This window comes from Durotheca rogersii, assembly GCF_024521655.1.
Source record: "Durotheca rogersii strain YMJ 92031201 chromosome Unknown GGS23scaffold_8, whole genome shotgun sequence".
Taxonomy (NCBI): domain Eukaryota; kingdom Fungi; phylum Ascomycota; class Sordariomycetes; order Xylariales; family Xylariaceae; genus Durotheca; species Durotheca rogersii.
Window position 1 is genome coordinate 669876 of NW_026251239.1, and position 264698 is coordinate 934573.

The 264698-nt window shown below is 54.8% G+C and overlaps 61 protein-coding genes and 1 non-coding gene across 62 annotated transcripts; 27 read left to right on the forward strand and 35 right to left on the reverse strand.

Moving 5' to 3' along the window:
* Positions 1-2790: 2790 nt before the first annotated feature.
* GGS23DRAFT_596250 (potassium/sodium eff) lies at positions 2791-6131 on the reverse strand (the record flags this gene model as incomplete). Its single annotated transcript, XM_051518454.1, has 3 exons — positions 2791-5289; positions 5352-5544; positions 5638-6131. 3 exons carry the CDS (start codon positions 6129-6131, stop codon positions 2791-2793), a joined length of 3186 nt encoding a protein of 1061 aa, XP_051372455.1.
* A 1732-nt stretch (positions 6132-7863) lies between these two features.
* On the forward strand, positions 7864-9721 carry GGS23DRAFT_604757 (uncharacterized protein; the record flags this gene model as incomplete). The annotated part of the gene is made up of 5 exons (XM_051519648.1): positions 7864-8225; positions 8256-8496; positions 8527-8885; positions 8939-9320; positions 9374-9721. The coding sequence occupies 5 exons, from the start codon at positions 7864-7866 to the stop codon at positions 9719-9721; spliced, it is 1692 nt and encodes a 563-aa protein (XP_051372456.1).
* A 926-nt stretch (positions 9722-10647) lies between these two features.
* On the reverse strand, positions 10648-11944 carry GGS23DRAFT_512322 (uncharacterized protein). The gene is made up of 2 exons (XM_051514568.1): positions 11810-11944; positions 10648-11696 (listed from the first exon to the last, which is right to left on the reverse strand). Exon 2 carries the CDS (start codon positions 11617-11619, stop codon positions 10759-10761), a length of 861 nt encoding a protein of 286 aa, XP_051372457.1. The 5' UTR covers positions 11620-11696; positions 11810-11944; the 3' UTR covers positions 10648-10758.
* Positions 11945-12995: 1051 nt separating this feature from the next.
* GGS23DRAFT_604758 (fungal-specific transcription factor domain-containing protein) lies at positions 12996-15150 on the reverse strand (the record flags this gene model as incomplete). The annotated part of the gene is made up of 3 exons (XM_051519649.1): positions 12996-14509; positions 14563-14649; positions 14697-15150. 3 exons carry the CDS (start codon positions 15148-15150, stop codon positions 12996-12998), a joined length of 2055 nt encoding a protein of 684 aa, XP_051372458.1.
* An 8448-nt stretch (positions 15151-23598) lies between these two features.
* On the reverse strand, positions 23599-24918 carry GGS23DRAFT_512546 (uncharacterized protein). Its single transcript, XM_051514569.1, has 3 exons — positions 24332-24918; positions 23910-24215; positions 23599-23806 (listed from the first exon to the last, which is right to left on the reverse strand). Exons 1-2 carry the CDS (start codon positions 24672-24674, stop codon positions 23926-23928), a joined length of 633 nt encoding a protein of 210 aa, XP_051372459.1. The 5' UTR covers positions 24675-24918; the 3' UTR covers positions 23599-23806; positions 23910-23925.
* A 1859-nt stretch (positions 24919-26777) lies between these two features.
* Positions 26778-30175, reverse strand: GGS23DRAFT_512699 (glycoside hydrolase family 92 protein). The gene is made up of 4 exons (XM_051514570.1): positions 28697-30175; positions 28491-28641; positions 28367-28432; positions 26778-28309 (listed from the first exon to the last, which is right to left on the reverse strand). Exons 1-4 carry the CDS (start codon positions 29800-29802, stop codon positions 27149-27151), a joined length of 2484 nt encoding a protein of 827 aa, XP_051372460.1. The 5' UTR covers positions 29803-30175; the 3' UTR covers positions 26778-27148.
* Positions 30176-31872: 1697 nt separating this feature from the next.
* GGS23DRAFT_512849 (uncharacterized protein) lies at positions 31873-33306 on the forward strand. Its single transcript, XM_051514571.1, has one exon. It carries the CDS (start codon positions 32035-32037, stop codon positions 32896-32898), a length of 864 nt encoding a protein of 287 aa, XP_051372461.1. The 5' UTR covers positions 31873-32034; the 3' UTR covers positions 32899-33306.
* On the reverse strand, positions 33060-35377 carry GGS23DRAFT_604761 (uncharacterized protein; the record flags this gene model as incomplete). Its single annotated transcript, XM_051519650.1, has 5 exons — positions 33060-33422; positions 33483-33774; positions 33844-34261; positions 34347-35259; positions 35315-35377. The coding sequence occupies 5 exons, from the start codon at positions 35375-35377 to the stop codon at positions 33060-33062; spliced, it is 2049 nt and encodes a 682-aa protein (XP_051372462.1).
* Positions 35378-36672: 1295 nt separating this feature from the next.
* GGS23DRAFT_596258 (uncharacterized protein) lies at positions 36673-37130 on the forward strand (the record flags this gene model as incomplete). Its single annotated transcript, XM_051518455.1, has 3 exons — positions 36673-36793; positions 36862-37059; positions 37117-37130. The coding sequence occupies 3 exons, from the start codon at positions 36673-36675 to the stop codon at positions 37128-37130; spliced, it is 333 nt and encodes a 110-aa protein (XP_051372463.1).
* A 599-nt stretch (positions 37131-37729) lies between these two features.
* On the reverse strand, positions 37730-39900 carry GGS23DRAFT_604762 (glycosyl hydrolase family 61-domain-containing protein; the record flags this gene model as incomplete). Its single annotated transcript, XM_051519651.1, has 5 exons — positions 37730-37999; positions 38069-38261; positions 38345-38591; positions 38744-38936; positions 39880-39900. 5 exons carry the CDS (start codon positions 39898-39900, stop codon positions 37730-37732), a joined length of 924 nt encoding a protein of 307 aa, XP_051372464.1.
* A 6941-nt stretch (positions 39901-46841) lies between these two features.
* On the reverse strand, positions 46842-49421 carry GGS23DRAFT_565220 (uncharacterized protein). Its single transcript, XM_051516196.1, has one exon. It carries the CDS (start codon positions 48873-48875, stop codon positions 47526-47528), a length of 1350 nt encoding a protein of 449 aa, XP_051372465.1. The 5' UTR covers positions 48876-49421; the 3' UTR covers positions 46842-47525.
* Positions 49422-49587: 166 nt separating this feature from the next.
* Positions 49588-51471, reverse strand: GGS23DRAFT_565222 (uncharacterized protein). The gene is made up of 2 exons (XM_051516197.1): positions 50180-51471; positions 49588-50105 (listed from the first exon to the last, which is right to left on the reverse strand). Exons 1-2 carry the CDS (start codon positions 51222-51224, stop codon positions 50089-50091), a joined length of 1062 nt encoding a protein of 353 aa, XP_051372466.1. The 5' UTR covers positions 51225-51471; the 3' UTR covers positions 49588-50088.
* Positions 51472-52443: 972 nt separating this feature from the next.
* Positions 52444-56056, reverse strand: GGS23DRAFT_565223 (amidohydrolase). The gene has a single exon (XM_051516198.1). It carries the CDS (start codon positions 55543-55545, stop codon positions 52633-52635), a length of 2913 nt encoding a protein of 970 aa, XP_051372467.1. The 5' UTR covers positions 55546-56056; the 3' UTR covers positions 52444-52632.
* Positions 56057-58569: 2513 nt separating this feature from the next.
* Positions 58570-60418, forward strand: GGS23DRAFT_604764 (major facilitator superfamily domain-containing protein; the record flags this gene model as incomplete). The annotated part of the gene is made up of 5 exons (XM_051519652.1): positions 58570-58588; positions 58776-58961; positions 59109-59200; positions 59267-59849; positions 59913-60418. The coding sequence occupies 5 exons, from the start codon at positions 58570-58572 to the stop codon at positions 60416-60418; spliced, it is 1386 nt and encodes a 461-aa protein (XP_051372468.1).
* Positions 60419-60898: 480 nt separating this feature from the next.
* On the reverse strand, positions 60899-62830 carry GGS23DRAFT_513009 (uncharacterized protein). The gene has a single exon (XM_051514572.1). The coding sequence runs from the start codon at positions 62216-62218 to the stop codon at positions 61052-61054; it is 1167 nt and encodes a 388-aa protein (XP_051372469.1). The 5' UTR covers positions 62219-62830; the 3' UTR covers positions 60899-61051.
* A 3887-nt stretch (positions 62831-66717) lies between these two features.
* On the forward strand, positions 66718-68234 carry GGS23DRAFT_604765 (uncharacterized protein; the record flags this gene model as incomplete). The annotated part of the gene is made up of 2 exons (XM_051519653.1): positions 66718-67725; positions 67818-68234. The coding sequence occupies 2 exons, from the start codon at positions 66718-66720 to the stop codon at positions 68232-68234; spliced, it is 1425 nt and encodes a 474-aa protein (XP_051372470.1).
* Positions 68235-69478: 1244 nt separating this feature from the next.
* Positions 69479-70602, reverse strand: GGS23DRAFT_513080 (uncharacterized protein). Its single transcript, XM_051514574.1, has 5 exons — positions 70137-70602; positions 69955-70086; positions 69867-69906; positions 69608-69677; positions 69479-69543 (listed from the first exon to the last, which is right to left on the reverse strand). The coding sequence occupies exons 1-4, from the start codon at positions 70415-70417 to the stop codon at positions 69642-69644; spliced, it is 489 nt and encodes a 162-aa protein (XP_051372471.1). The 5' UTR covers positions 70418-70602; the 3' UTR covers positions 69479-69543; positions 69608-69641.
* Positions 70603-71076: 474 nt separating this feature from the next.
* Positions 71077-73260, forward strand: GGS23DRAFT_604766 (uncharacterized protein; the record flags this gene model as incomplete). The annotated part of the gene is made up of 3 exons (XM_051519654.1): positions 71077-72105; positions 72203-72706; positions 73180-73260. The coding sequence occupies 3 exons, from the start codon at positions 71077-71079 to the stop codon at positions 73258-73260; spliced, it is 1614 nt and encodes a 537-aa protein (XP_051372472.1).
* Positions 73261-74307: 1047 nt separating this feature from the next.
* GGS23DRAFT_565253 (VID27-domain-containing protein) lies at positions 74308-77911 on the forward strand. Its single transcript, XM_051516199.1, has 2 exons — positions 74308-74705; positions 74924-77911. Exons 1-2 carry the CDS (start codon positions 74687-74689, stop codon positions 77392-77394), a joined length of 2490 nt encoding a protein of 829 aa, XP_051372473.1. The 5' UTR covers positions 74308-74686; the 3' UTR covers positions 77395-77911.
* An 817-nt stretch (positions 77912-78728) lies between these two features.
* Positions 78729-80392, reverse strand: GGS23DRAFT_596267 (glycosyltransferase family 20 protein; the record flags this gene model as incomplete). Its single annotated transcript, XM_051518456.1, has 2 exons — positions 78729-80014; positions 80080-80392. The coding sequence occupies 2 exons, from the start codon at positions 80390-80392 to the stop codon at positions 78729-78731; spliced, it is 1599 nt and encodes a 532-aa protein (XP_051372474.1).
* A 2286-nt stretch (positions 80393-82678) lies between these two features.
* Positions 82679-83306, reverse strand: GGS23DRAFT_513288 (uncharacterized protein). The gene has a single exon (XM_051514575.1). The coding sequence runs from the start codon at positions 83180-83182 to the stop codon at positions 82769-82771; it is 414 nt and encodes a 137-aa protein (XP_051372475.1). The 5' UTR covers positions 83183-83306; the 3' UTR covers positions 82679-82768.
* Positions 83307-84205: 899 nt separating this feature from the next.
* On the forward strand, positions 84206-86102 carry GGS23DRAFT_565259 (uncharacterized protein). Its single transcript, XM_051516200.1, has one exon. It carries the CDS (start codon positions 84426-84428, stop codon positions 85674-85676), a length of 1251 nt encoding a protein of 416 aa, XP_051372476.1. The 5' UTR covers positions 84206-84425; the 3' UTR covers positions 85677-86102.
* Positions 86103-86424: 322 nt separating this feature from the next.
* On the reverse strand, positions 86425-89203 carry GGS23DRAFT_565261 (uncharacterized protein). Its single transcript, XM_051516201.1, has 4 exons — positions 88522-89203; positions 88258-88456; positions 87719-88198; positions 86425-87657 (listed from the first exon to the last, which is right to left on the reverse strand). Exons 1-4 carry the CDS (start codon positions 88954-88956, stop codon positions 86675-86677), a joined length of 2097 nt encoding a protein of 698 aa, XP_051372477.1. The 5' UTR covers positions 88957-89203; the 3' UTR covers positions 86425-86674.
* A 333-nt stretch (positions 89204-89536) lies between these two features.
* Positions 89537-93749, forward strand: GGS23DRAFT_565263 (putative AAA family ATPase). Its single transcript, XM_051516202.1, has 3 exons — positions 89537-89752; positions 89818-90991; positions 91058-93749. The coding sequence occupies exons 1-3, from the start codon at positions 89735-89737 to the stop codon at positions 93367-93369; spliced, it is 3504 nt and encodes a 1167-aa protein (XP_051372478.1). The 5' UTR covers positions 89537-89734; the 3' UTR covers positions 93370-93749.
* An 839-nt stretch (positions 93750-94588) lies between these two features.
* Positions 94589-96294, reverse strand: GGS23DRAFT_565265 (uncharacterized protein). The gene is made up of 2 exons (XM_051516203.1): positions 95791-96294; positions 94589-95746 (listed from the first exon to the last, which is right to left on the reverse strand). Exons 1-2 carry the CDS (start codon positions 96104-96106, stop codon positions 94929-94931), a joined length of 1134 nt encoding a protein of 377 aa, XP_051372479.1. The 5' UTR covers positions 96107-96294; the 3' UTR covers positions 94589-94928.
* A 1014-nt stretch (positions 96295-97308) lies between these two features.
* GGS23DRAFT_604773 (uncharacterized protein) lies at positions 97309-99187 on the reverse strand (the record flags this gene model as incomplete). The annotated part of the gene is made up of 4 exons (XM_051519655.1): positions 97309-97375; positions 97433-98889; position 99011; positions 99048-99187. The coding sequence occupies 4 exons, from the start codon at positions 99185-99187 to the stop codon at positions 97309-97311; spliced, it is 1665 nt and encodes a 554-aa protein (XP_051372480.1).
* A 1477-nt stretch (positions 99188-100664) lies between these two features.
* GGS23DRAFT_513425 (uncharacterized protein) lies at positions 100665-101782 on the forward strand. Its single transcript, XM_051514576.1, has 3 exons — positions 100665-101016; positions 101071-101350; positions 101438-101782. Exons 1-3 carry the CDS (start codon positions 100796-100798, stop codon positions 101585-101587), a joined length of 651 nt encoding a protein of 216 aa, XP_051372481.1. The 5' UTR covers positions 100665-100795; the 3' UTR covers positions 101588-101782.
* GGS23DRAFT_513445 (uncharacterized protein) lies at positions 101783-103306 on the forward strand. The gene is made up of 2 exons (XM_051514577.1): positions 101783-102485; positions 102607-103306. Exons 1-2 carry the CDS (start codon positions 101978-101980, stop codon positions 103068-103070), a joined length of 972 nt encoding a protein of 323 aa, XP_051372482.1. The 5' UTR covers positions 101783-101977; the 3' UTR covers positions 103071-103306.
* A 1006-nt stretch (positions 103307-104312) lies between these two features.
* Positions 104313-105581, reverse strand: GGS23DRAFT_596274 (Di-copper centre-containing protein; the record flags this gene model as incomplete). The annotated part of the gene is made up of 3 exons (XM_051518457.1): positions 104313-104607; positions 104669-104835; positions 104898-105581. The coding sequence occupies 3 exons, from the start codon at positions 105579-105581 to the stop codon at positions 104313-104315; spliced, it is 1146 nt and encodes a 381-aa protein (XP_051372483.1).
* A 3535-nt stretch (positions 105582-109116) lies between these two features.
* On the forward strand, positions 109117-109773 carry GGS23DRAFT_620611 (uncharacterized protein; the record flags this gene model as incomplete). The annotated part of the gene is made up of 1 exon (XM_051521114.1): positions 109117-109773. One exon carries the CDS (start codon positions 109117-109119, stop codon positions 109771-109773), a length of 657 nt encoding a protein of 218 aa, XP_051372484.1.
* Positions 109774-110891: 1118 nt separating this feature from the next.
* GGS23DRAFT_565281 (glycoside hydrolase) lies at positions 110892-113482 on the reverse strand. Its single transcript, XM_051516204.1, has 4 exons — positions 112603-113482; positions 112364-112537; positions 111729-112303; positions 110892-111610 (listed from the first exon to the last, which is right to left on the reverse strand). Exons 1-4 carry the CDS (start codon positions 113041-113043, stop codon positions 111370-111372), a joined length of 1431 nt encoding a protein of 476 aa, XP_051372485.1. The 5' UTR covers positions 113044-113482; the 3' UTR covers positions 110892-111369.
* Positions 113483-113838: 356 nt separating this feature from the next.
* Positions 113839-115491, reverse strand: GGS23DRAFT_513496 (uncharacterized protein). Its single transcript, XM_051514578.1, has one exon. The coding sequence runs from the start codon at positions 115313-115315 to the stop codon at positions 113951-113953; it is 1365 nt and encodes a 454-aa protein (XP_051372486.1). The 5' UTR covers positions 115316-115491; the 3' UTR covers positions 113839-113950.
* Positions 115492-119991: 4500 nt separating this feature from the next.
* Positions 119992-120560, forward strand: GGS23DRAFT_565291 (uncharacterized protein). Its single transcript, XM_051516205.1, has 2 exons — positions 119992-120302; positions 120494-120560. The coding sequence occupies exon 1, from the start codon at positions 120069-120071 to the stop codon at positions 120285-120287; it is 219 nt and encodes a 72-aa protein (XP_051372487.1). The 5' UTR covers positions 119992-120068; the 3' UTR covers positions 120288-120302; positions 120494-120560.
* GGS23DRAFT_565292 (uncharacterized protein) lies at positions 120331-123033 on the forward strand. The gene is made up of 3 exons (XM_051516206.1): positions 120331-120735; positions 120950-121874; positions 121934-123033. The coding sequence occupies exons 1-3, from the start codon at positions 120653-120655 to the stop codon at positions 122288-122290; spliced, it is 1365 nt and encodes a 454-aa protein (XP_051372488.1). The 5' UTR covers positions 120331-120652; the 3' UTR covers positions 122291-123033.
* A 551-nt stretch (positions 123034-123584) lies between these two features.
* On the reverse strand, positions 123585-126080 carry GGS23DRAFT_513639 (carbohydrate-binding module family 35 protein). The gene is made up of 8 exons (XM_051514579.1): positions 125509-126080; positions 125363-125451; positions 124948-125302; positions 124621-124885; positions 124439-124526; positions 124264-124378; positions 124158-124187; positions 123585-124096 (listed from the first exon to the last, which is right to left on the reverse strand). Exons 1-8 carry the CDS (start codon positions 125771-125773, stop codon positions 123840-123842), a joined length of 1464 nt encoding a protein of 487 aa, XP_051372489.1. The 5' UTR covers positions 125774-126080; the 3' UTR covers positions 123585-123839.
* A 232-nt stretch (positions 126081-126312) lies between these two features.
* GGS23DRAFT_604780 (putative hexose carrier protein) lies at positions 126313-128546 on the reverse strand (the record flags this gene model as incomplete). Its single annotated transcript, XM_051519656.1, has 11 exons — positions 126313-126486; positions 126571-126670; positions 126727-126769; positions 126979-127255; positions 127312-127315; positions 127420-127638; positions 127705-127775; positions 127878-127935; positions 128010-128011; positions 128047-128318; positions 128381-128546. The coding sequence occupies 11 exons, from the start codon at positions 128544-128546 to the stop codon at positions 126313-126315; spliced, it is 1386 nt and encodes a 461-aa protein (XP_051372490.1).
* Positions 128547-138051: 9505 nt separating this feature from the next.
* GGS23DRAFT_565308 (uncharacterized protein) lies at positions 138052-139097 on the forward strand. The gene is made up of 2 exons (XM_051516207.1): positions 138052-138328; positions 138398-139097. Exons 1-2 carry the CDS (start codon positions 138322-138324, stop codon positions 138658-138660), a joined length of 270 nt encoding a protein of 89 aa, XP_051372491.1. The 5' UTR covers positions 138052-138321; the 3' UTR covers positions 138661-139097.
* Positions 139098-139474: 377 nt separating this feature from the next.
* On the reverse strand, positions 139475-142478 carry GGS23DRAFT_565310 (polyamine transporter 3). The gene is made up of 3 exons (XM_051516208.1): positions 141525-142478; positions 141049-141462; positions 139475-140993 (listed from the first exon to the last, which is right to left on the reverse strand). The coding sequence occupies exons 1-3, from the start codon at positions 142166-142168 to the stop codon at positions 140204-140206; spliced, it is 1848 nt and encodes a 615-aa protein (XP_051372492.1). The 5' UTR covers positions 142169-142478; the 3' UTR covers positions 139475-140203.
* A 3508-nt stretch (positions 142479-145986) lies between these two features.
* Positions 145987-149322, forward strand: GGS23DRAFT_620622 (uncharacterized protein). Its single transcript, XM_051521115.1, has one exon. The coding sequence runs from the start codon at positions 146463-146465 to the stop codon at positions 149004-149006; it is 2544 nt and encodes an 847-aa protein (XP_051372493.1). The 5' UTR covers positions 145987-146462; the 3' UTR covers positions 149007-149322.
* On the forward strand, positions 149323-150410 carry GGS23DRAFT_513834 (uncharacterized protein). The gene has a single exon (XM_051514580.1). It carries the CDS (start codon positions 149639-149641, stop codon positions 150269-150271), a length of 633 nt encoding a protein of 210 aa, XP_051372494.1. The 5' UTR covers positions 149323-149638; the 3' UTR covers positions 150272-150410.
* Positions 150411-163632: 13222 nt separating this feature from the next.
* On the forward strand, positions 163633-167081 carry GGS23DRAFT_513916 (CP2 transcription factor-domain-containing protein). The gene is made up of 3 exons (XM_051514581.1): positions 163633-164035; positions 164245-164397; positions 164677-167081. Exons 1-3 carry the CDS (start codon positions 164022-164024, stop codon positions 166919-166921), a joined length of 2412 nt encoding a protein of 803 aa, XP_051372495.1. The 5' UTR covers positions 163633-164021; the 3' UTR covers positions 166922-167081.
* Positions 167082-176222: 9141 nt separating this feature from the next.
* On the forward strand, positions 176223-177302 carry GGS23DRAFT_514004 (uncharacterized protein). Its single transcript, XM_051514582.1, has one exon. The coding sequence runs from the start codon at positions 176540-176542 to the stop codon at positions 177158-177160; it is 621 nt and encodes a 206-aa protein (XP_051372496.1). The 5' UTR covers positions 176223-176539; the 3' UTR covers positions 177161-177302.
* On the reverse strand, positions 177303-180129 carry GGS23DRAFT_620630 (LrgB-like family-domain-containing protein). The gene is made up of 5 exons (XM_051521116.1): positions 179834-180129; positions 179531-179761; positions 179297-179408; positions 178172-179221; positions 177303-178005 (listed from the first exon to the last, which is right to left on the reverse strand). Exons 1-5 carry the CDS (start codon positions 179888-179890, stop codon positions 177815-177817), a joined length of 1641 nt encoding a protein of 546 aa, XP_051372497.1. The 5' UTR covers positions 179891-180129; the 3' UTR covers positions 177303-177814.
* Positions 180130-180189: 60 nt separating this feature from the next.
* On the reverse strand, positions 180190-181983 carry GGS23DRAFT_565357 (uncharacterized protein). The gene is made up of 2 exons (XM_051516209.1): positions 181073-181983; positions 180190-180914 (listed from the first exon to the last, which is right to left on the reverse strand). The coding sequence occupies exons 1-2, from the start codon at positions 181809-181811 to the stop codon at positions 180637-180639; spliced, it is 1017 nt and encodes a 338-aa protein (XP_051372498.1). The 5' UTR covers positions 181812-181983; the 3' UTR covers positions 180190-180636.
* Positions 181984-183239: 1256 nt separating this feature from the next.
* On the reverse strand, positions 183240-186889 carry GGS23DRAFT_565359 (beta-lactamase-like protein). Its single transcript, XM_051516210.1, has 2 exons — positions 186557-186889; positions 183240-186499 (listed from the first exon to the last, which is right to left on the reverse strand). The coding sequence occupies exons 1-2, from the start codon at positions 186700-186702 to the stop codon at positions 183793-183795; spliced, it is 2853 nt and encodes a 950-aa protein (XP_051372499.1). The 5' UTR covers positions 186703-186889; the 3' UTR covers positions 183240-183792.
* Positions 186890-187544: 655 nt separating this feature from the next.
* On the forward strand, positions 187545-190781 carry GGS23DRAFT_514105 (beta-sandwich domain of Sec23/24). The gene is made up of 3 exons (XM_051514584.1): positions 187545-188978; positions 189029-189467; positions 189529-190781. Exons 1-3 carry the CDS (start codon positions 187635-187637, stop codon positions 190725-190727), a joined length of 2982 nt encoding a protein of 993 aa, XP_051372500.1. The 5' UTR covers positions 187545-187634; the 3' UTR covers positions 190728-190781.
* Positions 190782-194986: 4205 nt separating this feature from the next.
* GGS23DRAFT_514137 (uncharacterized protein) lies at positions 194987-196722 on the reverse strand. Its single transcript, XM_051514585.1, has 3 exons — positions 196170-196722; positions 195992-196113; positions 194987-195916 (listed from the first exon to the last, which is right to left on the reverse strand). Exons 1-3 carry the CDS (start codon positions 196351-196353, stop codon positions 195197-195199), a joined length of 1026 nt encoding a protein of 341 aa, XP_051372501.1. The 5' UTR covers positions 196354-196722; the 3' UTR covers positions 194987-195196.
* A 1514-nt stretch (positions 196723-198236) lies between these two features.
* Positions 198237-200518, forward strand: GGS23DRAFT_514234 (asparaginyl-tRNA synthetase). The gene is made up of 4 exons (XM_051514588.1): positions 198237-198252; positions 198303-198677; positions 198740-198857; positions 198927-200518. The coding sequence occupies exons 2-4, from the start codon at positions 198409-198411 to the stop codon at positions 200097-200099; spliced, it is 1560 nt and encodes a 519-aa protein (XP_051372502.1). The 5' UTR covers positions 198237-198252; positions 198303-198408; the 3' UTR covers positions 200100-200518.
* A 5609-nt stretch (positions 200519-206127) lies between these two features.
* On the forward strand, positions 206128-206829 carry GGS23DRAFT_514204 (uncharacterized protein). Its single transcript, XM_051514586.1, has 2 exons — positions 206128-206707; positions 206780-206829. The coding sequence occupies exon 1, from the start codon at positions 206264-206266 to the stop codon at positions 206615-206617; it is 354 nt and encodes a 117-aa protein (XP_051372503.1). The 5' UTR covers positions 206128-206263; the 3' UTR covers positions 206618-206707; positions 206780-206829.
* Positions 206830-208533: 1704 nt separating this feature from the next.
* GGS23DRAFT_514207 (uncharacterized protein) lies at positions 208534-209490 on the reverse strand. Its single transcript, XM_051514587.1, has one exon. It carries the CDS (start codon positions 209389-209391, stop codon positions 208831-208833), a length of 561 nt encoding a protein of 186 aa, XP_051372504.1. The 5' UTR covers positions 209392-209490; the 3' UTR covers positions 208534-208830.
* Positions 209491-212128: 2638 nt separating this feature from the next.
* On the reverse strand, positions 212129-213467 carry GGS23DRAFT_565408 (uncharacterized protein). The gene is made up of 2 exons (XM_051516211.1): positions 212603-213467; positions 212129-212547 (listed from the first exon to the last, which is right to left on the reverse strand). The coding sequence occupies exon 1, from the start codon at positions 213132-213134 to the stop codon at positions 212871-212873; it is 264 nt and encodes an 87-aa protein (XP_051372505.1). The 5' UTR covers positions 213135-213467; the 3' UTR covers positions 212129-212547; positions 212603-212870.
* A 538-nt stretch (positions 213468-214005) lies between these two features.
* Positions 214006-215360, reverse strand: GGS23DRAFT_565410 (uncharacterized protein). Its single transcript, XM_051516212.1, has one exon. It carries the CDS (start codon positions 215180-215182, stop codon positions 214517-214519), a length of 666 nt encoding a protein of 221 aa, XP_051372506.1. The 5' UTR covers positions 215183-215360; the 3' UTR covers positions 214006-214516.
* Positions 215361-221037: 5677 nt separating this feature from the next.
* On the forward strand, positions 221038-222411 carry GGS23DRAFT_604787 (Gti1/Pac2 family-domain-containing protein; the record flags this gene model as incomplete). The annotated part of the gene is made up of 1 exon (XM_051519657.1): positions 221038-222411. One exon carries the CDS (start codon positions 221038-221040, stop codon positions 222409-222411), a length of 1374 nt encoding a protein of 457 aa, XP_051372507.1.
* Positions 222412-235105: 12694 nt separating this feature from the next.
* Positions 235106-236951, reverse strand: GGS23DRAFT_514703 (mPR-like GPCR protein). The gene is made up of 3 exons (XM_051514589.1): positions 235915-236951; positions 235496-235726; positions 235106-235338 (listed from the first exon to the last, which is right to left on the reverse strand). Exons 1-3 carry the CDS (start codon positions 236551-236553, stop codon positions 235180-235182), a joined length of 1029 nt encoding a protein of 342 aa, XP_051372508.1. The 5' UTR covers positions 236554-236951; the 3' UTR covers positions 235106-235179.
* Positions 236952-240479: 3528 nt separating this feature from the next.
* GGS23DRAFT_565453 (uncharacterized protein) lies at positions 240480-242273 on the forward strand. The gene is made up of 6 exons (XM_051516213.1): positions 240480-240790; positions 240855-240881; positions 241067-241089; positions 241185-241312; positions 241388-241656; positions 241713-242273. The coding sequence occupies exons 1-6, from the start codon at positions 240719-240721 to the stop codon at positions 241881-241883; spliced, it is 690 nt and encodes a 229-aa protein (XP_051372509.1). The 5' UTR covers positions 240480-240718; the 3' UTR covers positions 241884-242273.
* A 1748-nt stretch (positions 242274-244021) lies between these two features.
* On the forward strand, positions 244022-246835 carry GGS23DRAFT_565462 (uncharacterized protein; the record flags this gene model as incomplete). The annotated part of the gene is made up of 1 exon (XM_051516214.1): positions 244022-246835. A coding segment is annotated over exon 1 (1897 nt), but the record flags the coding sequence as incomplete, so codon positions are not given.
* Positions 246836-247046: 211 nt separating this feature from the next.
* Positions 247047-248021, reverse strand: GGS23DRAFT_514913 (uncharacterized protein). Its single transcript, XM_051514590.1, has one exon. The coding sequence runs from the start codon at positions 247889-247891 to the stop codon at positions 247256-247258; it is 636 nt and encodes a 211-aa protein (XP_051372511.1). The 5' UTR covers positions 247892-248021; the 3' UTR covers positions 247047-247255.
* GGS23DRAFT_565466 (uncharacterized protein) lies at positions 247802-249851 on the reverse strand. Its single transcript, XM_051516215.1, has one exon. The coding sequence runs from the start codon at positions 249704-249706 to the stop codon at positions 248537-248539; it is 1170 nt and encodes a 389-aa protein (XP_051372512.1). The 5' UTR covers positions 249707-249851; the 3' UTR covers positions 247802-248536.
* Positions 249803-252260, forward strand: GGS23DRAFT_565469 (Deuterolysin metalloprotease family-domain-containing protein). The gene is made up of 3 exons (XM_051516216.1): positions 249803-250657; positions 250840-250922; positions 251068-252260. The coding sequence occupies exons 1-3, from the start codon at positions 250518-250520 to the stop codon at positions 251895-251897; spliced, it is 1053 nt and encodes a 350-aa protein (XP_051372513.1). The 5' UTR covers positions 249803-250517; the 3' UTR covers positions 251898-252260.
* On the forward strand, positions 252261-254318 carry GGS23DRAFT_565471 (uncharacterized protein). Its single transcript, XM_051516217.1, has one exon. It carries the CDS (start codon positions 252763-252765, stop codon positions 253594-253596), a length of 834 nt encoding a protein of 277 aa, XP_051372514.1. The 5' UTR covers positions 252261-252762; the 3' UTR covers positions 253597-254318.
* Positions 254319-256021: 1703 nt separating this feature from the next.
* GGS23DRAFT_604793 (glycoside hydrolase family 31 protein) lies at positions 256022-262793 on the reverse strand (the record flags this gene model as incomplete). The annotated part of the gene is made up of 6 exons (XM_051519658.1): positions 256022-256609; positions 257231-257234; positions 257424-257809; positions 257997-259088; positions 260109-261122; positions 261186-262793. 6 exons carry the CDS (start codon positions 262791-262793, stop codon positions 256022-256024), a joined length of 4692 nt encoding a protein of 1563 aa, XP_051372515.1.
* GGS23DRAFT_t47 lies at positions 259621-259691 on the reverse strand. The gene has a single exon. It is a non-coding gene; the product is annotated as a tRNA-Gly (tRNA).
* Positions 262794-264698: the final 1905 nt, after the last annotated feature.

Here is a 264698-nt window from a genome sequence, read left to right on the forward strand (position 1 = left end):
CTGATTCAGAAGTCCGCGGCCGGCGGAGGTGCGAGGGCAATGCAGACTTTTTTTTTCTTTAGTTTTTCTTTGTCATCTATCACCGCCGCCATAGCGAAGTTACCCGATGGCTTTCTCGGGTTCCGAAAGCTCAGACAGGAGTGTATGGTATTAAAGCGTGTGCGTGGGCACCCGATAAGACTAAAAAAGACGTGAAAAACGCCGGGAGCGACGGGATACAATATGATGGTTGTAGATTTCCCCTGAGTCGGGATGATAGCTATCGCCAACTCCTGATTCGCCGGCACTCCCAATTCTTGGGTGGGAGAGAGAAAGCTCGCATATAAAGATTACGGGCATTTACGTATCCCCATCGCGTAGGTAACGCGGACAGCCGTGATTATAACGAGGGGATGCTACACCGAAGCAACCTAAGCAAACCCCCCACCTCTCCTTTAGCGGGGTTATGTGTGTAGGCAGCCATCCGCCGCGGGTCTAAAAAGGACCTGCGTTAGCCTAGCCCGCGGGATCTGGTACCTCTCGCGATAGCACACACTGTACCTCCGTGTACCCACCACGTACTACGCACCACCTTTCTGGAGGCTTTTCTACACGTGAGTACGTATCGACTAGGTTACGTTAGGTAACCTTCGGCTCTCAGGTCGGATCTGCTAAGTACGTAATGGGTCAGCGACCAGTGTCGGACCTCGCCGCCTATCTACCCGCAGAGGCAGAAGCAGAACTCCGTTTATCGACGGAGGGTCGCGCAATCGCAAACACTTCCAAACCTCGGCCTCTTCCACGCGTCTCTCAACGTAGGCACGCATACCTACCACCAAGCACCAAGCACCAAAACACCAAAGCACCACGCATCAGCAAGCACCAGGCACGTACCCGAGAGCATTCCTCCGGGTGTTACCCCTCTCCGGGCTTATCTTACGTGCATCTTGTGCCTCGAAGTCGGCGAGTCGATGGCGCGGCCCGACTAGACGGTGGAAGCACGCACGCTCTATCAGTTTCCGTCGCCCAATCGTCTCTCGATCGATCCGAGTAAAGCTGGAGCCGGACCCAGCACAGCATCATCGCCCGGATCCCGGGCATGATGACCGCAGGCCATCTTACCGCCTCCCCGGGGGAGGGTCCTAGCCCCTGCCGCCGATCTTTTCTCTCCACGATTCGTCGCGCGAGACACCGCGATGCTGTGTCGGCTTATCTCGTCTGCGGCAGCGTCCCGACCTCCCTCCTCCCGCTACGTACCTAGTCGTCCAGCCTGCCGCCGCCACAGCGCTAACCACGTATCCGGCCGGGCGACGCGGGGGACCAGCGAGAGAGGACCCAAGTAGCACACGTGCGTACGCCTGGAAATCGTAGCCGGCCCTGCGCGGCTTATGTTCATAGTGCGGCAGTTGTATGCGGGGCACGTAAGCCCTCGGCTGATACCGTATGAAACGCAGACGCGTGCTACTACGGACAAGTTTCCGTAGAACAACAAGCCGTGCTATACTCAACTCATGTTCGTTGTGTTACGGGAGAGATCGCTATCAACTCTCTCCGATCAGCCGCAACTTTCGATAACGTCGGACTCTTCGAGGGTGCGAGCGCCGGCAAGGGCACAGGCACGACTTGACCGACTTTTCCTCGCGGTCGAATTCTCGCCTTATATCTCCGTGTCTCATACCTTGTGCGGAGCGAAAACCAGCCAGGTTACACAAATCCATGCAGCCTGGAGACTTCATATCCCGATGAAAAGACGATCCACCAAGCTCGAGCGCGCCCCGGCCAGTGGCCAGCGTTAACCGGAGACAGCATTACTGACTGCAGACACGACTGGTAATCGCCGATGCAAAGCGGCCCGGCGGCGGGTCGGGAGTCTCGACTAACCCTGCCCCTTGTGGAACCAGCAGAGAGGGCCTCTCGTAAACGGCGGCCCTCCTTCGCAGCCCCAACTCGCAGCAGTACGTGTGCGGGGACCCCCAGTCTCGCGGCCCGGGCCCCGGCGAGCTCGCGTCGCGAAGCTGGAGTCTGGCTGCGCACACGAGATCTCGGCGCGGCGCGGCGTGGCATAGGTCGTCTCACCGTGCGGCCGGGCGGACGGACGATCTCGACACACTCCGCAGACCTCGATAGCACACGCCGGCAGGACTGGACGCCGCGAGCATAATTGCACACGGCTAGCGCCCCGACGACTCCGACAGAAAGCGTGCGCGGCGCATCCAGGTCGCCCGGCTCCGATGAAGTGTCGGTTTCTCGCGAACGCGGCAGGATACCGTAGCACGTAGGCGCGCCGAGGTATAGCTCTGGCAGGTAACGGGACGTATTAGTAGCTAGACAGGTGCTAGCTAGCTGTGTCGAGACGGAGCCAAGAATCGGGGCACGAAAAGGCGGGATTTTACTTTATATGTCATGCTCCGAATTCTGGTAATTATCACCAAAGTTCTACTCTCGACTGCCACTTAAGTATCCGGTGTATATCTCGTCATACATTACCAACTACGGAGAAGACCCTAGAAACATTCATAATACTTATCGGTTGTACCACTACCTAGCTCTCCCACTTGCTATATTTTGCTATGCTTTAACTATATCAATGCAATGAACGCTCTGAATATCGTCACCACTTTGTGATGCCCGGGGAAAGGGGGGCACGGCAGTTGTGTTGAATAGACCGTCTAGGGAAAGAAGTGTGAAGAATATACCTAGTTGTTTGCATGCATTTCTGTTTTCTCTCTGCGCACTCATTTTGTTCCGATCGCTAATAACAAGTAGCCCCCAATTACACCCCACGACTTCGTACGGTTTTTATTCGTGTATTCATTGGCTTCCCTTCCGGAACTCGTCCTGACCCGTGCGCTCCATCGTCGTGAATTGGGAAAATGCGAGTTTTTCCATGTCCTCGGGGGTGTAGCCCATCTTCTTTGCTCGGCGGCGGAAGAAGATCCGTTTGCCCCACTTCCACAGCTCACAGCCCATGAAGAAGACGATACCCTCCACGAATACCACTCCCCACTCCCAAGAAATCGGGGCTTGCTTGAAGACTTGGTGATTCAGCACCGGAATGTAGATCGTGGGGAAGATGGTAATGAAGCCTGCTATCACTGCCCAGAAGAGGAACGGGTTTCGCCAGACATCGTACGCCCACTGCGTAAAGTATCGCTTGCTCTTAGGCTGCATGCGGAAAAAGCTACGGCGCATATTGACCATTTCCCACGCCAGGAAGAGCGCGAACCAGGTTAGGCTGACGAATGTGGTCGTACGGGCCCGGAATACGGTGTCACAGGCCTCCGAATAGGCCTCGTTGCAGCCTTCGCCTAGGTTCCCGTCGCCAAACCCGTATACGACTAAGAGGAACGAGGAAAGGCACAACGCGGACATCCAGAGACCGTACACGAGCATATCGAAACAGACCTCCCATGTAAAAACCCCGGCCTTGAGAGAGATCGGAGGCCTGTCCAGGATATCGGGAGCAGCGATCTCTAGGCCGAGACCCATATCGGGCATGCCGGACGTTACCATGATGATCCACATGATCTGGACGGGTGCCAACGGAAAGACGGAGAGCCCGGAGCGGTCCTTAAAAGCGAGTCCGACGAGGAGCGTGCAGGCCTGCGCGATGTTCTCGGCTAAGAGGTGCAGGATGAACTTCTGAATATTATCGAACATGCGGCGGCCCTCCTCGATAGCACTGAGTATCGACGCGAAGTTATCGTCGGTCAGCACGATATCGGAGGCGTCCTTGGCGACGTCGGAGCCGCTCTGGCCCATGGCGATGCCGACGTCGGAAATCTTGAGCGAGGGGGAGTCGTTGACACCGTCACCAGTCATAGCCATGAAGGCGTCGCGGCGGCGCAGCGCCTCGATCATGCGGACCTTGGTGGCCGGGGTGCAGCGGGCGATGACGAGGGGTAACGCCGGCAACCGGTCGAGCTCGTCGTCCGTCAGCTTATCAAACTCACGCGCCGTCATTACCATGCATTTCGCCGCGCGCTCTGAGAGGTCGCCCGTGACCCGCGGCAGAATGCCAACCTGTGCCGCTATCGCGCGCGCGGTCCCCGGGTGATCACCCGTTAGCATGTGTACCTTGATACCCGCCCGGTGGCAGCTGCGCACGGCGTCGGCTGACTCCGGCCGCGGCGGGTCGTACAGCCCGACGAGCCCGCGGAAAATGAGGTCGCGTTCGACCTGGTCCCGCGGGGGGGGTCCCTCGCGGGATGCGCGACGCCCGCTCCGGGGGTCGTATGGCCGGCTAGCCAGGGCGAGCACACGGAGCCCGTGCGTGGCTAGAGCTTCGGTGTTGGCCAAGATCTCGCCCTTAATCGCGTCGGTGATCTCGACCTCCTCGGGGCCGTCCCACCTGATCCGGGTGCAGCACTCGAGGATCCGCTCTACTGCCCCTTTGCTATAGACCGTCTGCTCATTCGTTGCAAGATCCTCTATGATGACCGACATCTTCTTCACGTCCGAGTCGAAACCATATTCGCTCATCTGCCTAAGCCGAGGGCTCCGAGGATCGAAGAATTGCTGTCTGTTACAATCGAAGCGGGAGGCGAAGACTTGCATGGCGATCTCGGTCGGATCTCCTATGGCGGTCCATTCACCCTCTTGGTTCTTGTGGACACGCGCGATGTTGGCGAGAGAAGCGATCTTGATGAGATCCGACAACTCAACGTTGTCTTTGAGGGAATCCGAATAAGAAATTCTATCGTCTTCAACCCCCTTCTCCGATCCGTGGGCGATAGGCGGTGACCGGGAGAGCCTTAGAACACCAAGCGTCGGGTTGAAGGGCTCCTTGGAATTCTCAATAGAGTAGGTTCCACGCGTAGGGACCCAGCACTCTTTCACCACCATTCTCCCCTGCGTCAGGGTTCCCGTTTTATCAGAGCAGATGTCAGTAACGGCGCCGAGGGCCTCGAGCGATTTGAGATTCCGAACAATGACGTGTCGTTGGACCATCCTCTTCGTCCCGACCGCCATAGTAATCGTCAAGACGACTATCAGCGAGGCAGGAATCATAGAAAGGCCGGTGGCAACAGCGTAGATAATGACCTGGGGGTTACTGGAAAACCGGTTCGCACCTAGTACTATGACGGCGCAGACGATAGCGATGCCGAACAGGAGAATGGCTAGCCGAGAGAGCTTGCGCTGAAGCGGTGTGCCGACGTTTATCCCTAGGAAGCGGGCTACCGCATCGCTAAAGGTCAGGGTCCACGACTCGACGTGTCGCAGAGGGTGTGCTGTTCCATCATCCCTTCTCTTGATAGGCCGTCTCTTAGAATCTGTCTGTCGGAGAGCCGCAGCAATGGATCCAATTTCCTACCAGGTGCGGCGTCGTTAGCAAGCTACCCAGTAGGTTTGCATACGAGCCGGGAACCAACCGTGTGCATCCCAGTCGCGTAGACAACGCCCATGGCGCGACCCTTGGTGACATTGGAGGAGGCAAAGGCAACATTCAATCGATCTCCAGGACCTGTGTCTTCGTCAAAGATCGTCTCCTCGTTCTTTGCAACCGGCAAGGATTCTCCGGTAAGAAGCGCCTCGTCCGTCTCGAAGTTGATACTCTCGATGATTCTGGAAGTACACTAGTGATTAGCCGGTGGCAACAGCATAGTTGGGGGAGGGGGGGGGGTTGAGATAGGGGCGTTGAGGGAGGGAGGGGACTACCTGAGATCTGCCGGGACAGTGTCGCCAACTTTAAGTTCGACGAGATCCCCCGGGACGAGTTCAGCGGTGGGGACGTTTACAGTCACTCCATCCCTAACGACGTTGGCAGTAGGCGAAGACAACGAGCGCAGCGAGTCCATCGTCTTCTCGGCCTGATATTCCTGAAAGAAGCCGACGACGATGTTCAAGATAATAATGGCACATACGACACCCCCCTCGATCCAAGATCTGATGCCGAAAGACACGGCCATGGCCAGGATCAGGACCAGCATCATGGCGTTGGCGACTTGTCTGATGAGGATCTTGACAGGCTGGACGCCCGGACCGTCGTCGAGCTCATTACGACCGTAGTCCTGCAGGCGTTGCTGGGCGGCGGGGGTGGCGAGGCCATTCTCAACATCGGCCTCGAGCTGTTGCACTACGTCGCCCCTCTCCAGCGAGTGGGCAGGCTTGGTGAGGGGCCTGTTGCTCTGGCCAGACAGTTGTTGGTCCATCGACGCTCGCTGCTCTGGTTCTCCTGGCTGCCGTCGGAAGAGAAAGGGGAACGAGGGTGCGGGCTGGGTGAGAAGCAGACAGAAGAAGGGAGGGAGGGGGGGGGGGCCATCGGTATCGGCCTTTATACCGGCCGACGGCTTTGCACGGCTGCACCCAGCAAATTTTCCGTCGTAGGCCCAATGCTACGACGGATCGTCATCAGAAGAGGAGGTGCCGGAAGCGGTGGCGACAGTTGCAGGGCGTACGGCCTGGCCAGCCATAGGCAACCGAGCGTGCTATGTTGGTACGGGTCGACGTCGGGATGGCCCGCCATCGTCGATAGTGTACCGTGCCCAGGGCGGGCGGGGGATGCAGACGTCGACTATAGATGCCCACGTCGGCGGGGAGGGGACATGACGACTCGATGCTTCGGCTGTCCTTGTCGCGCGGGTTGCACTTGCTCGGGCCTGCTTGCTATCTTCGCACCACAGAGGAGGCCGGCATGTAAGTGGAAGTGACACAAAGAGCGAGCGCGCCTGCCGCCCCACCCCCTTTCGTCGCCCCTGGCTCCCCCTTGCCTGTCTCCGTCTTGCCGGGCGCCGCTGATTGGCTGGCCGCTTCAGCAGCCAACCGATCTCGTCTCTTTTCAGCCTTACTAAACACCCCACAGGTCTTCGTCGCACGCCCTCTCCGTTGTTGTATAACGTTCCTCCTGCTGGCGCCGTGATTGGCCGCACCGTCTTGTTCTCCCCTTCTCCCATCATCCTGCATAGAGGATCCCTAGGTATGTTTTCAGCCGTCCGGACAGCTTTTCACCACACGTAACGGCAGCCAGCCCAGCGGTACATTCGACCGACCCAGCTTCTATACAAGGTGGTTTCCCGCCGCGTTACCTCCTCTCCCTACGGATCCGTCCTAGCCAGCCGAGAGCCGGACCGTTAGCCCTTGATTAATCGCTGTTGGTCAATTCCGCTGGGTCCCCCGATATTCCAACCCTGTAGTCCCTCGTTGTTCTAGTGTCCCATCTACTCCTCGCATTCCATGTCGTCCTCCAATTTAGTCGCTATTCCCTTTCGCCCTTCTGGCTGTGACACCCTCTCCCATCACAACCCCAGCGCCACACCCGGATATCCCTAGACACCCCCCCCCCGTCCCCTCCGGTCTCTTCGCTAGTCTCCCTGTATAACCCGACGCATTCGCCCCAGCCCCCCCTGCCCGCCGCCGCGTTCCGACGTGCTGCGTGGTAGCAATGCTCGAGGGAGCAGCGTCACAACCACCAGGTCGTCGTTCCGGGCCTCCCGAGAGCCGCCCGTTATTGAAAAAGAAACCACACCGCCGCTCGCCGCAGGCCTGTGACGAGTGTCGTCTGCGCAAACGGGGCTGCGACGCCGCCGAGCCCTGTACCCCTTGCCAGAATTCCAGTCTCAGTAAGTACCAGTTGCGATACGCGCGATGGCGTAAACCATACCAAACCCGCATCTGATGACGAATTCGCGCTTTGGAAAAGGCTGCACCTACCAGTTCCGAAGACCTGTGGCCGCGCCAACGTCGAGGATCCGCAATCTGCAGCACCACCTCCGGTTGGCCCGGTCCTGGCTACAGGAAGTGCGGGAGAAGGTCGCTGAAGTGCCCGGCTTGGATGTGGACAATTGCCTACGCATTCTCGACTTCACTGTGCCTGAGGAGCAGTCACCACCGCCATCGTCGTCCCCGTCCCGTGACCATGGCTCGACGAGGTCCACGCTTACGAATATGCTGGCCGGCCGCGATCGGCTTGTGAGGGTGGAGTCGGGAGAAACGTGCTTCTACGGCGCCTATTCCGAGCTCTCTTTCATCTTGCGAACACTCGAGCTCTTCGAGGAGAAGCCGGACGCCCGAACGAACCAGACGTTTCTGGTTGTTAATGATATGTTCAACCTCCCCCTCGCGTCGCCAGCCCATCTCGGCTTAGGCTCCGCGACGCGTATCCCATCATGTGAAATTTGCACGGCGTTGGTAGAAGCTGTATTCGCGAGAAATCACCCTATGCTCTCCTTCCTGCCGAAACATCGCATAAGGCGCATGTCCACTTTGGCCACCGAACTTGCACCCGTACCCCTTTCAGATCAATCCTTGTCGCTCTTGCACTTAACCCTAGCCTTGAGCTATTTATTCGACTCTCGACGTCATCGGGCAGAAGGCTGTCGCGTCGTTTTACAGAGGGCCACGGGCCACTTCCACGCTGGTATGGCCTTGCTAAGACCGATGGAGAGAAATGACCTTGTTTCCCTTCAGGCAGTCCTTTGCGCCATCGTTTTCCTCATATCAACCTCTAGGATCGTCGTGGCGCACTCTCTTATCGCAGCAGCCTGCTCGTCAGTTGTACGGCTCGGTCTTCACGCTACGGTAAGGAACCCTGACGTTTCCGAAGAGGAGGGCAGAGAAAAGATACGAGCCTACGCGACGGTGTTGAGGCTCGATTTTTTCGCTAGTATAATTCTCAACCTCCCGCCATTCTTTCAAAAAGACGCCGTTCCCCTATCCCGTATTGCGCGCTTAGCCTCCAGAGCTGAAGCCGAAAAGGACTTGCCAACCGCGGCGGCCTTGAGGCAGGTTTGCCTCTTGGCCATACCTCTACACAAGACGATCGGTACCTCCGCGGACGGCCCCGACGGCGAAGATTCCCAGTCTGTTGATATTAGGGATTTAGAAGAATCGCAGACCGAGTTCCACGGCTGGAAAACGGACGCCTCGTCTCTGTTAGCATGCTTAGGACGTGATAAAGAACATTGGATGTGAGTGTGGATCTGGCACAAAATGCAGGGCTCGGATACTCACTGGTATCCAGCATAAAACATGACCTCGAGATGACGTACAACTTTGGGCAGATCATCCTATGCAGGCCTTTCCTACACTACCTACGAGTCATGGCCGATGGGGGCTCCATATCGATCACACAGTCCTATCATGCTCTCGCTTGTATCAAACTCGCATCTTCTACCATTGTTCGTGCTCAGGAGATGATGGATGAAGGCCCCGTATTGGCGGGATTCTGGCCTTCGATATACACCGTCTTCCTATCTGTGATGTGTCTAGTGTTCCTCATCGCTGCACACCGCGGTACCTCGACACCTAGCAGAGCGTGGCAAAGGGCTGCGGCAGGAATTCGAGTGATCGCCGCACTCAAGTGCGTGGATGACTGTTCGAAGCAGTGTTTAGAGGTCCTAAAGGTCTGCGAGAAGTCTTGAACCCTCCCCGGAAGTGGAAGGACTGACAGCTGCAGGTGGTTACGGATGAACTCTCGCATACCGTCTATTTCGATTTCGACGAGTTAGAGGCATCTGTTATTCGAAACTGCGGCAAGAGAACGTCTAGGGAGGCTTCCTACGCCCTCTCCCCCCTCGCGACAGAACCGATGGGGGACCCCTCGAGTCCTCTTAGTAAGTATGGAAATCGTCCCCCGGATGCGTCGAGCTTGGCCGTAGAAGACTTCGTAAACATTTACACGGTGGTGGAGAGCAACGAGGCCGACCGCATGCTAGACCAAGCAGAAGAATTGTCGACCGAGTTTGATTTTGGCGGTATGTCGTTGGAGCTGAGCGGCGAGCGACATGATAGCGTCGAGAGTTGAAAACCCCCAAGAATCGACCTCGGATATTACGAGTCTTCCAGTTCTTTCACACTGTCTCATCTCCCACCTTAAGAGTCTCTGGTCACTGAGCCGGCTTGCAATCCACACACATTAGCCCTCTTACCTCCCGGTTGTTGCTCGATGAGACCAAAGTATGTATGTGGCAAACGCTGTCGTGCGGTACGATCATTTCGTAACGCTCAGCTGTGTACCTGACCAACCCCTGAAGAAAAAGAGGATATAATAAGGTCCTTCGGGTTTACTCATGTAGTCTACTCATGTAGTCTGTCGGGTATAAAGTCTGCACATAGCGCAGATTTCAATACGGCCGTTGCATCTGAAAAGGATACAGGCTTAGACACAATTAATCTCTTCGGCTTTCTGCCCGTGATAAGCGCAGGGACTGGGTTTATCGTCAGTAACTTAAGCTATCGTGTTGAAACATTAGACAATCGCCTAGTGGGTTCTCATGAACGCCCATGCAGGGGGAAATGATAAAAAGGCCTAACGCGGTTCCTTCAATACTACCTAGCCGCTCGTTTCGGTCATGCTCGGGGCTAGTCGAACATGTTGTTGTGTTTACTGGGTATATCTCTTATTCGTGTAGGAGCATTGGCTGCGGTGTCGGTGACTATCCCTTATAGCTAGTAGTGGATGGCGGGTGGGCGAAGTGAGGGAAGAACCACGTACTGGTAACATGTGGTTCGGAACACGATCCGGCCTCGGGATCATAAAGCATGTCTACCTAGGTTGAAGGAAACCTATGTTTGTGGCCTAAGGTTTGAGAGATAGGGATCAACCCAACTTTACGTGGTGAGAGAGTCCAGCTATATGCAATACTACGATACCTTTACTCGCATAGGAGGCTTATTACTGATGCACTTCTCCCATCCAAGTCGGTTTCCATAGTGAATCATCAACGAAATCACGTTTCAGACGGTAGTATCAGCCGGCATTTAGCTAGAAAGCGCTGGACATTTCGGCTAAGATACACTTAATTAAGTACCTAGGCATCTAGTTCTGTCCGTATCGTATCCTTATATGAATATGAGACGGCGCCACGAGTGCCACCTCAGCCAAGCTTGACCACACGTCGCTCCCATGCACAGTCCCTTCGGGTCTAGACAAGTTCTGAACTCAGGGTAGATGCCGAGAGACTCGAATTCACTCTGCAAGGACGGTATGCTGGCGTATTGGCTGACAAACGTGTCGAGCGTCTGAGCTGTGAAAACACTGGTCCCGACTACGTACGCGTGCAAACGGGCCTGGGGGCAGACGGAGAGGTGCACGGTCCGGAGGCGTCGCATGCGCGACAGCACGTGGCGGTCCCAGTCCGACAGGGTGAGGGTCCCGGTGCGGGGGTGCGTGAGGGTGAGGTTGCGGACCTGGGAGATCCAGTGGTCGCGGGGCAGCTCGGGCGGCGGGTGGCGGCGGATCGGGTTGCGGAGGAAGCAGAACCACTCGTCCAGCCCATGCACGGGGCGGCCCCGGTAGTTGAAGTGGAACACGTCCCGCTCTAGGTCGGCGCAGATGAACACCTGCCTCAGGCTGACGCTGGCATCATCAGACGGAAACCCGGCCCCGTAGCTTCTGGGCGCCAGGATGTGGCCGGTGAACCGGATCTTGGTCATGTAAGGCAGGTAGGACGAGCTGTCGTCCTTTTGACTCACGTGCCTATCGACGATCAACAAAGAGCCCTCGTCGTAGGTCGCATAGATGCGACGTCCCTCGCTGCTTATCGAGAAGCAGTGGCGAATTACCGGTAGGCTGTCTCGGTAGTAGTCCCAGACCAAGAATTGCAGCTCGAGGGGTAGCTTCGTAAAAGGAAAGGATGCCTCAGAACCCGTTGGCTCCGTGTCCGGGTCGTTGTCCGGGTCGTTGTCGGGGGGTGAATTCATGTCGTAGGATGGTGTATTTGAGGAAGTGGTTGTTGGTGGAAGACGATGGCAAAGAGTCAGGGCGAACGAAAGAGGAGCTGAGGGGTGGAAGAGTAAAGGATAGGAGGTAGGTTAGAGGTAGGTACTTGGTGAGTAGATAGGTATTTATACCCATTGCACCTAGGAGGTACCTCCTAAGGTGTGAACGTACCTAAGGTTCGAGAATGAGGATGCGGATGACGCCGATTCGACACTTGGCGACAAGAACGTGCCTTAGGTAAATTGATGGGTGCCTGAGGAAGAAATCGTGCGAGACAGCCAGTTAGTACTTAGGGGTGAGATTACGGTTTTACCCACGGTCTATCTCCGGGCCGGGCGCCTTGCGTAGGTAGATCATCAACCATCCCGGAACCTCCTCATTGTTGGTCAATCTTCTCCTCGACCGCGTCCACTACCCAAAAAGAAGCCGCACGGAGCAAAGTACACGGGACCTCATTGGCGGAGGCGCAGGGCGAGCCGGAATGATTATCAAGAGCGATCAAGCACAAAACAAGCCTGCTAAGTCCGACCTCCAGGCAGAGGCGTGGTTGGTCTAAATTCATGCCGGAGCAGCTGGCCCAGGAGGTGGCTCGTTGGCCTCGTCCGTCGGCCGGTCCGCGCCCCGGAGAGGATAGCTAGCCGAAACAGAACCCCGACCGCAAAGAAACGGAAAAGAAAATGCAAGTCGAAGCAACGCCGCCCAGAAAAGCCCATTCAGATTGTCAAACGGTCACACCCGCCGCTGAAAACCAAGTAACCCGAGAAATAAGCCCCAGCCCGACCGAAACCCCCCTCCCCCTTGTCCCCCTCCCCCGCCGCTCGAAAGAAACGCCGTATCATATAACCAAATGACAAAGAAAACGATCGCCGAGCCGTCGCCCCATCGCTCGGCGAGCCCTTACTGGGTCTGTCTCGAGGCTTCGGGGGCGTAGGTTAGCCTAGAAGCTACCGTGTCATGGCTCCCCCTCGCCTATTCTACGCGTGGTCTGTATTACCAAGTTGACGTCTGTTATTTGCCGCGCTGACCGCCATCGCGCCAGCGCCGGTTAAGATCCGGAACCCCCAAAGCGCCGTCGCCCACCTTCTCTCCCCCTTTCCTGCCGCGGACGAATGACCATGATATATAATCTCGTTGTTTTCTCCACTGCCAAATCAGTAAGAGCAGTGCGTGATCCCGGGGTATAGTGTGTGCGTGTGCGTGTGCGTGTTCTTGTGCGCGTGTTCTTGTGCGCGTGCTTTTTTTTCCCTTCTTTTTTTTTCTTGCGTGTGTGGGAGCGATGATAGTTAGAAGAGGACGGGCAGGGAGGCGTAGAGCCAGCGAGAGAGCAGGGGAAGCCGCTCAGCGGGGCGCGGGGAGCTCAGGCGCACGAGAAGTCGAGGCCCATGCCACGCGCGACCCCCTGCCAGTCCCAGACGCGGGACCAGTCGCCGCGCTCCATGAGGCGCCAGACCTCCTCGAGCACGTCGGCGACTCGGTCGCAGTTGCGCAGGCCCGTGTAGCCGCGGACCGTGCGCACCGCCGCGCGCACGCGCTCGCGCTGCGGCGGCGCGAAGCACGCGCACCCGATCACCAGGCACGGCACCAGCAGCAGCGTCTGCACCGGGTCGCTCGGCTTGAACGAGTCCAGGATCGCCAGCGACTCGTCCACCGCGAGCGTGATCCGGTGGTCGTGGTGCGGCGGGTACCGGATCGGCGGCGGCGACTCCGTCCGTGGCCCACGCGCCGCCGGCAGCGGCTGTCGGGCCAGCGGTAGAGGTCGTGGTGGCGGCGACGGTGGCGAGCTCGCCGTGCTGCTGCTGCTGCCGCCGCCCGTGTGGCTGCTCGAGGGACGCGAGGCAGACGACGGCGGCGTGCGCGCCGAGTGCGGTTGCGACGTCGGCGACAGGGGCACGACGATGGCTGTCGCCGTCGCTGCCGCCGTCACCGCGGGCGGGTGGAAGGATTGGCCCGATGGCGAGGTCGTCGACGAGGGCGGGTAGATGGTCCGGAATAGGTACACCCACATCATCTGCTTGTACAGGAGGCCGACTCGGTCGCGGCTGTCGCCCGGGGGCCAATGCGGCGTCCACTCGCGGATGGCCGAGTCGATCTCGGCGGCGCGGTACAGCGAGGTGTAGTCGACGACGGGGTCGGCCTCGGCGGCCATGTTGGCGCGGATGGTATTGCGGATGGTGGTGATCTGCACGAGGTAGTGGAAGAGGCCGTCGGCGATGCCGATGAGGCGCGCCGGCCGGATCTCGAGCCAGGGCTCCCAGTCCTCGGTCGCTAGCCGGGGGATGCGGCCGTCGGGGTACCGGATGAGCTCGTCGGCAAAGACGCGGTACTGGAAGAACTCGGTGATGAAGACGAGGAACGCGTTGTCCGGCGGCGGGGACTGGTGGATGAGGTTCTTGTAGGCCTGCAGGTGTACCCGGTGGTTGCCGTTGGGGTTGCCCTCGACCAGCGTCTGGAGCAGGAGGCAGAGCATCTGCCCGTACCGCGGGGACAGGTTAGCCTTGTCCTTCGGGTCGTTGCCGTCGCCGGCCGGCTCGCAGAGCTTCTTCATGGCCGCCTGGTGGTGGAAGTGGGACCTGGCCAGCAGCGAGTTCAAGGTGATCTTCGGGTTGGTGCTGAGTATCTTGGCGCCGTAGGGGGTGTCGTAGTCGATGTGTCTACTGGACACGGAGAGGATGGAGTGCATGAGGCCGCGATGCTCTACCGCCATCTGGAGCAGCATGTCCTTGAACGCATTCTTGTGCTGTCCCTCTACGGTGAGCACGCCGCTCAGGTGGCTGATGTAGTGATTCAGAAAGACCATATCCTCGGGCGTCTCGACTCCCTGGAATATGGGTTGAAGCGTAATGTGTGGCAGGCTATGCCGCCTCTGGCGCTCTACACCGACCGTTAGAGGATGAGCGTACACCCGAATACTAGTTCATCAATACCTTCTTCGGCCCTCTCCTTTCCACTCTTCCAAATCGTCTTCTCGTGGTAACCCTCGCAGACGACGGCGTTCTTCTCACAATTCAGGCCTGCGTTGGTTAGACGCGAGCAGGCCGTACGTGACACTCCTACTTACAGCGGGGCTTGGCCTCGTCGCACTTCTTTTTTCGTTTCCGGCACGTAATACACCCCGTCTTGGACCGTCCCTTGGCCACCTTATTTGTCGCCACCTGCGGGGGGAGTGGGTGTTTCCGGGGGCGTCCTCTCGGCCTCTTCATCTTCGCCGGTGGCATCGGCGCAGCCTTGGGCTCCGGCGCCGCCGTCCGGGGGGCTTCCTTGACCTCGTCCATGTGGAAGCCATCGTCGAGGGGTTCGATCTTGGGAACCGCCAGGACGTCATCCGAGTCTTTCTCCCACGGCATGTCCTGGTCGGGGTCCTCGCTCCCTTCGGCGCCGTCGCTATAGCCGGTGCTCCACGATTCGACACTGGACGAGGCGGCGGAATGAATCATGGTCGGTACCGAAGAGGCGTCGACCCCGACGGGGATGTCGAGTTCGGTGCTGATAGGCGATAGCTGGCCAGTGTCCATTCGATTGGCCTGCGCGGGGTTTGGCCATAACGGAGAGGCGGGCATGACGAGGGAGGAAGTTCCTTCGGAGGCGACGCTGTTGCTATCCGACCAGGAAAGATCTCCATCGTCCGCTCCGAGGGCCAGCCGGCAGTCCATAGCTCGTGAGAGGCTATATCATTCCCACGGGGAATTTAACCAGAAGACGGCAGCCTCTGTCTCGCAGGAGAGCAACGCGGGTTCGCAATTCATATGAAGGAGTATCGAAAAATAAAGACAAACCCGAATCGAAAAAACGGCAGGAGTGGCAATTCCCACCGAAGATCAAGGCCTGTTGTATACGGTCATAGGCCCATCTCTCAGTACCATTCCTGCACGAGTATGGAGATGGTGTCGAGGTGGTCCCGACGAGACGGCTGCCGGTGATTGGCCTCCTCAGTCAAAGCCTTGCTGCAGTCGTCGGCAAAAGGCAAATGGGGGGGGACAATCGAGCACGACCCGGCGTCTGACTGAGCTGCAGCATCAGGATGTCACGTCTTGTAGGAGAGAAGCGAGGAGACAGACAGATGGAGGGGTCGGGCTTGGGCAGCGGAGGTGGAGTGTAGGGTCTTATTTGGACCGTGGATGTAATACCGTGGGGCGGCTAGCAGAAAACGAAGATACGTGGGCGGGATGCACATCAGCGTACCGTAGTATGTGCGAGTAGGGGTACGACCAATGAGGCAGGGTTGGATGGGCAGACGGCGAAGGCCCGAAGCCCGTCGCGAGCTATTCTCCACCCCCATTTCCGTGCCCTCGTGCACCTTGAGGGGAAAATCGAGACCAGCCAGCGGGCCATACAGCGAGAGGGGGGAAGCGAGAGGAGAGAGAGAGAGAGAGAGAGAGAGAGGAGGACGGAGAAGGCGGGAAGCAAGCAAGTCTGAGAACGGCCGTCGAGGATGATGGGTCCGGGTGAAGCAGACCGGGGCGGGCTACTTGCTTCCCTTCACATGCGTGGGCGTGTGGAAGGAGGTGTCTCGCGCATCACGGCGACACAACATTCCCAGATACCTCCTATACTGTGGTGAAGGAGATACACGAAAAGGAGGGGGAGGGGGAGGGGAAGGGGGGAGGGGGGGGAAGGAGAGCAGTAGGCAGACAGGCTTAGGTGTGCGAGGGGATGGGGGAGTGTGAGTTGAGGTGTGTAAGTGTGTGTGTGTGAACGAGACGACCCGCGATGGATAGGGAGATGTGGATGCAAGGAGGACGGGGGTTGCTCGTTGCTTGGCGCCTCTTGACCCCTGGCTGCCCATCGCCGGGGGGGGGGGAGGAAGCGCCCCCCTCTCCTCTCTCCCTCCAGCGCTCCCACCACTCTGCGACCTCAGTATGCACATGCAGTATTGGCGGGACCCTGTATACGTGCGAGACGAGGAGGTACTTTGGTGATACTTGGAGCGATGTGTTTGGCAGCTCTCCAGAACATCTTTCCCGCTGGCGTCTCGATGAGGAAAAGAGCTACCCTGCAGCGCGGTTTGTTCGAATTCGTCGATACCAAGGGACCGCCCAGGCACTCGAGACGCCCGAGACCGCTGGTTGCTTTCGTTTGTCTTCAGATGTTCCCGCAGCGGAATCAAGGCCAGGGATCTCTGGGTGAACTGTGCACAAGCAGGACGTCGTGGACAGGAAATACTTAAAGACGGGCATTAGACCAGATTTGGCTCCTCGCAACTCGAGTTGCTCTGCTGATCACTCGACGGACCGGGTCCGAGGCAAGCCTCTATCTCTCACCACCAAACCCACTTGGAGACAATTAGATGACGGAATGCGAGCCAAGAAGAGTACAACGGCCCCCATTTATGAACCCCTCCTCGGTGCAATACCCTACCGTACACAACTTGTGCAGCGAGCCTCTAGGATCGGTCCTCTTTTCTCTTCCTTTTATTTGCTTTTCTTCTCCTTGCTTTTATTTTCTCTTCTGCTTTCCTCTCTCGCTTTCCCGCAAATTCACATGCGCAATTGTATAGTCGCCCGTGACCAGGACGCGAGCCAAGGGAAGAGGGGGGAGGGGGGGCAGGAAACGGGAGCGTATCTCGAAGGTCGCGTCGGGCCTTTTTCCGTCGGCGGATGCAATTCGGCGCTGAGCAGTTAGCCGATGAATCGTTTAGCCTCTGATCCACAACCCAGACCGCCGAGAAAGTGCGACTACTTGGGTCCTACAGCCTCGACACCTACCGTGATGCCTAAATCTCACGATATCTGATGTTTACCGAGGGGCGACCGGCCACGCCAGATGCACGCGGAAGTAGAGGCGGCTGCGTGGAGGATCAACCCCCCTGCGGTGGCTGGACGAGGGAAATCGTACTCCGGGACGGGTCGATTTCATGTTTGGATAGCAAGTGTCGCGTCCTGCAAAATTGTGAGGAATCCGAGAGGATGTCAGGAAAAGGGGACAGCAGGCTGGGAAGACGAAGAAGTTCTGATTTGCCCGGAGTCGACGGATGGGGCACCCGACCCCGGGCGTGGCGCTCTCGTCTCCCTCTCGTTGCTGTCCATGTTTCTTTTCTATCTTGCATTCGTGAAGTCTGCCGAGTTGATTAAGCGACATGCATCTCGCATTCGGCGCTCGCTGCACTCCTTATTCGGTCTAGGGGACAGAGGACACCGGGGGGGACAAGCATAGTTACACCTGCCTACAGCCTGTCCACGCCGTCCCAGGTGAGGACTCGGCCGGGTCGGCCGTCAATCTCACCTGCTCGGCCTCTGGTCGAGTCTGGGGGTCGCTGTTGTGTCACGACATGCGGCTGGTGGCTGATCTCAGCACCTGTGTGATTCCCAAACGGTGTCTATCTATACATATGCACATATACTACAATGTCCGGCTAGATCGCAAGAGGAATCGGCTCGGCGTGCCACACGCGCAACAAGACCCAAGGGAACGGGGTGAGTTGCAATACCAAGACCGAGGGAGAGGCTGGTCTCACGCCTCTTCGGGCCGCTGCTCGCAAGAGACCGATACAGCAGTGGCCGACGATGGCTTTAATATTGAAGCCGCGACAGATCGTGAAGGAATAGCTGTCCCGATTTCCTCCCCAACCGTTGACAAATTATGGGACTCGCCAAACGCCGTCAATACCGAATGGGAAATGCAGGATCCTGAACTTTCGGTTACTGTGATCTGTTATTTGCACACCTTCCTTCTTCTCCCCGCATATGAGAGCAAGAAGGCTACCCGACGCGGTAACGTAACTAGATCCCCAGCTCCCAGGACCTATCCCTGCGATGTATTATATGTGTGTGCGATAGTGACCTAAGGGGGAGCAGGGTGCCGAACCCAAAACGGGAAGAAGCAGGATCCGAATCGCAGATCTAGGAATCTTATCTCTATTCACCATTCGTTGTGGGATCATAGCCAAAGCCTCGCGAACCGTCGGAGAGTGACATGCAGCGGTTGTCTGCATTGTCTGGTGAAATACTAGTGTTTCTAGGCCCCTCCTTGTTGCAAGTGCCCGTCGCGGTCTGGCTGTTCTTTCGAGGCAACGCACGGCGCTTTTAACCCATCGCCTAATAGCCCAAGAGCCATCACTAAGCGGCCCCCCTCAAGCCCCCGGTGGCCAGAAGCGGTATCCATTGCTTACCTTCTGCACAGTGTGTCTGAGTGTAGATCCTATACCTAACAACCACCCCTGATTCGCCGCCGCACGTATAGCTGATGCTGGGCGGCGGTGGAAGCCAATCACACACTCGAGGTATTCAAGGAAGAGCTAATAGAGGCAGCGTAGAATCGGAAGGTCATCCCATAACGTCGTCATAGGGGAATCGAGGCTGACCCAGCCTCCGGTATACTTCGGCAGCTAGAGTCTGGTGGTGAGACGGGCCTACGTAGTCGTATTATTTCCCGGGATGGGTCCCCCCTTGACAGGGTCTTGTTGTTGTGTATGCACAAAGTCCAGTCGGTCCACATCGCGAGCCGGACTTCATGTAGGGAATACGTCACTGGAGCGAAAAGAGAGCACGGTAGAGTCTCTCCACAGTCACATCGAAGCATGACCCCCCACGACTTCATTTCCAGGTACGTTCGGGCTCAGATTTTTGTTTGGGGGATCGGATCCCCTCCATCCATCCCCTCTACTGCTGCCCTCTCTCTTCCCTCCTCCCTCCCTCTCCCCGCCCAAGATCAACGATCGAGATACAGCAGTCGGTCACTTTTAGGCGTTACCGTCGCGAATCCCGAGAACCCTCGGGTTGCCTCGAGCCGTCCGTCAGTAGCAAATCACCAATGAGATGAGAGCAGTTAATTGACTCGTACCCGAGTCCATTCCCGCTGTCCCATTCCACGGGATGCGATCGACTATGGAGCCAAAGGAGAAAGGGCGGGCATTTCAGACACACCGTAGGCACGACAACGTTATGCGTATACCTTAGAGGCTAGGCGGATGGGCCACGCGCCTTCGTGGGATGCAAAGGATTTGCAATGAGGCAATCGACCATCGTCGCTAATCTCCCCAGCTGCACTGTAGTGCCATTCACGATAGTGCTACTCATGATCTCCCATAAGCTACGACGCCATTATTATCCAATACGATGGCTAGGAGCCCATGCGCACGGCAAATAGAAACCTCTAGGAGGGGAGCGAGCGGGCGGGGGGGACACACCATCGTCACGAACACGGGAGCATAGGCCTTTCCGGCTAGATCAGTGAACACACACCTTGGACGGACGTTGCATCCAGTTGCTAGAAAGCGTGTCTCCGGCCTGCCCCGAAGAGGGATGTCTCGATTCTGGGGTTGGGATCTAGTCATAATTTGATATCCTCTTGGCGATCGTTACACCTGATAGCCGAGCCCTGGTTGAATGTCTTCGGAAAAGGGGGGGGGGGGGGGTGCCTACGAAGCTCACCGGGAAGCGAAGACGAGGATCACGAAGAGAGCGCAAACAGAAACGTTAGTGATTACTCTCCTTCGAAGCAAACCTGGTCCTCACACCCTCTCCCCACTCGCAAGCCCTCGACCTACGGGTAATCCTAGCCATATCCGTCCAAGTGCAGAGGTCTTAGCAAGCAGGGTACAGCTGGAGCCAAGGTAACGTTGGCTGCTAAGTCGGTACAGGATGTGCAGATCGCTACACCTTGTCTGTTGGGTCCAAGGCCTACGCACCGAACGAGGAAGAGACGGTTGCGCGGTACGGCAACGCAGAGATAGGGGTTCGTCGCGGTCGGGGATAGATGGGCCATCGTGGCAGATACGCTTGCTTAGGTGTGTATGTACGCCGCGGTTCCGTCTGTATGGCCCCCTGGCGGTCTTTCGAGGGTCCATGAAGCCGCATTCGCACCTCTTGCTCCAGTCTTCGGCCACAATCAATCATTCGAAATGGATCTTCGTAGGTGTTACCCTGCCAGGGTCAGTCCCGAATCCCTGCCCAAGTGCTCCTTCGAGTCTAACAACACCATGCATCGGCCGTCATCTCTCATCGCTTGCTCCACGAGCTATGAGGCTAACATGCAAAGTGGCTGGGTATGTATGTATCTTAGGTGTATCTTAGAAGCTGCAGCACAGCACTTCCGGAACCATTGGTACTGATCAAGGGCGTGTCGCGAAAAGTCCCACGGCAGTCGCTTATTTTGGAGTGTAGGCATTACCAACATCGTATGTTGCCTACATGTAACAGACCCCGAATTTGCTCTGCGTTGTAGCATCGTGGGCGCCAAGTTCAACCTCGTCACTCGACCAGCTTGGGTTTCTGCTACGGGAATAGCTGACGAGGTGTCCTCTCTGCCGTGAATATACCTACCTACTTACAGGGTCCTCACCACCTGCCGTAGATGAGCGTAGTGAGCTTGGTAAGGACCGAGGAGGACCTCGTGACAGCCTAGTCCGTTGGTTACTATCGAGATCCACAGCACAGTGGGCATTCTGGCGAGAGAGGGTGGGCGACAGCACCGGCTAGACCTCTTGGCATCAAATTTTGTTCTTCCTTGCCCGTAAGTCGCAAGCGCAAACGCCAATATGGAGCCCGAAATCCATGCCATGACCGTTGATCACTTCGCTAGCACGGATCGCCGCCAGCACGTCGCTTGTTAGATCTCCATCTGACACGACGGCTCCTCGACATTGACGTCTTTCCCTGACTGCGGGCCGATCCTCGTTCATCGTCATCGTCATCGCCATCATCGTTTACCATAACCACTACCACGACGTTAATACCGCCCAGCTGCCGGACGTCGTGCTGAACCAACCGAACGAGCCTGCGAAGCGAAGCACGCCTCCCAATCGTCTAGCATAAACCGCCTATTCTACTCGGCAAAAATCTATCTTTAACGGCTTCGGACGAAGTTGAAGCTAGGCTGCCAGCACCAACCAGCCGCAACGGCGGTCAATTCGGCCTCCTACGAGAAACAGCGCGACGCAACCAACAAGCTCTCGTCGTGTCTAGCCCGAGAAGCTTTATTTGGCCGTGGTCATCCCCTACTTCGAGCACCAATGAGCGCTGCTCCAAGCTGTATTCCGGTAAGGGGTCATCCATGCGAGACGGCGAGGAAGTGGTTAGAGGGGCGAAAATCCCTATGTGGAACGACGTCGTCGTTCGGCCCAATTGGTCGGGTGACCGCCATTGTAATAGGACCAGAGACTGGAGACTTCCAAGCCACATCTTCAGCGCTGGCTTCCCGTACGCCCAGATGACCTATCACAAGCACGCCGTCGGCTCGGCCATGGGGGACGACGTCGTCGCGGTCTGGCTGCCTCCATCGCACGGCAGACAAGGAGCGTAAGCTTGCCATTTCCCAGGATCATCCGTGGCTGGAGAGGGCCTCTCCAACGCTATCAACCCGCAGCTAAATCCTCGGGAGGGTCTAACGGAGCTGCATGAGAAAAAAAAAACCAAAGCTCATAAGACAGACATCTACGAGGATATACCCTCGAAGAATCCTTGGCCGGACCCAGTCGCTACACAACGCTACGTGACGCTGCTCCTGCTACTGCTGGCTCCCCTCTGGCATATTCTCCGCCGTGGCCACCCCAGAACTCTCTAGCCCTACAACACGAGACCCCATCCCCCAACGTGAGTATGGCATATGTAGGTAGTCGTAGCTAAGTGCTTGCCGAAAATCAGAGGCTAGCCTGCACCGGCGCGGTGGCTCCCTTGGCAGATATCTCGTGCAGGCCTCTCGATGGCGGACTTGCCTTGACGCTATCATCACGGGACTTGTCGCATTTTGACTCGAACGACTGGAGAGATACTCCCCGATGCTTTACGGCTCCGGATGCCAAGCTGAGTAATGGATAGCCCAAGCCCTCCCCCTTTAGCTTTTTAGAGAGTTAGGCGTTGTTCGGATTCTGCAAGTCCCTTAGGATTCGTACGACTATGACGGCATCCCGCCCCCTCCCTCCCCTCTACTCCCTCTTCCCTGGTGATAGAGGCACAGCGTCTGAGGGGAGGGAGAGGCGGGGGAAAGTGAGTGCCGGTTCGTTTAGTCTCCCATGGTGGGTTAGGTGACGACGAGCACAAGTTACTCCTCGACTACACTACCTACACCGCCTCCTGGCCTTGCAGGCCGATTCTCAACTACTCATGTCGGAACACATCAGGAGCGCCCGAAGCCTGCCCGTCCGATTCTCATCGCTGTTCGATTGATTAACTGAGGCTCATCGGTCCTATCGCCGCCCCGGGGGCTAGAACAGAGGAGACGGCAAGAAGATTTTTTTTTTCAGCCAGACGGAATCGCGGATCTGCAACGTGGTCGAATAGGACTGGGCTTGATCGGATAGGAGTAATATGATTTGGGCATTCCCACTAGCCCCGTGAGATTAAGATCGGGGGCGAATGAAACCGTTTGGCACAGGATAGGTGACCCTGTCCTGTGCTGCGGCCTTCCCGTCGAACCCCCGCCCAGCCGCTCTGAGTATGCCCTGGTTTCCGTCCCTTGACGGGTTTCAGTGTTCGAGCAGTGGCATTTCCTCGATCAGTTGTCATGTTTCCCTGAGGATACGGGGAGAGGTATGTGGCGTCTCATCCGACCCACTCGTTGGGCTACGACGATATGATATATAGCCTTGCTTGCTCGGCCCAGGCCACCCCGGGGCGTGATATCATTTCGGGAACCGTCAAATGAGACTTGCTGGTTGGGAGACATCGCGATTGGGCTCTTATTCGTAGAGATCATGTGAAATGGCGACTCGGGTTGCCATTGCTCCCTGGCGAGGCTGGATCGGTCTGTCCCGGGAGTAACGTTGGGAGGGGGGAAGACACCTGGAAAGGGTCGTAAGCACATCACTCAGACCAATTAGTGCCCCGGGACCGGTATCTATTGTCTCGATGACATCGATCATCGACAGGAGCTGGGCACGACCAGTGGGTGTCAAGATGTAGCTCTCCCCATATGCGGCACTTAAATAGGCCTCGAGGGACATCATATCTACCTCAAATACGATTCCTAAGTTTTTCACAAAAACGAAGCAATATTATTCTCGGCTAATGCCAAAAGCCTTCAATAATTGTCCTCGTCTCCTTCTTTCCTCGTTTCCTTTCCTGGATGATAAGAGGTTTCTGTTCGCAGTTGGCCGTCAGTATTAGTAACTAGACACAGCCAAGGCGCATTAAACGTTATTGCGGCATTATATACATCACGCATCGATTGAGGACAAAAGGGAGGAGAGTAATCACAGGGGAGGAAGACACCGCTTTAACAGAAGTATGCAAAAAGCTGTTGCCGTAACCTGGCGTCAGAAGTATTTGCCAATACGATCGATGTGAGGATCCCCGCGTACGCCCGCGTCTCCGCAGAGCCGTATCCATGGAGCACGCACCTCCCTAGACGGCGATCTACATGCAGCGCGCCAGCAACTCGTCGCCGCACCGAGACGATAGCTGGGGAGGGAGGGAGAAGACGATCGTTTCCGGTTTGCCGCCCCGGATGGCACCCAACGGAAATAGGAGAGGTCTCGCGGCATGCAGCGTCGCATCCCCATCCCGTTCATGCATGTGTCGAGGTCGCACTTGATCGCATCGAAATACGCCAGGCGGGCAGGTCATCGAGGGCCGAAGGGGGGGGGCAACTGTCGCTGTGTAGGACGGCACGCTCGATGTGTCCCCACCGCCGGCGGAATCGCGATCTAGCGAGGCGATCAGGACGGGGACGCGCAGGTGTGCGGACGATGACGCCCGCCACCGGCGGACTGGGTTGCGAAGACTCCCCCTGCCGGTGAGCAACACATCGCGTCCCACTCACGTAAGCTCTTGTATATCCGAGGCTCGTTAGCGAGATTATCTACAAACGGCGCATTCACGTCATATGGCTGGGCGAGCAGAGCTGAACGAGTTCTGCGACGTGCATTTTGTTGTACTCTGTCCAGTTTGATTTCATCCCCCTCTCCTTTCATTTCCTTATCGGCCCCCCTCGACCGATCTGGCGACCGCTTGTCGTGCCGTCGCGGGTCTAGGCCCGGGGACTCTCGAGGGGCCAATGGAGGATATTCTCCCGGCACCGAGTGGGCATCGAGCTTGACGGCCGAAGCCCGTTGGGGCCGGTAGTAGAGGAGGCGAATAGCACCAAGTCCGCTTACGTTAAGCATAAACAAACCTCACGATCTAGATGATGCGGGGAGCCTTCGGGATTCCTCGGCATCTGGCCCATTTACACCGACTCGGGCTCTCTCTCCTCATGCCTGACATGCTTGGGCGCTCTATCACGAGTTGTTCCTCGACTTCTGGAGCGGTGAAGAGCTAACCCTCTTATCACAGATCCAATACGTCGTGTGGTGTCACAGGAGGCACGCTGCAGAGCATCCTTCCATCGGATTCATCTCGAGGGCAGGGATTTCATTGGGAGGTCTGATTCTTGCCCGACTCCTCAGAGAGCCCGAAAGCGCTCTCCTGGCTCAGTCGGGGCAAAAGCCCGCAAGTCTATTCGCTACGTTCCCCTCTGCCTCCTCATTTCTCATTTATCTCACTTAGGAATACTCTGTAGCCGAGCCAATTGGTAAATTCTAGTATTAAATCCCCGTTGAGCTTACCAGTTTTGGCCATAACTACATAGGAGGCTTGCCTTGCTTGCATATTGTCACGTCTTGCCCGAGCCTGTCAGGTTTCCAACTGCAGATAATAAACAATCATTCCACTTTCTGGCGTCCACGAATGGCAATACCGTGACGTAATTAGGCTTTGCAAGTACGTTATCGTGAATCGGATGCGTGTCGAAGGGATTGAGACAATTATTGGCGCAGCTGTTGTTGGCCTTTTGTTGTCTCGGTTCTGGGCGATTCTCAACTTCCCAACCGCTCAACACTCGCGAGATATGATCAAACGTAGTTATGGATTTGGTTCTCGTAAGACATAACTTACGCACTCGTGTTTACGTGGGTAGGTATTAGGTAGTTAGTACGGCAGCGGGACGGCACTGTTTGTATCTTGGCTGTTAATCTTCTGCTTGCTGAGCGTGAGGATTCCTAGTGGCGGCCATGCTATGCCTACGTTTGCAAGTTAGAGACGACGAGATTGCACAGTTATGCACGTACCACTCTAACGTAGTAATAGTGTAGGGGTATTAAGACGAATACTTCATCGAGTGCATCAATATCAGACAACCCTTGCTTCATCCCCCCACCAACTAAATCCGGGGAACAGCAATATCTGCAGCCGCATTGAGATCCGCATTTCCGACCAGAGTCAGCGAATGTATGGTAAGCCGGATTATCCACCAACAGAGGTTTTCAGAATGATTGGCAGCGGCCAAGGGGCTACCGGACCAGACCGGGCTTGACAGGTTGGGATTTGGACGGGAGCAGAACGGCATTGTCGGAAGGCCATCCTCACCATCCCCAACCCACTGAGCCATGGGATCTAACGCTATCATAACGGCGTTTGAATATGAACCCATATATGTTAAGCAAGGAGCGGTTTGAGGATTCATGAATGGAGTAGTTACGAGTGGACGTTAGTGACATCGTAAAGGGGCTTAGGGAGTCTACCACATTTGGCAACGTGACACCAAGGCCTCCTCTCTTCCACCACACGTCGCCTTTCCCGCCTCGAGTGGAGATAGACAAGTGCGCGGCATCAACTCGCCCTCGCCCTAGCCTGGGAGGCTTTGTGAACTGCTCGACGCCCCCTCTCACGGCCTCTCTCCATCAACGCCGCTCTCATCGTCCAGAGGGCCCTTCTCTTCGACCTCAGCCCCCCGCCGCCGTGGCTCACAGCTTGTGTCGGCGAGACCGGGGCGGGCACAACGTGCTCCGGCTATCCGTCTGGGCCTCCCCGCCGCCACGGCTCCGAGCACGGACACCGCAAGCGCGGACACACACACCCCTCCCCCATGCAGGCCGTCCTGGTACACCCCCCCTCCTCCTCCCCAACCCGTCCCTCACTTAAACAACCTGCCCACCCCCGAACAGCACCCCCCTTTCTCCCCATCCACCGCGCCAACGACAACCGGTGAACAACGTCCACGCCACCGAATGCCGGCCCGTCTGTGCGGGGGGCTTGGATGGCACGGAGACTACGCACGCCGGACGTGGCTTCTCGCACCTGTGTCGCACCGAAAAAGGGGAGGGTGCCCATCCCCATGCTCCCGGGACCACTACCACCCCGGGTTAAGGCCCCAGCATCAGCAGTTAGTCGCCTTGAGAGCTCCTTGACACCTTATACCTCAATTTCTCTCGTAGCAGTCTCGAAAAGTAGGGGTCACAGTGCGAGAGCTCACGGGAAGGTTGCGAAGTGCGGCGCAGTTCTCCCCCGCCTCTCGGGCTAGCAGGGCACCTGGTGTGGCGTACTGGTCAATAGCAAATAAGTATACCGACCGTCTCGTTCGACGCCGAGGGGGGCGGACCAGGGTAGATACCCACGTCGTCGGGAAGCAGAGTTGTCGCTAGCTGAGGGAAATTTTCACCCAGAAGAACCACGACTACTGTGTAGGTCACGTATCGATACTCTTGATTACAACACCTGCTGCTGCTGCTGCTGCTACCGCTACCGCTAAGACTAAGACCAATACCGTGATAAAGGTAGGCGGCCCTAGGTGAGGATGATTCACAAGCTATCGTACGGAATATTAATTGAGTCCGAAGCTAGCTCTTCCGAAACTCGGCGCGTACCTCGGCGCGACGTTCGGCGGCGACGGCGCCCTCCTAGCCCTCGCGGCGAGTGTCCCGTTGAAGCCGACATATTCGCCGAGGCTCGGCGGCAGGTCGGCCACGGCTGTGCCCCAGGCGCTCTCGTTACGGCCGAGCGTGAGGACGAGCTCCTGGCCGTCGGTAAAAAAGCTGTGGTCGATCCAGCTACGCGTATAGGGCTCGCCGTCGAGCGTAGCGCTCTGGATGTAGATGGCTTCGTACGCCGGGTCGAAGTTGACGTTGCGGATCGTCGCCGTCTTGCCCGTCAGCGGACTGGTGATGTTCACACTCTCGAAGAACGGCGGCGTGATCAGGTAAACATCTTGTCCCGGGTTCGGGAACAGCCCCATCATCGAGAACGCCACGAAGGAACCCATCGCACCGCTGTCGTCGTTGCCAGGCAAGCCCTCGGGCGTCGTGTCAAAGTACCGAGGGATGTAGAAATGTGCGCGGCGAGCGGACAAGGCAGGCCGGCCGGCATAGTGGTACTGAAAGACGGTAAGGAAAGCAGGCTCATTGCCAATATATGTGATGTTGCTATCATGTAGGAAATCTAGACGGCGAACGAATTCCGCCGGACCACCGTACAAGGTGACCAGGTCCCCTTGATTGTGTGGCACGAAGAAGCCGTACTCCCAGATGCTACTCTCAAAGGTTTCGGAAGCGGTGTTCTGAAGTGAACAAATTGAACCGGCATTGTCGATATTGCTGCAGGCCAGGGGATCTTGAAAGTGCCAAGTGCTATTCAAGTGCTTCGGCTGGAAGAACCCAACAAAACCGGTATCGACGCCTGTAGCGAACTTCGAAGTCTGGTCTGCCTTGAATATATTTTTCCAGTTCTCGCTGGAACGGAGGTATTTCTCTTCGTCGCCGGCGTTTGCCCTCTTCCGGGCCATCTGAGCGATGGTGAAATCGTTGTAGCTGTACTCCAGTGTACGAGAAATACTTCTTGTCATGGTGCCAAACCCTTTATAATCGAAGTCTTGGACAGGGATGTATCCGAGAGCCTTCCAGCTGTCGAGACCACCGCGCCCATTGCTTGACCAGTCAAACGGCTCTACTTCGGCGTCTTTCACAACTGCTTGATAGCCGACATCCCACTATGTACAAGTCAGCCGGGAGGTTGCCAGAATGTGTTCACATTGGGGTTTTCTCACATCAATGCCATCAGTGATGCCTTTCAAAAACGCGTCGGCAAGCACCACATCGGCGTTTGAACCGCCCTGAGAGTTATGCGTCAGTCTAGGACACCCTTACGGACGCCGTTCGGAGACTTCTCACCTGCGTGTAGCCTTTGGAAAACGTCATGCGACAGTCTGGAAGCCAGCCCTCATAATTATATGTGTCGATCAAGGAACGAATCATCTCCGCCACCGGGCCTGGGTCCGTGATTGTCAGGAACGGGATTTGGGACCTGAAACTGTCCCATAGACTGTAGGCTTGTCAGCAAGGGGGCGAATTTCTTCTTGGAGTGACACGTTTCGTACCAATAAAAGGAGTCAAAGTATGGCTCGCCATTATCCCAGAGAGGGTTCTCTCCGGTGTAGTTTTGAGGGTTGACCATCGTCCTATATATACCACTGTAGAAGTTCGTGAGGTACTTCTCGTCTACTCCGACCGTAGAAACCGTAATGGGACTGAGCTTCTGCCTCCAGGCATCTGTGGCGGCCTTCTCAACGCCGTCAAAGTTGAAATCAGGGATTTCAGATTCGGCGTTGGAACAGGCTTGTTCGGAGCTCAGGAAGCTCAGGCCGACTCGCGCCAGCACCGGCGTATCCTCAGACTCAAACCGGACGAAGGCGCCGCCAGGGAGAGGGTACCCGTTGATTGATCGAGAGATGGTAAGATCCTTGACGTCCGCACTGGCTCTACTATTCGCGAAGATACCGTTATCAAGTATTTTACGACCAGAAAAGTCTGTGCAAAAATAGGCGACATATCTTCCCTGGCTGAAACTGGATTGGAAGCGAGCGTTCCCCGTGATCCGCCCGGTTTCCGAATCAACGGAAACGGTGCCGTTGTCTTGGCGCGAGTCAGACAAATCTGTCAAGTCCTGAAGAATGAGCGGATGTGAAGCATTTCCACCAGGGGCTGACGCTGGGAACGTAAACCGAAAGAGGGCGGTGTGTTGAGCCGTTGTCATCTCGGCGCGGACTCCAGTATCGAGCGTGATCGAAAAGTATCCGGGGCGCGCCGCAACATTACTCTCATCAAAACGCCCTTGTCGGGAACGGGTCCGTTTAGGGAAATCGCATCGATTGATATCATCATCGGGGCAGCTCGCGTAAGGGAATAGCGGAAAGTTCCCCAGAGACGGGGAGCCCCCGGTGCCCGAGTCGTGCAGTGCCGAGAACCCGGAGACAGGAGCGCCGTCGAGCGTGAAACCGCCCTGGTTACTCCCGCTCGTCGTATCGGCAACAGCTTTCGCCATTCCATAGGGAAGCGTGGCGCCTGGGAAAATATTCCCTCCATTCCGGCTCCCAATCAGTTGGTCGATATAAGGGAGGGGGTCGAAGTCGGCAGCGTTGCTCCCCAGGACGACCGACGCGACAACCAGGGCAATGGAACCGAAGCGGATGCCGTACCGATGCATTGTAGCGAATGTAAAACGCCCTACAACAATGAGGCAGAGAGTCGCAGGGCAAGGGAGGGTAATATATATATCATGTGCCTTGTTATCACCGAGTCCCTGGTTAAGCGATAGCACCTAATTAATCAAGACATTCCTGAGCGAGATAATAACGGGGAGAAACATGTCTTGGGATTTGCCGGGCCGCCAACGAGCTCGCACGGTCGTCGCCATGGGATAGCGATCAGTTAACCTTCCCTTCCTGGCAGCCGGGTGCATCCAATTCCTATCCCACCGCATCATGCAAGCTGCAGCCAGGCCGCAAGCAGGGCTTCACCTCGCGCCCAGTGACCTTCCCCGCCGTTACATCTGGTAATCTTTCCCCGAATCGAGGGAGCGTCCTGGTTCCACCTCGTCACCGGGGGGCGCGAGGTAAGGAAATACGGTAGCCCGGAGACGGCGGGTCGCGAAAGAAGATAAATATATGCCTATAGCTATACGCTAGGCAGGCAACTTTCCTCGGAATGTGTCCGTCTGTGCTACCTCTGCGCCATGGTAGACATCGGCGCAGATACGAGCCGGTGGAGTGACACGAAGTAGGGGGGATGTGGGATCAGCAGGTCGGAGAAAAAGGCCGGGGCCAGGATCCGATACGACGAGCAGGAAGACAGAACAGAGGCGATAAGCACGAGGTGATTCTGGACCGATCTCAAGCATGGAAGATACATATCTCAGGGGCCATCAGGGGTGCTTTCAGGATAGTTTGCGGTCTACCCACCGGCTGGCTCCTGCGGACCGGCCGGCAGAGTCAGGCAGGATGAGGAAGGTTGCCAGCGGCGCTGGGGGCAGACGACGGTGTGAAATCGAAACGGAATCGGTTCCCATCTGGGATGGTTACGCATGCGGCTCCCCCTTGCTGTGCTTCGTTGCGTACAGGTGCGCGCGCGTGTGTGCCCGGCCCCCGATTCTATAGAACGAGAAAGGATGGATGGTGAACGGACGATGGAGAGAGAGAAATCAGGTAGGTGTCTAAAATCCCACCCACGGAAAATTCCACAACAGTCCATGCTTGCCAGCTGAAATCGGTTTCCGCAGCACCCGTCCAACAGGTGTCCGGCTTCCCATGTGTAGGACTCACGCAGAACCTACAGGTAGGTACCTCCGTAGGTGGGAGTTTTATGCCATTTCTATTCATCTCGGAATGATCGTAGAAATGGGGGAAACATGCACATAGTAAAAGAGGAACGCTAGTTCTCACCGCCAGCGGATGCCCAAGAACCGCTTCAGCGTTACGAAGGTACCTCTTATATGCCGTCTTGGCCCCTATCCTAGCGCCCGTGAAGTCGGCACTTGTGATGTAGCCAAGAAGTCCTCCCACCCTGGCTCATCGTCGACCCCGCCAAAGCGAGATTATCGTCAACAGAAACGAGGATTAGCGATACGAGCGCTTCTCTATGTTCACTCTAGATTTCTAAAATTCCGGGCAGAGATCGCATGCCTGAGGGAGGTCTTGCCGGCTGCCCTGGAAGATTGCGATACGATGCATTTCATCAAGGGATCGCCACGTGTGTGGGACCAGCACAACCACTGACGGCTTCTTCCACGAAGGAAATGTCCTCGACGTTAGTAGCCGTGTCGTGGTGTCTAGCCGGTATCACCGCGCAGAATACGCCGGCGTACTGACAGTCATTGGTGATAGGAGAAGACAGTCCACCCGAAAAATACCCGAGTAGAGTATACCTAGGCATGTTGAAGACGTTAATAGAAATCCACAAGGTGGAATTCCTTGCCTGCAACAGAACACTATGTTCTCCCCCGGGTTCACTGAGTCGAAGAGTGGAAAGATTGAATAGCATGGAGAGTTGCCGTAAGCGCAGATAAGGGAATGAGTGCCCTGCATGTAGCCATAGGCAGAGATGGGTGAGGTAGGCATCGTGTGGAGGACTCGGGCAGAGATAACAATCTCCTTGTTTCGAGTAGTGTCAGTGCCTGGTCCTTTGTGGCCTCTGGAGCGAGAGTGGTTAAATGGTTTCAGATATATATTGTCTGCGAGTAACCGACCTCAACATGCCTCAATACACTGCCTATGTCCTCACCGGCACACTCAGCAGCGTATAGGCCGTCCGACATAAAGGAGTATTTATCCTGTCACCCCGTACGGTAAAGCCCCCTTCCTTGGGGGCCTTGCGATACCACGTTGTCTCGGAATCGGTGACCGACGAGTGTCAGCCGTCTCGAGCTTCGTCGCTGGCCAAAATGCCAACTTTGCGTCAGTGCTTACGCATACCGTCATTTTCCTTGCGGCAGTATTTCAGAGATGCCCCCGACAGGAAGGCGAGAAGGTGCTTCTTCGCAGACCTAGCCGACTCAATAGAGTCGATCAGGGCGAGGCACCGTTCGCCGACTCTGCCAGCCGAATCCCTGCCGGATCTGAGGCAGATGGGAGAAGAAGACCTCATCGTCGGCGGCTTCTGCATCCTCGTCACGGTCCTTGACCCGCCGTCTAGTCCCCCGCTCACTCCTGAGCAATGCGCTGCGGTTCTACGATCGAAAGCGACCATAGAGCATGAGCCGCAATCGGGCTGGGACCTGTACCTCCACCTGGGAAGCGAGTACGGCGTTCGATATCGGATGCGCGCCGATGGCCAAGGCGCTTACGTCACGTCCCAGCACAAGGTCTTCCGGATACGTGGTGACCCGTCTGTCATCTGCATAGTGCAGATCCGCCAGTTTCCATGGCAGTATGTGAAAAGGCTAGAAGATGCTCGGGAACTCATCTCTATCGTCATGGGCTTGTGTCACAAGTCCACCATCATACTCGCAGAGGAACGCCGCCTCAATTCTCGCACTTGGTGTTTTCTAGTGCTGATGAAGCTTTGGGAATGCGACCAACCCGCCGATAAGCATATACCACCCGACGAGGTAGCGCGTGTTCAAGCCTTGCTTCAACGCATCCTGCAGGATGTCGTTAGTAGCTGGGTAAGGCGAGTTGCCGGTAGGATGGGGCCCGGGCCCGCCATGTGTCCCGTCGCTTTCTGGAGGCTGGACAGCTGGCCGTGGACTGCGTATTACGGCGTACCCAGTGGGTGGACGGATCTGCACCAACGCTCTCACCATTAAGTGGACGTCGCGACCATCTGCCGATGCCAGGGGACTCCTTGGTTATTGTCCAGGGCTGCATCGTCGCGTAATAGAAAACGTTGCAACAACTCAAGCAGATTTGCTAAAGAAAGACTTCGCGTATGCCATCGTTAGCGTGAACACCATGATTTGTGTGTCCCTTAATTCGATTGCTGACTTGACAGGACGTCTGGCCTGTTCCAGTCAAAAGTATCGAGAAGGTCAAAATTGAAATCAAGCTGTGTCGAGGAGTCCCACTCGAACGCTGCTGACGTGTCGTAGATACTCGACGTTGCATTTAACGTGTGGTTAAGAACACGTTCAATGACCGACTTCGCATCGCTGCAGGGATTCCCGTTCGGACCTGACGGGCCAAGCCAGTCGAGGTACCCGATCAGGAGGCTGAGCTTCTGGATGATGGCCGATCGAGTGATTATAGGGTCAATGTGGGTTCTGACGTGAAGAGTGGGCTTCAGCAACTCCAGACACAGAATCCCGCCAGCGGGAACAGCGTAGGCCATGACCTTACGGGATTTATCGTTAGAAAATGGATATCAAGATGCGAATGGCGCTTGGGAACGTACGAGCCACTCGCAATCGATGCGGTATGGGGCAAGCCGGTCTAAGTGAGTCCAGTAACTCAATGCCAGGGAAACCATATCGAAGCTGACTGAGAGCAAATCCCCGTTGTCTTCGTGACCGTACCGAAGCAGAAGTCTCTCGATAAAGAATAAGTTTTGTAGATGTTCAAGCTGAATGAAAATTCTCGGCCCGAGCGTCTCGACAGGGACTTTGGGGTTCTCGAGGTCCTTGGGGTTATAGTGTAAACAGTGAGGAAACTCGGATTTCATTCGCAATTGCCGGGCTCTCAAGTCCCTACACCACCATGTTAGATATATAGCCACGCTACCGAAACGAAAGGCTTGTAACGGCAGATTTTCCTACAAGAGCGTTTGGATCGATGCGGTCGATTTGTGGCTCAGAGCGATCTCCAACACCTCCTCAGAAATCGCCGCAATTAACCCACGAGCGCGAATTTGCGTAGCTTTGTGCATCCTCCCATCGGTATTCCAACCCCGATCATCGAGCTGTTTGACAGCTTTGGCGAAGTTGTCTTTGGAGAATAAATCGTCATCGCTTATGTCGAGGGGGAGCGGCGTGGAAGTAAAGCGGCCGCTGAGGAGTGGCGGCCGACCAGTAAACGCTACGACGACCATGGCTACGGCATATATACTATAAAACAGCCGTTTTTTGATCTCGGACGACATACACGCCTGGTTTCGGTCCGTTTCGGCGACGGCGTGGAATCCGAGGAAAGTCAAGAGAGAAATTCTCTCTGCGCTCCCCCTCCATACGGATATATCTACCAAGGTTGCGTTCTTAGTTATGACGCGCCGAGCCGCGCCGCGAGGGGGGTGGGCGTGAGGCTTTGACCGGAATGAACGTACCAGCATCGCCAAAAATCCTCGAATCCACGACAGTACATCTTAGGCTCAAACAGAGCACGAGAGAATTAGCAGCAGAGAATTCCTTGCATAACTCATGGCATAGATGCAAGCTCCCACTCGTCGTACGAGAGGCCCGATCGAATCCGGCAGAACCACTGCCCTTCCACACGCTCCCGGGGTCTGGCGTGGGAGCGAAATCCATAAATATCGACAGGATTCCCAAGGCCTCCCACCGCATATTTCTTCCCGAGAACTGGGAAACCCATCGCTCAGGGTCGGACTCGTCGTCGGAGAAGGGACGAGTAGTATTAACGCACAGCAGCCGGGCCAGTTCTTCCAATTTCGACACCGAGCGGTCCGGGACGAAATAGTGCCCAAAGGTGTCGTAAAGAGAATGATAGAGCCGTTGGGCAACTGGAAGAAACCAGGAGTCGGAACCATTGTAAAGTGATAAGGTGCACTCCCTGCCTGCGTCGGGCACGTTGTGCAGTACGATGAGACACATATCGCGTATCCTAGGCGACATGATCTCCACCGGCTCATCAGGCGGTGATTGAGCAGCGCTCCCGCAATGCAGGGTGACGCTTCCCGGCCCTTGGACGCGCGAGAGACTGTTCTCGGTCTCTTCGATAACAGTGCAGTAGCTAGTGAAGCCCAGATAACCAGGGCGGCCGGTCGGAACCTGCACCTCGGGTCCTATCGTGGGGCCGACCTGAAGTGGCCGTATCGTTCCATTCCGAGGAGGCGAATGCTGGCCAGGGGACGCTGGGGACGGCAGTGAACGTCTAGGTCCTGACGGCTTGGAACTACTCGGAAGGACGACGTACACGCATGATTCGCCTTGCTTCCTCTTCCGACACCGGCTGCAAACGGGACGCGTATGATCGCAGGCTAGTTTGCGTTTGCGACAAGGCTTACAGAGGCTTGTTAGTAGGCGGTCGTTGAGTGAAGCTGCCAAGAGCGCTCACCTCACAGGCTTGAAGCCGGCCGTTAGGTCGGCGGAGAATGAGGGCGTTGCTAGCATTCTCCATCGGAGTCCATAGGAGTCCTACGACAAAGCGACACGGCTTCCGCTGTCTTGCCCGACAGAGACACCAAACCGGGACTCCTGATCCCGTCTTCAAGAGGATCCGAGGCCACTATCGGGAGTCAAACAATCTTATCCCTCGGCGAATGAGCTTTGTAGATATGTCGAGCCGGTAACGAGCTGTGAGCAACGGACTATTTCCACAATTGTGACCGCCGCCAACAAGCCGACCGAAACAAGGCGTCTGTGCTAGCGCAATTTCGAGCCGAAGCCGAGGGGCCTTGTGGGGTAACCCCGATATGGCCATAATATCCTCCCTTTTATGCCATACTACCATTTTGTACATAACAAAGAAATATTTACTTATGGGGAGTATTATCCTGGATAGCAGAGACGAGACTCTCGACACCAAACGTTGAGTAACCAACATTCTTACTCGGTAAGTCTACAGGTAAGAGCCATATGGCCAAATCTAGATATTAGCGCTAGCAGCCAGTTGACGAAGAGCTATCGCGTCAAAAGAAAACTCGTAAGATAATCTCACGACAGCCTAAGTCAGCTTAGGTGTCTCCGAGCTTCCTCCCGTCCTAGGATTACCCGCCGCGCCTGGTTCTTAGGACCCGAGCTGGCGTGGATAGGACATTCAATGCGTAATAGGTGCGGGGGATTATCTCATCAACTAATCACACGGACCTGTTGCCCGCGTCGAGATCCATTATGCCACAACGTGTCGTCACGAAGACTAGGTGTCGAGCAAGGCGGGCAGTTTACGGTTAGTGAGAACTCGGCTAGGTGAGTCACCGCCGACCCAACTTGGATTAGGTTAATCTCGGCTCAGATTGATGTCGGCTTCAGATTCGAATTAGTAATCGGGCAGGGGTCACCGATTCCTACCGTTTAATCACCTTAATATTCCTATTGGCTCTTTGTACAATGTGCACATCGTCCAAGTCCCCCTTCGGCTTGCCGTTAGCTATCTAAGCCGAAGCCGAATTGCGGCCGCCATCAGCGACGACAGACTCAACAAGGCCGACATAGGTTGAGAACTATTAAATCCCAATATTGTAATGAGTGGGCTATATTATGGCCACCTACAAAAACCAAGCCGTCTCTCCTCCCCAAAGAATGTGTATAGCTCAACTGCGACCAAATTGCCGAACTGACGACCTCGAACCTGCCCATACGGTGCTTTTGCCTAAAATTTACCATCCTCAGCTCCATATAAGTCCTCTGGGTGACTTTACCACTGGGCCATTTTCTGATACCTTCTCATAACTCTGTTACTCCGATCACGGCATCATGGAAGTTTCTTCGGCGTCGAATCCTACTGAACGACCAGGCCGGTCTTCCACTACTTCCGACAAGACACTGGTTGGCGCCGCAAACCCAAATACAGATAGTTTGGCCAAAGACTATACTTGTTAGTAGTCCCAAATTAATTTCTAAGCGCCCCCAATACTTAGCCAATACTTACTCGCCCTCTCGCAGTCCGCAAACCACCTTCCGATGCCAGTTCTTCAAGTCAAAATCGAGGTAGCTCACTTCCCGGTCTGGTGGACAAGGTGAAGAGCAAGATCAAGGCAAAGCTCAAGGACAAAGAAACAGACTCGAAACCGAGCTCAAAACCGAGCCCACTGGCAAACGATTTCTATCCTGATTCAAGGTTTATGTGGCAGGCATTGGCGGGTAGGTGTCTCAAGACTTTATCTCCCACCAACAGCCGTATCACTAACATAATACCAGAGACAAGAATGTGAACTATGAAGAGACGAGGCTGGTTTGTGGATAGTTGTTTGGGTATACAAAAGTCTGAAGCAGCTCGCTAAGCCGCGGGCCGTGATGTCGGGGACAAGGTAGTCTATTCCCGCGTTGTCGTGGAACACTCTAATACCCGCTCTGTGCAACTCAGTTACGCGTGCACGGGCTATTCGAAGAGAGAGAATGCAAATCAAAGATTGATAAATGAGCTGGACATCTGTCTTTAGCTATCCTTACATTTTCAAGCCTACATTTCGACGTAAAGATAATTGACGAAATTAATGCATTGAAATTCTCAATTGGTCATGTCACCTGGGGATCTAGACGTTTCACCGTCTAAGAGACCCCTGTCCATGCATAAGATAAGATCCTCCAGCCGTACGCACCATCATCCCAACAACTTAATGTCAGCTACAAACCTGAATATAGAATTTAACACTTTACCTACTATATCTGCCATCTTCCGTTGGTCTAAAGCGCATAGAGGCTATATTGAATCAATTACTGTCAGCTCGGAATCTCCGATTTCGCATCTCTATTTCACGCGAAGGCCGTCCCGGCGGGCGAGCAATTTCCCAGCTTACGGCGCGTGGCCGTCTCAACCCTGCACGGTAGGGCTGGGTGTCTGGTATGTGGTCGACCAATGAGCCTGGTAGGTTGACGTGGCCAGGACGCCCGCCGAGTTCGACGACGTCACCACCGACTTCACGATCCACGTGTTCCAGCTCGTGGCCTTTGTGACCCCCGTCATCGCGCCGAGCTCAACAGACGGCGTCTCCGGCCAGGCCCCCGACCACACCGTCGGGCCCGGGATCTGGTAAGTAGTCGTGCACGGCGCTGTCGTGGTGGCTTTTGTGGAGCAGTATAGCTAGGACATATACGATTAGCTGGTGACCTACATAGAGGGAAAAGGGGGGTGGGGGTGGTGAATACATACATCGTACAGAATACCTGGGTCGTCCCATTTGTAGGCCCCTGGGAAGCTAACACCCGCGGGCAGCTCGATGTCGCCATCACCCTTGACCTCGATCTGGACGCAGTTGGGGTAGAACTGGGCCCCGCGGATGGGATTCTTCTGGTAGCTAACTTCCGCCTCGTGAAGGCCGATCATCTCGGCCCGGATAAGATAGCTGCGGCGCGTTAGAATGACGAGACTACGAGGCTGGGAGTGAAAAGGGAGTCAGGCAGAATACAAGAAAGAAGAAGAGCTCACAAGCCGGCCTTAAGCCCTTTCGGGATCCTCACGTTCATCCTGCCTCCGTTGGCGGCAATATCGGCCGTCGTGGCCCACTTGCCGGGCGCGCGGGGGCCCTCACCTTGCGCGAATTTGCCCTCTTCCCAGATCTTGACGAAGGTATTCTCGCCCGGCGGGTCCGGGCTCAGGTACACGATCGCGGGGCCGTGGTGGCTCGACGCGATAATATCGTCCTTAGCCGTACGCTCGTCGTGGTGCCATTCCACTACACCGATGTGTCCAAGTTTAGCCTCCATACGAGCTGTGAAGTGGACGAGGCGACAGGAAAGGGGAAACGGAGGACTGTAATGTGTGGCGAGGGTGAAAAGGGGGTTGCCACGTGGGGGAGACAGGTTCAATTCAGGGATTCGGACTCACTCGTTACATTATCGCCGGGTCTCACCTGGATCGTGTGTGGCACTTGGTGGTCCCCTAGGACATTGCATCGCATATCGATGCTCTCGAGATCCTTGACGGGACTATTGGCGTAACCGCGTGGGGGCGGCCCGTTATACGCGGGCGTGCGAATCCCGGAAAACGTGCCCGAGTCAACGCCATTAACGTAAACAGACTGTGTTGCGACACGGTTAGAATGTTACTGTCTACCCCTTTCTCGCTTTTGCCTACAGAGAGGAGGGGTGGCGTGAGTCTACGACTATCACACGGGGATGGAACCCTACGCTAATAAATCAGGCCATAAAGGTTAGGAGGATAATATCGGGCATTAAGGCCGTTACCTCGGCGACCTATTAAGGTAAGTCCTAGATAAGCTTCGGATAGCTACGGTATTTAGGTATAAAGGTATATAAGTATAAAGGTACTTCCGGGTTATATTAGAACGAAAAAGAAACGTAAAACTTAAAAGAAGATAAGAACCTAAAAGACCCCCTATAGAATTATTAATTAAATTAAACCTATTCTAAGTATATCTCCTTATTATAAATAATTTTATATTACTCTTACCTTTATAACTTTATTATAAGTTAATAATAAGAAAAGCTTACGCTTAAGCCGGCGTTATACGCTAAAGCCGCTACCCCGGTATTATTACTACCGGATTAACCTCGATCCTTTACTAAAGAATTAAAACCGTAAGCTTTCCTATTCCCGCGATTAGTTACTTCGGGAGCGGCGCCGATCTTTATAGCGGAGGTAACTTAGATAGTAGCTACGATTAATAAATTAAAGGCCGCTATAGCGGAATTAAAAGTAAAGGACGCCGAACGAATTACTTTAACGCCTTAGCCGGAGTTAACCCCCGAACTAATTAATAAATCCCTCGTCGTATATTAACCCTAAGAATATAAGGTAATTATAACGAATACTCCGGAAATCGTAAACTTAGGAGTAGTTATACGTAATCCTTCGTAATAAATCGTAAATTTATATAAGTAAATAAGGTAGGTATATTAAAGCCTAGTAATATTAACTAACTAAGTCGACGTAAAATACCGATAAAATACGATCCTAAAGAAATAATACGAATAATTACGATAGTTTTATTAAACCGCTACGGTAATATAAGCTATAGGCATCCGAATTACGAAGATATAGATCTACGAATTCTAGAAATAAGTCGTAAAGTAAAGTACTTACTTCGCTTAGAACGTATAGGAAACCGTAACTAAGTTTACCCGGTAGGATAAGATACGAACGGCCGTAATAAATTAACTTCGAAACGCCGCGCTATAAAACTAACGAGCCTTAACCTAGCTACGCGAGGAATATAATAAGTTAGTAACGGACGTTAGCTTTTAAGCTACGTAAAAGGATAAATAAATTAATAAAATCCTTAGTAAAGAATACCTTATTCCCGGGGCTATAAAAGAAAAAACCTAGCTAATTAAAAACGACCTTAAGGCTTACGCGGTTAATTTAATTAAGGAATATTAATAACGACGATTAAGTAATAAGCTAACGAATATTAAGTCTATTATCGTAAGAGTTAGTTAGAGAATAAGAATACCTATTCCCGCGCCGGGCGTCCGTATTACGATAGCGTTTACCGGAAGATATATTAATAGCGAGGTTAAAATAAGGGAGATTATTTCCGACGGCGTATTTTAAGACGCCGCGGTTAAACGTATCGCCGCGCGCGTAAGAATCCGTTTTTAAAACGCCGCGGTAGGCGCCTTTATATTAAGGAGAGCCGGGTAAGAATTACCGTAACCGCTACGGACCCCGCGGAATACCTTAGGAGACCCCGGGAATTCCGACGGCTCGGATAACTTAAAATCCGGGGACCCGTAGAAACCGCGGCGCCCGTCCGGCGCCCCTAAAGAACCGTAAAAGCCTTTCGATCCGGCCGAGGAACGTATAATTAAGGCTTAAATTAAAGCTATGAATAATCGACGAAGTATTACGATAACGATTAATTTAATATACCTTATTAAGCCTACGGTTTATAACGGTAAGGACTTAGTTAAATTCCGACTATAATAAATTAAGGTTAAATCCTACCTCGAAACTTATAAAAAAAGCTTTACCCGGAACGTTTAAAGAATTAACTAAGTAGGATCGATACTTACCGAAAAGGCTTAGCTCTAATATTAATAACGGCTAACTTAAGTAAAAAGGTTAATAATCGTCGATACTTAGGCGGGATATTCCTAAGTATTTTAAGAACGGTTTAAAAACCCCGCCGAACGATATCGTAACTTTAAAAAGATATAAGAATTAAAGTATTAAGGAGATATCTCTTAATACCTTACCGAGCTTATAAACCTTAACGATATCGTCTAATAATCCGGAACTACCTTTTAGAATTATATCGTCCGTATCTTATCCGATAAAATAATTAAGCTAGTTTATTTACGATTAGGTAGTATCCCCGAAAGCGATAAAGCCTTCTTTAGAGTAATTAAAAAAGCCGGTTAAATTTACGAAAACATAATAACTAACCTAAGGATTTCGGGAAAAGGAGGGTCCGCTTCGTAAAAAAAGCATACGAAAGCGGATTAATAATAGCGGTAACCCGTAAAAGAAACTCGCTTCCGCTTAAGCTAACCGGTAAACGAACGTAAAGGAAAGGATAATAAGAAACCCGTACCGATTAAGAACTTACGATAAGTAGGTAATAAGGAAGCTTTAATTAGGATTAACTAAGCCGCTATCGACTAGCGAAAAAAGGATAAAAAGGCTTATTAAAGATACGGAAGAAATAATTATTAAACTCTAGCTTACTTTATAAAAAAGGATTTAAAAGGACGGGATTTACCGGCGCTACCTAAGAAAGTCTTATCGGAAAAAAGAGGAAAGGAAGAACCCGAGCTATTACCTAATAAAAGGACTAGGATCGATATTATTATACGTTAAGAGGAAATTCTTCCCCGTATTATAAAGCTATCCGATTCCGATAAAGAACGGGATTTTTAAATGCCCCCCCGTAAACGTTAACGGGAGAAAGAGGCGATAAAAATAACGTAAAGATTACGGCTATTAAACGGCCCGGAACGCTAGAAGTAACGGAAGCGGTACTAATAGCGAAGAAATTACGAGTCCTTTAGCGTAACCTAAACGAATTAAGGTTAAGTAAACGGCTTATTTATACGATATAAATAAAATATTAGGAAAAAGAATACCTCTTACGAGTCTTCTTAAATACTAGTAATAAGGTACCCTTAATTAACGCCGTTAAAGTCGAATAATTACGCCTTTTTATTAACTAACGCTTTAAAGCTAAAACCTTAATAAGATTCGACGGCTCGGAAATCTCGTTAGGAGGACTCTAATATATAAATAAAATAAAGCTCCGTAATTACGAATATATCTACCGTATCGCTTAAGAAGTTAGTAAATTAAATAAAGAGGTCGATATTATCTTACCTTAGTAATAAATAAAGGAATACCTCCCTTAAGGATTATTTATAAACGAACGGCTATACTTTAACTCGCTACGGTACTAGAGTTATCGCTTACGGCTAGCTCGCGTAGGAACGGTACGAGAAGTAAAGGCTCTAGCTTAAGTACCGGAATAATTTCGCGACTTCGTTCCTATTATAACCAAAGAAGCCGGATAACGGTTCCCTAATTAGTAATTATAGGACCACGCTATTAAACTCCGACTAGGAATTACTCCCCCGTAAGAACCCTTATATATTATAAGCGAACGATAATTAAACGCCTTAAAACCCTAACTCGACGAAATAATAACTATAGGAAGAATCCGAAAATCTAAGGCCCCTTACGGCGTATCCATAATATTTATAGAAAAAAAGGACCCGGGCGCCTTAAGACCGGTAGCGGACTACCGGGGGCTAAATAAAATTATAATACCCGTCCGATATCCGATTCCGTTAATTAACGAATTATAAAACCTATTTTAAACGGCGCGGTAGTTTATTAAGATTAATTTAAAATCGGGGTTCTATATAGTACGGATTAAGGAAGGCGATAAATAAAAAACCGCCTTTAAAACGCGCTACGGGCTATACGAATATATAATTATACCTATGGAATTAATTAACGCCCCCGCTACTTTCTAAGCCATAATAAACTATATCTTCCGCGACCTCCTAGACGCCGGGGTTATCGCCTACTTAGATAATATCTTAATTTATATTAATACGTTATAGGAATATAATGAATTAATTAAAGAAGTCTTAAAACGGCTTATAAAAAACCATTTAACGATAGCCCTAAAGAAATATACCTAGCGAATATAAGAAGTTAAATTCTTAGGATATAATATAAGCCCTAGGGGTATTACTATATCTAAAGATAAAGTAAAAGCCATCCTTAACTAACGTATCCTAGCTATACTTAAAGACTTATAAAGCTTTATTAGGTTCGCTAACTTTTACCGTAAATTTATACGTAATTTCTCGGGTATAGCTAGACTAATTACTAGCGCTAATAAGGGAAACCGTAAGCTATAGAAATAGGAAATCGAAATAAAGAAGGCCTTTTAGGAATTAAAAGAAACCTTTATAAAGGCCTCGGTATTTATATATTTCGATCCTAACTAAGTTTTAATTATCGAAGCCGACGCCTTAGATTTCGTTATTTCCGCGGTCTTCTTATAAAAGGATAATAAAAGGAGACTAAAACTAATAGCCTTTTTCTTACGACGACTTATCCTAGCGGAAATAAATTATAAGATATATAATAAGGAACTATTAATAATCGTCGACGCATTCGAGAAATAGCGATATTATTTCGAAGGTACTTAGTATTAAATAGAAGTATATTCCGATTATTAGAACCTAACGTACTTTATTACGGCAAAAGTACTAAATCGACGCTAAACCCGCTAGGCCTAATAATTCTCCTCGTATTACTTTATAATATATTATCGCTTAAGGAAGTAAAATAAAAAGGCCGATATTTTATTTAAACTACTATAATATCGCCTTAAAAAAGGAAGAGCTAAGGACTAGCCGATAGCGACGGTTCTATAGGAAAAGCATTTTTTAAAAAATTTAGGCTTACCTACGGTAATACTTTCTAACGTACGACTAAATAGTATCCTAATACCCGCTTAAACCCTAAAGTTCGTTAAATAAGTTAAAACGGTAGCTATATAAGACCCGGAATACTAAGCCTAGCTAGTTAAATTACTCGGTAAGGAAATAAAGCTCTAAGAAGGCCTTCTTTATCGGCGAAACCGTTTCTAGATACCTAAGGACTTATAATAGGAAGTAGTTAAATCGGAATACGATATTAAAGTAGCGGAATATATAGGCATAAATAAAACCATAGAACTTATCGCTCGTAACTTTTAATAACCTAACCTAGAAGTAATAGTTAGGGAATTCGTTAAAAGGTATTACGAGTACTAATAAAATAAGGTATCCCGATATATCCCGTTCGGATTATTATAGCTTATAGAATTATATTATCGATTATAATAAACGATCGCGATAGATTTCATTACGGACTTATTAATATTTAACGGTTACGATTCTATCTAGGTTATTATAAATCCCTTTACTAAGATAGCGTACTTTATCCCGCTAAAAAAAGACGGTAAAAAAGCCGAAGACTTAATACCTATCTTTATACGTAATTATTAGCGGCTATATAAGATCCCCTTAAATATTATTTCCGACCGAGACTCGCGATTTACCTCCTATATATAAAAGGGCGTCTTAAAGCTCCTCGGCGTTAAGCCTAGAATAAGTACCGCCTTTTACCTTTAAACGGATAAATAAACGAAAAAACTTAACCAAATCTTAAAAGTATACTTACGCGCTTTCGTAAATTACGAAATAAGCGACTAGGAAAGCTTATTACTTATTACTAAATTTACTTATAATAATACCGCTTTAATAGCTACGGATATATTACTTTTTTACGCTAACTATAAGTAATACTTAATAATATATAATCCTCCTTTAGGTACCCCTAAGAATCTAAGAAGTAACCTCTATACTTATTAAATAATTCGGATATATAACGAAGCTAAGTAGTATTTAGAAAAAGTACGGTAGCGGATAAAAAAATAAGTAAATAAATACCGAAAAAAAGAATTCCCTCTAAAAATCGGATAGCTTATTATATTAAATACCCGTAACATTAAAACCAAACGCCTTATAAAAAAAATAAATAAGAAAATGCTCGGTTTCTTTAAGATTTAAAAGGTCGTTTCCCCTACCGCCGTAACTCTAATACTTCCGAAAGGCTAGCGTATTTATAATACCTTCTACGTATTCCTTATTAAACCTTACCGCGCTAGTAATTAGGAATTACTTAACCTTAACTAGGTCCTACGGAAAGTAATTCCGATCGAGGCAGAAGACTACGAGGTAAATAAGGTATTAGATTCCGTAAGAACCGGAGAAGTTATTAGGTACCTAATAAAGTAATAAAACTAACTAACTAAGCGCTATTAAACGTAAGAACCGTAGAAGTACTTTACTACCGAAGGAACGAAAGAAGCCGTTAAGTTATTCTATCTATAAAACCCTAATAAACCTATTAACTATCGGGCCTAGGTACTACGCTTAGGAACGAACTCCTCCGAAAAAAGGAAATAATATTATACGGGAATGGAACCCTACGTTAATAAATCAGGCTATAAAGGTTAGGAAAATAATATTAGGTATTAAGGCCGTTACTTCGGCGACCTACTAAGGTAAGTCCTAAATAAGCTTCGGATAGCTACGGTATTTAGGTATAAAGGTATATAAGTATAAAGGTACTTCCGGGTTATATTAGGACGAAAAGGGAACGTAGAACTTAGAAGAAGATAAGGACCTAAAAGACCCCCTATAGAATTATTAGTTAAATTAAACCCATTCTAAGCATATCCCCTTGTTATAACGACGGATACGGGCATGCCGGGAGGACTATGAAAACGTAACTTATGCTGACGTACGTAAATATAGCTGTGTGCATTGGTGATACCCCAGAATGCGGTAGATAAAACTGCCAGTGCAGATAGCGAGTTTTGGAACCTCATGGTCACGATAGTCGCGATGGCAAGGCTGGGTTGAAGCACCACCGGTAATAATACTGAAGGCGCACCTACACTCGAGAGGGATGCTGTGAGAGAAATTTGATCGTAGGGATAAACGGCGGCCTGACACATCTTATTTGATATAAATAATAGATGGATATAATGCTTCTGGTATTATTCCACGTAGGGGCGTCACAGCTTATTTAATCTATTATTTATCTGGAAGACCCGTGACTGGCGGAGACTCATCTATTACTCGGGAGATATCTACGCCGCGACTCAAGATCCGTACATAAAGCTGTCGGCAGATCTCCATGACCGGAATAAGTAATCGGGCTGGCTATGAAGAGTACAAGCGGTATCTACGAAATTAGCCGGAACTCGACTTGTGCGTATGCCCTTTTAGTGATATTATAACTTGCTGCCACGCGGAGCGAGATGCAGTTGTGACTTGAGTTTAGATAACTGATCTTTCTCCTGTAATATATTTTACTTGAAGTAATAGCTAACTAAGGTAGCCACCTAATGTACCTTACTGTGTTGAATCGGTAGGTATCCGCTTGGGAAACGAGCCTCAGTCTCGGCACAATAGGACAATCAACTAAGGCTTTATCAATAAAGTTTTTCACAAATTTTTCGTAGGCGGGAACCGAATAGGTGGGGATTGAGTTGTTGATAACTGCGCAAGATGAGTTAGAGGGACAGAGCATCGCAAGCCTGCATTGGTCTTGGTACCAACCCGACAACATCCTCGATGTGGCCGTCAATGCTAAACCTATCTCCACGGCCGCTGTCGTCGCATTCCTCCATCCTCCGTCTCTCTCGGGAGATCCATCGGTGTCCCTTCGTTGTATAGATCCTCTACTCCACTGAGAAAGCACAGTCTCGTGCTGCTTAATACCGTTCCCGGACCCTGACGCGAAACTCGCGTGCTGCGGATACGGCGTTGTTTATTTCGCCCAAGAAACGTGCTTGTGCGATGTCTGTAAGCAACCAATTTGCTCGGTATGACTACTTATTCACGCCCGTCTCGGCTTGGTTGATTTCACTACGTTATGGCGGGGATAGGCATCAATTCAAGATCTCAACGTGTTTGCCACGAGAGTAAAGATATCCAACATGAGAGTTACCTTAATCGACGGTATAGCTGCCCACAACAATAAGAATCCGAACAAGGGCGCACATTAGGCCACCAGATCTTGCTTTGGTTCATGGGCATTTATGGGGATTCAACTAGCAATCCCGGTTATTTCAGAGGATATTCCTTCTATGGTAGCATTGCCTATGAGCCCGCCTCCGGGCCTTGAGAACTGCAGTTTCTAGAGTCCTTTCGTGCGTGAATCGCCCTTCTGCTATGAATGGACAGGCTGGTTTCATCGTTAATCCGGGGAGTAAGCATCAAGTAATTAAGTAATGACGCAAATAGGATCTGTTATATATTGATACCAATGCCGTGTCCTATCTTCAATTTCTCGGGTTCGAGGAGAGCAGGTCTAGTCGGCACGACGCCGATAACTAGAACATGTTGTAAAACGAACAGATGAACACGGCATTAGTGGGCATTGTAGTGCAAATTACCTGCTTCCGCGTCCCCCTTTTCCACTTCTTCGTGTTCGGATATCGTAGCCCCTTCATCAAGGATGCTGCAGTTGCCTAAAGCTAAGCCTGTCCTTTTGTAAACGCAAGCAGTGCCACGAGGCTAAGCAGCTGGGCGCTTATCGTGGTAGTACCGAGCTTGGTGCGAACCGAGGACTGGTGCCATCAGTGAGCGGGGATGCTCTCAACTCTGCTTGCATTGGTATCGCTGCTCAATGAGCCATCGTCGTCTCTGTTTTCGTCTCGGTCGGATTCCTGATCGGATTCCTTCACAATGTCCGTGTTCGCCGCCGCGTCGGCGGCCGCGCCCTCTGAAATACCACCTATTGGGGATCGGGGACTCGGATTCCGGCTTTGTGCATCAAAGCCTAGGTCAACACTACTGGCAGCGTCGCGATCTACCGTAAATCCCATCACTGGGCTATCGATGTTGCCGTTATCATCGTCATCCCCGCCGACTTCGGAGTCGACTACGCTTTCGATATCATCTTTGTCAGACGCGCTATCATCGTCTTCATTGGCTTTGGAAATACGGCGTTGGGTCTTCGTTACGAGATTGGGCTCGGAATTTTGCTTTATATTGGGCCCTATTTCGAGGATTTCTGCGTCAAGATCCAAGTCCTCTTCGTCCGGGAAGTCCAGCTCGCCATTTTCGCCATATGCGGCCGTCAATTTGTCGATGATCTCGGGAACCGGCATCGTATCAGAGTCAGGGACAGACAATTTGAGGCGGTACCAAACAAGCATAAGAGTAAGTCTCGACCATCGGTTGGCCAACATCTTTGTCTCGATCTTCGGCCACGGGATCCGGTCGTTGGATTTGGTCTCACAGGCTCGAATAGCCTCGATGATGCGGTGCCGATCTTGATGTGACGTTGCGGTCGCCTCGATGCGAGCTTTACGGATGAGTTGCCTGGTGGTCAATGTGATTCCTTTGTTGGGACCGTTCAGAACGGCGTCTCGGCGTTTCGCTATGGCCTTCCATTTCTGTATGCACTGAAGACGGCTACGAGTCCGACCCATCTGTTCACTGACCAATTGCCAGTCAATGTAATCGTCATCTGGGCCCTCAAGTTCGATGGCTTCCCGGGCGCGTCGTCTTCGAATCTCGCGTAGGGCATCACTAGTAATCGAGTCAAACTCTGCCTCCTCTGCTTCGCTCCACGGGTTCGAGCGACGGTTATCGCCGCAAACGACATAATTTCGGACCCGATCCCGTACATCATGAGGATCGCGATTAATAAGCTTGCCAATCCGGGAAAATTTGTTGCCATGGAGTTCCCACATGCGTCTGAGCTCGTCATGTTGTTCCGGTGTCCAGGCGCCTCTGCCAACAAAATTATGGAATTCTCGTCGGCAAACGTCGATTACCTTCTGCCGCCGACGGTTGGGACAAGTCTCTACGATGTGGTCCCAAAACTCCACAAGAGTCTTTGGGGAGCCGTGGATCATCGCATTCATGTTATATTGTGTCAGGCCATGATCTTTTCGCCATTTCTCGACCGCCTCGCTCATCCGATTCAGTTCCGCCTGGCTGAACTGACCCTTCACCACTTTTCGCGACTTCTCGTGGGTTGCCTTTCGCTCCGATGACGAGGCAGCAGTCCTAGAGATTCCACGCCGTCTTTCTGTTCCAGCCGGCTTTGGCGGCCTGCCGGCGGTAACATCACCAACAGCGTCGGTGAGGGTTGGAGTGAGCTCATATGTGATGTCGTTTTCTTCTTGGCGACTGTAGAAATCTCGTTTCGCTACGCGCTTTTTCGTTGAGCGGCGTCTGGGCCGGATGGTGCTGTCTTTGTTCTGATCGTCCTCCGGACTGCTTAGTGACTCTGTGCCATCCGCGGGAGCTTGGTCATCTGTGGGGTCGGCACTAAGGGATGCGGGCTCGAATACGGAACCACTTGGCTGACTGCTAGAAGTACCCTCGACGTCTTCTTCGTTTTCGTGGGCACTCTCAATAGCATCGTACCCTCCACCGCCGACCTCGGCGTCTTCGGCATCTTCGTCATCTTCGTCCCTCTCTTCATCCCTCTCTTCATCCCTCTCTTCATCCCTCTCTTCGTCCCTCTCCCTCCCCCCCTCTTCGTCATCTTGATCCCCCTCTTCGTCCCTCTCTTCGTCCCTCTCTTCTCCCCTCTCTTCTCCCCTCTCTTCTCCCCTCTCTTCATCCCTCTCTTCATCCCTCTCTTCTCCCCTCTCTTCTCCCCTCTCTCCCCCCCCCTCTTCTCCCCCCTCTTCCTCCACCACTTTGCCCCCCTCTTCGTCTAGCTCTTCGTCCAGCTCTTCACTCCTCTGGGCATCGTTCTCTTCTTCACTTGCTTCCCCTACGCTGGCCCCTTCGTTTCTCCCTTCGTCTTCTTCACCTACCTCTTCTTCACCTACCTCTTCTTCCCTCCCTTCTTCCATCACTTCTCCCATCGGTTCCTCATTCTCTCTCTCCCCCGCCTCGCCTCCTCGTGCACCACTCTCTTCTTCACTCACTTCGCCACTCCCTTCTTCCCTCGAATTGCCCTCTTCTTCATCCCTTTCTTCACCCCTCTCTTCGTTCTTCTCCTCGTCCCTAACTTCGTCCCCCTCTTCGCCTGCGTCTTCGTCCCCGTCTTCGTCCCCGTCTACAACCGGTTGATTCTGGGTGTCGACCTGCCCAACTTCAAGCAGTGAGTCGCTTCTCATGGAAGAAGTGTCGAGATCGGCACGATTTTGCTTCACAGGTGGCCTGTCATCGTCTTCAGAAAAATGCCCTACCTGTGGGGGCAGGTCAATATCCATCTCATCGCCGGAAACAACGTTGGGGTAGGTGGCTTGGACCCAGTCTATACCGTCGTCACCCTCATTTAAGCTGGGTGCGGAAGCATGTAGCGGGGCCGGTTCTTGGTGGGTCGAGCTCGGAGAGTGCCCTCGAATCTGAGTGGTGCCATCACCGATAGAATCAGCCGTGCGAGCGGCGGAAAGCCTCTTCTTTTTACGACTAGCATATAGACTCTCGGCAAGGCCGCTGAAGGAAGTTATACTATCGGCAGCACTGTCTTCCCCATGGACGTGTTTGCGTTTCTTGCTGTGCTTGCTAGAGCCAGACGCCTTCCGGTTCTTCCCTAGAGCTGTGCTGGGTTCATCATCGACACCTTGTGAATCCAAGACGATGGCGGATGTTTCGAGATTGTCATCTGACCCAAGCCTATTACGCCGTTCTGAAATGCTAGTCCTTCTTCTCTTGCGCGAGGACTCTCCGGAAGGCGGGTCTCCATCCACAGGCGAGATGACGAGGTCGGTAGGAGGGGTAGAGTGGGATTCGTTGAGGGGCGGAGTAGGAGGGTCTTCAGATTTAATCGCTGCCTCGTGTCTAGCCTTCTTCCGGGACCTTCGGGCCGTCTTCTTTCCCTTCTTCTTCTTCCCCTTTCCCCCCGGTTGTTCCTCATGGGCCGAGCGAGCATCGTCAATTGCCAAGGGTTCGTTCGTGCCTAGCGGCGTGCCTTGGGTCGCATGGGGATCAACTGCAGAAGCCGGAATGTCGAGCTCGGCATGCTCGGGGGATTGCGGTATTAACACTGGCCGATTCCCAGATCTTCGCTTCTTGGATCTGGGTAAATTACTGACCGCTCCCACATGGTCCGGGGACGCGGGGATCTCGACATCGTTTTGGGCGTGCGATCTCGCTGCGGGGGACGACAAGGGGGAGACACCGCGATTGCCAGACTTTAGGGAGTGTTCTTGGTTAGCGGAGACAGGAGTTTTAAGACGATCGGCCGACGGGGATTGCGGCGGCGAGGACTGGTTATTTTTGATGTCTGGCAACGGATCGCGCGCCGGACTGCCATCGGCGGCATCCTTCTCCTCGTCGGTCTGAATACTCTGCTGGTTCCCCATCCGGTAGGCTATTTTCCGCGACTCCACGAGACGAGGGTGAGAAGACGGGGATGAAGGTCAATATGGTCGGCCAGTTTGCCGCGGGCTTCAACCCGAATAGCGAGATGGAAGCTAATACAGAGACACAAAAGACAGGACGTAGGGCAGAGATTTTCAATACCAGGACGTCGAATAGCCAATTCAGAGTGCTACCCGTTTCGATTGCTGCTGCTTCCAGTGTGGTGAGATGAAATTAGCGAGAATCAAGGACGCGAGGAGAAGGACGCGACGGCACGCGAGATTGTCTCAAGAAGAAAGCTCTGATGCTCCCGCTCTTGATTGGATAGTTTATGGAATCAGTGGATCGGGGTACTTTACGTTGATCTGGTGCAGGTACCTGTACCGGCGGTAGTGGGTGGGAAATGGGGCGTGGCTGGTAGCGAGTACTTGGAATGCCGAGAGACTTCATGTACTCAGCCGGATCCCGGGCGGATATTTGTGGGACGCTACCCGAAACCGCGGGGGTTCAAAGGAGGTGGGTCTGCTACAGTGTACTTGAGCTATAGCGCGTCGAGTTGAGGTAAGTACCCTGTGCTTAGCGGTAAGTGCCTCGAGGGTACCAAGCCAGCCTAGAATCCTACAAAAATACCTGACAACCACTAAGGTACCTCTAGGGTTAGAATCTAGGTACCTACCTAGTTCATTCGGGTACCTCCTCGGTTCCTTGGGTGAGTAAGTGGGCAGCTTGGGATGGAAGTTCAGGAGATACCTTAGGTACCTAAGGTACTTACCTCCTACTGATGCAGACCCTGAGTGTGCCGAGTAAAGCACATATTACTAGTAGACGTAGGCGCCTAGGTACCTTTGGCACCTGATTTCCGGAGTTGAGGGAATCAGGTAGGTACCTAGGTACCTAGCGTGATGCTCTCCATGCCGGTAGATCAGTAGGTTACTTAACGAAGGATAGGTTCGATTCCTAACAGCGCTACTTGGTAGTCTTCGCTATTTAGCCCATCTCGGGTAGGTATCTTACCTTAGGTACCTAGGCACCTCTTAGCCTACCTATCTACAGTACCGAGTTAGTGCAATGGATCTACCATACCATAGTTCTGCAGTGCTACCGTTGGTTAAGAGGTACCTAACCTACGCATGAGCTTCGCCCAAAGAAAAGAGCTACGATCCATGAAGGATGAGTTGTCGCTTACCGAGCGAGAGACACACCGTCGCGACGGGTGGGTTGGCTGAACCTGTTGGATAACTTCGTCCTCAGACCGTACATAGAGATATATCCCTATAAAGAGGGCTAATTATTATACCAAACCTCAAGAGGGGCAAGTTGATACCGGACATAGAGGTAGGTACCTAGTGCCATGGAATTACACAAATTACCCGCAAATGCTAGTATACATACGCGCCTACCCTCGACCCATCACACAAACAGCGTAGCCTCCTCGCCCACGCCCGAGCCCACAGCCCGGACCCGAGCCCCGACCTCGAGCGGGCTGCCCTCGAAGACGACGAACTCACGCGGCGCGAGGGATCCTTCGCCTGATCCCGCCGCGTCCGGCTCCTTGAGCCCCAGGATCGCGTACACGTTGGCAGAGACGAGGTCGAGTGCGTCCGCCTCGCTGATGGCCCCGCCGCTGTTCCGGTGCGCGATGCCCGCGAGCAGCCCGATGTCGCGCACCACCCAGTCCTCCTCGGCGCCGATCGCCACCCCCACCCCGGCCGCCACCAGCCGGTCCACCGCCGTGCCGTTCGTCAGCGGCGCCCCTGTCAGCGCCCGCTGCTGGTCCCACGACGTCCCGTACGACAGCAGCGGGCTCAGCACCACGCCCACCCCCGCCGCCGCCAGCTCCGCCGCCAGCAGCGGCGACTCCGCGCCGCCGATGATGACTAGCGAGATGCCGCGGGCGCTGGCGCTGGCGTTGTCGCCGAAAGCGGGCGACGCGGCGATGGCCGCGTCCACGACTTTCTTCACCTGCAGCAGCGCCGCGATCGTGTCCGCGCTGTGCACCGTCACCGCCAGCGCCAGCTCGCCCGCGACGACCCGGCGCAGGAACGCGGCCTCGGTGAACGGGTCGGCCGCGGCGCTCTCCGCGGCGCCGACCACCTCGAGGAGTTTGCGCCGCAGCGAGCCGACGGCGTTCGAGATGGAGGTGCTGCCGCTCTTGGCTTTCAGGTTGAGGGTGTAGTGCACGGCGACGTCGTCGGCGAACACGCCGCCCGCCTCGAGGGCGTGGCGCGCCCCCGTGCGGAACCCGACGCTCGTGCCTTGGTGGGTCCCCGCTTCGCTGTACTTAGGCGCCGAGATGGCCCGCGTCACCCCGTACTGCAGCGCGTAGTGCAGCTTCTTAGTATCGAGGGCCAGCCCGTCGATGCCCCGGCTGAATATCTCGGGGCCGCCGCCGTTGTCGGTGTCCGACTCCGCGTCGATCGCGTTGAGGCCTAGCAGCGAGCCGAATACGGTGAATGGCCTCGTCAGGTAACCGTTGCGCAGCTCAACAACCCTGGTGCCAGACTTGGATGCGCTCTCGAGTTCGGTCGCGCAGGTTCCGACACAAGTAATCTTGCCGCCAGAGATAACGACGGTCAGGCCTTGGCTGTCGTCACTCTGCCGGACTTCGGAGGACAAGAAGGACTTCGAGACTCCCGTAAATATCACTTCACTTACGGTAATGGCTTCTGCGGCAGCCTCGGGGGCCTCCGGGATAGGGCTGGGAGCAGGGGTGATGGGTTTATCCAGCTCGATCGGGTTGTCAAACTGCGCGGTCCCATCGATCCAGACTTGGGCCGGCGTAGCACCGACACTCAAGGGGTCACTATCCCAGACGACGATGTCGGCGTCGAACCCGGGTTTGACCTTGCCGAGACGCTCCCCGAAACCTAGGCGCTCAGCCGGCGCGGTGGTAACCGAGGCGAGAGCTGCATGGTACGGGAGGCCATACCCGAATGCCTTTCCGGCCTCGAAGACGACGTGCTGGGCGTTCAGTACCGGGTTATCGCTGACGTAGATAGGGGTCAAGCCGTTCTCGTAAAGGATCTTCCCGGCGTACTCGGACCCTATATAGGCCTCGGCCTTGAACCACATGTTGTCCGCGAATAAGGCCGAAGCGGGCGGGGAGTCGCCCCAGGCGCGCTTGAGGACCTCGGGCACGAGGTACGTCTGGTGCGCGTGATGAAAGGCCCGAACTGCGAACTTGAACTCGTTGGTGTGATCCACAAATGCCTCCAGATCGGTCGCGGTGTAGCAGTGAGTGTTCACATGAACCTGTCCGCGAAGAACGGCACCCAGCGTCTCCCACTCCAGGTCCAGCGGTAGATAGCTATCTAACGCCTCGACGCCGGCTGACTCGGCCACGCTGCACCAGTCGTCCTGGGCGCGCACCAGCTTAGCGGCCTGCTCAAAGGCGCGCCTGAATTCCCAAGACTCGCCGAGCCGACTGAAGGGGCTTTGCTCGCCCGCCCTGCCGTAGACGCGCTTCGGGTTCTCGCCGCAGGCCATCTTGATGTATCGCCAGGTGCGATCGGGATCCGCCAGGAGATCAGCAATCGAGGTTTCGTTGCGGCCGTCGGCCTTCCCGACGGCATGCTTGATGACAAAGGCCTCGCCCCCGATGTTATTGCCGGAGCCGGGAAGCACCAAGCTTGTTGTCACGCCTCCAGATTTGATGACTTGAATCTGATGATCGAAGATGTTTATGCCATCAATTGATCGCACAAATGGGGTGATGTTCGACCCTAGTTCATTCGTGTCGTCATTCCCATTGAGTTCCGGCAAGCTGTCGACGCCGGCATGAGTGTGCATGTCGATGATACCAGTGGTAAGCTGCCGGCCCTTGGCGTCCCATACGATAGTATCGGAAGGAAGCGAGGCAGCATCTATGCCCTTTCGGACTTCTTTGATCAGGCCGTATTCTAGAAAAACGTCGGCATGAATCCACGAGTAGCCTTTGCCAGCACGTGCATCCTCGGCGCTGGTCCCTTCGGCGGGCTCGCCCACCCAGACAGCAGCGTTCTTGATGAGAGTAGGCTTGTGGCCATCGACGTAGCGGGCATTCCGCTCGCGACCCCAGCCGATAGGGTCTTGTGGCTTAGACCGCAGTTGGTAGCACGTCCGCAGGCCTTCGGTCAATCTTTCGATAGATAGCTTGGGTATTATTGGGCTCCGTTTCGGATGCGATTCAATCTGTCTCCACTGCGCGTAAACAATGAAGAGGAGGCAGGCCAGGACAAAGAACTTGGCGCCGCGAGAACGCCGTACAGACCAGCGCCTGCGCCAGTCCGGACCGGCCGTAGCCACGGCGCTGTAAGGAGGAAGCTCGCCTTTCTCATACTCCATCTCTCCTAGGGTGATTAGGACGTTGATGGACGACAAGAGGAAGGGAAAGAAGAGAAGGAGTTGAAGCTCGTCCAAACCCCCTGGATTCCTACGGCAAAGTACTTAAACCCCGGAGAACTGGTCGGCTGGACCAATCAAGGGAGGTCTGGGCACGAATACCAGGGTCTCGCGATCTTGCGCCAACCCCCGCAAAGATAACGCCAACACAGATGGGGTGAAGGGAGTTGGTAGACCTAGACCACGATGTTTCACGCTTCTTTCTCCTCCCGCGCCCTCCCTGCATATGCGGTGTCAACCTGCACCACTTAGGGCCGTCCCCCCTGGAGATGAGCTCAAAGTAAACGATGCAGAACTGTTGAGTAATACCCACAGGGCGACGGGCAGATCTGCTGATCAAGACTACCTAGGTAGTATGAACCCACCACCGAGTAAATCCCCGCTCGTATGCAGTGCCTGACAGCAGTCTTTTGACCCTCCCCCCCCCCCATAGCCACGCCAAGTCTAATATCCTACCACTTCCCTCAACAACAACATTTTCGTGTGCGTTCGTTGTGTAGGCAGCCATAGAATAAGCATCACCAAATAAGGAGGCGTAAGCGCCTATCTTCTCCCGTGACAGCTTCCCTAGCAACCCCTAGCGAGTGAAACGGAAGAGTTTCAGTGGTACCAGAGACCGGACCATTCTGTTATTCCACCGCAGGGTGGTACGGCACTGTTCCATTTCCTGCTTTATAGTTGCAGTCCGCGGCCCATGTACGTGTACATCTGTTGCGATGCATGACACATTGTTTGACTGCTCACGTAGGTGAAAAGGTGGTTGTATTTTAAGATTGGAGAATCAACTAGCCGAGTACGAGGTAGGCCAGCTACCTACCTATATCGAACATTATTAGCTCTTACAGGTGAATATGTTAGGCGTGCGACGGTGTTCCTTGCCGCTAATACGCGACATTCCCAGGTACGCTCTCGGTAAAAATAAGGTATTGCCCTGGAAGGCCGTTTTTCATTTGACCTCGAAATCGGAACAAGCTTTCTTGAGTAGATCTACCATTTGCAAGGCCTTCATTTCGTCCGTCGCCCCGCGCCCCGCGCCGAGATCCTCGCGCTTAGCCCGGGAGGGCAGCTCAGTCGCATCGCATATCGATGTGCTTCGTTAGCAGCGAATCGACTGGGCTCAATGCCGTTGGTTTCGCTTTTTTTGAGCAGGTTAAGATAGCAGTTATCGGTCGATAGCCTCGGTCAGGCACAGGCTTTGTGGTCTCTCGGGGAGTAGTCTCGATTGGAAGGGGGGATGGATCCCACGACGGATGGTACAGGTCTCTGAGCTCGAAATTTGGCAAATGGCTATTTGTGCTTCTCAGGTACTCCGCGTCCTGTGATCCCACGATACCAGTCAGTAAACAACCAGTATGCGAGTCTTAGGATGCCGAACCTGATAAACCGTTGATCAATGAGGAGAAATAACTAGGTCCTAGAACTGCCAATTGACGAGCTTAAATACAGCTCCTTTTGCAGTAAATACTGGTTCAGCTCCCAAGGTGCCGCATACCTTGTTTTCGTTCAAGAGCCGAGCCAAATTCGGGGTATTAAGCGTTGTTTGTGCTGCTTGATCATTGGGGTATATCAATTCCTTGCATAGAAGAGTCCTAAGGTGGCACATTATATTGGAGTATTCCCGTTAATTGAGGTGATGGAAGAATATTTTCGGGGATAAGAGCTCGCGGTGAGTTGAATGGATTGATGTTCATTAGGAGAAGATGTGGGTTCGGACAGACATAAAGCTAAGAACATAGAAAGCCCTAGAACCGGAGATACCTAGGCGGGTTGTTGTGGTGATTTCTGTTTGCATGCCTAAAAATATTTACAATTCACGCATTCATACTGTGCTCTTGGATAATAAGGGGTGCGACTATCTCCATGGTGGTGTCTGTATGTATTAACGTACGCCAACACCTTCCCATCTAGTTATGTGGACTTGAGTTGCTTTCTACGAGATACGTTCCTCTAGAGACCTGTGTTTCGCTTTCCTGGGGTACAACTGTAACTTCGCCCCCAGCATGCTCTTTTCGTTGATAATAGCAAAGACAGACAGTAACGCGAGCTTGAGAAGAAACAGAGCCGGCTTCGGCAACAGCTCCACGTCGAGAGCCGGTGGTGCCGGCTCTACACTAGGGATATTAACTACTATTACCGGCGTAGCCTGCCCCTTGCAATTCTACCCGGGACATGCTACTTAATCGCTGGCTGAATGTGAATTTGCCGTGTCAATATGTACCGGTATGGGAGCTATACCACCATTTAGATAGAACCAATAATATTAGTTGGTTATGCCTACAGTGTTAGATGTGCTAGAGTTGTCTACGGTGGGACATTGTTGGCTCCAGATAGGGGTGTGTCATATCTGTTCGCTCACATCGAAACCGGTCAGCCCAGATTCGATAATATACGAGGGAAGTATTCGCATGCAACATACATCTACTCGCTGTTGCGGTATCGTCAATGTGCCAAGATATCTCGATTCCTTACTCTAATGGGTCGACGGTTCTGCTCGGCCGGCTTCCCCTAAGGACCACCAGGTCAAATATCTAAGTCGCATTTACACAGCTTCCATCCACGGCTTTCTAGGGTAAGATAGAGAGAAGATCGCCCGTCGCGGCCACCTAGCCATGAGCTGGGCCTTGGTTCCACCAATGTAGGGGCAGATATCTTAGACTATCTGGTATTGCTCCTAAAAACCCCTCTCCGGGGTCTAAGTCCCAAGAAATCACGTCGAGATATGCAATTATATATTTTACCATCGTAATAAGGAGAGCACTTAAGAGGGGTATATGGCCTCGAGTCACCCATGATCATGGCCGTGCATTCCGCGATGCAGCAGTCTTGAATCTTAGGCCCCGAAGTCTTGCCTATGATGCCGTACCTTCTTGCTATGATATCTAACATTCTTTACCGTTCACCTACTCACACTACCCTAAGCACCGTGATTATTATAGTTGATACAGCGTCTCAGAAATAAATGTCACGATGAGACCAGGGGAGTCTCGTCAACCGTTGCATACAGGCGCGCATGAAAGCAGGATCTTTCCCCGTCTTGTGATTGAAATGACTCTAGGGGCATGAGAAAGCGAGATTAATCACTCTCTAGGCACATCCTCAAGCCGTCCAAGGTGAGCAGACAAACGGAGTAGTCGGCCATTCACAGAATTACCAAAAGCCCACGGCTTCCCTAGCTTCGGAGGAGGCCAGTCGGTTACTTGCTGACTCGGAAGAGGGGCGGTGTGAGATATCCAAGGCGTGTTCGTACAAAATTATTGACTTCGACGCCAACGGCGACTGGGGGAACTCGCCTGAGTGGCCAACGCCGTCCCACAAAGGGTATTGTTGCCTTGCCGGTATCTACCGGGTTCATGGAATATGTGTACATGATAATTATCCACCTAGTTACCCCAGAGCGAGGGAGGTCTCGTCGAAGCTGGGGTTCACGTTGCTATATCTGGTGTGTTCAATTGCATGTTGGTCGTCTTGGTAGCCAATAGCGTTGTTGACAACATCCTATGGATCAGGCGGGGCTACTTCCGCTGCCGTGTTATCCGTGACGATGTGGGAGCTGGGCGAAGCGGCGGTCCCCTACTTATCGTGTGGCTATCCAAGATGCGTAGGCACGTTATCCCTTAGCTAGCGCTTCCAACGTGTTTTCCTCGTGTTCGCCACATTACTCGAGGCTCTCTCGCAGACGATGCCACGGTTCGTCGCCGCCCGCGCGCTGATGAGCATGATGGTAACCTCCAACGTTCCAAGTCCGGCCGTTATTGGCAATATGATCTCGCCCGAGGAGCAAGGCAAGGCTGCAGGCCTAATCTTGTTCGCACCTATGCTAGGTGGCACCGTGGGGCCTGTTGTTGGCGGCTTGACCACGCAGGTTCTGGGCTGGCGCTTTGTGTTTTGGATATGCTTTGCCATAGCAGGTGTCTGCGAGCTCGTCTTCTTCGCCTACTTCCAGGAAACATACAAAGTCGCTATCCTGTGTCGGAGATCAGCCAGGCTACGCGAAGAGACCGGGAATACCTTCACGTATGGCACATCCGGGGAGGGCTTGGGCCTCGGGCAGTGCCCCGCCGACCTGTCAGCTTCCATTGTGCGGTCAACGGTGGTGCTCTTTAGCTCTGGCGTCTTGGTAGTCCTGTCATTGATGGGCTCGGTTACATTCGCTCACTTCTATGTTTTACCGATATCCCTTCCGATCATCCTGGAGGACCGGTATGGGTTATCGCCCTCGGCGGCAGGTTCGGCCTTTTTAGCCAGCGGTGAGCATCGTCCCTCGGCTACAGTCGTGAGCGTGCGCGTACTGACCCACGCAATTCTTCAAGGCCTTGGCAGTTTCGTCACCGTTGTGATCTGCAACTTGTACCTAGACAAGATCTATCTCAGGCTCCGCGTTGCCAACAACGGAGTAGGCCTTCCCGAATACCGGCTTCCAATGACTATCGCCGCCGCCTTCATGCTGCCGCTGGCTTTGGTACTGTACGGCTGGTGCGCTGAGTGTAAGCTGCCTCTGGCACTCTTCCTCGTGTCCGTCGTCTGGATCCGCATGTCCATCGTTATGGCGATTCTGCCACTGATGGCGTATGTGGTGGAAGCAAGTAGCCTCTACTCGACGTCGGCCCTAGCAGGTATTGTCGTAACCCGATGCTTGGCCGGCGCGTTTATGCCACTCTCTACAGCGCGTACGGTGGAACGTCTCAGCTACGGCTGGGGGTTCACCGTGTATGGTGTTGCCAGTCTTGTTCTCGCTCTGATTCCTGCACTGGTTCTGCGTTATGGGCCTCTATGCAAGCAGCGCGCCGTGTATGAAATAGCTACGTCAGGATCATAAAGATCTGCTTGCCGACTAGGTATGTGTAGGAAGGCGAAGGGTTTCGACAAGACATCGTCAATCAAAGTCGAGGACAGGACTAGGTGTTGATCCGCTTAACTAAATGGAGCGTTGAAGATGATAGATTACGCAATTCAGGTTACCCCGGTAGGCGCATTCAGTAATGAATGGAAATACACATTTGATAAATGCACACTGCCAGAACGGTATTCCATTACGCGAAAACCTGTTTGAAAATTCAACTACAGAAACTCAGGAATCTGGTAACCTCCGCATTACACCATCAGACTCCTTTAACCAGATAGGCTACACTTGTGGCTGCTACTAGGGCCTCATCTTCCGATCAAGAGGGCAACCGTCCACAACCTGACTCCCGAGCTCAGGGGTTTACGTATGTGGGGGCCCTACTCTCGATATACCTATCAACACGCGAAGGAAGAGCATGTCAAGCCCTGGGGGGCCAAAAGACGACGTTTGGACTGCCTCACAAGCCACAACACTCTCGTTCGACGCCCAGGGGCAGGAGGTCCGAGTTTCGGTGTAGCCACGTCCATCTCCTCTTCCTATCTCTCTTTTGCTTCCGACATTCTCGCCCTCCAACCCTACCGGAGAGTTCCCCTCGCCCGCCGGACCTTAAAAGAAGTTTCCTCGAGGTCCCTTCTGGGCATCCTGCTCCTGGTCATTTTTCTCGCGCGGCTCGTCTCGCTGGCTGGTCTGGCTTGACGGCGTCGCGGCGCGGGGGGGTCGGCGCAGGGCCTGGAAGGCGCGGCGGAGCGAGCCGGTGAAGCTCGTGACGGTGTTCAGGGCGCGGAGGGAGCTAGCGCGGCGCAAGGAGGAAGAGGCCGAGGCCGAGGCCGCGTCGTGGGCCTGCTGCTGCTGCTGCTGCTGCTTCGCCAGCGCCTCGGCCTTATCCTTCTTCTTTTGTTCCTTTTGTTTCGCGTACTCCCGCTGCCGCTGCTCCCGCTGCTGCCGCCGCTCCCGCGACTTGCGCTCCAGCTCCACCGGGTCCGACGCCTCGTACAGGAATGGCCACGGGGCCGCGTGCACGAGGTCGCGGCCGAGCTCCTGCCGTCCGGCTGGCGTGGGTCCGGCCTGCGGCTGGTGCGAAGGGCCCTCAGCAGCCGGGGCGAGCGACTGCGGTTCTCGGCGCTGCAGTTCTTGATGTTGGACGCCTTCATGTTGTTGACTCTGGAGAGGGTGGTTCGACCGGCTTTCGGTGCTGCGGCCAGTACGGTGTACTGTGGGGTCCAGATGTCGTCGATGCTGGCTACTCGAGATGGTGTTGTGCATCTCTGGGGCACGCAGGTGAGGCGACTGAGAATATCCAGCCTGGTATCCCTGGGATAGTTGTGTTGCGCCGTATGACAGTCTGGGAACAGCTGGACGCTCAAATGGTAGAGCCGAATCATCCGCCAAAGACATAGGCAGAGCGTAATCGTTCGTCAGTCCCTCTCTGGTCTGGCGGCTGGGCCCCTCGTTAAACATAGGCGGGTGAGGCGGCGCGGGCAAATTGATCCCTTGAGCCCTATTGTTGGTGCTAGGACGGGAACCGTAGTACATCCACGACCCATCACTACGTCTCTGGTAATTCTGCGTGGCAATATTCGAGTACCGCTGAGCCGCTGGAGCGGCAGACGATGGGCGGTTCACTCGGCTCGCCGGCTCGTAGAATGGATCATCCTCGAAACTTCTTTCTTGTAGGGTCACCGGGCCTTCATAATTTCCACCTTCTTGCTCGGCCAGGGCCTGGTTAACAACCGATAGAATTCTCTCCGCGGCGGTAGCGTTCCGGGCTCGCATCTCATCCGCTCCCTAGGCAGCTGAGAGTACGGGCACGTGGGACGGAGCATGTCGTCGTATGAATTCGCGCAGTTCAGCTTCGGTGCGAAGCGATGATTTCGCAGGCATCCCCTGTATCGAGGTAGATCCCGGGCCATAGCTTCTACGGATGGGGTTATCCTGCTGTAATTTTGTCATCTCGTCGTCGATCAGATTTCGGATAAGCTCCTGCGTAAAAGCCCGGCTCGATGTACTAGACGCTACGACAGATACAGGTCGGAAGGGAGCGGTATCAGGACTGCCAACCGAGAATGCGCGTGTGCGTCGGACGACCAGGTCGGGAGTAATCTCAAAGTCGGAGGTCTCGTCGTCATCTTCGTCTATTTGATCCATAGAGGCGCCACCCACTGGAACGTTGGACAGTCGCTGGCTCAGTCGTCGTAGGTCGTAGGTAGCGTCAATTACGCGTCGCGGCACGCCTACTTAGGAGTTAGCGATGTCCCGTAGGATGCTTAATGGCAACAGAGGACCCCAAGGACCCCGAGGATCCGAGGCTTCCGGGTCGCGCTCAGCCCTCGCGAAACAAGCACAGAGTTGAATATCACGGCCCAGTGGCTCGAGATGGAACAAAATCCACGCAAAATGGGGCGAAAAGCTGCTTACCGGATGCTACTCCATCGTCAAGGCTAGTATTGGCCTTGTTCTCCATATTCGACTGCTTTACCCAGGGCTCTCGAGGTAGGAGATCAGGAACTTCAATCTGGTTAGCTTTTCGCTATCGGCAGAGATTTAAATGGCCTAAGATACCTGAGAAGCTAAGAGGGAAGGTTGGCGGGTCAGATATTGGTTGGCCAAAAACAGGATCTTCCTGTGAGAACAATCCAGATGTGGGGTTTGAAATGGCGACTGGTTTAGGACCTTCATCTAAGTGTTTGGCAAATCCCCTGGGCGAAGAAGAGTTGAGATAATTTCTCCGCTTCGAAAGTGGTGTTTCATCGAGGGAGCTGTTGCCTTGGAGAGGAAACTGGATCTCCAAGCTTTCAGCTTGGTGTGGTTTGGAGGTGTTGGGTGTTGTTGGATCTTCCTGGATGTTTGACAGCGGCCGAGTATGGCCTGCTTGGCTTGACTTTGGCGGATACGACCTTCCTAACGTTGCTCCAGCTGCTCTGCCAGCACGCTGAGCTGGAGTTGGGGGTGGCGTACTGCATGGCTGGCCCTGCAAGGGTTTCATATGTGTCCCCGGACTGTGTTGCCGTGCGAGACGTATTCGTGGCCCAACTCTCTCCCTGTAGTCCAGGGTAATCATTGGTATTATGGGTTTCAATATTGAAGCTGCTAGCACTGTGTCTGACTTTGACAGCCTGTCGTCTTCAGCAGGTGAATTGTCAACAGATCCATCATTACTATCTTCACAGGCTGCTGTCTCTATTGCTGTGATCTCTGAGGTCCCTGTAGCGCTCCCCAGATCGCTCTCGGTATCCAGCCATTGCTGAACACAAAGCTGTGTTTCTTCACGGTTATCTGTGCTTAGAATAGTTTTGCCGGCCTTGGTATTTATATTATGTAACGTTGGAGCAGATGTTTTGTCCTTTGTTGTACCCCCACACCACCATCTTGTGTTGAATTGGCTTTCTTGCTGTTGTGGGTTCTGGGGAATGAGACCAGTGTCGAGCAGCAAGGAGGATCCAGTGGAACTTTCTCTCGGCGTTGACGGATTAGAAGCTTCTGTGCCTCCTAGCATGCTAGTTGTCCGAACGCCTATAGTTGTCAGTCCAAGGTTGCGAATCCTGTTCGCTCTTGAGGGAGAAGCATGATCGGATGGCGAATAGTTATTGTTGCTAGTGCTTTCCCATATGTATCTTTGTCTTAAGATGCTGTGGGGCTTTTCCAAGGACTCGCCTTTTGAACCAGTATCATGGAGTGCTTGATCGTATGACTCAGTGCTCTGAGGAGTAGGAAGGTCGTTAATGAAGTCGTCCAGAGCGTCTGCAGAGGTTCTTGCTAGGCCGGTACTTGAACCCCCACTAACGTAACTGTGACCAGGGCTGTGTTGATAGTTTGATGAGGATGATTCCGGAGTAGTTCCTAAAGGCAGAACCAGATTACGGCGTAGTACTTGGTCTAAAGGCATATCCCTGAACCTGCGATTCAAATGGGGACTAGGCTGATCTTTAACCCTAGTCATGGTCGGAATAGATGAAGCGTCCGACAGGCGGTTCAGGGCTAATACCAAAAGCCAGTGTGGCTAACGACTATGTGTACCAAGGAGAGGTGCTATCCATAAACCTTAGCATGCTAGTGTGACGCAGATATCATAATAGGGAAGGTTGCAGCATTGGAGTCAAGAACTTACTCGATTACAGTGAATGGTACCATTTGGGACACATCCTCTAGCTATCCGAGGTTAAGGTTGATGAATGTGTTAATATGGGTAGTAAAGTGTAGGTGAACGGACAGCCCAGAAATGATCTGACAACTGGAGTCCAAGGCCGTATGCTGAGAGTACAGTTCACACTGAAATTCGAAGAAAGGAGGCCGAATAATAACTTCAAGAAGAGAAAAGGGAGAAAGCTGAACGCCGAGGACTGAAGGGGCAGGAGTAGAAACGGCGGGAGATGGAGGTAATTTTAACAGGAGAGGCTTAATCGTTACAGGAAAAAGATTTCGACGTCACGTTGATATTGCTGTGGTTGCTGATAAGAAGCAGCAAAGTACCGCTGGGCTGATTACGAAGATATTCACTGCACCTCTAAATATCACGCCGTAGTAGGAAAACATCAACCTCTATCTACACCATTCTGATTTTAGGCTAACATAGCTTCCTAGGTAACGTACACACCGTATACAGAGCTTTCCTTCGGGAAAAAAAAAAAAAAAAGAAAAATCCCATTCCAATTACATAGGTCAGCTTTACTCATAAGTAACCCTCCCCATCACCTCCCCCCCCACGTACAATGTTTAGTTTATAGGGGATGGATTTTAAAGGTAGGGTGGGAACCCATTTACCCTAGTCATCGTGGTGTATCGGGATTAGGGCAGATATGCTATTCCTTAGTCTGCCAGGACTGGGGTTAGCCTCTGTGATCATGGTAGTATGCTATTTTGCTGTAGTATCCCCGCTCGCGACCTATATCGGTTCTGATCTACCATACTCTGCGTCTCCGTGCACCTCATCCCGTATACGGTATACTATAGGATGTGCTTGTATCTCCCCTTACCCATCCAGCCAGGATCGGCGGTACAGCACATGGGGTCTAGGGTTAATGAATCCACCCAGGTACGCAGTAAGTTTCCTGCGTCCATACATGAGCGCGTACCTACACGAAAAATACATCCATCACTCATTGATTATAATGATGGCGATATTTCCCTCTGATTGACCTGTGTGCATCGACCTCAAGTAGGAGGTACCTACTAGCGCGTGAATATATGGATCTGCACGGTACGATAGGTACCTTAAGTACTCCTATATACCTATTCAGGGTTTCGGAGAGCTACATAGGTATCTTCCATGTACCTCCAATCATGATATCCACGTACCTATACAGACTAGGTACATGATACGTACGCATTCGGCGCCTTAGGTACATTCAATAGGCACCCTCCTAGATGAGCTAAACAACGAAGACTACCAAGTGGCGCTGTTAAGAATCGAACCTATCCTCCGTTATATAACCTACCTAGGTACCTACTGATCTCTCCTAACCTAACATCGGCCTGATCTTCTCCGCGGTGCCGTAGGTACGTACCTCACATCCCACCTCGCCCGTATCAGGATGTATCAGACAAGGCAATATCCATCGCCAACGCCGGGAAAGATACCTAGGTAGCCAGCTAAGCCGCTAATTGTACGTCAAATCCCAGGTGCCAAGGCAGAGGCCCAACAGTACCGGTCTCCGTACCTAGGGCATATACCGAAAACGCCCGTCAGATGCGGCAAGTAGGTATATGATGATGGCCGTGCTGGAATGGTTCCGCATTGACACGCGGGAGATCGCCCCAGGGGCTTCGTCGACCTCTGCTGATTTGCACTCTGTCGCATGCGGAAAGGCGCCAACCCAGCTGGACGGTTCAGGGAAAGTCACGAGACACCTTCGTCGGCTCCTTCACACGCGGGCCCCCGCTCGGTGTGGCTTGACTCGAAGACCTGGAACTAAAACAGGTCTAATTTCCGTGGCGCTTGGCGGCCTCTCCCCATCTCCTTATCACCAAGTCCCCTTTTGCGTATGTCACGTCATCTTCCCCCCGGCATATACGTAGCCGGTAAAAGGGCTTGTGGTCGGCGAGAAGCTCTTTCGCGATCAACAGCTGGACCGATCATGTTGCCGCGATCGGGTCGTCGAATTGCTTCTTCGAGGCCGTCGGCGCTTCACCGTAGGTGTCCCAATGCTACCTCACCACGCGTGGTGCCGTTCTGGCCCCCACGGTCGCGCCCGTTCTCCACATCCACCATCGCGAGGTGCCCCTTTGGTCGCCCACCGCACCCGGGAGAAGAAGCGCAGCCGTCGCTATGGTCGAAGATGGGCGAGTCCGCCGCCACTACTTTCGCCTCCGTCTTCGTGCTCGGCATCGGCTTCATGGCTGCGGGCTATGCCTATCACAAATCTTACAAATATCTGCAGCTAAAGAAGATAGAGAGGGCATTCGAGCCAGGCGATCCCGTGCTGGTTCTTGCAGCCATGGGTAAAGAGGTTCCGGTGCCCCCGAACGCGGAGCACTGGATCATGCGACGGGAGCAAGCCAAGATCGACCGAATCATCGACGGCACTAACAAGGGCCACTACTACCTCATCATGGGCGAGAAGGGCTGCGGCAAGAGCAGCATGCTCTTGGAGGCCATGCGGAAGGTGGACGGCGAGGGTTGCGCTATGTTCGAAGCGCACGCAGACCTGGAGATCTTCCGAATTCGGCTGGGCAAAGCGCTCGATTACGAGTTTCACGAGGATTATATCGGCGGATACTTCAGCGAGCGCGGTCCGAGAGAGTCCACCGCGCTGCTAGACATCGAGAGGGCGATGAACAAGCTAGAGAAGGTAGCGCTGGCGCATAGGGCCAAGAAGAACAAGCCCTTGATTCTCATCATCAACCAGACCCACCTGATTCGGGACGACGAGGACGGAAAGGACTTGCTGGAGCTGCTCCAACAAAGAGCCGAGCAGTGGGCGGCTTCTAACCTCGTGACCATGATTTTCAACAGCGACGACTACTGGGTGTACGAGAGGCTGAAGCAGCTGGCCACCCGGATGGAAGTCTTGCCAGTCATGGACCTACCAAAGTCGCAGGCGATTAGAGCGTTGCGCAAATACCGCCATCGATACTTCGCCGAAGACGTAGATAGCGCCATCCTCGAAGAAGTGTACGACCGGGTTGGCGGCCGGCTCTCGTTCTTGAATCGGGTAGCCAGGTCGCGGAACATGCTCGCAACGTGTGATCGAATCAAGGAGATCGAAAAGACCTGGTTCCTAAATCAGTGCTGGATTCTCGGATCGGAAATGGATGACGACGTCATGGACAGCCAGAAGAGAAGTGTCCGTACTCCTGTCCTCCACCTCCGCGGTCCTCCTCGCTCCCGTCTCTTTCGCTGGGTAGAGGGTGACGATAGATCGCTAACATAGCGCAGGCAGCTGCGATGGTCCTCGCCTTGGCTCTCGTCGATAAGGAAGAAGAGATGGAGCAGACCTACGACCCCCTGCAGGGACACATACTCCCGTCGTTTCCCATGCACATAGCGCAAGAAATCATGACCCGGGCCGACTTCATCCGCGAATTCGATCGGCTCAACCTGTTCACGATTACGAGCACGGCTGAGGTCCGCGCGAGCTCGGTGCCGATGCACCGCGCATTCCAGGAGATCTGCGCCGAGCCCAGATTCCGGCAGTTCCTCCAGGATACGCTGGAACGCATTGCCGCCATCGAGAGTCTCGGCCGCACGAGAGAGTTAGTGGCCAAGGACCTCGTGCTCGGCGGCAAATACAAGATCGTCCAGCGCAGCGGCTGGTCGGATAAGGTCGAAGTATCGCTTGAACAACCAAAATAGCCTAGAACGACGGGGGGCTCCCGAAAGGAAGGAAAAGGAAAAATCGGCGAGCTCGCGTGTAAAATGCAAATTTTATGAGGACCAGATACGGAGAACCACGGAGACCGGCTGCAGGGCCAGCCTTTTCCCTTTGTAGACACGACAACCAGGGCATTCTCTTCCTGCGGCAATAGGTACTGTATTATATCGAACTGTATGCTTACGTTAGTAGATAATAGGATTTTTTATGTTCCCCGAGCCTGTCCACCGCCGGCTTCTCGTCAACTGGAGAGAACGGACGAGGCGATCTCACGCTACATAGCCTCGACACGGTAGCCATGTTTAAAGGGAACGGGAGATAGCGAGACTGGGACATGATGAAATTGACAAGGAGTTGGAGTTGAAGGATTTCCTTGGGATGTAGGTTAGAAGGACGCTCGCTTGGGTTCCTCTTCTACGAGCAGGGAAAAATGTGAAGGCAGGTTTGAGAAGCACCACCAGGCAGAGGCAAAGACGAAATACCAAATTTTGGCGCTTGAGAGTTCTACTTCTCGGCAATCCGGCACTTGGTCTTGGCGCCCGACTTGGAGGATATTACATAAGGCAACTAGTCATGGTAGAGGAATAGGTATTCTTATGTTTTATGTTGCATTTTGTGACGGGCATTATGTTGCATAGTGTCAGATGAGAAGACATAGGCAGCATTGGTTTTCCTCCGGTGCCCTTTAATGCAGTGGTGGGCGCGCATAACACCACTAAGAACATCTGCTTAGGTGCATAGGCAACCTACCTATGCTTTTAGAGCGGATTGAACCCGGGAGCTGTCAGGTCCAATAACTGCCCCCTGAGCACTTACTCAGACCTCGTCCGGCCATGGACTAGAGTCAACTAAACACCCCTCTAGATCCGACTTGTCGTCGTCCGAATCCCAATTCCCAATCGGCTCGTGCTCGCCAATCCCTCCCTCCGCTATGTCGCCCCGGAGCCAAGTGAAAACGTTCCTAGCCGGCCCACCACTACCGAGACTTGGTCCCCGAAATCCAGGCCCTCATTATCGGCGGCAATCCTATCGTCCCCACCCACCGGGAGGTCACGCAGCTCCGGCGCGGAAAGCAATTGCGGGGAGGTACACCAGCCGACACTCGTTAGGTCGCGAGATCCTGTAGGCGCTAGAACGAGCCTTCGGGACGCACTCTTGAACGAAAGACGTGCGCGTTCCGGTCTGAGAGGCGGTGCTGAGATCGACTTTCCACCATTTTAATGGCGACGTGCCTCGGCGCTTGTAACGAAGGCGTCAAAAGCTAGAGAGATTCGAGGTTCGGATTCCGTTCTATTGGCGTGTTATTGAGAGGACGCGCCGGCCGGTGGCCTTTGAGGAGTCGGGGGACACGAACCGGCCATTCAGCCAAGCTCCGCAGACGTCGCAGGCTACCTCGAGCTAGAGGAAGATGCTATTCGACACGACTTTTACTCCCCCCGCATTAGGCCCGTCCATCGTGCCAAGGGTAGGTATATATGCTCAACTCGATTAAGCACCAGGACAGGATTATGGTGACTTTTCTCTGCGTAGGAAGCTAGGCAAATTTACGTGTCGTTGATAAGGTCGGTAAACGAGCATTGGTGGCCGCTGAGACAGGTTGAACGGAGTCCTACCTTGTAGATACCCCCATCTCGTGTGGCATATGCCACTGCGCTATCAGGTATGGGTTAGGTGCCAGAACAAGGTGGCACTCGCACTCACTACGTTAGGTGCTGACATCGTGCGCGGGCGTCGCGGTATATCACCACATGGGGCGCCTTGCCGCGAACAGGCGTCTCACCGCGCAGCCACGCCGCACGGCCACATTTGCAGCCGGAGACCTTCGTAGATGTGCTATCGTCGCCAGGATTAGTGAGACGAATTGCCTGGCGCAGGATGCTGACCGCGAGTACCGATCGCAGTGGCTCGGAGGAAAATCGGGTGATGCCGCTCTCGTGCCAACTCCGAGGGAAGATTCCAGAGTGTGTCTCGGGGTAGCAGAATTGTCGAGCAAGCTGCCTTGCATAGTCCATACGTAGGTACACCGTGGCATCCTACACGGCGTGGCGGGTGCATATTGGGTCTCGTAACTCGGGTCGGGAGTAGGCGCATAGATGCCAAACTGGCCGAAGAGAGATTGGGGTAAGGGGATAGCGACGCCGCAAGCGATAGCTATTGATAGCATGGATATTGCGGTCGGCGGTTTGGATGGACGGTGTCGATATAACAGCGCCTGCGTGAAGGGCGATATCGATTTTAATTGTACAGTACGCCGCAGGGGTTTTGCAGGCTGGATTAATTCCACGGTCTGCGCCCTTAACTCCACGCCTGTACGAAGCCTGTACGAAGTAGAAGCAGACTTAGGCTTTGCTTCCCCCGCCAACATGAAGCCTCCAGAAGCGACACGCGGAAAAAAAAAAAGGAAAAAAAAAAGAGAAACCCCCCCCCCCCCGGACGTGTCTAAAATTGAAGAGAGCTAAGCCGGAACAGGCATGATGTGGAGAAATGATCGTGGAATTGATCGTCCATACCGTAGAATTAACCGATCTAGTTTTACAGGCTCGCCCCCGAAAAAAAGGCTTTTTTTTTTCCCCCTACACAACCAATCGCCAATATCCATCCACCAAACCGGCCGGTCCTCTCCTGCGCCTGAGACACGTACGCAGACCCATCCCCCCTCGTCAGAAATTCTGATAAATAGGTCCGCGAGCCGATGCTCTCTTCATTCTTTTTAGAATTGCTTACCCCTTTCCATATCGATCCATGGGGGTCCTTCGGCGGAGCGGGCGCTACTTCTTTACTGTATACAACAGTATTATTCAGCCTCGAAAAGCCTTGCTCCCCATGTCCATGTCCAAATTCACCGATCTTCTAGCATGGGTCGACGAGGAAAAGAGGGCAGAGGAGGTCCCCATGCATGAGCGGCACGCGGATATCTTCGTCAACACGCCGCTCTTCTCGGCCGCTGTCGACAAGTTCGTCCACTCGCAGCTCCCGAAGACGGAGACGGCATCAGGTCTTATCCCGCACTATGGACTCCTAGGCATCCGGGAGGAGCCGACAACAGGCAGCGCCTCGGCAGAGGACCGGCTGGTTCTATCCAATATGAATATGCCGTGGTCGGCATTCATATGCGGTTCTCAAGGTGCGGGCAAGAGCCATACGTTGTCTTGTCTGCTGGAAAACGCGCTCCTGGTGAACCACGCCAGTACCGAGAAACCCAATCTTCTGACCGCCATGGTGATGCATTACGACCGTTATGCTAGCCACAATTCGTCTCAGGTCTGCGAGGCGGCATATCTCTGCTCGTCCGGCATCCCCGTGACCGTCCTTGTATCTCCGTCCAACATATGGGCGATGCACCGTTTGTACAGCAATCTGCCAGGCTTACCTCCCGCGTCGCCTCCTCCTAAAGTGTTCCCTTTATACCTCGACGAGGACCAGCTAGATATCTCCAGGATCCTGAGGTTGATGGCCGTGAACCCCGACTCAAAAAACCCTCCCCTCTATATGGAGGTGATAATGAATCTTGTTCGTGGGATGGCGATGACGGGGAGGCGGTTTACGTACTCGAAATTCAGAGCAGAACTGGATAAAATAAAGTGGCTTCAAGGGCAAAAAGGGCCGCTAGCGCTCCGCCTGCAACTTCTGGATACCATGATTAAGCCCTCGTCGAAGACCGCGACGCCTAGGCCCGCGCCAGCCCCGGAGGATATATGGGCGTTCAAACCAGGGACTCTGACTATCATCGACTTGAGCGATCCGTTTTTGGGGTCGGACGATGCCTGCACACTATTCTCGATCTGCCTGTCCATCTTTCTCGAGAACAGGAGCAAATGCGGGCGCGTCGTGGTTCTCGATGAAGCGCACAAGGTACTACCTACCATAGAAAGTTACCGCATAACGTCGGAGACGATGGACGGAAGAGAGGAAAAAGGGGAAAAGAGGAGCTAACTGAATTTGATAATAGTTTTTGACCCAGACGGGTGAAGCCCAAATACTCACGGACGACTTGCTGTCAATCATCCGGCAGCAAAGGCATACTGGCACCCGCGTGATCATCGCAACTCAGGAACCCACGCTCTCCCCAAGCCTTCTAGATCTGTCAAATGCAACCTTTGTGCATCGGTTCGTGTCGCCCAGCTGGTACGAGATGCTGAAACGCCATCTCGCTGGCGCCGACAAACTAGATCGCGGTGGGACGAACGTCCTATTTGAGACTATCGTCGGTCTTCAGACAGGAGAAGCTTTACTGTTTTGTCCCACAGCACAAATAGACACGCGACAGGCGGAAGATAACAGCGAACAGACGATGAAACCCCTTGGAGACAGCTACGTCAGGCTGAAGATCCGAAAGCGTATCACGTCAGATGGCGGAAAGAGTATCATGGCTTCGGATGTGTCTGCCGACGTCCCAGTACATAAACCCGTCGGGGGGGTGCCGATGTTTGGCGGACCGGGAGAACCAAAAAAGGTGCGGAAGCGGAGTGGTTCTAGAGAGGATATCGATGACGAGGACACCGATGACGAGGACAGCGATGACGGCGATGCTGATCCGACATCGATTAAGTTCTGGGATACGGAAGGTGACGACTCAGATGGCCAGGGTGAAGAATCCTCCGGTGACGGCGAAGTCACATCGGAAGACGGCCAAAAGATGCCAAGTTTTTCCAAAATCAGGGAAATAATTTTTCGCCAGGGAGAAGCTCTGGTCCTTAGAGATCCTACATTGAACTTAAAACTCCCGGATGACGTGAAGGTAGAGATTATCGCAGAGGCTGAAGAAATACTTGGGCTGAAGGAAGAGACGCTTACGAACGGGGAGAATCTACCGGAGAAGCTAAGGGGCCCGATGACATCGCTTTACGACACCGATCTTCGCAAACACCTCGTAAGCACGATCGGTCCCAACGTACATTATTTCGTATGCTAACGACCACCCGATAGCGTCTATTTCGTTACCAAATCCGGATGAAACAGGAGAACAAGGGGAAGAAGAAGAAGAAGAAGGGGAAGAAAAAGGCCTAGTTGGAAGGACAAGGAGGTGATGTACGTTACTGGATGGATGCTGTACCAAAAGGACCCGGAAGAGGGAGGAAGGAGAAGCAGCAGATATATCCTCGGACAAGATACCACTACACTCAATTTCCCCTCCCATCGCACGCCTAGGATAAACACGGAACCAGGCTCGAGGGGCAGTCGTGAAGGAGAAGTCGATGGTGATGACACCGCTAAGAACTGCCACCGAATCGCACTTCTACTCGTATAGGCACGAAACGGCCGGCATCGCTACGAGGGGGGGATGGACGGCTACGAGTCAGTCGCCAAGACTGAAGAGGAGAGAGGGCACTACGCGTTTGATCGCGCATATGTAGATGCGGACCGCGACCAAGAATGTGTTCATACACAGAGAGTCCGGCCATGGCAGGGCATATCATCTCTGCCCTCTGTTCCTTGAGATTCTCAGCTTGGTGCCTGCTGTTACGTCAACCGGCTGCATCCCCGCATCAGTGCGCTAGATGGGGGGGGAAGGGGGGGTGGCACTGCATCGCCACACAATGAACCCCTCTATCGACGTACCTGCGAATCAGTAGGTACCTAAGGAGGCACCTAATCTAAGGTTCTTTGCGGCTAGGTACCTAAGGTACCTAGGTACATGTACATTACTGCCATGACAAGCCACATTATGGAATACTTCCATGAGATCCTCTGAGTCCCCATGTACCTACACATATAAAAAGCAGAGCAAGCTACATACCTGTCATATACCCCAGGGACCTAGGTAGGTACCTAGGTACCTTTAGGCATGTAGGGATCTGGTATTTGCATATATCAAGTTGATGCATGGATGCATCCATCAACAATTGTGCGTTTTGGCGGTTCCTTTCGTGGCCTCGCTGCCTTAATTGTAAGGCATGCAAGACGTGTTGAAAGCTGAACCTAGTTGTTGTTGAATTGAAGGTGTAAAAACTAAACTGCTAAAAGGGCTTAAATACAGCGTTTTACGAACAGTTAGCTGTTGCGTGTTTTTCCTCAATTCCACCAATCACAGGCCTCCATTCTGGATGCCTGAGGATCCACACAATGCGCAAAGACAGATTGGTTGCCTTGCTGCTCTTATGACGCATTTTCCTCATTTCTCTTCCTTCATCGCCAAATCATACCAAACCCACCCATTACGCCCGCACGGAATATAAGACCCGCGTGTCGACGACGCTGAGAGCGACAGCATCCCCCCCTCCCATGTCCTCCTCAATCTAACCGCCCCCTCCTCCTCCTCCCTGAACATCCGAATATTTTAGCCTCTTCCCTTCTCTACGCAGCCTTGGTACTGGCTACACCATCGCCATCCTTGCCAACATCATCACCATCATTCGCCCCTCACCTCTCTCTCATCGACGTTGTGTCGCTATCGCGATATCGGTCATCGCAAGCTCTACTACCTCTGGACAACATGTTTGTCCTCAAAAATGGTGAGTGTTACCGCCCCAATGCTGTTGCCCAGCGACCGGCCCGTTTTACTGTCGAGACGGGGGAGGCAGTGGGCGACCCCCCGCTCCAGTTGTTGTAACCTTTTTCTTCATCTTGCTGTTCACCCCCTCTCTCCTTCGCCTCATTTACTTCGACTGAATTCCCCTCCGTTGACCCGGATATGGGTGCGTAGCTGACGTAGATAACCTCCCCTGTCAAGTTGGCAAGCTCATCTTTGGCAGCAGCAGCCAAGAGTCCATGATCGAGTTGCCCCAAGGTCAACTCTACCTAGTCCGACCCCTCTCACCGAAAGGCTACTCCGAGCTCATCTTCAAGGACGCCACCGCCCGCATCCGCCGTACTGGTCAAGAGTTCCAGTACCAGCTTGTCGTGCAGCGAGTTTACGAAGAAGGCGAGGCTGAGCTGCTTGACGACGAGGAAGGCGAAGACGAAGAGCTCAACTCTCTCGCTGCCGAGAAGGACGAGAAGACTTTCCTGCTTGACGAGGCCCTCCACTTCCGTGTAGAAAACCGAGAAGATTCGCAGAAGGTGCTTGCCTGGAAGGACTTGAGTGGAGACGCCGGCGACGTCTACGAGTTTGTCTGCGACCCTTCTACCAAATCCGCCCAGGTGGAGACCTTCGAGCACATCGCCAGACAGTGCCAGTACGAGCGCAAGTACCGAAAGCCCCACAGCACCGCGTCCGAAGCCGATCTACAGCAGTTTGACTTTGAGGCACAGCCCATCCCCCAAGCCAGTCCCATCCACAGCCCGACCCTCGCCCGGTCTATCGACTCCTCTGACGCCATGTTCCAACTGAAGAACGAGACCAACACTAGCGCCAAACGAGACCGTGCGCCGCCGGCCGCCGCCTCGCGACTCGCAGAATCAGAATCGGAGTCTGAACCATACCCCAAGCAAGCGGTCGAAGAACCCAAGCCCCCTAAAGCGATGGGGCCTCCGAAGCCTCCGGCCCAACCCGAGCCGCTGGAGATCTTTTCCATGGAAATCGCCGAACTTCATTTCTTCGACTTTCCTTCGGGTGCCTTCGTCCTCCAGGACGCCTCAGTTACGGCCCAGGTCTCAGACGTCGGGAAGTGGAATTATTGGATGCACATTGCTAGTAAAGATCGTGAATGGCTTGGCGTCCCCGTCACTGCCGATATCAACCCCGTATTCAACTTTGAGTTCCTCTCGTTTATTTTCAACCAGTTTACCGAGGATGGCTCTGCCTACTCTTGGCTACTGAGGTTCAAGGACGGCAAGACGCTGGAGGCATTCCAGGACGGCTTGATGAGGGCTCTCTGGGAGCAGCTGAACGAAGTCAAATGGGCCAAGGTCAAAGAACAGGATCGCCAGTACGTCCTGGATGCTTTCGAGGATCTGAAGATGGACGACGCCCCTATCGAGGAAGAAGAGGAGTTGGAAGCTGGAGAACCCGAGGAGCCGGAGGATGATGCGCCCCGAAGTGAGCACTACGACAGCGAAGAGGAGCAGGACGACGTCGAGACCCAACCTAAAGATAACTACACAAACTCCGCGCTCGCCGTCGGGTACAGGCAGGATCGGTCGTACGTGGTGCGCGGTCCCAAGATCGGCGTGTTCAAGAGCAATCGCGACAACCATCTGGAGTTCACCACCAACATATCCAAGGTCGACACTCCGGCAGGCAAATCTTTCGTCCCCAAGAAAATCATGCTGCACAACGAAGATCGGAACCTGATCCTACAGAACGAGACGGATCCCAACAAACTGTATCGCATGGACCTCGAATACGGGAAGGTTGTCGACGAATGGAACGTCCACGACGACATTCCTGTCGTCACCTTCGCCCCCGAGAACAAATTTGCCCAGATGACGCACGAGCCGACCTTCCTAGGTATCTCCCGCAACGCGCTATTCCGCGTCGACCCCCGCCTGGCCGGCAACAAGCTGGTCGAATCTCAGCTCAAGCAGTATGTCTCCAAGAACGACTTCTCGGCGGTCTCTACCACGGAAAAGGGGTACGTGGCTGTTGCTTCGAACAAGGGCGATATTCGGCTATTCGACCGTTTGGGTATCAATGCGAAGACTGTGATTCCCGCCCTCGGCGAGCCCATAATCGGTCTAGACGTGTCAGCGGACGGTCGCTGGGTCCTCGCCACTTGCCGCACATACCTGCTCCTAGTCGACGCGTTGCAAAAGTCGGGCAAGAACGAGGGAAAGCTGGGCTTCGAGAAGCCTTTCGCTGCGGATTCGAAACCCCAACCCCATCGTCTCGCGCTGACTCCCGAACACGTGGCCCAATTCCACCACGAGACAGGGAAAGGCGTCTCGTTCACGCCCGCGCGATTCAACGCGAGCAAGGAGAACGGGGAGACGTCCATCATCACGGCGACCGGGCCGTACATCGTGAATTGGAACCTGGAGAAGGTGATCCGCGGCCTCAAGGCGCCGTACATCATCAAGCGCTACGAGGACGTGGTCAGGGCCGACGACTTCAAGTTCGGCACCGACCAGAACGTCATCGTCACGCTGCCCAACTGGGTCAACATGGTGCCGAAGCGGCAGCTCAAGCGGCCCACGCGGGAGAGCATCGCCGGCGACTTCCAGCGCGCGGGCGCCGCCCGACGAAGCTCCGGGCGGGTCGGCACGCGAGAGAGCGGCCGGTACAAGCTCGGCAAGGACGAGGTGGTCAACTCGCCATACTAGGAAGGCGATAGTAATTCTTGGAGCGCGCGTCTCTAACCCGGTATCGGCCGAGGCGCGAGAACCGGGATGGGTCCGAGGGAGAGGAGTCTATTCGTGTGTGTGTGACTTTGCGGATGAGTAATGGATGGTATGTTACGAAAAGAGAGAGAGAGACAGAGGATGCGTGTATGTATGACAGAAGACCAATAATAGCGCGCGCGCGCTAGTTTCTACGATAGGTACCGCCCGGTCCGGCCCCCCTTGCCGTACGGAGTTTCGGACGGAGAAGGGCAGGCCTGGTCTGGCCGGGTGTTTGATGCGCAGGAAAGGCGGGGGGGGGTTAGGCTGTGTTTTTTTTTTTTCCCTTCTTGCGATGCTTCACCAACTAATCCATGTTTGGCTCTGGGTGAGATACCCGCCGTGTACGCCAGCACGGAATCGACGAAGCCCACGACGACGAGTCGGCGTAGGTAGTTTCGGTAGTTAGCTAGCTGCCTAGGTAGTAATAAAGACAACCTCCCTGTGTTGTGTATCGGGGGGGGGCGGGGGGGGGGGGGGGAGATCGGGGAAGCCAAGTCGGCCTGTTGTCGGATTCCGGGGCGGCGCGTCCTGGTGGCGTTGGGCGGTCGAGTGCGCGGGACCCGTAGTAGGCGCGCACTTGTGCAGCTAAGTGTGTACAACCGCTGGAGCTTACGCCGGCGCCGTGTCCTGGGAAACAGACAGAGAGGAAAGACGGAGACTAGAAGCTCTCGGGCTCAGACGGTAATTGTATATATAGATAATACTTACTGTCCTGGGTAAGACGGAAGAAATCCGCAATCGGGCTCCACGCGAGCATTCCCAACTTGCGCGAGAAGAAATCGGTTTTTATATTTTGTTTCGTTTCCCTCCTCCAGCTACCTAACCTATGTACATGTCTGTCCACACAGAATCCAGGAACTGCTCCCGTGCCCGCATGTATATCTAGCACTACCTATAATATCCCGCGAAACTCCAGTCCGGTCCGTCACCCGTCCCTCGTCTCTCTCGTGCGCAGTCTTTTTTTTCTCCTTTTTTTTTTTTTTGCTCTTGCTTTTTAATCTTTTCGTTTAGGCTTTTGTTTGGGGCGGGGCAGAGGGAGTTTTTTTTTCTTCTTCTTTTACTCGTACGCTTTGTCTATTCGATCCCCCCCCTGGCTCCCGTATCGCTGTCCATAGGTATGTCCCCATTGTCCGCCCGAGATGCATCATCTAAAACCACCACCCCCACTCCTAACTACCCGAGAAGGGCGAGGAGAGAGTGCGAGGGCGCGAGAGCTATCGCGACGCGGCAGCATCCGCGCCCGCGCGCGCGTAGGTAGGTGTAGGTAGGTACTTTTACTTGAGCGAGCCGAGCGCGCCGCCCGAAGGCGCGGCGGAACTCGTGGCGACCTTGACGCTCTCGAAGACGCCCGAGAGGGCGCGGCTGCCGTCGTCGCCGAGGACGGGGCGGGCGTTGGGCGGGGACTTGCTGTCGACGCCGTGGCTGTCGGCGCTGCTGACCTTGGTGAGCTCGTTGACGAAGCTCTGCCCCCACCAGGCGGACGTGTACTTGAAGATGTAGCGCTCGAGCTTGCGGTAGTTGGCCTCGCGCATCTCGGCCGACATGGTGACGGCGTCGTGGATCGCGTTCGCGAGCTCCTCCGTGTTCCACGGGTTGACTATGAGGCTGCCGTTGAGCGACTGCGCCGCCCCCGTGAACTCCGACAGGATCATGACGCCGTGCCGGCTCTGCTGCGTCGCGATGTACTCGTACGACACCAGGTTCATGCCGTCGCGCGTCGAGCTCACTAGACACACGTCCGAGACGGCGTACAGCGCGCACAGCTCGTCAAACTGCACGCTCTGGTGCAGGAAGTGGATCGGCATGAACTCGACCGTGCCGAAGCGGCCGTTGATCCGCCCGACGAGCTCGTTGACGACCGCCCGCAGGTTCTGGTACTCCTCGACGTCCTGCCGCGACGGCACCGCTACCTGCACGAGTACGATCTTGCCAATCCACTCTGGGTGCTCTGTCAGAAAGACCTCGAGCGCGTGCAGCTTCTGCGGGACGCCCTTGATGTAGTCGAGGCGGTCGACGCCGACGATCAGCTTCACGCCCTCGAACTTGCGCGACAGCGACGCGATGCGCTCCTGGACTTTGGGCCTCTTGAGTCCCTCGACGAACTTCTCCGGGTCGATTCCGATCGGGAACGCGCCCACGGTCACGAACCTCTCGCGGTACTCGACGCCGTTGGGCGTCGTCGCCGCCTCGAGGATGCGCGAGCACGAGCTCAAGAAGTGGCGGGCGTAGTCGTAGGTGTGGAAGCCGATCAGGTCACATTGCAGGAGACCCTCCAGCAGGGCTTCGCGGACGGGCAGGATGCGGTAGATCTCGCTGCTCGGGAAGGGCGTGTGCAGGAAGAAGCCGATCTTGATATCCTTCTTGTCGCCGAGCTCGTTGCGCAGCATCTCGGGGAGCAGCATCAGGTGGTAATCGTGGACCCAGATCAGATCGCCATCCTGGACATCCTTGACGACAGTCTTGGCGAATAACATGTTGACCTCCTTGTAGGCCGCCCATGCGTTCTCGTCGAAGGTGATCTCTCCGGGATGGTAGTGAAATAGCGGCCAAAGGATCGAGTCTGCAAACGACAGCGTCCGTTAGCAAAGGCGAGGGTAAGGGGGGATGATAGTGGGACAGACGCACTAGAAAATCCGTTGTAATGTCTATCGGCGAGTTCGTCATCGACGAAGATGGGATGCGCGTTGTATTGTTCCTTGAGCTGCTGCTTGACGACGGGGATCTCGGCTTCGGGGACCTCGAGGCCGGGCCAGCCATACCACTGGAAGCTGGTGGTCTTGCTCAAGCCGCTTAGGCCGGTGACCAAGCCTCCGGAAGACATGGAGAAGCTATAACTGCCTTCATCCTTCCGTTTTATGGTGATGGGGAGCCGATTCGAGATCAGGAGCAGTCGGCGGTCGCCAGTAGAGGGGGTCTCGCCCTCGTCAGCCGACGGCATGGTCACTGGGCGGTAGGGAGGGCCGTCGCACGATTGCGTTACCCGAATCTCGCCAGCTACGGCAGCGCCAGGTCCTCGGTGGTGGCAATCGGTGGCGATCCGCACGGCACGGTGACTTGGGCGATCGGGTCCCGAGATGGAGGACAGATGTCTGAGCGGGAAGGACGGAGAGCTGTAGTTGGATGCGGGTAGGGAGGTGTAGCTAGGACAGGGCAGGTAAGCAGGCGAGCGAGCGGGACAGGCAAAGCGGATGGCCAAGAGAGCGAGTGGTTAGCAGACTGCCAGGCGTGCCGGGTATCGATTAGCCGCGGTAGCGTTGGCCGATTCGACCTATAGAGGAGGCTAGCGGCCAGAAGCGGAGAATGTGCAGCATAAGAGGAGGCAGCACGGGTAAGAAGCGGGAGCTGTGATTCGTTCCAGGCGGCCGGTCGCGTTTCTTCGGTGGGTGGACGGGCAGACAGGTTGGTTTGCTCGAGCGAGGCAGGCTGATGGATGACGAGGGATAGGGAATCTGACGGTGGTGAGGAAGGGAAAAGGGGGGGGAGGGGCGGCGGCGGCGATCCGGAGAAGAAATAGGGAGACACAGGGAGGGGGGTCTGCACGTTAGCTGTGCGCACCCGCGTGGGTGTGAAGGGTGAATCAGCGTGCTGGGTAGGAGACAGAGAGAGCGTGTGGTGATGATGACGGTGACGATGCTTTCCCATAGGCGGGGCAGCCTTGGAGGGGTGGAGACGATGGAGTGAGCGTCTGATGAGGGGCCAGCAGATTCCATCGCAGACGCACACATGTAGAGGTATACACACCTACACACGTCTACTTGTCATGTACATACCTCACGTCGCGCCTCTCCGACTCAGAACAGGTACCTACAGTAACAGGTACCGATATCGAGAGGCCAGGTACCCGTCCTCCTCTGAGCGCCATCTAGGAAACCTAGGTACCTTGGGCCCGTCGTAGTCTCTCGGAGGTACGTAATTCGGTACCTCGGCCACCTCCCTGGGGACCGATGGATGGAAGGGAACTCTGTCCCGGCCCAGTACTGAATTGGGCCGTCCCTCGACGCGTGCATGTGTGGGTACATGAAGAGGTGTAGATACAGGTACCTACGCACGTAGGTACCTATATAATTACATACAGGGATAGGTACGTCATGCCGAAATGGCCTTCGTGCGCCATCGAGATGACGGTTACGAGCGAGGGCAGCGTGGGAAATGCCTCACAGCAATCGATCCGGTAAGGCTCGTCCGTGAGTCAAGAGGACCGGCCAGGCTCGACTAGCGGTAGTGCGCCGGCCTACATCCGTATACACCAACCTGCCACGCAGTAGGTACCACTTACCTAGTACTCTCAATTCGCACGCCTTCTTTGGCGGGGCATGGCGGGGCATGGCGGGGTTACGGTGGGGCGCTGCCGGGGGCGCTGTCAGCTGTCAGGCTGCTGTTGTGCCAGCAGTCACCAGTTCTTCATGCGACCTCACTCAGGTATCTGGGCATCATAGGTATCTACTCCGCTCTAAGCTTGGATTTGTATTAAAACATTCTCCGATACATTTACAACAGTATTGCGGTTCAACATGACCATGGCTCCTCTTACTGTAGCAGCATATGTCCCAACCGTGGATGGGCTGGCTGCCTAACGAGACCAAGCACCTAGGTAGCATTGCAGAGATTGGGATCCTTGATAGCGATCGTGGAAGAGGAAGAAATATTAATAGAGTCTAGGTTGCGCTCGGCGCTTACGGGCCCATGCAGTCTTGGTTGGGATAGCAATGACAAGAACTCCAAGAACTCTCGTGGGAGAGGCCTGCTGCTTCTAGAAGCTACCTCGAGAAAAAAAAAAGAAAGGACTGGTGATACCTCCCTCGACTCTTCACAAAGGAGACTGTTCCACCCTCGCCATCTAGCTCATCCGGAGATCTGTGGCATAGATAGGAGCTACAGACCGGCGCGCCATCCGCACAGTGTTTCCAAACGTCGCCAGAGGAATATTCCCATGGAAACAAAAAGAAGAAAAAATATATAACGAAACGGGGACGTGATCATCTCCTTTCCCGGCATATTTCGAGTCGCTTCGCCCAGACCTGGCCTTGTACGTATAGAACTCCCCCTGCACACCTTCGGCCCGACACCTTTCCTCCCGCCGGCCCCTTTTCGTCTAAGCCGCAGGTGTATCGCCAATCACACAGCATGCAGCCGCCTGGTCGGGTGAACAACTCGGCCCTTCCCGCGGGAGGCGGCCTACCATCCGGGCCAGAACGCCCGTCTCTTACCGTTGCTGCTAAAAGTGGGTTAGAATAAAATATATTTCCGCGCGTCTTATCGATCTGGGGCCGAGGGAATCTACTTTCGTTACCAGGGCCCGTATATGTCGGCTGATTCAGCCACATGTATGGCAACGCTTCTGAGATAAGGTGTCCCTCTCAGGCTCGAAGTATCGGCTGAGGACTGTCAGTCCTGTCGGCCTTGTCAAGACGATGGCTCGAAGGATCTCGACGCCATCTTCTCTCAAAGATCTCGAAGGCGACGGCTTGGGGCATCTCGGGGGCATCTCGGGAGCGTGTCGAGGGTGGTGGCTCGAATTCATTTTCAAGGCGCCTCGGCGAATTTGCCCTCCGGCTACATTGCGTAAGTTTGGGCAGACAAATCGCGGTTTACCCTCACCCTTGAATACCAAGCCCCCAAACCGAGGCGAAACTGGCCGCCCCGGGCCAAAAATCCCGGCTCTGCCAGAAAGCGCAAGAGTAACCGATCCCGGAAAAAGCCCAAGAGAGAGGACGGTGATAATAAGCATATCTTAGGGGCGATTGGCTCAGTTGGTAGACTGACATGTGGAAGGGTGACTTTTGATGGTGATGTAAAGTGGGTTGTGCGTGCACGCAGGGGGGGACTGTAAGGAGTAGGGTCCGCTCGTTGACGATGGGAAAAGCTGGCGTTTTATCAGGGAACGCGCAAAGGTAGTTTCGGAGATGGTGGGTGCTGTAACAACGCCCCGCATCTCCTCACGGCGCTCTCCCCGGAGTCAGTTCTGGCGTGCTTGTTGATGCGGCCGACCTGGCCGCCTCTGGTACCTATCTGCGTAAGGTGTGTAATGTCGGCTTCAGATCCTATATCCTATGCCAAGAATCCCGAACGAACGGCTTACAAATCTGTTTCTTTTCTAGCAATGTATCCCATCATTCCTAGGTGCCTCCCTAATATATTACTGCCGTTGGTACCAGCCTGGCCGCTCTCCCGCAGTGGTTATCTTCGTACCAGTGGCAGGTCGCCGGAGGATCGCTTTTTTACTCCACCTCTGTCCGATATCTCACGGCCTCGGTGCCTCCCCCACCCGGCCTCCTTGATTTGCCAGCCGTAGCCGGTGCTTCCACGGTAATTTGGCAGATTGGCGAATGCCTCTCTGCCTACCAAAACCTTCTTGAATTTTACTCTATCCGTTGACCCACCTGTGCGTTTGGCAAGGTTTGCTTCCGTTGCTTCGTAATCACTTAGCCATCTAAGGGCATAGGAAACGTTGAAAGCTGAACCTAGCTGCTGATCTATCAGGAGGAGATCCAGGTCCTAGAATTGCGAAATAACGAGCTTTTTCAGTTGAATAGGCAAGCGTTGCAAGAGCTCAGTCAACAGTATGCTGACCAATTGGATGCCTCAGGATCCACACACCCACAGTTGACTCATTTTGCTTATGACAAACATTTCTACTAAGCTCTGCTGCACACACAACCCGAGACCTTCCACTCCTAACTAATATAAATATGTTGCGTAAAACGTAGACGCCTACATTATACTCTGTGCGGTATGTAGGCATATCGCGTAAAACGTAGACGCCTACATTTACGCTCTGCGGTATGTAGGCATATAAGGGCTGGTTCAATTGCTACGTGGCAAAATATTATATAGCCTCCCTTCCTACTATTCCTACGCTTTATTCTCCTTCAACCACCCTATCCTTTCCCATTTACACTTGCCGTGCTCCGCACAATCGTCCTCGCCTTTCAAAACTCCATTCCAAGCCACCGATACAACGCGAGTCCGTCATGACCAGACGCATCCTCTGCCCGGCGTCAGAAGCGAGCGCGACTGCCCGACAGGTACCTCGCAAGCCGGGTTTTACGTCCATTTCTCGCGCATCCTACTCTTCCTCCTCGTCTTCCTCCTCCTCGATCTCTGACGAAGAGGTGGTCGATATCCCGGAAGTCTTCAATTCCCGGGAGACTTTGGAGTTCTGTGGGCTCAATTCCGAGGTTTCAGCCCTCATCTTCGACTCTTGGGAGAGGCTACAACAAACCCCAGGTGAGCTGGGGTATGGAAACGACATAATCACGGAGGCAAAGCATTTCGTTAGAGCAATGGGCGAGCGGGAGGATGCTTGGCTTCCGGAACATGATTGGCGACGTGCTCTGGTCGGGATGGGTGCAACTCAGCGGCTTTGCGATGCTATCCTGGATAGTGCTTTCGCTCATCTCAGAAAGACACAATCCGCTTCCTACTGGGTTCTGGACACTATTGACATCTCTTGGGAGTTTCTCGAGGGACTCGATAAGAGAATCCGCAAGAAGCGGGATGAGACGAGGGATCTTGTCACCCCCTCACCGAGCATCCAGCCGGGACTCTTAGGTACCTACCGCGGACCTTCTGTCCTCAGGACAGCTACCATCGATGCTGTCCCGTCGAGCGTGGAGGGAAGGACTATGCTTTTTAAGGGGGGCGCCATGGCCGGGTTGGTGTCGGTTTTCAACGATGACGGGTCTCTTAACCTGGCCCGACTTTGGTCACGTAACCCGACGGATTTCCATCGTTGCAAAGATGTTTTGCTGTACTTCACTAAGCACGTCGACGTTGCCGAGATTTACGCCGACTACACCATGCGTCGTGTCTCTCCTGAGGAGGGGGTGGTCCTTCATTTTGCCGTCCCGTCGGAGCTCCTCGAGGACCACCGAGAGATTTTTGACCCCGAATGGCAGCAGCTAGTATTCTGGTCTCGAGGCCCGGCTAGTTTCGACAGATTATCCGTCCCTCCTCACCTCACTCAGTTCACGGATGCCCCGCTTCTCATTGGCTGTATTTACGGGATGCCCAATAAGGCGGTCGCTAGACTTGACAGGTCCTCCGATCTTACTGGTCAGTACATGAAGACGAGAAATGGAGGAAATGCAACTCAGTATGTCTTCCAGACTGAGGCTATTCAGATACAGCTCCAGAACCAGTGTCGTGGCTGGGTCTGGTACCAGTCTATGCGGTACGCGAGGGACTTCGCTATGCGGTTCTTGCCGCCTGATGAGGCTTGAGGAAATGGCTGGGCGGTGGACATATATGGATGAGAGCTGAGGGGAATAAAAGGTTCTATGAGGAAGTGGTGTCGTGTGAAACGTAGACGCCTACATTTACGATGGCGCGCATACAGACTTGTATGACATTAATAGTGGACGTTCACGGACGAGGGCTGACTTGGAGGGGGATGGGATGAGGTGTTTTCATGCATCTCAGTGGGGATTAAGGAGGTTGCGGCGCTGGTTTTATGCACATTAGAGATACCCTCGTCGAAACGGCATTGAGTATCAATACCAGCACATTTCGTTAGGATCCAAAATTAGGCACCCTGCCCAATTCTAGGCCACCTGTCTATGTGTAAGTAAAATGGCAAGCAGGCCTAGTCAAGGTGGTCACAATGATGTTAAGCAAGAACTGGGGAGAGCGTAAGACTTCAACCTGACCTTCGCAAAGAAAGGCCGAAGGCCTGATACTTACCTAAGTACAAACGAGAGCCGTAGCAAGCAGGTAGAAAGCCACTGCGGCTAAATTCAAACCAGCTTGAAAACCGGGCAAGCTATTATCGGAACATTACGCCGGGCCAATGTTTCACGTCGAACTTATACCTCTACTCTTCAGTCACCGAGATCACCAGGTCTCAAACTTCTGGACTATATAGTCGGAGGAAATATCCTAGAGTAGCTGTGGGGGGAACAGCGTCCCACGCTACGTTAAATTAGTGAGATATATCACGAAGTACGGAGGGTAATAACGATCATAAGCATCGCATAGGTAACCATGTCGATAGGAAGCAGGAATACAGAAGGGAGGGCATATCGCGGTCGACGGAATCTCTCGCACGTATTTAATGCGGACGACTCTCTATCGCCTCACCACTAAAAGCTAACTACATTGTAGGGATAAGCAATCTAGTATATAACAAGGTAGGTAATATCTACTGACAAGCGTCATTATAATTGTCAGTATATTAACTACTTCGCTGCTACCTTTCCTTCGTCAGTCAAGCCGTCGCGCATCACTCGTAGTCGTCTTCCGCCATCTCCATATCGTCAAAGTACAAACTGCGGCCGCGTCTATCAGCGAGGTTCTGGAGTCTTCTCGCCTGCAGTGCTTGTTCTACCCCTGAATACAGTCCAAACGGGGTAGCTAGGTTTTCCCCGGCAATAACCGCATTTGTCGATAGTCGCTTACTAGGCAGAAGACCGAGCCACTCGTAGACATAACGGACACGGTGAGGGCCGGTCAGCAAGAGTTTAAAGGCGGGCTTCAGTTTGGTGTCGTTGACAATCACCCGGAACATATTGGTAACAACTTCCAGATCACGGTACCACCGCTGCTGCTCGTACAGGGCGATACCATCAACCACGCAATATACGGAAAGGTCGACGGCGTCCCGCATTTGTAGGCGCTGCAGGATCCGGTAAAAGGCATCGCACAGGTAGTGGATGTTTTGGCTCTGGATGCCATCGCGATATGTCTTATCGTCAATAAAATCGAGATATAGCCAACCTCGACGGTGTGCCTCCTTTACTAACTCGCAAAGGAGACTCCGGATCATGCCGCGAGGGCCATCGCTTGAAGGGTCCTTCTCGGAAGAATGCAATCCAGCGAAGAAGAAAAGCTGGAAAGTTTCTTGTTGGGAGCGGCCAAGAGTGGCCAAAAGCGACGCACAGAGCACCGACTTGGCCGAGACACGCTCTGCGTGGTCGAAAAATTCGACGGCAGCGCCGGCACCATCGATTAGGATAGCATCGGAGCGAGCGGGCTGCAGCCAGGCACGGAATTCATCGGTTCGAAGTAGCGAGACGGCCTCGGCCTCGGCGACAGGATGGATAGAGCCCTGGAGACGGAGAACCTTGTCGATATCCTCGGTTGACTGGTGAATGAGCGTGGATGCGCCGATGGCGGCCAGGAACTGTTCCGCTGTCATGAGACTTGAGACTGGAGTGCGAGCACGCATATACTCGAGCTCAGCGCGAAGTCTTTCGTTTTCATGAGCTGGGGGCAATGTCAACAAATGTCGTCATGATGTATCAGGGATTTTTAGATCTTTACTTGCCCTTCCTTTGGCTCTCAGCAACAACTTCCTCGAGTGTCTGCGCCATCAGATTTCTCGACTTCTCTGCTTCCTCCTTCTTCTTCTCGGATATCTCTCTCTCTCTCTCGTAAATTTGCAATCTTTTTTGATAATCGCTGGCGAGCTTGTCTCCCAAATCTGTTAACTCCACTCTGATGCCCGATGTCTCTGAGATGAGGGTGGACGTATCTCTCTGGATCCCAGAAGTCGTCGTCTTGAGTTCAAACGCATAATTCTTGAGATCGGCCGTGTTTCTATGGATATTTGACGCCGTCTCCTTCAGGTCGGATGTGTCCTTCTTGATATCTCTCGTCGCCCTTTGAATTTCCCCGATAGCCTCATCCACAAAGTCTTGCACCAACCTCTTAAGAGCATCAGCCTGATATCGGAGTGATTTTAGCACATCATCAATAGTAGATTTTCCGAGCTTGCTCCTAAACCAGAAGTATGGGACCTTCTTGGCTGCCTATCAGTTAGTCCCCGACTGTTTGAATACGATTTCACACTTCATGTTGCCGTACCGTGCTTCTCTGGTAGTAAGGCACCCACTAGCTTCGATACAGACACGACAATCTCCAGACTGAGCTTTTTGTTACACGATTTCAGTTCTTGGTTATCTGGGAAGGCTCTCAGCTTCGCCTTAGCCGACGCCACGATAATCGGGATCTCTTCGAAGGCGTTAAGAATCTTTTCGCGGTTTTCGCTGGCGTTACGAGCAAGCTACCAGTGTGAACTTCTTTGCTGCATGCTTGGGTGGCCGGTTATGTAACTGAATATGAGCTCACCATGAACATGATGGAGATACCGGCACCTATAATTCCCATGCCGTACTCTGGTGGGATGAGCTCTAGCCAAGGATTAACATCCTCTGCACGATCTCCAGCCTTTCTGAGCAATCGACGACCGACGCCTCGCCAACTCTTCGCTTTCTGCTCATAGTCTTCTTCTGCTCCGGTCATGCATTCGAAGACATTCTCCCAGGTGCACGTGTCCACGTCTAGCTCAAGGCGTGGATCGATCGCGAGATTTTGATACTCAATTAGCGCTGCCCGCAGGCCTTCAGATTCGTCGAGGACTTCGCTTTCGTCTCCTTCGGCGCCAGGCTGTGGATTCCCCGGGAGGGAACCGGACCCCGCGTTAGGGGGAGGCCCTGGTTGCTTTCCGAAGGCCTTGTCGATACTCTTCCCCTCGGTATCAAGCCATCGATGAACGATAGACATGGGATCAGCGTTATCCGTCCGAAACGGTATTTCGATGAAATAGAAGGAGCCGTTATGTCTCGTTGGGCGTCACAAGCAAAGGTATTGTGATTTCTGGGTTTACTCAAGTATCTGTAAGCACCCAACATAAGGATCCATGCAGTTACAAAAGCCCAGTGCGGATCTACAGCCTGATATTGAAATGGGTGCTTCTCGGCTATTCAAGTCAGGCGGCGTGCATCAGTGCCCTACGTGTACAGTAAAGCAATCAGGCTCGGCAACGCCGGAACCCGGACAAGGCTTGGACTGGGCCGCGGAGGTTGAGGCCCGGTATACTCCTGCAGAGCCATGACGAGCTGAACCTCGCCTGAGCACCCAGATGGTGTCATTGGTCGGCTCTCTTCTATCTCCGATGCGGGAAACCATTTTATTGAAGGGATTGCGCGGTTGAGGCAATTTTATATCAGTTGTCAATCCTATCAAACAACGCCGCAACCGAGAGGATCGGCCCAAGCCAATTGTAAGACTGCCAGGGGGTTGGGGGCCAATACATATTGACATATCACGTTGTATCGGGCAAAGCCTTGTTTAAAAAGCTTCCTTATTATCCCGAACGAACTCCAGAGCCTTTCTCTACGTGCTTTTCCGTGTCCCTTCCCCGGCCAGCAGAAATTTACTTCGAGCCAGTTCCCTTCTGCATTCCTCGTTTGTATAAACCGTCCCCTGAAGCTCCACCCAGCCAAGCTATCCAGTTGGGATAGACGTTATCACAATCAGGTGTAACTATATTGAAGCAAATATGGCCCAGAATTTGTTGGTGAGTTGAACTCTCTACTGACTTCATCTGACAGGCGGAACACCCAGCTAACTACTCCATGCCAGGTCGTCTCGACCTCGGGATTGGGCCAAGAATCGGCCTTGAACCCAGAGAGCGACCTCAAAGCCCCCGGCATCGTGACGGAAACGGCGGTCACGCCAACGCCACAGGTCGAAGCTGAAGCTGTTAAGGAGCTTACACACCAAACTGAACAGCTCGAGGCGAACTTGGCGACCGACGGCAGCTCCACAGCGGCACCGGTTATCTCATCAGACGAGGTTGCACCCAAAGAGGGTGCGAGCGAGAATGAGACCAAACTCGACGCCAGCTCTACTAAGAAAGATGGTGATGGAAAGGCTGAGTTGTCATCGAATGAAGACGAAAAGTTGGGGGCACATTCGAACGGAGATGCAGAGGTTGAGTCATTGAAAGACGAGGAGCAAGAGGCCAACAAGGACAAAACGCCAAAAAGAAAACCAAAAATCCCTCAAGTAAGGAAAGTCAACTTTGAGGGGTTTAAGAACCGCTTCTCGGAAGATGAGGATGAATACGCCCTTGACGTACTCGTCGCCGGCAACGACCTGATGGATGAGATCCGTCGAGAGCAGCAAACACGACGGAACTACCAAAACCGACTAGACAGACGTCTGGAGCAAAAGAAAAACAAGTCACGTAACGTGTCAAGCAAGACAAGTCAGAGCCCCATCCCAAAGGCCGCGACGCAGCCAAGAGAAGGCGGTTGGATCCAGCGAGTGCGGATTCAGTCACAGGCGATTCTCCATCACCTCTCTAAGGTGACTGGTGAGTCGTGGGATACCGAAAATCCTCGCACCTTTAATCGGCCATTTAGCGTCTTCATCTACTTTCAAGACAAGATGAAGGAGGCCTTGGCCGATCTAGAATCACGGTGGGCGGAAGAGGAGCAGCGCCGCCAGGCCGTGGGTGCTGAGAAAAAGCCGGATGCCAAAGCCGACGACAGTAACGACAAGGCCAACCATGACAAAGAAGCTAATGATCTCGATGACGAAGAGTCTACAGACGCGGTGGGGGAAAGTGTCGAGGCCTTGAGGGACATTCGATGCTACGTCAGGTTCGTGGAGGAGGAGATTATGCCCTTCGCCAAGCAGTTTGAGGGCACGGGACGGAGCAAGGTCCGTTTTGACGATCTTTGGTTCCTGTTCAAGGTCGGAGATCTGGTTTGCGCCCCAGGCGCAATGGTTTCAGCCGTACCTGGCTCAAGTAAGTCACTTCCCACGGCTGATACTTCTTTCATCACAGCCTTGCGATGCTAACCGGTCTCCACAGAGAGCTCCGCCATGTACCAACCTCTCTGGAGGGTCTATACTCTCAACCGTCCCACGGACCCCTTTCAGTACCCCGCCCGGGAACCCGATTCGAAGCCGCGGCCGCCGGAGCCGGACGACGCAGATGATGAAGACAAGGATGGGGGTGTCAAAGGCCAGTTTAAAGTTTGGGCGTACTACATCGACCACGACGGCACTTCTTACGGCGCCGTGAAGCACAGCTTCGTGATCCCTCGGTATCCAGGTGAACGCGAGATAGCCGAACTCCCTTGCTATCCGCTCCGATACCTTGATGATTGGGAAACTCACTTCGAAGAGCTCAAGGCACTGGGTAAGAAATTCGAGTCTTATATGACAAACACTCACCTATCCTACAATGGCTGGACTCTCATTTCTACTCCGGATGGCGAACCTATGACAGTTAATTCCGGCAGTTTTCAGCGAAAGCTACACTCAGAGTACATCGACAGTCACGTAGTGGTTGATTTTGCTGAGGCATTCCACCAAGTTGGCGACTGGAAACCCACGTTTCATCGGCCGACGGTCTACGTGGACGGATGGATATGCCAAGACGACAATTTCCCTGTCGTAACATGGTTCGACGAACAGAGATCGGACCAGGTCGACCAAAGGATTGTGGATACGGTCCAGGTCGTAGATGGAGTCACCATGTGGCAGCGCAAGGACGGCCTCGAGAAGGACGGTTTTCTTAAAGCGAGCAGCAAGCTGTCCCTGAAGAGCAGAGAACATAGCCGCATACCACTGGGAGAGGAAGACTACGCGCTCCTCTCACGACGCATGTTTGCATACGTGCTCAAGGACCGCAAGTTTGTCTGCGTCGACGTCCAATATTTGAATGAGATTCCACGCCAGGACAACGTTTTCAAAAATCTCAAGATCAATAACGAGTATAAGCAAATGGTCAAGGGCCTGGTGAGATCACATCTCGTCAAGAAGGAGCTCGAAAAGAAGCACCCTGGCGCTTCCAAAGTCAACCAGAGCCAGGACATTATCTACGGCAAGGGACGTGGCCTCGTGATCCTGCTCCATGGTGTGCCCGGCGTCGGCAAGACTGCAACAGCCGAGGCTGTCGCTCTCGAGTATCGGAATCCACTTTTCGTCATCACTTGCGGCGACCTGGGATTGACTCCCAAGGACGTGGAGGAGTCCTTGACTGAGATTTTCAGGTTGGCGCACCTGTGGCACTGCGTCCTTTTATTTGATGAAGCCGACGTTTTCTTGGCCCAGCGATCGAGGTTTGACCTCACAAGAAACGCGTTGGTATCAGTATTCCTCCGCATCCTGGAGTACTACAACGGCATCCTCTTCCTTACGACCAACCGTGTAGGGACGCTTGACGAGGCCTTCAAGTCTCGCATCCACATGAGCCTCTACTACCCGCCCTTGAACAAGACTCAAGTCGAACTGATCTTCAAGATGAACCTGGAAAAGCTGATTGATATCGAAAAGGAGCGCCAGGAGCTTACGGGCGAGCCGGAGCTCGACATCCGCGTGTCATCCATCACCGACTTCGCGACGAATCACGGCACCAAGACCGAGGGCCGCTGGAACGGTCGCCAGATCCGCAACGCTTTCCAGATCGCATCTTCATTGGCTCGATATCATGCGCTAGAGGAGTACGAGAGCGAGCTGGCCAAGGGCAAAGATCCTGGGCCGAGACGGCCGGTGCTGGATGATACTCAGTTCAAGAAAGTCGAGCGTGCGACTGAGGCATTCAAGGACTACCTCGAGAAGACAAAGGGATACAATGATGCTGACCTTGCACACATCCTCGGCGAACGGGACGATTTCTACCGTCAAGGCAAGCTCTTTGGCGGCATGGCCGGAGCGGGTGGTGCAGCTGGAGCTGCCGCAGTGGGATATCCCGGCCCTGGCGGTCAAGGTCCCGGGAATCCTTATCCAGGCGGTCAGTACGGCCAAGGTATGCCTCCGGAGCACGCCGGCGGCGGGGGCGCCCCGAATGTGGAGTTTCCCGCTATGAAACCGGGTCCGGTGACATACGGCTACAATGAAAACTCTCATCCGCTAGCAGCCTCGCACGGCGGCGGGCCGAGCATCTACCAGCCACCACCTGCCGGGCTCAACCCCCAATATTTCCACACACCGCCGACTGGTGGGAGTCAGGGTCGCTCAGGCTTGGATCCATTCATAGGTGATGGACGTCGGGAGGATTACGGGCACAATGTGAACTACAGCAGCGGTGGCCATCCGTCTGCGTATAACTATAGGGCCCATCAGGCGCCTTCACAGTCACAGCCACATGTGGCTCCGGATGAAAGCGGCTATGACTAAATTCCTTATAGAAGGACTTCGGAACCACATCATACTGCGGTGCGTCTCGGGTCATGGTTGAAATTGCCTCGTTCCCAGGCTGTGAACCATGGCAAGTTAGCAACTAGATACGGGGTTGCCGAAGTGCAAAACACGTGGGATTGGCTAATTGGTTATATGTTTCCATTTATGCTTGAGTAGGTCAGCCTGTGTATAACTGGCCTTGACAAGAAATATGTTGCGGAGGATTTAAGAGAAATGCCGTTCTCTTATAGGAACTCTCTGGTGTGAGAAATATTCAGCGAGTCCACATTGCAACGAGGTTAAGATATCCACATAATTGAAGTTATCTCCTGAGGTACAAGGCCTATTAAGGGCTCGTTAGACATTGCAATAACTAGATGTTTGTTTAAGGACACTATAAGCCCTACCTAGAAATATGAAAAACTGACGGTGACAAGGGTATAACCTTTACTATAACCATTATATTTAGGCCAGCATACTTAGTAGCCTAGGAGTCTATTAAAGGTAACATCAGCAAGGCAACCAGACTCCTTCCTCTTTGCCCTCATCTCTTTCAAGCAATAGTAACATTTTGACCCAGGCCAGACCCTTCGAAGATAGAATAAAATGCCTAAACTTCCTTCTTTGGTTAGCGATAGTGCTGAGCAGTAGAGTATATGTTAAAGGCCAACAAGTGAAATCATGGATAGGGTAGCCAGTAGGGTCACACAGCCGGCTCACTTAATGAGAACCATCAACTTCCTCTTTACATTTAACCTCTCTAGCACCTTGTACCCTCAGATGCGATAACACGCATAAAAGGCAACGCATCCGTAAAGGCTGCGGAATGAAGAGTTTAAACCTAAATTTGTAAGCTTAGCCCAACGAAACCCTGTATAATAAGGGTTGAAAGCCATTGATTAGACCCTGGTTTCTCATTTTCCTCACTCTGGATTAGACTCTCCTTCCTATGGAACCCTTATGTCAAGATGTGAAGTCTAGGTAAGTTAGGTTACCCCTCTACGAACCACCTAAAAACCCTTACAGTTACTATTACTACGTAGGTAATGTAGTGGTGCAGTGGAGCTAGGCCACGTAGCCTTTCCGATGAGTATTCATGTAAGTCTCGTACCTAGATGTTCATCCTATAGATATTATGACCTATAGTAATTCACAAGTTTCTTAACATGCCTTTAATTACCATTTCTATTTATTTATTTTCCTTTCCTAGCTGCCGTTTCAGTTGGCCGATCAGCTAATTACAGCTATTTATAGCTGTAATCTAGCTTGATCGGTACTGGGCCAGTTATTAGTAGTTAGGTGGCCATTGCTATACGAGCCTCCTATAGCGTGCCTACGCTGTTCCTCTTCAGTACAGGGGACTAGTTGGGCTGGCCTGCGACCCCCTGCTAGAACAGGTCCGCAATTATCCCCCACAACCGAAGTTTCCCGATGCCCTTGATCGAACGACGAGCCTTGCTCAGCTTCTCGCGGATGACCAGCCGTGCCGAACGACTGACCAAGCTCCCGACGGAACTGGCTTCTGTCTGAGCCTCTCTCGCGGTCCGCACTATGCCCTACATGGCGCCGTCATTGGGCCTGTCAACTGCTTTTCCCTTGTACCCATCGTCTTCGTCATTTGGACCTGCGGGGGCAGTGGAATCCGATGGCCATGGCTTTTGCCCATGATCATGATTCCAAGAGTAGACAGCGTTGATATCGTCTTCAGCGAAGCTGCAGTCGGAAGTACCATCGCCCTCCAGGCCGTCTTGTGTTTTCTGCCGCTTCGAAGCAGGTCCCGCCTCTTGGGTGCTGCCGCCGCTGTACTTTGCAACGAGGTCGGCCGCCTTGACCCATGTGGCTTCCGATACGGTGCCCCGGCCTGTCTTGGAGTCGCTGACTTGAATAACGTAGCGGTCGACACCCGTGCATACAAAGGACTTCATGCTAAACAGAACCGTCCATGCGAAGCGTGCAAAGAGGTATGCGCGCGCGTGTCTATGAAGACCCTGAACGGCGACGTTGTGGTGTTCGGGCCAATAGTTTTCTGCCCTCGTCGACATAATGTGAGAAACGTACGTCGAATTCTTCGGAACGATGGCCAAAGCACGGTCGTCAAAGAGATATTGGATATCTCTACGTAGTGGTGTTCTGTTCGCGAGGTTGTCGATATTGGCGAACGGTAGATCGGTGTACTCTGACATACCATTGCCTGCATACCAACGTCCTTGCTTTTGCGGAACAAGATGCGCGCTCTCGACAGGGAATGTGTATGCGCTGATACCGCAAGACGTCATAGGGGGGCCAGAAGCAGGAGGCCATGAAGCGGGGAGACGGTTGTGAGGGAACGTCCAATCCTGAAATGTTGGGACTACCGGGTACGGATTTTCCAGATCTAACAGGGTTAGTGCCGAAGAAATAGTAGAAGCTGAGGCTTACTATAAGGGCCGTCGACGATGAAATAATAAGCGCTCCCCAATAAAACATCATCATGGGGGAGCGTGACGAGCTGTTCGCCGTTCGCGTCCAATGCCAGCTGACCAGTCTCAAAGGCATTGTTGCCGATAATTTGGCAGGCAACAAGAGCAGTCCCATGATGGACACCAAATCCTTGTTCGGTAGGGTCAGTACGGGGTACAACAAGCAAAACGTTGTATGGAACCTCGTAATGTGGGTGACGGAACGTAATGAAGTCGGTTGATATATACCCGGGGGGCGGCTGGGGCAGCTTAGAAGCTTGCAGCAGCGGTGCCATCTTGCCTGATTGCGATGGCTGGCAGACAGAACTCTGTAGGTGTCGCGTAAATCGTAGACGCCTACATTTTCGCTGTTGCGTATGTAGGCTTTAAAGGGCTGGTTCGGTTGCTACGTGACAGAAGGAGGAAATGCTTGGAGAGAAATTTCGGGGGAACGACTTTTACACTTGGAGCTTGGTGGGTCCCGAACCCCCGGATATCCCTGGGAGAGAAAGTGTACTAATCATTTTACCTACCCTAATTATTCAAAAAGATATACGCCCACTTTCTGCCATATGACCTATAGCAGTCTCGCCGCCATCACGGTCGCGTTTTTGCTCTCAATTCCTTCCACATCGCGACCCGATTTGCGATACTACCTATCTCGCCCACCCCCAAGCGATTGATCGCTTCGGTACGCTCAATTGAACCGACTTGTTTTCGATCGCTAACTGTTTCTATAGGAAGAATGCCGCTACGAGAGACTCAAAGCGACGATAGCGCTTGCAGTAAGGTGTGGTCGATTCGTCCGGGTTTTACGGTATAAGTAAGTCTTAACATTCTCTTAGGATTTCTATCGGTTGGCTTCGGGCCCAAAGAATGGATATATTCGAATGACGAACTGCTTGAATTTTGTATATAGACGTATCTGATAACCCGGATAAAGCAATAGGTTAAAAATATATAAGGGTGGCCTGATTACGTCGAGATTACCCGTGCCGTCGAGAGCCTCACATTGTTGGGTCGCATGACCCTTACCTTACTTCTACTACGCTTCCCCATACAACATCACCTTAAGTGGATAATACTCAAACACAATCACTACCAGATTTGCTTCAAGACCATCTTTTCTAGAGATACAGGCCGATTAAACCTATTTGCCTAAGGTATTTGAGGTTTTCTGTGTGATCCTTATTCGTTCGTTCCTATAACGCTATATATATATTACTAGGTTAACGTCCTGCCTTTACTGACCACTGTGCGCGATTTGAAGTCTCAACTAGCAGAATCGTATGAAAGGAGGCAGAGCTAATAGATTCCAGAATCGGTAATCTTCCGACGTACCTAGGTAGAAGAGTATATATCAACAAACGAGAAAAGAAGAAAATCTACAAAAGAGAGAGGAGCAAACTATGGAATATATACAGTGGAGAGCAACCGGCTTAAGCAAGCTAGGTTGCTCTCTACTGACCCAAACTGACTACTGCGTGGGCCCTTATATTCAGTCGGTAGCTGGGTGTTTGAAGACGTGCCTACCAGCATCACTGTACCCCGGCCACGCATCAATACTGTCTCTCTTCTCCACCCTGGGATTCTTGAAATCACGCTTGCCCTCATTGCCATACCGGGGCTGGTCCTCAATATTATCGATCGGCCGCCGCCGAGTGACGCTCATCCGCTTTCCAGCTCCGTGGCAGTTGCCCTCTCCGGAGCCACCGGCGGTGACCAAGGCGTTGCCGACGCAGTTTTTGGTGCCGATGGGCAGCCGGCCGGACGCATACCACTGGAACTTGGCGTCGTCGGGCGTTCTCTCGAAATTCCACTTGGTGATGGCCCCGCAGCCGGACAGTTCCGCCTTGAGTCCCTCGCCGTTGGCACCGAACTTGGCGTCGGGCAGGTTCTTGCCGCGGATCTCGAACACGTCGAAGAAGAACTTGTACGAGACGTCGCAGCTTACTTCGTTGACCTGCTTGCTCAGCGGCGTCATCGTGTACTCCCAACCGTCGGCGGAAGTGAAGGTCGCCCCAAACTTGTAATTGTGCGGGTTGTTGATGTAGTCGTCTCCATCGCAGCCATCGATGACGACGCGCTGGAAGCGGCCGAGGCAGTCCGGGGCGTCAGCCGGGCCTTTGCTGTCATCGTCGAGTTTCCTGACCGACAGCTCGAGCTCATTGACTGAGCCCGAGTTGTACGTTACCTTCTTTTCCGCCTGTTGGCAGAATGCCTCGGCGTTGTCGACGGCGATGTCGCGCGACATGACCCAGTAGTCGCCGCTCACGCCGTGGCATGCGTTCTTGTCCTCGGCGGGTGCGGGCGTTGGATCCGCTACGTTGTTGCCTCCCAAGTCGCTGATGTATCTTTCCAGGACCAGGTCTCGGATCTTCTCGTGGAGGGGAATCTGCGGATGAAAGACTTTAACCCTGTTACCGACCCCGCGCCACAAGGGGTCTTGAATGCCGGAAGTGTCAACCTCGACGGCGTCAAAAAGCGCGTTCTCGAAATCGTTGTACGTCTTGAACTCTGTCTTGATGTCGACGTCGGCGTTGACCTTGTCAAAGGCCTTTTGGAGGGGTCCGTCAACTGCGTCATCCTTAGGTTCGTTGTAGGGGTAGTGGTAGAGCCAGAGTCTGTCGTTGTTCTGGTCTGGCTCCTTGACTCCGGGCTCGCAGTACCTGTGGCCCTCCATCACGTCGTCGATAGGGATCCATGTGACGCTTTGGTCCTTGTTCCTCGACACCGCGTCCTCGATGGCCTTGTTCAGCTGGACGCTCATGTCGTTAAACTCCTTCCGAAGCGCTTGCGTCATTCTCGTGTGCTCTTTACCGTCGTCATTGGGGTTGGCGGACCGGGCGAAGGTGACTTCGTCGCATTCGTCCGTCTTGTCGCTGAAGAACTGCGGGAAGCCTGTGACGTAGAGCTTGAACTTGTCACCGGCTGCGCCCTTGCGACCCTTTTCGACTGCCTTCTTAATGGTCTTGTCGATATTGTCTGCCAAGTTCGGGCTGATCAGCAGGTCCCAAGTGACCTGTCTTTGCTCATCGCAAGTTCTCTGTGGCGGGCCGGCGCCAAGTGGGAGGTGCGTCTCCAAGATGCAGTTGAATATGATGCCGGGGAAGTCAATATCGTTGCCTCCAACACTAAGAGAAGCCATGCTCGGGCTTCCGAACTTGGGCCGGTCCCCTTGAATCTAGTTAGCAAACGACCCTACAACGCGGGTAATGTAGAAAGCTTGGGTATTACTTACCAAACTGTATATTGGGCTCTCCGGAGGTATCCTCATCCAAGAATTGGTAAGCCTGAACATCCTCTGTGCTGGATCCGGAACACACAACATTGTTGAACTGGTGGTCTCCCTCGGGAAGCCTGGCGTCCCCGTTCATAAGGATGGGATAGGCGTGATCATAGCGAAGGCAGCGGTAGGAGTTGGAGCCATACTCCCCGGCTCCGACACCCGAGGAGTATGAGTCTCCGAGCGCGGTCCATTCGAACTTGTCTCGACCAAGGAGATGTTTTATTGTTTCGATCTTGCTTGCAAGTGGTGAGGCAAACACGCCCGCGAGAGCTGTCAAGACCGTGAACGTCTTGGCCTGTGGCCTGGAGAGGACAGTCATGCCGTCGTAGGTTTCTGAAGGAGACGCGGTTTGTTATTACAGTATAGTAGTTAGGGAAAGTAGATCAAGAGGGGAATAGCCGTCAATTATACGATGACAAAGTCTTTCTCTACGATATCTTTCGTGGTCTTTATAGGCTTCGTCGCTCTCCTGTGCTGCCATTACTACAACATGCGAATCCAACATAACTCGGCGATTCGAAGTCCAGCTGAGGCGTAAAGCCCCTTAGGGGCCTTTATTTTATCATTATAACTACTCATCCATCACATTCCGCGATATCAACACCGCTAACAGGGTTAATAAGCTAGAGGGGAAGGGGGGGGGCGCGGAATAGGGGCTACGGAGGCCGTTTCGATGAAATAGTTAGTTCTCTAACATTCAGCCTAGAACTCAAGACTGCCTTGTCAGTTTTCTAAATATATAAGTATATATACAATTATACATGATCAGTAGTAATACTCAAAAATTGGCGGCCAGTTGGCCCGGCCGTTGTCACTCGAGACTGAAGCCTCGGAGCTAGCTGGAGGAAAACGCATTCGTGGCCAGTATGACCGGCGACATTCAACTTTTCAACATCAGTCTTTCAAAAAATTCGACCAACTGTTCGCCGAGAAGTATAGGCATATTCTTGCAAGAATTAGTATGCCGGGTCTTTAGAGTAGTATGTCTAGGTGAGTACCCAGTTAGGACGCATAGGTACGGTACGTAGATACGGCGCGCGTAGGTCTCGTGAGTATTAGGTGTGGGTGCGGCGTATGGCTATTATGGCGTGTGGCGTACCTACCTAGGTAGGTAATACGCAGGCGTATGGCGGCTTACGTCAGAATGGCTGTTTCGGAAAGTGGCGCGTAATGGATCTGAGTATATTAGGTAGAATGATCTTGGTATGTTAGATGATCTCAGTATATTAGACTACCCACGTGTAAGCGTAGAGACGGCGTTTCAAGGCCGGCTGTTGGTTGCAGTGCTACCGAAGCTCCAAACAAGAAGGTGGCGTGCGTTTCATGTGTTAGGTATTCATAGAATGGACGCTGAGAGCCACAGCCTCGATAAGTCGGTCGAACGAAGGCCGGCTCTAACGTACTCATACCTGGGACAACAACAAGTGGTATGACTGCGCCTACTGAACCGCCACCAATTTGTCGAAATTATGAGGTTCATGGGGCACAGCTAGTCACGTGTTCAAAAGCCTCTCTATCTACCCAAACCTTGCGACCAACACCAACACCAGACACATCTCGTCCGTCACGATACTGCGCGCAGTTCTACCACGTATTCCTGTTCAACTTCGATGGCAGTCTAGAATCTACAGTTCAATCGGCTAAGCTTACTTTCTTGTTGATATTTTGAAAACATCCATTGGGAACCGTTTTGAAGATGCGGATCCCAATGTTAAAGGACGCTGCGAAAGCCCTATCATTGTCCCCCGGGCTCCAAAAGACTCTGAGCGGTGGACTTTCAAGCGGACTCTCAGACGCTCTGCTTTCATTAAAGGCTGATATACCCGGTGGTTCTCCTTTCAGTTTCTGCGAGGTGTCGCGCTCGACGGACCTCTTCGATATCACATCTGTCGAACTAACCAAGCAGCCAGTTTACATGTACGTGATCCGAGATTCAAAGCACCGAGCCATATTCCTACTGACGATCAACAGCGATGATGAATTTTCTGTCCACATCTATGGTACTTTTCAACATTCCTTCACGCCAAATGCGACCCTCGACCTCACCGTAGATTGCGGCTCCCACTGCGAAGAATACGGGGCCCCACCCGGTGATTCGCCGGGCGAGACCGTGACGGCAGATTTCTGCGAGATGAGCGGGATTGAGCAGCCTTTAGGCGGCAAGAAGAAGAATGTGACTTGTCCACCCGAAGAGGGTTATGCCTTGATCAGCTCTCGGGGATATGTTGTCCCCATGTTCTTCGGCACTCCCGTAAGATTCTCTTTTGCTTTCCCTCATCTTTTTATTGACACTTTGCTCACCCTTAGCACTCGGATCTATGGTGGCTGACAAAACCAGGGATGGTACAACTTCACCTTTGACGCCAAGACTGCTCAGGGCGAGAGAATTTACTGTCTGACGACCGAGGTGTGCTTGAGGTGGGAAGATGAGGAGAAGAATAAGCATTATCCTCCAGGTCCTTGGAATGATTGCAAGTGGCCGCGATGAAGAAAGATGCAAAACAGGGCAAATTGAGCGGAAAAGAAGGCACCCATCAGAATGGAGTCGGGAGCATGACGCATCAACTTTGCAACCCCTATCGACCGTCAGCGAGGTGAGGCTGCCTCTCATGGAATCGCGGGCAACAATGATGTGGAGCTGCGGCCTTCGAACGAGAGGTAGAGCATTCACCATGGCGTAAAATTCATAGCTATAAATAGCAGGGATGTACAGGTAATATTCGATCTTTTTCCATTAGCAGTACCGAATTTCAAGTCAACTATCATCAGAATCAAGATCCTCCTTTCCAGCGTTGTATCTCCTATTGACGTCTCGCAGCTCTAGCAGCCAGAACCAGCTGAAGCGGCCCATAGCCCCCAAGAGCCGAAGGCAGTAACAATGTTCACGCTGACTGCTCACTGGAGGCAGAGGCTTGACGAACGGAAGTACCAAGCCTTACGAGCGCTCGAGACAGGTGATTTCACCTATCTACACACTGACTGGGCGCTCCAGTCCAGCCGCGATGTCAACACGGCGGAGATTGCGAGGCGGACCCGTGCCTTTGGGCATTTTGTTGAGCAGGTAGAAAACAACTACGTCCACGCATGCAAAGCAGGCCCGGAGACCATAACCAGGATAGTGGAACAAATCGGACAGCTCAGTAGCCGCCACAGCGCCCAGACCTGGCACAACACGATAGAAAACGACAGAGAATGGGCCAAGAATAACATGGTGGGGGTACTGGACTACTCTTACGGGGTCCTGGGGGGCTTGATACACAACCTCGACGCGCCCCTGCAAGACACTGCGGTCGACGTGGTCTTGATGATGGCGCACTGGGTCGAGAAGGTGTTTGACATGCTACTGCAGTCCCTGAGCAGAATGGTGGATAATATTCCCAAGATGAGTGCGTCCGCACCCGAATCTCTCCCCCCCCTACCCCTCCCCTCCCCCTTTTCGCCGCCGTGCCACTCCCACCACCACTCCGGACGAGAGACAAGCAAGCTAACCGAGAACCGGCACCGCAGTGCAAGGCAACCGGGACGCCCTTACTGGCGCGCGGGAATCGGTCTCCCGGGCAGCGCAGATCTCCACCACGTGGATCCAGTGGTTCTGCCGGGGCGGGGCCGCCACCGCCGCCGCCGCGCCGACGAGGGCGGAGGCGACGTTCCACCTGCGGTGGCGCGAGGGGAGGGGGCTGGGAGCGGCGGCGGCCGCTGCCGCGCTGGAGTACCAGGCGGCGCGGCACCGGCTGCTCGGCAGCCAGGTAGAGACGTACGGGCCGACGCGCGGCCACCGCGGCGGGTGGACGGCGCGCCTCGCCGTGCGCTCCCCCGCGCTCGACTACCCCGAGCTCGTCGACGCCGGCCGCGCCTTCGTCGACGTCGAGGCGGCGCGGTCCGCCCCGCGCCCCGGCTGGCCCAGTCTCCCCAACCCCGACGCCGTATACATCACCGACGTGAGCCCCGCGGGGTCGGCGGCGTGGGCCTAGCGCCGAGGAGTGCTGGCGATGGCGCGTGTGGCAGGGGAAGCGGAGGAGGCGGAGGAAGGAGGGGCAACGCCGGCGGTGCGAAAACCGGCCTGGGCGGGTCGCCTTTCTTCTTTCCTCTATCGGGAGCTGTGGCCGGGGTCGGATTATTTAGGTACTGGGCGAGGGTCTTTTGTCCTCGTGGCTCCCTTCTGTAGTCCTTCATCCGACGTATCTGGTCGATCGCATCGGATGATAACGCCTTTTCGAGGAGAGACGTGTTCTCAGTGAATATGATTCATTATCGACGCCCATGCGTGAATGTGCTGAGTTGCTCGACTGCGCACTTCTGTCCCCGTATTCTCAGGCTGCCATCGCTCCCGAAAGAGCGGTTGGTGGCGCGTTTTTAAGACATCGGAAGCGCCTGTTCCGCATGTACATAAGTTGGCGTGTGCATTAATATGTGCAACGAGGGCGCGTCTCCAGGATGTCAGGTCTATTGACGGCTAACCAGACCTCGCCCTCTCCTCGCGATTCTCAGTAAAAACCCACAAGCATAACGCAAGGCGCCTGCAGCATGCGCTGGTACGTCAGAAGAACATATGGGAACGTACCGTGTTGGACCGGCCGTGTGGCCACTGTCCTAGAATGCTTCGTTGTAGCCTGTTGTTAAACGCTATGGTGTCGTATTGGAAATAGAAACCGCATGGTTTCTTTTTCGGTTGCCATATAAGATCTGCATGTCTCGGGTCGATCGATCATGGCACACCTTGAGTGGGATGTGTCTACCGTGACAGTGACGGCGGTGGCATTGGCAACTGTGTGGTTGCAACGAGATGGTCAGACACAACAGGTCACTCCAGGTACCCGGAATACCCCGTACTGTACCTGAGTTAGGCGGACGATCGTCATATTAACGTGATATCGCTGAGTGCTACGGTGGTCATCGCCCCCAATAAGGGAGTGTCAATTGTCTATTTATTACAGCTGAGTGATAGCCAGTGTGTTTTGTATGTACAGGTTTAGCTATGGGTATAGTGATATATAACGAATGGTACCGTGACTACCCGCCTGTAACCTCCTTTCTAGTATAAATGCATAAAAAGGAACGCGTATGTCCGGGTGCGCCATAAATACATATATATGGCCTTTCATTACCCCCACACCCATATGTCATGGGATGATACAGGACGGGATCGTAACAAGAATCAAGTGCAGGTTCGTCATCAGGCATGAAGTGGATAAGTTGACGGCCAGCGCGGTTCGTTAGTAATCGTATCGATAGCATAAGTAGTCGCCCAAGGTGTCCATAACGGCGCCTACGGTGGTGTCAGGTCGTAGTCCATTCGAGCTGAGAACCGTGTCCATGGAAACTGGGGTGCACGGGCTGCTGCTACCGGCACAGCCGTCGATGGTGCTGCTGCGCGAAGGGTCACCGTTCTGCCAAACGCGGAACCCATGGTCGACGAATAGGTGGTGCAAGAAGAACACGGGGTCGCCGGGGGAGGCTTGGACCTCAGACATGACGGCGCCGATGCCGTTGTGGCCATATGCATGGGGACTGCAACTATATGTCAGTGACTGTACATCCCAAAACAGGAGGGAGGAATGATAGAGCGTACCCAAGCTCCTGACAGCTTCGCATGGCATCGTATGTGCTGCGCGAATTGCAGTCCTGGACGAACTGGGAGGTGACCACTCCCGTCAGACCCTCGTCGGCAGCGCGCGCCAAACAATGGTCAGTGAATCGGCTGCCGGGGCCGACGTGGAGTGTCAGCCCACCAAATGTCTACAGATGTCATTAGTCTGAAATCGACCGGAGAGACGATATAGAGGTAGGGTGGTACGTACGCCCGACTCGATACAAGTGCCCTGGCCGTCGGACGTCTTCGCTGGAAGAGGGCCGAAGTATTCGTCGGTGAATATCGACGACTGGGCGAAATTGCCCGCGTCCAGTGTCTCATCCCACCACGGGAGAGCCCTGTCGAAGCCGCACTCCTCACGCAACAGTGATTCGAAGATCGACACGTAGTACCTGTGCCACGGGAGAAATACGGCGCTCTGGTGAATGCTAGGAGTGAGTTGTTGGTGCACCGACACGATGTCCTCGTATCTGTTTTGCGAGCCCTGGAACCCGCCGGAAGAGGGCTTGTCGATTAGGCACTTGATGGCGTCGACAAAAGCCTTCCGGTCGTCCGGCGAGTAGTTCCGCCACTCGAGACGGACGGCCGGGTTATTGGGGTCACAGGTGCCGGCATCGGCAGCGGCGATGTTGCCGACGGCGGAGGCACTGCTAGGCTTGGTGCTCGACCCGACCCCTCCCTGACCATGCTTGAACTGGGGACCATCGCCTAAGATGATGTCCTTGAGAATATTCTCGGCCTCGCGGTGGGCTTCCTCGGGCGTGATAGTCGGGAAGCTGCCGAATTGTCCCAGACCGATGAGTTTTAACCTCTTCTCGATGGATCGGGGAATCGACAGGGCGGATACGGCCACGGCGCCGCAGAGGACTTGTGAAGCGACGGAAAAGCGCATGATGCTAAGCGACCCGGTGCCTTTCGTATGGTGCGATGATTACTACTAAGACTATACTAATGGAAAGGATGAAATATGGCGTGACGACGGCCTATGATAGGAGATCGTACTGAATATGAATTACCCCTGACAAGAGAGTGGGAACGAGATGAATGTACAATCCCCATCGGGAATGAATGCCAGAGGCAACAGCCGGGCGATTCATGTATATATTTCCCTACTTCTCCGGCGGTCCCAGAAAAAGAGGGACGATCATCATTTCACTACATGGCGCCGATCTCTTTGATGGCGCCCTTTCGTAGCTATTCACAAAGGCAGTAGGCGGGCCGAAACAGACGTAGGGGGCAGAACGTCATGACTACTAGGCGTTGATTCGTAGAAACAGTGGGAATTCGTCGCAACAGTGCTAGGATTCTTGGGGTCAGAATCTGCCCAGAGCGGTTACGACAGGTTGGCTGGCTGGATGAGGCTGTGAGCTGGTAAGCTGAGCCCCGGGCCCGGAAAAGGGGGCGGCATGTAAGATGTGTCATGGAGCGTCTAGCAAGCGCGTACACACATACAATGTATCATTCACAGCGTGTACATTATTCCACAGCCATCATGTAGGGAGCAACCAAATACGAGATTGTGGCGCCACGTAGGTACCACCGAGAACCTGGCGCTGCTGTTTTGTTGGCAATAATACAAAGAATCGTGTGCTTTGTTTGGTCTCGCATTCAATGATCCGATCCGTCTTTTACCTACCATGTCCATACGAAGACCATTAGTAGTAATGTCAGTGAGGTCTCTTTATTGTGGTTCTTTTGAGTCAGACAATCCCCTTCACTCCCGGTCCACCCGTTGATCCGTTGATGATAATAACAAGCCGCGATGGCTAGCTTCTGAATTCGACTCCTCCAATCACTTCATGATACCTACGGTGTCGTTGGGGGGTGGGGGGTAACCTGCTTATGATGGGCTTGCTACTCGTGGCTGATATGTTATTGTTGGAACTACATCGGTATGAGAGAGCTACACCCAATTAACTACGGTACGTTAAGGTGAGCAATGCTCGGGTCGGTTTATCTGCTTTTTATCGCCGGATAGGAGGACAGGAGACCAGCATGCGCGGCCGAGCCGACCGAGTTGTGTTGATTTGTCGCAGCCAACAGACCCTGGATGCCAAAGAATTGCCATATGTCTTATTAACGAGAAACCCGGTTTCAACCCCGACGCCCATACATATTTTTAAATCGGCTGTTGACAAGGACACACAGAGGCCTACATGTTGCTGTAGAGACGATTACCAGGCATTCCCATACGTTCCCATGCATCCACTACTGGTCGAGATGCGGCATCGTCTTCCATTCTTCTCAAGCTCTCGGAAGTATGTACCCAGGGATACACCCACATACAGCATCCAACGTCGTGCACCCCCGTATACACTGCACACCTATGCATTCGGCCCTAGTTGGTCACCGATCTGATCTCGACTACGCAGTGTGTCGTTGCTGACAATTGCATGACGCCTTGCGGCCCACTGGCGATCTAGACCACCAGAGGAGAGTGCATGCGGCGTACGGCTTGGCACGTAATAATATATGGAAGAACGGATGCAAGCATGATAGGTAACTACTTCGCGTCGTCCAGAAGCCAATAATAACTGCGAATCGCTGTCTGCAAGCTAACCCCCTGAATCAACCACCGCTGCACCACAGCTAGTCTTTACACCCTGTGTTCGAGACCACACGCCTAATACTTACCTACTGCTTGGGTAGTATTAACCCCTTCTCCTCGGTCTCCTCCACATGGTAGAATACCGATCGTGCCGAGTCTATCGTACTGCGGCCCGAGAAGCACCTAAGGCATGCGAGATCAGCCAGGCATGCGAGATCAGCCAGGCATGCGAGATCAGCCAGGCATGCGAAGCACATCTAAAAACGCGCAGGAGGCTTTCTTGGGCTCGGATAGACTCGGTTATTAGGAAAACGGTGAGCAGTAAAGGGGTAATAAACGCAATGCGTACAAGGGTTGGCTCTATGCGCTGGCTTGCTGCGATCTGGCGTTAGTTTGGTGCAGTGGTTCTACACCATTGCGGCAAGATTGTAGTACCGCACGTGTATCTCATAATACACGACTTTACGGCTAGAGATCAGATAGTTTCCAGGCACTCGGAACCAGGTTCTCTCTTTGGCCATTCCCCCATATCACGAGCACACGAGAACATCGGTAACCGGTGTCACCGCCTAGGTTCGTTTGGAGTATGGCAAGCTCGACAAAGGGTAACCTCTACGGTGTATCCAGAGGGAATGCCACCGATGTACCTTTCGGCACCGGGAGAAGCAACACTCGCACCTAGGTAGGTAGTAGAAGCAGAGAGTCGTAATAACCGATACTAACTACGACTTGGCCTAGAGCCCCCTTCTTTTCTTTTTGCACACACACGCTGGCACGGGTGGGACTGGAGATAGTCGGAAACGTTGCTAGTGACGACAACATCATCGTAAGCTATTATGACTACGGGCCTCTCTACACTCCGAAGGTAGTGTCTAGATATACATCAGGCCAAAATTATCACATCTTAGCTTTCGGCAAACTACAGATAACAGACGCAGGATCATGCAGAATTGGAGACAAAGAATTCCGACAAATCCAGTGGACAAGTTATTGACGCAGCGCAATCTCCGAAATTTCGAATGTCTCAGGCCGTCAACTAGTCGCGAACAATAGCATAGGACTGTTTAGGTGCTTATCCGTACGTTGAATCCGACCATTATACAACTCAACCGAACGAACCGAGCGAAGCCTTGTCGAGATACATCCATGCACCTCTTAACTTTCCAAACAGCACTTGATAGGAATGAGTTCCGCCAGATCATTAGAAAGCATTCTAGCCTCGAGCCGTCCACGGGTTGCGGGGGTGCATCCGTCGGCTATCCGTCGAGTTAGGCAAGGAATGGTCACTGATGACCTTCACGGGCCTTTAACACTTTGCTTACCGTATTATTAGCATTTACCTTACGTGCAGGAAGGCAAGCGGGTATCTGCGCCGTAAAGGTTATCCCGTCTTCTTCAACAAAATCCGTTCGGTGATATTATCACGAACCCCCGAGATCTTGATGTGATAGATCGCGGCTGTCTCACAGGACAGTACGGTCCAGTAATCGTGACAGCAGGAGCCGGAGTCAGCTGCATGAGCAACAACCAGCTACACGAGTAACAATGTCAACTCAACAATTGTACTAGAGTAAAAGGGAGATGTGATTATCTCGTGACTTTCAAGATAGCCTCGACGGGTACAAAGCAGTTGCCCATAAAAAATTCCACCACTCTCGTTCACAGCTTTCACGATTGTTTCCCTTTACCCTTTTATTCTCACTAGTGCGAGACAATGCGTTGTCATTAAAGGATCTATTCTATAATTAACCAAACACTTGCGTCGATCCTCTGCAGAGGCCGCTTCACTTCAATCACCCACGTTTTCTGGGAATTTACTAGGTACTAATAAGAAAAGTTAACTATTTGGAGAGTGTGTCGCAAAACGCTACCGCCCACCATGGACAGGCCATCTGCGAGCGGAGACGTACCCATGGAGCATATCTTGGACCTCCTTACGAAGTGCGAGACCTTCGAGGACCTTCCCGACGACTTCGATCTCCAACTAGACCCTCCGGGGGAACGCAAGGTCTTCCTGAATCAGCATGCGCCCCGCGGCCCTTTGTCGAAGATAGATGCACCAGTAAGGGAGTATGAAGAATACCTACGGTCGAAGTGGTCATGCTCGGAGGCTATGCCTACCGGCTTCGACCCGGACAGATTAGAAGCCGCGAGGCAAGCTCAGCTCCACCCTCGCCGCGCCAACGAGCACGACCTAGAGAGAAGGAGTGTTGTGGCCGATCCAGATGTCAGCGGCGAGGCCATGTATGATCCCGATTCGATAGATGCCGGGCAACCGTCCTGGGACTACGAAAACGAGGCTGCCGATCTCGATGTCGACGGAGCGACGGCAGCAGCGCCCGAGACCATCGAACGCGCGTCCACGCCGCGCATTAAGCGAGGCTCCAAGCCGCCGCTGTGCCGGAGCGCGTTCGCCGCCGCCGGCCGGCCTTCGACGAAGAACAGGGGCGACGACCAGACACCCAGCACGCGCCTGAAGAGCTACCCGCGGGCCCCGCAGTACTTCCCCTTCCGGAGCAAGGCGCGGAAGAGTTAGATGTCCAGCAAGGTAAGCAAGCCGCCGTCCGCCGTATGCGCGGGAAATAGCTGTGGTCTCTCACTTGACATGGTTCGTAGCGTAGTTCCGCCTTCTTTGAGCGAAGCCTGTGGACGAACCCGTCCATTCTCACACGATTTGGTAGACTAGAATTGAAAGTAGTTCGTCTATTTTCTCCCTACGATATTAGAGGCACATTGCAGGAGTTGGAGCTCTGTAGGGTTGTCCTTGACGTCTTGGTCATACCGCGTGCTAGAGTCTGACAGCGATTAATATCACAACATAGTCATAGTTCTTTGCATTTCCTTACTCCAATTCATTTTACAGTTCTACGGGCACATATTTACTATAAGATTCCCCACGACGGTCTCCCTCTATTTCCATACCCCGTTGCTTAGGTCTCGAGCTGCCAGTAGCCCGTAAGAGAGATATCACAGTTATAAAGTGAGTCAGTCAGCTTTCTAGTTAAATAATTCCTCGCTTGTGATATCTCGGACCTCTGACAACTCCATATTCTGCCGGTATTCAGGACATGAGACTTAATCCGCCGTTCAGTCTCTAACCTAAGAGGCAACGGCCCCTACGGTATATTCCCGACATAAGGAGGGATGGTGGTCGCACTTCTTTATCAGTGGAGATAGAGTATCGGAAGCCATTGAGTTGCTTGGTTTGTGGACATGCTGAACATCCTTGCTATCCAGGTGACAGGAATAAATCGTGAGTAAACCGATGCCGAATAGGTGGCGGAACACTGTTGGGATACTCTGTTTATTGCTCAGACTACTGATGTTCTCGGCTTTACACCCTCAAGTCTCATCCCGTGGTCCCAATTATAATACCCTCCCAAAACCCGAATGGCTAGTTATCACCTCAGGAGAACATTCTTATTAGAACAGCCTGACATGGCTCGAAGAGAGAACATGTGTCTAGAGAGAGGCCAGGAATCATTGAGACACTTTCACCCAAGGCACTAGGGGTTTCCATATTGCTATTCGACTAGCAAGGCAAACCTATCATTGTGTGAGAGGATACAGTCGCAAAGACGGAGGACGCGAAATAGGTAGATATAGCGCAAATTGGTCACAACAAGACTGGGTATGCGTCTACCACTAGGAAGGATGAGAAATTGTTGTAATACATAGTTATTAGATCTCTAGTAATATTAAACTGTTTCTATCTCATTATTTATTTGATGTTCAAGGGCGAGTAGTCTAGACCTAGGCTTGCGTATCCTAGAGACTATGGACCAGAATCTATGCAAGAGGATACGACGCCGAATGAGCCCATTGCGTTGCGACGTCCAAAATGGTGCTAGAGCCTGACAACCACCAGCCGTTGACGAGGAGTATAAGACCGTGGGTCATCCCGGGAATGGCTTCATGGGTTTCCTCGGTGCTTGGGAGGTGTGAGAGGGCTCAATTGAATACCTGGTTAACCTCGATGTGCTGGTAAGGAGGCACGCCGGTAGAAGGGCAAAAGCCGAGCACCTGCTTCGTTAATAACAGTTACCTAGGTAGTGAGGTAACACCATCTGGTATTTTTACTCAGACTCAGAAAAGAGTAAACAGGTAGTAATACTCCCGGCTTGACACCGTTCTAACCGAATATGGTGACCAGACCGACGGTGAGTATTGCCACGTAGAGTAGGGGTGGTAAGCCGTATAGACCTGAAGCTAGTGCGGGCCTTGTAGTTGCGCCTTCGGACTGATCGTCAGACAAGTCGCGGTTCTCGTCGGGGTTGTCGCTGGGCGTGAGTGTGCTTTTCACAGCAGGAGTCAGGGAGCTGTTGACAAACTCGGGAGATCTCCAATCGGACCAGTCGTGAGTCAGTAGACCCCTGCAGGTGTTGGAAATGGTCATTAGTATCTGAATCCCAAAAATGGCTCGAGCCTATACTAGGAATGACAGCAATGAACGTATCGGGAAAACAAGAAAGATATGAACGGAAAACGAACCAGGTTTCGTCACGATCAGGTGTGCCTTCGCGGATGTAATAGCTTCCGCCCAGCTGCCAGATCATCCAGCCAGCATTACGGGTGGACACATACTCCAGCAAACACGAGATATAAGGGTCTTGTGTCGCCGCCCCGTCCTGCACCAGACCAAATTCAGTCAGAACGACGGGATACTGGTTCGCGGCGCTACTGGTCAGGGCCTTAAACCCAGCGTCGAATAGCTTGTCCCCCACAGCGGCACAGTCGCTAGGGCCGGGGCCGGCAATGTTGTCGTAAGCGTGGAGCTCGAGGACTAATTTGTTCGCGTAGCCTACAAAGTCATCCCTGTTGAATGTGGCAGACCCGGGCGTGAGCGCTGTGCCGTTGACAACGGGACTCAGATCCTGGTCCGAGTTCAGGCCGGATAGAAACACCAAGACATCCGGGTTCGCCGCGTGAACGGCGTCTGCACCGCGCCTGATATAGGTGTACCAGTGTTCCCAGTTGTAGGAGGCCCTGGCGAGTGTAGCGTTATTGAACGGGGTACGCAGTTCGTTTCGCAGCGACATAGACATAAGATTCGGCCATGCCCTCCCCTGTTAACCATTAGTGACCGAGCTCGTCGGGTCTTGTGATGGGAATGGCGCTGTGCGAACATGTGTTGCCATAAAGGACAAGCCCCGTAGCCAATTGTCGACATTAAAGTACGTGTCTCCCCACCAGGAATTCCCATCGAGAGGGCTGCAGCACCAGCCCGCTCTGGAGATATGATTATCCAAGTGAACGTAGATCTCCTGCCTCGCGCATTCGGCTGCGATAGCATCGTAAACCTTTCGCCCGATTAGAACGGAAGTCCGGTATCAGACGCTGGGACGGGAGCCGAGCATCGCCTCACCTGCAACCTTGTTGTGTCGGCGTTGAAGGACGGGTTATTCGCCGTGATCCTATCATGCACTGCCCTTCCGGCTTCCTGGCCTAAGGCGTCGGTCAAGGCCCTCTGAATCGGAATGTCGGCCTCTCCATTGTCGTAGTACTGATCTATCATCTCGGTCGCATACGTCAACCGGATGGCGTTCATACCTACACTCTTGACCCGAGAAACGATAGATGCTATCGACTGGTACTGTAGGCCCTCGGGTATCATGGTCTCGAGGGATCCCGGCCAGTTCACGCCGACATAGGCGACGTTGGACCCGGTCGCATCCTGAATCCACCGATCCGAGGTGACGAACGGACCATTTGGCCAGGCCGCCCGCGGCGTATTCGACAGGGCGGATGCGCCGGCAATCGAGAGAAGAGCTGTCAACCAGCGACAGCATCGAGATAGCGGAGCCATTCCAAGGCGATCTAAGCAAGCGAATGTGCAAAGAGAAAGAGAGGGCAAAATCGAAACGGGAACTTGGAAACCACGTTCCGAACTGGACTCGTCATCGACGAGCTGGAGATTCCGACTTGCACACACAGGCGCATAAAAAGCCTAGTAGTAAGTAGATAATCCAGGCGCCTTGTTTCGTATTCTGGGCCAGGGTGGGTAGCATATCGGTCGATCATCGAGAGGCGTCTTTGTCTTGATTGGGCCGGGTTGGCATGTCGCCGCGCAGGAGATCGTATTTGTAGCATCCATGTCGCCGTTAGGCAATATGGCCAGAATCTTGACGCGAAATCGAAGGCTAAGCGGTAATAGCCCCGGTAGTAGTATATTTCCCAATATGCGCTTCCTACGAAGCCCCGTTTATGCGCAATTCGTCTTATGGAATGGTATATCTACGTAGATGAGACCAATTTACTCCCGTCTTGTTCCCTCTTTCTTCCTCCGTATTCCTCAATTCCCCCGAAGGTAGACGGCAGTGCTACCATTCCAATATTTCGGTTCAGCCATCGCAACTGGAAGAGCGACGATTATTTAGGCATTACCGAGCGCTTCGGAAACGTGCTACACGTCCGCCATCCCTCCTCGCTTCGCCACTGTAGTGTCCGTACCGCCGAGACCAGACGCCAAGGATCCCGACGAACTGGTTGACAAAACCATCTCATCGCGATTCCACCAGCTTCGGCGGTTCGCACGTTAGATAGAGTGTGCACCATAGAAGAGAGGACCCCACACTCGCGTGCAGGGTCGCTTCGCCATAGAGGGGCGAGCGATACCCTTCGATGACAAGAGAGGGATCAATATTCTGATGGAGCCGTCGCAGCTGCCCGGGTCTAACTGCCCGTCTTAGCCAGATACGAGGGATAGGTCAAAGTCAAGTCGGCCACTCGATGTCGAAATCGAGCATGTCCGGAAATTCGTTGGCTGGAGAGACCATGCTGGGCCCTATATTATCCGAAAATGTTTCGAAGCGAGGCATACTCTGGAAGCTTGGGAACTCTCGCTGGGACCGGTCGGGATTGATAGAAGCCTTCTCCGACAATGCCGGCGTGCCCTCCCCCGTGGCGAGTCGCGGGAAGCATTCTGTTTGAAACTGACGCGTGGATTCTCCTGGCACCTGACTCGCGAAATTATAAGGAAGAGATCGATTCCTGTCTTCATCGGGCCTCTCATGCACCCTACTGGGGTCGAGAAAGTCTCTCCCGGACCCCTCGCCCAGCTGCCCGCTTTCGTCCAATGTAATCTGCGGATCGGTCCGTATCGAGATCCCGGAGTCGATAGTATATGATGCCTGAGGGCTATGGGGTATGCTATCTTGGCCTTCGGCCCTAGCATTGTCGCTCGCCCATTCGTCTAAGATGTGGTGGAGCCCTTCCCTAAGGATATCTTCCATAAAGACACGCAGGTCCCGCTCCTCGTGAGGGAGATTCGAAGTAGTCATCCCCTTACCTTCTAGAAACCCAGCTAACACGACCGGTCCCCGGGCAGTGATGAAGTCTTGGAAAACACACAGGTCTTCGGACAATTCTCTGTCGCGATACGGCGTCTTTGGGCGTGGACGCGGGAAGAAGAGAATGTCGAAGACGGTAAACCATTGCTGTTCTTCCGGCATTTTCGAGGAAACTCTCTGACTCAGCTCCCTCCTTTGCTTGTCCGATATGCCCTGGATTACGAAAGGTTGGCGGGCGCAACTCATGGCCGCGGTGTGGGAGTCCCTGGCATCCTCGTCCTCGAATGTCTGCCCACAAATAGCACAGTATATGGGCTTGCGATGGCAACGCGATAGATGCTGCTTCACGTCACGGATCCTAGACAGGCAGTATCCGTAGCAATGGCGATATTTGACCGGGTCCATTTTCGCATAGGGACAGGCGAACCAGAGCCGACGATCCTGTGCCCGACGTTTGGTGAGAGACGCCCGGATTTGTCGCCCCTTGGGCATCTCCAGAGTGTCATCCGAGAACCGACGTTTCCGCTCCGGGATGTTTGCGGCGTGCTCGTGATCAGCCGAGTCGACCGACGTTCTTACCTGGCCGATCCCTTGGGGGCCTTTTTTTTCCGTCTTACGTGCCTTAGCTTGCATGTACGCCGCCATGACTACTTCTAAGAACGATTCCTTCAACGAAAATAATGGGTGCTCTTTCTCGATTCCCGGCGTTTCTGCAGAACAGGTCGAATATGGTGTTTCGGTTTCGTTGTCTTCCCACGTGCCCGTAGTCTCATATCCAGATCTGCCCATCGTTTGCGAGCTAGCGAGCCTGGCCGGAACTCCAGTCGTGAGGACGAGCCATCTTTCAGAAGATATTAAACTAAATCGTTCCCTGCGGCGGGTCGGGCTGGCGTGGGCTTATTTTCGCGGGAACGGTAGGCGGCGAGAGGAGAGAACTTCCCAAATGAACATCGTCAAGGAGGGTAGGGTGCGACTGCCAGCCCTTCGCTAAACGCCAATCCATACCCAGGTGAGATGCATCTCTCATTGATGCGGCTCATTTTCTCGCCGTGCAGAGCACTCTAGTGCTCTGCTGCGAGCAGAAGCACGCTTCTACCCTGGACCCGGATTGTTGGCCCGCGATCATTGGGCTATGCTCCCATTACGCCGCATTAGCACGGCTGCCTTCCGCCAGAACAGCAGCATCTGATATGGTCGGAACTCGGCCGCGGCCCATTCTGTCCGTTCGGATCACGACTGCAGCCTTGTGTCGGGGTATGTAATGATGCACACAGTTGCTACCTGTTGCACATATATGCCCTCCAGAAGTGGTTCGCACCCAGTCAAGCCGTCTCTCATCTGCGGAGATCATTCCCTTTTCGCGATGAACAGTCGTATCTACGAGCCAACGGTACCTGTCGCGTGAGTCCTCAAGGCAGGAGATATCGCATCCAGCTCCGCCCCTCTCACTCCCCGTCCCCAGTGACGAACGGATGCGGGCTACAAGATCAAGGCTGTATACACGTCGGTGGCGTCGTTGCTGGCAAAAATCCTTACTCCAGGTAACATTTTATTCCTTCATCTGTTACTCTGATCATAATTCTGCATTGTATCGCATTCACGTCCTCTACAAATGTCTCGCGCTCTGATCTTACATAGGTATCCCTAGTACAGAATCTGGAGACATGAGCTCGATCATCCCGTCGAAAGCGCGGTCGAGTCTAGCATTCCCCAAACGACGGCAACTGCTATTTCTTCCCTTCCCGCCCTTCTCAGTAAAAATGTTTCCCCTTACGATACGTTTGTCTAGAGCCGCCAACGATCCCCAAATTCCCAGCATCCCTCAATTCGTATACGTACATCTAGATAATTCACCACGGCCTCAATGGCCAGTGGCTAGTCCGAGGTGGCGTGCCCGCCGATCGGTCAGACAGGGCTCTGCGATCTGTCGATCGATTGCACAGCCGAAACAGGGCGTGTCTGGCTCGCCACGAGAATACGCCGTGGCATACGGCACCTTGGATTATCAGCAGTTTTAGCCAATTTGATGCTCGAATAAGGGGGAGTTCGGTGTTCAGGTATTGCGCAATCTACCCTGCGAGCATATGAGGCGTGTACCTGACACGCGCCAACGACTTGGTTCGCTTTAGCAGTCTGTCACAATGCTTTCACGTCAAGCAGTGGCCTTTGGCTATGATCCTGAACTCACCACGCCAACCTATGAGTACTGCTTAGGTACGTATCAAGCGTGGCTTAGCCATCTTCCCAAAGAGACAATGATGTGTAATCTGTCAACTTCATTGGCTGCCGACTTTTCAGTATCCCCTCATAGCTTGGGCTAGCGTCTGCTCATAGGTTGGGGCATTGAAACCCAGGATCGGATACGCAAGCTCATTCCGGTTTTCCGGTTGTCCGCTTCTCTCTTGGACCGGACGCGCAACCGATTGCTGGGCTGGGAGTGAGCACCCCGGTGAAGAATTGCGAGTTACGACACAGGGTGGTGTTGCTATTCTACCTACCTGGTACAACGTCTCTCGCCCAGCCGTTACCCTGACCCTATTTCCCATCAGAACATATCCAGATATCCAGGCTTGGGACTCCTACCACCCCCGCAGAAAAAAAGGAAGAAAAAAGAGGCAAACACTATAGCAGCTCAGACAGTAGCTTAGAGACATCATATTAGCGACCTAGCGATACCTATTACAATATTCCATCTACGAATATAGTCCAAGGGGGCGATTTTCTTCACAGTTCTGGGTATGGTTAATGGATCATAGCTTGAGTTTTTTCATGCATATTCCGTTAGTATAATATGCTTTAACTATAGAATATTTTGAACCAGAATGGTATACGAAGTCAAGAGAATTAGTGAATCTACTATGTACCTGTAATTAGGTTATCACGTACCTACGCAGAAGTCCTATGAGATGAGCTAAGTAGCGAAGACTACCAAGTAGCGCTGTTAGAAATCGAACCTATCCTTCGTTAAGTAGCCTACTGATCTCTGTGAGTACAGGTGGATAAGACATCTCAGGTAGGAGGTAGATACCTAGGCTAATAAGTACCGATCTTCACTTAGCTGGCGGGGCTGCCTATAAATAGGTGTATATACCTTCTCATGCGTGCCCATAACAAATAATGAATATCTCGAGTGCCCTCTCCACTTGAAAATAATTAAAATAACGATAAACATTACGTGCGGATGATTAAGTGTGTAGGTGTGCGTTTTGGCAGGTTCACTTTCGTGGCCTCGCTGCCTTAATTGTAAGGCATACGAGACGTATTGAAAGCTGAACCTGACCTATTGATTGAAAAGGAGTAAATCTAGGTGCCAAAACGGCGATTGAACAGCTTTAAATACAGTTGCGAATCAACCAATCACAGGGCTCCTGAAAGGAGCCCTAGGGATCCACCTAGGTAGCCTGAACGAAAGTATTAGGGAGAACGGGAGCGGGGGCATGTAGTAGAGTAAGAAAACGGGTCCGAAGAGGAGGAGAAAGAGGAGCGAAAATAAGAACCAAAGCCCTATGATAGGCCTGAGCGAGATATTGGTCGGATTCGGCAGTAAATTACATTGTAAGGTATTGATTCAGTAGGCTAAGTTCGTGAGCAAGTCGCCTGCCATCTCCCCGACGAAATCAACGCCATGTGCTCCATTAGGTATCTGCTCTCACGGTGAGGACACTGGAGGGAAGATGTGAGGCGCCTAAATATAGCAACGCTCACTATGTACCTATCGCAACCCACCCCCCACAATGCCCATTCTATCATCTACATATACGTGTACCTCTTCATACCGGGCTTACTCTTGTTCTTTGCAAAAGGTAGAGAAATTTTCTCCCAAATGCATTTTTGACTACCGTACGAAAGTACATTTAATTGACCCTATTTTGCGATTAAATATTGCTCTACAAGCTATTTTAAAGCAATATAATGGGCGGTGATGGTGCAGCCAACTTAGCAGTGGCACAGCTAACTCGGTAGTATGCGCTGATGGTAGGTAGTAGCCGTAGTAGCAGCGGCAGCGGGTCCATTTTAAGGTAAGTTACAGGAGACCTAGACTGGTTTACAGGGGATAGAGCTTGGTATACTGAGTAAAGCATTACAGTATAGGAATCTTAGATAGGAGTCTTAGAAGGTCGAGGATACAGGTACGCAACCCCCTGTTTCTTAGCATCCCACATACACAACTTTTGCCTCTTGCTAGTACTTACAAGTGTACACATTTCGATGAGCCACCACAATTAACAGGTCTCGAATGTACCCAGATCGGGATCTCGAGGCATACCAGATGGCGTGCCCGGCGAAGCATCGGGGATGAGATGATGGGGAAGGATGCTGACTACCTATTTAGACAGGTTCCGTATTCCACGTCAGGTGCCCGCCGAGTCTCGCATTGCGCTGAGTTGGTAGACGTAGTCGGATAGCATCACAAGCCGTACCTGGACCCGACCGCGCAATGGAATTGCGGGATGGGCAACGCGTGGCCAAACGATTGGCCCATGCGAGGCGATGTCTCACGCGGCAGAGAGTGCACATGTGCGCCAAAGGCAGGCGATAGTAGGCTGGGCTGCCGGACCCCTACGGCGGGATTCTTAGCGCATTGCCTCGACGGTGTCCCGCCTACATGCTACGTAACGAGCTGGGCACATGGCTACCTACCTTCGAGACAGCTACTCCGTGCCGGTCGGACATGGTTGCATCGCTGTCCCTCCGAGGAGGTCGGAATTCCTCGGACGACGCTCGAACACCGCCAACGACAGCGGGTGGGGGGGGAGTAGAGACGGATGAGAAGAGGGCGAGAAGCGCGGAGGACCTCGCTGCACAGGGAATGCGATCATGGATATTCGTATTTATAGATATCGTTCCAAGGACACATACCGTGTTAATTATGACCTTTACAGCGTGATATTCTCCAATATTCAAACCTTGGGAGGCTGCATGTACGGTGCCGAACCTACTTCGGATGGTACGTAACCAGACCCCTGACACCCGCCGATGACATCAACCGCAGTAGGCTTTGACGGCGGCAGTTCCGCGCCAGCCCGCCTTGTACTGGCCTGTCGGTACCTAGCCTCAGATGCTACCTCTCCTCTGTAGACGTGCTCCCTGCTATAGGCACTACTTGCGACGGGATGCCTTCGGTAGTGTAATGGTTTGAACTGTCGCGGTGGGCGTCATTCATCAGGTAGACACACGCCGCACCCCCCTTCCCGTGGGCCGGTGCGCCCTCTGAAGTTTGCCGACGGCCCAGGTCGCAATATGTCTGATGTAGACGTGAGCGAGATCCCAGACGGCGCCCCGGACGGATGACGGCACGTAGGGTGTGTGCTCTCCCCTGGCAATCTGCCTGCATGAGCTAACGAGGTGGTACCTCGCCGATACCTGCCGACGACACGACACCACTCTCGTCTGGCGGCGTCGCATGTACTCATACACAGCCAGGCCATGTGCCTAACCTAACCCTAGGTTCCTCGTGTAGGTGCCCAGAAGGGGATGGGGACCGAGCCGTAGAAGCTCGAAGGGGCTCTGCGTCTCGGTAGGGGACGTTCACCTGGATACTATGCGCACCTTAGGTGTCTCCCATGTTGTCGCCCGCGCCATTCCAGCGCTTCTGCCCTTCTCCAGCGCCGGCCGGCTCTGCTCCGGCTTTGTTCCGTATCGAAGAACCCCCAATTGTGAAGGTTGTAAAGGGGGCATGCGCCGTCGGGGGGGGGGAACTTGGTCGGTGCTGTGTGTGGTCAGGTACTGCCTCGTGTACCCCATAAGTGCCTCTGCGTAGTACCCCTAACTATAGGTAGGTACCCCTTATCACCCTCCCATCCGCTGATGCAACTTAACCCGCCGAAACCAACCCACCTCCACCTCCCTCTGCTCTGTTCTTCTACCACCTCCATACCATTCCATGCCCCGTCGGCAAAGCCCACGACATAACACCAACATCACCGCTGCTCCTCTCTGTCCCTCGCTCATTCTGTCCGTCACTAGACGCAGCTACGAAGCCGGCCATCCCCGCCGGGCGACAAATCAACCGCAACCGCATCGGGTGTACCGTCTTTCCCCTTCTCGGCCTCCCCTATCCTAAGCTCCCGTACCGGCGACACGTCCCGGGGCCCCGCGACCGTCGCCACCGAGAGCATCACCACCATGGCGCCTCATGCTTCTGCCGACGAGGACGTTCCTCAGAATGAGGGAGGGAAGCTCAAGATGTTTATTTCCATCCTGCGGAGGTAACCCCCACCCCCATCATTATGGCCCCTGTCGTGCTTTTCTTCGTGGTCGTGATGGAAAGGGTTTGCGGCTCACCGCTATCCCCGACCTGTCCGCGATCGGAGTTTCTGCGAGATAAATCACCCCCCGCAGCGCTGTTTACTCTCGGACAGCTGCTAGCTTCCCTCTCTTTGCCTGAAGCTTTGCTGATATCCCTATCTTCCCTCATCTCAGATTCGTCGGCGTCGCAGATCTCGCAGCTGTTCGCTTCTCCTTACCATCTCAACTCCTCGAACCGACCCCCAACCTCGAATACTGGAACTACCTCGACAATCCCAGCGCGTTTGCTTCGATAGGTACGTCGGATGAGCCTTTGGATCGTATGCTCGAAGTCCTACGTTTTTGGTTTACCAAAGACCTTAAATATGTCAAGGGTCGGCCGTGTAAGCCGTACAATTCGTGCCTGGGAGAATTCTTTCGTTGCAACTGGGAAGCCGAGGACAATGCACCGCGGATCAACACGAGATCCCTGATAGCGGCTGGCAGCGGGAATGCCAGTAGTTCATCCTCGATCAAATCAGCCCAGAACGGTGTAGATCCGCGGACGGCCTCGACCGTGTCCGTCGTTCAAACGGCAGCAAATCCGGCCGGGCCGACTGTCCGGATATCTTACTTGACGGAGCAGACATCCCATCATCCGCCTGTGAGCGCCTTCTACATCAGCTGTCCCGAGAAAGGTTTGCACGCGAGGGGTTTCGATCAGATCAGCGCCAAATTTACCGGCACCACGATCAAGGTGTCACCGGGAGAGCACAACTTAGGCATCTTCATCACCCTCGAGCGAAGAAACCACGAAACTTATCAGCTTAAGCACCCGGCCGCTCACCTCGGCGGGATTCTCCGTGGTGCTCTGAGTGTCAGTGTGGGCGACATGGCCTACATCACCTGCCCCGAGACAAAATTGAAGGCTATCCTGCACTACATCGAGGATGGCTGGCTCGGTCGCGCGCAGAATAAGATGGAAGGCGTCATTTTCAAATATGACCCGGAAAACGACGACAAGCAGCGCATCAAAGACGTACCCGACGCGGACGTCGTGGTGAGACTCGGCGGTGCATGGAAAGATAGGATCGTCTTCACCTTAGGCTCCAAACCAGTGGTAAGCTTTCGCCGCTTCAGCGTGCTTCCCCTACGAGACTCTAATCATTCCTATCACAGGAGTCGCATCCCCCAGAGCAGCAAACCACCATCATAGATCTTGCCCCGCTCACCGTGGCCCCGAAGACATTGCCTCCCAGAGAGGCGCAGGCCGAGAACGAATCTCTGGTGCTGTGGGACGGTGTGACTCAGGCCATAATGTCCAAACAATTCTCGAAAGCGACCAGTGTCAAGGTGGAACTCGAAGAAAGACAGCGAGAAAAGGCTCGAGAGCGGGAGCGCAAAAACGAAGTCTTCCAGCCCATGTTCTTCAACCAGGCTACCGATAAGGGGGGCAAGCCAGACCTCACAGAGAAAGGCCGCCAAGTGCTAGAAAGGGCGCAAAAGGGAGACTGGAGCCTGGAAGGCATCCTTTAGAACGTGAACACGAATGTGATTGACACCACGGGCTCGGACTAGAGCTGGCGCATCAGGGGCACTCGGCGCCCCGTTTACATATATAATCGTTGGCTGCGGCGCTGCATGGTTGGTTTTAAATGGCTCGCTCGCTCGCATAAACACGCACACGACACACATACCGCAACGCCACATGGACGAGGCACAGCAACATGGTTCGAAACCATATGCAGGGTTGTGTACATCGTCGGCATGTTATCTACACAAGCGTAGGTAGAACAGATTTGAGTCCAGGGGCGTTTGGGGGAGGGGAAGCAAGGCATGTAGAGGAAGATAGAAGACTAGATGGCCTTCTCTATCCAATTGCGGACGTATTTAGCAACACCACTATACTACTAATCTGTTAGATTTCTTCTCGCTACTATACGAATCCGTCTCTCTGGAGGATCGTCCGGTTCTCTGCCTAAATATGTCGCTAACCAGTCATCCCAAGTCTTCGCGTCAAGGCGACGTACGCGTTTCAATTAATGTGATGGGCAGGATTGATACGTAGGGATGTGGACGTTGGCTCACGAGCTCACGCATCGCCTTGTCCTCGGAAAGCTTTGCTTCAAGCACCAACCCGATTCCCGCCCTCCGATAGCAAGAAAAAAAGGATGGTAGCGACTCACTCGAAAGCGCAATTGTACGTCCCAAATAAGACTTCGGACCTCCTACCCTTCGCGTCGTCGAGGGAAAGCGAAAGGTGGTAACTAGAGCGGGATCGAGCTCAAGACGACAACGGTGCATCTATATTAACTCGACTAATACGTATTGAAGCCGAAGTGTTCAGGGGACCCTTTACCACCACTCTCGGCCCTGATCTGTCACACAGAATGCTAGGACCTACGTTAAGACTCGCCCGGAACACCAACTCGGCAACGCCCTGTCGTGTCTCAGTATGCTGTTCTCTCGGGGATATGAATGAGAAGCATGTCTTACGTGGCGAGTGAAACTTTAGGTCCAAGTTCGATCCGAGCGCGGGTGCTGAGCAGGCAGTGTGCGCCGGCGCGATGGACATCACTCGACAACTGCCCAACACCCAGCTGCCCAAGAACTAATCGGCCGAACCCTGTTTACCGGGCTATCTACTAAGTAGCCATTTAGTTGCTTCTGGGGACGCAAGATAACCATGACCGGAGACTCCCTTGACGTTCCCGATCCACTTGTTTCAAGGGACCTCGCAGGTGATTGATGGATGACATCTGTAGATTGACGAAACGGCAACATGTCATGGTGCGCAACCGAGCCCCTTCGTCATATACGTCCGATACTCGACAAGTCAATACGAGCAAGGTTCACTCTGATTGCTTCCTGGTCCCGACGGATATAGCCGGCGTCTTCGGGCAAGAGTTGGAGCACCACCGTTTGAGCGGCGGAGTTCCGTCAGGACCTTCGATCTCAGGGCTCCCTCAAACTCGTAGCTAGAACGACACCAAGGTCCTCGTCACAGGCACAGGGTGCTTGCCGGCGGCTTCTAAATACGTCTATCCTGCCATTGGGGTTCTGTAGCTGCTACCTACGTAGAGGCCTAGTTCTCCGGGGGGTACACGACGATCCTGTCGATGTCCGCGCCCTTGTAGTGGAATCCGTTGAACAGGCCGCCCACCGTGATGGTGTTGCGCGACCCCTTTTCCAGCGTCAGCTGCAGCGGCGTCGACAGGATGATGCCCTTGTGCGTGTCCCTCTGGTACAGCGTCTCGACATTCTCAGCGTTCCCGTTCACGACCACGCTGGCTATGCGGCGGAGCTGCCACGATCCTCCGATCCTGTCCGGCGAACCGCCCGCTGTTTCGGCTCCGTTAGCACGCGCACGACAACGTCATTTTTTTTCGGGCGTAGAACTCACGTTGATCTCCGAAACCCATGTCGTCGGTATCTGCGAGGCGGTTAGAAGATGCTAGGTAGGTAGGGACAGAGGGAGGTACGCTGTTCGCGCCACCGAGGAAACTCACTCTGGTAGTAGAACGACACCCACTGCGGCTTTCCTGTGCCTTGGATGCCGCTGAAGGTGACGGTGCTGTCGTTGCCTTCTATCCCGGTCACGATCGTGCCCCTGCTGGCGAAATTCTACAATGTGGCTCCTGTTAGCGAGAGTGCACCGCACGGCTCGGGAGGGGGGGAACATGCCGCCTCTTGCTTGAACGCGTTCCCGCTCGTCTTGGCGTCTATAGCCAGGTATTCTCTGCCTTGAATGGGCTGCCATTTTCCAGATTTCCTGGCCGGTCGCCTATGTCAGCGTTTCAATTTACGAGGGATCGAAAACGGGGGACAGGCAGTAGGTGGGATGACGGGACCAGATAATAACATACACATCCAGGTCGTAGACATCATGCCACTCCACTTCGAGGGTCTTCTTGGCATCGTCGATCGTGATGGGGAGCCAGATGTATCGGCTCTCCCAAAGCGAATTGGAATCCCACTGGTCGCCCAAGTAGAGGTAAGTTGTCTTCCTATTACCCTTAATTCTCAATGTGAAGCCAGACTGAGAGTTAAAAGTGCGCGTGTTGAGCGGTGCAACTATCCAAGGCTGGGACCATGGGCCACTCAAGCGGTCCGCCCGGAAGGCGACGACATCTGAAGACACGTGGTAAGCAGGGCTCTCGCTCACAAACTTCAGGATGAGGTTGGATTCTTACTGTTTGGCCTGTACCCCGTCTTGTGGCTCATCAAAGCATAATAACTTTTATCCGTCTGAAGGATTGTTGGCGCTTCAAGATCGAACTTGTCGAAACGATAGACCACCTCGTCGAGGCCCGTAACCTCCTTATTGTAGGAGGTCAAGTACACGTCGCGGCCTTCCCGTCGGTCGCCGTTTGAGTACAAGGCGTAGGTTCGGCCGTCTTTATAGTCAGTGAACATGCCGAAATCCTGGGACCAGTTGCCCAGAGGGGCCGTCGCGTCGACGAAGCTGTACGGCCCTTCAATCGTGTCGGCGGTCGCGAATCCCTGAAGTAAAAGTCCGTAGGAAGAATTATCGGCGTGCCACCACATCTGAATATGACGAGTTAGTATCCGCGGACGGGCAGCCGAAAAAGTAGACGTTGCTCTCACGTGGTACTGTCCTGTCGACTCGCTGTACACGACCTTGGGCCGCTGGATGATCATCTCAGGGGCGATGTAGGGGTGTCCGTTCACGGGCTCTATTCCCCGTCAGCCTGCCAGTTCCAACGTCCTCTCTTTCCCGTCGACGCGCTCACCTAGAGCAAGGCCGTGGTACGTCCACGTAGCAAGGTCGGGTGAGCTGTAGACCGACACGCCGCCACCCTCCTCTTGACCCTGGACCTTGTACTCGCCGAACCACCAGAACTTCCCATTATCCAGCACCACGCTGCCCGCGTGGGCGTTGACGAGATTGCCGTCCGTGTCCCGCCATCTGGCCCCCGGGACGATGTACTTCGCCTCCGTCACAGCGGCGCCCAGCAGCAGCAGACCACCAGAGAGGCACGCCTTTAGACCGAACATTTTGATCACGATGCACCTTTACAGACGCGCGCAGACCGCCTCGGTACGCATCTCTCTACCCGGGTAGTCCGTGAGCTTATAGGTCGCTTGCCAAGAAGGAACCTCGCGGGTATTTACCCCGCCAATTCGCATCGAATTCGTCCGCATCGCGAGATTAGCACCCGTTCCCTTCGTCTCCAGGAACCGGGGTGGTGGAAGAGCAGAGCTTATTAGTGCCCGGAAGGAAGGGGTAAAGGGAAGATACCCGCGTCCCGTTACAACGCCTGTGGATAACCGCTGCCCATGTAGTGCATGGTGGGAGAGCCAAGTGTCTCCTCTTCCCCAAGTTCCAGACTTGGCGGCTGGTTTGTACCGAAATGAGGCCCGTATAAGTGCCACGCCATCACGAATGGCATCACGAGAATACCCGGATGGAGAGGAGGTCGGTGAGATCCCCCGATGAACTCGGGATGCCAATGGGATGCCAATGGGATTCAATTCATGCTATCGCTGTTCTAGTCTAGGCGAACGACCGCTTCGATTTAAAGGTTAGTCGCTCCCTACTTAGCTCTACTAGTATCCGATTGTGTGTCGATGGCGCCAACGTCAAGCGCTTCCTTCCGCGGCCCAGCCGAGGCCCGCTGGGCTTCAGGATCGGGGGAGTGTCTCTCGCCTTCGAAGGTGGCATCTATTTCCTCCAGTGTTCTGCCCTCGGTCTCGACCCAGAAGGTAGCCTGAGGAAAAGACAAAGAAGAGGAAGAATCAGAAACACCTATGTTTGCCGCGATGGTGCACTGTGCAATCGGGGAGCTTGTCACAATAATTATAGCGATGACGATATCCCAGGATCCGCTGATCATGTACCTTTTCCATCTGACGTCGTGGAGGCCAATGGGCATGATGAACACGAACACATACCTAGAAGCCCGGTTAGCAATGCCGAGAGCTTCTCGGCGGCGGAATCGAGGGCACACGCGAGAGTTTTAAGACCCAGCGTCGTGCGAGCAAGGCCGTTCGCTCGAATCGAGTACTGCCGTCTGTTAGCAGCCCTCGCTCATATCCACTGATTCTCTTCGCCTGTCTTCTCTAGTCTCGCCGACGAAGAGGACGGAGGCTAGGAAAACGGATGAGGGGGCAAAGTTGCTAACTAGAGAGAGATGTTAGCGCGCATGTCAATAAATGCACGAATAACCCTGCGTGGCGACTCGGAGGCTGCTTCGACATACCCGAGAACATCCCCGGCGGATAGAAATGAAGGAGTGGAGTCCAGGCTACAGAGTAGAATTCTTGAAATAAAAACATGACCGCCACATTCCTGTATACGAGGCTGTTGAAAGCGTTGATGGGATCGCCAGCATACATCTTGGAAAGGCCTCCGATTAAAAAGAGACAGACGACGAACAGGATCTCCGAAACGAGGGTGGTCGGCTTGCGGCCCCAGTTCGCCGCGAGATGAGTCCCGACGAGAGCGCACACGAGATACCAGACGTTCAAGACGAGGTTCTATCCTAGTCAGTGCGCTTCGGACCGTCGGCGGAAAGGCGGGGGGGATAACTCACGGCCCTCAACCGATCCGTCGAGTTCGTGATGCCGGCGGTGGCAAGCTCGTCGCCGAAGTAGTACGAAGCGATGATGTCGCCGGCGATGCAGGAGAAGGGCCCGTCGACATGCCGATGAGGAAGCGTCTCCTCATACTTGGCGTCTTGATGATCTCCTCGGGACTCATCGTCCGGCCCTCCTTCTCCCACGCAAGGGAGTCAAGGATCTCCTTATTGATGGCGACCGCGACAGGGTCATCTGCGTTCCCGTTCGAGTTTGTCTGAGCCACCAAATTCCGCGCAGCATCGGAATGTCCCTCGTGCCCTAGCCATCGCGGCGATTCTGGTCTGGAACGGAAGAATATGGATTCAGTCTACGCCCCCGGTCGGGATAATAGGACGCATAGAACTCACACGAAAGGCATCATGCAGATGCATAGAACTGAGAAGACCCCGTGAATAAGCGATGGCAATCGCCACACCCACTATAGCAAGAGAAACGAGATGAGCTCACGGAGCGACACCTTCGCTCAGGTCGTAGACCTTGACACTTGCAAATCTTCGCATTCGTAGGTGGAAACCCCTACCATGGATTGCCAATGTCCAGTCCTCAAGGTCACCCCGGCCGCAATCAGGGCGCCGACGCTGTAGCAGACCAAGTCAGTTCCCCAAAATGGCCTCAATTCGTTTCTATCCTCTATCTGTAGAAGATCTCGGACCTCTTACTAGGTAGTAGAAATCGCTCAGCAGTCCAACTCCCCAGGCCCTCCACCGGTTGGGAAACGTCTCCGACAAATATACACCTGAAGAGACGCCCGAAATGGCACTTCCGAAGCCTAGAATTCTACGACCCACGGCGAACATAGCGATGTTCTGCGCCGCGGTCTGGATGATGACGCCGACGAGGATCGCGACGGAGCCCCAGAAGATGGCCGGTCGCCGCCCCAGCCGGTCGGTTATCACGCCGGAGCTCAGCATCCCGACCGTGTAGTCGATAAAGACTGATGTGGTGTTGAGACTGGTCGTGGCTGAGGTAAGACGGAAATAATCCGTGTATGATGGTAGAATGTTCAGCCCATCAGCATCGAACCATCATATCCTCCCATCTTTCCGTAGGTGGGTGTCAGCGGCCAGAGCAGAGACTGACGATCCATACGGGAGTAGGACATTGTCATACTGAGGACTGGACCATCGAGCACAGCACCAGCAGATAGGTGAGAGTCAGAGTCGACTCTGGCACATACGCCGGCAGCCATGTTCCGGTGTGTGTTCGTGTGACAAGGGGATATGCTTGGAGGGTTTTTCGATTCAACTAATAATTCTGTAGGGAGTCTCTTTTAGCCTTGGTCCCATTCCCCTTCGGAGGGTCGTCCGGTGGAGACTATATCTATCCTTAATATACTTATATATCTATATACCCACATATCCATATACCGATGTATCTTCTGCGAATATCCGCGCTTATTTAGAACTTCATTTAATAAATCGCCGTACCGGCGACCTAACTACTTATATCGTATAATACCTACCTAATATCGTCCTCCTGACCTATGTATTGGCACTAGGGTCCGTCCCTGTGTGACAGTTCGCCTAAGCATGTTGCCGATCTCGTTCCGTTTCTCTACAACAAACCCCGGTGGTCCGAATGATGAGACTTGTCAAATATATAGGTGCCTACAGAGTCTTTCTCTGTTACCTAATAATAAGGTGGTGTAAGCTTACTACCTTTCTTCTTCTACTTTGAGGAGTATTAGTTCCTAATAATAGGACCGTAGAGGGGTGGCTCGTGGAGGGGTATCTAGGCTTACAGGTCATTTACTGGCAGAGATATAAGATGCTCTGTATGTGCGCAGGAGAGTGTCCATTTCTTACTTTAACCATTCTCATTTCCTCTACCAAACCCCGAAGCAACCTGCAAACATGGCATCTGCGGCTTTAAGCGCCTCGAATATCCGGCTCCTTGCTCAGCACGCCACGACATACTGGACAGATGAAGCATCTGTTAACGGTGTCTGGGTCGGCCTACTCGCCAAAGCTTTCCCCGGCTCCGATGGCTTCGTTCTCCAACCAGAGGGACAGGGTGATGGGAGCAAAAAGCGCAACGACATCCTAGTTCGCAAGATCACAAACTTCCAAACCGGGGCACAGGACGCCTACCTTGTTTTTGAGGGCAAGAGCAGCAGAGGGGACAGCTTGGACCAAGCGGGAAAACAGCTCTTGGAGTTTGTGAAGGCCTCGCCCAAGCTCAGCGGGGTCAAAAGGCTCTGGGGCATTGTGGCCAGGGGCACCGAGTTCCGGCTCTTATTCTATCTTAACGGGGTGGAACACAAACTGAAGCTACCCAAACCAGATCCCGCCAACCCAGACAGCGGCAAGCCTTCATCGGGCAGCCCCAATCCCGACTACACTCTAGGGAAGGCGTTTAACGAACCTGGCTCCGTTGAGAGTGTCCAGCTTTTCTTGGCCTACGCGAAGACACACGTCGGGTCTTGGGTCCCTTGAGCCTCCCTGCTTGGTTTCGTGCCGGTATTGCGGCGCAATACCGGGCTGCTTTCGAAATCCCTTGAGTTTCAGCACCTACTCGTGAGATAGATAGCGGAATAATGTTGGTTTCAGGGATTTGTCGGATGGGAACTTTGGACATGATAACGAGCATCGAATTCACCATAGAGTTCTCGGCACCTAAGAGTCGAGAGCTACCCTCGGTGGCCTTGCGCTCACCAGGGCTATTATGGGTAGAATTATAAACGGCACGTGAGAAGGCGGAGCATAAGGGATGTACATTTCTCTATCGCCACGTAGAGGTTACGCCTCTTCGTTGCTTACCTCAGCAACAGGAGCTCCTATATATACGCGCTCCTATTGCTTCCATTCCTTTAGCTAGTTCTAAGATAGAACAAGACCTTTTTCTTCCTTTGCTCCTCCTCCCGTTACTCGTGAGATAGCTCCTCGCGGGCGCTCTCGCACACGTAGCTCCTTAGATCTACGTAACATCTAATTATTTCTCTTTCTAGGAGTATGCCGTGGCTTCGAACCGCTTTGATAGGAGTAGAGAAATGACGACAGGATGGAAGGGTTAGACACTCGACGCGCGAGCTGTGCGCGTATATCAGATTTTGTTGCCTCCCTGACGCAGCAACTCGTCTGCCAGCATGTTGATGAAGACCTTGTGGCAACTCGTCGGCTTTCTTAGCCCATGTTTAACCCGGCGGGGCTTCACCTGCGCCGCCGGAGCGGGACTCTGATAATTACGGGTACTTCTTCCATAGTGTGGAATAGGTGTGAAAAGAAGTAACCGGAAAATGCGAAATTTTAGGCCTATTAGGGGTGACGAGCCCTGCACCACCTATTTTTGAATTGGCGGGCTTCGTCACGTTTAGTAGATGCTCGGCCTCGCCCTTAGCTGGAGTGGGTTTCTTCGCTCCGTGTCCAACAAGCAACAAAGCAGCATGTCGATACGGCGGGCATGGTCGCTGGCTCGGAGATAGTCTCAACATATACCCGTTTCTTTTTTTCCTTTTTGGGGCATACTGATACTAACCAGGTTCTAGTCATGTTGCAGCCATGACCGAGTCCCAATGGCATATCGTCATGGTAACCAACTCGCTGCTGAATGGCTTTTACTAGGTATGACGGATCCACGGGCTTGCTGATGGCAGCACGAGGGCCTGGTGAGTAATGCCACCAGCCATTAATATTCCGCTCTCCACAAACCCTCTCAAAGCATATTAGCGAAAACACCCCTCTGCTCGCAGCCTTCAAACTGAAGCGGTCTTACCCTGATCCATACGGGAACCTCGTTGGCCACAAGAACGATGGCGATACCGGCATTGATGCAGGCGACAGCACATCTCAGGCTACGACTACGACCCCTCTGTACGCTATCCCGTGGTTCCAGGCGACGGATGACTCGTCCGTCACCGTCAGCGAGATCAAGCCGGAGTTACAGATGTCCATGGCCATGAATGCGTTTTCGTCTTGGAGCGTAGAGGCGGCCGCGTGAGTACTGTATCTTGCCTTACATCTTGCACCACTGAAGTCCTCCCAAGCACAACGTCCATAGAGACTTGGCTGGATACTGATCATGGACACAGCTCAGGCGGCATCGGCGGCATCACAGGCGGCCTCTCGGTGTCGGGCTCGTCGTCGTCCGGGAGCTCGTCGGGCTGGAACCAGGGGAAGGCCATGGATGCGCTGCACGCGTCGTATAATGTGAGCGCTGCCCTGACTCTACATGAACTACGCTTGCTTCACTTTACTTTGCCCTCCAGGCTATAGCATGACTTAACTAACATGTTGGATACTCACTACCACATTGTTACACGGGGATGGAACCCTACGCCAATAATTAGGTCATAAGGGTTAGGAGGATAATATCGGGCATTAAGGCTGTTACCTCGGGAACCTGCTAAGGAAAAGTCCTAGATAAGCTTCGGATAGCTTCGGTAGTAAGGTATAAAGATACTAAGGTATAAGGGTACCTTTAAGATATATTAAGATAAGAAGGGGACGACGGACTTAGAAAAGAATAAGGACCTAAAAGACCCCCTATAGAATTATTAATTAAATTAAACCTATTTTAAGTATATCCCTTTATTATAGATAATTCTATATTACTCTTACCCTTATAACTTTATTATAAGTTAATAATAAGAAAAGCCTACGCCTAAGTCGGTATTATTATCATTAGACTAACCTCGACCCTTTACTAAAGGACTAGAGCCGCGGGCGTTCCTACTCCTAAGACCGGCTATTTCGGGGCCCGCGTCGATCTCTATAGCGGAGGTAGCCTAAATAATGACTACGATTAATAAACTAAAGGCTATAATAACGGAATTAAAGGTAAAGGACGCCGAACGAATTACTTTAACGCCTTAGCTAAAACCGATCCCCGAACCGACCGATAAATTCCTCGTAGTATACTAACCTTAGGAATACGAGGTAGTTATAGCTAATACTCCGGAAATCGCGAACTTAGGAGTAGTTATACGAAACCCTCCGTAATAAATCGTAGATTTATATAAGTAAATAAAATAAGCTTACTAAAGCCTAGTAATACTAGCTAACTAAATCGACGTAGGATATCGGTAGAATACGATTCTAAAGAAATAATACGAATAATTACGATAATTTTATTAAACCGTTACGGTTATATAAATTACCGGTATCCGAATTATGAAGATATAAATCTATAAGTTCTAGAAGTAAGTCGTAGAGTAAAGTACTTACTTCGCTTAAAACGTATAGGAAACCGTAGCTAAGTTTACCCGATAAAATAAAGTACGAACGGCCGTTATAAATTAATTACGAAACGCCGTACTTTAAAACTAACGAGCCTTAACCTAGCTCTATAAAGAATACGATAAGTTAGTAACGGACGTTAGCTCCTAGGCTACGTAGAAGGATAAATAAATTAACGAGATCCTTAGTAAGGAATACCTTACTTCCGGGGCTATGGAGGAAAAAACCTAGCTAATTAAAAACGACCTTAAGGCTTACGCGGCTAATTTAATTAAGGAATATTAATAATAACGACTAAGTAATAAGCTAACGGATATTAAATTTATTATTATCGGAGCTAGTTAAAGGATAAGGATACCTACTCCCGCGTTAGCCGCCCGTATTACGATAATATTTACCGGGAGATATATTAATAACGAAGTTAAAATAAAGGAGATTATTTCCGACGGCGTATTATAAAATACCGCGGTTAAACGCATTACTATACGCGCGCGGGCCCGCTTTTAGGATATTACCGTAAGCGCCTTTATATCGGGAGGAGCCGGGTAAGGACTACCGTAATTACTAAGGACCCCGCGGAATACCTTAAGGGACCTAAGGAATTCCGACGACTCGGAGGGCTTAAAATTTAGGGACCCGTAAAGGCCGCGACGTTTATCCGGAGCCCCTAAAGAATTATAAGAGCCTCTCGACCCGGCCGAAGAACGTATAATTCGGGCCTAAACTAAAGTTATAAATAATCGACGAAGTATTACGGTAATAATTAATCCGGTATACCTTATTAAACCTACGGCTTATAACGGTAAAGACTTAGCTAAGTTCCGATCGTAATAAATTAAGATTAAATCCTACCTCGAAACTTACGAGGAAAGTTTTATCCGGGACGTTTAGAAAATTAACTAAGTAGGATCGATACTTATTAAAAAGGCCTAGCTTTAGTATTAATAACGATTAGCCTAGGTAAAGAGGTTAATAATCGTCGATACTTAGGTAGGATATTCCTAAGCCCTCTAGGAGCGATTTAAGGATCCCGCCGAACGATATCGTAACTTTAAGAAGATATAAGAACTTAAATATTAAGGAAATATCTCTTAATATCTTATTAAGCTTATAAACCTTAACGACGTCGTTTAATAATCCGGAACTACCTTCTAGAATTATATCGCCCGTACCTTACCCGACGAAATAACTAAGTTAGTTTATTTACGATTAAGTAATATCCCCGAAAGTAATAAAGCCTTCCTTAAGGTAATTAAAGAAGCCGGTTAAATTTATAAAAACATAATAATTAACCTAAGGATTTCGGGAAAAGGAAGGTCCGCTTCGTAAAAGGAATATATAAAAGCGAACTAATAATAAAAGTAACCCGTAAAAGAAATTCGTTCCCGCTTAGGTTAACCGGTAAACGAACGTAAAGGTAAGGATAATAAGAAACCCGTACCGGCTAAGGACTTACGATAGGTAGGTAATAAAAAGGCTTTAGTTAGGATTAATTAAACCGTTATCGACTAGCGAAAAAAGGATAAGAAGGCCTACTAAAGGTATAGAAAGGATAATTACTAAACCTTAGCTTATTTCGTAAAAAAGGACTTAAAAGGACGGGACTTACCTACGCTATTTAAAAAGGTTTTATCGGGAAAAAGAGAAAGGAAAGAGCCCGAATTACTACCTAATAAAAGGGCTAGAATCGATACTATTATACGATAGGAGGGAATTCTTTTCCGTATTATGGAGCTATTCGATTCCGATAAAGAACGGGATTTTTAAACGCCTTCCCGTAAACGTTAACGGGAAAAAGGGGCGATAAAGATAACGTAAAGATTACTACTATTAAACGACCCGGAACGCCAGAAGTAACGGAAGTAATACTAATAACGAAGAAATTACGAGTCCCTTAATACGACTTAAACGAACTAAGGTTAGGTAAACGGCTTATTTATACGATATAAATAAAATACTAGGGAAAGGAATACCTCCTACGAGTCCTATTAAATACCGGTAGCGAGGTACCTTTAATTAATACGGCTAAGGTTAAGTAGTTACGCCTTCCTATTAACTAACGCTCGAAATTAAGAACCCTAATAAGATTTAACGGCTCCGAGATCTCGTTAAGAAGGCTTCGGTATACGAATAAAATGAAGTTCCGTAGCTATAAATATATTTACCTTATCGCTTAAGAAGTTAGTAATTTAAACGAAGAAGTCGACGCTATCCTATCCTAATAATAAATAAAGGAATACCCTTCCTAAGGCTTATTTATAGAGGAACGATTATATTTTAACTTACTTAATTACCGGAATTACCGCCCTCGGCCGATCCGTATAGGAACTACGCGAGAAAAGGACGCTTTATCGTAAGTACCCGAGTAATTCCGCGACTTCGTTCCTATTATAACTAAGGAGGCGGGATAACGGTTCCTTAATCGGTAATTATAAGACTACGCTATCGAACTTCGTCTAGGGATTACCCTCCCGTAGAAACCCTTATACGTTATAAACGAACGATAATTAAATGCCTTAAAACCATAGCTCGACGAAATAATAGCTATAGGAAGAATCCGGAAATCTAAGGCTCCCTATAGCGCATTTATAATATTTATAAATAAAAAGGACCTAGGCGCCCTAAGACCGGTAGCTAACTACCGGAAGTTAAATAAAATTATAATACCCGTTCGATACCCGATTCCGTTAATTAACGAACTATAGAACTTATTTTAAACGGCGCGATAATTTATTAAGATTAATTTAAAGTTTGGTTTTTATATAATACGAATTAAGGAAAGCGACGAATAAAAGACCGCCTTTAGAACGCGATATAAGCTATACGAGTATACGGTTATACCTATAGGATTAATTAACGCCTTAGCTACCTTTTAAGCCATAATAAACCATATCTTCCGCGACTTCTTAGACGTAGAAGTTATCGCTTATTTCGATAACGTCTTAATCTACGCCGATACGTTAGAAGAATATAATAAACTAATTAAAGAAGTTTTAAAACGGCTTATAAAAAACCATTTAGCGGTAGCCCTAAAGAAATATACCTAGCGAACGTAAGAAGTTAAATTCTTAGGATATAATATAAGCCTTAAGGGTATTATTATATCTAAGGATAAAGTAGAAGCTATCCTTAACTAGCGTATCCTAGCTACGCTTAAGGACTTTTAAAGCTTTATCGGATTCGTTAACTTCTACCGTAAATTTATACGTAATTTCTCGGGTATAGCTAGGCTAATTATTAGCGCTAATAAAAGGAACCGTAAGCTATAGAAATAGGAAATCGAAATAGAAAAGGCCTTCTAAGAATTAAAGGAAACCTTTATAAAAGCCCCGGTACTTATATACTTCGATCTTAATCGAATTCCGATCGTTAAAGCCGACGCCTCGGACTTCGTTATTTCGGCCGTCTTCTCGTAAAAAAACGATAAAGAAAGACTAAAACTAATAGCCTTTTTCTTAAAACGACTTACCCTAGCGGAAATAAATTACGAAATATATAATAAGGAATTATTAGTAATCGTCGACGCATTCGAGAAGTAGCGATATTACTTCGAAGATACTTAGCATTAAATAAAAGTATACTTAAACCATTAAAACCTAACGTACTTTACTACGGTAAAAGTACTAAATCGACGATAGATCCGCTAGGCTTAGTAGTTCTTTTCGTATTACTTTATAATATACTACCGCCTAGGGAAATAAAATAAGAAGGCCGATATTTTATTTAAACTACTATAATATCGCCTTAAAAAAGAAGGAGCTAAGGATTAGCCGATAGCGACGGTCCTATAAGAAAAGCATTTTTTAAAAAATTCGAGCTTACCTACGGTAATACTCTTTAGCGTACGATTAAGTAATATCTTAATATCCGTTTAGACCCTAGAGTTTATTAAATAGGTTAAAACGGCGGCGGTATAAGACCCGGAGTACTAAGTTTAACTAGTTAAACCGCTCGGTAAGGAGGTAGAGCTCTAAGAGGGCCTTCTTTACCGACGAAACCGTCTTTAGATACCTAGGGACCTATAATAAGAAATAATTAAATCGGAATACGATATTAAAGTAACGGGATATATAGGTATAGATAAAACTATGGAACTTATTACTCGGAACTTTTAATAACTTAACCTAGAAGTAATAATTAGGGAATTCGTTAGGGAATATCGTAAGTATTAATAAAATAAGGTACCCCGATATATCCCGTTCGGATTACTATAGCTTATGGAATTATATTATCGACCATAGTAAATAATCGCGATAGACTTTATTACGGACTTATTAATATCTAACGGTTACGATTCTATATGGATTATCGTAAACCCCTTTACCAAGATAGCGTACTTTATTCCGTTAAAAAAGGACGGTAAAAAAGCCGAGGACTTAATACCTATCTTTATCCGTAACTACTAGCGGCTATATAAGATCTCTTTAGATATTATCTTAGACCGAGACTTACGGTTTATTTCCTATATATAAAAGGATATTCTAAAGCTCCTAGGAGTTAAGCCTAGAATAAGTACCGCCTTTTATCCTTAAACCGATAGATAGACGGAAAGACTTAACTAAATCCTAGAAGCATACCTACGCGCCTTCGTAAATTACGAAATAAGCGACTAGGAAAGCTTACTTCCTACTACCGAATTTACTTATAATAATACCGCTTTAATAGCTATTAATATATTACCTTTTTATATTAACTATAGATAATACTTAGTAGTATATAATCCCTTATTAAGTATCCTTAAGAATCCAGGGAGTAACCTTTATACTTATTAAATAACTAGGGTATATAACGAAGCTAAATAGCATTTAAAAAAAGTACGGTAACGGATAAAAGGATAGGTAGATAAATACCGAAAGGAGGAATCCCTTCTAAAAGTCGGATAGCTTATTATACTAAACGCTTATAATATTAAAACTAAGCGCCTTATAAAGAAGATAAATAAGAAGATACTCGGTTCCTTTAAGATTTAAAAGGTCGTTTCCCTTACCGCCGTAATTTTAATACTCCCGAAAGGCTAACGTATTTACAGTACCTTCTACGTATTCCTTATCGAACCTTACCGCGCTAGTAATTAGGAATTACCTAACCTTAACTAGGTCTTACGGGAAGTAGCCCCGATTAAGGCAGAAGATTACGAAGTAAATAAGGTATTAAACTCCGCTAGGACCGGAAAAGTTATTAAATACTTAGTAAAATAATAAGGATAGCCGGTTAAGCGCTACTAAACTTAAGAGCCGTAGGAATACTTTACTACCGAAGGAATAAAAGGAGCTATTAAGTTATTCTATTAATAAAACCTTAATAAGCCCGCTAACTAACGAACCTAGGTACCTAATTAACGCTTAGAGACGAGCTTCTTCGATAAAAAGAGATAGTATTATACGGGGATGAAACCCTACGCTAATAATTAGGTTATAAGGGTTAGGAGGATAATATCGGGCATTAAAGCTATTACCTCGGGAACCTACTAAGGAAAAGTCCTAGATAAGCTTCGGATAGCTTCGGTAGTAAGGTACAAAGGTACTAAGGTACAAGGGTACCTTTAAGATATATTAAGATAAGAAGGGGACGACGGACTTAGAAAAGAACAAGGACCTAAGAGACCCCCTATAGAATTATTAGTTAAATTAAACCTATTCCAAGCATATCCCCTTGTTACATACATAAAAGTTCCCCCGCGTGGCGGTATATTTCGATGCCGACGATCTTGAGCCGTCGGACGCGTGCAGCGCGCTTCTCGAGACTATCGAGACGAACAAGAAGCGTAAGGACATTTATACTTTCCAGCGGATGTTTGGTATGGTCACTCTGCCCCATCCCCCTTTATAGTAAATTCCATGTTGACATGAACCACCACCATGGCCAGGCCTCGTCTTTACCACCACGGTACAGCTAGGTGGCCGACTGCACAGTACACAGGACGCCAGCACGCCGTCGGCGAGCAGCACGAGCGCGAAGAAGGACGCCATGAAGCTGGCGGCGGGCGCCAACTTTTCAAGCCCTTTCGTGTCCGGGAGCCAGAACGCCCAGAGTGACGCACACAGTCAAGAAGCGCTGACGTGGGAGGCGCAGGGCGGCGAGACGCTGCTTGGGTCTAAGCGAGTCACTTACCTCCTTTCGTGCCCGTGATAGGAAGCGGAGGACTACGACTGACATGGACCGGTTAGCCCGGCACGCTGGATCGCGTCAGCCGGGTCATTCTACAACTGGCGCGTGATGCAGCGAGACGGGCTGGGCGACATCCTGCGGCTCATCCAGGAGGTCACGGCGCTTGACTGGCCGGCCACGTTTGACGCCATTTTGAACCCGAAGTCGGATAACGAGGACAATAAGGGTACACATTGCTGCGATTCCTAGGGTCTCGATACTACTGAATGAGATATCGGTATTGGGAGATCGTAGACAAGCCTAACTAATCCCTTATACCTTACCCTAACTAACCTCTTACCGGATTAAACGAAAACCCCGTTTTATACCGAGCTTTATTCCTATTTCGGATAGAGGCTATAAATTTTTCCTTCGAAACATATTTTTAAATGTCGTATAAGAAAAAATTTAATTAATACATTTTTATAATTACTATAATTTACTAATTAATTAAAAAATTTAATTAATTAAATTATTAAAATTATATTTATTACGATATATCATTATTAAAACTTATTACTATTAAAATTATTACTCATTACCATTAATTAATATTATACCTTAATATTATATAAAATATTTTTTTAAAGTAACATTTAATTATGAAAATATTTAATTAAATATAGGTTAATATAATAATAAAATATAATGAATAAAGACGTTTTAACCTCTTTACAAATAATGAAAGTAAAGCTTAATATAAGGTAAGTTTTCTGCTTAACCCGGTTAAAGATTAGGGTAAGATAAGGGATTAGTTAGGCTGGTTTAGGACCTCGGAAATCGGTACCTATTAACCGCGGTGATATGGGCATAAAGAGGAAACAATGTATCCAGGTAAAGGTAATACCCGGACAGTTGAGTTATAAGACCGAAGTAACTTCGATTCTACTCGCAATACATGGCCCGACCAAGTTGAACGGACCATCGACAATATTCGCTTCGGATGGCCTATGGTCCCCGGCCTGACCGCGACTGCGAGGATCAACTTCACACCCACGAGCCCTGTACTCGGGAACAAGGTGAATCAGAGTCTGGCTGACAACCCACTTTCCCGGTCTAGCTTTCCGGTGATCCCCCTCGATACGTCTAGCCAGGGAGAAGACTACTCGTCACGTCTCTTCCATCCCACAGACATGCCTCGGAAACCTCGTCGACACCCGATACAACGCCAGTAAGCCGCGTTTTACTCTATTTGAACCAGCGGCATTTGTAGCCTTCATCAGGGCGTTTTCAGGCGGCGTCCCCCAGGACTTACCTAGTGTTCCTGTGAGATGTGGTGGTGAATCCTCGACGGAGGGATAATGTGCTGTCGAGTCAGGGAATATGTCCATCCCTCGATGCCGTACACGCAAGCCGCAAATTACAAGTTCCTGGCCTCTCGTTTCCTTGACGAGTTCATTCATACATTATCGATAACAGTTTAACCGGCCTATAATATCAATCATACCTATTTTATTCCCCACACGAAAAGACTCGAGTACAAGCATCACGGTCCCGACGAGACATTATACGTTGGTCTCGTCTTTCATACTGACGGTCCTAGAGGGCTCGTTCCGACCACTCCTTTCTCTGCGTCTTCTTGCGTCAGCCTCCCCTCGGGCTCAGATGGTCGGGTTCCACCGATAACCTCTTGTTCGCCTTGGTGTCTCTCTCTCCATCTTTTCGCGCGGGCAGCGCGGCGCTCGTTCTTCTCTTGGTCCTCGCGCATCTGCCGAATTATAGGGCTCCTGGCTCGAATCTTCTCGCCGTACCGGTAAAAGACAATCGGAATGGGAATCATAGCCGCTTCCAACAACCCGAGCAGCGTGCCCGCCCACTGCGGCGTAAGCGCGGCGTACATAGACGGGCCAGCCAAGGGAAGGGTGCCACCGAATACGCTGCGCATCATCGTGTTTCCCGCCAGAGCCGAGGCGGCGTAAATACCGTAGGCGCCGGCGAGGTAGTTCGAGCCGTAGATGAAGCTGATCGCGTTGCCGGCGCCGAAAGGAATGCCAAAGGCAATCGGGATCGCCCAGTGAATCGTCCCGGGAAGACAGGTCCAGCTGAAGACTAGCTGTCCGACGGGAACAAGGACCGCACCGATAATCATGACGCGCGCGGTCGCCTCAGGGGGCACCCGGCCTGTGAGCGAGTCCTTAGGGTGGGCGTTGATGATCTTCCGTAAGAGAGGCTCGGTGAGGATGGCGAGCATGGTACCCGTGCCAATGCCTACAAATGCGAGGCCGGAAATCCCGGGTCCCCAACCACGATTTTGCGAAAACACGACGGGGTAAGCAATGAAGCACAAGTAGAGAATCCCGTATATGAGGGAGATCCTACACAACACGGTCAGCAAGATAAGCTGCCGGTCTGTGAAGAGAAAGGACGCACCAGATATTAAAGAACCAGAGTATCGGCTCCGTCAAAGAGAGCTCGAACGGCCGTAGCAGGTTGATTCTCATGAGCGCCAACTTGGACAACTTCTGATCGTACCGGCACCACCACCTCTCGTCGTCGGTATCCTTGCGTTTGCGTGCGGCCATCGATTGAAGGATGATAGGGGCGTATGTCTCTTTCGAGAATATCATACTAACAGTTCCGGCTCCGGCCAGTATTAGCGCAAGCCAGTTTTCCCATCTCCAGCCGAGGCTCTCGAATACGAAGCCACCGATAACAGGGCCCGTGACAGGTCCATTCAACGGTGCAATGGACCAGAGCGACATGATAAGAGCCCGGTTCTCTTCCGTGGAGATGTCGACAATACTTCCGGCGCTATTAGAGACCATCACGGCGCCAAACACCGCGCTAGATTCCGGATTAGTGCCAGCTCAGCGGCGACGGGAAGGGCTTTTCGCCAAGCAACCTACCCAAAGAACCTAACCACTATGACTTCTTCCAACGACGTCGCCAGACAGCATGGAATCACCAGAAGGGTGAAGCAGACCATACAGATGACGTATACCGGCCGCCGGCCATACAGCTCGCTGGCCGGCGCAGCCAGCAAGCTACCGGTAGCGAGCCCGAGGAGGTAACTCGTGACGCCGAGGGTTGCGACGGTCGTGGATACGTGAAACTCTTTGGTCAGACCAGGTATAGACGCGGTGTAACTGGTGCTGTAGAACACGACCACCCATGTGGTGTAGCTGATGGAGAATACGATCCATGAGCGGTACCATAGCGGCCAGTTCCTGGGGTCTTCCGAATCATCATCCTCAAAGGTGACTTCGAAATCCGGGGGCCGCGAGGCGGCGCTTCCTATGCTCGTGGCGGTGCGCACGCGCGCTACCTCCTCGTACGCTTCAACACCGGCAGACAAGGCCAATGCCAAAGGGCTAAGCGGATCCGTGTCGTCGGACGCGTTGGAAGCGTGGCTCGAATGGCTTTGGCGGCTCTGCCGACCCTGCTCTTCCTCTCCCTGTTCGACTGAGCCCTTTCGCGAAGCGGCGTCATTAGTCACTGTTACGCCTGCATCCTCGCCCAGCCGACGTTCCGTATCCTGCGGTACCTCCATTCGCAAATACCTAAATGGCTCAAGACGACCAATACCGAGCGGCAAAATAGACCCTGGCCTGGGGTATCTAGGGGCCGACACGACCTCGGTCTCGTGTCGAAAAGACTCGTGACGGGGTTGTGATCTTACCCCGGCAAGGATAATACAGATGATGAGGTAGTCGTGAAGAGGTTAAAAAGGTTTTTATGCCTACACTTTACGCTCCTCTCAGGGTTACCCATGTACAAGAAAAGATGCCGGAGAAAGGTGAATAGTTGATAATAGCCCATAGTTACGGGGCTAAAAGAGAAAAACAAACATTTACGTATCCAAGGCAGAGGGAAAATAACAAAATAGCTACCGGAGAACCGGTAACTCCTGTCGCCCGTCATCCTCCTCCACTTACCTACGATATCAGGCCGCCGGCTGTCCCAGCTCCTAACACAGCGGCCACTTTTGCCCAGCTACGTATACATGTAGTAATATGCTAGCCCGAGGGGTAACGGACCGGAAGCAGAGAGGAGTCTGCGAGATTGCAACGGTGCTAGCCAGCCACCCCTGCTAGCCCTATCAGCGTAGGGAGTTAGAAGGCTTGCACTACATGACACACGAAATTTGGCTACGAGAGAAAGTCACGATATATTGCTGAGAGGCACAGGAGGCAGCAGGTTAGCTTATTTGTTCCCAACGTCCCAATCAGCTCTCCTTTCACTCGATATTCTTAGCATATGCCGGTCAGAACGAGCATATGCATGGTAGCCCGCCTGGTTAGGCACCCCCCTTCGACGCCGGTCGGCAATGCACTCAGATTCTGTCGTGTTTCCCTCACCCCCGTTCTTCCGTCGACGGCTTTGTCTATCATTTGCTGCCCCCCACACCCCCCTTGCAGGATAACCCACCCGTGTGGTTGTCGGTAGGCAGCGGGCAAAATACGCCGAAAACAGGCGAGCCGAGGTAATATAAACTGGCGGCGGCAACTACTGCCTAATTAGGGATCTATTATAATGAACAGGTATCGACTTGCGTGTTTTTTTAAAACCTACGCGATATTTGAATCGTATTAGTAAGTACACGATCCCGTCGCTGTTGTCTGTCTGGCGCGAGCCTTTGAGGATTTCCAGCCTTCATCCCGCTGTCCATGTGGGTATATATTTTCTGTGAGATGAAGGGAGGGGGCTGAGAGGGAATCGTAGCAGGTATACCTACACAACGAAGCCGTCGCACAGCACAACAGTGATATCCGGGTCATGAACAAGGATGCGCTGAGGAGTTTGGGTGACCATTCATCAATGAAGCTGATTGCTCACAGTGGTAGCTGGGAGGCTCCAGAACCCACGAGACCCCGGCAATGCTACCTTATACCTATCATTACTTACCTCCTCCCACAATACCCAGGACCCCCACTCCCTAGTGGCATCACTCCCCTCCTCCCTACCCCGCCCCTCTCACGTCCTGTCGCCATCGGGAAGCTTAGCTCAAGACATCAAGACTCTTAGAGGACACGCTACCAATAATTACAGAGTGGCACTTCACGAACATCAATTGTCGACGATGGATGCCCCCCGCGGGCCAGGCACGAGAAGATTCAAGAGCCTAAAAAGTAGCGCCGGCACTGTCCTGCAAAGGATACGTCTGCCAAAAACTAACCTCGTCCCTCTCCGACCACTCCGGAATGGCCAGCGTTGGGAGGTGGTATCATCGAATTGACGCCACCCCGTCCTCAAATGTCCATTGCTGGGGGCCGGGTCCTAAGCGTCCTACAGCTGTCCAAACCCACTACTCGTACCTGAAAATGTAACGGAATAGTGGTGACGAAAGCTGGTAGGTACGGGGGTATAGACACACACGCAAAAATCGGTCGAACCCTGTCGGTGTGCAACACGAAGGCAGGTGGCTATTGTTTCGGGGGGTATCGTATAAAGTAGGTATTACATGCCTGCCGCTATCGAGATACTAACCCACGGCACATCGTTACGGAGAGCCATGTATATCAAGCGCAAGGTTGTTGGCCTATGCGTCGCAGAGTTATCTCTATACTCATGAAGGGCACGCAGCATCAGCCGGGAGGGGGCGGCACAAGTACGTACCCCCTCTCGCGATGGTGCAATATCTAGAGCTTGTCGAACTCATCAAGCTACGCCCTATTACGTCCTGCGCTTCTTCTCTAGACGGGCTCCTCTCACCAAGTTCGCGAGCTAGCTCTACCTCCCACCCTCCCAACGCCCGTCGTCGGTGCCGTCCGATAGCGGCGCGAGGCAGGCATGGGTAAGACTCGCGTAACCCTCCTCCTACCTATACCCGACAGCCCCGGGGGGGGGGGGGGGGGAAGACGTCCTCGTCGGTGGCGCGGGCGGGCGACCGACGAGTGCGCCATGAGATCATTGTCCCACGTCCGTCGCCCCCCTCCTCCCTCCCCCTCCCCCTCTGGAACCCCGACTCTAGCCACGGGAGGGGACACCGCCACGTCGTCGACGAGATGCCCCATGTGCGCTCCGTCATATCGTCGATCGGCTGCAGCCGACTGCGGCGACTGGACGCCACCGACTCGCACGCTCCGTGCTCAGGCCCTCCGGCGGGTGACGTGTCCGCCTACGCGTCGCGGCAGGCTATCCGGATACACTCGTACATAGGGGTAGGAGTGCGCGTGTTACCTATGCTACCGCGAGGCCCGGTGCGGGCGTGAGAGGGTTTGCTAGCCACGCACGCCTACGCTCGTGAGCGTGCCGTCCGGGCGAGCCTGCCCGCGCACGTTTACATTCCCCCCTCCCCCCTCTCCCCCGCCTCGACGCGAAGGCCCGACGCATGTCCCCCGATTTTCCGGGCGCCAGCCACACGCTTGCGGATTGCCATCGCGTGACTTCTGCGCCCTCGCCTGTCTCGAGGCCGTCGTAGCGGCGACGTTGAAGAGGAGGGGGGGAAGAGAACCAGCCAAGCCGAGAGAGATGCCCAGCGCTAGGGCGTGCATTGCATGGCTTGGGAGAATGGGCTATTCGGCGATACCGACAGCAACCAGCGGCCGTTGATCCGTGGGCGATCATCTCTTTAGTTATATAGAATCTCGAGCGAGCGACATGTGATAGGGTACATCAACCACTTAGCCATCCACGTAAGGAAGAAGACCCGGACCCAGGGATGTTATGATGCGCCTACGGCGTGTCTTCCCCACTCCTAAAGAGCTGGCATGATGCTGCTGATCCGGCTAAGCCGCGATGCTACCTATAGCCAATCCTACACATAGGTAGGTGCATGTGCATTTCGAGCACACCCGCATACATACACATACATGAGTACCAAGCATTGAGGGAGTTCGCACATACATTGCTGGGATCGCTGGTTTGGTTCAGTATACGCATATAGGTAGCTGACGACGCGGTCCCGGGAGATTGTTATACCTACCTACCTAGGTGCATACGCGAAAGAAAAACAGTAAAGAGGTTAGCTTAAAGACATAGATTAGCCTGGACAGCCATCTCCCATATGCTGGTTTCACAAAGATAAGTGAATACCATCGCCGAGATGGCCTCGCCATCGGCAACATGACCGGGTTACAGAGTGAAGGGTGAGTGCGTCCGTCGGTGGTGACGACAAAAGGAGGGAGAATAGGAGAGGGCAAGAGAAGTGGGGTAAAGTGAGGTGAAGCGGGGGAGAAGCCCCAGCCCAGACAGGGAGAGCGGACATGATTGGCTGCAGCAGGCCGCGGTGGGTATCGATAAGGACCGATAAAGAAACCAGTTTCTATTGGCTGATATGAATTGAGGGGATATGAAGAAATTGGAGAAGTACCGCGCTAGGCCACGATAGGAAATATGTAAACATGCCCTGGCGTGGGCTATTTCTGAGTCGTGTTGTCTCTGGCGTCGCCCCGCTACGACGCGCGAAGTGCCCCTCTCCCTCGCGATAGTAAATACAGTGCCTAAAGCAGGCTTACCCGGCGCAGCGCGGTACATCCATCATACCTATACCTTACCTCAGTACGTTGACACAAGCACCTACACCCACGCCACGCACGGTAGACGTAGGTACGCCCAGGCAGAGTCCCGTCTCTGTTTACATTTGATCGTCGTCCCGGATCTGAGACGCGTCCTCTTCTCTTAAAGACGGCTTCCCCGGTGCGACAGTAAATAATCCCATCGAACCCGCTACGCGAACTCAACCAACCTTCGTGCGGTGGGCTTTTGGCTACGTTGCATTGGCACCTATCCCCGGATTCTCGACCGCGCTCCTCTTCAGGCCAGGCCGGGTGGTCGTCGGCCATCACCACCATTAGGAGTCGACTCTCCCCACCGTAATTATCAGATCAGGTTAGCGAGGGAACATGGGCGAAGACCGTGATCTCCTCCCCATCGCGCTGCGTCGCACCCCACGATCCAACGCGAGGGCGGCAGCAGCACCAGCAGCAGTACGAGGCGCCAGATCAGGCGACGCAAGGCGGTCAGCATCAGCAACGAATGGCACTACTACTACGTCGGCGACCGCCAGGACCCCGAGCAAGCCAAGACCCAAGAAGAGGGTCCGCTTCTCGGATCCGGGCCCGGACGCCAGCAACCATCAGGACCCGGAGCAGGACCAGGACGAGTTCGCCGACGCGTCGACGGGCCTGACGCCGATGGTGCGCCGCACATCTCTCCTCAACGCCAGGTCTGCGCCCTCGCCGTCGCCTAAGCGCCGGCGGAAATCGACGCCCGCGCCTCGATCCCTCGCGGGAGACGAGGACGAGGACGAGCTGTGCGGGGACGGGGGCCGCGGCGCCAGCCACGAGGTGCGCATCAAGTCGCTGCGGCAGGTCCTCGACGAGCGCGTCAAGCGGCGCATCCGGCGCAACGGGCTCAGCGAGGAGATGAACGCGATCGACGGCGCGAAGCGGCGGCGCGAGCGGGAGCAGCGCGCCGAGGTCCAGCGCCTGCGCGACGAGATCGCGGCTCTGCGCGGCGGCCGCGGCGACTCCGCCGGCCGCGTGGCCGAGCTCGAGCGCGAGGTCGAGGTCCTCCGCAGCGAGCTGAGCAGCCGGACCGGGTCCGACAGCGGCAGCAGCGTCAGCGGTGCCGCGGCTACTATCGGCGGCGGCGGCGGCCCCAGCGACGAGAGCTTCTATAATTGGACGCTAGCCGCGCCCGTGCCCTTCTCCGACGACGAAGACGAAGACGACGACGACGATTACAACATGGGCTTCGGCGACGCGACCGTAACCGAAGTAGTGTGCAGCACGCCGTCGAAGCGCAAGCGCCGCGCGTCTGCGTCCGCGTCCTTCCCGACGCCGCCATGCACGAGCCCAGCGGGCCCTACGACGCCATGCTCGGGGCGCCGGGCGGGCGGGGCCGCCGCTGCCGCCGCCGCTCCGGTTACGCCGCAGTCGTCGTCGCACCGCGGCGCCCAGGCCACGCTGCCGGACCCCGAGAAGGAGGCGCTCGAGGCCGAGCTCGCGTCGCTGCGCCTCGAGCTGACGAAGCTGTCCGAGGCGCTCGAGGCCCACGACGCGTTCCGGGCGCGCATCGCTGGGAAGATCGCCGCCGCCGCCCGGGGATCCGAGACCGACGCTGCCAGCGACGCGAAGGAAGGAAACGATAGCAATAGCAATAATAACAACGACGACCCTGACAACACCCGCAACGCCGAGGGCGCAGACGCCGACGTCGAAGCGCGGCTGAACGCGGTCCTGCAAGCGCTGGCGGACCGGACGGCGGCGCTGGGGGCGCTGGACGTGTCGCTGGGGGCGCTGGGGTTCGGGGGGCGGGACGCGGGGGCGGCGGTAGCCGCGGTAGCCGCAGCGTTCCGGGGCGCGCGGCTAGAGCTGGAGTACCTGACGCCGGGGGAGATCGCGCTGCCGCTAACGGCGCGGGGGGCGGCGGTGCTGGACCTGCTGCTGGCGCGGCTGCGGGACCTGGCGCGGCGGGCGCGCGGGGCCGAGGACGCGGTGGCGGAGCGCGACGCGGCGGCGCGCTCGCTGCGCCAGCAGCTGGCGGCGCGGGTCGACGCCATAGCGGAGCTAGCGCATGAGCGAGACCGCGGCGCCGCGGCCTTGCGTGACCGCGACGCGCGCGTCGCCGACCTCGAGGTCGGGCTCGCGCGGCTCAAGGGCGCGGCCGAGGGCTACCGCCGCGACGTGGCGGCGCTCGAGGCGCTCGTGCGCAAGCTCGAGGCGGAGGGCGGCGCGGCCCAGCTCGCCGAGGTCGCGGCGCAGGCCGACGCGCTGCGCCAGCAGCTCGCGCGCAAGGCGGCCGAGGCCGGCGCGCTCAACCGCTGCCACGGCGCGGCGCTGGCGGCGCGCGACGCGCGCGTGCTCGAGCTGCGCCGCGGGCTCGACGCCGTGCGCGCCGAGCTGCACGCGGCGCACGCGGCGGCGCAGCGGCTGCGCGTCGAGAACGCCGCGCTCGGCCGCCAGGTCGCCGCCGAGGGCCCGCGGGCGGCGCGCGCCGCCGTCCAGGCCGTCAAGGCCGAGCTCGCGCGCGTGCTCGCCGGGCTCAGCGCCGAGTCCCTGCTCGCCGCGAAGAGCCTCGCCAGCGCCGGCGGCTGCGCTGCTGCCACGGCCGAGCTGGCGCCCCGGAAGCGGAGGACGGGCGCGGCCGGGCGCGACTCGAGTGTTGATGTCGGCGGCGGCGACGACGACGAGGAGGAGGAGCAGAAGGAAGAGGACGATAGTATCGTAGATATGGCGGAGGTGGTGGCGGAGGCGGAGGCGCAGGCTGGCGAAGAAGAAGAAGCTGCTCCGACGACTGCCGCCGGCTCCCCCCGCCCCGGCTCGTACCTCTCGGCTAAGCTGGCGAAGACGTCGGCCGCAAGGGGGGCGAAGCGGCGGCGGCACGATAGCGGGCTGGGGCTCGCGGATGAGGATGAGAATGGTAACGTCGACTTCGTGGTGTAGTGTAAATTGTCGGTGGCATTAGACGGGAGTTGTCGGACGGGATGGATAGACGCTGGCGTTCCCCTGCTTTGTTTTTTCGCTCGCTCGTCCGTTCTCCTGACGGGTCGTGTAAGCCTTTACTTTTGTAACGTCGTCGTTTTACCTGCCATTTCCTTTCTTGACTTACCTGCAACTAGCACCGGACGGGGCGGTGGCGCGTTAAAATCTCTCTTCATCGTCATTGATTTTTCGTCTCGGCTTCGTGTGGTTGGGAAAGGCCAAGGGAATGAATGGACGGTTACTTGTTGGCATTAATCTTACGGGAGTTGGCTAGGACGGGACAGGCTCATAGTGGTATATTGGAACCCATCGATACCTAACTCACTACCTGCTTCTACTGCTACATCGTGCCATCTTACTCGAATTCTTACCGGCGAGTATCCCGCCAAGTTATGTTCTGTATGCCCTCAGGTTGTTATCATCACGTCCATGTTCACACGGTTGCCGTAGCAGCCCTGGATAGGAAAAAGCTAGAACTCCCATGTTTCTGCATCCAAGGTAAACTCCCGTTCCCTCGGCCGCTCGATACAAAGACTGCAGTTCGCTTCGAGATAGTCCGCAGTCTCCCATTCTACCTGACGGCACGGACATGAATGTGCTGTGCCCAGACCGTATTCCTCCTCCAATCGGTACCGAAGGCAGGTCGTGTCGGGCCTTGGACAAGAAGACACTATTGTCCTCGCTTGCTCCACACGTCTGGCATAGTAATCCTCATCCCATCCCGTCCCATCCCGTCTCATTCCCTTCCATCCCCCTATTACCTGCATTGCGTACGCCTTCTGCACAACCCTTCCATCCGTCCCGTCCCCTCGCCAGAAATGACCCCAAGATCACGTCGCAGTTCTCCCCCGTACAGTCCCAAGCCCATATCGCGCACGCCTTCGGTTTCTCGGGGACGGGCAGGCTTTCCGACCCGTGTCGGCTCCATGTATCCGCTGCTACCATCCCGTCTCCCTGCCGCTCGCGAGTGCCGCGAACTCGAGGCTGGGCGTGAGCGTAACTACGCATATGTACGTCCCCCCCCGTCCGCCCGCGCGTCACGGATAACGCACGCACGCCCATCACATCGCACGCGACTAAGTCAAGGCGGCATATACCTAACTGCCAAGTACCGGTACCAGCCTCTGCTCCCCTCTCCTCCCCAGCTACCGTCGCCCTCTTGCACCCTCTCGACACCGGGTCCTGACATCTCATCTCTGGTGTGGGGTCCGGGGCAGCGCTGCTAGGCCTAAATTACCATCGCGTCCATATACGAGTTATACCCCCCTCCAAAAATAACCAGAAAGTTTCCGGGAAAGAGGGGCCATAGACTGGGCAGGGTAGATAAGAAGGAGACGGCGGGTATAGGTGCCCCGGAGGGAGACCATGAAAAATAAAATAAAAAAACAAGGTACGACGACGTCGTTGGCGATGATAAGCTGTCGTCATCTCGTGTTGGGCTACTGAGTATAGCCCCCGGGGCTGAGAAAGGCCATCGGGAGCGCTGATCTGCGGAATATTGATATGCAGGGTCCTCGAAGGGGCAATTCCCATCCGCGCACGAATTGTGTATTAGAGGTTCCTTTTTTAAATCTATGGTTACATCATTCCCAATCGGCAGGTCCCAGGTTTTCGCTCAAATGCTACGGTACATACGCCCATGCACGTGCTGGAGAGACCCCTTTCGTGCCATTTTCGTGCTGGGGGAGGGAGGGAGGCTCGTCAAGGATCATTGATGAAAAGGGGATGGGAGGGGGGTGGAGGACGGGACGGGATAGGTTAGAGGCGAGAGGGAGAGGAAGATATCCAAGGCTTCGAGAAGGAAAGGCGTGAGGCCGAGCAGGTCCGTCATATAGGTAGAGGGAATAGACGGGCCTAGCGACGCTTCCGGTAAAGAGACCGGAAAAGTCGCGGCTCAACGGGTAACGATCGGCAGGACCGCCTGCTCGGTTTCTCGTGGTCGGCGTGGCAGTGCTCTCTAGCTCGCTGTCGCTACCGCCCGCTATCACCTAACCCGGGCGTCGCCGCGGGGGGTGGAGAGGGAGAAATGATGTAAGATTGCATAGGAAACGCCGTTCCGCGGCACGGGAACAGATACTGCAAGAGAGGGAGGAATGGGGGAGGAGTCGGCAAGATGCAAACGGGATGACGGCGTAGGGGTCCAGCACACGGACTGAACACGAGGTCTCTTGCATTGCATTGGCGAGAGTCGCGTGCGACGGATAATTCCGTGGGCACGTCGGAGGGTTAGAAAAAAACAAAATGCAATACAGGTGCGCTGGGCGTGTCATCGGACGCGACGCGACGGGGAGGCAGCTTAACATCGAGGGTGTCGGTGATATAGGTGATGGGGAGCGTTATGACCAGTCGGCCCCGGGGCCGGGTGGCTGTGTTGGACGGCCGAGAGGGTCAAGTCATTCGATCCAATGCGTGCTCATCAAACATCCCTGTTTTATTGAACGGGATGAGTGCGAGAGGGGGAAAAAAAAACACACCTCTAGAGCCCAATTTACCCCTGAGTTTTTATTATTATTATGATGATGATTCTAGCACTGGCAAGCAGGTCGGGTCCGGCGGGAAGGAAGAAATCCGAATTCCCATCTGCGAGGCGGTTAGCTTGTGCTGCACCACGGTAGGCCGAAGCGCACGTTGGAGAGAGAAAGTTGGTGGCGGCTATTTCTCGTTGTTGTTATTGTGTTGACTGACGACACCGATTGTTGGTGTTGACGATGACAAGAGCGGTCCAATACCACCCGGATCTAGAATCAAGCCTTGCCGCGTAGCAGCGATTCGCGGATTTGCACAGGGAAGCATTACGATGAATCCAAAATGATATAAGAACGAGCATGGGGGGGGGGGGGGCGAGGGGGTTGTTGGGGCCTGCAAGTCGCGTGCAGAAATCCTTGGGGATGGTGACCGTTCCTCGCCCGGCTGCGTCGTAGAGAGGGATCAAATGCCAACCTCCTAGGATAGGGAGGCAAATAGAGAGATGTGAAGGAGTGCAAGGTCGTCTCCTGACTAGTAAATGCACACTATTATCCATCCCTCCGTCCACCCATCCCTCCCTCCTACGTATATCCATACAACACAATCGGGAGACCTTCGCCGTTAGGTCTCCGTCTTGTAGCTACCGAAAGTCATCAATGAGTGTTAGGTGGTGGGAACCGGGGGGGGGGAGGGGCGGCGGATGGGTACAATTTAGTGTCCATATGTAAGACACCTAGACAGTTAGCTGCCTACTTACCTAGATATCAGTTAATCTACCACCTCTACCTCGGTTACTTTACTTCTAGATTGACAACTTCTAAGGGAACTCGTTGCGGACCTATAAGAGGAGGTAAGGCTGGTAGGCTGGTAGGCGGCTTAGATGGGTATTGCACACAACATACTGTCCTCTCTCTCCCTACATAATACATGCCTCTATCCACGGCCTGTACGTGTGGGCGGGCGGGTTCCAATCCGCAGCGGAATGCGGGCCAGCCACACGGGCAATTTAGGTATTGTGGATGGTTCCCCCCGTCCAAGGTAGGCCCAGAACGCTATACTGCTAGTTGCCATCGGCGCTGGGGAGCCGTGCCGGGTTGCCCTGTCACGCCCCCTGGGGTCCATGTGGTTTAGCACAGGCACAGCTCCCCAGCTAGGTAGGTCGGTAGCTAGGCGCCCAATATTTACCAGGGGCGACTGGGTGCAAGCGTGAGAGGAATGCAACGTCGAGCATCCCGTCCTCGAGCTACCTGAGCACACCACACACACACACACCACAACGCGTGCCTCCCTACCTACCTACCTACCCGCCGACCTGCCTGCTTGCCTACCTGTTTACCTACCGACACGGTAGCATGCGAGGACAACCACGCTCGCTCCCATTCTCCTTTCGGGTCCCAAAAGGAACGTGCCATGCACCGTGAAATTTTCGGGCAGGACTTGGTTTCTCTATCCGGGCAATCCTCCCCCCCAGCGTAACCCGCCAAATTTCCTCTTCTGGCCCCATGCGGGTAGCCTAGCTATCTTTAGCCACCGAATCTGGGAGACCACCCCCGTAACGAATACGTCAGGCGGCGGCAGCAGCAGCAGCAGTGGACAGCATGTGCCAACATAAGAAAGGAAGAAACAAAGAAAAGGGAAATGAGAGAGGAAGAGACGCAGAGGGAATCTAGACTCGAAAAGGTGATCAGATGAGAGAGAGAGGCTGGGGGGTGTTGGGAACATTTGGGTCGCGAGGCGAATTCTCCCCGGCCTCGTCGTATGTGCGGCGGATCGCTTCGGGAGGTCGTACCGTCAGGGGGACAATGTAGGTGGGTAAGTAGGTACATACATAGAACATATCCACTCCTCCTTCTCTTAACCCCCTACCCCCTTTATTCCCAGTATTAATGTCAAAATAATAAGGTTAATAAGATCCGAGGCCAAATCGCTCCGCGAGGGCCATCTTGGTAGATCTACGTACAGGGCGCGAGCTTCGTCGGCTTGTTTTTTTGTTTTTGTTTTCTTTTTTAAACACGAAGTCGATCTGCAGATCTCGCGGATTTACCAGATTCTCACCCCTCCCCCCTCCCCTTCCGCCCCCCCTTCTATGTTTATTATTTTTGTTGGCGGTCATACAGTATGTCAGCGCAGGATCCGGTTCGGGGTACGGCGCCATGGTAGCGTTCCTTTGCTAGAAGGCGTCGAAAGGAAGTCTCGAAGAAATTTTGGAAGAAAGGGGGGGATGCGAGAAGGTGATATCGCCATGTGCCATTGGCGCTAGCCTCCAGTCCCATTAGCAACTCGCGCAGCGTCGCACTGCTATACTAGCACACTTATCACGTCGTCATCGCACGGCGGAGGAGCACCTCCCTCGACCAACCGCACCGGGCGGCTGACGAAGCCTTCGCTCGAAAGGGTAGCAGATAGGAGTTGCATTATTGAACTACACTCGGCCGAGAATGCGACGTCGAGCCCGGTATCGACAAGCTAAAATCCCGTAGGGGACTGAGGGCGCCGTTAACTGTGGAGGAGAGGTTGCATCGGAAAGCTTGGCATGCAAGACAGACAGACCATAGAAGCCCGTCGGCCTGCTCTGTATCGTACGTAGGTGTGTATGTGCATACACACAATGATGCCACTACGTGCGCCCGTCCGATATTACGATAACATCGGGATCATCAGGTCAGTAACTGGCTGACTCAACTTTATGGGTCTCTCAAGTAAGCAGTGCCCATTTTCTTCCTCTCTTTCCTCCTTTCCGCCTCTCTGTCCCTCTCCCTCTCCCCCTCTCTCTCCTTATTCCCTTCCCCCTCCCCCTCCCCCCGGCCTCTCTCTCTCTCTCTCTCTCTCTCGCTCCCCCGTTGCCGCGACAGGGTCGGACATTGCTGCCGATATGACCAGGCGGGCTAGCTAACCCTGCACCGGCATTATGCCCACATGTAGTCCGAGCCCACTACCCGAAGCAGGGTACATACCTGAACGGGTATGTAGTCTCCGCTGGAAAGGGGGGCGAGGGGGCGAGGAGGCGAGGGGGGAGGGGGGGATGGGGAATGCGCTGGAAGCAGAAGTGAAGCCAGATCGTTCAATTCGATCTCGTACTGCTGAGAGCGATATATGCAGTCTACTCTGGGTTGTCCTTATATAAGTCGAAGCGAGAGCGCTGGACGGGAAACGCCAGGCCCCGGACTACGTTGCTCATCAGATGATATCGCCACCCTGTGAATTTCTGCCGCAAGCCAGTCGGGATATTTCTGCGACGCCACGAAGCGTAGTCTCGCTGCAGGGACGTGATCAGACGTTGCGGTTGTTTCAACTATCGGATCCCCGACGCCTGCTATTGGCGAAGCGCCTGTTTCATCCAGAATCTCGTCCAATGCAAGCTGTGGCTCCGGTCTATGCCACGTAGACGATAACCAACTACATTGGCTTGCTGAGAGGCTTCAGAAGGTCGTACGGCAGATGAGACTTTCTGCCGGAGGAGGCTGCGAGAGCGTGGCCGGTAATGATGATGTCTTACGCGGCGGGGCGGTGAAGGCTTGGGAGGGCCGGGTCGACAGCACACCCCGAACCGCAAACCAGTAAACTGGGGCCGATCACTCAGTGTCTCGCGATGCGAAACGGTAGAGAATTCCCTCTGCGATTCGGTGCCGGTGAGACCAAGGGGGTGGCCACGTCGTCGCGAAAATGATCGGTAGCTAGGCCTTATCGCGGAAAGATGCGGCTAATAGGTACGCTCTTCAAGCTCGCGATAGCGATATTGCTCCCACGTGTTCGCTATCGGCGTCTCTACCATGAGGTGTAGATAACGTTTTGCGCTGAAAAGGCATGGGTCACGATACGACGGCGACGGCTAAATTCCGCGTATACGTGCAGAAGATCGTCAAGCCGATCTTCAAGCGAACATCCCGCTGGGGTGGAGTGCGTCGATCGTAGGGCAGTGAGTTCCTTCGATACCTAGCTGTGATCAGCGTGCCCAAATTACGTAGGTATCTCTGCGGACTTGAACGAACCAGATCTACGTATGCTTAGCATGCGGCTCTCGACAGGTGAGATCTGTCTGAATACACAATAGAGAGAGTATGGCGGGATAATTCGACTTCACGAACCATCCCGCTCATGTACGCAGACGGGTGGAAAGCAGGCCGCCTAATTGCGGCCCCCGGCTCACGGAGTCAGAGCCGACTTGTCACCCCGAGCGGCTGCTGCAGAAGCGCAGTACCTGCCGCCTCCTGCCTCCCCTCGTTTACGCTTACCGAATGGTGGTGGACGGGTAAGATGAGTGATGTCTCTTGGTGCATCGGCCTGGGATGGAGGCTCTAGAGTTCACGGGTGCAAATCCACGGTGGTAAGGTAGGGTGGTTAGAGGAATTAGATAGGTAGGTGTTGCCCCAGGTAGGTAGGTATAGGTAGGTAGGAGGTTAGTTGTTGCGCTTACCGCTGCACGATTTACCCTCAAGCATCTGGTACCATTCTCTCGCACCTCCTGGAACGGCAGATTGCCATACTGCCGGATACGGGTCTGTTGGTGAACGCCAGTCGCTCGACCACGAGCCAACCAGCCGTTTGTGCGGAAGCGCTCGCACGGGATGCCGACGGCTGCAATCCGGCCGCTGGGAAGAGCAAGTTGTGTGAAATTTTGCTAGCATCGCCCACCCGCAAGCGAGCCTATAATGGAGAAGGATAATTCGGGGCGGTTAATTATAGAACCCAGCTGGGTAGCGACGCGCCCGGGACGGGGCAGGGCGTCGCCCCGCGATACCGAACGCATTCGGTCAAGGAGAGGAAAAGCGCATCAGCGGTTGTCGCGCGCACACGCGAAAACGGCTGTGCTGCCGATGGTACCTCTTTGATCACGAAGCCAAGTTGGCAATGCTCGTCTAAGACGCTCAGCGCAGGTGCCGGCGCCCCGCGGCGGCGGGCGAAGAGACGACCGCTAGGGATGCTCGAGCGAGCGTACGCATCGTCTGATGGCGGCGCTAGGAATCTCACCCAAGCAATCCCGGGGCCTGGGATTGATCGCGACTCGGCGGCATCCAATATGCCAATCTCTCATGCCGAATGACGATGACAAGAGAGCTCGGCTAGCTCGAGCTCTCTCTCGGGCGCTCGAGAACGCATGGATGCAGGCAGACCAAGGCTGCTTACGTTCGGGGCCACCCGGATTGAGAAATCCGGAGCCCCCTCGACAGCCACATTGGACCTGGCCGGGGTGGATGCGGAAGACAGGATGCAACGGTAGGTGCCTGCGATATGGGGGTGTAGATGGAGACGGAGCGCACCCAGACGCGCTCGTCCGTACCAAGTCATCTCGGAGATTTTTTCTCCTCGTCTCCTCCCCACCTGACCCAGACCGACAGCAAGTTTCGCGTCTAGACAGGCAGGCAGCGGTCCACTCCCACGAGCAGCAGCAAGCAGCAGCAGGCAGAGCGAGGAGGAAGAAACAACCTGGAAGACGCGAGGCGACGGACGAGGGGGGTGGTGGTTGTGCAGGCTGGCCGGTAGCAGTCGTGACGTCACCGGTGGATTCCTGCAGAGGAAATAAAATGAACGAGGCGACGGGGGCCTCTGCATGAGTGCGCTGCTCTTCGAGGGCGCGCTACGGTGGGCGTTGGGGTACTGTGTACTAGGGCTCAGCACCGTGACGCGGCCTCCGCGGCACGTACCATGTACTTGAATATACCCCAATATCGATGCGCGAGGGGGGGAAAGGAGACAGAGAGAGAGGAGAGAGGGGGGAGGGGGGTAAGATTGGCCCACCTCTCCTGCGAAGCGCATCCCTGCATAGTAACGGAGGAAGAGTCCTAAACGGGATCTAGCCCAAGAAGCATCCATATTCCCAGGGCAATACTGCGCAGCATCATGTTTAATATTACTGCCCACCCCATCTTCGGCCGCGGCCTACGTAATATCTCTGGCCGTCGGATTTACCCTATTCGCTTGTTCGGGGGTTCTGCTCTCGTCCGTCGCGCGCGAAGCCTGCCCCCGCCGGTGCGAGCGTGAAGCCGCCGACCGGCCACGAGGAGAGGGCCTGAGGAGGAGAGGCTTCGTGGGGAGCACGGAACCCTACGGTGTTTCACGTACGTCTCTGGCGTAAGGATGGGCCGGGCAGGTTGCGGTGCCTGAGGTAGGGATCTGCCGACCTCGACGATGGAGGCAGATACGCATGTCCCCTCTTAGCTGACATTAGGGTCTCATGGGGTTGATGTATGGTGGAAGTTCTATCCACCATGTGGGTATGCCGTCCACTCGCCCACCCCATTCCCATCCGTCACCTCCCTCCCTACAGACCTGCCCGCTGTCTACCTGTGCCTATCTGTGCCCACCTACCTATGCCTACCTATGCCTACATATGTATGCAGGTATGGGCGTATGGACAACCCAGCTATCCATCCCAACCTTGCATGCATACCTCTACATTCTACCACCCTCTCCTGCAGGTTCGATGTACCTCCAACTTATATCTCAACATCCTGGGTCCATAAGAGTGTTCCCAGTCGGTGATGCCTGCCTACCAGATATCTACCTACCAGATATCTACCTACCTGGGTATCTACCTACCTCCCTCCCTCCTCTCCGCCCCCCAGAGCGATGGTGGGTACGCGGTACCTGAGGTCTCCAGCCGCATAGGGATGAAGCGATACCTGGCCGCGCATCACCACTCAGGGTACCTACCTAACCTAGGTACTCTAGCGGTACCTCCAGGTAGGAGGTAGCTTATCTACGCGGAGAGATGTGCCTGGGTAATGTACCTGTCTCTCATGACGAGAGCCATACTCATAAACGACGAAGCTCAGCTGGGTTAGGTCCGATCCATGCCGTCGCCAAGCCACACGAGCGCGTCACCACACGTGACGCTACAGCGACCATGACCACGGGAATCTCCATCACCGACCCCATATGGCCAATCAATTCGCTATTTAAAAATAAATACGGGGGACCGATCTGTGCACACCCTCCCTGGATTTCCCCCCCCCCTCCCTCTCCCAACTCTCGCTCTACCTATTTTCCTCGGTAGGTAATTTTTCGTGACGATCATTGCCGCACGAACCTAACATGAATATCGACAACTCTCGACTACACACAACCGTGACTTAGGAGGTTATATCAGCCGTCTGTATAAGTCACGACGAGTCCGTATGCCATCTCGCATATGTAGATACCCACAAAGCCTGCCTCGGCTATTGGCACTGCTACTCGAGGCGGACATGTGCCTAGCAGGTCCCTAGTAAATTAGCAGCAGTTCCTGTCGTCGGCAGCCTTGTTTCCTGTGGTTGTTGCGATAGTCTCGATGACGGCGAGGTCGATGCGAGATCCCTAGGTCGGTTAGTCTGTCTCGTAGACAAACCGTTGTAGGGGTTCCCGCATATCTTGCCTAAGTCCGGGCTGTCGTTCCGGGGCCGTGGAGGGATGGACGCCGCTATCATACAGCAACACGTTTAAGTGCGCATAGTATTAAAATATCGAGCGGTGTAATAATATCAAACCCCACGCCGATCTTCTCGTGAAGACAACTGCGGCTCGCGTATTCGTCAGACGGCCGCGGCGGAGAGCTGCAGCGTCATGCTAGTTGTCTGCGCCTACGTAGTAGTATACCAATGCCTTAGCCGGACGGCTTAGCTCGCATTTTGCAAGGTAGGTCGGGACTGCCTATAGAGCTGAGCCAGTCCGGCGAGGCCGCCGTAGGAGGACAGGTCTCGATGCCCGCCGACTCTCTCTCTCGACTGCGGCGGCCGTTCGCTGGTGACGGAAATACGTCACACTGCTCGAGGTGCGGACCTGTAGCAGTATAAGCAGCAGTCAATACATCACGCAAGATGCAATATTAGGAGAAGCTGGTTGCATTCACTGCCGGAATCTCCAGGCAGGGGCAAGTACCGTTAGCCTATCGGACTATTTTCCCTCTTCAGCTTCGTACTGACGATTCCGCATCATACGCACGGCGTGGCCCGAGGGTGTATACCATAATTTCTAAATCGGAACTGGCGCGCTGGCCCCCCGCCGTATCCCTTGTGCAGTTAAACGCCAGCATCGCCTTCGGCCCCCCCCCCCCATATCGACAATAGATAGTCGTGATAGGGACTGATCGTTTGTGATAGACCGGGCAAGCAAATCCTCTTCGTATGATACAATGTACTGAATGAGTGCGTCCATGCTGCTTTTAGCGGCGTCATAGTAGCGGTTTAAGGCCTGCTGAAATAGGGACTAGGGATTAGAACCCATCTACGGGTCTAGCGGGGTTCTAGATATCTGGTCAGGTATATTCTGGGTGCTATAGCGCCAACGTAGTACTCGAGATCTTGCGGGAAGCCCGCCTGTATCGGCCACTCGGGAAGAAGAGATTTCTAGGTGCCTATATGAAGTTAGCTGCAGAAGTATTAGAGACAGTCCTCCCAACTAGCCGACAACGCAATATCGGGCTCAACGTTGCGAGCATAGCCAATATATGTCTGTCGCTCGACCGCCAAGCTCTCAGGTCAGTAATTGTGCTATTTCACTATGCTGCTAGCGTGTTCACGCGGGGGACGAAGTGGGTTGCGACGTCAAGCCTTCGACTGTGGAATAAGGAGGGGCGACTACATAGCATTTCGTATATAGATGCCTACGGACCATGCTCAGTATGGTTAGCAGGATGGAAGAAATAAGATGAAAAAGCTTCCTGAGTGACATCAACCATGTAAATATCGGACACCCATAGCTAATAGGGTAAAAAGGGTAGGACGAGTCTAATAGGAAAAATCTTTGGTATGAGACATGCCCCTTTGTTCTTTTGCCTCTCGGCCACGGCCAACTGCACACTCCGTCAGGATACTAGATGTATCGCTACTTTCCACGACCTAGTGTATCTACCGTACGCTACAGCTAATAGAGATTCCTTTCAGCTGAACCCTGGCGGCTCTATATGATAAGGCCGCGCTAGCCGGCTTATGTGTCCTAAGGAATTTGGGCCGGCCGCAGGGACTAATAATGCGACTTCTATGTCGATAGAGAAACTAAAGGCGCGTCCGGCGCTGCTTGAGCGCGCCCGCGGGGATTCCTACACGCAGGTTAACTGCCTGTAAGCCGTCCCGATGTCACTCGGGCGGGAGAAGCGAGTATACTACGTAGTAGAGCACGCTCCTGTAATACCACGCGATAATTGCACTATTTTAGGCCAGGGGAGGGTACCTACCGCTCGGCATTCTGGCTGAGTACCGCGGCCTAGCACCTCTCTCTCTCCCTCTCTCTCTCTCTGCCCTCTCGCTCTCTCCATGTCTCCGGTGCGTTTTTTATGTCTCGGTCCTGTTTCCTCGAGTTCTATTTTAATATAAAATACCCACAGGGGAAATGGGACAATAACCATAGGGCACATGGACACGGGCCCTCTTGGGCCAGGCCTCAGCCAGCAACATAAGATGTATCCATCGAATTCCGCGCATCCCAGGTTGACAGCCGGGCCAGATTCCCACCGGGTACGTGTACCTGGGCGCGCGTGCGCGAGACTTCCGCGATGGATTTCGGGGAGAGATGCTGCATAGAGACCTAGGGGAGGCAGCTACAAGGGTACGTGATTCCAGGCTGGATACATGTATCGGTACGTACCTTCCGATGGCATGCAAAACCCAGCAGAAGGTAGCATGGGGCTGTAAGACGACCTGCCTGCCTACCTGCATATAGATGTGTGTACCTGTATGTACATACATGCCGACATGCCTACATACATGCATACGTACATGCATACATGCATACGCGCATACTTAACTTACATAGGAGGTAGGTCAGGTAGGCGACGTATACATACAAATATACAAGTCTCCCCAAGTTAGACGTACGGGACAAAAAGGGCGACGGCGACGAACTCGAGCTGCTAGATCTACCAGCCCATAGTATGGGCCGGCTGCATCTGCCCCGGACTGCCACCCAAGCTTTTAGGGTAGAAGGGAGGCGTGAGGTGGGCACCTTTAGGTAGGTAGATACCTACAACGCCCACGGTACGCACGTACCCTGTACCTTGCATTGTCCATTCTCAGAGGTAGGAGGAGCTTGCACTTTCACCAGGGAATAACCTCTCACACATCCAGCTCGGAGGTATAGCTACTTACATGCCGGCATCGAACCCGCCTACTCGCTCCCGCAGTTGGCTTGACTACCAGGTACCTTGGGTATCCTACGGCATAAGGCACGATATATACTGGGCATATGGATCCGTGACGGGCATCCGTGGCCATGGGCATCCATGTACCATGTAGGTAGAGGAGGCAGACCGAAGGTAGGAGGTACCTAAGGTACCTACCTAGGTAGGTAGGTATACAGGTACACGCATGCGTATATCGTACAATTTTCTAGATTATGCGGCCCGAGCAGTTTGAGCGAGGGAGAATGGCTGGAGAGTACGGACCCGATACACGCACATCGAGACGTCTACATCCCGCGCGCACCGCGTACACATCTGGACGCAAGTATAGACAACGCTGGTGCTAAGTAGCGGGCTGTACCCTGCCCGGGCATTGCCTCAGTTGTCCGTTCCATTTAGAACCGTTGCTTACCTATGGGTGAATTGGGATGGGTATGGTCCTCCGTTCCCCTGGATGGACGTACACCTGCCTTACCTCCTACCAATATATACACCTTACGTAGGTACCTAGAGGAGGCCGGTAGATATCAAATCTAGGTAGGAGGTATGTATATATATACGCATACACACACGTATATATAGGCATATATATCTATATATATGTTATATATATGTGTGCGTGCGCAAATGTACCGAACTGCCCGACTTGATCAATGCAGGGAAATCCCACACGCCGTCTCTATCATCTATCTCTGTGCAACGGCGGAAATTCGACATCTCGCACCCCCGTCCTTCTGCCGTCCACCCAGCAGAGCCACACGGCACACACGTTCTCTCTCTCTCTCTCTCTCTCTCTCTCTCGCTCTCTCGCCCATACGCACAGGCAGGTATGTGCACACGGATGGATACACGCATACATATGTAGGTTAGGTAGGTAGGTAGGTAGGGAGGGAGGCATGTATACGCACGCTAGATGGACACACACACACACACACACATACGCACCCACATCGACTTATACATACCTAGGTATGTACGCACGCACGCATACGCCTACGTGCTATGCCTACACATACATATATACCTACGTCGACACCCAACCCGCCAACGCCCACACTTCACACCCTCGCGCACATCCACCATGCACACCCCCTCCCCTCCCTCCTAAAGCTGGTGGATACCGTCCTCGACTCCCGTATGGGCCTGCCTACCGCCTACCTTGCCTTTACCTTATTGATGCCCGTATTTTGTTGGTACCCTCGTACCTGTCCTTTTTCGTCTGAACTGCTCGCTCTCTAATATATACTGCCGCTCACATACGTACAATAATACATCCGTAGTAGGCTCCTCATGTCTTCGACATATCACCATCCCATAGCCCCCCCCCCCCCCCCCCGGAGTGAGCGCTACCAAGCTGCCCAGCTACCAACACCTCTTCCCACCACTCCCTACCTGTCACCTCTGCTTTGCTGCCTCACCTGCCCACACACCTATCGTGTTGTCGCCGCCGCCACCGTCGCCGTCACCACCCGTACTGCTCCCAATCCTGCCAGCCACGACGAGACCACGGGTAGAAGCCTCCCTCCCTCCCTCCTGCTTCGACAACCCCCCACCTCCCCTCCCCCTGAACCTACGTCCTCAGCACAGTATTCCCCAAAGAACCAGCCATCCCGGTCTGGTCCGGTCCTGGGCGGCAGTTAGCAAGAGGCTCAGGCCGAGTTCGACTTTTAAATGAGACAGACAGACGGGCGGCCAGCCAGAGGGAGGAGATTAAAGAGAGCCTCGGGACTCTCTTCAAGTGCCACCAATTCCACCTGGGACACCTTATTAGAGTCGTCGAGTACCCGCCACGCAATCTTTTAGTGAGCTGTACTATATTACGTCCAGGTCGCACTTCTATCGAATCGGCTCTTCTTCATATAATCGCTTTCCGTCTGCTCCCTACCGCCTACATAACTACGCTGCCGACCTGCCTGCTCTTCTGTGCTCGCCTTTTATTTTATCTTCTATTTTTATACCGCTTCTGCGCTTCATTGCTCTGACGCAACTTCTCCCGCCTCCGCTCCCCCCTAATATATCTTGCCTTCGCCGCCGCCCCTCCCCCCCCCGCGATCGTTCTAGACGTCGCCCTGTGCTGCACCGCAGTCTTGCACGATATTCCCATCGTTCAACCTCGGTAGCCGACGAAAAAGCCAACGAAAAGGCGCCCACGCACGCACGCGCTGCTCACCACACCCCCCCAGGCGACTTACACGGATTACGCACGCCGCCTGCTCTTCCTCTCTATCCTTCTCACCCTTCTCCTGCGCCGCCTTTTCGCAACTGCGTCACTCCGGAAGGGGGCACGTCTTGCCGGTTCGCATGCTCCCGCTTCGCCTGCCCAACCTGCTCGCTTGAGGGCTTCCCGTTTTTAGGCACATTTTGTAAAAACCCGCGGAATCGCTGTCTTGCGACAGCTTCCGTTTGAGTCACTTTTCCAGATGTTTCGACAGAGGTGAGTAGTGCTGGATGATGCCCGGACCCTAGTTCGTGGTTAGCCCTCGCGTGCGTTTCTACTAGGCGGACAGGGCATCGTGAGAGTGGCATGATCTCTCACACGCCTCCCCCGTTAAATGCCTTGTAACCTTGCTCGCCCGCGACAAACCCCGTCCTCGTTGCCTCCCGCTCGTTTGCTGACCATGTGTGCGCACTTGCGCAATCTAGGACCAGCTCTCAGAAGCCTGGCGACGAGCTGCTCGCCAACTTCCGACAACAGTTCCCCGAGATCACGTCGGTAACCTCTTCGGTGGCGGGAGCGCCGGCGCAGCTTCCATTGGCTTCTGATAACTCGGTTCTCGCTCCGCCGGGCCCAGAACAGTATGTCCGGCTCCTCTCAGACTCACCCCGGCGCTCACAAGTGAAATTCTCTTTGTCTTACCGCACGGCGTCCATTAGTTTGCTGGTGAGGCGGTGCAAGCGCATCTCGCATCTCGGAGCTTCAAAAAATATATATATATACATATACAGCGCGGGGTACTGCGCGGCGCCCACCCTCAGCTCGAACACCCACTGCAACACTGGACGCCCACGATCCTCCTAGTAGGGATCGGCACAACGATGTAAATTCGCTGAGCTAACAGCCGTAATTATTTCCAGACACCAGAATTCTAGTCAAGATGTCTTCCGAGATCAGGACCCCACGCCACGCGCTTCGGGCGCCGAGTGGCGGTTCACCCCCTCGATGCTAGATCCCAACTCCTTCTCCTTTGGTACCTACGCCAACCAAGCGCCGGGCTACTACACGCCCACGCCCGGCGGCACCAACACCGTCTACCACCCGCAAGCGGGCGAATTGCACGCGCCGGCGGTGGGCATACCTATGGGCCTCGGCACTCCGCTCTCCCTCCCTACGAGCGAGGGCGCTATACAAGCCGGGCCGGCCATGATGGACCTCGCCCAGTTCCATCAGGGGATGCAGGCGCCGCCACCGTTTCAGCAGCCCTTCAACCCGTTCATCCAGCCGACGCCGCCTCAGCCCGCCTTCGCGCCCTCAACCTTTGTGCATCACGACACCGGCTACGAGACTATGGATCACGACGGGTCGCCTTTCGACTCGGACAGCCACGAGGAGCACATCGGATCCATGGACGCGACCTTCCACTCCAAGTCTCCGCCTAATATCCTGGGTTTCCAGCCCAAACAATTCGGGACGTCCATGGCCCACCTATTACCGCTCTCGGCCGAGAAGTTCCGTTTCTATTCGACCTTGAACGCGCCGACGGCGATGATCAAGCACGCGGACGAGATCCCGGTAACTTACCTCAACAAGGGGCAGGCCTACTCGCTATCGGTAGTCGACACCGCAGCCGCCCTACCTATCGTGCCCGGCACAAAGTACCGGACATTCGTGCGTATATCTTTCGAAGACGACCAGCAGCGGCAGAAGCCGGGCGTCTGCTGGAGCTTATGGAAAGAGGGTCGAGGGACCAACGAAGCACATCAGCGCGGCGGTAAGTTGCAAGCGGTCGAGTTTGTCGAGGCTGGGCAGCCGGCCGAGGGCGACGACAAGCGAACCCGCATCGAGCTCGAGAGCGCTTCGTTCGACGGGTTCTCGGTGATTTGGACGCCCGGTGTCATCAACGGCGTTGCCGAGTGCAGCATTGCCGTCCGCTTCAACTTCCTCTCGACCGATTTTAGTCACTCTAAGGGTGTTAAGGGCATTCCGGTGAGGCTATGCGCGAAGACGACCCACCTGACGGCTCCCGATTCATCTCCCTCATCGGACCAGGCCTTCGAGATCTGCTACTGCAAGGTCAAGTTATTTAGGGACCACGGAGCGGAGCGAAAGCTCTCCAACGACGTGGCCCACGTTAAAAAGACGATCGATAAGCTGAAGCAGCAGATTGCTCAGGCAGAAAGCGGAACCAAGGACTTCGGCAAGCGCAAACGAGGGGGCGGTTCTCACGCCAAGGGACACGATCATCAGCGGCCGGGGAAGGCCCCGAAGCACAAGAGAACTTGGTCCATGTCGTCGGCGAGCTCGGGGGGCGGAGGGGGCGGCGGTTCGCGGCCCTCGCTCGAGGACGACCTCCATTTCAAGCTTCAGACGCTGCAGGACATGTTTACTAGCACGCGACCGGTGAGCATCTTGTACCTGCGCGGCGACGAACTCGACGATCCGGATCTGCATCCCGTGAGCCTCCCGGGGGAGCCTACTGACCTAACCAAAGCCGACGCCAAAGACAACGCCGCTTGGCAAGCCAGAAGTGGGCGGAGTTCGGTAGCTGCATCCTCGCTCGTCTCTCCTTCGCCGAGCTCCATGTCTTTACATTCGCAGTCGGCCAATGCCACCCAGTGGAATGACTTCCAGAACGGCGCAGAGCTGGCGGCCCTCCGACGAGTGGCCGACGCACCCACCAAGATCGCCAAAGTATCCGAAGACGGGAACCTAAGCGGGTGGATAGAAGCCCTCGGCGTCGACCCCTCCTACAAACCACCCGCCGAGAACCCGATAAAACCCGTCGCATGTTTTTACGTCGTTCGTCGACAACCGTCCAATCCCGAAAAGCCCGAGCTATACAGGGCGGTCTACTTGGGCCAGAGGACAATATCGGAGTTCGTGACGCGAGTTTCGGCGAAGTGGGCCATCGATCCCAGCGCGGTCGTGCGAGTCGTCCGCGTCCTCGAGACCGGGCTCAAGGTCGAGGTCGACGATGACGTGATACAAGTATTGGCCGAGGGCCAGGACATGACTCTCGAGATCGCTGAGGTCGACCATAGCGTGCCTCAGCTCAAACGCGAGTGGGACACGATGGCTGTCGACGCGCCTGAGGGCGACAGAAACTCGGCCCACAGCGCGTTCCGCACCACCACCGGCTTCGAACTACGAATCGCATTCTAACTTCGGCGGATATTGATACGAATACCTGTCTCTTCTTCCAATTCTTTTTTTTGTTCTTTTTTGCTTTCAAGATACTTGAGGCGGATGACAAACTCTGGGATCTGCCCCTTCCCGCCACGTTTGTTAACGACCACGAACACTTATTATACCCAAACGAAAAAACCGGCGGATTTTGTTTGATTTATCACATATGGCGTTCGAGTGGAGCGTTAAAAAGACATCTACCCCCTAGGCAAAGGGAAGGGGGGGGGGCGACGCTGCTTTCTATCCGCTTCCTCTCTTGTCTCAATGGATCACCACCTGGATCGTTTAGACTTATAATGCCACATACATTAGAAAAAGATATGGGCCTGTATTATCATCTATTCGAAATTCGAGCACTACCTACTACCACTAGGACACCATCTCGATCAACCCCCCTTTGTTTTCTATTTCCTTGGCCACGAATTATATACCCAGGAGGGATCATATGCGCCCGCCTCTGCAGAGCGCGAAGTGTTTTTTTTTTCTTCAAGGAGGGAATATACTCGGGACGGCAGTACGGCTAAGCTAGGGCAGTCTAGGAGGAGCATATCGCATAGGAAGTGAACCAGCAGTTCTCCCTGCGAGAATTTTCATCTTGAAGAAAACCCATCTTTTCGAAATTACACAGATTTTAGGCAGGGCACGGTTCTTGCGAAGCGAGCGGTTTTTGGCAGTATAATGCGAAAGCGGAAAGGTGTTGAACGGGGGCGCGGTGTGTGATGCCTTAGAGGACCAGCGCCATTGGAGTCGCATATCGACTCACGTGCTAACCACGGCCTGCCTGCCTGCTTGTCTAGCCACAGAAGTATACAGCTTAGGTATATAACTATAAGCTACCCGTCTCACGCGGGAACATGGAGAAGCACGTCATCATACTCCGTCTGGGTCATCCTACCGAGTTCGATATCCCTCTTTTGTTTTGCCGTGCCGTGAAGACGATCGCCGGGGTTTCGCCCTACGATGACTAGCCTCCCTAAGCCATATGCCATCCCCACATACGTAATTCCTGGTGTTTACTTACCCCAGTCTAGCTGGATAGCTACGGTATGCCCTTTTAATCTTCCGGCAATCATCTGCGTGGCTAATCTGGCTACCACGCACTATTGCGGCTACCCGGTGGCGATCCTGATCGACGAGCTTGTGCCTAATTTTATTGGCATCATGGGTTATGTTACGATGGTTTGGTGGTTACGGCAGGACACGCCGGCGAAGGATCGCCCCTCGTCGAGTTTCCCGGCGGCGGCACCCCTTCAAACGTTGTTTCATTAAAAACAGGGGGGTTTTTTTTTCTCTCTTTCTTTTCCCTAGAAAGAACATTGGGGTAACGCCGTCGAAAGGCTCTTCTTCGCCGCCCTCACTCGCTCTACTCGCGCGGGTCTCCGGGCCATGGTCGCATTGCATTCCAAAGGGCTGAAGGCGGCCCTCTCTCACGAAGCTCAGGTAGGAGTGCTGCTACGTACAGAGGTAGTAGATAGGTTAGGTTAGGTAGGTACTGCATATTACCTCTAGGCACGTCCCTCCATCCATCCATCCATCAATCCGACCATTCATTCTCGTCGGCAATACCTAGAATGCATCCATACCACTCAATAGGCAGCGCAGGATACGGGCCTGGCCTGCCCCCATTCTCCTTGCGTATTTTCTCCCGCTGTTGGGCAAATTGCGGGCACCGCCTTACCCCGGCGCGTACCTACGGTGTAGGTGTTTGGAAGCATGCAAGTGTACGTGATACCTAAATACCCATGGCGTCTCCCTACATGTGCGACAGCATGGCGGTCCTCGGCAAAAGAGGACGGCATAAACAACATCGATACCTTGCCAACTTGCCGCCGCCGGATGCACCCGCCGAGGGGACCGGGGGGGGGATGGGGGGGGTTGTGGTGTGGTGTTTAATAGGCAATACCGGAAGCTCCAAACTTTTCATGACAGCATCGAGCCAAAATTGCAGATACGTCGTCGCCTCTATTGGTAGACGGGCAGACCAAATAGGAGACAGAGCCGCAGAGGGGGAGGCGGAAGAGCAGAAGAGACAGAGAGAGAGAGAGAGAGAGAGAGCTGTGGAGGCGATGTACGTGGAGGTGGGTATTGTGCATATGGTAGGTGCCTACGTAGGTACGGCATGTAGGCGGGTTGTCCAGCTACAGTAGACGCAGACGTCGGTCGCCTTCTACACGGCAAGTTCCAGGCAGGGTCTAACAGAGTCACATCGGGTCTTTGGATATTCAACCTCAGACTTTCAATTGGGACCTCAACCGCATCCTCTTCACCTCCTCGCGTAATTTCCGTACCTAAACCACCACGCGTACCTGGTCTCAGTACGTCGAGGAGTTGCGTAGCAGACCGTTAAGGCGCCTACTCGCTCTACTTTCTCCTCGCCTTGGGTACCCTTGACCTGCCTCCTCTCTCGTCGCTGGCCTCGCCGGCAGAGTGCTGCTAGCGTTATTGCCAGTGACAGGCAGCTAACTACCTATGGTAGTTAGCTGCCTGTCACTTACGTTGGCTGGTCAGGCAGGGGACCCTCCGCTGTGGCTACAGTGGCTGGGGGGGAGGAGGGGGGGTGCGTTACGGGGCCCGTCGGGGCGTTTGATTAGGCTTTCGGCTTCTGGAGCGTGTACCTACCGTATGCAGTTTAGGCGGTTCCGTTCCTGTCCGGCACTCAGGCCCACTAGAGGCACCAACGGGACACCGGCACCAAGACACCGGGTTGCATAATCTGCAGGTGATGCGAATCCTCAAATCTCCAACTTGCTGATCTTCTCTCCCCTCTCCCTCTTCTTCCTCCTCCGCCTCCGCCTCCTCCTCTCCCCCCATTCGACAGTCCGGCTGCCCTTATCTGGCGCATACCTACATACGCAATAGAGCTAAACCGTCCCATTCTCCCTAGCTGCGAGGGTGGAGGGGGGAGAGAGAGGGGGGGGGGGGGCAGAGGGTTTCCCTCAAATCAAAAACACTTCCTCCCCATTTCGTCATCTCACAGAAACAAACCCAATCAGACCGGCGATGCTACCGTAGGTGCGCACATGGGGTTGCCGAGAGAGAGGGGCGCGGAAGAAAAAGAAACGAAACATCGACATCGGACAGGCTTGGTCGGGAAACATTCATTTCAATCTGAGGCACACCCCAGACCCCGCCCTGGTCCGGAAGCCGGCGACGTCTGGTGTGTACCCTGCGCGATTTGCTGTTTCAAAAGCCTACATCGCTGCATAAACCTGCCTGGACCCGCCCGCCCGTCGTCGGTAACTCATCTCCCGCCGTGTGGAGTGGACAACCTCAGCGAGCGGTGTTTGGGCAGGCGAAGGCAGAGAAGAGAAGGGCCGTCGGGCCATATTGGCCAAAGCAAGTGTCATTTCTCGTGGGATGTCGTGAAAGAGACAGGAGGGGGGTGGGCGGGGGAGAGCAAACCTCGGTTCGGACATTCTCCCATCTGACCTCTCCCTACCGCCTCATAACCCTCCCCCCACCCAGCCCGACACCACCTCGTAGGGCGAAGAAGGGCTTCTATGCTTACCAATAGGCCGTGGCGGGTCCCGCCGCTGCCAGCACTGGGTGCTGGTAACGGGCGCTGGCGAAGACGAAGATGGCCTGACGTTGGGATCCCCTCGAGGGCCGCGAATCATGGCCAACGCCCGGGCTCGACCGGGGGGGCAGTGCAGAAACCGCATATCTCCACTTGCCGTGGCGAGTGGTTTGCGCGTCCCGGGGGCTGGCATGACTCGACGTGCGGCTGTCTGGTGTGTCACCGCCATTACCTGCCGCCGTGCTCCAGGCCGGCGAAAGCTCCCTTCGCCCAGATGCCGTGGTACCTACGTGGCCCTGAGATTTTCAGAGGCTAGAACCCGTCATACCCAGCCGACGACGCTGTGATACGTTGTCCCGCGACGCGGGCGCTGTCACAAGGCTCTCGAGTCGGCGTTGGGTTGAGACGGATATATTCCGCTACCTCGATGCCGGGTTCGCCCAGCCCCGAAGCCATTAACCCCCCCAGGTTACGATGCAGTGTTTTTTTGGAGAAAAAAAAAAGAAAGCAGAAACCGAGCCTGTTCCACCTGTCCGATACCCAAGCTGGCGTTGCTGACAGCGTTTACTAGAGAATTCGGTCGTCTCGCGCGCCTAAAGCCTTCCGGCTTACGATGCTCGGAATCTCGTCCAAGCCGTCGTCGTGAGAGCCACATGTGATTTTTACCAGGGCGTGTATCAGCATCAGCTCTAGCCACCCACTTGTGTGTTCCCGGCTCCCAATTCGATGTGCGCCCCCGTGAATACACTCGAACGATAGATAATGAAGTCCACCACTCACGGGACGGGATCGTTCTAGCGGTGCTAGGCACGTATATTCCGGGTGCGACGTCCAACCCACACCACCCGTTAATTCTATACCAGGGCTCTGTTTCGGTGCCTGGCTTCTCCATACCGACTCAATTGCCCCAACGCCGCCCCCGAGTCACATAGGTAGCGACCGGATAAGGGCAGGATAGCGAAGAGAAGAAGAACAATCCGCCCGAAGAGCGGTGCCGAAATAAGATTACAGGCACGCACACCGCCGGCCGAAATCACCAATTGCGAAAAGCTACTACGCTATAGTAATTTTAATCATTTATCAGATGCATTGCCCATGCGTACCTATCCTGCGACCCAACTTTCCGCGTGCCCGGCATGAGGTCCACGGTAACTCGCACCCTGCCCTCTACGTCGAACGGCACGTCTATCCAGACATGCCTCCATCCACCCATGCATAACCTGCATACATACATACATACATACATACATACATACAGACAGACAGACAGACATACAGACAGAGACAGACAGACATACGTACGTACATACATACATACATACATACACACATACATAACAGGCCTACCTACGTAGGTGCGTGCGCACGTCTGCGTAGCAGCGCGCATTGGGTCGGGTCCTTGGGAGGGTGTAGGAGGGAGATGGGGGCTCCGTAGCGCGTGGTAAGAGGCCCATTACAGCGTACCATTGGGGCTCATCCAGGGCCTGCGTCATGCACCCGCGATGCGCTACCGGGTCGCTGAAGGTGGTCGATCTAGCGGTCTACGCAAGTACCGGTACCTGTGCGTACTTGGAGCCAGCTACATCTGCCTTGACCGCGGGCAGCCCCCCTTACGGGCCTACTTATTAGGGTGCTTACCTCTGGGGGCGCTTACCACCATACTTACCATCTCCCCGCCCCCCCCCGTCCGAGGTATCATCTCCAGAGCCTGCCTCTCCGGTAACAGTTCCAGACTCTCCCGCCGACGCCGACCTGGTACGCCGACCTGGTAGGCAGCAAACCGGCCAGCGGGAGGCGTCGATGTCACCTGGAGATCCAGCCTCCAATCGCACAGCACCTCTCGCGGAGACCGCAGCAGTGCGCCGGTAACCTCACCCAGCGGTGAATCCCGGCCGTCTTCGCGCGAGAATCGGAATCGGCGGTACCAAATTAGCGGTCGCGGTCGCGTCCTCGTCCCCCCCCCCCCCCCCCCCCTTCATCCCACGCGTCAACGACGGCCTGCCGAGCGGCACCAAGAGATGCCAACACCAGAAATCTCCTCCCAGGAACGACTCGCCCCGATCTGGCGAGGACGGTGGTAAGGAGGCCTCCGCTCTCCTGCCACGTGGAGTCGCACCTACGACATCCGGCATGCCTCAACAGCCCCTAGAGATCTGGGTCCAATGGGAAGGCGGCAGCATGTTCGTTTTCAGCTGACCAGGGCGACGATCGATCGCTGAAGGGCTACGGACTATGTGACACGCTGGGGGGAGGGGGGACGCCGATGGCTGATCCCATTCGGCATAATTTCATATGCATGTCTGTGTGGACTTAGGTGCGCGTGTGCGCGTGTGCGTGTGCGTGTGTGTGTGTGCACGCATGTATGTACGACAGGCAGGTGGGCAACGATCGCCACCGCATCGCCCGCCTCCGGTCCCTATGTACAGGAGTCACAGCCGCTGTCAGGCTCCCTGCCTGGCCAACCCAACCCTCCCCTCCCCTCCCTACCACCCTCCCTATGCTGCCCTCCCTACGATCTCTGTCCGCCTGCCTCTCTACCACTGGGCCGCCTTCCCGGAGTTTCCCGGGGGCCAATGGGACGCGGGGAGACCGGAGCAGGACACCCACCCACGAGACGACAGCGTCGAGTTGGTCCAGGGCAGGGAAGGGCGGCGCGGCGGAAAGCTCGCTGTCGCCACAACTTGGAGCGCGGAATGTCGCTGGAGGGGAGGCGGGGGGAAAGGGGAGTTCAGCCACAGACCTGTGCCAGCACCCACCCCCCTATCCCCGGGACCACTCGCCCAGTAGGGCTCCCCATCTTCTTTCGGGCGAATGCCGGCGGGGCGGCCGAGAGTGCGAGTGCATCGAGACCACCCGCCCGAAGGTCAAAAATAGCCATCAGCCACATCGTCATCGCATCGTCATGACGATTTGACGCTGGGGGGCCCAGCGAGTCGAGTCGGGCTCGGCTAGGCGACGAGGGGCGCCTCTACCTACCGCGCGTCGGAGAAAAGTGTAAAGGGGGAAAAGAGCTAGGTAAGGGCGGGTCGGTCCGTTTAGCGAATGATTTCCCGCGAGCCAACTCGGCAACTTTTTTTTTGTTTATCTTTTTCGAGAGCGGAAAATCGCGGAGGGTTCCTCTCTAGGTATCTCCCTCGTTTGGTGGTTTGGCTGCGGCGCCTCTTTTTTTCTTTGAAAGGCTCTCCACGAGCCACAAGAGCCGACGACTCTCCTGGAGAAGAACAGAGACATTTGGGCCGGAGTCGTCCGCGCGCCGGCAGCCAATGGCATGGCGCCATCGAGCACCAAACCTTCCCTATCCGGCAGTCACTCGCACCTCGCCGCCGGGCCCTCCAAGTACATGTCTGCGCGCGTAACATTGCGATGATAGATGGGGGGGGAGGGAAGGGGGTGGAGGAGGGGAGCAGGTGATTCTCCTCTCTATCTCTCTACCCCCTACGATTCCCATCGTTTTTTTTTTTCTTTTCTTTTCCTTTATGCCCTCAGAGGCGGTTCCTGCGTAAGGCATCACCCAGGACGGGGACGTTTTTGCCCGAGGTGCATCGCTTAAATTCTTTTTTTTTTCTCTCGTTCGTTCTTTGGTTCTTCTGCCAACTCCACGTGGCTGACCCGTCTCCGATCTCCCTATTCCTCGCTACGAAATCGATAGCGGCCAGCCGACAAGGCGTCTAGAACGTGTGCCTGTGCCCAACGGCCCGCCACGAGACCTCCACCACGGCGATAATGAGGCTAAAGACGACGATTGTGGCGACAGTGCTGCTGGCGGCAGTGCACTAGTGCGAAAAAGAAAATCTACCCCAAAAATAAATAAAGCAATGAGGCAATTCGCCCGCACCGATGTATACGACGAAGACGTCGAAGCCTCGTCGTACGTACGTACGTACAGAAATATCCGCGGAAATAGAAACTCGCCCTATTGGGTGCGGGGGCTGCTTGCTTCGCGAGGGCCACGGGGCAGGCAGGGAATTTTTTACTACATCGACCATCACGAGGAGTAAGTGGCTAGTGTCGCAACGTCGCAGCGTTCCGTGAGGCGGTGAGGCGGTGAGCGCGAGGGTTGCCAGAAATGCTACGTCGATACGAAATACGGACTAAATACATGTCTACGAGCACTGGCGCAGCCACGACAACCGCAGCGATCGGCACTCCGGATACCGCTTCGGGACGACTCAGGGGGGCCAGTGGGCGGGGCGGCGCCCGGAGGAGGAGGAGAGGGAATCCCCCTCAGACCTGCGTGACGTATAATAGTGCTAACTATCGCCGGCCAGGACCAGGGCCGAAGGGTATTGCCGGCGCCCCCTTTTACCCGAGTCGGGGTCCGTCTAGCAGGCCCCTAGCGAGGACGAGGGAGGAGACGGGAATACTGCGAGGGCGACGAGAGCAAGCTAACGACGACAGGCAAACAGGCCCACGCAGAGCATTGGGGCAGGAGTTAGCAGCGTGTGTACGCTGCCTGCCGGAGTAGGCAAAGGCGACAAGACCTGTACGCCGCGCCGGCATCGCGGACCCCGAGTGTGGCGCCTCATGATGGCAGGAGGTCTCACTGTGCGATGCGGGCCAGCGTGCCCTGCTAGCGAGCTGTCACAGCGATCTAGATCATCTAGGGTCGCCTCAGCTGGGCCCCGTCTCTGCCCTCCCTTCCCCCCCGTCGAGGAGGAATGTGGCGCACGCCCGGTCATCCGCGTCGCGCGTACCGGGGACGCGGGCTCAGCGAGCGAGCGAGCTTACGGGTTGATCGACCTGGCTCCTCAGTGTAGGCATGGTGTACTCTATCCATCGGCAGGCGGCCAAACCACCCATGTCTGAACCTCACCACACCCCCCCCCCCCTTTCCTCTCACCCAAAAGCCACACGCAGCAGATAGGCTGGATGCGCCCGCTGCGTGTAGTCCTTGCCGTCCACGTCCCCGTGCCGTCCTGCCCTCGCCCCGTGCTCGTCGTGCTCTCGTCCTCTTCATCTTCGAGGTAGACACGTTGGGATGCAGGCTGATAGCGACCCCATATGTACATACGTCAAATATATGCATGCCACGGTACTTAATATCTGCCAGAGGAAAGGACCGATTACTATTATACATATCGTAGCTATATTATCCGCATGGATATATCCATCTGCGGGGATACCCCTTCTTCCCCCTTTCCTCCCGTTTTTTGGTTTGGTTTCTTTTAATCTATAAAAAGAAAGAAAGGGAGAGGATAAGCGACGTCATACCCAACCGGAATCGACGTCGGGTCTCTTTCTCTGGTCTTTTTTTCCCCCATAGAGGGCGGACGGGGATGGCTGGTTGGTTGGCTGGATCTCGGATTCCTACCTACGGAAGCACTTAGATATGTACGCGAACCCCTACTCTCTGGTAGACGGCTGGCCACCCTTCGCCTCCGCCCCCCCTCCCTCCCTATATCACGGCGACGATATAGGCAGGTCCGCGGACAAAACAGAGACGGATTACTACCTACCTACCTACCTACCTGCCTGCGTACATACATCCACATACATATACATACATTACACCTACATATCTAAACACGCCTACATACAACACAAGTAGGCAGGCTGAAGGCGCGGAGATTAGGAAGGAACCGCGACGCACATTATCACGCATTTCTGCGCCCCCCGTCTCTCTCCCTCTCCCTCTTCCCTCCCCCCCCCCCGGTCTCCCCTCCGCTCCTCTACCTCCCCCTGTCCCCTCCCCCCCCCTCTCCTGGCTCATGGCGCACACACCCACATCCACACCCACACCCGCCCCCCCTCCCTCTGCATGCCGTAGTAGCGGCCTATAGTCGTACGTGATATATCTGACGATAATGACGATGATGACGACAGGAAGCAGCGGCAGCGGCAGCGGCAGGACGACCGGGGAGGGAGGGAGGCAGGACTTCCGGGGCGACGGGACACCCGCCACGCCTTGTCGCTGCTGCGCGGGAAAAGCAGCGCGAGAATTCGGACGGGAAGGAAAACGAAACCAAAAAAAAGACAAAGCCACCATTACCACCCCCCCTTCTCTCTCTCTCTCTCCTCTCTCTCTCCCCTGAGATACGTGCGCCGCCGCCGTCCGCGATTGGTGCGGGAGGAGGGGGATGGGGGCTCTTTTGCCTTCTCTTCATCTGACTGCCGGCGACGACCTAGCGAGGCCTCAACATTTAGCGAGTTGGGCGCGAGGAGAGAGAGAGCGGGGAGGAAGAGGGGGGGGGTGTATGGCGAGCGAGCGAGTTCGAAGGGATGGGACGGGATGGGACGGGATGGGACGACGTGGGGATAGGTGCGGTGTGCAGGCGGCCCAGGCACGCACGCAACGGGCGCAGCCAGGCACGCAACACCAGGTAGGTGGGTTTTTTTTTTTTTTTCCAGAGGCGCCGCTGGGAGGCGAAAAAAAAAAAAAAAGGGCGAAGACAGGCAGGCCAAGGCAAGGCAGGTTCGGCGCGGATGCTATCGCGCGGCCGACGCTGATTGGGCGCGCACGCGACGCGCTGGTTTTCGGTCAAGGGCGAGAAACAGAGAGAGAGAGAGAGAGAGAGAGAGAGAGAGAGCGCCCGGGCAATAATGCGTCGTCGGTTGCGCACGCTGGCTGCCGTGCGCGGGCGGTCTTCCCCCCTTCGCCTGGCGCGCGAGGTGTCTGGCGGCGAGGGGAGAGATGGGAGGGGGGAGGGGGGTTGGGAGAGGCCTGCTGTCGTGCTGGTGGTGGTTTAGTAGGCACGTAGGTAGGCAGATGTGGCGACGAGGGACGGCCTGGACGCAGCGCCGCTCGCTACGCAGAGGTCTGTCTGGCTGTCTGGCTGCTTCTTGCTTAGGTCGTCTTCGCGTACCGAGAGCGCATACCTACACTCCTACCGTGGGCAGACGGCCATCCGACTTCACACACGCTGGCTGGTAGATACACGCTTGTTATCCTCCGAGGTCGATAGATAGGTATCTATTCTTCGCTTACTTCTGCCTTGCTGTTAGGAGACGTCTTGGGCCCTGTGCGCAGCTGCTACGGCATGCATCATCTAGATAGAGCCAAGTACGGGTGTTCCCGTAGATTCCACTGTTTCCAAGGATATGTAGCCCGTATTGCTCCGTAGAAGGTCTCCCGTTCGCGTTCGAGACGGCCATTGCCTACATGTTTGAACAGCATCGATGTCGTAGATAGGTACACAATAGAGGAATGCCGTGTGCTATCTGCCATAACGGCCTCGTACACAAGGTCGCAGCACTAAACAAAGATCCCTTAGGGGTGAAGGGTACTCCAAACACACCCAACGCCCAATGCTCGATGCCTCTCCCGCCCAGCCGTGAGTATTATTAGAAGAACCAAACCCCCTTAAGCCGAATGAGCCGAATGCGCGCCGAGAATACCACCCCGACGCTGTCCCTTATAGCCCCACCAGAGACTGCACCGCGGCTGTTATCGGCGGTATGGAGGTGAACAGCACGGTGATCGTGCCGAAGAGGCTCATGGACAGGATCGAGAGCGCCGCGGCCCGCGGGTCGGTGCGCAGAAGCAGCGCCGCCGCGATGGCCGACGAGTTAGCGCCGAGCGTCACGCCGCGAGTCACGTAGTCGTCTGTATGCGCAGGTAAGCAGCGGGTTAATGAGCTGGATGGATGATAGTATGAGTAAGGGGAGCGCGGGGCAGGCGTGAGAACGAAAATGGGCCGGTTAGGTGGATAGACTGGCAGGCAAGAAGAGTAGACGGCTAGAGAGAGATACAAGCAAGCGGGCGAACAAACCTTCGGGTATCTTCAGCCAGGCGAGCATGCGGCGGCCGACGAGGACGCCGACGATGCCGCTCATGATGGCGAGCGCGGCGGCCGTGTTGACGTCGCCGCCGAGGTTCGTGGCGGCGGGGACGGCGAGGGCGAGGGTGAGGCTGCGCGCGGCGAAGGCGAGGCCGCGGCGTGCGGCGATGCCGACGGCGCGGCAGACCCAGGGGTACGCGAACAGGGAGCCGACGGAGATGGCGACGTTGGGGACGAGGATGGGGAGGAGGTGGCGGCGCAGCTCGCGGCGGTAGCGGTAGACGGGCAGGGCGAAGGAGACGATGCTGGCGTCGAGCACGCTGGCGAACAGGTCGGCGGCGCCGGGCAGCGCGGCGTCGCGGCCGCGGCGGCCGCCCCACAGCTCCTGGTAGCCGGCGCCGGTCTTGTAGGCGGCGAGCGTGGCGGCGAGGGGCTGGCCGCGCGCGAGGCCCAGCGCCCACAGCGCGAGCACCGTCGCCAGCGACGCCACCAGCACCGGGTGCAGGACGCGCTGCCAGGCCGCCGGCAGCGCCGCCGCGCCCGCGTACGCCAGCACGTTGACGCTCGCGTGCAGCGGCATCGCGTACCCGGCGCCGTAGTACGCCGGCAGGCCCGCGAGCACGAGCGCGGCCGCGTACGGCGCCGCGTCGAGGTGCGCCGCCATCCGCGCCGCCCACCGGGTCGCGCGCGCCGGCGGCACCGGGGCCTGCGGCGGCAGCTCCGCGGCGGCACGCGCCGGGTCGTCGTCGCCGCGGCCGGCGTCGGAGGCGGCGCCGCGTCCGCGCGAAGCAGGAGGGGGCCGCACCACGCGCGCGTCGTCCGACGAGGGCGCGTCGTCGTCGTCGACGGCCGTCGCGGAGCCCGACGCCGACCCGTCCGCGGGGGGCGGCGGCGCCGCGGCCGCTAGCGGGATGGCGTCCGCGCTCCCCGGGTGCAGCTCCTCGGCGCGCTCGGCCACGGCCCGCTTCGACGACCCGAGCACGAGCTGCAGGCCGCGCGTCAGGTACGCCGCGAACGCGATCATCACGACGAACCCGATGACTAGAGATACGGGGAGGAGGGGGGGGCCCACCGCGTTAGCAGACGGTGCAGGTCGCCGTCCCAGGGCGCACGTACCGAAGACAGCGATGATCTTGAGCACCTCGATCCCCCCGATCGCCGGGCTCAGGGGCAGTAATACGAAGGAGGGCGTGAACAGGACGTTGATCCAGCGCAGCGCCCAGCCGCCCTATCCGAGACGAAGGGCAAAAGGGCATAGGTTAGTCTGAGGCACAGGGCAAAACAGTAGTGGTACGACGTAGGGGGGAAAAGGGGGGGGTTGGGGGGTTGGGGGGGGGGGGTGTCTCTTACGGGGACCTCGATGACGGCGACGACGCGGCGCGTCCTGTTCTCGCCGAGCAGCCTCTCGGCGAGGAGCAGCGCGGCGACGAGGATGACGAGGCACGCCACCGACGCCGGGAACGGCACCGACCGCAGCGCGAACAGCTTCTCCACCCCGAAGCACGCCAGCAGCATCACCAGGATGCCCGCGGGCACGTACAGCCACGCCTGGACGAGCTGGTGCCGCGAGTGCCGGAACGTCTGCGCTCGCGCTCGCGAGTTAGTTTGTTAGGCTGGTCATGGACGGATGGGGAACGAGAGGCCCTTTAATACCAGTTGCGCCGCAGTCCACAAGTCGTTCCAGACTGCCTGCCCACGCGAGACGGCCATGGTCCGAAGAGGAGTTTGAGATGTCGATTATATGGAAATATTATATCGCTGTCCCGAGATGAAGCCTCTGCAGAGAAGCCAGGCGTCACATAAGTAGGTATTAGTAGCACTTGTTCTTGTACGTAATTGTCTTTAGGTGCAGTGGAGTGTGCGACATTAGGCGGGCGCGTTCATTGCATCGTGACAGTCGACGACGTAGTATCAGTAAGGAGCATGCGCCTGGGCAATTGGCTGTTTGCGGAAGAGGCACTATCACAAACAATCACCAGCTTTGTGTCATTGTATTTATTTATTTATTTCCCTGATGACGGGGCCGATCTCGGCCTCAGTCAGTACTCACAGTCCCCCCCTTGGGCTTACGGCCCGGGGACCAATATTAACTATTAGCAATTAGGTAGGCACATCAGCAGCCAGCTGATCCAGTCCACGGGCAACACACCCCGAGTAGAAAAACGAGAAAAAAATTACGTGTTGCCGTGTAGGACCGCCACTGGCTGCCTCGTGTCCTGGTGTTGAGGGGAGAGAGTGAAGAAAAAAAAAAAGACGGAGCAGATATACCCGTCCTGATAGGAGGAGGGCCCCAGTCCGCGGTTCTGCTGAACGCAGACCGGATCCCTCGGCGTCGCGCCAGCTTTTCCCTCCATCCCACTCCAGCCTGCCGTTCACGGGACCAACCCGCGTCTCCAGCTCAGAGGGGCAGTTCCGGCTCTCGAAAGCCAGAGAAGCCCTCCCTGTCCGCCCCGAAGCTACTGAAGCTCGTGCGGTGCCGATCCGCCGGCTCGTCCCGAGGTGTTGGCCGGACGCTCGGTCTCGCAGTACACCAGGACCTTGCATCGGAATGCCTCTCGTCTTCGGCGGTCGCCGATTATGCCTTCTTCTTCGTCTTGGCATACCACCTCAGTCCCCTTAGCGGCGTCCCAGATGTATTCGTCGGCGGCGAGGCACCCGGTGTCGCACTCTCGCACCTCGTAGTAGGTGTACTCGCTGTCCTGGAAAACATCGAGGTTGTGGAGCCGCGCGGCGCCTGCGCCAACGGACTGGTCAGCACAGGTCTTGATAGTCAAAATGCTAGAATCGATCCTCTCCCTCCCCGCCAGCGTAGGGAAGGTTTTTTTTTTCTTAAAAAAAAAAATCACGGGAAGAGGGAGGAGCGTTAGTAAGGGGGTATCGGGGAAGACCTACGTCGGAATTTCTCCAGGGCAACAGAGACCTTGTCTTTCTCATCCTCCTGCTCCGACGCGTTCTCCACCGCTTGACCGTCGTGGGCTCTCTTGGTGCCTCTTTTTTTTAACGACAAGACACTGCGAAGGTGTAGCTTGACGGCAATATAGAACACCTCGAGTTCAGGGAAGAAGGCGATGAATTCGGCGACCTTGATTGGGCAGAGTGCCTTGTGGCTTTCCTCCTCCGGATCGTCAACATCGCAAACACAGCTGAATGTGTCAAAGTAATCGTTCGCGCTGATGCGCGGCTTCTTAAAGTCGATGGCGACTCGGGTCGGTCTCAGAATACGACGCGCGGGATTGAGGGGCGCTATTTCCGCGCTACAGACCTCGCCGATAACCTCGAAGTGGACGAGATCATTTGCGGCATCAATCGCAACCCTAGGTCTGCTCAACCGGTGCGGTACGACGCCCTGCCGGTTGGGGGTTTTAGAGAGTTCGATTACATGAGGCGTGCCGTTGCGGATTTGCTGCACGGCGACTTCTGCTGCGATGCCGTCGACCCGTCCGAGTACCTCCCTCGCTCGCCAGGCCGACGGGTCACTTCGGAACGTGCCGCGCATCGGCGTAATCTCGATACCCAGAAAAGAGTTGTCGTCGTATGTCCTCATCGTGAAGCGATGAACGCCAGCTGGCAGGCTGGCTTTCTCCCAGATATTGAGCTTCAGCTCATCAGGCAGACGTGGGTAAAACGACATGGCTGTCAGATCTACCTTGCTGAAGTGGGCAAGGCACTTGACGTTCCTATGATGTACTATTAGAGATTGATCCGTCAGCTAGCAGTATGGAATTTGCAAGTTCTTAATGGGCTTGAATACAAGTCGTCGTGTGGTGATGAGTGCAACTAGTGCTCTAGGAAAGACGACGGGGTGTTATGGTCGTCGGGATAGAACAGCTTGACGAATTTAGAGAAGGAGGTATCCATACCGATAGAAGATCTGAAGGACTCGAACCACAACGCCAACTACAGAGGAGGCCCAGCTTGGCTACGACGTGCGAGGTGATACGGGGGGTATCGTCACCGGCCCTGATGACCTAGCTGGCGATGAGTATGGCCTGGATATTATATTGCTCATTAGCTTAAGATCTGTCGACCAGGGTGGTATCGACAAGTACACAAAGACGATGCCATTTGGGGGAATGGAAATAAAAACATATCACGTAGCTCAGCTACGCTCAGCTACGGCTGGTACAGTAGGTTGTGCACAGAGAGCGATGGGATGCGGGCGAGAAGGTGTATGTTGACTTACCAGAAAAGAAAAGAGCAACCCCAGATGGAGGAGCCGGCTATGGAGCTGTATAGTTTTGGAGGGCAGGTTTAGGTAAGTAAGGTAGCTCTCCACTGTAGGTGTATGCCTACGTGACAAGAGAATATCGCCGGCAATGTCTGCGGCCCTCTTGATTGATAGATGGGTTTGGAGATGGGAGAGTGGGTGTTGGAGGAAGGACCAACAGGCGTGGCACGGGGGCTGGATCAGGCGGTTACGGTTTCGAGCTTCCCCAGGGATAATGGCGATTTGATGGATCAGGAAATCCGAGTTGATGGAGGACGGACAAACCTAGTAATCACGATCTCCAGAGACGGCTGGAGGTATGCCGGCCTCGATATCTCGTCGACTTTGGTGGATGTGTGACGGGAAGAGCTGGGGATTGCGTCAACCAGAACGAGAAAATGTTTTCTCTGGAAGATGTGTGGCAATATGGAACCCCTCACAGACAGACAGACATGGTTAGCCTTAATTCACTGATATGGCCCATGGTTGCCGCGGGCGAGGGTCAACATCGCCAACTTGGAGAGGGCGGGCGAGAGTGGCTGGTATAGAGGTATTTACGCATAGGGATAGAAGTATTAGGATAGGGGGAGGGGGGGAGGTTAGACAATGGAAGACGGGGAACAGAAAGGGGTACTTTATTCTCTATCCACTGTATTCTTCACGGTGGTCAATTCTTTTGAGAAAACTAATACAGCGGAAGACGTACTATGCCCCTAAACCACCATAACTGCTGTAAGGTCTCGAGGTATCATGTCCTTTCTTCCTCGCCAGATAAACTTGAGATGTTTATTGTGTGATTACTGGAAGTAAACTACCAAGGTTCCTCAATAACCAAGGAAGCAAGTCCATCTACTGAAACGGCCTTGATATATTACCCCTATATAATAGCTTGGTATTTGCTACCTAAGAGATACTGGAACGCCTATCTATGCTGGGAATAGTGATACACTACTGTATAAAACATGTCCACTACTTACGAGACTGATGTTTCGACGCAGGAAATCAAGGAGATACACGACTCCCTTGGCTTCTCCAAGATAGTACTTCCTCCACAGAGAGGGAGAGAGGGAGAGCGTAAGCAAGTCTTCTCCCCTTTTAGGAGCAGACGATCTCGACGTAGGGCGAAACAGCTTCCGGACAAAGGGCTTTTATATACCAGTAAGTCAGGGGGCTTTACCTACGACCTGACTAGTCAAAGCGACACGCGAGACCCGCTATAGTCAGCTCAGTTGCACTCTCCAGTAACTGCTTGGCGGTATTCGTCTATTTCGCTTGCCACGGAGTGAGATCCCGGAACTGAGATCACAACAGAAGCAATGGCACAAGCACCTATACGTTGCGGTTCCCAGCGCGAGCGTCTAGTGCTGCGAAGATATTCACACAAATCCCCAGTAATATTGTCCAATTAAGCACCAGCCACGACCGCTAAGCTCTCATAGATCGTCCTCTTGACCGCATAGAACGTACCGCCGAGTTGGGTTGCCGGGCCGCCGTCTGTTGGCAGGCCGATGCTCTCCACGTCGATCCGTCCCGCTGTCGTCTTCCGCACCACCACCGACCCGTCTATCAACAGCGTGCCTTCGCCTCTAAACTCCGCCGTGTGGCCCGATTGCTGCATGGCTTTTCTCAGGTCGGCCAGTCGTAAATCACCGACGTGGAGCGGCTGGGCCACGGACCGGGTCGCCGATGCCATGCTGCTGGGAAGCACGTCAAGCGTCGGCTCCACAGCTACCACCGCCTCCGCTGAGTCTTCCGGCTCTTCCGTCTTGAGGCGCTTATTCGCCGCATCCTCGTCGTGGGCTGTCCCAAGAGCCTCCTTCCGTAGAGCAAGCAGTAGGCCGGTGACTGTTGCGATGCTCAATCCCCGTACTTTCTGCCACTTCAGCTGCTTGACGAGAGAGGGAGCCAGCCTGACCACCCAAGCATTCGTGTCGACACTCGCGTCGATGGTGGTGCCGACGCCTGGGGTGTAAATTCCGGTGGATCCTTCGGCGAGTAGCTTCTTGCAATCCGAAGCTAAAGCTAGCGTCTCATCCTCGCTCCCACCGATGAATATGAGTTTCCGGGGCTGAATCAAGGGAATCAGCATGTGCAGACTACGCTTGTCATGGATGCCGCTGAAGTCGATAAACTCGACCTCCAGGTTGATTGTGATCGTCTCCTTCGTAAACGCTAGCCTCGAAGGGCCGGTTGCCGCCTCGTCTAGATCATCTGGGACGCCGTCCAGCTCGTCTTCGACCAAATCGTTCGTGACTACCACTTCGAGGTCGTCCGAGGTGGTACGCCCGAAATGCGGTCGCTTTGACGACCCGCTGCCCTGGTTCTTGGCGGAGATGGCAGCGTTGTCCCATTTCCGCTTCTTCCCGAGGCCCTCCTGGACTTCATCCTTCGCCCCCTGCGCCGGATCCTGTCCATCGTTGTCATCCCTCTCCTCCGCTCGGAGAAAATCTTCGGGGCGGATAAGCTCCCCGTAATCATCTCCACGTTTTCTTCTAACTGGGTGCGGGAACATTCTGTCCCGCCCTTTCTTATTTCTGACGTCGAAATCGTGGACGCCTTTCTTCTTTAATAGTATGTTGATGCCGAGGTCTTCGTCTGTCAGAGCGGCCTTTTTTCTACTCGCCTGGCCCATCGTAGTCGCAGCGTTCAACGCTCTACCTTGTTGCTCGTTATCGGAATCCTCCGACTCGGACTCGGACTCGGAAGCCTCGTCACCTACATCCCCGGACGCCTCGAGTGCATTAGCTCCTCCGTTCTGGAGGGTGGTCTGAAGTTGGCGTTGTTGTGCGAGCCATTGTTGGTAGATGGCTAGGCTGCTGCCCTCTAGGGCCTCCCTCTTCGCGTCCGTAAACTCTAGGTCATGTTGAGTTTCGCCGTTCGCGCTGTCACTTGCGTGTTCCTGCTTTTCTTTCCACCACGTCCAGAGGCTCCTCGACAGCGAGACGCGTGCCTCCGAAACCAGCGACGGGTACTCGGTTAGAATGACCATGTTCTTCGAGTCCTGGGCGATCTGCTTCAACACGTCTCTCGAGAAGCCCCATTCCAACGTGGAGTCGCTTGCAAGTATCACCTTACCAACCGCACGACCTTCGTCGGCGGTGTCACGGAGTATTTTGTCAATCTGTCCCCTTCTATCGAGGAGCTTCAGGAATCTGAAGTTGAACGGGCCAGCCTCCTTACCGGGTTTGGCTCCATCGGCGCCGCCGTTCGCCGGCCTGGATCCATCGACGACGGCTTCGAACTCCCGGACAATGCTATCATCCATCCATTCTAGCATGCTCCGAGCGTACCTCATGGTGCTGTGGATATTACGACCGGCAAGGTAAAGTTTGGCAGACTTGAGCTGGCCCTCACCCGTCGACGCATCCACTCGCCACGCATGATCCATCAGGTACGCTAGTTCCAACACCCGCGCACTGGAATCGATCGGGATCAGGACGGTCCCGCCCCTGGCAACGCAGGTCCTAACCTTGCTCAGCAATTGCTCATCCCGCTTGGTCCGGCCGCCAGAGATGGACGGCTTCTCGCCTCCCTTACTGCTGCAGACTAGGGCGGTTGGTTTCCGTAGTTGCTCGATGATCTCGGCACCACCGCCACCGGCACCCCCCAGCCAGGCCGCTCCCGCGTACACATTCTCCCGTCCCTGGTTCCAATCGACGGCATAAACGATGGACTCTAGCCCATGCTGTATGTGCCAGATAGTACCGCCGAGCGTTCTACCCGAGTTATAGGCTGTTATGGTTAGTCCGTTCAGAGGGGGGGAGAACGGGGAGCCGAGAGGCTGGTGGGGTTGAGAGTATTTCAGCGGGTGGATGAGGGAGAAATATGTTGCAATCTCCTCGGGGGTCGGAGCTTGCAGGAGGATATCAGAGGAAGACTGTTGAGCGGTGTAGGAGACCTCGTCGAGAGAACTTGACGGGATGGTGGTGGCGGCGAGAGGAGTCGAGGCGTAGATATCCTGGAGCAACGTTCGGCCGAGCGAGATGACTGGGGAGGTCGCGTAGACGGGAATCCGCGTAAAGAGGGGGAAGTGCTTGCAGCAGTGCGCGAAGGCGGCAATGTGGTTCGTCGTCGCATGGGTCAGCAGGATGAGGGAAAGCGTCGGGACTTGCCTAGACGCAACTGACGGTTAGCGACGCCAGCACTCTCCGCGGGGGCGTCACGCTTACTTCTCTAGTTCCCTTAACTTGGAAACATCGAACGACTCATCCCAGCCGACGTCAACCAGGACTTTAATCCCCCCGTCGAGCTCCAAGATGGATTGCGACGCCGCCGATTCCGAAAGCGCCCCCAATAGAGGACTGAAGGTAAACATGGTCACGTCATGGTATCGGGAAGCCCGTGCGAGGATGGGTGGATTCGCAGCGACAATACGGTTTCTATGTTCCTGCGGCACGTAACTGCGATTGCGGTTGCGATCGCGGCTGCGAATCCGACGACGGCTGAAGGTGGTGGTGGTTGGCCGAGAAGTAGTAGATGGGAGGAATTTTGAAGGTGTCGCGCAAAGAGTAGAAAGCTGACGGGACCTCGACGGTACGTACCTACCGTGCCCAGCATCACGCTGCTTTCCAGTCCGCTATGCCCGACGCGGTGTGGAGCGTCCCCATTCCAAGGTGAGAGACACGGCGGGCAGTGGCTGAAAAAGTACTACTGTGGCTGGATGCATGTACACGGCCGCATGTAGGCACGCAGATATGTACCTGCGTCCAACATAGGAGGTACATGCGGCAGCCACGCGGTGGGGTTCCGGACCAAAAACCATCGGCGCTGGCAGATCGACGGAAAATCTCCGGAATGATGTCGTGTCAATTCCATCAATTGATCTCGCTGCCCCGGGCCGTCGCAATCCCAGCCGCTTTACACTGCCTATGCATGTACGTGTGATTTCAGATGCTATTTTCATAACTGTGGCCACGACGCCAACTAATTCTGCACAGGATTCGGAGGCACATCTCTAACACACACAGCCTGTCCCCCCCTATCCGTATCCATTTGGTCGTGCCTCTTGCGGACTCGTCCATCCCAAGCCCGTCTTGTCCACACAAGATCTCAACACGATATACCATGGACCGTTCCCAATCTTAACGTTTTCCCAGCTCGGAATCCTCTCAGACTGGCCCCTGAAGTCGGTCACGATACCACCATACGTTGCCGAGTTCGATCTCGCGCCGACACGACAACACCGCCTATATACGCACACGCAGCAATTTTAATATTCTGCCTCGTCTTTCCCCCTCCCCCTCCTCGATGGCTGACTATTCCATGTACCACGCTCTTGGGCAGGGCGAGCAACTCGATCCCAACGACCCTAGCCGAACGAGCCAGCCGGCCCCTCCACAATTCCAGCCGCCCATCGCTCAGAATCCCTACCAACAGCCCGTCGGCTACGGTTCTCCCGCGCCTCCGGGCCAGCAATACTATGGAAACCCTCCGCCGGTAGGCAGTTCCTCACAGGCTGCCGCGCCGGGGCTCGCTGCTCCGCCGGACGCGGGCCTTGCCTCGCAGATGGCCGGCATGTCTCTGGGCGATGGGCAACATACCGCGAGGCGGAAGAAGAAGGACCGGCACGCCTTCCACGCTGTCGAGGCGCCGGCTGGCTCTTCTCAGGCTTATAACGGCATACCACCGCCGACGACGTCGGCCACAGCTTTCCTCAATGCGGATCCCTCCGTTCAGCCAGGACCCCAGTTTATCGGCCAACCCTTGTCGCCAAACCAGTTCCCAGCGCCTACCGGTGCGCCTTTCCACCCGGCAGCTCCCGCCACCCCCGCCGAATTCGCTGCGAGGGGCGGCCAGATAGACCCAGGCCACGCGCCTGCATTCGTACCGGCGTCGGGAGGGGGACAGGTCTCGCCGGACGATATTCCGAGCGTGCCCCTGTCGAGAGATGTGCCGCAACAGTACTACCTAAGCAACGTGTACCCGACCTTTGAACGTCATATCCCCCCTCCCGCCACCGTTTCTTTCGTCGCCTTCGATCAGGGCAACTCGTCGCCCAAGTTCGCTCGGTTGACGATGAACAACATACCAGCCAACTCGGAAGGTTTGCATAGCACCGGTCTACCGCTTGGGCTCGTGTTGCAGCCTCTGGCCCGCCTCCAACCCGGCGAGACGGAAGTCCCCGTGCTTGATTTCGGCGATGTAGGACCGCCGAGGTGCCGGAGATGCCGCGCGTATATCAACCCCTTCATGATGTTTCGCTCGGGAGGAAGCAAGTTTGTTTGCAACCTCTGCACTTACCCCAATGATACCCCATCGGAATACTTCTGCACCACGACGCCCCAGGGAGTCAGGGTGGACCGAGATCAGAGGCCGGAATTGAATAAGGGAACCGTCGAGTTTCTAGTGCCCAAGGAGTATTGGACGAAGGAGCCGACGGGTCTCCATTGGTTATTTGTAATCGATGTTACCCAGGAATCTTATAATAAGGGGTTCTTGGAAGCCTTCTGCGAAGGCATCCTGGCCGCGCTCTACGCCTCGGGAGAGGATGAGGAGACGGACGAAGCCGGGGAGCCGAAACGGCGAATCCCACCCGGCGCCAAAGTCGGATTCGTCACATACGATAAGGACATTCACTTTTACAACTGCAATGTGAGTATCTAGGCTATCGGCGTCGGGATGTGTTGTTGACAGAAATGCAGCCGGCCTTAGAGCATGCTCAGATGATGATCATGCCAGATATCGAGGATCCCTTTGTGCCGCTCAGCAATGGATTGTTCGTAGACCCGTACGAATCGAAAGCCGTGATCACGTCGCTGCTTGCACGACTACCCACCCTATTTGCCGATATAAAGAATCCGGAACCCGCCCTGCTACCCACCTTGATCTCGTGTTTAGCCGCATTGGAAAACACGGGGGGGAAGATTGTGTGTTCGCTTTCCGCTCTGCCTACCTGGGGCCCCGGTCGGCTTTTTATGAGAGACGACGGGAAGTATCCAGGCGGCGAAATAGATAAGAAGCTCTTCACGACGGAGCACCCGGGATGGAGGAAAGTTGCGGAGAAGATGGTGGCCGCTGGCGTGGGCATTGATTTCTTCTTGGCCGCTCCCTCGGGCGGGTATTTAGATATAGCTACGATCGGTAGGTGTTCCGATGAGACAGTGGATAGCGCATTGCCATCCCCGTTGCTAACCGCCAGAAGGCCACGTCTCATCTACGACAGGCGGCGAGACTTTCTACTATCCCAATTTTGTCGCCGGCCGCGACAATGCCAAGCTCTCCCTCGAGATTAAACACACGGTCACAAGGGAAACGGGATACCAAGCGTTGATGAAAGTGCGGTGCTCTAACGGCCTCCAGATATCCTCGTACCACGGCAACTTCATACAACATACCTTCGGGGCGGATCTCGAGATAGGCGCCATAGACTCCGACAAGGCCGTCGGCGTTACATTTGGCTACGATGGGAAGCTCGACTCGAAGCTCGACGCACATTTCCAATCCGCTTTGCTGTACACGACCGCATCCGGCCAGCGGCGAGTACGGTGCTCTAATGTGATCGCTAGCGTCAGTGACAACCCGAGAGAGTGCATGAAGTTCGTAGATCAAGACGCTGTCTATACCATCCTCGCCAAAGATGCTGCATCCAAGTTGGCTTCAACTTCGAGCACGCTGAAAGACTTGAGGCTGGGCCTTACAGAGAAAACAATCGATATCCTCGCAGGTTATCGTAAGAATTTCTCGTCACAGTCCCATCCGCCGGGACAACTCGTCATGCCGGAGAAGCTCAAGGAACTTTCCATGTACATGCTCGGACTCATCAAGTCCAGAGCCTTCAAAGGTGGAAGCGAGACCTCCGACCGGAGAGTGCACGAAATGCGCATGATCAGGTCGATGGGCGCTCCAGAGCTGAGTCTGTACCTGTATCCGAAGATGATACCGATTCATAACCTGAATCCGGAAGACGGATTCCCCGATCAGACAGGCAACCTAAAGATGCCACCTGCCATTCGCACGTCATTCAGTCGAGTCGAGCCGGGAGGGGTATACTTGGTAGATAACGGACAGCAGTGCCTGTTATGGTTCCATTCCCAAACCTCGCCTAACCTACTGGTGGACCTCTTCGGAGAGGGCAAGGACAGCCTCAACCAACTCGATCCGTACAGCTCGTCCTTACCCGTTCTGCAGACTCACCTCAACGCCCAGGTCCGGAATATCATCGAGTTCCTCAAGGCCATGCGCGGTTCTAAAGCATTAACAATCCAGCTAGCCAGGCAAGGAATTGACGGAGCTGAATATGAGTTTGCAAGGATGTTAATCGAGGATCGCAACAACGAGGCCCAGAGCTACGTGGACTGGCTAGTACACATCCACAAGGGCGTACAACTAGAGGTAGGTTAATCCCCCCTCGCACGGCTTTCGTGGAAATGCGTCGGGACGCTCGGAAAGCGACTCTATCCAAGCGCGTCTTAATCCATTCTCTATCTATCCCTACCCCCAAAGAAGACTTAGCCACTGACGCCGCCCAATGCAGTTGGCCGGGCAAAGACGAAAAGAGGGCGATGACCACAGCTCCATAGCATCAACGTTCCAAGGTTTGAGACCACAATATTGGTAAGATTACTGTGCCCAGGGTATACGCCTTCGCGGACCACCCTCGACCCTCGACCTGGCATCGAGGAAGCATACTAGATCCTGAACAGAGAGAGAGAGAGCTCTGGGAGGGAGGAAGCAATTCTAAATCGAACGAGGGTACATGCAAATATTCTGTGGCCAAGTCGCACTACGTGGGCTTCATGTCTTGCTTCTTAGGGTACGGGGCCGGCAGCGTGCTTCCATACCCCGATCAACATATTCCTCCTTGGCGTCGAGTGATCTCTACGCAAATTCGCCTCGTCCCACTTTCCCGTTCGAGATATCCCAATCAATATGTGTGCCGTCGACTTCTTTATTTTCCGCCGCGGGATACCCATAGTCCACTCGACCGCGGTCCTACCTGAGAATGGGGGAGGCATCTCATTTCAGCCAGCCCTCGTTCGGCCGAGTACTATGCATCTCGCCTGTGACCACTGCAAAGCAAACACGGCGGAAGAGGAACCCGAGACATTCGAAACTAGCCGACTGCCTCAGTCCGTTCCAGTAACGGCCGTGAGTCCCGGTGGCGCGAGTCAGTCCATGGTGATCGGTCTATAGGGACGTTTAGAGGCTTGCCAAAATGAACGAATTCCGCGTTATTGCCAACATGGGTTCCTTGGACAACCCGTGACCGTGCTTCCAGATCAGTTGTGTCCTATGTAGATGTAGGACCTTCGAGTACGTCTAGACACTCTATAAGTGTGTGGAACAATAGACGCTTACACCCCCCTCAACCTTGGAGTAAATCTATATTGGTTCGCGAAGCGAACCCAGGAGCTAGGTCATAGGATACAACGTCACCACGTTGCGGTGACTACTAAGCGTTAGGCCGATCATCGCGATTCCAAGCCCAGCTTGCCTCTGGCGTTGACACGCCCAGGGGTCGCATTCGCCTAACCAGCAACGAAAGAGCATCTCGTGCGATACAGTATCGTGCGCCACGCCACGCCACGCCTCACGGAGCAATTGAACAATCCCATTACGGGGCCGCCCTCAGCAGTTTCAGCTCCACGGGTTGTCTACTAACGTAGTGGGTGCTCGGGCATCCCAGTCACCGAGCAGTCGATCGGACCATGCTTGCCTACCAACGTCGCTCTCTCGTCCTCAGTGCTTCCAGCTTATATGGACTTGCCAATATAGTAGCGTCCTACGCTATAGCCCAAAAAGAGGCTGTCCCAAGTCCCGCTCAAGGTTCCGCTCATGATGATGACCCTCTTTCTAATAACACGTTATGGCGGAACCCAAGCAGGCAGCATCCCACACTTTCTCGCCATGGCAGCGTCCGGGGCTCATAGACCAGTAGGTTCTCGCTAGGTAATCTGTATAGGTCTCAACCGTCACTTCGAGCCGTCCCACGCCTAGTAAATATGCTGGAGCCAATAATGCACATCAGAATCCCACGGCCCATTCGCCGGTCCAGGCACGTAATAAATGACGAAGCGGGCAAAGCTCCGAGCAGCAATCCTGAACCTATCGATGGCATCTGGGGCTTCTCAGCTAGCCAACTCGAGCGCGCACTATCGACAAGTCCATCTGACTGGTCTTATGCGCCTCGTGGGGTCCTCCCCACGTCCGTATATTCCCAGAAATACCACGCAGCATGGATAGTCCAGACGGCGTAAGCATCAAGCAGGTGATGTAGGTATGTAGGTATGTAGGTATGCATGCACAGGTATACCGGCCTGCACGGGAGCGGAACCTGGTCCGCTCCCCACGGGATCTCGCGATGCGCGTCCGCAACCTAATCTCCCTTCGCATACGATTATGATAACGCGCAGCCTGCACCTTGGAGCTTACCCGTCTGGAGGAGCGGTGGCGGTGGAGGAGTCCGGGGGGGGGAAGGGAGGAGTGGGAGGAGAAGGGGGGTTCTCGGCATCCCGCGCGATGATGCGCTGAAAACTCGGCAGCCTGCCTACAGGAAGACGTCTCCCCTCCCGACGCGTCCTTGGAGAAAGAAAAAGAAAAGTAAAATGGAAAATGGGAAAAAATGACCTAACACTCGCATATGAGATTTTCCCGACAATGACATTGTGGCATGATGCGACCGAGATGCGTACGACGCTCCAATCTGAGACCCTCCCCTCTGGCGATGGCGTGGTGCCAGCCCTGCCCATATTAAACTGCCTACCTACCTGCCTCTGTACGTGTGTGCGTATGTACGTATGCAAGTACGCCTGTCGCGGCGCCGCTTGGCGCGCCTCCTCGCCCACCAGCGCCGATCCGCCAAACCCGGAAACTCGGAACGGCCGTCGTCGATCTCCAACGTGACCTCCTCTAGGGGCCTGAAGGGAGGGGGGGACGGCTGAGACAGCGTCTGAGAGAGGGGAAAGCTGGACGTGGGTGGCGAGACGGCCGCCACCGCTCCCACATGGCGAGGATGCGCGGGCGACGGCCTGAGAGGAGAGATCGCGCGCGCTTCGCCTATCTAAGACGTTCTTGGTCGCGGCCCCAGGGGCTAGCGGTTCGGCGCGCGCTGAGAGAGAGGGGGGTCCCGGATCGTAGGCCAGGCGCGGTAGGAGACCACTGACAGGAACCACTGACGGGAACCAGGTGCGCGGAATAGAAGAAGCTCTCCCCCTTCCTCCCCCCCCTCCCCCCCCCCCTTCTCCCCCCAGCGCCGGCGCGCCAAAAGGCAAGCTGGACCCATGATCTCCCGTCCTTTGCGCCCACCGTTGCTTTTCACGCCCTCGCGCAGGCGTCAACTTCTGGCCTCCGCACCGCTGCATGCCTCGGGGACGGGCGCCTCCTCCTCCCGCGCGAATCACATCCCCAAGGCCCAAGGGGGGGTGGCCCTACTCCTTTCTTTTTTCGAGAAGGCCAGAACGGCCGGTTCCCGTGTGGCTGGGGCGCGCACACCTACGAGTCCCGGAGGTTTTGGTTTGCTGCTTCTTTTTTCCAAATTTTGATTTCTTTATTTTTCTTTTCCCTTCCCACGATGCTTGCCGTCGGCGCATGCGTGGCATGCAGAGAGCATGGGTGTCCGCTACCTATGTATTATCTGCATTGTCTCAATCTTCCAGGTTCCAGAGACGGGAGGCTGTCCCCAGGGCTTGCTCCCACCCATTGGCTCACGGCTCCTCCTCTCCTCCGTCCCCCAACGTCCCCCCCCCCCCCCCCTCTCCCCCTCCCTCCGTCACTACATTTCAGCCGCGACGAGGGCATGCCCAACGGTCGGTCAGCCAGCCAGCCAGCAAACGGGGCGTATGTGGGCTGGCCCGACGCGAGAGGGGGTAGAAGGTACTCCTCCTCTTCCTCGTCGCGTCCGACGACGTTCGTCTTGGTTTCACCTCTAGGCATCTTCACCGCTTCGGGATTTGAAAAGGTGTGATTAGGATTCGGGCCAGGCAATAGAATAGGTAGTTAGATAGGGGCTACCCCCGTCCCCGTGACCGTGACCGAGGTGTCTTTGTTGTTAACTGGCCGCCGAGCCCGAAACACTCGCCAATTATCATACGTGTGTCATGCGGATTGGGGTCCAACGGAGCCTCAATGCTTGTAATGGGCGATATTCACCTCATGCCTCATCGTAGATTCGCTCCCGTCTTTCTACCCTGCTCTGCCAACCAGGGGTCGTGAAAATGCACATTACGTATAAGGTGGCGCCAGCCGACATTGCTCCACGGCAAAACAAGGCCATTCGGGCCACAGCCCGTAGACTAGCGATCCTACTATCACCAGCAGGATCCTCGGCAGTGACAGTTTCAATAGTTTAGGAGAGCGCAGTGCACAGAATGGTTTGGCTTTGGAGAAACTTGGGAAATTCTCGTAAACACCCTCCCCTCTTACCCGGCGAAGAAGGCGACGTGTGACCGTCATCTCGCGTAATGAGTGCCTCCCACACACCTGAAGCGTAGGTACACCATATACCAGTTCCCTATGTAGAAACAGGAGACGACACTGCACCCGACCTCACTGTACAGGCTCGTCCTCCCCTCCCCCCAAAGAGACGCAGCTATTACCCAGGAACAGGCAAGATGGAATCCTGAAAGGGGACAGTTCAGGCGCCTAGAAGAACCTAATCTATGAGAAGGGACGTCTTCTTTGTAAGTTGGACAAAAGAAAAATTATGTTAGTCTCGTTCCATGTAGCTAGCCTCTGAAAGAGGGCCGAATCACTGGGTTTTTAGTTTGGCCCCATGTTCGTATGGCACTTCATGTCGTGTAATCGCGTACGACAACGCTCTCACGTCTCTTCCCTGACAACCCCGGCAACCCTCCCCTGGCCATTCCATCCATTCATGACGTAAGCATAGAAATGCCGTACCTAGGATCCGGCCGGCCGAGGACATTTTGAATCTCGCTGGGGTCGAAGACGGCGGAGAAGATCTCGAAGTCGCTAGGGACCGGGCCGCTACCGCCGGCGCTCGAGCTCGAGGAGCCGGAGGCGAAGGGCTTCGACGACGAAGAAGAAGACTTGCTCCCCTTAGAGCTGCCACCTTTACTCTTCTTGGCGATGTCGTCGAGGATGAGCTTCGCTGTGCTCTGGTACTGGTCCTCGAAGACAAACGCGACGTGGTCGAAGCGGCCGCGGGTGTCTGGGTCGTAGAGGAAGACCTCTCGCCAGAGCTCGGCGAGCTCGCGCGGTGGGTTGCGGTGGCCGTTGCCGAGGCCGAAGTCGCCGATGACGACGGTCCGGTGATCGTAGTACACGCAGATCCGCAGGGCCGCGCGTAGCTTGTTCTTGACCATCTCGCGCTCGAGCGGGAACGCGTACTTGGAGCCGCCGTGGCTCAGCTTCGGCCACCGCGCCGCCGGCATGGAGATGACCGGCAGGTCGTACCACTGGTCGAGCTTCTTGTACTGGTCGTGCGGCCCGCGGAAGACGACGACAAACTCCGAGTATATGCCGCCCTCGGATGGGATGGGGTAGTTGCTCTGGACCTCGGACCCTGGGCCGGGCGTGCTCAAGGTAGCCGAGAGGGTGCTGCGCCTGCACAAGCGCTCTTCGTACCCCACCTAAAGGAGGGATGGTAAGCCTAAAATACAAGAAGAGGCGACCTCGCGAAGAGGGGAAAGGGGATATATCCTCACTACTCCAGTTTCCCAGTCCCCGCCGGCCCTCTTGTCATTTGCGGCGCATATGAACGGTATCCGGATGTTCACCTTCTCCTTCCAGTTAATAGTAAAGTCGACGGGATCCCCCGAACAGATGTCTTTGTGGCACATTGGGGTTAGAGCGAGATCGCGGACCGTGGAGAGCATAACTAACAGAATTCCGGAGGCGACGGGGCGAACCCGCTGACGGAGCTCTGCAATGGAATCTGCTGGAGCGGCTGCTGGAATAAGTACGAGTGTGTCGGCCATTGGTGCGCATATTCGTTCTTGATGGACGGTATGTAATGTCGCTTCGTCTCCGCGGCGACCTCGGACGGCTTAGGTTTCGAAGAAGGCATGGGGGAGAACGCTCGAGTGGCTCAGTTCTTACGAAGGGCGGGAATAAAAATAGTAATATAAACATCAATGACAATTACAACAGCAATATGGCAACGATGCGGTAGCCTCGGCCGTAGTGTTAAGTACTGAGATATTACGGGGGGCTGCTGGTCGATCGGCAACAAATAGGTGCTCTATGCGGCCGGGTTTTTATATCTTTATACAGCCCAGGATAGGTGCAGCTGCTCCATCCTCCCATGATAGACGGACAGCTTGGGATGGATGGGGCTTCATGTTCACTCAGGCGGTGCTGCCCACCCCCAGCGACAGGCCATCGTTCGCGGGAGAGACTTTGTGTTACCAATATAGGATGATTGCTCTCGTCGAGTCCACCATGTCCTAGACATCGAGATGAGGAAATTCGGACAATGGGTAAGGAGACTCGCTCTTGATAAAATAACCTGCGGCAGCGTTTCCGCCGTCTTTTCCCACTGAGCATCCCAGCCTGCTGGGAGAGTTAGACATCTGTCTCTGTGGCACAGTTCGGCTCCCAGGTAGATGGGAACGCTGCTCGAGTTGAGGGTCAGGGCGCACTGCAGATAACCGAAGTTGGACAGATCTGGTCCCCCCTCGAGAGTGCAGAATCGTAGGACACTGGCGGGCCAAACAATCGAGCGGGCGGTAGCTGCGTAGGTCTTCCTTCCCACTGCCGTCGAGACGCCGGCTGTAGGTCCTGCGGCCTATGGGAGGCGACTACGTCTAGAACCTTTCGGCAATGCCGGGGATATTCTCTCCTCGATGTATGTACGGTCTGGGTAGACGCAGGAGGGACTTGGATTTAGCGACGATGGCTAACGAGAGGTTGGCCAGGAGGAGAGGCGGCGATCCGCCCCCCAGCAGGGTCAGGGAGACAGACGGGTCGGCTTCAGTCGACATCTTTCCCATTCCCCCCCCCCCCCTCCCCCCCCTTTTCGCCCCCTCCCTCCTCTGGCTCCTCTCCCCCGTGCATAAGTGTCGCTAACCACATCGAAAACACGCTTACGATACTACCGCGCTCTCTACAGGACAGCGCCGGCTGGCTAGCCAGATGGATGGATCGGTGTGAAGATATCGAGCATCTAAGGGCCGGTGTGACACAATACCGTTAGTAGACTGCATGCTAGGAACTCCCCCGTCTCGGGTTACGGCTGACGATGGCGGTACGGAGCGCGTCATCGTATGGATAATGCTAGGCTATTTGACTGGTAGAACGATCCTGGTCTGCTTCGTCGTGACGGCTCTTGGGGGGGGGGGGGGGGGTCTCTGACTAGGCAGGCACCAAATGATCTGTTTCGGGATAGGAGGCGAGCTATTTGCAGTTTATTTAAATAATAGATTAATTGCATCTGGTACGAGGAGGACACGAATCACTTGATGGCGAGAAGAAAACTTGGCTCGAGAAAAGAAAAAGAAGAAGCCCTGACGCATCGCGGGCTGGACAACGTCGAGGACGCTGTGGATGACTAAGGTCTGTGGATGCCTCGCAGCTCCAAGGCTGGGTACCTAGGTACCCAGCCTAAGGTAGCTGGTAGGTACACAGGTACCTTCCACAATACGTCATCGGAATATCTAATCCGAGGTACCTACCTAGGTGGGTCTCTCTTTCTTTTTCTGCTCTTTTCTTTGCCTTCTTTCCTCTTTCCTCTTTCCTTCTCTCGCTCTCTCGGATCAACTCGGCCTTCCGAGAGAGGACTTGATAATTGCCTACGGGTACTTTGGTACCCGTCCTAAGGCACAATAAACTTAGGTGCGCTCAAGTTGCATCCCGACAAATTGCCGACCACGATACGATATTTTATTGTAGGCAGGTCTTTCAGTGTACGTGGGGCACGTCAGAGAGCATCGCGGCATCATCGTTCGCCCGTCCGTCGGTGGCATGGGTACGAAGCTGAGACGCGCATATTTGGCCCAAGACTGACAGGATACCCAGACCTTCTCCTATCCGCCCACCCAAGATGATCCTCTAATCCCTGTGAAACAGGCACAAAATAGGTATCTCGTGCGCCTCCCGGACATCTGCTAGCGGGTGGTGTGCGATGAATCCCGTCTTGCCGTTGCTGAGGAGGGCGTCGTCTAGACAGCCCCAGATCCTCGGACGAGCAGTCCCGCGGCGGTCCATCTCCACGCTGCCAGCCACTGTCGCCGGCCTCCTCGAATTCAAGCCCGACCAACCGGTCCCGGACGTCAAGATCGACGGCTTCGTTCGGTCTGTCCGCGCACAGAAGCGACTCCATTTCGTAGCCCTCGGGGATGGCTCCTCTCTCGAGCCGCTCCAGGCCGTCGTGCCCCCCGATCAGGCTGAAGGGTGGGATATCCAGATCCAACGCGGTCGCCGTTGTCTTCGCTAATGGCGCACCTCTTCGATAGGCTGACCACGGGAGCGGCTGTCCGACTGCACGGGTCCTGGATCCCCTCTCCAGGCCGTGGACAGAGCCACGAGCTACAGGTCGAACGGGCTATAGTCTTGGGCCCCTCGGACGCCGAAGTTTGTTCAAGCCCTTCCCCATGTGCCCCGTTATAGCGGAGGGCGTGCTATTGCTTACCACCCCCTTAGACATTCCCGATACAGAAGAAATACCAGACCCCGGAATTCCTGAGGACTCTGCCCCATCTGCGCCCAAGGATACCCCTGAATGCCACCGTCTTACGATTTCGCTCTGAGGTCATCGCGTCTCTGACACGGTTCTTCGCTGGTCGCCATTTCGTGCAGACCCACACGCCCATCTTCACTTCGTCAGACTGTGAGGGTACGGGAGAAGTCTTCCACGTATCCACCGATCGAGCAGCCCTGCCATCCCCTGCCACGTCTAAGACACAGAAGTCTTTCTTCCGTCGTCCCGTCTACACGACTGTGTCAGCTCAGCTGCATCTGGAGGCTCTAGCGCAGGCCCTCGGCAATGTCTGGACGTTGTCCCCAACCTTCCGCGCCGAGCAAAGTGACACCCCACGTCACCTCAGCGAATTTTACATGTTAGAGGCAGAGATGTGCTTCGTCGACGGCTTAGACCCGGTGCTAGATCTCGTGGAAGACATGCTGAGGCATGTCTGCACCGAGTTGGCTGAGTCGAGAGTCAGGAGAGAGCTGGCAGCTCGAGCAGGCGAGCGCACCGCAGATTTGGCCCCGGCCGAGCAGGTGGCCCAACGTTGGGAGGGCATCCTGCAGACGTCCTGGCCGCGCATCACATACACTGAAGCCATCGAGGTACTAAGACTCTCCGACACGCCCTTTTCCCACTCCCCTATTTGGGGCGAGGACCTGCACACGGAACACGAAAAGTATATTGCGACGAAAGTGGGCAATGGGAACAGTCCCGTGTTCGTCACCGACTATCCGCGAGACATCAAAGCCTTCTACATGAGAGCAAGTGCGGAGGGCTCCGACGGGTCAGGGCCTCCTGTTACGACAGTGGCTTGCTTCGACCTCCTCGTGCCAGACTTCTGCGAAATTGCTGGCGGGTCTATGCGCGAGCATCGGCTCGAGAAGCTCCTAGACGCCATGCGCGCACGCGGGATAGACACGGGAAAGTCATCGCCAGATACCGCCCCCGACCCCTCTCAAGCAGCCGAGAACAATCTCGACTGGTATGTCGACCTGCGGCGCTGGGGCTGTCCTCCCCACGGCGGCTTCGGCCTGGGCTTCGATCGGCTGATATGCTATCTCGCCGGAGTCCCAACAGTCCATGACACAGCCGCATTTCCCCGCTGGTACGGCCGATGTGATTGTTAAACAATACACCAAGTTGGCGGCCATGTTGTGCTCGTTAATGCTTGCTCTTCTGGGATGTTGAGAGTGTCTCGTGCAACGCTCGTACAAAAATGCATTGCTAGCTCCAACCTGACTGCCAAACAAGCTTTTGTGGCGGCTGCTGTACACTTGTCCAGACCTCGCAGAGACCAGAACAGAAGCCTGCGTCCGATTTTGACAGGTTCCGAACCCCAAATCTTGCCTCCGTGACTCCTTCAGGCGTGGCTTTCCCTCTACCAGTACGGCGCTAGGGTTCGTCGGAGAAGGGGGCCCGTCGGCTGGCTGGCCGGCTCCCGCCGGGCCCAAGCTAACGACAGGCTGCGAGAGCGAGAAGACCTCCAAATGCCAAGGCGCCTTGTGACGGAGAGCAGGCTCTGGAGAACGACAGGTTCTCGGCAGCTACCGAGGTGCAACTACATATAGTGTTGAATAGGATAGCATCTGTGCACAATGTCATACAGAAAAGTCGCCCATCCATCTCACCGGCTCTCTCGTTCAGCGGTCAGTCTCCCGCTCCCAGACCCTCCCGGGACTGCAATTTCGCGACGAGGGATTCGCTCATGAAACGGCCCACGGTCCGGCTGTGGGAACACGCGACTATCGCGTCACAGGTGGTTCCCCTCCACGAACCCCGACCGGCCGACACGGCCAAAGATCCCGAGCCAGTATGACGGAGCGCAAGCTCTCCCTGTTGAGAGAACCGCAATAGCGCGTGTCTGGTCCGACGGTTCGCGCGCTGGGCTGCCGCGAAGACACCGTCTGGAACCAGTGACAACGCAGACTCGATCTCGGTGGGCGCATCTTGTATTCACCATAGCATCATTGGTACGGCCGAAAGGGAGCATGTTGCCAGAAACGGCGAGGGCCTCTTCTAGGCGAGCGCACGTTGTGCGACGACGTGTCTGATACGCAAATCCAGGCAGGCCTCGAATCGCTCACGCATGCCCAAACCGTAGTCCCCTCAGGTTCCCGCAACCTAACCGGCTCCATCCACGATATTGGCCCGCGGCTCGGCCGTCCCCACGGCCCAGCTACCCGTCCGTCTGCTGTTGCGATGCGTTTCCTCTCTTCTCTTCTTTTTTTCTTTTCTTTTTCCCTCTTCCGTCCTTTTGCTCGCGCGGCTTGTAGAAAATGCGCCCACATATGCCGGCAAGGACGGATTAGTGCCATACCACCGCACCATCCATCCCTCTTGGGGCCATATTGACGTTTCATCTGATGCAAGGAATGGTAAAGTAGCCATCCATTGGGAACGGGACCAGAAGCTGTCATGATGCAGTTGGCCTTCGATGTCTATGCAGTCGCCCTCCTCTCCGATTCCCCCCTCGAGCTGCCGTTGGCCTCGCCACGATGCTACGCAGATACAGGCAGGCAGCCTTAACCGCCTGCCAAGCACGAGTTGTTATGTAGAAAGACTGCTACGATGGTAGGGGGTCACATTGGGCCGCGGCGTAATTCCCGCTGCACAAACGATCCCAGGTTCGTAATCGGCAGACTCCCTTCCATCTTTGGGGCTCTTCTGTCTCCCCCTAGTTGCATCCGCAGTGACGCCTCTTGCCTTGTTGGTGGTATACGGCAGTACGCCACGGCAGTATATTATTCGGAGCTCTATTTACCTCGTGACAGCGGGGTCGGCGATATCCAGAGGCAGGGAGACCGAACACCTCCCTCCCCCCAAAGCTGCTGCTATATTGGGTAATAAAACCGCGATCATATCTGACGGCGATTCGCCCCTGCGAAAAAAATCCTGAGAGTGAGGCAACGGCAAAATACATGCTGGTGCAAGGGTGTATCGAATGGACGAACGGACGGTGTCCGCGCCGGAATCTCTGTGTTCCCAAGATATTAGGTAGGTACTCACGTGTGTATCCGGGGTGCAGGATTCTTCCTTGGGCGCTTGCTGTGGTCGTGAGCCCAGATCCCCGATCAGCACACAGACATACGCTCTCCGACTCTTGGGGCTTGGGCTCTCTCCGCCTGAGCAAATAGCATCGTTTGTGTCGGTCACAACGTCGATGGCATATGACGATAATATCCACCTGGGCTACCTACGCAGACAGCTTGGTCTGGCTCGCCCATGGACCCCTCTTCTCTGCACACCCAGAAACTTGGCGTTTTCTTGACGCATCTTGGCTACGCACTATCATGTCGTCGGTATCGTCGAAAGGGCCAGTTGCGGAACCAGTTCGTTACAACACGCAGCTAAGCTCGCAGCCCATCACATCATAACACAATGCGACACGACACGACACAACGCAGCACAACAAAACACCCGTACGGTGTGTACTGCTCGGCTCGACGCGCTAGGCAGCAATATGGCAATGATCTGGTTGGGCTTTGGCGAGAATATCCAACCTCGTCTGGCCACCGTCACAATATCACAACAGGACAGTCAAGCCCGGGTAGCAAGCCGGCTGTACGGGTATAATTTCCCCCTTTGGGGACCGATGCCCATGAGCCAGATCGCCGAGCGCCCTCCCTTGTCCGTCCCGCTCACTACCTCTCCGCCTCCACCGTGACATATCTGCTGCTGTAAGGCTCGGGGGAAAACAAAGCTGATACTTTGCGATGGTGGTAGCATGCGATGTCCCACCTCACGGAGGGCGGGCCCTATTAGTTTAGGCTCGAGGGGCCCTGGTTAGGCGGCTATCGATCCTAGTAGAGCGTTTCGGCCATACGTCTAAAAATAAGAATAGTGACCACGATGGAGGAGATGATGATACCGATAATCTACGGCCCCCCTACTACGATAGGAAGCCCACCACTGTACAGCACACATTCTCATTGCATGATTTCTCGGCCTATCTGCCGCGAATTGTCATCCCTCTCACAAGAAGCCGCCGGCGCGCCGCTAGTGATGAACAATGGGGTATCACCGAAGGAGGCCGCGTCAGCACATGACAGACGACAGAAGAGCGAGCAAGCTGTTAGAATAAGGTGGGTTTTCTGGTGTGGGGAACCTTGGCATCACCTCCGAGGGGCCAACGCAACGGTCACAGATTTGTTGGCGCCTTGGCCTTCTGCCGAGGTGCCTGAGCCGGGTACGTCTTCACTCTTGATTCTCTCCATCGTCTCAAGTGCCTCCTCGCAGGACTAGGGGTAGGCGAAGGAGGAGCGAGGAGGGGAGGAGGTCCTTTTCACGCTCGAAACCCATTAAACAGCGAAGATGACGGTGAAGAGGGAAAACGCAAGGACTCTCTAAAAGCAAACAGCGAAAAAAGAACCGAAAGAAAAACGGCAAAGGTAGTTCAAACAAATGTACACGCTACATTACTCACTGAGTACACGAGTACACAGGGTAAGAAAACCTGAGAAAAGCCCAGGACAATGCCAAGCTGGCTGACCAGGGCTCGGCGGGTCGCCCCCCCCTTTCGCCATATACATAAGAAAGGGAAGTGCAACACTAAGACGAATAGGATGTGAGTGGCACCCGAGGACGGTTCTGATTTGATCAGACACCATGTCCTCGAATTAAGCTTAAGCTTGTCCATCTGTCCATCGTCGGGGGGGGCGTTCAGGGTTAGGGGTTGGGAGCGTTGCATAGCTTCGGAACTTGGGTTGCTTGGATCTTCTTGGGTGAGCCCCCTCCCCGGCCAAAGAGACAGGAGAGAAAAGCGGAAGCGGAATCAAGCAAAAACAAACGAGCTACTAAGAACTAAAAACACGAATGGCAAATCGATTTGTCATCTGTTCCGCAGGCTACATCCACAGGGCCGGCGTATGTACAATACGAGATACTAAGAGCGAGATCAAAGCGGCGGAGTGCGGCGCAGCAGCAGTTCGCGATAGGCGAAGGAATGTTCTTGTCTGTGTGTGTGTCTCGCTCTCGTCTCGTCTCCTAACCTTGCGAGGGAAAAAATAATTTGTAAGAGAAAAAGAGAGGGAGGAAACGGGAAAAGAAAAGAAAAGAAAGGAAAGGAAAAGAAAAGAGAGTAAGAAGAGAAAAGAAGAAGAAAAAAAAACCTCAAGTTCATAAGATGATATTGGTTGTGGCCATTAGGAGTATTGTCGCAATGGACATTGCATTATTCTTGGTATTATTATTACTACTGCTATTATTATCGTGCTCGGGGGGGTACGGAAGGCCGGGAGTAGGGCATGTCATGTCCTGGAGAAGAGCAATAAATAAAGCTGTAGATATGACGCCGAGATATTGGAATATTGGTTGGCATCACGTCACGCCCCTTTATTGCCCTCTCGGCGATTAGGCGAGCCTCGCATTTTGCCTATCAAGAAAAACGATGGAAACCGGAAGTGCCTGTTTAGGCCGCTCTCTTTCTCTTTGCTTCTTCTTTTCTCTCTCCCTCTGTCTACGTATCGACCATCTCCCCTTGCTTATCGCGCGAATATCACGGAGATAAAGACGCGTTGGACAAGCGAACGAGTCCAACCTGCATAATGCTTAGCATAACACTTGATAGCCCATACGCACTTATTACCTGCCTAGACGTAGTAGCGACCGCCCTTCCTTGGCGCCCGGGGCTCGATGGATCGACTTTGCTGAGAATCTTAATCCAGCTCCGGCTCCCCCTCGCCTATATGCCCTGGCATAGGCACGTCAGCGTGAATACACTGGAGATGGGAAACCTAGAAAGGACTAGAGAAACTAGGCGAGCGAGTTATAATGGGCTATAATGGGCAGCCTGGTGGTGGGTCACGGGCTCATCAGCTAAACCACATACATGCCTAGCAGTACGTAGATTAATGCATCCTAAGACGCCTAGCAGGGCGAGCTGCTGGTCGTGGCCGGGGGCTGGAGGAGGAGAAGGACACAGGGACGGACACAGAGCAGCGACGGAAACGGGCGTCTGAATAAGATTATGAACTATCGGTGTGGGCTACGAATCAGCATCCCTCTCTCGCTCTCTCCCTCTCTCGCCTGCCCGCTTCGAGACACGGCCTTCGGAGCAACACAGGCACATAAGCTGAGGGACGGGTTTAGATCGACATGCCTCATACATGCCCGCTACGCCCGCCTAGTTACGGGTTAGGGAGACATGCTATATGCATGTACGTAAGATGGACCACGAGAAACAGAAGAGACGACAGACAGAAGAGGGAGAGAGACAAGAGAAGTGTTTTACCACCGGTGGGAGTAGTAAGAGGTAGATGGTAGGTATATTACTATCCCGTATATTCGACACGTACCCAGGTGACTGACTTGCTGACCGACCGACGTCTGACTGACTTGTGCCTTATGCGCCCGCTGGCGCCGAACGTGCCTATAACCCATGGTAAGAATTGCCGTGCCAATGGGGAAGAGAGAACTGTCTATGCACAGTTACACTTCCAGTTACACAAGGCTTATTGTCGTTATTATCACCCTGAAGAGCTGCGCCGCTTTCTTGTGTAATGACGGATGGGCCCTGGAGACGCCTGCGAAGGATTCGGTGGTCGACTTGCTGGCCCATCGAACAACTCACTCGTTCGCCTGGCCTGTGATGTCTACCTGCCCACATGCACGCAGAAGAACACAGGCACAAGCACAAGACACAGCACACACACCCATCCAGGGATGCCATCATACAACGTAGGCTCATATCATACGTCCATTACTGTGTACATGGGATGGCCCCAACCTGCTAAGGCAATATATGTGTCCGGTAAGCGAGCTGATGTGCGTGTATGTACTTTCGACGGCTCGTGTCGCCGCCAAGCTGCGACAGTCGCGGGTGAAGTGGAAAGGAAGCGTCTACGCCCAGCATTGTGTTGCCTGCCAACTCCTTCCAGAGCCCGCCTCCCCCAGCTTAGCTGAACCCCAGCCCATAACACACACCTCTACACGGGCACACACACACATACACGCACGCCCACGCGCGCGCGCGCACAAACTCCGCACGACACCCTTGCCTGGCACGGATCATACTATATAGTATTTGCTTCTCCTGACGTGCGGCGCCCCGGCCGAGGATTGTCGGGTGCTTCGTGACTGGAATGCGCCGGGGGCTGCCATCGCCAGCGTCACACCCCTGCGCGCTCCTACGCTCCCACACTCCTCCCTCCCACGCACACACATATACACGTACATATACCCATACGGACAGACACACACCACCTATCTACCGACATGCTTAGGTGGTAGGTACCCACACTTACTCCGTCGCTGGTAGAACGACAATAATAAACGTGTTCGTCGCGCCGTCGTCATGTTTCTCCCTCTCGCGCCCCGCAGCCGGATGCTGCTAGGTCTTTTTGCACGTCGACGCCGAAGCTTGGCTGCCGGCTTGGGTTCCATGGAAAGGGCAGGCAGGCAGGAGACAGAGAGAGAGGGAGAGAGAGAGAGACAGGGAGGGAGGAATTGTCACGACCCATGCTTACGTTTTACTTATGTTTGTGCCTCTCCTGTGCAACGTTTCAAGGTCCTCTCTCTTCTCCATCGCCGGCAGGCTTTCCCCCTTCGGTGGCCATGCCGTAGTTTATGGCGGCCATTGTGCGTAAGGCGACTTGCCACACTGCTATCCGATTTGATGGTCTTTCCCGGAGAAAGGAGGGCGAGATAGAGAGCTGACTCGGCGGACAATATCGCTCCTGACAGCTAGCGTGTGCGTGTGTGTGTGTGTGTGTGTGCCGTGAGAATGAGCGAGCCCAAGGTGCGAGTGCATCCGTCTGACTCACGATCGTGAATATTAATCAGAATATAATAACTCGTCTGGCGTGCCTAGGCTCCCTCCTCTTCCCTCTCTATCTCTCCATGAGTGTACTACTCCAAACATATGTACACACTTACCACCACCTCCTAGTCCGGTATGGGGTTCCCAGGGACGCGGTCCTGTGACGGGTGCTGCATTGTCATCAGATTCCGCACCAGCACCCCCCCCCCCATGTCAATAAAGCCAAAACTCGGGCTGTGGACTAGGAAAGAAGAAGATCGGCCTGGGGACCAGCCAAAACCGGACCAAGCCCGAAAAGAGCTCGCCCGCGATCCTGCACAGGCCTTCGAATAATAAAACCTCCTCCTCCTCCTCCTGGTTCCCTCCCCTCCAACTGCCCTGGATCGCGGCACGGTTGCCTGACCCGAAAATCGAATGCCAAACGAATGATTCGAGAACACCGAAGCGGAAGAGAAAAAAAAAATACAAGAGGAAACAAAACCCTGCCTCTTTTTCTCTCCCTCTCCCCCACTAACCCCAAACCTCCCAACCTACATACATATAACATACACCCATGGCACGCACGCACCCTGCCACTCCCAGCTGCTTGTTCCCACGTTAGGTATTAACCGGCGAGGTTCCCTTGCACATGACAGCATGTAGACGTATGCACAGGTAGGGGAGGGGGGAGGGAGGTTATTCGAAGGATCCCGATAGGGCTTATGTGCGTGCCATATAGGCTATGCGTCGTCGTCTTGCACACACACACGCATGCACCTATTGTAGATATTTGTATACGTGCGGGTTAGGACGTGGAGTATCACGCGCGCCGAGTATGTATCAGCGACTATGTGTGCGTATGTTACCTCTATAGGTACGCAGGCCATACCTTGGGTGCCTTACCTGCCTGCCTACCCACGCCAACGTCTGTCCCCAAGTGTGTGCACATAGGCAATGTCCACCTACATATACAGAGTAGAGGCTGCGTCGGTCGGCACATCCGCAGTTGGCCGTCACACGCGCCACCGTGACACGATCCAGCGCCCGGCTCGTTAATCGATGGTTGACGTTTCCCGCCGCTCTCTCTTTCCGTCTTTTCATTCATTCATTCCTCCCTCCCTCTTCACTATTTCATCACCAGCCCTCTCTCTCTCTGTCTCTCTGTCTCTCTGAACCCTCTAACTGTTTCGCTATCTACGTTACCCCCCGGCTCTTCCCACGCGCGGCACGTCGCGTGTGATTCGTTTCCCACGTTTCGGGGCTAATGCACTCCAGACGCGCAGACTCTTATCACATCTGGTCGCTTGCAGGTGGCCGGTACCGTCATCGCGCGCGCGCGCGCACGTAGGTGAAATCGGATCGCGGGCGTAGACATCTGTGGAGGCGCGTATGTAGGGTGACAGAGCCAGGCAGGCTGCGTGGGCGTGTGTAGGAGTGAGTGGGTTGGGTAGGAAGGAGAAGTCCCGGGAGACTTGCGTAGAGATAGACAGACAGACATATAGGCGCACCTGGACGATCGATCCCATACGCAGAGCCCTGTCGCCGAGGAGTCCTCAGATAGGCAACCACAGCGCCGAGTTGGCCCCAGAACAAGTCACGGGCGAGAGTGAGAAAGGCCAATGCGGATGTGGATGGCTATGAACGAACCTGCCGAAGACAGCGGCCGAGTCGTCGTATTCTGCCTCGTGCAGATGGACGTTTATCAGGGGATCATCGCCGTTAATATCGGGATACATCCGTTGCGCGGCGCCGATCTTACCACGGATATACTGCCACGGACGCATCGAGGAATCGCAATAAGGGATGTAGGTACGTGTGTGGTGTGTACGTGTACACATCTTCATCGACTCGCTCACCACTGTTGGTATGAGAATGCCAGGCGACGCTAGTAAGCTGACTATCCACTGACTAACCGACCAACTGGCTATGCATCGAACACGGTAGGTAGCTAGCCTAGACAGGACATCATAACAGTTCCCCCTCCCTGCGCTTCTCTGGCTACCTCCTACTATACCTACTTGCGTATGCACGACGGACGAGCAACGTAGATGGTGGGTGGTTGGAAGGGAGGGGGAGGACATCACCGTTGTCGATTCTAAAACTCTCCACCCAGCCAGTCGCTATCAAAATCGATCGTATCGATCGGATAAACTGCCTAAACCAGAAGCGAGTTTCATGAGAAAGCCTGTGGTGCTAGCGAATTTAGTGTGTTGAGCGGGTGGGTGTGTGGATGTACGCGGCCGTTCTCTTCTCTGAGTACACTTACCTACCTGGCTCTCTCTCTCTCTCTCTCTCTCTCTCTCTCTTCTCCGCCCCTGTCTGGCACGACTTGGCGCTTGGCGGTCGACTTCCTCAAATTGGGCATGGTGCCCGTGGACCCGAGGGAAAGGTACTGCCTGGGAAAAAAAAAAATTCCCACCAACATCTGACATCGCCTCACCACCTTGCCTACCGCTGCGGGAATAATACAGAGGAGGGAAAAAAGAAAAAAGAAAAGAAAAGAACACCGCAGCAAATCCAGCACCACGCCAGATCGAGAAGGTGGGAAAATAAGGTAGTGGAGGGTAAGGTAGGGGTGAGGTAGGGGTGAAGGTAGGACGAGGCAGGACGAGGTTAGGGTGAGCTAGGAAGAGAGGTAGGGTGAGGTGAGGCAGGGTAGGATGGGACAGGATGGGATAGGGCATCGAGCGGCAGATCGGTCGTTTCTTTTGACTTTTAAGCTTCACTTTGCCTGCAATCTATCTTGCTTGCTGTCGCTGCAGGTTTGGTCAGCTTGGTGCGACCCTCAGCGGCCCATTCATGGGCTCGCAGCCGGAAGAAGTGTGGCAGCCCATCTATTTCTTTTTCTTACTTTGTCTTCCCCCCTCCCCCTCCACCCTCTCACGGCGCTTGGGGCGTGATAAGCAGCAGGCTTGGTGCGTCGTTACTTGTCCATTACTCCTCTCTGCCGGTTATATTGTTGTGTGACCCCCCTCCCCCCCCTTTAGTAATACGTTATGCGAGGATGGGAGTCGTGACGCCCGGAGTCGAGAGTGAAGAAGCCAATCACCGCCACGCTGACTCCTCCTTCGACGATGGAGGGCGGGGAAGGGCGCTATGCCTCTCTTCCCCTATGCCCGGTTGCCTCACGGGGTCAGGATGAGTGCGAGATATACGTACGTCGGCAGCGCCAGTTCGTGGCGTCATCAGCTTAGCTCGGCTGTAACTCAGCTGAGTATATTTTTTTTTTTTGCGAAAGTGAAAGGGCTCTAAGCAACGAGGCTACCACGCATAACACAGGATGATATAGGTAGGCCAGCGGGGTGGCTCGCCGTGTTCCCAGTGTTCCCCCCCCCCCCCCCCCCGGCTCTGAGCCCGCTGCCCCAGGTCCCTTGAACCGATCGTGATTCGATTCCGCTCCCAGGACCGTGGTATTCGAAAGTGCTGCATGGTGAACAGAGCTCTTTCCAGCTAAAAATCCTTCCTCCAGGGAACGCTAGCAGAAGGCCCTTCCCGCCTCCTGCTTGCTGGTAGGATGTAGGGCAGACTGGCTGGGGCGGGGCGAGAGTGAGAAAAAAAAAAGCATCGTGATCACTTCCGTCGCGCGTTTTCACGCCGCCATCGTGTCACAACATGCAACCCCCCCCACGTTTGAACGTAGTAAGCTGCGCCGGCCGTCGAAAACCGACGACGGCGCCACAGCAGTGTGGTGGCGTAGTTAGCCCGTATAGCCTGAACGGGATAATAAGCAGAGGATGTTCCCCACCTTGGTATCATATCATCTCGCGCCAGAGACGATACCAACATCCTAGAAGGTCTCTTAGTGAGCATATAGCTGGCACGAACAGGCTTCCTCGCCGTGTCCATCGACTCTTCCTCAGACAAGGGAGGGGGGGCGGGGACGGTGCATTGGCGTGGAAGAGCTGAACGGGCTAGCAAGACGAGAGGACACCGCGCGTGACGGGGAGAGCAGATAATCGATGGTGCGTGACACCGTGGACGCTGCCTGTCTTCTCTTTCTGGCAAGCGAACGCGCGCTATTGGGTTCCGCCTCCATGGGCCGGGGGCCGGGAAGATATGCAGGCTTGCACTCTTGCGTGCGTGCTAATGAAGCTCACGACAGCGACAAGGAGCCCGGCGCTACGGCTCCCCCCTCCATGTGTGAGTTAGACACCTTAAACAGGTGTACTCGGCCGATATGTTTTTATCTATCACCTTATGAGTATTGTAGAATTAGCTCCGTCTGTTGGCACGGGGGATTTCTTCGGGCAGGAATCCTGGCGGGGAGAGGTAATAAGCGTCGCCTCGACTTGATTAGAGATAACCAGTCGACACGCTATGCCTTCGTGCGCGCACACGACGGAGTCGTCTTGTTACGGTTAGAAGAGCTGTAGCTTACCGGCCAGGGACCCCTTTCGTGTAGTTTCTAGTAACATACTACATCGTAGATGGCTATGTAGAGCAGACAACTACCTGCTTCATAGGCATATATGGTATGTGTATTTCGTAGTGGGATTACAACCTGCCGCGGTTTGCTCCTTTTCTGAGTGCCGCAAGCGACATTCCGGATAGAAGCGGCGATATTTCTCTCTTTTAACTGTCGTGGCTGGCTGTCTGTGTGACCATGTGTCAGGCATGTGGCGTCTGGGATTAAAAGACCGTTCGACCCTGGATCTGGCCCTAGCAAGCAGAGCAACAAGATGCGATGGCCGGGCCTGGCTCTCTCTCTCTCTTCTCTCTGTCTCTCTCTCTCTCTCTGGCGCGCGCCCCCCTCCCAGAACCCCTAACGGGTATACCGTGCCGAAGACATGTCATGTCGGTGGACTGTCAGAAGTTTGTGCAACGCCACCCTTCCTCCCCGTCACCTTTTGGTACTAACATATTATCATTATTACATGTAATGGGATCCTGCGGTGACGGATGTGCGCTCCCGTACCGCATAAGTATCCCTCTGGTCTCCCAGGCTCTGTGTGATCACCCCCCGAGTACGATGACGGGAGATTGCAACGGCGACAGCCCGCTGTGCCTCACCTCAGCGCCGTGGTAAGGTGCTCACTGCAGATTCGTAGGGCGTTTCCTGTGGTTTTGCCCACAATGCCTACATGTACTTATGTAGGCACGTGCATACGTGAAATCCCGTCGCAACCATTCATCCGAGTTCCCTGGGGTTTTTATGCAGCTTGGCGTCGCCGCCTCTGTGTACGTGCATGTCGTAGTTAGCCCGGTCTCCTTTGGAGCGTGCTGAGCGCCGTCATTGGCGCGTCGAAGATCGCAGATCCTCCTCGCGCGGGAGGTCGGGCTCTTGCTCACGTCCGCTGTGGAGATGGTGGCTCTAGTGAACGAACGACCTAGTAGACGAGGATTCGGTGGCCCTGCTAGGTAGCGGCAAAGTCTGCCCCCATTGACGCGACTTCTTCTCTCTTCTCCTCCCTTTCCCTTTCGCCCACCCGCTAAATATCCCAAGCGAGAGCCCTAGCTTGCGAGAGGAGCATTTGTTCTTCGGCCAGCGTGCCAAGTTCACGCTAACGGCCCCATGCATGTGTTGGGGAAAATTACCTACCTTCTCGCCCTTCACGAGGATCTGCGTAGGCCTCGACCATCTAACCCGCTCTAGTGGGTTCTGCTTCCTAGAGCTAAAGGGGGAGCGAGGGAGCAGCCACTAAGCCAAGGAGATATTACATATCACCTCATTCCTGAACAAGGCTGGTGGCTGAACTAGCACGCTTAAATTCATGCTTAAATGAATCAGGCCTTGGAAAGAGGATCCGGGGCGAGATTCCTCGTGGCCGCCAAGCTGCCAAGCGCGTGGCTCTCCCCCTGGAATGGCGGCAGGGATTCTGCCTCTAGTGGGCGGTTCTTATGTACGTGTGTCCTTGCGCATAAGATAATAACATACTCTAACTACGGCAAGGATAGACAAGCAAACAGCGAGCTGTTCTAACCAACATAATCGAAACTTGTTTACGGTTAGAGAGTTGAGCATGTGTGCATCCCTTGTATAACGAGTTACCGAATCGCTCCATGCGGCCTGGCTGGCGATGTTTTAGAAAGAGTGAGCCGGAACCCGAGGCATTGACGGATTTTCCACTCGTCTTCAGGATCCCACATTCATACAGCCTCTTGCTCCCGTTAGATTACATAGTAACTGGTTTAGGCACGTAAGCAGCAGCACGAAGTGACAGCCCTACGGAGACACGCACACGGGTGGCCGCTGTCCCATCTGCAATCCCGACTCACCGACACTTAAGAGTTGATCCTTTCTCATGCAGGCATAGGTACCTACATCCTTCATATCATATGCAAGGCGATAGATAGTTACATAAGTAGGGCTAACATAGGGAGGATAACATACCACCCTAGCATGGGTCGGACCCGAGAGAGAGAAAGGGCAAAGAAGCAGACCGGTGCCTGCAAGTTGTTCACAACTTGATCGTATGTTCTCGGACATAGGTAGGCAGCAGAATGACCGATTTGCTCATCGCGTATCGTTCGTGGATAGGACGTACGCCTCAGTAATGTCATGTGCTGGGCGCGCGATGCGGCTTAGAAGGATTGTCCCTCACCCCCAACCCAATCGACACCCTACGTTGGGTCCGTCCACCTCGCGAAAGGACGTGGACCGGATTCCTTCGACGGTCTCGCGTATACGAATTCTTCTAGTAGGTTGCTAGATGCGGTTGGTCCGCAATGCCAACCCGGATATTCCGCCGCCCTACGGGGCGAGGAAGGATCTCCGACAGTGTCCGAAAAACGTGAGAGAGAGAGAGAGAGAGAGAGAGGGAGAGGGAGGGAGGTCCGGGGGGCAAAATTCTATTTCTTCGGTTTCTGTACTTGCTTGCGACGTAGTAGATTTGCGTTGGCCCCATCCGTCTACCGATAGGTAGTTCCACAACCCGGAGCGTTGCGTACGTCAGAATGGAACGTAACGAAGGGACGAATAATGGATCTTCGGTGTTCATATGGCCTCATGTCGGCCTCTTTTCTATCATTATTATTTAAACGAGTGCGTGTGCTGGCAGAGTAGTCCCAATGACAGGGCTCGCTGCTGTCCCGTGTATCGCCGTGGATCGGCCCCAGGCCTCATATTGCCGGCGGCATTGGAACGGGATCTCGTTTAGGATCGTGTTTATCAGCAACGACAATGACGAAAATTAAGCGCTGTATCGAGGTAATTGCTATTTTTGGCCCATCTGACCCATCTTGACTATGTACTCACCCTGGGCTGGTCTTCTTCTTCTACCAACTGCGACCTTCTCGTCACCCTATTACACACGCACCGAGTATCCACAATCGGGGATTCGTAAGGGAGCGAGCGTATGGGCTCCTGCTTGCGGTAGCCCCTCGGTAATAGAAAAATTAAAAAAGAGTTTTAAAAATTAAAAATTAAAAAAAGCTCTCTTGGCTTTGATGGGTGGCTCCCGGTTGTAGCTATGGTTATTTCCAACATACTTCAGCCTTTCTTATCTTAAAACCCGCACCTAATATGGCCTTTGGCACGTCCCCTAACTAGCCAACACTGTAGGCTGGGGGCCGAGACGGTCTAAAACACTAGTACAGGCCCACGGCGTGAATTCGAGAGAGATCGTATCGACAATGTCCCAGACCGCAATCTACCAAACTAGTCTCCATGATCCTCCTCGGCCTAAGTAAATAATCGGTTGAGAGGAAAATTTATGGACGATCGGTCCTCCACGAAGTCATCCAACGGTGGCAAAGACCTTGTGACTGCGTAAGGGCGTGGCTGATGTCTTCCTGATCCCCCAAGTCACGATAAGACGAAACGAAAAACCATCTCACCAACGGTTCCCTCTCTCTCTCAAGTCGTACGAACTAGACTGGTTTGTTTCGGTATGGGCTAAAGAGGCAAGAAGGCCCCCCAAAACAGCCACGTTCGGCACGGGAACGGCTAGGCCAAGGCCCACAGAGAGTCCAAGGGGGGATTCTATCCAGTGAGACAAAGGACGCGGTGGTTAGACTACGGAAACACAAGAGTCTTGTGGTCCGTCTCAGGGTCTGCCGACACGATGACTCCTCCTCCTCCCCCTCCCTTCCGCGTCTTCCTACTACCGCTGCTGCTACTGCTCCCCTCTCTCGATGGCGTTGGTGCGGATTTGCGGGACTCGACGGTTTCAAGGCGCAGGTCCTCCCTGGACGGCCAGAGACTACCGCCGGTTTTAACTGGCGCGTCACGAGCACAAGGAAGGGAAAGGTAAGGTAGAATAGCCAAACCGCACGCATCGAGCTGGTCTGCGGCGCAAACACATCAGCAGGCCAAGGTTGGCATCCTGCTGGCTCGACGATGCTTAGCGAGCCGGCGTAGGTGGATGGATGGCTTTTCGCTCCCCTCCCCTCTGCTTTGCCTTTTCTTCTGTTTTCTTTTTCTTTTCCCTCCGCACGCACGCACGCACGCACGTTGCGCTGTGCTGTGCCGCGTCCAGCAAGCCAAGAGGTGGGATGGGCCAGACCCATCCGGCGCGCTTCGTTGGCCGGGCTCATAACCTACTGAGAACATCAGGAGTCGAATATACTCTTCTGGGGCGTGATGTGCCTTAGGTCGCAAGGTAGGAGGGGGGTCCGAGGTCGTTGCACTAGGGAAGAGGACTAGGCTACCGTATAAGGGGCGCAAGGAGACGTGAAGAGGGATGATCCCTCCTTCGACATTACTTTGACTTTGGCCTCTTTCGAGGGCGAACACGGAGCCGAGTAGAGATGGCTTTACAAGCATAGTGACCGCCTCTCTCGCCCCACTCCGTCCCCTTCGCCCCGGTTCTATGCATACCCATATTACACGTATGCACATGTACGTGGTGTGGAGAATGCCTATGTACATATGTATGTATCCCCAGACACGCAACGAAGCTGTTCATCACATATTGAGCGTTAGGAGTACAGCGACCGAACGATGCGGGCGTCGGCAAGCAAATAAGCGGCCAATTGCACATGCTTCTGCTCTTGCCTACGATATATATATATATGTGTGTGTATGTATATATATGATCTACCTATATCTGCCTACCCCAGGTACCTACCTAAGAGGTAGGTAGGTAGGCTGTGCCGTTCAGCTGCTTTTAGGGACCCGGGGTCCGCATGGCCTACAATTCTGAGAAGGGAATGATTTAGGGTTAAAATAGCAGGACAGCCGGAGACCTGGGAATGCGTACTTCGGTTATCGAACGTGTGCAATTCCCCAAGACTTCGGAAGGATCCCGTTGTGTGTCACTCGAGCTCGGTGGGAGCTTCGTCCAGGTTGATTGCGGCTAGTGGGAATGGATGGATGCATAGACAGATCAGGCAGACGGGCAATTCTTGTCCTTGTCCTCTTTCGCGTAAGCTTCGTCGGATTCCTGGGCAGAGGGCGACGGGATACCGAGACGCAGACCAGCCGGTTCAGACACTCTCACATCCTCGGTAAGTATGGTACGGTGCGTACATGGCCTGCCTGCCTGTCTGATGATGTACGCAGTAGGTAGCATCCGTCGCAGGTGTCTACGGGTTGTGCACCCAGCTCGCAACTACATAAGATATTACGTGGCCGGTTCGGCTCAGCAGATAGATATCCGTATGAAGCTGGAGGATGGCCGAGATCATGCCAGCACCTAGGTACGTGTAGGGAGGCACTTGAGAGGAGCTAGGTGCCTTGTGGCTATCTTCTCGCTAGGGAGATGCCCCGGTAGGAGGTAAGAGGTAGCTTATTTACGACGCCCCACGCGCGCGTGCATTGGTGGTGCATGCATCGGTGGCAGAGCGATATATGTACGTACATATATACGGGTTTCCTTGACATGCCTATCCATATATGGGTATGCGTCGATGCATTGTATTCCGTATGAATGGAGATTAGGTAGGTCGGGCACCTGGTAGGTAAGCTTAAGGGCCAAGACGTGGCGTTGGCTTCCGCCGAGCCTGCCTACTATGCGCATATACATCGGGTATGCGCCTGGAGACCTTTACTAGGTACCTCCTAAGGTCATAAGGGTCGGGGGCTTCCATAAGATCGGTACTCGCATCTACCTCGCTACGTACCTCTGCTGCGTAGTATGAGTAGTAATTACCTAGTACCCCAGGTAGGCTGCTTGGCAGTGGATGGTAGCTGATGCCCCGGCAGAACCTAGTCATGGTCAGGGCCTATACGAAGTACCTAACGTGCGAGGCGCCTCAGCGCCCGTGTCCACCAACGCTGCCTGGGGCGACTCAGAACAGGAGGTACCGACAAAGCAAATGAAAATAAGCTTGAATTTATTAGGAAGCTTAATTCCCACTGCTATTAGGTACTCGCTACAACCTCCATTAGGTACTGGCCTACATGCCGCGACAGCCACAGTTTAATACCCGGATAGCGCATGACTTTCGCTGGCACGTTAAGTCTCTAGGCGAGTACCCAGGTAAGTACGTACCCAGGTCTGTAGCGCCGTAGGGTAGGTACCTCCGGTACCATTACCCATCGTTACCTGCCTATATATATTCCTGGTTAGTATTTGTAGGTAATATCCGGCTCCTCGCAGCACTTGCTTGCCCCCTCGCCCTCTTGCGCTTTCCCTCGCCTCCAAAGCCCTAATGCCGTCCTCATAATGTAAATGACTATATGTGTGTACATATATATACCATATCCGTACTCCTTAGGTACCTGCCCCGAGGCTGACCGGGCTCGGTACCTTAGGTGTCCACCCAAGTACCGCATTGCTTACCCTAGGTACCTCCTTAGGTACCCTATCGAGGCGGACACTTACTCATACACCGTTCTGTTCTGCTGTGTGCGTCCACCTAAGCTAAGCTAAATACCCTAGTACTAAGCCTGCCCACCCTGCCCGCACGCACATCCGTCCACTTTATCCTTGACAGCACACCTCCACCTATCTCTCGATCAACCTCTCTCGGCTTCGCAATCTCGCAACCAACCTGCTTGTCCGACGTCCCTCCCTCCCTCTGCCCTTTCTGCCCTCTCTGCCTCCGCATCGGGTAGTAGAGACATACGTTGGTTAATTGCGCATCCAGTAATCCGACCCTGTTTCATCATCTCGCCACTACCGGCCGTCCATCGATCTGACCCGAAGGCTGAATATCTCCCTGCAGCCACAACGCGTGGGATAAGACTACAACATATAGATTGGTATTCCTAGCGGGGAATCCAGACCCCACGAACCCAGCTAGCGTATCCTGTCTGCCCTTCCCTGACATCCAGGATCAAAAGCTGGAGGCGACTGGATGAACACAATCTCCTGCCCAGTCTAGAGTCAGTGGTGATCAGTCAGCCCGACGCGAAGGCGAGCAGGAAGAGAAGAGAGGAAAGCAATACACACCTCTAAGAGAAATCGTGAACTATTATCCCTCGGCATTCGTCACAAAACCCCGGCGAGGGTTAAAAAAAAAACCGGGAACCTGATCCACCCCGACCCCAAGGCCGTCGGTCGTTTTCCCAAGGCCTTTTCTTCCTCTTTTCGCAGCCAGGGTCTCTCGCCGGCACTACACACACACACACACACACACACACACACACACACGTGTCCAACCAAGCTTTAATACCTCTTGTCATTTCCCTGGTCAGCTCCACGAAGGAGTGGAAGAGGCTCCAGAAGAGACAGCTTACGCCTATGCACCCAACGTAACTTATACCTACGTATACATACACCCGGCTACATCCAACATAATCTGCCTTTCACTGCGCACCTAGCCATACATCTACATCTAGCATATGGTATGTAGGTAGATACCTTACTTATATTACATATATATCTACCTGCCTATGTACTATACACACCCCCCTCTCCCTTCCCCTTCCTGCTTCCGCTCCCGCATCTATCTCTATCCGTACAGACGGACGACAGAGAGAGAAGCTAGGCCATCATCTCTGCCAACGCCTACGCCAACACTTACCTCCGTCCTATCCTTGTCTACACCAAGGTTACTATAGTCGTGCGCCCGCCAAAGGTACGACCCCACTGCTGCCATCACCATCCGCCTATCGCTACAGATCGAGTAGTAGTACACTGGTGCTATTGCTGACGCTACCGAACTGCGCTCTTTCGACCCTTCTCAGCAATTACTGACTCGAGCCTGCCCATTAGTGATCCGCCACCCACATCACCACCAGCTCAACAAGCTCGAGACAGAGAGAGTGAAAGAGAGAGGGAGAGGGGCTCCCTCGTATCTCGAGCGCACGGCCGACCTGAACTTAACTGGAGGTAAGCCTAGTTCGGCGTCCCGGCAACTGAGCGCTGTGTTTTAAATTATCTAGACCGTTCTTGTTTTCTATTCCGTGCAACTGAAGGTTGGAGAGAAATATGAATAAAACCTAAACTTGGCGGGGCGCGGCATCTCGTCTTCTTTCTTACTTGGTTCGAAGCGCCCCGTCCCTACTTGCGCGGTCTAGGTTACCGGTAGTCTAAACTGCCATCAACCTTTTCTCTTACTCCCAGGCTTTTTGGGTTGTTTTTCATTTGAATCACATACATAACTGTGGCTCGGTGCCTGCTTTTTTCTTATTTTATTCTGGTTATTGTTTCCTTTTCCCTCACTCGCTGAATCTGTCGGTTGCGATAAACCCCTCTCTGACCTTGCCCAACTATCGAGAAGCAAGCAATACTACCCCCCATACGACCTACCGCATCGCAACCGTATCGATCACATCGACGGCCGCTACGTCCATCCCACATCCCGAGACGCCGTGTCGGGAAATTTCAATCGCCTAGTTGGGCACTGGTGGGTTGGTCCGAACGCCGCCGAAAACAGAAACAAGAATTGAAACGAGATATTCTAAGCGATTCCCTTTCGCATCCTCGACTTCGTCTCGAAGATTCTCTTTATTTGCCTCGCCATCGCCTTCGACTTCGCCCGGGATTGGGAACTATTTAAGCCTGTATCTAAGGCCTATGTGGTTTTATCTTCTCGGATGCTAGTCGTTCTGGGACTAGCCAGCAGACCTCAGGTTTCTCCCCAATCTTGGCCATAAGGCGACCACAAATTAACCCGCTATATTCGCATCGGTATGTCTTGAACACCCCTCACCACCACCACGACCTGCTTCGCCCAACTTGTGCCTACCCCCCCAGTGAGTCGGGAAGGCTGGCCCCCGTCCGTTGAAATCCCGTCGATCTCCCCGCACACCTCTCTGTCTCCCTCTCTCTCGGGCTCTCCATACGTTGCCGATTAAACCCATCGGATTTTGAAATCAATGTCGTGAACACCGGAGTCCAGTCTAGACTCTTCACTCTCTCCCCCTGCTCTCTCCTCCCTCGCTCTCTCTATAGTATGAGTTTTGATTTGCATCTTATGCGCCTTGCTGCCCTCTACGTGGATATTGGCCTAGCTCGCGATGAATTGTTGCCCTGCATCTCTCGGCTTCGGTAGAGTGTGCAGGGTCGGTCTCGCAAGCTATCCCTTCTTGAATCCCGAGAGGGCCGTGCTGGCGAGGAGAGCCTGCCTCGGGCTTGGCAAGGACCAAGATGACGGGTGCGATTGGGACGCACCGGTTAAGTCACCGCGTGAGCAAGCTTGATGACCAGAAGTTGTTCTGCAGCGTCTACGTGGTTGGCTGGTCGTGTGTATGTGTGCGTCGGGATACAATCTGCCAAGTATCAGGTTCAAACAAATCTCTATACCCTTGCACGTCTCACAAGCCCATACGAAATCAGATCCGCCCTTTTGGGGGATTGACGGGTATACATATACATACATACCCATGCGCGCCGCTCTCCCATATTTATTTCCCATATTTATTTATACGGGCAACCCTCGAGTCGTTCCCAACCAGGCTAAAGACTGGCTGGCTCGGGTGCTTCGATCGAAAAGAGCTAACAATGAAACCCGGCAGGGGATCCACGAGTCTGGGCACCTCGGCTGCAATTCCGTAACGTCTGGACCATTAATAGTCTAAAGGCGCCAACTATCGACTCGAGCTGCCCGCAATTCAGAAACGCCAAGTCAGCACGCTCATTCTCACTTCAGCTGCCAACGACCAGGGTCAATTCTAACCACGCCAGCTTTTATCCCGTTACCCACCCGAGCAGGTCCATATCCACTCCACCTTCTGGACGACCCACCGCTGTAGTCGAACTGTGGACCCGATATGGTGGGAGGGTAGGACTACAAGACCTAATTATCTGGCAAGAAATTAAGGATCTGTCCAGGATCGTCTTTTCGGCTCTTTTTATCTTCCTCGACTCCGACTTATTATTAACCTACCACATCGTCATCGCCAACATCAACCTCAACCACCGTCACCGTCACCTAGTACCATCCCAATCTTTTTTTTTTTCTCTTCACTTATATTTTCCCTCGTGCCTATCCTGCCACCCAACCGTCTCTCCGGCTTACGCACACCACCTTCCAAGCGTAGCGAGCGGAGCGGTAGCAAGATGGAAACCTACCACGGGTACGTGCGGACACCCGCAGACGCCATCAAATTATTCGAGGCCTGCCGGCTAGGGTTGCTACCTCGAGTCCAGAGGCGGCTCTCGGAGAAGGAGAGGCAGTCTATCAGATCCGGCTCGGTTTTCGTATGGGATGAGAGGGAGGCCGGTATGCGTCGGTGGACCGATGGGAAATCATGGAGCGCCAGTCGAGTTTCGGGCAGCTTCCTCACATACAGAGAGATGGAGGGCAAGCGAGGGACCGGATTCGGCGGCGCGCGACGAAGTAACGGCAGGACGCCCGACAGCGGCCGATTAAGCGACGAAGACCCGGACGGCGAGCCCGAGGGATATAGGTATAAGGCGGACGGCTTGATGAAGCAGTCTTTCAGCATAACCACGTCGCAGGGCCAGCACCTTCACCTGATCTCGTACTATTCCAGACCTCACGCCGGAGCTCCCGATCTGCCTCAACCGAGCACAGATCCCCAGCTCCGTCATATAGTACCCCTCAAAGGCATGTACCCAGAATCGAGCCTACACGATACCACCCCGCCCGCCATGACGAGGACGCCCATGCAGCCGTATGCGAGCCACACCACGCCCATCGATCAGCCAGGCTACGGTTACTCGTGGGGAGGGCCGTGGCAAAATCAGGGCCAGTGGCCACCCTCGCCCAACCACACGCCTCCTTGGGGCCAAGGGAAGCTCACGCCGGAAATGAAGCCGCAGCCTCGACCTCAGGTTCACCACCCCGTGCAGCGGCCGCCTCAGCTCCCTCACCAACTTCCTCAACTTCCACCACAGCTTCCGCCGCCACTGGCTGCAGCGCCACCGAACCAACCCATCTACCCCAAGGCCCTCGGCAATGGATACGAGAATGAGCGACTGCCTCCACCGACTCTAACCATGCCGTACTCGCTTCCTCCGCGTGCGCCGAGCCTATCCCCGCAATCGCGCCAGCTTCAGATCCAGGCTGCTAAAGCGGCGCAAGTCGCTCAAGCCGCGCAGCCTATGCCGCCTGCCATCGACCCCCGCCTAACTGCGACGAGCGCGCGCAACCCCCAAGGACCGCTCCCCGCGATGCCGACGGCCCCGCGGGGCGGCTTGACGCCGCCTAGGATGCATTCTGTGTCACCACCACGAACGATGGGCCCGGATGCAGTTATTGGCAGCGCGAACAAGGCCAGCCTGTCAGCGCTGCTGAACAGGACGCCGGCGAGCTCGGAGCCAAACAGCGCAAACCCGGGGAGCAACAGTGCTGGTAGCTCGCCAAGGGCACTGTCCAACTCGGTGGCGGGCCCCGCAGGTGGTACCGACATGTTTCGAGGAGAAGATACCAGGGCTCTCCGATCCCTGGATCGCAAATTTTGCAGCTGAGAGCCGAGAGGAATGATGGACACGGCATTGTTCGGGCGTTCAAAATAAAATTGCATGGCCTGGGGGTGGTCTCAATTTCCACCCCTCCTGATGCGGCACTCTTCACCGCACATTTTCCTGCTACGTACCGGGTGCGCATTCTGAGCGATACGGAGTTACGGGGTTTTTTTTTTTTTTTTTTTTTTTTCAAAAACGGGTTTTGGTTTTCACGACAGTCATGTGTGAGAGGATCGACGCAGGTGCGCGCAAGGGAAAGATACGGGCGAGGATCGGTGCGGAAACCCCGGAAGTATTGTTTTATTACTCTTCATGTAAATAGCTTATTAGCATAAAGGAGACTTACAGTAGCCCTCGTGGGCGGGACTGTCCCGATAGCCTCGGGGCACAAGGGGGGAGGAAAAAGCTGCGATACCAGTAAGGAAGGGACAGAGAGGGCGCGGCGTGTCAGTTTGATACCTTCACAAGCACGGCATCCTTATGCTCAATAATAGAGAGACCGAGAGAGAGGAGAGACGATATCGATTTACCACACTCGACCTGCGAGCTTGAACTACCTGACCCCCTTAGTAGAGGCAAGAATGAATGGTGCGAAACAAGCGAAAATGCAGTATGGATGTTGCCTAAAATGTCCACTAGAGCCATCCATGGCGGTTAGTACTCTCCCATTGATATTTTCCGATCTCGTCAAGTTGTTTAGCAACGAATCTCGACTAGCGGAGGGAAGCATGATGACGAGGCTAAGGGGGTTTTACGGGTTACCACCCCTTGCGGCTCGCCCCCCTGGACGGCCTCTGCCCCCTCCACTTGCTCCCCCTTGCTCTCCCAGGCCTGATCCGCATGATTAACCATGCGATTGCACGTCAAACACGACGGGTCCCTGTAACGCATCCCGTCTATTCTTGCCTGCCGTCGGCCGCTCCCCCATGTCGCCCTCCCCTGTAGGTTATAGGCGCATAGGGGGAGGGCAGAGGCAGGTTAGGTAGGTAAGGTGTGTTCGTTGTTGGGAATCCCAAACTCGAGCCAGACCCGCCCGTCTGGGGGACGTGCGGGCACACACACGCTACGAAGCCCGAGGGGGGAGAGTATAGACGCCACTACCTAAAGCCTACCCAGATGCTGTACGCGCGTTGCGTGCGTGCTTGGTTTATGTGCGGGTGTGTCTATGCGAGGACGTGTTAGTATGCTATGTAGTGTTATTTGTATGCGTGCGTGCGTGGCGGATTGCCACGTACGTACATACAACAACTCATAAGACCTCAGGTTTGCAATATTTATAACGCGGAGATTCACACCAACACACAGACACAGACACAGACACAGACACAGACGCACGCACGCAATGCGGCGAGAGTGCTCAAGCATTGGTTCAAATGGTTCCGTGTATGCACACGCACACATGTGTGTGTGAGTATTTTTCGCATGCGTGCGCGTACGTGCAGGGAGTTGGCCTGGAGGGCCAGCAGCGAGATACCGGCACCTACTATATGCGCATAGGCATGTCTTATACAGGTAAGGCAGGTAAGTAGTCAGGGTAGGTAAGTTGGTTTCCAGCCCCTGTCACGGTCGTCGTCACGCCTGCGAGGTTCCAGCAAATTGGCACCAATCTTTCGACGTCTATATACAACCTCCACGCACCCTGTCCTGTCCCAGGAGAGTAGCCGGAGAGGGAGAGAGGAACTTGGTACCGAGATGGACTTGTTCTAGTGGCCACCGCCCGCCGAAGCTGCTCCGCCAACTGGACGTTCCACGTAGGGCGAGCACATGCACGTGCGCACATGAGGGAGCGAAAGCAACCAGTAGCCCTACACGGGGTTATTACCATAGTTGGCAATGTCATTATCAGTAGTATCAGATTCCTGCCGACCAGGACGCAGAGGCGTTTGTATACGTAGGTGTATGATACCTATGAAGGAAAATAGTCTACTACCGTACCCAAGTAACTAGAACTCGCTGGGCAATACTGGCAGAAGAGCCAGGGAAAAGGGGAGAGAAGAAAATAATGGTGTAGAACACAGGTATATTAGGTAGGTACTCTAGACGCCTCTGTGTACGTCATGCGACGCGTGAGCATAATCGGACAGCAATAGGAATTAGAAATTGGTTATGGTATAGGTGGCGTCTGTCTACCAGGCCAACGCAGACTCGGTGGCGGCAATAATCGTGACGATGACGATAGCAGTAATATCACAACCCCTATAGCAGTACCATGGCACGTTCGTGGGCCGATACTCGTGCAGTCGTTGTACGATGCTTATCTCTCTCTAGCGCACAGCGACGGGTGCGCGGCGCCGAGAACCAGCGACGAAATGAGAGAGGAGGATGCGGCGAGCAGCAAACAAGCCTTACGGCAGAAGCACGGCGCACATGGACCCCGGGCGTCGAGGCGAAGGAGAAGTCCGGGAAGGACTCCTGGAGAGAAGAGGCCTAGAAACGAATTAAAATGTGTAGGTAAATGAGAAACGAAATTGCACGGTATAGAAGTGTCCACAAAGGACCAAACCTGTTCAAACAGACCAGAGGCGGGCCCGAGGGTAAGATGAGGAATGGTCAAGCGCGACAAGGCAAGATGATGCGAGAGAGAGAGAGGGAGGAAGGGTAGAGAGAGAGAGAAAAAGAAAGAGAGGGCGAGGGGAGAAGGGGAGATGGGAGAAACAAGAGATGGGCGATGGGGCGGGTTTAACCCAACTACCGTTTGTTCGTTTGTTTCACTTTGTTCTCTGGCCGTTCCACGGGTTGGCTCGGTACCAAGGAAGAAGCCAACACTCTGGCGGGCGCAGACGCGTACCACGTGTAGCAGTACTCTCTTTCTCTGTCGGCCTGGGGTTTCTCCTCCCTCCCTCCCTCCCCGGCCGCTCTCCCCCGGCTGCCCCCCACAGTCGAGACAAGACCCAAAACTTCGTTCCCTCTTCTCTCTCTCTCGGTCGGTCGCTCGCCAGGGCGATCACGAAGCCATCGGACATGCGATGTGGGGCGCGAGACCCAGCTCTTCATTCATTCTGGGGACCAGGGGGGGGGGGGGTCGAAGTCGAGCATCCGTTTCCAGGCATTGCACCCGCAACCAGGTCCCTAACAGACCCAACTCCCTAACGCCCTAACAATGCGTACGTAATTTCTCGCCATATCCAGCAGAAGGCAGGCTGGTTTCTAACCGCTACCGTCGTGAGGCCGTTTCCGCACCCCGGCAAGCGCGCGTAGGCGCACCTGGCGGCATGGCCGGCTCGGAGAGACAGCTGCAGCAGCGCGACAAGAAGCGGCGGGAAATAAAAAGCCCGACCGGGTCGGCGAGATGGTGCGAGATCTCGTCGCGCCAGCCACAATATGCGGGTAAGAGATGGGATACCTATAGTGTAATGCCTACCAGAGCTGCCTTGGCGGGCGGTGGGTTTCCGCGCACAGCACACCTTATCTCAGGTTAAGGTTAATCGACCGCGACTTGGCTGGGTACACGGTGTGCGACGTGTGCGTATAATATTGTCGACACCCCGGCCGTCGTACTATGGCAAGCGAGCGGTCCCACGGCTTTCGTCTTCTGCTTATTCGGCTCTTCTGACAGTTGCCATCCCAACCTTGCCTCATGTGTGTCCGCGTGCGCATCTATATTAATACCCGCCCACCTACCCAGGTACCTGTATCCCTACCTCTCTCCTGTGCCGCGTGCGACTGCGCACGTCGGGGTGCGTGCCTATTACGGACATATATTCATAAGTGTACCTGCGCCGATAGAGAGACCGACGGGCAAGATACAGGTAAGTAGTATTGTACGTACGGCTGATCGCCTGCTGGGCGCCACCTATCGGGCGTGGTGGTCGTGGTGCGAGACCCCGGGCAGGCCGTAGTTATTGCCCAAACCAGGGGCCCCCCCCCCCGGTCCGCCGTCGTCGTCTGTGTCTACTCAATACGCACTCAACGCGAGGCGATTCCCCGGCGATCATCAGGCAACACGCAAAAGGACAACCACGTACAGTACAGTACAGAACCGCAGAGTTGCGCGTACCGGTCGATCCCACCCAATCCCAGCCCGACCCAGCCGGGCCTCACACCCCCTTAACTTTAAAACTTAAATTGGCCCGCGGGCGCGAGCCGCCAAGCCCTTCCAACGCTTCGACGCCCCGTTCCAACACCCGCTGCGCCCATGTCTTGCGTTGTTTCGGCCAGATTTTCTCGTCTCTCTCTCCCCTTCGCGCGCCAGGTTCGTCCGGCGCTGCCAATTTCGAACTCCCCCTCACTAGCCGAGTTCGACCCGAGGGCCCGCGGCGCGGTCGAATGAGCTCGACGCCGATCCTACTCTTACCAGTTGCCCACGCGCCCAGACGTAATATGCACACGCCCGTCCGCGCGCACACGTGTACTCGTACTCATAGCATGTAGCATGGCGTGAACGGTAAAGTGGAAGCTAGGCAGCCCTGCCAGCCCAGATACGGATACGTAGGGGTGGGTCAAGGCGTCAGTAGGGAGTTGAGATGGCGATGGTGGAAGAAAAAAAAAAAAAAAAGAGAAAAAGGACCAGGGCACGACGTGCGATTAAGGTGGCCCAGAAAGCTGCATCCACTTAGAGTAGAGAGCACCCACACCGACGTCGGTCGTATCTACATATATGTTCCTATCAGGTAGCTGTTGCGTATGTGCCTATGCTATGTATGTGCATAGGTCGGGTACCTGAGGTACCTATACATACCTACCTCTGCTAACCGACGCTGCCTCCACTGAGCACGCTACGTGCGAACCTGTGCTCGGTCGCCCAAATCGTCAGCGCGGCATTTGAGCCCTGCTTCGGAGAGGCCCTGGGGCCAGTATCGGTACTATCCATTCTGCCATCCGCCGTCCATTCCGCGGCCTCCCTGCGTCGCCCAGATATATTTACTCATCGACACTCCACGTCACCTCCCACATGCCACCCCCTGCCCGCACAGTAGAAAACGAGCCGGGATGTTTGGCCGCCCGCTGACGATCGAAGCGCCGACGGTGTTTCGTGCTAGAGACGCTACGTACCTACTTATATATGAGTACACTCTGGTCGGGTCGGCATATACCTAAAGTGCGTGCGCGCGGGATGTTGTTGGGCAGAACCATCCCGAAGTTGGGGCCGCGATCTGATTATCTTACGTAAGCCCACGTACGATGAGGAAAACCTCCGCTCGGGTCCCGAAGCAATCACGGGACCGCCGACGTGGAGATGAGATGGGCATATCGCCCATATACCTATATACTACGCAGCATATACTACGGGGTATCGTGTGGAAGCTGCTCGGGGCGCGCGCCAGGACACCTAACGCCAGCTGGGGCCAGCAGAGATATTGTGGTTGGGGGTCCCCGTGTGCCATACCGAGCAAGCAAGATTGCAGACCACGTGAGGGCAGGGTAGATGACAGAGAGGCAGGCAAGGTGAGGCAAGGTAGGGGTAGAAGGGGAGAGAAGGGGTACTTTACTTTGTGTGGATGGCAGAGAGCGGTGGTGAGGGATCGGCCAACGGAGCCCACATAATAGGCAAGCATTCACATGCCTGGACCCGCCGACGATGCCCTACCCTTAATCCCATCCCATCCCATTCCCGATGATCCTATTCCCACCCACCCCGTCCCATCCCTCCCATCCCGTTTCTGACATGCTCGCCCCCCCCCATGTACGTATATATACATACATATATATATCTACTCTAGGCTTGTACATGACAGACTCTGCATAACGTTACCTGCCTGTCGGCAACCACCCATGGGGCGTCCGCCTCCTGATCGGAACCGCCCTACCGATTAGCGGGCCGCAGGCATCGGATAGCCTAGTCCGCCGCGCCCCCCCTCCCCCATCAATATGTACATACCTATAGTACGTACATTAGAAACCAAACTCTCCCCCCCCCCCCCCGGCTGAATACTTACTCCGTGTAACCCAACTCCATCCCGTACAATCTACCCAAGACTATGCGTGCGCGTATACTCGTACACCCGCTCGCCCACACGTGTGTACCTACGTAAGTATATATACATCCGCGATCGCCGGCCGCCAGGCTCGTTTTCGCTCTAGGTCGAGCCGCCGTGTTCGGGGCGCGGCCCGTGCGGCGGGATAACCAAGCATACCTACCTCGTAATATGCACCCCCCCCATGCCCCCCCTATCGTAGCATGCGACGCAACGCGCAACGCGCTACGTGAGCATAGGCAGGTAGGTTCTACCGGAGAAAAGGGGGGTGTGGAGGGAGGAGGGAGGAGGGAGGAGGGAGAGGTTGCCGAGAGAATCGCCGACGGCGTTGCGCGTGCGTACAACTAGCGGCGGCGACGGAGCCCGTCGTGGGAACTGCAGTCGTCGCCACGGGCGCCCGGTCGCGCTGGGCCTCCGCGCACCTAGGCGAGAGGAGCTGCTCGGGATGCCGAGGCTTGCCAGGTGCGAGACGATCCCCCCCCCCCCCCCTTTTCCCCCGGACTTGACTCGGTGTGTGTCGTCCCTGTTGTATACCAGGTACCTATCTAGGTATGTACATGGTAGGTCAGTACGGTGTGCACACATACCTAGGTAGGTAGGAGGGAAGTGCCCAGGCGATGGAATCGCGCCGTCTGACAACGACCACAACCCCGTCGTCGATCGAGATTGGGGTCTAGATTGCAGGGCGGGCGTAGCGCTAGGCATAACGAGGTTAGGGACCTCAGATGCCTGCCGACCGCCCAACCAGGCGCCTAATCTAGCCCCTAGCCCGACCTGGCTTCAGGTACCTTAGCTGCCTACCTACCTCCTACCTACCTATGTGAGGCACTGTAGGTGTGCATGTATACCTATGTATCCTGCACGCCGCCCGCCCGTCGTCACCGCTAGCCTGGTAACGGTTTAGGTAGGGCCAGCCACGAGAAGGAGGAGGTCGTACAGAGATTCCTACTTCCGCGGCGCGCCCCCCCCCTGGTCCGTTGTCAGCACTCTCTATCTCTTTTTTTTTTTTTCCTCCCCTGCTCGAATCCCTACCTGTATTCTCCTCACCACTAGAAGCGCACCGCCGGCTGGGGGGAGGGGGGGGGGTGTCGTGTCGATAGATGCCCCCTACCTACCCACCTAACCTACCCAACATCTCCCTCCCCTCTTCCACCTACCGCTTCACACACGCACACACACGCACACACATACACACACACACACACAACACGGCCGGCCGGCGTCTCAGCTCGGTGATTCGCGAGGAGGCCGGCGCGAGTAAAATGAGCGAATCTGTCGCCCGTCGTATCCGTCGAGAGATGGCCTGGCGCGCCAAATTCCTACTCGCCAGAGATTGGCACCCCCCTCCCACTCGGACCCGCCGGCGGTCACAAAGGAGAAGCCTGCTGCTGATGCTGCCGATATTGAACCCCCCCCCCCCCCCTAACCATCCCTCTAGCAGCAGCTAGAGAGCGGATGGGGAGGGGGGGGAGGGGCGCACGTCTTGTCCCCATCCCGTTTCCAGCATGGTATCGGGGATCGCAATCACCCCCAGCGCTGGGTGTTGTTCCTCGCGTTAGGCCGGGAACGGCGTAGCTGTGCGGTTCGTTACCTATGTTATGTTGGTGGCTGTGGCGCGCCGCGGCCGGGTTGCGGCGGTGGTAGACGGCGTGTGTTGCGTGTGCGTGGATGTGCAAGTGCGCCTGGATTCATAGCGTCCAAGTATGGGGATTAGGTGGTGACGATCCCCCCCCCCCTCTCTCTCTCCTCTCCTCCTCCCCTAGCGCCGTATTCCTGGCCAAAGGACTCTCTCCCCTCTTCTCTCTCTCTCACACACCTTGCCTCCCCCTACCTTTCTAGACTACAGACAGGAGGAATTATCCTGCGCTCGGCGGCCACCCTCTTCGCTCGTGGCGGCTAGCCGTCCGCGGCCGGGAGAGGATTCCCAGGTCGTGCGGAACGGGGGGAGGGACCGGGCTTTCCTGATCTCTGTTGTCCGTCCTCTAGATATCGGCGTGTGTGTGTGTGATGTGGCCGTGCGTGCGTGCGTGATTACCTATGTTATGCACGTCCGGGGAAGGGATTTGGGGGGAGGCGGAGGCGAAGGAGGAAGAGGGAGGAAGGGAGGAGGCGGCCGTCGTATCGCATCGCGCACCGCGCACGTCGCAGGTCGCGTATGCCCCAAGCCCGGCCAGGGTTGATCATCCATCGCGCCGCGGCGGATGCGTCTCGCCTTCTTCCCTCACCTTCACCTTTGCCTTCACCTCGCTCCCATCCATTCCCCCCCCTTCCCCATCCGCTGGCTATCCTTCTGCTTCGTATACTCCTACACAGATATGCTGCTATTGCTGCTCCCCCCTCCTCTCCCCTCCCTTGACGACGGCCAACTTACCTTAACCGCTTCCCTAGTCCTGTGCGGGTTAGATGTTATATAAAGAAGCGCGAGCCGGAGAGAGAGACAGAGAGGCACGGGGACGGTAAAGTGATAAAGCAGGGAGAGTGCAGAACGAAGCTAGGAAGCGCAGAGGAATACAGGAAGAAGGTCGCATAGCAGTGTAGCATAGCCAACCCGCCCACCAGGCACTCCGCATTAGCGCGCGCCGCCGCTCCGGGGAATGGGATTCGAGGTAGCTCTATCTATCGGATACGGCGTAGGCTGAGAGGAGGGCTGGCCGGTATACCGCCCTATACTCCCTTGCCCTACCTGATCTTACCCGACCGCGCCCTGCTCGACCCGGTTCTCGCAAGCAACAGTCCCCCCTTGGCTTACCGTCCATCCATCCATCCATCCATTCCTTCCTCCGCTGCGCGCAGGCGGCGAGGCACAGCGATATATGTATATTGCCTACTGAACCCACCTGTGTCTACACGTAGGTAGGTATGTGATGTGATCCCAACCACGCTCCGCGCGCCGTAGGTACGTGCGCGGCACGTACGCTATGCTATGCTATGCTATGCAACACGGCCGGGTCTCGCCACGCTGGCGGGCGCAGCGTACGTCGCCGACGACCGGGTCGCCCTTCTCGCTCGGCCTTGCCCTGCGCGCGCGGCGGCCCAACCGGGCGCCCCGGCCGCGTCGTCGGCCGCCCGACCGACCAACACGTCGCGGCCCTGCGGGATCCGACGCGCCCGCTCCCCCCCCCCCCACCAGAGCATCCTCGGCGCACGGCCGCGGCCCAGCGCCGTTCGAGCCCCGTCCCGCAAGAAGCCGGCGAGACGCGCTTCGCGCTCTCCGCCGCGCCCGACAGCGTCCCCTCCCCAGCGCCCTGGGCTGCTCGCCGTGTCACCCCCGCGCCCCGCCCCGCCGCGCAATCTACCTACCTACCTACCTGCCTACCTGCCTACCTGCCTACTAAGTCGCTTTTACCCGCCGCCGCGGCGCCGCCTGCGTCCGTACGCGCGGGCGCGAAAGGGGGCTCCTCTCGCGCGCGCCGGCCATCCGGCGCGTGCTTGCTAGCCCCCCCCGCCCGCCCCCCGTTTCTGCCTCTGCGCCGCACGGGGGGGGGCCTCGCGCGAGGCTCGCTCGCCCGGTGGGTGGCGGCGGACCTCGCGCGGCCAGAAACACCGGCCTCCTCCTCCTCCCTCTCGGGACTGCGTCCTGGCGAGTTGGACGTCGGCGCTGGGGCTGGCTAGAAACTTGCTGCTTGCTGCTGCTGGCGCGGCATGTGCCGCGGTGCTATGCGTATGCGCACGCACCCTAGTTCCCCGGGTATAGGTAGGTAGGTAGGTAGGTATATCTCGCGCATCTATAGCAGGGGAGAGATCGTGTCTATTTATAAACCCCCCCCCCCCCCCTCCCAGGATGCAGATCTGTGAAACTCCGGGGCCCGCGGTGTCGAGGGTAGGGAGTAGGCATCGTGCGGCTGACTGCGGGCTAACGACGGGGGGGGGGGCCTCGTGACGATGTCGGAGTCTGCTCGCGCGGGCGAATCCCCGAGTGCCAGCTCTCTCGGGCTGTATCAGATAAATGCGCAGTTGCTGCTCCTCGGGGAGCCCAGGGCCGTGCGTCCAACAAGCTGAGCCTGGTGCTAGACAAAAGCACGTTGGTCCCGGGTGACTGTCGCAGTTTAAATTGCCGGCTAAGAATAGAATGGCGACGTCATTATACGGTTGTCGGTTTCGGTGTTGCGGTGTCGCCAATATTGGCTCGCGAGTGACACGCATGAAAGGTATATGCATGACTGCCACATGTTGATTTACTTCCGGGACCTCAACGGGCCTTCAGCAACGGAGCTCGGTGTTGGGAGGGACAGGCTTATAGAGCGAGGAAACTCCTTGAGCTAAAAATTATATCTTGAAGACTACCTGGGATGGCTAGTTCGGCTCGATAGGAGATCGTTGGAGTGTACTCTAATCGCGAAAGAGTTGTGAAATCCCCACGAGCTCATCTTACTACTATTATTAACTAGGAAAAGACAGGGAAATTAAGATATAATGGGCCATAAACACTCCTCTAGCACAAGGCAGCAAGACCTTGTTGGTCTTGCCGTTATGAAGCTGAGCAATGTTGTAGGCGTCGTTTAGATCTTCCCACATATTACAGTTCCGGACCCCGTCCGCAAACACGACCAACACCAAAGCTATCCAACCGTTAAATGTAGTAGTTCCCAGCTGCCCGCACCAGAAGAGGCGTCTTTCCCCCTCTAGTGAACTCAACCATCAGAGTAGGACTGTTCTCTCTGTTCGCATGTGCATCGCGTCACCATCGTCAGACAAAACGAGTCTCGACCTTTCCCACCTACTAGTAAGCCGGGAGCACGCCTCCGCGCAAACCAGCCCTTTCCCACCCCCCGGTCTCTCTAGAGCCCTACATCCTAGCGGAGAGCCGAGGGCGGTAGCCTGCAATGCTACAGTCCGGAGCGCCTACCTGTGCTGTACCCTGTCTTCCCATGCCGCTCCCCTCGAAAAAAGCGAGTATCTACACATACCTATGAACGTCCCCATCTCGAGACGCCGCTGCCTGCGCTGAGGCGAGGGGCGCGCCGGGCCTACGTAGCTGGGCAGCGACGTTCTAGGCGCCGACTCCGTACCCCGTCCGAGTCCGAACCCGAACCCGCCCCCCCTTGCCGACCCATCTTCCCATCCCGCGCGCTGGGCGGCGATGGCACCGTTGCAGCGCCGAAGACGCAGCGAGAGCGAGGAAGAAGAAACAAACAGACTAGGCCAGGCAAGACAGGGTTCCCCCCCCCCCCCCTCTGCACGCACGCGCCGTCCTTCCTCCCCCTGGGGCTCTTCTCCCCCGGTCCCGGTCCCGGTCCCGCCCTCGTCTTCCGCTGGCCGAGCGCTCGACGCAGGATCCCGCAGGCGCACTTCCCTGTCTCGGGCATCCGCAGCCTGGACGTGCACGCCCCGCTACGCAGGCCCGGCCGCGCTGCCCGTCGGGCGGATCGGGCGGTGGCGGCGGGCTGCACGCGCGCGTAGGCACGCCATCTCGAGGGCGTAATCGTCCGCCCCCCCCCCCCCTCCCCCACTCGTTCGCTTCCCTTCTGCCTCGCCTCCCTAGACGGCGACGTGGCGACGTCCGGGACACGCGCCCTGGAACTACCTACCTGCTCGTCCACACACACTAGAGAGAGGAGAGAGAGAGGAGGAGGAGGGGGGGGGGGGGGGATGTGCCAAGCTGGTAAGCGAGAGGAGAGAGGCTTGCCCAGAGCCGCGGAGCCGACGGAGCCGAGATCCAGAGCCGAGCAGGAGACCATCTAGCGCTGGCTTGCTGGGGGGCCGATAGAGGGATGCGCGCGGCGGTGTCCTCGCGACGCTGTCGCCCAGCCCTATCGACGTTCTTTCCTCTCTCTCCGTCTCGCTGGGGTCTCCGCGCAGGTCGCCGGCGCTTCTTCCTGGAGGGAAGCGCTGCGAAGTTGTGTAGTGTCCTCTGCTAGCGACGAGCGTCGGGCTTCTCTTTGCTCTCTGGCAAGAAAGCTGGCGTATTCGCGGCCTCCCCCCTCCCCCCCCCTTGACCACTGGGTAGCGAGTTTGACGTTTGTGCGTGGCGTCCGATACGTGTGTCATGTCGGGTGGGGTGTTTCTGGAAGCCAGGGTGGGTGGAATTGGAAATATCTCCGGAGGTTGTTTTAAAAAAAAGAAAAAAAGAGAAAATGCAAGAAAGGTAAAATCGCGCGAACTGGGGCGTCCCGGCCGCCGCAGGCCGAGGAGGTTATGAGACTATCGTATGCTATTATTAGCGTCGGCGTTCTGTTACGCGTCCTCACGTCCAGGTGGACCCGAGATCGTGTCGCGAAGCTACGCACGCCATAGTCCCCGGACGTCTATGCTTGTTGGTGACCCCCGGGGTACTCTTTCACGCGGTCGCGGGGACCGCGCTATTTTGGGATCATCGTGGATGTACGATGCGACAGCTTATCGCCGTGTTGGAAGTCTACTAGGGTTGCTATTGGCTTTGCGGGTAATAGTGCCTACTTCCGATGGCGTTCGTTCCGGGGATGCATTTGGAGCGCAACGAGGTTGTCTCGATGCCTTGCTCATGAGTCGGTGTGTGATTTTTGGTACGCTTCTCGTCGTATGCAGTCATGTAGATCTATCCTAGATAATAACGAATGGCTACAGAGATGGAGGAATGGTGCATTCCAGACAAGTTTAAAAATGGACCAAGCGATCATCATACCGAGCCCGATTTTGGTGGTGCAAATCATGATGGGAGTGAATAGAAATAAGGGCCCAACTACGGTGAGCATGGTAGCCTTTGCCGCGGTAACCCCCTCCGAAGCGTAGTTCGGGGAAGCAACACAGTGATCTTTTCGTGTTCTCCGGATTGGCATCCAAGTGCGTGCCCGGCTCCTACGGCGACGTTCGCACGTGTCTAAAATAATAGGAGGGGGTGCGTGTTTCTCTGATGTCCGCGTAACAAACCCAACGTACCCTAAAACGAGCACTGGCGGTGATGGTGATTGTAATCGAGAGCATCCAGGACGCCGGCCAGGTGAACCACGGTAGCGATGACAACCAAGACGTGAAAAATCTGGTGTGAGGCGCCGTAAATGTCGAATGTCCCCGGCCTGAGGCTCTCTGGGAATCTTGTCTGCGAAATCCGCCATAGTCGCGTCAGCGGACTGGGTTCGGACTCTTCGTTCTGCCTTACCCGCGGGGCTGTCGGAGATCCCTAGGACTGCGAGATCCGCCTGACGCAACGGGGGTAGCTAGGTGGTGTAGAGGAGTGAACGTGAGGATTAACCTACAGCATACACGATGGCTCCGGTCGAGAACAGAGCTCCTTCCACTAGGTAGTATACTAAGCCAGATTGCTTCGCCATTTGCGAGAAGCCGAACATGCTGATACCATGGGCGATGGGGGCCAGGCCTGAAAGTCCCGTGCAGACGAACGTCAGCAAGCGCAAGATGCGCCACCGAGGACCCTGAAACGTGGGTGCCAGTACGATCACGATGGATACCGCCGCCAGGGTCCCGATCTGCAACTCTCACATCCGGTTTGGTTAGCTCAACACAACGACCGCAATACGTCCCAGTGGAATTTGCGCTAATATACCGGAGGCTCATCTCTCCGCTTGTTGTTTTTCGGCGGCCTGATACCTAGGGGGTTATCCAAGAGAGAGAAGAAAACAGGCAGAAAAAGGGAAAAGGGGCGCAGATGACTTGCCATAGACCAATAAATGTTCCTCTCTAGCGTCTCGCACCAGAAGCCGACATAAATTCCCGAGACGAATGAGCCTAGGATTAGGAGGAGGATGCCGACGAAGTCTAGACGTAGCCACAGTGTCTCGACTTTGCGCGAGTGGCACAGGAGAGTGTGATAGGCGCTCGAGACGCCGAGGCAGGCGGTCGCGGCGAATAGCAGGGCTACGACGACGCCGGCGTCGCCGCCACGATAGCGGAGGTGCGCGCTCACATAAATCACGCCGGCGAGGAGAAGCGCTGCCGCCGGGACCAGATGCGTGTATATGTTCATCGTCTCATTGTGTACGTACGTCCAGCTTCGGAAGCAGGCCCGCGCCGACTGCAACACGGGCCGGTAGCCCCCCCGGATATACGAATTGTCCTGGTACCATCCCGGGATCTCGTCGAACGAGAGGAGGGGGTGATGGTGGTGCTGGTCCTGGCATATCTCGCGCCGAGTGTTCCTCGTCGAAATCTCGGTGCCTCTACAGCCGAATTGACGCTTCTCGTCGGGTGCTGTTTCTCCTACTTGGACGGCAAACTCGCCCGTAGCAGTGGGATCACGGGACACATTCTCGTGCACGGATACGGAATGGCGCTCATCTTTATTGTCTTCCTTCATTCTCCCTCTCCCTAGCCCCCTTTCTGCGTTCTCACGTGGTACATCCGAATTCCGGCGTAGATAGGGTGGGGTCAGCCAGTTTTGGCCGGTCGCTCGGAATCTGCCTGGGCGTGTGACAGAGCCAGCAGTGAGGGCATTCAGAAAGGGAACGAGAAGAACAAGTGGCGATGAACAAGCTGCTTAGGACCGGGAGAGAATTGGGAACATCAAAATGCCTCAGCCGCCAACTATTATACGAGGGGATACTTGTCAATTGCAATTGCAGCGCATGACATCATGCGAGTCCCTTTTTGTTCAGGTGGGTTTGTAATAATGCCTGTAAGCTCCGGTGCCCTCGGGTGCATATGGAACCGAGACTGGAATTGCGTACGTTGCTAATGGCGCCGGCATCCATGGACGGATGCATGACAGCCGGGGGTAGCGAATATCGGCTTGAGCCCGACCGCTCTGAACTGTGTGTCGAGCACTAGATTCTCACGAGCTCCTAGCGTGTGAACGGGGACGAGACCAATTTCGTTTGCGCAGCTTCCGTCTCCAACGATAGATGGCGGAAAAAAAAAAGGACAAAGAAAAGACCAACATGAGGATGAATCTGGGCAGAAAACCTCATGATTGGCTGACCTCGGGGGTCAATAACGGCGACGAATGGTAAGCATCGTGAGCGCACGGTGGTCTCACCCGCTGATGGGAGTCAAAGGCTGGCACGCATTTGGTGAAGCGGCTGGTTAGCCAATTTTCGTGGGCCTGCGCCGCCTGGGGGCCCGGGTCGTAACGAAGGAGGAAGACGAGCGGCCAGAATGCCTCAGCGCCTGGCCTACCTGGGCCGCGCGGCCGTAAATAAGAATGACTGCGACCGCCGTCACGCGCGCTGGGCAGTCCTGGGAAAGCGTCTACTCCGCGAGCGTCCCTGTCGATATTTAACCCAAAACCAGAGTCGGAGCCATTGGCATCGGTCGCGAACGGAGAGAAAGCGGGCGCAATGATGCTGCAGCTCGCCTGATCATCAGTCATTATGACTATCCGATGATGGGCGAACAGCCTGGGCTTGTCCCGCGAACTCTCTTAGGGTGGCCGAAACTGTATGCCGATTGCAGAGAGACAACCGTCCTGACCTGTCCACACCACAGCATTCCCCGGGCTAAATTCGCACGTACCTGGACGAGATATCGCGGATGGAGCTGTGCATAGGTTGTTCGTCCGCGAAGCCACCGCATGCCCTCATCTAGATCACCCAAACCCCTCTACCCTGGACGATCGAGCCATGCGGCTTGACGACTACTACCAGCCAGGCGCGGGCACGGCTTCGAGATGCGGCGGGAGTGTACCATCCAGACCTTAAGGCCAGATCGTCGGTATGACGAACTCTGACATAGTGTTTCAGGATGCCGTTCCCCAATCGAGATGCGATCGGTCTCAATGCGGCGTGTCCTCAGGCGGCCTCGGATCCCATGCCGGCAGCAGCGAACCTAGAAAGAGAAATGCCCGTACCGCACCGAGTGGCTCCCGTCGTGGGCGAGCTGAGATTTCAACTCAGAAGGCCGACATGGCTGATGTGCTGGCTGTGTGTCAATCAGGAAAGCGTAGTGGTGATGCCGCGCAGTCGAGAATGTTGGCGGATGATGCGTGACGTGGACATCGTAATTGCGAATAGCCCCAACCCCGCAGAGATAGGCGTCGTGGGTTCGGTAGTCCTATGGATGGGACGGCAGGCGAGCAAGAAGAAAATGACCAGGAGGGAGAGAGCTGGCTTTGTAGACTGGGGTAGACGCGAGGATGGGAGGGGAGGCGGAGGGCGAGCCCCGCGAGCTGCGTGGCAGTTATCCCCCCCCCCCCTTACTCCCTCGCTCGCTCAGCACACGCAAAAAAGGAAGCCCGGGGAGAAAGTGCGCATGGAATCGGGGCGGAATTCGTCTCGAGATTGAGTCATAGTTGCTGGACAACAATCCAAGCAAGTTGATATAACATGGTATATTACATCTCTACCCGCTGGAAAGAGTACCGGAGCATTCCCGTAACCTGGGGTTGTTGTTGTTATGATATAGGATGTCACAAACCACAGTCCCAGGACGCGACTCGCGGGAAACGCGACCGCCGCTGCGCACGATGCTGCTAACGATCGGATCTGCGGATCCAATCTCCCCAAGAACTTTTCTCAGAATTGCTCAACGCTACCGCCTGATGTAGAGACAGATTCTACGATCTCACGGGCGACAAGAAAACAGAACAAAAATAGAGGGCGCGTTGCGGCGGTGGTGGTGCAAAAATTGCGGATGGCTTCATTCGTGTGAAGGGATGCGAGTGCGTCAGGAGAGAGGCTGGGGGCTATATTCCAGACCCGAAAGGGGGGGAACTTGCTGGAGAGACGCAAGGACGCCGATGGGCTACAATTTCACCTTGAATGACGGCGGGAGAATTCGGGAATCGCATGAAATCGAGATCGGGGCGAAATGCACGGGAGAGGGGTCGATATCGCAAATGCGACTGAGGGGGTCCCGAGAGCAGCGGGCTAGAAAAACCAGACGAGAAACTCACGACACGACAAGGGGAAAGGGTATAACATCTGCCAACAATAGACGAATCACTTGTTTCTCCCCCTCACCGACGACTAACCTAAACCGTAGCTGTCACCTAGTATAGAAAGCAGAAAATGACTCAATCGAGATCGCCTGATGAGGAAAAAAAGGCGTGGGAGGCGAGATTTGAGAAAGCGAGAGAAGGGGAGGACGGGAGCGAGGAGGAGGAGGAGGAGGAGGAGGGGGGGGGGGGGGAGGTTTGTTGGGTTGCGTGTGTGTGTGAGAGAGAGGGAGAGGGTGGATGTGGAGAGCGTCGAGAGGTATGGAGAGGCGCATGATTTGATTGAGGTGAATGGGAAGTTTACGCAGCGGCACAAATAAATAAATAAAATAAAAACAATAAAATGGAATAAAAGAGAGTATTTTAAATGCCCAGGTGGGAATCAAGCTGCAGTCGAGCTTCGGCCAATCAGAAAATTGGGCGAGAACCGATCCAGCCGTAGTGAGCTGGGGAAGCATTTCTGCGCCTCGGGAGAGGTCCAGATCAGCAGGAATCACGGCGGGCGCGACACCTGACTGGCCCCGTCGGCCGCTGCGCAGCTGGTTAGCGGAGGGGAGCCAGCTCCGAAGGGCGGTCTAGTCCGGATCGGGAAGTAATCTGAGCGTTTCAGTCAGACAATGCCACCCGACCGGGGTGCCTATACCAATATTTAATTCTCGAGGCGTTGGCAGTTCCGTCGCGTGCGAAGCTGCCATGCCCTTCGCTGCGCACACATCCACCACGCAATCTTGAGCCGGGCGGTCGCGGTGCGGTGGGTGGTTCCGTCGAAGAATGCCGTCCACTGGCGCTGTCCTTTCTAGCTTCTCTAGCTTCCCTGCACATTTCACACATTTTACAGAGACACGGGTGCGTATAGCATAGGTATATATACAGAGAGAGGCAGGCAGTATAGACAAGTCCCGGATTTTCGCGAGCATATATATATATACACACACACATATCTGAACAGACATGGGGGGGTTGGTGGCTTGGGAAGGGGGGAATGCTGGAGCTAGAGCCTGGAATTTCAGTTTCGTTGTTTTTAGGGTAAGAGAGTTTGAATTGGCTGTCAAAACGGGAAGCAAATATTGGAGGGGGAGGGGAAGTCGGGAAGGGGAAAAAAAAAAAGGAAAAATGGGATGGAAAGGAAGAGAGGGGGGGATTAAAAAAAGAGAGAGAGAGAGAGAGAGACGAGAGACAGAGACAGAGAGTGAGTGAGAGTGAGAGAGAGACAGAAACTGTGCGCACGTACCAAATTTCTGCGGCAGGTGATTGTACCAGATCATTACCATCTGGCTCCCTAGCCCTGCCCAGCCCATGCACCCAGGCCCCCAGGTCCAGTCGGGTTTACTGATTGTGCACAACCCCCCGCTTAATATATAAACAAGCTCGCTCCTCTTGCCGTCATACTCCGACCGATGCCCTCCTCCCTCCCCTTCCTCCCCCGACCGACTCTATACTCTCTTCGCATCGTAGCCATACTCTCCGCACTCCTCCCTCTCCGTCTCTCAAGCCTTTCCTCCCGCTAAGCAGCTCCATCAAATTCACCACGCCGTCCAGGCCGCCTTTCCGCCCGTCCCACTACCCCGTCGCCCAACAATAACCAGCCGAAATGGGTCCCAAGAAGGCAGAGGGCACCACCTCCTCTTCCTCCAAGTCCAAGAGCACTCACGCTACCTACCAGGTGTGTACCGCTATGCCTCGACCGGCCTTTTTCCTGCGAGTTGTCGAGGACTAACGCGTTGCAGGACATGATTACCGATGCTATTGTTCATGTACTTCCACCCATTCCTTTGCTTCCGGCGCATTGCGTTGTCCCGCTTGACTGGCTCGTGGGTTGGGCTGCATGCATACCTGTTATTGACCACCTACGCTGCACCACCCTCCCAAGCCATACGGGCCCGGCCTCTTCTCATTGATCCAAGTGCGCTTGCTGACGTGTCTCTTTTTTCAATTATAGCTCAAGGAGCGGAACGGTTCTAGGTATTTATTCCATCTCTTATTCATGCCCCCCCCTTACCTGGTTGTCCTTATTGTCACCGTTCCTGGACACACAAGCGTACTAACATTTGCCCCAGCCGCCAACAGCTCAAGAAGTACGTGAGGGCCAACAACACCATTAATGTTGTGGACAAGATGTTCGACTCTTTGTTCAACAAGGCCTTGAAGGCCGGTGTCGAGAAGGGTATCTTTGAGCAGCCTAAGGGTATGTCGCGTCGCTGTCCCGGGGGTCGCTGCCTGTCGCATTGTCCTGTAGAGTTGTGTGTTGACCAAAGCGTAGGACCTTCCGGCGGCACCAAGCTGTCCAAGAAGTCCAAGCCTGCTGCTGCTAAGCCTGTGGCCAAGAAGGAGAAGGAGAGCGAGAAGGAGCCCGCTAAGAAGGCGGCCCCTAAGAAAGATGCCACGAAGAAGGCCGCCGCGCCCAAGAAGGCAGCTGCTCCCAAGAAGGAGGCCGGCGAGAAGAAGCCCGCCGTGAAGAAGGCTGCCGCCCCTAAGAAAGCAGCCACCACCGCCGCCGCCACCAAGAAGACCGCTGCTGCCAAGAAGGACGTAAGTTCTACCACGTTGCCGCTGCCGTCCACCGCATCACCTAACGCTCTGGCTAGGCGCCCGCTTCGGAGGACAAGCCGGCGACTCTGACCAAGACGAAGTCTGGCCGGGTCGCTAAGACGGCGGCGAAGCCGGCAGTAAAGAAGGCGCCCGCAGCGAAGAAGGCCTCGGCTCCCAAGAAGGAGAAGACTCCAAAGAAGGAAGCCAAGGCCGAGGCTGCGGCGTAGGGCCCTCCTCTCCTAGCTTGTCGTTTCGGTCGCATGTTCGGGATGGGCGGTCTACTGGCGTTTTACGGAAATGGGTACAAAGAGCTGCGCGTACGGGTCGCGCGCGGCGGGTTCAGCCATGCTTTTTGTGCGTCGGGGGGGGGGGCGCGGGTAGGGATATCTGGCTGAGGGGCGGAAATGGTCTCCAAGTGTTTCTGCGAGTGCGTCAAGCATACCCCTCCGCGATTGTCGGCTGCTCTGTGCATACATACTGTACGGCCCGCGCGGAAAGTGATGGTTGTTTCGATTGGATTGCACATATTCCCAGTCGTGGTATCTGTTAATTTGGAAGGGCTCGGAGCTGACGACGTGATGAGTACACTTGTAATTATACCAAATGACCAAGGGATTCTTACATTGTTCCAAACCGGTTTCGCCGCCTTGCGTGTCGCGACGATGAGACCCTCGGATTCCTAGGGGGGAGGCAGTTGACGCGTCGGTTCGTTATTGGCTTTGTTTACCTGCGCCGGGGATTGGGGGGGGGAGAGGGGGAAGGCGTTGAGGATCATACCGGCGGGGGGAACCTTGGCGTCGTCGATGTTGAGTCATCACGTGATGACGATGTCACGTCCAGGTGGGCTGATGCCTGGCTGAGTTCTGGCCTAATTGCTGTCTCCGGGCAGCCGGTGGGGGCCGAACCTATGTCGCCTCTCTGTTCCTGCGCAGGTGGTCAGGCCCCACCCTGCTCATCCCATGCCAGTGGCCTATCTGCGGAGGCGTCTGCCGGGTGAGACACTTCTCATATGGCCGGTCTTGTAACAATAAGCATATATATATGTACCTATGTAGGTAATGTATTTATGTAGGCATGTAATTATGTGCGTGGAAGCAGACCCAGACCTGCGGTCAGTAGGTGTGAATTGCGTGCTGACGACCGCCTCTCTCCTAAGAGGCAAAGCGCAGAGCCGTGCCTAGGCTAATCCCTGGTAGGGCAAGTTAGGAATCGCGTTCGCTGTCTGGCCGGGCTCTCGCTCATCGGGCGGGAATATCACGCAGGCGACGGAAAGAGAGGGCAGAGGGCGGCCCTCTTTATCGTGCCTATCATCAACTCGCCGCCGCTTACTAGCCCTCGACAAGTAAGGTTGCCTGCCATTCTAGGGCACCTCTACGCCTGGCAACGTAAAACATCACAAGTCAACGTTAGACCTAGGCGCCTTGCTCCGGAACTGCGATGCTGGGCTCTGTTCACGATCGAGGCTCATTCGCAAATGCTGTGCCCAGATGTAGGTATGTGTGCGTGTGTGTGCACCTTGCTACTAGGTATTACGAAGACGATCTGAGCCTTTCAGGGGCCGGAGGCGAGAGAGGCTGAAGAATTGGTGTGTTTAGGACATGGCTGGTAGGTACACGTCCTACGTTGCCTGTCCACAATGCGCGACTCTCTATCCTCTCCAACTAGCCAATTAGCTTCGCGGACGGGATCGTGCCGACAACTCCTCGCACACTCGACCGTTGCACGCTCTCTAATGCCTCCTCCTACGCATGGCATAGGCATACCTATATTCACTCACGTTCGGAGAGCAAGCGCGTATACGATCTATACCTACGATCTAGGGTACCTAGAGGCAGGTGGGTACCTGAATGATAGAATATACCTACTCATATGTAGGTATTTGCATGTTATCACTGCATATCGGTAGAGGGAGGGGACATGTAGATGGGATTCTATCGCTTCTTACCACGCACAGGCGTGTTCTGTATGTACCTAGGTAGGTACGGCGAAGGTCCTGAAGGTCGGCAGCATGTAGGTCTGTACCGCATGTGGTAGCTGATTGGTGTGATGTGCATACACATGTATCTATGTTATGCGCGCCCGCACCCATCCCCTCGCCGGCCCAGCGAGACATGCCTCTCCGCCTACATAGAGGGAATACCTAACATCTGCTCCGTGGGTCCACGTGTTATCCCACTCCGCCAATACCGCAACGGCTCTCCGGTGCGACGAGACGGGAGGTCCTATACTGCGAACGAAGGCGCCTTTAGGTACATGATGTGGCTAAGAGAGGTACCTACCTTAGGTATGTTAGGTACCTAAGATAGTACGACTATGTTAGATATTAGGTAGGTACAGGCAGCCGAGTACCGACCTCTGCAGCAACGTACACGTAGGCCAGAGAGGACGAGAATCCGCCGTAGTCGTCTCCCATTCCTTTCCCTCGCCTTTATATATAAGCTTACAGGTACCAAACAAAGCCGGCAGCCTCGCGGGAAGAGTGGGAGGTTCCCCCCCCCCCGGGTACCTGAATGTAGGGAGGTTCCTGTGCCTAGGCTGAGGTACCTAGGAAAAAGGCTGTGGGGGGGTAACCAGGTTCCGTGGCTTCCGCGTTCCCTCTGCGGGCCTCCCCGTGCCGGCCTCCAGCACCTAAAAGACCCAAAGGGGGTGGGGAAACGGGCTCGCTCCCCTCTCTCTCTCTTATCGGTCCCTCGTCCTCTGGCCTGTACGTGCATAATCTGGCATAACCCAGCGGCCCTCGCGCCCGCTCGTCGCTATCGGATTTGTGCACCGTCCCGATAGGCATCTACCGAGACTCCCGAGCCCGCAACAATCGAGGCGCAGGCTGACTGACGGATTCCTGTCCAGTACAACATCTGTGCCGTGCAACGACCAACTCCCGCCCGCGCATTTCCTACTGCCGTATGTCGTAGCGCCGCGTAGAGGGGGATCTACGCCTACACGATACCGCAATCCCCAGTGCCGCCGCCGCCGACCGCACCGACCTCGCCTGCCGCGCTCATTCGTTCCCTATCATGGCTATCGTCACCTAGCCTCTCATCGCCTGCTTGCACCGTCCGCCTCCCATTGTTCCCCGAATGACCCGCCGCCATGGCTTCTCACTCAGACCAATCCTTCAACTCCAACAATCCGTTCCGCCGAAAGTCCGCCAGTCCCTCCAATGGCGCCATCAGCCCCCCGCCCGCCCTCGCCCCGGCCTTCGACCGGTCTCTCGATTCGACCCCGCGAGCGCCCTTTGCTGCTCTGAAAACCGCCCTCTCCCAGCTGGAGACGCGTGAAGCCGAGACCGAGGCAGGGCAGAGGCCGGGGGCAGACCAGGAGGCCGCGCCGGCAGAGCTGAAGCCCAAGAAGGTCGTGAAGAGGGTCCGCGTCCAGTCACCGCCTCCTTCCTCGCCCGAGGATGCTGTCCCGGCGACCCGCTTCCGGCCGGGCAGCAGGTACTCGGACGAAGACGAAGACGACGATGACGATGACGATGACGACAACGACGACGACGCGGAGACTAGCGACTCGGAGGATTACGAGCGGCACATTCGCGGGCCGTTCAACACGACCATCGCTGATGACCAGGATGAGGATAGCTATGAGCACGCCCGGACGAGACCGCCGGCAAACCCCTTTTCGAAGACCCTTCACGATATGGAGCAGACCGAGCGAGGACAAGGTGCCGGCGCACCTGCGGCTAGCGCGGCAGCGAGGGGGAATCTCGACGTGGATTCCTTCAAGAGATTACTCTTAACCGGTTATGCCAACATCCCAGGCCCGCCGCCTGCGTCGGCATCGCCAGGGCTAGGCGTGAGCTCTAGGACCTCAACCACCCCGCAACATGCTCTTCACGACGGCGCGAGCAATACAGACGCTAGTTCCGTGTCGCGTCAATCCATCTTCGACGCCATAGCCCAAGAAACGCCTCGAACCTCGCACGAAACCTCCGAACCCGAAGAGCCCGAGGAACGACGAAGCATCCTATCTACATCTCCTCTCTCCCTTCCCGCCGTCCCGTCCAGCTCCTCTTCCTCTGCCAGGAAGAAGCCGCCGCCGCCTAGTTCCCGACATGGAAAGCTCATAAAGATCGAATTAGGCGCAGACACAGACCGCCGCACCGCGACACACCTGGCGTCTTCAGCGTTTGCCGATACCTCTATTTCCACCATCGCACCTCCTCGCACGTCTAGCTCCCACTCCGTCACCGCGTCACCGCCCCAATCCTTTCCCACTGATGTAAATAAACCGCTCCCGCAGACCCCCTTCCGCCCCACGGTAGAAGAGGCGGTGGACTCCCCCTTCGACCGTGAGGCTATAGGAAAAGTGCCGGAGCCCTTCGCCAACGTACAGACTAACCCTCGGCCCCCGACACCGCCGTTTACTACTCGGAGCCGCTCCGAGTCGGAGAGTAGTATGCAACCTCGCAAGCCTGCCGCGCCTCCGCCGCGTCGACACGGCAGGAGTGATAGCAGAACGCCTTCTCTAAAGAACGTGAATGTGGACGACGATGCTCCCCCGAGGTCGTCCTTGGAATCAGACCGTTCGAGGACGGATAGCATACGTACAAATAACAACAACTTCAACATACCCGCCCCGCCACCCCCTCGTCGACCCCAGCACTCCAGGCAGCGAAGCTCCCAGGCGACCCTCGGTCAAGGAAGTCTCGCTTCAGCGCCCGTAATAAACGCGGCCGCGGGCGAGAGCGAGCGTTTGCCGATAGGATCGAAACCAGGCTTCGTAAATGATTATGGACAGACGGAGGGCTCGGGAGGGTTGGCGACAGTCACCACGGGCAAAGACGGAACACCGAAATTGTCGCCGCCGCCGCCGCCGCCGACTAGGCAGGCTAGCACGAGGCGGCCGGGGAGCGTGAGGAGCATGGATCTCGGCAATGGGCTCGGCATAGCGAAGAGGGTGAGCAAGGAGAAAGAAGGAGGATTCGCCCCGCCGCCGCCGCCGCCGCCGCCTCCGAGGCAGAGGGGGGGTAGCCGCACGAGCGTAGAAGTCACAGCCGCCGGTGCAGTGGAGGGCGCAAGAAGCGTAAACGACGATGCCCGACGGGCCGAGGAAGAGACCACCGCCCCTAGTACTCGGGGTCACGGCAAGCAGGGGGCGGAAATCCTGGCGGACCTCGACGCGCTGCAAAGGGAGGTCGACGCCTTGATGGGTAGATATGGGAAAGCCAGCGGGAACTGAAAAAGAGTTCAAAATTTATATTCTCTTTTTTTTCTTCTCCTTTTCTCACCTCCCCTCTCTCTGTTTCCCGGCGGGAGACTGGCTGGAAGACCTGGGAGACGGCTTAGTAGCTTCACGAGGGGACGAAGATGAGCTGATATTGGTTCGGCCTCTGGGTCAGGCGCGAGGACTTGTTTTTTTTTGGAGGGGGGAGCTCGAACGGTGGGGAGGAGACGTGAAAAGAAAAATAGCATGCATGCCATGACCCTCGCTCGATGCCCTTTTTTCGTCCTTTTTTCCTACCTCACGAGTATTGACTTGCTAGAAAGGGGAACCTTGTACAAGTAGGTAATTGTTAATGCCCGAGACTGGCTTCGAGCCAGCTGCTGGCCGCCCGGTAGATACTAGATAATCCGCTGGTTTCCCCCAAGCTGGCGATTCAGAGGGCTAAGGGGGGGGGAGGGCGGCCTCGGAGCAAGGTACTGACGGCCGGGGCGCAGGTGATTATATCGAGCACACAGGCGGTCTCAACCAGCGCACAGAATGAAGCGCGAATTAGTTTCTGCCACGACCCATCCTCTACCAATTTGCGTGCACGCGCGTGCAGACGACTGCGCTGGAGGGGAGCTGCGCGGTCTACGCGGCACGCCGTTGCTAACTCGACCCGGCCGCCGATCCTGAGCGCGCGAATATCACCTTTGGGAGCCAGCGGGTCGCCCATTAAATCCCGCATCGGGCGTATCTCTCGCATTTGCCGTCCCAGAAGGCCACCACCACCCGCCGGTCCCTCTCTCCCCTCTCTCCCCTCTCCTCCCTTCCCCCTATTTCCGCCTTCGAGTCCGGGCATCTGTTCACGCCGAGGGACAAACCGCCTCGTGCACGCGCCGCTCCTATGGCTCTGTGTCCGCCTACGTATCCTTTCCAACACAGGCTTCGGCAGAGGCGCGGCGGCAGGCAGTCGCGGGCTCGGCGACCACGCCAGAGCCCACCACCCGGGGCCCGCCGCGCGCGGCCATAGACAATGCCCGACGCGTCGCGCCTCGGCTCCGGCGGCGGCCGGGGGCGCCCCATTCATTCTTTTTCGCCCGAGCGATCCCGGGGGCGGCCGGTCTAGGAAGGAGGGAGGGCGGGAGAGCGCCCCCAGCGAATCGATATCTTCTCTTTTTCTACTTCTTCTTATCCTTCTTCTTCCCCTGCTACTACTACCACGCTACGCTGCACTACGCTGGCAGGCGGGTAGATGGCCCCGAGCGAGCTGCTTTCCGCGTCGGGTAGGTGCCACTCTCCCCATGCGCTTACGGGGCGGCGAGTCGCTGGCTGCTCGCGTCGGTGTACCTATTCTGCTTCGCTGGCTGGTGGAGGCGGAAGGTTGGAGAGGGGAGTGCGCAGGAGTGGGTTCTGGGGGAGGGGGGAGGTAGGTAGGTGGGTGTGTCGTCGGCGGAGCGGGGGGGGGGAAGAGAGAGGGAGATAGGCGTGCCGGCGCCCGCCGTCGCCAGCGCGAGCGAGCCGAGATCGACGTCGTCCGACGCTAGATACAGGAGAGGTAGGCATGATCATGTAAGCGGGCAGCGCAGCGTGCCAGCTGCCGCATTGGAACAGCGCGGCGGGCCGCGGCAGGCGAGCGCGCAGAGCCCAGCCCGTCCGCTAAGTGCTGGCGGCGCGGCGTCTACTCTAATCGAGCAGGTGGTATCGCCGGCAGAGGTCGTATTAAACTAGAGGCTCACGAGTCTGGGCACGGCACTCGGGCGGAGATCGGGGGGGGGGCGCCTTGCAGACTGCACGTCCATTCCCCCCCTTCCACCCCCCTCGTCCTGGCGTCACGCTTCGAGGAACTGTACCGACCTACAGGCAGACACCCGGCCCTGCCCCCCATGCTGCCTATGGTGGTGCTTTTGCAGATAGAAACAGCGGCGGCCAATGGCGACGAGAAGATAGGTAAGCTCCGGCCGGCTGGCTGGGGCGGCGAGGGCCCCCCTACGAAACAAGAAGGTGAGGCCCGCGAGAGACGGCTGACCGATAGGTCGGCGGGGGGAGGGCGAGGACTGCGTCGAGAGCGCAGCGCGAGGCTGATCTTGGCGAGATCGGGAAGGTCTGCGTCGGCCGGGCTGGCAGGACGCGGGTAGCAGATATACGAGCGTAGGTAGGCAGGCATACCTAGGCAGCGAGAACCCGAGATGCTCGCGTGCAGACGTAGCATGCGCACACATACGCCGTCCTTTTTCTTAGAGAGCGAGCGAGACAGAGACCCCAATGGAGACCGCTGACACTGGCGACTCCTCGCCGTCGACGACCCGGGGCCAACCCCCAGCGCGGGCAGAAAGAAGCTGGCCGCGATAAGCAGCGCAGCGCGCGCCGAGAGGCCAGACAACCTCGGCACTCCAGACCCGCCCCCCTGCGGCCTCGAAATTTTCAGATTGAGTGCTCTCCGATCACACCCCATGTCCTTTCTGGCTCCGCTGGTCCTCTCCCTCGTTTTCCTCCCGGGTAAATGTCCCCCTGACACACCCCTCTCGCCCTTAGTATCCGCCGCAGCACAGAGGGCCACGCGCTGCGCTGGCCGAGCCGCTCGCGAGTCTGCCTTCTCTGTCTTTCGCGCGCGCAGCCCCGGCGCTGGGGCGAGTAGATAGGTACGTATATGCCAGGGGCAGCTAGCTAGCTGCCTCCCCTGCGTTCTCCCCGCCCGCGCCCAGTCGAGGCGCCCAGGCTGGGCGGTTCTAGTCGGCCGCGGAAGCGATATCTGCCTGCCCACTATGGCAGCCGGTCCCGGCGCTCCGTTCGGGGAAAATTGGGCCGACGCGAGGCGCGGTCGCGGGCGCACGCGCGATGGGCGAGGCGCAAGGCGTGGGCCTGTCGCCCTTATCTTTTCCTTGCTCCTAGGGGGGGGGCTCATCTAGGGTAGGCTATCTTGGGTAGGCTATCTTACTTACCTACCTAGGTTCCGAGGTCTCCTTCCGAAGTGGGCAAAAAAACAAAAAAACAAAAAAAAGAACAAAACGGCTTGATATCGCCTGCATAATCGCACGTCTCCCTCTCTAATACGGATCGCACGCGTACGGACCACACACCCTACGAGGCGGACGGGGGCGTGGGTGTGTGTGTGTTTCAGTGGCTTTTTCGCTTCCTGGAACGAGGGGCGGGGAACGACCTTACCTACCTATTGTGCCTAGATATCTACGACGTCGGAAGTACTCTACGCCATATCTGGTTGTTGGTCTCTTTGCCTGAATTGTCCCCCCCCCCCCCCCCCGGTCGTTATCTGGGCAGCTATTCCGCCGGCTCGAGCACGGGCACGCCTTGGTTGCCGGCCTGGGTTTGGTTGTGTTGCGGCCAAGATGGATGTGGCTGCGAAGGGTGATATCGCTGCTGAGAGTGCCATTCCAGGGGGGTTGACGACCGGTTGTCGACTACCACAGCATCATTCGGCTACCTCATTTTGCAGCTTCCCGAACGCGTATGGGAGGGTGAGAGAAGCAGAGAAGAATTTTTTTTGGGGGGGAAGCATGTCTTCGTCGAGGACTCGCCATGGAGCCTTGCTACGGTTGCAATATTATCAACAACGGAACCGCCAGTCCGTTCGGCTATAAAGGGGGGGCCACGCCCTCTGGAGAGGAAGAGAACCAAGAGAGCGCCACCGGCAGGCGGATCGCGCAGACATCAAGCTACCAAACCAGAGACGGCCCCTCGTGTCCTACACCTCCAAGATGAAGTCCTCCGCGGCCATTTCCCTGTTCGCCTTCGTGGCCAGCGCTCTCTCGATCAACGTGGCTAAGCGCGACTCTCCCCTGGACGTCAAGCTGGAGATGGTTGGCAATACTGCTGTCAAGGCTAGCATTACTAACACGTGCGTATAAACTTGGTGACTCGAAGCCAGTCTCCTTTCTCCTTCTATAGAGTTGGTGGTTGCTGGCTAGGGGTAGAAGGGAGGGGAAAGGGGGTTGCTCGCACTCTGAACATTATGGAAGCGAAGACTCGAGAAGTGCTGTGCGGAAGTGCTAATACCCTAGCCTCTCGTCCTCCTCCTAGTGGTGCTACGGATCTCAAGATCTTCAAGACCGGCACCTTGCTGGATAACTCCCCCACCGAGAAGATCGATATCTACCAGGATGGTAAGGGGACCTTTCAATTACCCGAATCTACCTCTGCATATAAAAATGCTACCCACCAACTTCCCCCAACAAGAGCTATTATGGGCGTTTCGGGATGAAATAAAGAGAGGAAAAAAAAAGAAAAAAAGGCTGACCGCTGGCTCAGGCAACCAGGTTCCGTTCGAGGGTATCCGCCTCCGCGTCTTGACTACGGGCCTCGATGAAGACGCGTTCCAGACCATCGCGGCAGGCGAGACTGTCGATGCCACGTTCGACGTCGGGCAGGCGTACGACCTGAGCGCCGGCGGCACGTACGAACTCGTGTCGGTGGGCACGGTGTCGTACGCGGAGGTGAACTCGACGGAGCTGGCGGGCGCGGTCGCGGTGAACGGCGGCGTGGTGACGGCGCAGGTGGACGGGCCGGCGGCGAGCGCGGTACGGCGACGGTTCCACGCGAAGCGCATCGCGGTGCAGTCGGACTGCACGGGGACTAGGCGGACGGCGACGACCACGGCGATCTCCAACTGCCGGTCGCTCGCCGCGGCGGCGCAGACGGCGGCGTCGTCGGGCGCGGCCGCCAAGCTCACCGAGTACTTCAAGTCGAGCACGACGGCGACGCGCAGCACCGTGGCCGGCGTGTTCCAGCGCGTCGCCAGCGAGTGCGGCACCACTACCGCGGGCGTCTCCGACCTCTACTGCTCGGACGTGTACAGCGCGTGCTCGAGCGGCGTCCTCGCCTACACCCTGCCCTCGGCCTCCTTCATGGTCAACTGCAACCTCTACTACACCGCGCTCTCTGCCCTCACCCGCACCTGTCACGGCCAGGACCAGGCCACCACCACCCTCCACGAGGCCACCCACCTCACCCAGATCAAGGGCACCAGTGACTACAGCACCTACGGCTACAACGGCGTCCGCGGCCTCACCGCTGCCCAGAACCTCAACCATGCCGACACTTACACCCTCTTCGCCAACGCTATCTACGTTGGGTGTTAAGTATGATAGAGCTTTCCTTGCTGGTCCCCCTCCTCCCACAGCAAGGAGATAAGGGAATAGAAGGGGAGAGGAACTGAACATAGGTTTCCTTTTTTTTTTTTTGCTTCTCCTTTGACGTAGTAACAGTCTCACTTGGGGGGACAAGGAAAAAGAAGGAAAGACAGAAAAAGCTAGGGGAAATTCAGAGAGAGAACAAAGTCGAAATAAGAGAAAAAGTGTGGAGAGAGCAAGAAATTTCATGTAGGTATTGTCGATAGTGCTTCAACAAACAATTTTGATAGTGGATAATAAGCCAAAAGAGGACGGAAAAGTCCGAGTGAGGCGAAGCTAGGGGGGTCTCTTTAGGCCTGATTTTGTGATTGTTCCCTATTGTATATCCTCTGTCTTTGTTGTGTTGTGAATGTGTGCGTGCAATAGATGGGAGAAAGCTCCATGCACCGATCACGACAAAGACATTGTGCTGTCGCCATTGTTATACTGGTGTTGAGCGATGCCACTTAGAAAAAGCACAGGCGCAGCTGTAAGCCGGGCGTCGTTGTGGTTCTAGTAAGTACTCGTAGCAACCGCCGACCAACCAACCCGAAGTTGTCAGGACATTGGATATTGCCTGGCCACTGCGTGAGTCCGACTGAAAACCATACAGAGATTATTCCGCCGCATTCTATTTCTCTTTTCTGCCCTCGGGAGCGGATCCAATTATTTTTTTCCTCGTATTCTTTTCTGGTCACCGTCAAATCGCGGGAGTTTGCAGGGTCAAATTTACTCCCAGACGATCGACGTAAGCCGTGCGGATTCGCTTCTCTCCTTTAACTTGCCTCCCCATCCGTTCCTGGGATCTGTGCAGAGCGCAGAGCGCACTTCCCACATGCGGCCCCGGCACCAACCGCCCAGTACGGAACAGCCATCATCATCACCGTCACCTTCACACTACGCCAATAAGAAACGGCAAGACAACCTTGCGATGGAAGACCTTCGCCACGCCAAGGAGGCCGTCACGATATTCACTCACCACATAGACCGCCTGCAACCCGATAGCCACCGACTATACAAAGGGCTAGAGCAGCATCTCTCCACAGCACACGCTCGTCGTCACGGGTCCACCGGCTCAGACGTGTCGCGCAAGATCTTCTCTAAGCGAGGGAAAGGCGTTGGGAAGTCCTGGGTCGAGACGCCGTCTGGTCTCCTGTGGAGTCACATCAGTCAGACGATCGAGGATGTTGCTGCCGACCAACTCGTCGACCCGACGGCGCTCAAGGAGTTTATTAGCACGCCCGAAATCCTCGACCTCGGGTCCGACTTTGTGCATCATTACAGGCGCCACGTGACCGAAAAGATGAACTTGGTTGCCGAGGATCTCTTCTTCGACCTCCAGTCCGTCAAGCAGGGCGATGCGTCCGCTTCGAGATGGACTCGCGCCAAATCGAGCACCAGGGCGGAGTGGGATCTGGCTAGCCACCTCGCCCGTTTTGTGCTGGGGGCCGACGACTTCCGCAAGAGAGCGGAGCGAGAGGATTGGAATGCGTGGGACAGGGGCTTCACCGCGAACGTGTGCTTCTACCTCAGCATCCTGAGCTGCTTCACAGACAAGGACGCCGAGCGTCGGGCCGCACAGGAAGCGGGAGCACTTCAGCGGAGTTCCCTGAGCAGCAGCAGCAAGCATTCGCGCCACAGCGGACACAGCGGAGGGGGATCGACATAATTTGAAGAAGGGGGGGAGGGGAGAGAAAAAGGGGGTTGCAAAGGGGTAGAAAGAGGTGTGGCAAAGTGGGCGGGGAAATACACAAGTTGATAGAGAACTTCCTATGGTTTCCCGACAGAGTGAGTATTCTGGCCCACGGGCCGGCGAAGGCCGGAGAGGGTACGGCCGATTGGGGAAGAAGCCTCTCGGCGTGACAATCCGGCCTCGTATATGCGTGTTTTCTGGACGGTAGTCCATGCCCTAGGCACTTAACATAGCGATTAATACCACCAAAGATTAACATTGGCTCGAGAAGGAAATGATAAAAACAAGTAAAAATAAGGGATGCTCCCGGTGGGAGTGTGTTGTGTGTGTGGTGTTGTTGCTCTCTTATGTATCCGCGAGACTTAACGATCTGCAGGGTCGACGGCAAAACCTATATGAATTAGAACCACCCTCTAGTATTAAGGATTCCGAGGTAGCTAGGAAGAAGAAGATTGAATTAACACTGCTTGGACGGCGGGGCAGGTGTCTACAGGTTGGCGGCACGAAGGAGACGAGGCGAGGGCCCAACAGAAATATAACCAGGAAGAGCGAGCGGTAGACTAGAACCATCTAGGAACCATTGCAATAGCACCATATAGATCAATTGGGCCGCCGATCGATAGGAGATGTTATTGCTCTGGGCGTCTCTGATGGTTGTTGCTACATCATATCGTATTGAACGCTATCGAGGGAGGGAGTTGAAGGTGCGAAGAATGGATGGAGTAGGAGGAGAGGTGGAAATGAAGGTGTCGGTGTGGTGGCGCTGCGAGTTGTGGCTGAAGGACTGCACCCCAAGATGTAGGTGTGTAAGTAGGTACCTAGGTATTTTATTACATGCCTTAGGCTCGCCACCTTGGAGGTACCTTAGGTACCTATGTGTACCTACACCTTGCCTAGGTACCTTAGGTAGGTACCTATGTGCGTAGGTACCTGATGTACCCGTATACCTCCCTGCAGGCAGGTACCTGTATGTCAAGTATAGGTGTAAGAGGTACACCTAGGAGGGGCTCGGAAATCAAAAGGTAAGCACCTCAAGGTACCCCGAATCCCAGCGCCCATCATCACTCCCTGTGGCCATTATAGGATACCACGGCAGGGATACTTCCAAGGTACCCTTGGCGGGCGCGTCAATCGCTTAGGTGCGCTCCTTGTCGCGTTTGTACCTCCGAAGTTAAGTCGTGATGGGCGAGCTATCGACCATCCTCCCTTCATACCTACTCTTCTCTCTCCCTTCTTCATCTTCTTCTCCCTCTTTCATCTCCCAACATCTCGCGGCCCCCATCAGCGATCTTCGTCACCATTGTCATCCCCTTAAATGACCCCCAGCTGAGCAATCTACCTTGCCCGTCGTTCCATTTCTACCCTGTCGACGTCTACCTTACCCTGTCCCGATTCCTCCCATAAAAAGACGCACAGCCTCCTCAAACCACCAATCGGGACCATGTCCGAAGAATCTGATAGTGAGGATCGCTTCGCGTCCGGGCAGGACGACAGATCCGACGAGTCTGGCACCGACGAATATGCGTCTGAGGATCCCGATGGCTTTCTCGATCTGGAGGCTGCCGAATCCGATAATTCATCCGAAGGCGAGGGAAACGACCTGGACGCGGAGCAGCAGTACTTCTTCCCTCAGTTCCGGCTTCTACCCCCCGAGCTGCGCCATCATGTCTGGAGGGTTTTCAACCCGGATCTGGAGCAGACGGCGCGAGTGTTCGAATTGGTCGCCCCGGTCACGGATGGTCTTCCCGAACTGTTAAGTAGCGGGTCGCTGGCAGACCAAACGGCGCCGGCGAGAGCGATGCTGGCCACACACCGGGAAAGCCGCGAACTAGCGTTGAAATCCTACCCTCATGCTCTCGATATACATCGGGGAGATTACTCCCTTCGGTACAACAATGAGAAAGATGTCATTTATGTCACCGGCGACCCGGCTCGCCGCCCCTCCATACCGAGACTCGTCCCGCATCTGGGGGGTACTCGATATGTTGCCTTTGACCGCCCCGACCTGGAGGAGATGCAGCTAGCTCCCCCATTACCGCGAGGGAGACTAAAGGTCATATTTACATGCCATCCTTCTGCTCTCCTGTCACACCGCTCTCTACGTTGGTGTGTATCGGATTTGACTCGGAGTTATTACATGAGGACGACGGAAGATGATGAATGTGGCCGGCCTGTAGATATAGAACAACTATTTTGCTGGCCAGATCTCGATAACCCCCAAAACCAGGCCGACGACACTGTTGAGTGGGATGGCGAAAAGCGGCTTCTCTATAAAGACGTCCGTACAGGTTTCGAGATCCGATCCATGGTCCACTTCTTAGATGGTCACGAACTCAGGCGTTACCGGAAATTGGAGGCGTCTAGGTTATCCAGAGAAGGCAAAGACGGCACTCTCTCACCCTCAGATACAGAGACCGAGACTAACGAGGATGGATCCGAGACCGACGAAGATGAATACGAGAGCGAGGGAATTGACGATGCCACTATTGATGACGACGATAACGCAGGGGAGGACGAGGACGATTTGGAGGTGCAGTCGGGTTCTGACGACGACGACACCCTTAGCTTTGGTGGATTCTCCCCACCCCGAGGCGGACGTGCCGGAATCAACTGGGGCGATGGGGTGGGTGTGGGCAGTTTCTCCAGCCTCGAACCCGAATCTCCTAACCCTGGTGGAGACGATTCCGAGCACGACTCGTCCGACCAAGAAGCTACTCGAAAGGTTGCCAGGAACAAGCGTCGCATCGTGTCTTCGGAGGACGAACACGACCCTGAGCCTGTGAGCGACGAAGTGGTGAAAAGGCCATCGCGGCCTGCTAAGCGTGCCCGCGTTGTGCTGTCCGATACGGAAGACGAGGGCGAGGAGGACGAAATTGGAGGCGCGGCGACCGTTGACGACTCCGCGACCGAACCGGAGGATGGTGCTAGTCTCGAGGAGGACTCCGATGCGCCCGAGGATGCGGAACCCATTCAGACGAAGCCAATGTCTCTATTTGAGAAGTTGAGACAATATCGCCAGGACAATCCAGTCTTGCCGGAATCGGACCCTAATTCTGGAGCTGAAGCATCGGCTGCTAGCGACGACTTCGATGGGGGTGACGATACTAAGTTCCAAGACGACGAGAGCGAGGACGAACCCCTCAACGCAGATAGTGATAACGGAGCGGCGGTAGACATGTCTGATGATGATTCCGAAGAGGCGGATTATGAGGAGTAACGAACGATATGGTACGGTGCCAGGATTTCACCACTAGGACTTCTGGGCATTTAATGTTTTCGATTAGTTGACTTGGCTCTGGGATAATAATCCCACCTTTTCACGCGCGTGTTCGCAGAGAATGCTGTAATATCTAATAGTCGACTTACCGGAAGACCTCGGGGATATACCTAGGTATTCCCAACTATGTACACCGAGGGTCTAATAATTAGGTATGTGTACCAATTGCCTTTTGCATCGCTATGGATTAGGAGCATCCCTCTCCTCAGGCTCGTCGTGGTGTGCACTGCGGGACAGATTCGTGATCGAACGACCAAGAACAAGATATCATTATTGACACGACTAGTGTACATATGGACAGTGGTATTTTGAACTGGACTCTTGTATACGTACACGTCTATCACTTAAACTCCTATAAGTTATAGATACAGATATTTACTCCTGCTATATTTGCCAGCCTGGGAAGAGACGCGGCGGTACCCCCTGGAAAACGTGCGTTCATCTGAGGCCGATGCTGCTGCTGCTGCTGCTGCGCAGACTGGCCGGATCGAGAGATCCCTGCGTTCTGACGCTTCCTCTCCTAAACGTTATATCCTCGGCCCTAATCCCGTTTCCGCCCGGGCTCGCGCCGGGGTTCGCGTCGGCGTCCGCGCGGGCGGGGGCGGCGGCGGTCCTGTCGAGGAGGAACCAGAGGGCGAAGACGAGGCCGGTGGCGGGGAGGGTGACGGCCCAGTAGACCCAGAAGTAGGGCTGGACGACGGCGGCGGGGCCGTCCTCGAGGGGCGCGCGCCAGTCGAGCGAGGGCAGGGCGAAGAGCGCGGCCACGAAGGTCGCGGGCAGGAACGCCATCGTCATCACCGCCACCGTCTTCATGCTCGAGCTGTCGCGCTGCGACGCCTCCGCGATCCGCCGGCTCGCCGCCGCCAGCTCCGCGTGCGTCGCCGAGTCCTCGTGCGTCAGCAGCGCGAACAGCTGCATATGTCTCTCGCGGAACCCCCCGCCGGTTCGCAGTCCCTGGTTAGCCGGGTCGCGCGAGCGCTTCGGGGTTCGGCGCCCGAGGACCTGCCGTGCGGCAGCTCCGGTGGGCGGGTGCGGTCTAGGGGGGGGGGGGGGAGGGAGAGTAGGGGCGGGATGGGGAGGTTTCGCGGCTGAGACTTACCACCGTTGATAGGCGCTCGACGCGCTCCTTGAGGTACTTCAGGAACTCCTGGGAGGCGTGCATGCGCCTCTTGAGCAGGGGGATGGCGGCGACGAGCTTCCGGGTGCTCGCGTGCCGGGCGGCGCGGCGATGGGGGTCTGGGTCGTGGTCGTTGCCGCCGCGCTCTTGGGCGTCGAGGGCGTCGCGGAAGAAGTCGAGGACGGAGTCGACGAGGCGGAAGTGGCGCTCGTTGTTGACGATGTGGTTGAGGACGCCGCCGATCTCGGTGATGGACACGGTGAGGGAGTCGATGCCGAGGCGGTCCTCGATGCCGCTCGAGTGGGTGCTGTAGCCGGTCTGGCGCTCGACGAGGCGCACGACGTGCGCGCGGTACGCGATCTCGCCGTCGAACGTGCAGCACGTCGCGAGCGCCGCCACGTACCCGAGCAGGAACGGCGACCGCACGTGCTCGCGGTGCCGCCGCAGCACGTTCGCGAACCACGCCGCCGCCACGCTGCCCCCCGGGATGCCCTGCTGCTGCTGCTGCCGCAGCACCCAGAGCGCGCGCGTGTCCGCACCCCGCCGGTCGTACGTCCAGATTAGCACGAAGCTCGACGTCCCGATGTAGTACGTGTCGATCAAAGGAGGGCTGACATCGCGCCCCTCTTTTTCGGCGTCGAGCGTCGACGAGGAGCTCGATACTGATGAGGACGATGACGAGGGCGAAGGGGAGGATGAGGAGGGGGTGAAGTAGTGGAACCCGTCGTACTCGTTGCGCAGCAGCCAAAGCGCGGCCGGGTCCATGCCCATGGTGTCCACGAGAGCGAGGAAGACATCCTTGGTTAGCCACAGCGAGCGGTACGAATTCGACCACGACTCCTGCATGCTGTCTACCACGACCAGTTTGAGGGAGGCCGCCGACCCAACCCCGCGCGGGGCGCCAGAGCTGGGTCGGGGCCTGAAGAAGGACGGCAGGCTGTCAAGCTTGAGATCCCTCTCGACGTACGTCGTCTGCGCGTCCGGTGACGCGTATATGGTGACGGTGCGATGTCGCGGATCGGACCCGACGGGATCGCCGTACCTCTGGAAGACCTCAAAGTTCTCGCGCGACAGCTGTGCGAATTCATCCATAGCGATGGCACAGGAGACATGGAGACTTTATTGGCTTCAATCTAGTGGGAACATAGTCGAGGCGTAGGTAGGTATGATATGCTAGGTACTTGGTAAATGAATCAATCCCCGTCGGATAGACGGGGTGCCGGTGGGAGACAGTATGAAGGTCGGATTGGAGTGACTCGAAGGATTGTCACATCTTTCCAAGCCATGTTTGAAGGCTGTAAAATGCAGCAAGGGTCCGAATGGCGGCAACCGTAACACTGCCTCGTTGTCTACCTGGCCTGGACCAGATCTGGTAGCGAATTAGGTATACCAACACGATGACGGTTGTGAAGAAGCCAGGGTACATAGACAGGGAGGGTGTTCATTAATGCCCCGCATCTCTCTGGGCATCGTGGGAAGGCTGGCGAGAACAGATTTTGGAAAAATTTAATAGTTCACAAAGAGGGTAGTTCGGAGAGAGGGAGGATGACGAGGTATGCGACAACGGGCGACGACAACAAGTAGTCGAAAAAAAGAGCAAAAGATATGCATCAGCCGCGAATCGAACGCGGGGCCCATCGATGGCAACGATGGATTTTACCACTAAACCACTGATGCCATTTAAACTTTATAGTTGAAGGTGGGTGATTTAAGTGGCACTATAGACCTGCCAACTCGGCAAGCGGAGCAGGGTGAGCCACCTGGAAAGGAGGCCTGCCGACCTAACAACTAGGTAACAAAGTATTCTCGCTTGGGGAGTCTCATTCCCGCCGTCTACATAATCTATCGTATGCGTCATACACAGACGGAGAAATGATCAACTGAATGTATAAATGAATACCCAGATCGAGCCTGTTTCTTTTTTTTTTCTCCTCCCTTGATTGATTCGAGCTAGGTAGCCGGGTACGTCAAGATGAAGATAAAATATACCTAGGTACAAATCGTCCAACGTCGTCACAGCTTGTATCCAGACATCTGCTCGCCGATTCCGACCGATAATCCTGTCTCGATTCGCCCGTTCCCCGCGCCTCATACCACGTCAACGTCGACCCTAAAGATGCGCCGGGCCTTGTCGTCGCGGCCCAGGTCCTTTACGTGGCCGTCCCCGCCATCCTCGTCCTTGACGGCGCGCTCCTCGCCGACGGGCAACACGACGACGATGCCGTTCTTGAGCCACAGCGGCTCGAAGGCGCCCTCCTTCTTCGCGTCGACCTTGACGCGGATCTCGGACGCCGACACGCCGTAGGCGACGGTGATCTTGGCGGCGTCGGCCTTGCTCTCGACGCTCGCGCCATCGTCCTCGAGCCAGGCGCTGCGGAACCACCGGGGGGCGGCGCCGAGCAGGTCGAGCTCGCCGTGGCCCTTGGGCCAGTGCGGGAGCTGCGCGCGGGGCGGGGGGAAGATCTCGACGCCCCGGTAGTCGTCCTTGGCTAGGTTCGGGAACTCGGCGTCCTCGCCGGCGACAGACGTCGTCGGCTCGGGCTTGCCGACGGGGACCGCGGCGCCGACGCGCGCGAGTACCGGGATCGAGTCGTGCCACGCCGACGCGACGTCGTGCCACTGCCCCGCCGCTAGGTACTGGTACGGCGCCGAGACGCTGAGGAAGCCGAGGTCGCTGCCGCTCGCGTCCGGCAGGTAGACGCGCGCGCTCGAGGCGCCGGGCTCGTAGACGCCTGCGACGAGCAGCGCGTCGCCGAACCAGTACTGCGTGTCGCCCTGGTACAGCTCCGGCGTCCAGACGGTCGGGTCCGACTCGAAGCCCCAGCCTGTCCATCGCTGCGGGGGTACCGCCTCGCGGTGCGACTTGAGCATGAGCGAATACGTGTAGGGCACGAGCTCGTATCGCCGCCGGATGGCGTCCCGGATGATCGGGATCACAGACGGGTACTGCCACGGCTCGATGACCTCGCCGACGAGGTTGTCGTCAGGGTTGGTCTTGTAGCAGTTGATGGCGAAGCGCGGCGAGTGGATGCCGAGCTGGATCCAGCGGACGAGGTGCTCGGGAGTTGGCTGGGGACCCTCGAAGCCGCCGATGTCGTGGCCATAGCACTTGTGACACGTGTGAGGTTTGCGTTAAGACGTCCTGAGACCGAAGCCCGGAGGAGCACTTACCTGGAGCAGAGAAAAGCCCGCGTTCAACGCTAGCGAGTTGGCTCCTTTCATCCCTTCCCAGCTCGTCACGTTATCGCCGCTCCACGAGCTGGCGCAGTATCGCATAGTTCCCGCTGTCGCGCTACGCGTGAGTACGAAGGGACGGAGGTTAGGCTCGGCTTCGAGCGTCGCGTCGTGTGAACTCTTCCCCACGAGCTCGGTATTCATGGCCCTCCCCCAGAGGCCGATGTGGTTCCGAGTCTCCCCAGGCGGTACGGTGACGGTCTCGAGAGCCAACTGCCAGTCGTCGTCGGGGGTGTTGTACTCGTTGTTATCGTTCCACATAGCATCGATCCCGACTTCTTTGAGGGCCTTGACGCCGTTGTACCACCAGTTGTATCCTGCCTTGGAGCTGAAATCGAGGTGGCTCCCCTCTCCACTCTCTCCTCCGCCCGCACTCCAGAGTCGCGCGACTGCGGTGGTTCCCGTGGCCGGGTCTTTGAAGAAGGCGCCGGTTTTCGATAGTTCCGGGTACGCCGGGTGGTTTGCTAGCACGTACGGCTTGATGTTCGCCAGCAGACGAACTCCGCGCCTATGGCACTCGCGGGTAAAGGCCCGGGGATCCGGGAAGCGGTGTCGGTTCCAGGTGAACACGTTCCGGGTCTTAGGTTCCGTCTCGGCCACGGTATACCCCGAGCTCATCTGGAAGGCCGAACAAGGCATGCCGTGCTTCTCGCAGTTGCTGATGAATTCGTATATGACGTCGCGTGCGCGCGGGGAGTCCTCCATGCTGTATTTCATCCCGCCACCAACGTAGCCCATCATGTAACGAGGCACAAGTAGCGGGAAGCCTACGAGCTCTGCGTACGACCGGACGACCTCAGCGACCGTCTTTCCAACAATCAGGTATTCTTCGAGGCCTCCGTAGGATTGACGGTACACCTTGAAGCGGCCCCATAGACCGTCGATCTCGGACCCAATCGCCCAAGACGCCCGGGAATGAGAGGTGGAAAATATGCCAACACAGCCTTCAGGTGTGGCGTTGATGAGCAGAGGAACATGTTTGTATAGAGGATCTGTACGGTAAGCCTCGTATCCGAAGGTATCGCTGGCGGTTATGGCGAATCCGCGGCCGCTGAGGTTCATCGGAGCCGCTTTCTCGCCGAGACCGACGTGTAAGCTGTGCATCCGATAGGCCGTGTAGTGGGCAGTTCCATTGCCGTCGACAGCGTACGACCGGAATTCCAGGTCCTGGTGGATCGGCTTCTGCTTTCCCTCCAAGAACAGGGAGACGACCGGCGCGTTAGTCCAATTAACGACCGCTCTAGAGGACCCAAGATCGATTTCCTGGGAATTCTTCCCCGCGTCGGTGCTAACCTTGGGACTGACGTCTCCAAAGGTAGGCTCTAGGCGCTTAGTGCTGGGGTAGGGCGGCAGCGGGTGCTGAGATGTCGTGAATGTGGTGCGATAGATGTTGGGACGGACGGCCTCGAATGTGAAGTGGCTCTTTTCGTTCTCACTCCCGTAGGTAGAGACGAGGCTCAACGATGGTGCCGCTGCCGGGCTTGCCTCCTCATGTGTGCCATCCAGAACATAATTCTTCGGCACGTGTTCTTTCTGTTGGAACATATTGTGTCTAGGGGTGCTTGTCCTCTAATACGAGAAGGTGGGGGTGTGACGACTACAAATGGGCCGCCCGCGATTTGGCGCTTTACGAAAACCCGAATTTGAGGATGGTATAAGAGGCAGGAGAAGAGGGATCCCTAGGTACAAGCTAGCCGTGGCCCTTGAGGTTTTATTGTTAATAGTTGTCCGAACTTCGAGCAGGTATGGGCTGTAGAGAGCGCCGCCCATAAGGCATCCTCAAGTATATCTCCATATCCTAACCGATGCTGTGTCACGGCTTACCAAAGGCAAGAAGCTTCAGAGGCCCCCTCACGGAGCTTGCGGCGCAATCGGAGCGGGGAACGGAGGCCACCCCGCGGGATGGCTTCGTAGGAATCTCTTCGATGAAGTCCAGGAAGCACTGTTAGCCAGACAATCCCTCCACATGACTCCCCAGACAGACGATCGTGCCCCAGGCGGTGCAAGACGCTATGCGGGGCACCCATGTACGTGAACGGTGGCAACTAGCAGTGTCTGGTTAAGTGAAACCGGTCGCTTTACCGTCGTAGCATCTACGACGGATACTGTTTTGAGGCTTTCGAGCAGACAGGCCAATCAGGACGGCCATTCCGATCGAAGCTCGCTCGTCTCGGAGAGAGATTACCCGGTACTGCCCGCGGGGGCTTCGTAGGTCTCCGCGGGGCCGGTGATGCGGAGAGTCTCTTGGTGAGGCACAGATTCTCGTTACCGAGAGTCTATTATACGGTGGCCACCTTTTCGGACCTAGGTGAGTCCAAGGCCTCACCAAGATGGGTAGAAGTGTGGCCAGGGGGCGCCAAAGATGGCCGACGCTGTGCCTGAAGGAGTGGATGATGCGGCTAGCGATATCGGTTCGGAAATGCCAAGTAGGTAGTAGGTGAGCGCTAGCAAGGTCGAGGAAGAGTGAAGGGAGGAGATGGTAAGGTACAGAGTCGCAATAACAGAACTACATCGGTAAAGTTGCTAGAGGGAAATCTGCCTCCGGTTTAGCGGCCCTTCTGTTTTTGGTATAGCGCATCACGTGCACCTCGCCGCTTTGAGAGATACCCATCTATAAGTACCTACCTCGTCATGGCCCCTCGACGTCTCGTCCCTTTTCCCCAGCTGTTCATTTTTTGTGGCGTACCCCCTCCCCGGCCTCCCCTATTCCCATGTGACCTTTGATGCAACCATTGACTTCTGTCAAGATGCGGGTTTAAGAGAAAGAGCATTGGAATTGTGATGACCTCTGCAGAGCTCTCTAAGCCTTCGAATGAAGAGGATTTAAAGCCATATATTGTAGCGGTGCGGTGGGACTAGGCCACGTAGCCTTTCCGATGAGTATTTGTATGGGGTCTCGCACCCAGATTTTCATCGTTCAACCTTCATCCTGTAGTGTTCACATAGCCAGGAATACCACTCTTTTCAATATGCCTTCTACCTTCTTTCTAGTCTTGTTCTAGTTGTTTCTTTTCCCAGCTGCCTTTTCAGCTGGCTGATCAGCTGACCACAGCTGTTTGCAGCTGTGATCCAGTTCAATCGGCATTTTGCCAGCTGTTGGCAGTCGGGCAGTCTATTGTCCATACGGGGCTCCCTCACAGCTTGCCCACGCTGTTCCTCTTCAGTATATAGTTGTAGAGCTAGATAGATTTGCGGCTTCTAGAGGTCTCCAATCCGTTGATATCCAAGCTATCGCTACCTTGACCTACGAGAACCTCGGTTATGACTGTTTCATAACACCGAGGTCTTTTGATTTACTGAGGTCTTCAGCTTAACACGGGTCCACCCTGACAACTCTTGTCTCTTGATGCCATCTTTAATAGTAAGGCATTTTCGACCCTTGTTTTTCTACTTCAACAGCATCCTGCATCATGCCATTATTGACGCCAAGACTTTCTTCCATTCTGGGAT

What these genes read in the sequence shown, in the direction of transcription:
- GGS23DRAFT_565220 (XM_051516196.1), bottom strand. Translation starts at nt 48,875, where the DNA reads ATGAGCGAGGCGGTCGAGAAATGGCGAAAAGATCATGGCCTGACACAA.
- GGS23DRAFT_565410 (XM_051516212.1), bottom strand. Translation starts at nt 215,182, where the DNA reads ATGAGCCCGGCCAACGAAGCGCGCCGGATGGGTCTGGCCCATCCCACC.
- GGS23DRAFT_565292 (XM_051516206.1), top strand. Translation starts at nt 120,653, where the DNA reads ATGGCGCCTCATGCTTCTGCCGACGAGGACGTTCCTCAGAATGAGGGA. An exon ending in TTTATTTCCATCCTGCGGAG is followed by an intron (nt 120,736 to 120,949) that starts GTAACCCCCACC and finishes CCCTCATCTCAG; the next exon opens with ATTCGTCGGCGTCGCAGATC. An exon ending in CCTTAGGCTCCAAACCAGTG is followed by an intron (nt 121,875 to 121,933) that starts GTAAGCTTTCGC and finishes TTCCTATCACAG; the next exon opens with GAGTCGCATCCCCCAGAGCA.
- GGS23DRAFT_513425 (XM_051514576.1), top strand. Translation starts at nt 100,796, where the DNA reads ATGCGGATCCCAATGTTAAAGGACGCTGCGAAAGCCCTATCATTGTCC. An exon ending in ACCAAGCAGCCAGTTTACAT is followed by an intron (nt 101,017 to 101,070) that starts GTACGTGATCCG and finishes GACGATCAACAG; the next exon opens with CGATGATGAATTTTCTGTCC. An exon ending in CCATGTTCTTCGGCACTCCC is followed by an intron (nt 101,351 to 101,437) that starts GTAAGATTCTCT and finishes TGACAAAACCAG; the next exon opens with GGATGGTACAACTTCACCTT.
- GGS23DRAFT_565408 (XM_051516211.1), bottom strand. Translation starts at nt 213,134, where the DNA reads ATGTCCGAGAACATACGATCAAGTTGTGAACAACTTGCAGGCACCGGT.
- GGS23DRAFT_565359 (XM_051516210.1), bottom strand. Translation starts at nt 186,702, where the DNA reads ATGTTTACCTTCAGTCCTCTATTGGGGGCGCTTTCGGAATCGGCGGCG. An exon ending in AAGTTAAGGGAACTAGAGAA is followed by an intron (nt 186,500 to 186,556) that starts GTAAGCGTGACG and finishes AGTTGCGTCTAG; the next exon opens with GCAAGTCCCGACGCTTTCCC.
- GGS23DRAFT_565469 (XM_051516216.1), top strand. Translation starts at nt 250,518, where the DNA reads ATGAAGTCCTCCGCGGCCATTTCCCTGTTCGCCTTCGTGGCCAGCGCT. An exon ending in AAGGCTAGCATTACTAACAC is followed by an intron (nt 250,658 to 250,839) that starts GTGCGTATAAAC and finishes TCCTCCTCCTAG; the next exon opens with TGGTGCTACGGATCTCAAGA. An exon ending in GATCGATATCTACCAGGATG is followed by an intron (nt 250,923 to 251,067) that starts GTAAGGGGACCT and finishes CCGCTGGCTCAG; the next exon opens with GCAACCAGGTTCCGTTCGAG.
- GGS23DRAFT_512849 (XM_051514571.1), top strand. Translation starts at nt 32,035, where the DNA reads ATGCCAACTTTGCGTCAGTGCTTACGCATACCGTCATTTTCCTTGCGG.
- GGS23DRAFT_565466 (XM_051516215.1), bottom strand. Translation starts at nt 249,706, where the DNA reads ATGAGCCCCCCCCCTAGGAGCAAGGAAAAGATAAGGGCGACAGGCCCA.
- GGS23DRAFT_512699 (XM_051514570.1), bottom strand. Translation starts at nt 29,802, where the DNA reads ATGCATCGGTACGGCATCCGCTTCGGTTCCATTGCCCTGGTTGTCGCG. An exon ending in TACTTTGACTCCTTTTATTG is followed by an intron (nt 28,642 to 28,696) that starts GTACGAAACGTG and finishes ACAAGCCTACAG; the next exon opens with TCTATGGGACAGTTTCAGGT. An exon ending in TTTCCAAAGGCTACACGCAG is followed by an intron (nt 28,433 to 28,490) that starts GTGAGAAGTCTC and finishes CATAACTCTCAG; the next exon opens with GGCGGTTCAAACGCCGATGT.
- GGS23DRAFT_620630 (XM_051521116.1), bottom strand. Translation starts at nt 179,890, where the DNA reads ATGGCCGTCTCGCGTGGGCAGGCAGTCTGGAACGACTTGTGGACTGCG. An exon ending in TCGCCGTCATCGAGGTCCCC is followed by an intron (nt 179,409 to 179,530) that starts GTAAGAGACACC and finishes CGTCTCGGATAG; the next exon opens with GGCGGCTGGGCGCTGCGCTG. An exon ending in CAAGATCATCGCTGTCTTCG is followed by an intron (nt 179,222 to 179,296) that starts GTACGTGCGCCC and finishes CCGTATCTCTAG; the next exon opens with TCATCGGGTTCGTCGTGATG.
- GGS23DRAFT_565265 (XM_051516203.1), bottom strand. Translation starts at nt 96,106, where the DNA reads ATGGCACCGCTGCTGCAAGCTTCTAAGCTGCCCCAGCCGCCCCCCGGG. An exon ending in CATCGTCGACGGCCCTTATA is followed by an intron (nt 95,747 to 95,790) that starts GTAAGCCTCAGC and finishes TAACCCTGTTAG; the next exon opens with ATCTGGAAAATCCGTACCCG.
- GGS23DRAFT_565453 (XM_051516213.1), top strand. Translation starts at nt 240,719, where the DNA reads ATGGGTCCCAAGAAGGCAGAGGGCACCACCTCCTCTTCCTCCAAGTCC. An exon ending in GCACTCACGCTACCTACCAG is followed by an intron (nt 240,791 to 240,854) that starts GTGTGTACCGCT and finishes AACGCGTTGCAG; the next exon opens with GACATGATTACCGATGCTAT. An exon ending in TTACCGATGCTATTGTTCAT is followed by an intron (nt 240,882 to 241,066) that starts GTACTTCCACCC and finishes TTTCAATTATAG; the next exon opens with CTCAAGGAGCGGAACGGTTC.
- GGS23DRAFT_565259 (XM_051516200.1), top strand. Translation starts at nt 84,426, where the DNA reads ATGACCAGACGCATCCTCTGCCCGGCGTCAGAAGCGAGCGCGACTGCC.
- GGS23DRAFT_513834 (XM_051514580.1), top strand. Translation starts at nt 149,639, where the DNA reads ATGTGCTGTGCCCAGACCGTATTCCTCCTCCAATCGGTACCGAAGGCA.
- GGS23DRAFT_513639 (XM_051514579.1), bottom strand. Translation starts at nt 125,773, where the DNA reads ATGTTCGGTCTAAAGGCGTGCCTCTCTGGTGGTCTGCTGCTGCTGGGC. An exon ending in AGTCGACAGGACAGTACCAC is followed by an intron (nt 125,303 to 125,362) that starts GTGAGAGCAACG and finishes CGTCATATTCAG; the next exon opens with ATGTGGTGGCACGCCGATAA. An exon ending in ACGCGTTCAAGCAAGAGGCG is followed by an intron (nt 124,379 to 124,438) that starts GCATGTTCCCCC and finishes GCCACATTGTAG; the next exon opens with AATTTCGCCAGCAGGGGCAC.
- GGS23DRAFT_514004 (XM_051514582.1), top strand. Translation starts at nt 176,540, where the DNA reads ATGGGGGCTCTTTTGCCTTCTCTTCATCTGACTGCCGGCGACGACCTA.
- GGS23DRAFT_514234 (XM_051514588.1), top strand. Translation starts at nt 198,409, where the DNA reads ATGAATCCCGTCTTGCCGTTGCTGAGGAGGGCGTCGTCTAGACAGCCC. An exon ending in CCCCCCGATCAGGCTGAAGG is followed by an intron (nt 198,678 to 198,739) that starts GTGGGATATCCA and finishes CCTCTTCGATAG; the next exon opens with GCTGACCACGGGAGCGGCTG. An exon ending in TGGGCCCCTCGGACGCCGAA is followed by an intron (nt 198,858 to 198,926) that starts GTTTGTTCAAGC and finishes CCACCCCCTTAG; the next exon opens with ACATTCCCGATACAGAAGAA.
- GGS23DRAFT_513916 (XM_051514581.1), top strand. An exon ending in GCTCCGCCGGGCCCAGAACA is followed by an intron (nt 164,398 to 164,676) that starts GTATGTCCGGCT and finishes AATTATTTCCAG; the next exon opens with ACACCAGAATTCTAGTCAAG.
- GGS23DRAFT_514913 (XM_051514590.1), bottom strand. Translation starts at nt 247,891, where the DNA reads ATGAATGGGGCGCCCCCGGCCGCCGCCGGAGCCGAGGCGCGACGCGTC.
- GGS23DRAFT_565291 (XM_051516205.1), top strand. Translation starts at nt 120,069, where the DNA reads ATGCGCACCTTAGGTGTCTCCCATGTTGTCGCCCGCGCCATTCCAGCG.
- GGS23DRAFT_565263 (XM_051516202.1), top strand. An exon ending in TTCAGCCGTACCTGGCTCAA is followed by an intron (nt 90,992 to 91,057) that starts GTAAGTCACTTC and finishes CGGTCTCCACAG; the next exon opens with AGAGCTCCGCCATGTACCAA.
- GGS23DRAFT_514137 (XM_051514585.1), bottom strand. Translation starts at nt 196,353, where the DNA reads ATGCCTTCTTCGAAACCTAAGCCGTCCGAGGTCGCCGCGGAGACGAAG. An exon ending in CCCGTCGCCTCCGGAATTCT is followed by an intron (nt 196,114 to 196,169) that starts GTTAGTTATGCT and finishes TGTGCCACAAAG; the next exon opens with ACATCTGTTCGGGGGATCCC. An exon ending in GGGACTGGGAAACTGGAGTA is followed by an intron (nt 195,917 to 195,991) that starts GTGAGGATATAT and finishes TCCCTCCTTTAG; the next exon opens with GTGGGGTACGAAGAGCGCTT.
- GGS23DRAFT_565310 (XM_051516208.1), bottom strand. Translation starts at nt 142,168, where the DNA reads ATGGAGGTACCGCAGGATACGGAACGTCGGCTGGGCGAGGATGCAGGC. An exon ending in ATAGTGGTTAGGTTCTTTGG is followed by an intron (nt 141,463 to 141,524) that starts GTAGGTTGCTTG and finishes TCCGGAATCTAG; the next exon opens with CGCGGTGTTTGGCGCCGTGA. An exon ending in CTCTGGTTCTTTAATATCTG is followed by an intron (nt 140,994 to 141,048) that starts GTGCGTCCTTTC and finishes CGTGTTGTGTAG; the next exon opens with GATCTCCCTCATATACGGGA.
- GGS23DRAFT_565357 (XM_051516209.1), bottom strand. Translation starts at nt 181,811, where the DNA reads ATGTCGTTTTACCCACGTCTGCCTGATGAGCTGAAGCTCAATATCTGG. An exon ending in TGCCCTGGAGAAATTCCGAC is followed by an intron (nt 180,915 to 181,072) that starts GTAGGTCTTCCC and finishes CCGTTGGCGCAG; the next exon opens with GCGCCGCGCGGCTCCACAAC.
- GGS23DRAFT_512546 (XM_051514569.1), bottom strand. Translation starts at nt 24,674, where the DNA reads ATGCTTAACGTAAGCGGACTTGGTGCTATTCGCCTCCTCTACTACCGG. An exon ending in TCGGATATACAAGAGCTTAC is followed by an intron (nt 24,216 to 24,331) that starts GTGAGTGGGACG and finishes TCGCCTCGCTAG; the next exon opens with ATCGCGATTCCGCCGGCGGT.
- GGS23DRAFT_514703 (XM_051514589.1), bottom strand. Translation starts at nt 236,553, where the DNA reads ATGAAGGAAGACAATAAAGATGAGCGCCATTCCGTATCCGTGCACGAG. An exon ending in GGAACATTTATTGGTCTATG is followed by an intron (nt 235,727 to 235,914) that starts GCAAGTCATCTG and finishes TGAGAGTTGCAG; the next exon opens with ATCGGGACCCTGGCGGCGGT. An exon ending in CCGGAGCCATCGTGTATGCT is followed by an intron (nt 235,339 to 235,495) that starts GTAGGTTAATCC and finishes CGGATTTCGCAG; the next exon opens with ACAAGATTCCCAGAGAGCCT.
- GGS23DRAFT_620622 (XM_051521115.1), top strand. Translation starts at nt 146,463, where the DNA reads ATGGGCGAAGACCGTGATCTCCTCCCCATCGCGCTGCGTCGCACCCCA.
- GGS23DRAFT_565281 (XM_051516204.1), bottom strand. Translation starts at nt 113,043, where the DNA reads ATGGCTCCGCTATCTCGATGCTGTCGCTGGTTGACAGCTCTTCTCTCG. An exon ending in CCGACACAACAAGGTTGCAG is followed by an intron (nt 112,538 to 112,602) that starts GTGAGGCGATGC and finishes ATCGGGCGAAAG; the next exon opens with GTTTACGATGCTATCGCAGC. An exon ending in TGTCCTTTATGGCAACACAT is followed by an intron (nt 112,304 to 112,363) that starts GTTCGCACAGCG and finishes AATGGTTAACAG; the next exon opens with GGGAGGGCATGGCCGAATCT.
- GGS23DRAFT_512322 (XM_051514568.1), bottom strand. Translation starts at nt 11,619, where the DNA reads ATGAATTCACCCCCCGACAACGACCCGGACAACGACCCGGACACGGAG.
- GGS23DRAFT_565223 (XM_051516198.1), bottom strand. Translation starts at nt 55,545, where the DNA reads ATGGAGTATGAGAAAGGCGAGCTTCCTCCTTACAGCGCCGTGGCTACG.
- GGS23DRAFT_565261 (XM_051516201.1), bottom strand. Translation starts at nt 88,956, where the DNA reads ATGTCTATCGTTCATCGATGGCTTGATACCGAGGGGAAGAGTATCGAC. An exon ending in CTTACTACCAGAGAAGCACG is followed by an intron (nt 88,199 to 88,257) that starts GTACGGCAACAT and finishes ACTGATAGGCAG; the next exon opens with CCAAGAAGGTCCCATACTTC. An exon ending in TGCTGAGAGCCAAAGGAAGG is followed by an intron (nt 87,658 to 87,718) that starts GCAAGTAAAGAT and finishes CATTGCCCCCAG; the next exon opens with CTCATGAAAACGAAAGACTT.
- GGS23DRAFT_513445 (XM_051514577.1), top strand. Translation starts at nt 101,978, where the DNA reads ATGTTCACGCTGACTGCTCACTGGAGGCAGAGGCTTGACGAACGGAAG. An exon ending in GGATAATATTCCCAAGATGA is followed by an intron (nt 102,486 to 102,606) that starts GTGCGTCCGCAC and finishes CCGGCACCGCAG; the next exon opens with TGCAAGGCAACCGGGACGCC.
- GGS23DRAFT_565471 (XM_051516217.1), top strand. Translation starts at nt 252,763, where the DNA reads ATGCGGCCCCGGCACCAACCGCCCAGTACGGAACAGCCATCATCATCA.
- GGS23DRAFT_565222 (XM_051516197.1), bottom strand. Translation starts at nt 51,224, where the DNA reads ATGGGGAACCAGCAGAGTATTCAGACCGACGAGGAGAAGGATGCCGCC.
- GGS23DRAFT_513009 (XM_051514572.1), bottom strand. Translation starts at nt 62,218, where the DNA reads ATGCGAGCCCGGAACGCTACCGCCGCGGAGAGAATTCTATCGGTTGTT.
- GGS23DRAFT_513496 (XM_051514578.1), bottom strand. Translation starts at nt 115,315, where the DNA reads ATGGGCAGATCTGGATATGAGACTACGGGCACGTGGGAAGACAACGAA.
- GGS23DRAFT_514207 (XM_051514587.1), bottom strand. Translation starts at nt 209,391, where the DNA reads ATGCCCTATCCCATCCTGTCCCATCCTACCCTGCCTCACCTCACCCTA.
- GGS23DRAFT_514204 (XM_051514586.1), top strand. Translation starts at nt 206,264, where the DNA reads ATGTTTCTCCCTCTCGCGCCCCGCAGCCGGATGCTGCTAGGTCTTTTT.
- GGS23DRAFT_513080 (XM_051514574.1), bottom strand. Translation starts at nt 70,417, where the DNA reads ATGCTATCAATAGCTATCGCTTGCGGCGTCGCTATCCCCTTACCCCAA. An exon ending in CACTGCGATCGGTACTCGCG is followed by an intron (nt 70,087 to 70,136) that starts GTCAGCATCCTG and finishes TGGCGACGATAG; the next exon opens with CACATCTACGAAGGTCTCCG. An exon ending in GAGATGGGGGTATCTACAAG is followed by an intron (nt 69,678 to 69,866) that starts GTAGGACTCCGT and finishes GGGGAGTAAAAG; the next exon opens with TCGTGTCGAATAGCATCTTC.
- GGS23DRAFT_513288 (XM_051514575.1), bottom strand. Translation starts at nt 83,182, where the DNA reads ATGCTTATTATCACCGTCCTCTCTCTTGGGCTTTTTCCGGGATCGGTT.
- GGS23DRAFT_514105 (XM_051514584.1), top strand. Translation starts at nt 187,635, where the DNA reads ATGGCTGACTATTCCATGTACCACGCTCTTGGGCAGGGCGAGCAACTC. An exon ending in TTCACTTTTACAACTGCAAT is followed by an intron (nt 188,979 to 189,028) that starts GTGAGTATCTAG and finishes ACAGAAATGCAG; the next exon opens with CCGGCCTTAGAGCATGCTCA. An exon ending in TTTAGATATAGCTACGATCG is followed by an intron (nt 189,468 to 189,528) that starts GTAGGTGTTCCG and finishes AACCGCCAGAAG; the next exon opens with GCCACGTCTCATCTACGACA.